Genomic DNA, 272,910 nt, shown 5'->3' on the forward strand with positions numbered 1-272,910 from the left:
GTTAAGCCTGTTGCTGCATAGCTTCCTTTTCAAAATGATGGTTTCAAATTTTTAATGGATGTACAGTACAGGATTGAGGGAAACAAAAGAGGCTGTCTCTGAAGTATTTTTTGAGCTTGTTCCCTGATTTTACCATTTAAGTCACAGCAACAGGCTGTATTGTTTCCCTTACAGAAATGTTGGCAGTGACCATGAGACTAACAGAAAATCTCCTGTGCCTGAGGGCTTCTGAAATTATTCCAAAATTCTCATTTGCAGAGGAAAGATTTGCTTCCTTGCTGAGCATGCCGTATCTCCACTGCATTCCCAGCTCCTTTACTTGTGAGAAGCTCATTTCTTTCCACACCCTGTACAGAGTAGTGGTTGTTCTTCCAGTTATTGGCTGTTCCTGATACTTTCATTGGCTATTGGACCACTGAGTATGTTGTGAGCTTCCAGTCATTTCTGAGGTGTGTGGCTTGCCAAGTCGTACACCTGGAGTGGCTTTTTCTCCAGAGCTGAAACCCTTCCTGTGCAAGACAGCAAGAAGCACTGTTGTTATTCCAGACACAATCGGTTGTTGGTGGTTAAAGACAACTCCTCACTGAAGCCATGGGTTAGAGCAAATGAAAAAATTTCAGAGCACATTAGCCCTGGGGAAGAGAAAACTATCCCTTATTCACCCCATAAACTCTATTTGGTTCTGTCCTTCCCAGGGGTGGGAAGGACTTACTTTCCCATGTGAAGTGGCATGTATCATATGTACCAGAAAGCTTTTGCTTCTAGCTCTGCATTTAGATGTTCTCTTGGATGCTCTGGTCACAAGGAACCAAAAAAAGAAGTTTGTTCCTTCAATAATTCTGTTCTGCTGTAGATTTATTAAATAAGATATGTCTGTGACATGACTGGAATCTGGGGAAAGGCTCATCAGTTGTGTTGCGTAATGCCTGTGTAACTTTAGGCAGGGCAGCTCTCTGGGTTTTACAGGGGACTGTATATGGAGTTGAAGGTTCACTTAAGAGAAGCAGCATAATCTCAAGACCTTAGTATTGAGTTAGTGTCTCTGTGTGTGTGTGCATGCTTGTGAGTGCCACCCTTATGTTCTCCAGGGAGCTTTTCTTTTTAATAAGTAACTAGGCATGATCTGATGGGCTGAGAGACGTGGCCAAGGACTGGCCTATTGCACGGACTCAGCATTCACAATACAAACATTAATGAATGCAACTGAGCATGTAAAAGAGACTTGCAAGGCTAGGAGTCCTCTTGATGTCCTAAGAGTTTCTGTGCCATGAACAACATTCTGGTGAAGGCTTTTGCCTGAGGGAAGCTATGCCTTTACGCTCATAGAGCTGTAAGCATTGTGTTTCTGTCTGTTCGAGAACTGTTTTGAGCACATTTCCTTTTCTGATGTTTCCTTAATCCAAATCTTTGTGTTTTAAAGACCAGCATGAGGTATATAGTGTTAATAGTTGTGGCAGCCATGTTATTTTCATCATCCTTTCCTGAACAGCAACGCACATCCTGGAGCACGTGTTGTTGCTGTTAAATTTGGTTCCTCTGCTCTGTTTCTGGACAACCATTTTTACTTATCTTTGAAATATTCTTTCTGTTACAAACCTAGTGTCAGAAGACCACAGGAACTTGAGTCGGAGCAGGCTTTTAGCTAATGTGGTCTCTTTCTTTTGGGCCGTTATATAATTCCTGACTGTAGTGAGTGTTAGAGAGCAGATTGTCCAAGGCCGAGCTGCAAGATTTGGTGTCTGTGCATTTGCAAATCTCTTCCTCTAGCTTTGTCAGTCTGGTAACACAACTGCTGAGCCCTAAACCCCATTTAGCTTGACAGCGAGGTGACCAGGAGGTGGCGGTTTCACCCTACTAATACAAATCTGTTAAGACGGAAGAAAATCTGTATGTGAATACTAACTGCAAAAGTGAATTTCTTTTGTTTTTACCTAAATTATAGCTTTTGCTTGTGTTCCATTGCCCCTTTGGATGCTATTGATGACAGAGTTTCAGGACAACAACAAATGCCTGTAAGTGATTGACATGTCTCGTGCTGGAGTCATTGCTGCAATACTGGACTCTAAATCAGTACTGGTTTTTGCATTCAGGAAATAATTGCTTTAAGTGTATAGGGGCTGTTTATCTTAGACAAGCGAGTCAGATCATTCAAATGTTGATATACACCTCTGCATCCAAAGGGTGGCATATGTTTGAGTATCTTTCTGAATGTGGCTGCTGAAATCTTTCCACTGACTTGCAGAAACGGCAGATCACATCTTACTAAATCCTGAAAGAGAGCTGCAACATTCTTCGCAAAGTAATTACTTTTTTAAACACAAAAATGCAGTTTTGCTTCATGACATGAAGCCCTTGTCTCGCTAACTATACAAGGGCAAAGAAATTTGTCACTCACACTTGCTGATGTGGCCTTTTTTTAATGCCAACGGTTTGCTTTTTCAGTCAAAATACAGTTTTGTACTATCACAGTAACACCAAAAATAAAAGGGTGTATACATGCAGAATAGTGAGTGTAGTATGAAGTGTTGCAAGGAGAATATGTGTGAGTGAGAATGAGTGAGTCTTTGGGACATCATCATCATTCCTCTTTAAGGCTTCCATTGTGATTTGCCTGGATAGTGACGCACGTGATAACATCCTGGACACTGAGAACCAAATTCCTGGAGCGAGTCATTAATAACTTTCAGGTCTCTTAGCTGCCAGATAAATGTGCCTTCTCACCCCATGAATATTTCCATCTTCAGAATTTCTCCACTTCTACGTATGATGCATTTAAACTAATTAATTTAATCTCATTGCTAGTGGGGAAATAAAATGTTAGTGAAACAAGATTAGACTTGAGACAAACTCCCTCCAGGATCCTTTTCTCAGAGTAACTGGAAGCACTGTGTTTCAGAAGAAGCTAAAGAAACCCTGCAGAGGCAGCCTGCCTGTAGCAGAGGCTGGAGCTATTGGTTACAGAGAACCCATGATCAGTTCCTGCAGACAATTCAGCATAAGGATGCAGAAAGAATTCTAACAATCACTCCTAGAGTTTTATGTGATCTTAGAACAGACCCAGGTGGTTGTTGCTCCCATGGCAGTGACCAGAAATTGTTCCAGGTAACCACAGCCAACATTCATAATTTCCCTTCCAGTGCAGAGCTTTCAGCTGTGCACATTTCTCTAGAGTGGGCAGTGATACTTCCACTTTACCAAGCTTTTAATTCTGCATTTTAATCTAGATGGTTTTTTTCCATTCTTTCTAATCAGTTGTCAAATACGCAAGGACCTTGGAAAAGTTCTCCCTCCGAGCCCCCTGGTGCAACTCTGCAAACTGAAAGTCAGGTTTTCTGAGTGTAGCCTGGCCAGGAACCAGAGCTGATAAGGTAGAGGAGAGGTTTTCTTTTTTCTTCACCTGGATGTGGAATCAGTTTGAAAATCTTGTGCTCTCTCTTAAGCATGACGGCCAAATGAAGATGTAACAGGTCTAGTTTTCTAAATCGGGGTCAATGCCTTTAGGAGGGGGAATTGACATTTCCACTATCCTAAGGTCCGATTAGTAGCTCTGTATGTAGGGTTCACAAACCTGTATCCTCGCTGTTGATGATGAAAAGGGAGGTCCTTGACTAGAACTTTTTCTATTCCCTCCCTCCTCCAATTTCCTAATACAATCCTTTCCCCTAGACTAAGCAGAGAATTAATCTTCTGAATGAAGTGATGAGCTGAGATCTGTAGGCGGTCCTGCAGGCAGTAGAGAGAACTGTCTAACCTCCCATGCTGCTTGTGTCCTGGGAAAAGCAAACGTCCTGAGTTTTCAGAACTGCACCCTCAACAGAGTTTCCCAGGTGTTTAAAGGACACCACAGAGAAGTAAATGCTGAATGAAGCAATGGGAACTTTTGTGTAGATTCACAGCTCAGCAAAGTGCTATTGTTCTCTGTAGCTCTCTGCCCACTCCTCTGCAGCTGTACGTCATGGGTTTCAGGGTAAGGCAGGTATGAGGATACTGCCAAAGCTGAGTCCTGTTTCTCTATGAAACTCTGGGGGCAAATGTGCTCAGGGAGTGCTCTCAACATGAATGTTTTCCAGAAGGGACCAGGCACTGGTGACTTGACTTTCCTTGTGACACAATCAGGGCTCAACCTTTTGCCTTGGTAACAGTGGCAAGGTTCATGTTCTAAATGAACAAGCTAGAAGCAGCCTGACAGATCTGATAGAATATCTAGCACCTGCTTAAAGCCCTTAGCTTGAAGAAATGCTGGTTGCTTAGGTTTTGGCAAGCCTGGGCCAATATCTGAATGTGAAAGGAAGTGTTGAAGTCCCTGGTTTACTCTGCTGAGTTGGGCACATGGCTTGGCTTTTTCAACCATTAATACTTCTGTTTGAGATGGGTTACTTCCACTGTATGAATTGAGCACACAGAGTGTGAGCTCTAACCAAAATGCCTTTCCAGGACTTGCCTTAGGGTGCATCCAGTCAGAAAAAATATTCTCGGAAAGTGGGTTTCATCTGAAATTCCTGTCAACAGTAACATGAATTTTGAATGAAACCCACTTCTACAAATTGTGAATATAGGTTGTGAGAAGTATCACTGAATTCATGTTACACAGTCTTCCATGTTCTTTAGTTTCGCTTCTGTGAGGAGAAAGAGAGTCTATTAAAAATGTGGTGGTAAGAACTTTTTAAAGAAATACTTTACTTCAGCAGGCTCAGCAAAGAGGGACTAAGGTCTTTAGTGCAGCATGCTACTGGCTTCCATGCGAGACCACTGCAAGAGGAAGCCCATTTGACACTCCAGTGGGAATGTGGAACAAACCTTTATGCTGCATCGCTTTCATAACTGATGAAACCCCAAGCTTTCTTGCTGTCTCATGTTGCCAACTTCCAGAGCTAGTCATGCGATTTACGTGCGTAATATTCAATGATATTCTTAATCCTGTTTTCTCTTCATGAATCATTTGAGATCTGCTTTTGATTTCTGCCAATTTCAGGTTTATTTTGGGGGTGGTTCTGTGTGTAATTTCTCAACAGATAGCTTGGACGGGTGGTTTTCACTGTGTTGGTGCGCACAAACTCTGGACGCCAGCGAGTCACCAGACTGGCGTTAGTGTAGGCGGGGAAGTTACAAAGATGCCCTGCTCCTTTCACGCCTTAACACCATCTGCTTTAGCAGCCACTCTGCGACATGTGAAAGGGGAGAGGCTGTGCAACTGCTCCCAGTGCTAGCTTACCCAAGATCATCTGTCAGCATTGCAGTCAGAGGCAAGCTTGCAAGATGCACAGGCGTACACAAACTAGTTTGAACACCTAACTGCAGAGAGAAGCTGCAGTAACAAGGACTTCAGTGTGCATTAGCTACATGGTAGTGTGCCTTTGGTCCCGGGCTGGCTTTGTAAGCAAGCACAGAAGCCTAGGCTTGTGGGATCGTCACTGTTCTTGGTCCTCTTGCTGGCTCAGTCAAGGTTAGCTCATGTCTCACTTCCAGCTGCAGTATGGACACAGACTGTGTTATGTGCTATTGTTCCTGTTGCCTGACTCAGTACCGGAAACTTGAACTAAACGTGACTGCTACTCATTCACAGACAAACACCTGAATGTTTGAGGAGAATGGGTAGGCTGCAAGCAGATGGTGCTGAACATGGCATGTGTGTGAGCAGCAGGAAGGGAGAAACAAGGACAGGGTAGATCTGAGAGTGAGTGTGTGTGACCACTACAAACAGCTTGCATACTTAGCTTTAAGAAGTGGTGGGGTGTTTTGTTTTTTGTTTTTTTTTTCTTTGGAGGGAGGTAAACCGATCACATCTTGGAGTTCAGGAACAGACCAGATGATCTCCTGAAGAGTATAAAGTACAAAGAAATCCTGGAAAAGTCTGTTCTAGAACTTAACGTGTGCTAGAAAACACAAGTGCTTGTTCATGGGAAACTCCCATGAACTCTCTAATTGCAGACATGGTCTCAGTGTGAGAAATATGGTTGGCTTGGTTTTTTTACTTTCTTTTTACTCTAGAACTCAGAACTTTCTTGAGGACGCTGGGAAATAGCTTCATTTAGGCATCTGTGTACAGAAGTTCTGAAGGATTTCATGCTCTCCTTTGTGCCCTATGTTAGGCCTAATCAGTATGGGACATTTCTTTGTGTGAAAAAATATGTGCAGCAGCCGTGGAGTGGATGTGGAATGTCCCAGGTTCAGATCCTCACTGTCTGAGAGGTCACGAGGGCTATGGTGATTTACACTGCCCAAGGACTTAATCTCTAGTGCTGAGCATATATGAAGGCTGCATCATTTGTTCCTTATCAAAGCTGAGGTATGAATCATGTTCCTTATCAAAGCTGAGGTATGAATCAGAACTTGTTTCAGAGGGTGAAGTGGGAGGTGTGAGGCTCACATAAAAATTAAAAACAAAAAAAGAAGAAAAAAATCACTGAGTTTATTGTACCATGCTTGCTTCAATGTTACTTACAATATTAAAAAAAAAAAAAGGTGATACACTCTTCAGGAAGCACATGATTAGCGACCAGTCTTGTACACAAGGCTATCGCCAAAAGTTTGGCCTCTGTTCCCATCCCTACTACAGATTTCTTATATGACCTTGAGCAAAGCACTGAAGCTCCTGTCAGCTGCGTCGGTCTGTATTGCGTGATGAGATGTGTATACCTCTTACTTCAGCTCTGTTCCTGGCCCTGCGTTGCAGTGTATATCTCTTTAGAGGGGCAGTATTCCCAAGAACAGAACAAAAACCAAGGAACTCCCAAACCCACAAAAAAACCACAGGACTCTTTATTGATGAGGGGTTGCTGCAAAATTAGTATGTCTCTGTGCTTCTCTGAGTCTATAACATAAAAAGCTGATGGAACAGGCTGTCCCAGCAGAAGATGCCATCTTCTCTACCTGTATCAGACCCTTTCCTGAGCCCATGTGAAATCAGAAATGTGTTCTTAATTATTTTTAGGCCATGTTCAGTGGGACATGTAGTAAATTCTGGCATTATCCAGAGAGTCTTTGAGATTTATTACAGCTTTCATTAAAAGTTTCTCTTGCCCTCCTGGTAAATCTATCTGATCAGGTTGTTATGATCTCCCTCCTACTGTGACTCACAGAGTCCTGGTAACATTCACACCAGCCTCAGCTTCTGCTGAAAATGGGAAATTTTCTTCTTTTGAAATTTTTTTAATTTTTCTCTGCCCCCCTGGTTGACTGAAATAACACTTTTGCTTCAAACATGCTTTAGAAGTGTTTGAGGACTTGTTCTCTGGTAAACAGTCTGCAGATAGAGCATGAAAATTCACTCCACATTGTGACACACTATGTAGCTCACTGCCATTGCTCTCTGCCCTTGTTCATAGTAGTCACATCCCTCCTGCTTCTCAAGGAAATCAGCTACGTTCTTACTGCTTGTGGCAAGCCATGATGCATCTCTGCATCCAGCAGAGACTTTGACTTTGGGGAAGGGCTTTGGCTTTGAAGTTTTTTAGGCCTTCATTCATCCCACTCTTTTGATGCCTAATCAAATTACCAGAATTTGGAACCTCATTGCACTAGTACTGCTCTGTGGTCTACTAAAAGAGATAAGCATCTCCAGAAGGTGATTCAGACTTGAGTACCTCTGGAGATGCCTGTCCTTTTGGTTCTGCCGAGGGAGTTCAATGGGGTGTAGTGTGATTCTCTTAAGTTAGGTGAATGTGATTTACATAAGCTTGCTGGAATGAATCCTAGCCTCATCTACGGGCTTTGGTTCTGGATTGCTCCTTGCTATGTTTTCACATATAATGTCAGGCTACAAAATGAAGACATGGGTTATAGAATTTGTAATCTGAAATAGCAAATCTTTTTCAGGCAGATGTCAGATCTTCTTGCCTCAAATTTTCATTTCCTCTGTTCTCTCTTTGGGTTGATTAGGAAAGAAGTATAAGAACCTTTTCTAAGCATGGTTGTCTTTTTAAACACTCATTCAAACCTATGAGTTAGAGATCCATTTATTAATTTAGTTATTGTATTCTCAAAGGTAAATATTTGTGTTTGCAGACCACAAAGCTTTCTGAATATCAAACTACTACTTATATATTCATACTTCTTATGTTGTATGGCAGGATTAAAGTGCTAATATTGACATGTTTAAAAAAAAAAAAAAAAAAAAAAACAAACAAAAAAACCCCACACCCCACAACAACAACAAAAACCAACATCTAGGACATCTGTCAACAGCTAATCCACTTTTTGACAAAAATTATTTATGAGCTCAACTCATAATAAGGAATGGGAATAAGACAACATCAAAGGATGAGGGAGTAAGATAAAGCTCAGGTTCAGATTGTCAAACATAATATATGCCTATGATTTTATATCATTTGTATACTCAAAATTCTTGCAAGGCCATGTTGCTGCCAGCACTGAGTAGGCACAGTTGCTACCAGAGTAGGCACAGTTCTTGGTTTTAGTTCCCCCTTAACAGGAGCGTCAGGCTTGTAGTATATATCCATTGATGTCTGCAGTGAGCTTAGCTGTAAGATTACTAAACAACTGCCTTCTCTCAATCACTTTATCCTGCTCATCTGCATTTCTGTAGTGAGGGGAACCAGTGGCAAGAGGTTTCTTTAGAGGCTGTATGGCTCCTTGCCATTTGCAGTGGATTTTGGTGGATCCACTGCTGCCGACAGGCAAGACGGGAGATTGGAGGCAGTCTTTGTCATGTAAAAGAGGAAAAGATGGATTTGTCTGGAACTTCTTTGAGTCTTCAGACGAAAGTCTTGCCCACTGGTTGGCAGCGGGTAGTTTACTAGCAGGGGAGCTGCAGATTTCTGAGCGCTGTGGCAGATGTATTGGTTTTCTAGCCGACATTGTCTGACAGGGTACACATCCCACATACCTTAATGAAGGAACAACTGATGCTGGGCATCTCTCTTCTACTCTTGGATCATCTTGGCTGGAAGAGGAGATAAGGCACATGCAGTTTGAGTCATCCTTGCACTCCGCTCTTACCATTGTTGCTGAGATCAGCTGCAGGGATCCACTGGGATCTGCTGCAACCCTTGATTGGTTCTTGTATGTACAGAGCCACCAACCCTGCTTAGGAGAAATGCATCTCACTGTAGGTCTAAAGAGAAGGGTTTCTGTACTGGATACAGTGCATGGATGCTCTAATGTGCTTTGCAGTTAATTTCAGGTTATCCTTTGAACAGCTGTGTGTGGTGGTCAAACCAAATTATAATGCTGCCTGTGAATCTTTTGGTCTCTGGACATAACTCAAAGTATAGCCACCAGGAATGTAAGAAATTGTACCCTGACTCAGGGCAGAAATGTTCCTTGCCAAACCAAGGTTTAATTGACTCTAACATGTAGCCTGACATAGAGCTTGTTGCTTTGGTCTTATGGTGAACAGGTCAAGGCATGACCTGAGGCAGATGGATTTGCATCTAGTCATCTAGTGGCAAAGGCTGCAGTTAATTTTCTGAGTGTCTCTTAAAGGTACAGCTATCCACAAGCAGCATTCCTGCTGTCGGTGCTGTTTGATCATCTAACAATAGCCTGAGCTCTAGCCATATTTATAGACTATAAACTTGAATCATTATTTGCAAACAGTTGTCAGAGGAAGAGGCAAATATGATACTTGCTAAGTGATGTTTTTTGTCTTTCTCTCTGCTTTTGTCTCTTCCTTTGGACCTCATTAGTAAAGTGGTCCTTAATCAAATTGCATTTTTCTGTAAAACGCATGAAATGAGAAGAGGCTCATATTTGACAGAACTGTTATTTTGCTTGGTATGGTGTGGGGTCACCAAGCTACACACACATGCCCTTGTGAAGTCACTTTTTGGAGAGTTTTGTTAATATTTTTTAATATGTCAGAAGTTTATCTGGTAACTGTGTGTAAAATATGGAAATGGATGATTATCAGCCACCAAAATAGTGCTGGCTGTTTTATCTGTGGAAAACATGCCCTTTTTTGCAACTTCCTCATTTTAGATGTTTATTATAACAAGACCTTATCTGCCTGGTTTCATATTTTTAAAGTATTGATATAAAGACCTTAAAAACAGTTTAATCCTGAGTGATTTAATGTTATCCACAGCTTTTCTAAGCACAATTAAAGTATCGTTAAAGGTGAGATTATATGATATAGATTCTTTTAACATGAGTCTGTATATTTACTTTCGTGTATTATGCAGTCTGCTTTCACATATGCATAAGACCTGGTGTGTACAAATCTCAGACTGTGCTTCTACTACTCTGCAGAGGACAAATGTACACAGAGTGTGTTCTCATACTTGAAAATAAGGTCTTATTCCTGGCAGAAACCTGCCTAAAAACTTGATTTACCGTGCTGTTTTCTAGTAACTCTGTGATGTCAGAATTCAGGTATTTCCAGAAGAAAACTGCAACAGAGTACAGTTCCAAACACTCTCTGACATTGTCTTATGCACTGACTCAAGCCAAACTCCAGGAACTTCTCCCAGTATTTCCTGAGATTGCCTTGTACTGTAATCTTTAAGTAAATCTAAATATACGATCGGGTCCTGGCTGTCAAAGAACATAATTTGTCAGGAAGAGATTTCCTGTTGCATTACAAGCATTTATCTTAATTCTACAAATTTAAGACATTTCTAAAATGAAGTTACATTAGTTTAGGGAGAAATATGATACTGCTTTTGTAGCAGAGATATGAGAGTCCACAAATTCTTCCTGTTTTGATGTAACTGAAATGCCATTGAAGCCAGTTTCAACATTCTTCCTCACTTCATCTGGCTATATTGGGCTATGAGTTAGACTCTAGCTTACCTGTCCATCTATGAAGTATTAGCTAACAGATTGTCTGCTATTACTAAACTCTTCAATAGCAGAGAGGATATTATACTGTGTGGCTGGTAGTAAGCATTAATGCAGATATGCAAAACATGGCTAAACAATGCCCTCGTGCCCAAGAACTGAGGAGGTGGGTGCTATTTTGGAGTGCACCAATGTGGAGGTACACATTCCTTATTTCTTTCCACTCTGCTTGCTTTGGAGTTTGCTTCTTTGTGTTTTTTGGACAAATCTTTGAACTAGATGGAATACAATTAAGCATTCCTCTTCATTTGATTAATCTGGGTTTTTCCATTAAATGCAACGCTAATGGTATGTTGCAAAATGGTTCAGAAAATGGGCCTACTCCCAAGAGGTGTTTGGCATCCCTGAAAGGAGGGAATTCTTTTAATAGATTCCTGGCCAAAGAACTGACCAGATCCTGCCTTGTTCTTTTTATGGGAAGAGAAATTTGTGAGAGAAAATTTTGGGGCCACGGCAATTCAGTGATTAAACACTGAACAGGAAGATAGGTATGCCAGAACCCTAAAATCACTGTGCAGCCTCCAACAAATATTTCTGTGGGAATGAAGCTCCTAAGTCAGTGTTGCTTGTGAAAATTCATCATGATGGTCTGATTTTTGGAGGAAAGAATGTTAAGTGGTTTAAGAGGTTATGTTCATGCAATGGTGTGAATCGGTAAGATATAATGGTGCTGTTATTAATGCTAAGAACTTATTCGAACTCCTATGGCAAGCCTCTCTCAGCCTTCCTTTGGCTTTGCAAGCTATTTTGGAAGGGCCATCTCTTCTTCAGTAGGAAGTGTTGTATTTTTATAAAAACAAAACAGAAAAAAAGAGTTTATTTTTTAAATGAAGGACGTCCTCGTTTAATGAGGCTTGAAGTGTTTACAGGTGTTTCCTCATAAGTTCAAATTTAGTGGCCCCAGGGAGTTGAGATTCTCATAAGGCAGGAGCAAACACTCAAGTTTCGTATTTTAAGTGTTGCGCATTTAAAGGGCCAGGCAGCCATGGCGTGTGGGCTGGTTCAGTCTAGCTGAAGTGTACGGAGCCATGTGAAGCAGCAGAATACTGTCTTACATGAAACAAGACCATCCTTAGTGCTACAGAAGGTCAAAATCTTACTAAAAGACTCTTGTATTTTTTCTGCTGTACAACCTTTTGACCTAATTTTGCAAATCTATCGTAAAAGCCCCATGAGTGGCAGGTTCCAAGTTTGATTGTTTGTTCAAATACATTTTGGTGATATTGAGTGCCTTTTTGTGCATAATATCTTCCAGAGTTCACTGCTCTTGTAGGAACAACATAGAGCAAGGGAAAATATAGAAGTGGTTGTGGTTGGAGGATGTGATGACATCACAGGGTTCAGCGGGAACATGGGGCTTTTAAAAAGCTGAAAGAAACATCCTGACAGTCAGTTATCACATCCCCGTAAAGGAGTCAAACACACGTTAGCTATTAAAAAGCCAAGCTATCTTCATCAAAGAGAAAAAAAGACTCCGTCCTGACACAGAATATGCACTGGCAAAAATGTAAGTGAGCTCTGGTTTGTTTTTCATAACTGCGATAAAAGCTGAAGATTGTAATGAATAAGTAAGCATTAGCATAGCATGGGAGACGATACTCATGAAGAGGTGCATGGCTCGAGAGAGGCAAATGATAAAGCATGATGCTAATTTTCCAGCTGGGATATTAACACAGTGAGGCATTGCTGCTTTGTTGGCATTCATGACTATGAATCAAGTGGAAGACTATGATTCATAAAAACAATAACAGGATGCAGGTATTATATCAAAGGTTACAGTGGTTACATACCAGAAAATTTTCCTTTTTAAAAGTGAAACCTGTGAGAAATCTTATTTCTGTGCCTTTTTTGATATGTACTTTTTTCAATTAATAAAAAAGATAAGGAACAAAGCAGTTGAGGGCAATACAGTTATGACTTTACAGGAAATCAGTTTTCTTGTTTTCAAGATAATTTCACTCCTCTTGGCCCACCTTTGCTCAAATAGTTTACTGATCAAACAGGTAGGTGTTTGCTTCTTGCAAGTTTTTCATTCTCAACTGTATGGATCTGTATATGATGCTAATTTTTGCAGCTGTGCTGTCATCCTTTGCATTTCACCGTGCTGTTCTGTTAACCTGGAATAATACAATATACCTGAACGGAAGAAGATAATTTCTTGAACTTATGCCAGTGACTTATCTGATATGGAACTAACATTCATCTTCTTTATATATTAACTTGTAGGTTGTTCAGAGGTTGGTTTACTATGCATATGCCTTTCTGAGCTTATCAGCAGTTAAGTCTGTTTTCTCTTTTACACATTTCCCCTGCTTTTTTTTAGTTGAACACTTTGGAAGCTCAAATGTATATTTGCGAAATTATATTGTAGACTGTAATGTCCTGTAGCAAGAAGCTCTGACTGCTTATTCAATTGTGTTTCGATTTGTCTGACAAGTATTAAGCAGCAAGTGGGAGTACTATGGCAACACACCTTGTTTCCCGCTTTATCTTCTGCTGTTTTCAGAATCAAGATTATTAGATTCAAATCTTGAATCTAGTCTTCCATCTCAGAAGTCCATTAATGGCTTGTTTGGGTTTTTTTTTCTGCAATGGCAAAGCAATACTAACAACCTGATGGTTTAGGTAGAACAAAATTGGTAACTGAATTGGTATTTTTCCTTTGCATTTTTTCTTTGACACATGCAGTGCTTTCAAAGGTAAGCAGGAATTACAAGCCTGCATGAGAAGAGATCAAAACCTGTATCTTGATGTCAGCCATTCTGTTGATAGTTTCTAGACAAGACAACTTCTGGCCAATACCTGCCTGTCCCTCCATGCCCCGTGAGCTTCTCAAGACTTGAATCTCCTGTTATAGCAATGCTTCCTGGCTGTTTTGAAAACCTGCATGAGACATAGTAACTGCCTTGATTTGACTTCTGTTGCTGAGGAAGTCCTTTTCACACCGGTCAGATGAAGCAGCCAGTGGAGTGGCCAGGCTTCTCTCTGACTCCTGGGCTGGTTGCTAGAGCAGCCTGGCATTATGTTTACTAAGACACAAAAGGGGCTGAGGGGAAATTTCTGCAGGTGGTTGCCTGGCTGAGTCTGTGCTCGCTGTTGGCATTTGCTGTCTATGTCTGCTGCGTCGTTGCATTAGGTTAGGGTTCCTTTTTCCAACATGGAACTGTTATCTTATTAACCCTGCTTCTTTTCTATACCATTACAGTAATGAATTGTGTGCTTTGGCTTTCAAGGTAGACAGGAAGACTATTCTGATGACTGGGATGCAGGCAGCTTGGGTGCAATTGCCTGCTCTACTGGAGACCCCCTGTGCGACTGTAGGTAGATTGCTCAGGTCAGTACAGGTATTCAGGTGCCAAGTCCCAAAGGCTTTGGTGAAAGTTAGACTTCTCAGGATCTCTGTGAGTCTCCATTTGGTGCCTCTGGTGCACCTATATTTCTTGTTAGTGTGACCAGCTGTGGCCTCAAGTTTCCTGCACCATCTGGTTCAAACCACCAATGTTTGGATGTCCCAGTGCCCACATGCGAGCCATTGGCTTGCTCTAAAGTATAAATTGATGCAGAGGCAGTGTGGGTGACCAGGGAACTTGGTGTGTGCTTGCATGAGCCCTAGGCTAATGTGAGAGCATAAAAGCCCTGCTCTGCTACCTACCTAGGAAATAGGAGGAGCTTTCCTCTGCCATGCAGAGAGTTTCAGTACAATTAAAACCAAAATGAGTTGCTCGGGTATTCTGGCAAAAGGGCATCCTGGATAGATGGGCAATAAGTCTGTGGGGAGCTTCCGAGGGGTGGGTGAAGCTTTTCATCCCATATTTGGTGTAGAAACAGATGGCTCTAATCGTGGCAAGAGCCATCGGGTTTTTTTGCACACCTGTTGTACTGTCCTGCCAGACAGCCAGGTAAATGAGACCTAGGCTGACACCTAGCCATGCACTCCCAGGAACAGATATCAGGGTTTGACATTTCTCACCCTGCAAGTAAACTACTTCCCTGTAGTCTAAGCTGCTGTATTATGGAGTAACCAGTCTAGAGAGGCCTACGACCATGTACTGGGGCACATGTAAAAGAGACCTTTATCCCGCTTGGGATCTGTCAGAGACAGCAGGATGCTGCAATAACTGAGCCAGAATGAAGACAAAGGGAGGCACAAACTGAAGTGCCAGTGCAAATCAACTGGAGTCAGGCATTTAATTTCCTAAGGCTTCTTTGCAAATTTCATAGTATGGACCTGTTTTCTGGAGGAGACTGGATTAAAAAACAAGACAATTATTAAGTCCAACTCTACATGCTTAAACAGCAGGATGACTAGGGAATATGGGGATATGAGGAGGTTATGTACCATTATGTTGCCAGAGGAAGAAAGGGCAGGCTGGATGCTAAGGCATTCCTGCCTTACTGGTACAGAATTGGTTCCCCGGCTGGAGCTGCATTTGCAATTCCGGTCAAGCACAGTGCCAGCTTGAAAGCAAAGGCAGAGGCAGAAATTTTTATTCTATCTGTACCTGTGTGAAAGGAGACTACATAGAAGTCCTGGCAACCTCTTCCATCAGGACACCTTGACTTGGATTACATTGTTTTTTAGCAAAATAGGAGGTTTCAAAAGGAATGGTATCATTTCCATATATTTTCCCCAGCTCTAAAAATAAAACCCGAGAACACCAAAAAACCACCAAATAACAAAAAACTCTCCCAAACTGAAAGCCCGAGAGTGACACAAGAACTCATTTAAATAGGTGTGACCTCACCAGAGGGCATTTCTCATGGACAACTTCTGAAGGGCAGTTTCCTGTTTCTTCAGGGGACCCTTCTGCAGAAGGCCCTGCAGGAACAGAAGGCAAACTAACAGACCTTGCCCTCAGCTGCTATGGTCAGAGGCTCTTGTCCTCCAGGGAGTCTCACATGGCTGGCCCTGTGCACTGGAAATCGTTCCCTCAGGGTCACAGCACAGTGCACTTCTTTGCAGGAGTGGGGCCCAGAGCTTCCGCTCAGCAAAACCCCAGAGAGTGTCTCAGCCTGAAAGCATCCCCTCCCACGGCAGAAGCGAAGTGACTGGTCGGGGCTTCCCAGCTTTTGGCAGGATTCTGCTGAATGGAAGCAGGCCCGCTCTGCGGCTCAGCAACCCTTCAGGGATGGGAAATTTCTGATGGGCAGCACCAGCTACTTTCCTCTTACGTGTCTTTATGCAGATAGTTACCTCACGTTATATTTTGAAAACAAAATGAACGTACCTTTCATGCAAACGGTTTCTGTTATGAGAGGGTATGCAAGCAGGTTGAAATTCTGCAAGAGTTTCACATTTAGGTGATGCTTTTGGCTAGGCCAAAATGGTTTGGGCACTGAACTTCTGTTGCAGTCCAATGGGATTTCTGCACATACGGCAGACATTCAGCTATTTAGCTGTTCCACTGACTGCTTGGATTCCCATGCAACTGAGATGTGTGAATTTGCACCTTTGAAAACCTCTTCCCAAATGCTTTTTAAGTGCATAAAGCCTTTTCTGCCCACAACAGATGTGGGGCTCTGTACAGCCTTTCTGAAAGTATCAGATAATGAGACTGAGAGGTGAAACTGCAATATGCTGCACCTTGTGAGTTTTAATTTTGGTAAAACCCCACTGGGAAAGATGGATAGTATGAAAGTTGAGCCCATCCATGCTTTACAAAGCAGGTGTCAGGCTCTATGAATGACCACATAAACAATTAAATGGAAAGATCGCATTACTAAAATGGAAAGAGTATTATGGGCTGGGAAGAATTAGGACATGCGGGTGAGACTTATGGTTAATACACTTTCTGTCTATCTCAGCTTCCCCTTTGTGATATGGGTTCTCTTGTTCCGAACCGATAATTTTTAGTAGCTCTCAACACTACATGGCCAATGCATCCAACTCTTATTAGGCACTTGGAAGCTCTTGTTTCTGTTTTTGGGTTTGTTTGGTTTTTTTTATTAGAATAATCAAAGCAGCAGGGATTACTAGCCAGCCTTTCATGTTGTTTTCAAGTGTCTTCAGATCTCCCCTTGATTTTGTTTCTATCCAGGTGAAAAAATACAAAGTTAACATTTTGTTTGCCAATCTGCAACACTTTCCTTGTGTCGAAACAGAATGTAGGTTCTGCACAGTGCTCTCCTGACTTCCACTCATTTAGACCATCCAGAGGTGTGAAGGAGACCTTTTTTAAAAGGACAGTAGTCAAAAGCATACTGTGCCCCCAAGAACAGCGCGGGCAGGGTACGAGGGCACATCGATCTGCTAGAATCCAAGGCTAATTTGTTGTTTGGCAATCTTCCAACTGCAGATAAACACCTGAAATAAAGATACTGGAAATAATTCTGAAATACACTACTGTCAAATTAATATGTTTCACTGACTTTGATAGTTATAGTGCTATGTAAAAGAACAGAAAGACACCTAGTCAAATGCTGTACTAAGTTGTTGGTAAGCAAGTGAAATATTTAGTCTATTGATTAAATTATGCTCAGAACCCTCCTGAGTTCATTTCCTTATGCTGAGCAATGAACCATCACTTGGCTCTTTTGCTCATGCTCTGAGTTCTTCTGTTTATTGTAGAGCAGATTCTCTGCCCAAATGTTTGCTTAATGCTTTGCATTTAACTAAATCTTTACTGAAATACCCACCCATATTGCGACAAAGAGTATAGACAATAATCCACTCCAGTCCAGTTTTCCTTGTCAGGGTTGTCTACAAAAAATAATGGTAACACTTCAAAGGAGATTTGGGATGTGTCAGATGCGCAAAAAGAGCTGCATGTTCAGCCCTTCAAATGGGCCTTGACATGCAAACCTGGGGCCTTCAGACATATCATTTCAGATGTAAAGGCTATCGACAAGATAATGAAGTAAGCAATGGCCAAATGGAATACAGATAAACGTTTTCTGAGTTGTTTCATGATTTATCTGGCAATGCTGTACATATGTTTTGTGTCTGAGCACAGTATGGCAGATTATTAATTCTCAGGCCAGCCAGAGAATGTATTAGTGAGGTCTGGCCTAAATTAACTCATACAGGTACCAGGGACCTGGTACATACTAGCCACCCAAGCCTGTTACCACCAACACAACTCGCTAAGATGGGTCTTGGTAGAAATAACTGATTTTTTTGCTTCCAAGGGCATGAGTTGCAGATGGGTCACTTCAGAGTGTTTCACTTTTTACTGATTGATCGGATCAGTTAAAAAAGGGACACACCCTGGAGGATGCTGAGGGCCAGGGATGAAGTTGAAATGAAGAACCTTTCTCTTGAGTGGCTCCCTGTCATGTTACTATCTGGGATCTTGGACAGTTAAATGAATTTCAGTGCTTTATTTCCCTGCACTGGACTTACCACAAAGCAGAGACAAAGGAAGATCATTGTATTTTTTCACTCAGTAACATATTGAGGGCAACTGTGTAATTAGCTAGTAAATAAGGACAGGGCTCATCATCTCTGGTCATGACGGGGGAAGCCTCATTCTGTAATGTACTTTAAGCCTCCCAGCTGGATGGCTATGCTTGAGGGAGCATGGAGATCTGAACAAATATTAAACTATTTACTGCCTTGCATAAATGGGTACTGGTGGTGTAATTAGAGTCAAAGCATCCAAGCTCTGGTGGTTGCCATGAGAATGGCTGCAGTTGGATTACCTTTCCAACCTTTCCTAAATACCCCTGTGGGGACTGGCAGGTTGTTGTCGTAAGAGCAGTACAAACACAAGAAAGTCAAAAGGAATAAGGACTGTTTTTCTCCTGGTTGTATAGATTTGTAAAGTTCTGAGTTTTCAAGGGGAATCTAACTGCCTAAGGACTGCAGATCCTCCTTTGCAGGGTTTTCTAAAACCACTGAAAAGTGCTTTTGACAGTTCTATTAAAGCACTTATCCTTGGGCAGCTGAATAACCTCGAAGATCTACCAATTGGATGACCTTCCCTTGACTTTGTACAGGGATCCTGGCAGAGCTAAAAATTGGACTTGGATGTCCTTGTCTTTCCTTACTGATCCACTACTATCAGTGGTTAGGTAGGCTGGGTGCAAATGCAAGGAGAGCTCATTAAATAATTCTCATATGAAGGATTGCCTGCCTAGCTGTTAAGAGCTACACTTTATCAAAGTGCTTTTCAGAGTGATCCATGATGTACTATGGAACATCATCAATATCACAAAAGCAGCCGTTTCAGTTCTGATGTTAGCTCTGATCACATGATTCATTTCCAAAGCAGCAACAGACCCAAAATAATATTACTAGCTTTAATACTTTTAAAAAAATATTTTTCAAGGGTTCTGTATCTGAAGTCAATGTAAAGTGCAGACAACCATGATGAAATATTTAGTCCGGACATTTGCTAAACGGACATTGATGTCTTATTGTAAAAAGGTTTTGATTAGAGTCCAAGCATCCAAGTAGTGTATACAAAGCTAAGCCACTTTTTTCTTTTTATTAGCCAAAGTTCACTGTGTACAATAAAAATGTCAGCAGCTGCCTAATGTAATTTGGTCTTCAATATCCAAGCCAGAAACTCACTAGTTTGTTAATTGAAATCTAAATTTTTCTTGTAATTCAAGAGTTACTGTTTGCTTTTTGGTGTTACTGCAAATAAGAAAAAGTTTTCTATTGTGTTTCTTTTCAATTTTTTATTATACTGGAGGTGAAAGAAGAAAAGAGGAAAAATATTTACACTGTTAACACTGATCAATTGATAAGCTTATCACATGTCAGTGTGTGAGCAAAGAAATAGTAAATCTTCTGAAACAGTGACAAGTGTGTCATTTGCTGTTGCAGGCAGGTAGTCATGCAAACTCTTAAAGATTAGCAGTGTATTTCAAACTGAAAATTCACCTGATGGGAATCGTTCTGACTTGTTTGAAAGGATGAAGATTTAAACTGATCTGCAGTTCATGTGTGTGTGAAGGGCAGTGGTGCTAATATGAAGTTTAGTGATCTGAAACGTGTCACGTTTCAATAATTGCAGTCTTCCAACAGCTGTTTTGCCATTATCTTCCCTCTAATTTCACCACCAGTTAAATAAAAATGTAGAGGAAGATGCATTTTGAAGTTGCTTGGTTTAATTGTTTGGCAATGTCTTGGTATGCTTTCCCTGCCTGATCTTTTACTCAGACCAGCATTTCATGGATGTTAGTAAGAAGCAGGTATCTTTAAAAAGACTGTATCTGCATATAGATACTGTACTGACAAAAATCTGGGAATGACTAATATCATGCAAAAATGGGATACTGTTCACTGTTGCATTAGATACTGTGGACATCTCAGTTAGGTTCTCCAAAGCACAAACAACTGAAGGCCAGGGTTTATAGGATTACCACCCAACACAGTAGCCTCTTCAGCATTTTACTTGCCTTGGGCAAGGGGTCTTGTGAAGTGTGTTCCTGAAGCTCTTGTCAGCCCATGAGCTGGGGTTGGAGCTGCTCCCCAAAACCAAACAGCAAGATCCCCATTGGCTATGCCTGCTATGTTCAGCACAACTTGGACTCGTACTCAGCAGGAAAAATTGTATTTTTTCCTAGGTGAAAACCAGCTGGCAGAGGGACAACCAATGTAAAGTGATGAGTGTGTTGACCTTAACAACAACACTAATGGAGTTGTCAAATCTTCATCCAGAGTACACTGAAATTGGCAACCTTCAACCTTGTCTGTGCAGTCTGGACACTTTCAGGCTGAGCTGCAGAGCCGTCTGGAAGGAAACATCATTGTGGCCCTTCTTCTGTTGTCACTTGATAGTTAGAGCTAGTGGGACTGCTGCATTTGGTACCTTTTCCTTAGCTGTTATGTCATCCAGCCAGTTTGAAAGATTACTCAAAAGTCTTCAAGGTTTGTGCTAGGCTTTTGTTGACATTCAACAAATACAGTAAGTGATAACATTGATGAAAGGAGCCTGAGCATACACACATACCACGGATTTGTAAGGCAGCCTGACAAAAGCATTGCAATGAGCTAAAAAATATTTACACATAGAAACTATTGAAAAGCTTCCTACTGATTGGATTAGATTCCTTCTCTTCTTTCTTGACTCCTGATGTTTCACAGTGCTCCAACTTCAGAGAGCAGTTGCAAATCAAGATCCAGTGCCTATTAAGGAAGAGCATATGGCTGTTCTGTGGTCCCTGAATTGTATGAGACAAGCTAGAACACAGTGGGCACTTGAGCACTGCAGCACATGCACTGCTGTCCCTTTTATTTGTTTGAATGGAATTTGGGCATGCAGACCTTGGTGCATTTGCAGCTCATGATTTAAATAAAAATATAATTGAAACTTGGTCCAAGGCAGGCTTCATAATTTATTAAGAAACCCTGGTATAAGGAGTTGGAGACTACTAAATCCGGGTACCTCCTTTACAAGGATATTTTAATTGTCATTATTTCTCAAAATGCTTTTATTTTTGAATTATCATATTTCTTTTGCTTTATGAGGAATTGTACACTGAAGCCAAAAGTCATTTTGCTGTGGTTCATCTGTAATGCTCAGACCTGGTACACACTTGAACAGTGGAAAAGCAGCTGTGCTAGCATTATTTTTATTTCTGGAGGTCAGCTTGGGGGAACCGAAATATGTTCTGCAGACTTTGGTTTTTTTTTTTTGGTGTGTTTTTTTTTTTTGGTTACTCTGCTTACACCGGAAACCCTGAATAGGTATATTTGTCAGCTTTTACAGTAAATTTCTTCTTTCCCATCCCCCAAACCTGGAGCCAGAAACTGCCATCCTTCCCCACCCTAATTCTGCAAGGAGGCCCTTTGAAATCAGTGTGATGACTCAGGGATAAGATACTACCCAAGAGGTACAGTTCTGCCTCTCATGCAATCTATAGCAGAGCTCATATTTGCTTTGGTGGAGTTGATGTTTTCACACAGCATAAAGAACAGCAGCAATGTCTGACTCTGAAGAACTTTCCAGTAAAGTACAAATAAATAATTCCCAAATGTAAATAAATCTTTTATAAGACCAAGAAAGCACCTTTGTGATGGTCTTTATTTCAGACTTCCTGTCTAGTATTCAGCTCCTTTTCAGAATTCTCAGTACAGCTCATACCACAGCACTTTTTAGCACTGTCTATTGTTTGCACTCAGATAAATTAATACCAATTAAATTTAAAAAGCAAAATGTGAACAGTATTAAAAGCGCCTGTGGATGCCTGTATGCAGAACTAAAGTGACCTTAATTATCTTTGTTAACTGCATTTCCGAAGCCATAGGACTCCTAAGAATGCAAGTAACCCAATTTAAAGTCTCACAAAGAATGCCCACAGAAAGCAAAGATAGACCAGGCAAAGGCTGAAAAATCATCTTTTCTTCAGCTACTGTCTTAAAGCAAAGTATTTTCCCAATATGCATAAACGGTAACAAAGACAACAGTTCAACACATAAATGTTGTGCTGTTTGGTACCAAAAGTATTTATAATGGCCGATCAAGGTTTCATGATTAAATGGTATGTAGTAAGTCAGAAAGAGTTAATGGTAGATCAAAGTTGAAGGGAAAGAAGTATTTCAATTTTTTAAAAGAAATTAAAGCAGAGATGTTTATTCTGTTAAATATTTTTTGAGGTTGACTTACAATATCTGTATTTAGACTCAGTTTTTCTCCCCCTGTAACAGAAACATCTCAGTGTGCGTATAATTGCATATAATTGGGAGTGATGATCAGAAGTAAAATGATTCATCTTGTTCTGTGATGTGAAGCACAGAATGTAAATCTGAATAAATGCTTCCTGGGTGAAATAATATTTTAAGTTTAAGATTTGAGCTGGATATCCACCTTTACTTCATAAAACCAAAGGCCAGTTGCGATCCTTAGCAATGGAAACTTATCAATTAGCATATTTACAAATCAAAGTGCAGTAAAAAGGGGCAGGTAGCCACTACTGCTATCAGTGGCTTTGCAAATATCGGGCCTCCCTGAGCTTTGATATCCTATGGTTTCCTTCTGCTATCAATTGCCTCCAAATACTTCATGTAAAATATGGGCTGAAAATACTGGCTTATGAAGAACTGTGCTTCCTCTACTTCCACTTGTCGCAAGGCTTTGTTATAGGCCTTTTTAGTTGGCCAAAAGCTTTACTTTTCAAAATGGATATAAGCTCTGAGATGTGTTGTCAACATAATTTCCGCAAAGCTGTGTCACATCCCGGCTCACCAAGTTATAAACCTCCTGGCCAGGCTATGAGCAAAGCTGTATTTGGAACAGAAGCATGACTCTGGTCCAGGATGGCACTTAAGTATACTTGCCTGTTCTCAAAAGCTATGAGGTATGCATGTCAAACTAGTGATGAGTTAAATGGCTTTCCACATGAGGATGCTTTTCTAATTTGGGTTGCATTTATAGCTTGCACCTAAGTACGGAATATAATGTATTTCTCTTGAATATCTAATCTCTACTTTTTAATGTATCTACCTGGCCAGCAATTATGTTATGTCATAGGCTAGATATGTACTAACCAATCTGTATTATACACCTGCTGGATATACTCAATGTGATTTGTCCTTCAGGTAGGTGTAAATCGCTGCACTGCAGATCAATGGCACTGAAGCAACATAAAGCAGATACACGCAAATAAAGTCAAGAGGAATAAAATAAACATGCTGTTTTTGTCAGAAGCCCAAAGAAAACAGAATTTGAGGCTTAGGGATTAAGGCGGGGGGGAAAAAAGTAGAACACCACAATTAACACACTGAAACCTCATTGAAGGCAGTAGAATGAAAGGTTTCGTCTAGAGACAGTTTGAGGAAAAGCAGCATTTGTTTGTTGCCTCTCTCTATTTTTGTTTTTTGTCTACCTAGTTGGTAAGTTTTGAAGAGGGATGCCCTTTTACACCTCCCTTCAGAGTGTGTGGCTCACCACTACTACTCTCGTTTCACACGTGTATAAAATATATCCCCATAGGGAGATGGAGGTCTGTTGGCAGCCGTTGCTTTTAGCAATGGAGTATTATCCTCTGCGTAATAGCAGCAACCCCTTTTCCTTGTACTACGTGCTCCCTGGCTTTCATAAATGTCTAGAGCAGTATGCCTATTTATTCAACAAAACATGTTCATTACACCCTGTGCCTGATAGGACACAGCTTCTGCAGACCATAAAAACACCTGCCAGCGCGGCAGGGAAACCGCCAGCTCTGGCTTCCAGACCATCCCGGCTGCGAAGCCTGTGCAAGCTTTCATGCTGTGAATTATGTATGAATGCTCTTTTGCAAAAAAAAGGGGCTGAGTTTCTTGGTATTGCTGCAGCTATTTAACAGCTGGAGGGAATTGCAAGCATACTTATTTCAGGTTAGGTTGTCTTCATGATCCATCTGTGTGACCACAGCACCCAGCAGCAAAGGTAGAGAAAAGGCCTATGCCATCTGACATCACATATGAGCCAAAAGACATCATTAGCTAAGGAAGAAAATGTTTATGAGTCCAGACTCCAGCCACATTGACTAGTACAGCCTGCAGACAAGCAGGCTGCCATTGGGATTTTGGCTCTGTGCAAATGGCAGGAAAGGAAAATGTATGTCACCTGCATTTGTTTTTTTCTCAGCTTCTGCTCCGGAACAGCAGCCGCAGCCTCGGCCCTATCAAGGTGTCCGTGTCAAAGAGCCAGTGAAGGAGCTATTGAAAAGGAAACGGGGAAATGTTCATAATGCCAGTGCAACAGCAGCTACAACGGTAGGAGAAAAAACAAACAGAGGCGGAAAATTCTTCCTTAGTAGCTAAATGATTGACCAGCCCTGGCACCAGCTGGCAATACTTTGGCAATGAAAGAAATCTTTGCATCTCTAAAGCATTTTGAAGGCAATGCAGCTTCATGTTACCTGGAGATACCATTAAATATGTCTTTACTTTAGGTGGAGTGCCTTTAGGGTGCTGAGCACCTTCAATTGCCATTGACGTAACGGGAGGGTGAAAGTGCTTTGCACTTGGCAGGGTCTAATTCCTAGGAACAGAAAGTGGCTTGGAAGTTAAGCAGCTTGTTCAAGAGCACAAAAAGAGATCAGCCAGACCCATCCTTGGCTATCTGCTTCTTATTTTCAGCCTACCTCTCTCTGTCCTCCCAGGAGGAAGGAGATTGACTGGCTCCTCTCTGAAGAGGAATTCTCTCTGCAACACAAGGTTTAAATATTGTTTAAGGCCCTCTTGAGCTGAAGGGACACGTGGACTTTGACTAGGCCCGTGAACAGGGCTGGGTTTAGGTGTACTGGCTGCCAGGCTCAGTTCTCCTGGCCCTTCTGTAGAGGCAGGTGGGAACATTCAGGCACTGACATTGAAGTAGTAGCTGATAATCAGCTGATAATAGCTAATATGCTCTGTCCCTCAGTGCTTCTCAGAGGGGATTGAATTTAATGCTTATGGTCTTAATCCCTGAATATTTTTCTTCTCTCTTCTAGGTTGTTTTGCCCCATCAGCCGCTTCCTTCCTATTCACCAATGGGTAATGTTTCCCTGACTTTCCAAGTGTTTGTCAGCCGTGCTGCAGGGAAGGCTATGCTGAACTGGGCTTTAATCCTCTTCTGTTTTTTAGGCCAGCCTTGCATTGATATGGATGTTGCTGCCTCTGCCTTGCCTGTCACAGATGAAGGAGCACTCTGTTCTGGCTGGATCTCCCAGCCCTCTCCCACATCCTTACAGCCTTTAACTCAGTGGACCACTTATTCTGATTATGTGTCCCACGAAGCAGTCAGCTGTTCATACACAGCAGATATGTATGTTCAGCCTATGTGTCCCAGTTACACACTGGTTGGACCTTCATCTGTTCTGACTTATACTTCTCAACCACTGATCACCAATTTTGCAGTAAGTCAAAAATACCTAGGTATAAATGACAGCAAATTCCCCACCTTCTAGTAAGAGCCATGGGGAGTGCTGGATGTAATTAGTATAATTTATTTAATTACTATAATGTTGTGTGTCTTTGCGTCCATGCCACATAGTTGTTCTAGCAGTGGCCCTGTCTGCACTGTGCTGGACATTAATATGATTTGAGCTGGACAAAAAGTTGTGGCTGCGCTGAAATCAGGCATACTTCACTGCCATTTGTCCAGCTCTTTGCACTCCTCCAGACTTTCCACGTTATTAACACATACACTGTTCTTTGCTCTTGTCCTGGGAAACTAGTCATCTCTCATCAAGTCAGCAGCAGGGCTGCCATTGCCCTGAGTTTGTTCAAGTCTATGAACAGTTATTTACAATAGGAGAATACTGTTTGCAGCTCAAGGATAATAATGGGGAATGTCACATTTACTGTTGTCATCACTTCCAACTTGAGGAGCTGTTCTTCAGCTTGCATTTGGAATACCTGAGGAAGCAGAATTAAAGTAGCTCATTGAGAGGATGCACATTATAGTCAATAAATGCTGCTGTTTGGACAAGCACTTAGGACACAGTCCCACTGGAGATCTGAGAAGTATCCAGGGGGTTCTTCACTATTTAATTCCAAACTTTAAAAAAAAAAAAAAAAAAGTAAATGGGATTCCAAAAAACACATCCACCAGGTGAAGCAGGAAGAATGGCTTGGCAATAAATTTCTCAAAAATTGCTATTTAAAGATGTAAGGGCAAGGCCAAAATAGCGCATAAACATAGCAGAATATTTGGTTTCAGTCTGGACAAAATCTGTTTGGCTGACCCAAGGTGATTTGTTCTTCCTTAGAGGAGAAGGGCAGAGAATTCTGTTTCAATTGAACTCAAGCAGCTTATTTTCCTTTTAATGTTTCAGTTCAGCTGCTGACAATGACACACCAAATCAGCAAAGGCTCATGCCTGTGTCCTGTGGCCTTCACTGGTGAGGAAGGGCTATCATTTCAAATGTGGCTCTGCCTTGGCTGATAGGGGCTGGTCAGGATAGACTGTCGCAGAGGCCAGAATAAGCTGCCTTCAGCCTTGTGGCAGCAAAGTTGTGCCCATGCATTCAACTTGCAAGAGAGACTGTCAAGGGCGGCAGTTTTCAACACAGGGTGTAACTGTCTCATGGGCTTACAGTGAGGGTGGTAGTGGGAACAGAAAGCTAGAGGGAACTTGACATGAGTGTGAGCTACTGGCAGCAAGCACCTGGGACACCCACAGCCACTGCTCTCATGGGAGCCAGCATGGGAAAACTGTCACACTCAGTATAACTCTTTATGCAGAGAGACAGGAAAAGGGATGTTAAAAGTGAGACTGAGCATCCTTAGTCTGTTGTTTTGTGCCCTCCTCCCGCCCTGCCTGGCCAATTGCTTTTATTTTGTTTTATTTCTCTTCTATTTTAACAGCCCCGAAGCACCACTCCTGCTGTAGTGCCTCAGCTCGAGGTGACGGATCAGCAGCCACCTCTCACATACTTTCCATGGGCACAGCCCCTCTCTGCACTGCCAGCCTCCACTTTGCAGTACCAGCCAGCTTCTTCCACACTTTCCGGGCCTCAGTTTGTGCCCTTGCCGATCTCCTTTCCTGAACCAGCCCCCCAGGAGCTGGAGGATGCCAGGCGAGTCATCGGCACACTGCCCATTGAGAAGCTGCTTCTAGAAGATGAAGACAATGATACGTATGTTTTAAACCATGCTCTCTCTGTTGAAGGGCTTTAAGTTGCACATCTGGGGCCTGATCCTCACCTACTCAATATTCCACCTGGCACCACAGTGAGTTTTGAGTACAGAGGAAAAGCAGGCTGTGGGGTGGGGTGGGAACTTTACTTGCAATTTTGGTGTCCACCTCTAGCACACCATGACTTGTGTGTTGTGTGAAACTTGCTTTGTGCTGGGGCCCAGCACAAGATTTCTCTGCTGTTACAGTTCCTGCTACCTTTCCAAAGCAGGCTTTTGATACTGCATAGTTCTTGTGCTCAGCATCAGCACAAGGTGACTTTCATCCTCCAACACAGGGCATGGTCTCAAATTGACATACTATAGTGTAACCATGGCCAACTGTAGCATTTGGTGAGGGCACACTTGCCCCTAAATATTGGCAAGACCTAGTTCAATAGGACTGCTTTCCAGACCTCAGTGTAAATGCCTTGTATGTGTGTGTCTTTGCCCTATCCATAGACGAACCTCTATCTGATCTAGGCCACTAGAAAACATTTTGGGGGCCTAAATTGACATTTTTCATTCCTAAATTGAACTGCTCCTTTGGAAAATAGGAAAATGAAAAGTGTAGTTTTGTTCTACTGGTGCAGGTAGGTGCATTAGTCTGAAGACAAAAAGTCAATACAGCTGAACTAAACGCCAGTGCAGTCAGACATCCCTGTTTACAGAGCAACACAAAGTAGCCTAGCCGAAAGGTCTGAGTTCACACAAAGGTGTAACTTGAAGGTCTCACCTTGTCTGCCATTGGAAGACAGCCATGTAGGTATAGGACAGTGGTTTGGAGTCATGGTCTTTCAGCTGCAGAATGTTTTTGGACTCTAAAATCCACCTTTGAGACGGGGGGCTGATTCTCTGGCTGGCTGGTAATGCTGCATGTTCTACCAATGGGCAGATCCTGGTCCCACTGAAGTCACCGGGAGTTTTGCCTGAGTCAGGATTGCAAGACATGGCACTATATCAGGAGATCATTGAGAAGCTAGGGTCTTCCAAAATCTGGACTTCAGTCTAACAAGGAATTCACGGCTTTACTATTAGCTGGCAATACTTTTGTTTGTTCTGTAGCATTTGAGTGTGAAGTTGGTGATGTCGTGCTGAGCTAGGGAACCTTAGTGACCTCTCTCATGCCTTACTGCTATGGCAAATTTCTCTGTGCTGTAGTCTTCCAGGCTCACAGGTGCACACATTTTCTTTATAGCTTTCTGATTTTCTTTCCTGGAGAATGAGTAGCTTTACCTTTTCCTCTGATGCAACTGTAAATACTATTGTTGATGTTCAGGAGTGCCATGCCACAGGCAAATATATTTACAGGAAATATATCCCCTTCTAACCCTGTTTATTATTTTCTTAATAAACAAGGGACTCTTGGCTGGTGAACACAATTTCTCTGGGTTTTTCTGCTTTCTAAGGCCCAGGATCCTTAGGTGATTTTATTATTTGCAAGACTAACTGCGAAATAATTTATTACACTGTTTATTACCTGGTGTCCAGCAGTCCAGTTGCCACCCAGGCAATATTTCAAGTGACCTTACAGCTTATGCCTGAGTGAGGTTTGCAAGCTCAGGTTGAAAGTCTTGAGGACTTTCAAAGCATATTTTGTTATTTAATATTGACAAATCTGGAAGACATAAGCAATGGATCATGTAAGTGATCATAAAGCTCTTTGAAAATAGCAGTAGTTCAGGTGTATTGAAACTAGTGGCTTACATTTGCAGAAAAACCCAGCAAAGAAATTAATTAGAAGGAGCTTAGTTCACCACCGCTTACTCCAGTTTTAGAAGTACAAAGACGTTCAGTAGGTAAAACTGGGATAATGCAGTTGTGAATCAAGCCTGTGGTTGCTAAGATTGCTTTTAAATTTCTTTCACTCCGATGTATGTAAATTCTGTGTGTGAATATAAAGCAATGATGAACTGTTTCAGAATTTCTTTCTGGGTTGTTCTGATTAGAAAAAGACAAAATCTTTTTCAATAAAGATCTACAGTAACTTTCATATGCCTAGAGTGTTTTATTTCCTATCCAAAAGGGTAACCCAGCATTGATTTAGCAATCAATTAGTTCAATAACATATGTGCAGGCTAGAATCACAGATTAGCTGTTAGACTTTCTGCTAATTTTGCACATTAAGACAGACTAAGGAGGAACTCCATGATCCAAATATGGCCTGGAGGCACCGATTACTCAAGCAGTCCTTACTCACAGAAGCACTCCTGCAGTTCAGATGTTAGTTCAATCGCTCTTATCCTCTATTGGTATCCCTGGGGATGTGTGGGTGGGCAGCCACAGCTAATGCTGAGCTTGACTGAAAATCAGACTAGCCATAAAGTTGCATTTCTACTTCCTGAAATTGCAAGGTGTGGCTCGGGGGTACAAAATTACCTGAGGAAAGAATTGACTGCCTACCAGCTTCTGACTAAAAAGTATCCAATGGTGCTGTCTGGAGCGAAACAAACCCAGGCGCTACTGCTTGTAGGATGGTCTCCTCGTGTGTGAAGAGGTATTGCAAAGCTACCTGTGCATGCCCGGCACCCTTGCAAATAGGATTTGGGGGAATGGAAGTGGCGAGTAGCTCTGTGCAATTCTCTGCAGCTCCAGCCATAAAACCAGGCAACCAAAGTGAAGCAGTGAAGTGTTTTCCCTGTCGCTGAGGGCCATGTCACCAGCAAGCCCATAACTGCTATGGGTTGTGACAACTCTTTGTCTTACGCACAAGATAAGTCCCTCTCACCAGCAGTTTTGATAAAGAGGTAGAGCTTAACAGGCTGTTTACAAATACATGATTCAGAAGAGGCTGTTTGTCACCCCGAATGGTGAGATATCACCAATGCATACGAGGCCATATCACCCCAACAAGTGATACATACATACAATATGGTACGCTGGGCCCCAACACTAGGCTTTGTGGAGGACTTGGATACCTCCCAGCACAAGGGCGAATCTCACCTGAAAGAAAGTGCTGAAGTGGAAAGGAGACAGCATGGCAAAGCTCAGGACTGCTGAGGGCTCTTGAAAGCTGCAGTTATTTTGAGGTAGGAAGCCCTTTCCATGGGAGCAGGTGCTTTCAAGGTCAAGCCCTTTGGAGCTTATGACATGGTTTTGTGGAATACTCGGTATAAAACCCCTGAAGTGGCTATGCTACCCTGTAAAACTGTTTGCTCCCAGGGTGGTTCATGGCCAAGCAGTGATCGGTGTCTTTATTTACTGTCTTAGAATTCTACATATTTATGCAGCTAAAGGTATGAGGGCGTATACATTGGCAGCTGCAGAGCGCATGAAATTGCTGCGAAGACTTGATGCCAAGGAACATAGAGGAAAGGTAATACAGACCACTTTCTCCTGCAAACAGCTGTGTTTGGGATGGGCATGGGCTTTGCGTGACTGAGAGCAACTGATGCCCTGAAAAATCCAGTTCTGTCTCTCTGTTACTGTAAAGGAAGCCTTGGGCGTTGATAGGCCTTGTTTAGGTGTCTCTGGCAGGATCTTAAAATTAGGTGGCGAGAATGAGCTTTTTCTCTTTTCAGCCCATGGTTCATAGAGTGGTCTAAGACAACAGTGGTCCAGGAAAATATATGTATGTTGGCAGTAGTCTCTGAGGCCAAAAGTTTTATGAATAACAGATTTATGCTGAGTGCTGCACCTGACATAAAGAGTGTTTCAAAAATACTGGACTTGGATTGTCATCCAAATTAGGGCCAAAGAACACCAGAGGGAGTTCAGCAGGAGCTGGGAAATGCCCCCTATCTCGTGACGCCATGGGCCTTAATATGTGGGATTCAAAATTTGTCTGTGAGCTTTCTTTGGTTTATGCACCACAATCCTTGGGATTCTAGATACCATTCAGCCCAGACTGTCTTTCGCCGGTCCTTGTTTTATGATAGCATCTGCTTCTAGACTCTCACATTTTATTTGCTGTGCTGCTATTTTCAGACTCCTCTGCTGGTGGCTGTCACTGCCAGGCAGCCAGCTATTGTCTATGATTTGATCCAGACAGGAGCAGATGTCAATGCTGTAGACAACAAAGGGCAGTCAGCTTTACATCTTGCTGCAACATATGGGTATGCCCAAGTTCTTCAGGTAGGAGAAGCTTTTATGGTTTTAATTGCTAGCAATATAAACCCACAATAAAGTCTCAATATTGGTGTCTTTAAATAACCGTCTCGGAAGGCAATATGTCAGTAAGCAATGAAGATTGACTGAAGTCTCCTTTTCATTGTGTTAGGAATCGACTTCCCAGGTTATTCCTGTTTTAGGACTATACTTGCAGCTCCTGTTACAGAGGAAATGGCTTTAGCGTATCTGGGAGGGAAAATAAATTCTTCCTGCAGATTATAGCTCTAAATCTGCTGATGGCAGGCCAGACAGAGTGGGCTTGCTCTGGCTTGAGCCCCCAGTGTTATACTGATGCCGGCGTTGGAGGGGGTTCCCCAGAGGCTGCAGGCAGCTGTGGGGTGTGAGGAGAGGAAGCAATAATACCACTGTGAAACCCCCTCCCTGATGTCAGTGTCATCCAGATGGGAGCAACAAGTTCTGTCCAGACTCAAGCCAGCTGTAGAGAGAGTAGATGTGACCCTGCAGATAGAGCCAGCACAGGCACAGCCTTCAAAATGAGATGAATTTTTCAGATTTTATGCAAAACCAAGATCCATCGCGAAGATTTTCCAGGGCGTGAGAGAAACTAGATACTCCTGTATGGCCAGAATCTACTAGACCTTTCATGACTTATATGACCAGATCTTCACTTCCCTATTGCTTCACAGATCTTTCTGTAGAGAGGGTCTACAACTAAGTTGTGTGCCAGCCAGACTCTAACGGCCCTGAAGAGCAAATTAGCACATTAGAAAAGGCACTGTGGGAATTTTTGGAAGGCATTACATAGCAGAGATAAGCATACTGGAATGTGTCTCTCAAATGCTTAGCTATTGGCCATAAAATGGAATTAATAAAACATGCCTGCCTTGATTCATGTCAGGATTGAGTATAGGCAGCTTCAATGCAGAGTTCCATTGCAGCAGCGTGGCTGCTGCTAAGTTTACCTGAGGGCAGGGCACAGGGTCCTCTGAGGATGAAGGATGTATCAGTGGAAGTGCCAGGGGGGTACCTGGCATGCTGGCAGTCCATCTCCAGCATTCATTAGCTCTGCCTTGCACACACCCTGGGTTAAGTCATGAGCAAGCAATTAATGTGTAACCTAGCGAGTTCTTTGGAAAACAGGTGTTTCATTCAGTGGGGAAAAGTGTTTTACATCCAGATGATTCCAACAAAGCCTCTCAGAGTGACTTGTGGTGGTTTGTGTTTTGGTTTTTGTTTTGGTTTGGTTTTTTTTCCCTTGACATAAAAAGGGAAAATGTACACAGGCTTGCTTCTCAGTGCGGTCAAAGCCATGAAATGCTTTATGGTTTGTTTGTTTGTTTGTTTATTTTAATTGTTTTTTCTAATGGATTAAACATCTACTCCCTAATCATCAGGCAGCTCAGAGCTACTTGTCAATATTTGTTCTGTATATATTATATTATTGTTACGAAAAAACAGCACAAGCCCTAACCGTTCTGGATAATCTTTCAGCAGAAGGATCCTGTCCTGCACCTTGTCTAACTTGACAAGGTTCTGGATGAGTCACTGCACTGCAAAAATTCTCAGCCAAGATGTTGTAATGTGAACAACTTGCTTTATTCAATCAAGAGCAAAAAATGCATTATCTGTAATAATATAGACAATAGTATAACTTGGCTGCATCACATCGAATCTATCATTTTCTTACGTTAGAGTTTTAAAATTTTTACTTTCTGTTAAATCCAAGCAATGCTCATCTCCAGACCACTATTTCATGCCATTTATAGGCTCTGCATCCTCATTGCTGCAGCCATTGCAACAAGCTGTGGTTTTCACCTGTCACACTGCTGCACATCTGCTGCACATTAAAAAGAAAAAGTAAATAAATCCAGTCTGAGAATTTCCAATGTCAGCAAACTTTTAGGTAATAAAGTCTGGCTGTACATGTCAAGGAGAGATTTTCATTTATCCTTGCCAGTAATAACTCAGAATAAATATGAAATGGTGTTATTGGTGCCTTTGCTTAATCCAGGGTGAAAACAAGGAGGCTAGCACTCTTGAGCTGGGGCCAGTGACTTAATTTTACTGTTCTGGACTAAGAATCTAATAGGATCCTAAACTTAGGTGGGGCTTAGGAAACTAGGGAACATGATCATCTTGTATAACCCTGAATGTCCCTGTTAGGAAATAGATTCACAACACTGAAATCTAGTGTCAAGTAAGTTTAGTGTCAAATAAGCTTAGTTTATAGTTAAATGATAATTATCTGATTGTTTCTTTGTTTGTTTTAAAATTTTGTTAGTTTTGACAGATTTTGGCTTGGACAGCGGTCTGCTGAACTAAAATTTTCCATTTCTCTGTTGCTTCTAGGTTATACTGTCACTAGGTTTCCCTCTTGATTTAGAAATGAAGGATTTTGAAGGTAAAACTCTTTGTACAAATATTTTATAGTGGTATTACAAAAAATGGAAAACTGTATTGGCTATTTCATTGACTGGTGCTCATTGGTATTTGGTGGTATGCTAGGAGGCCAGAGTGACCTCAGAAACTGCCTGGGGGAGAGTCGTTGCGGTGCGCTCAAATGCCACAGAATTCGATGGTGCTGATGGTTCAATGCTGATTCAATGCACAGCTGGAACTGAGCACATGCTGGAGTGCCCCATGAAGTGTCTATACAACCCACATGGTACCTTTGAAACCAGAGAAGGGCTTGTGCTTTAACTACACATGTGCAGACATGCATACGCTCTCCCTGCCAGCCCTCGCTTCCTCTCTGTACATCAATGTCTTTGTTGGGACTGTTGTTATCTTCCTCCCTACTTGGTTTTCCAGGCCATACCCCTCTCCATTGTGCTGTTCTGGCCCACAATGCCCTGCTCCGGGAGCAGGGTTCCCAGACATTGATGGAGGAGCACCACAAAGATCTTCAGCACCAGAGCGAAGAGCTGGAGTCCTGTATCCACCTCCTGGTGCAGACAGGAGCCTCCATCTACAGCCGGGTAAGGGATCAGCTCAGTTATCCGTATGCTGTTCGTTTATGTGAACTCTCCCCTGCCCTGCCTGATGCTTGTGTTGTGCTCAAACTATAGAATTCAAGAAGGAATGAACTGCTGCCAGAAGAACCAAGCCTGTTCCCCTCTCAAGTGACTGGTTGCAGAGTTAGATGCTGCCTTTTGGAGTTACTTTCTTGCAGCCTGAAGCAAACACTGGACTGTAAGAGGGCCATTGAGGGAAAGAGGTGCTCCACATTAGCTGCAGAGCTGGCCTGGACTTTTCTCCGATGGATTTATATAATATCTTCAGGTTGTTCTGCAGAACATTTCTTATTTTGTTTGTTTTTTTCTGTTTTTAAATAGGATGTGAAGAGCAACAAGACAGTTCTTCATTATACAGTCCAGGATGGGAACATCTCCCTCCTCAGATACTTCTTGGAGCTGAATGCTTCCAAGTCCAAGGACTTTGTCAACAATAAGGTGAGTCAGGCTGTGTGTGTACAGGATTTGTGTGCACATCCACAGGCAGAGGACATGCCGAGAGCAGTGTGAGAGCTGTGCTGCGGTGGGAGGCTGCATGCAGACAGAGGTGTTAGGAGATCTGTGGGGTCCTGCAGAAACCAGTTACTCTCTTCCCACACATGTTTTTTCTGGAGGGAATGAGCAACGGTTTGTGAATCTGAACTTTTGGGTTTTTTTCAACCTGAAACTGCATTTTCCAGTAAATAGACACTTCACCTGGAAAGCAGTGCCTGGCTTGAACTCTGAGTCGTGAAATGCAGGCCCCTCTCCCAGCAGGCATAAGTTGACACCAAAGGAAGGACGTGGGAAGCGGTTACTTGAGGAGGAACGTGAACTTCATTACATTAGGCAGAGGATTGAGAAAACAGATCTGCAATGACGCAATGGTTTGCTGTTGGCAGCAACATAATACTGAAAAACAGCAGTTTAGGGCAGCCATGTAGCAAGTAACTTCCCCTGTCAAATGTGCCATCCATAGGAAGGACGAAACTCCTATTTCAGTTAAGGGAGATGGTGACTCTTTCTGCCTTAAATGTTATTTGCAAGTCTTCTGGCTCTGTGCCTGAGCCCAAACTGATTATTGTGATCGCTGCTTGCAAGTTTGAGCCTAGAGAATCAAAATATTCACAGGGCCCACCAAGCCCTAACAGCTGCCGGGAGCAATAACAGAAGACAGACACGTGCGACAGGCAGTGAACCAGTGGCTGACGTTGCCAGGCAGGTGAAGCATGGGGAAACCAGCTCTCTGAAGTGAGGCAGCATCCTTGCTGAGCATGCGGGAGCCTAGGCACTATGGCGAGTAACCACCTCTGACTCTGGGGGCTCGAGACCTGGCTTTAGGCGCTCTATACAACCCTGCTTACTGAGCTGAAGTTTTGCTAACATTAGTTTCTCAGTGCAGGGCTTCTGGAGGCACAGCCATTCCTAGGTTGTATAAAGCAAGCTAGAAATCTTCCCAGTGCTGCTGTTGTGTCGCCCATCCCCTTGCTGCCCCATACTTCACCTCTGAGCAGATACCAAGCAGTGACACTATCTTGCAGATGTATCGGCTTCACCCATCCTCCTAAGCAAAAATCCTGACATTCCTGTGCCTTAGCTGAGACATCGCTCTGCACCATCAGCTAGAGCTTTGGCTCTTGACTAACTGCCCCGTCTCAGCAGGACTAAGTGGGTGATTCTGGGTGCTTCTGCAGAACGGTACCCTTGAGCAGGAAAGGACAGAGGGAGGGGAGGACAAGGCTAGGGCTCCCTGTTTTGAGACAGTCAGTGCATTAGCTTTTCATCTCAACAGTTTCAGTCTCTTAGCCTTGCTTGTACTCCCTAGAGCATCCACATGCTTGTGTCCATCAGAAAGGAATTGAATGTTCTCTATCAAAACAGTTGCTCAGTTGGGAAGCAAATACTGGGCAGCTTCACATTTTTTTTCCCTTACAGATTTCTGTTGGACTGGAGGAAACATGTTTTGCTTTGTGTATGTGGGTAATAACACTGAGTTTCTGTCTTTCTGTACAGTGAAGGGCCTTATGCTGCCTTTTCACTACATTCTTTCTGTTTCTTTTAAGACCTGTTAGGCAGGTGCTAGCTTGTCCATGGGAGTCTGCTGTTGTCTCTAGATCACAATCCTGAGAGAGCTTCCTACTGTGATAAGATCACTTGGAGTCTTCAGTCTTGTTGGTGAGCTGTCTGGGACAGTAAGAAATATGATGGCAAGGTTGTCTGATACCCATCCTGGCTTTTTAGCTCTTCCAAGTATAAAGAAGGCAAGAAAACAGGGATGCTGGAGTCCATGTTTTGGTTTCCCTGGCTCACCCACTGCTTGCTGTGGTTGTTTCATTCCAAATCCATTTCCTCGTGGATTTCACAATGAGAAAAGCATTGAGGCCTTTGAGGTATTTTTCACCTGAAGGATTCCTAGAGTCCACATATTGGTGCTCTGGTCCATTGTCTCGCATAAGCCCTGTTAAAGTCAATGGGAGGCTTCAAGATCAGGCATTGTCAGATTGCCTTCTTTTCTTAGCCCCATGCCTGGATTTGGAAGCTATCAAGTGCTCCTGCCACAAAGATGCAGTAAACAAATGCAGATGTTTCCATTTTAACGAGAAGTCCTATAAAGAGCTTGTAACTATCTCTTGACTCCATGGGATGATAAAATTGACAAGGATCTGCTTGTTCAGGGCTTGTAAAAAATGCCTTGTCTAAGAATAGCTGTTAAGATTTTGCTATTTTGTTTTGTGCTTCAACGTCCCGTATGTCTCAGCGGTAAATAGCACCTGAAAATCACATGTATTCCTTTTAACAACTAGAAGAGTAATACACCTTGCAATTTGTGTCCAGCCATTCCAAGTTCATGACAAATGTATGATTGTTTCCCAGAGAAAAAATATACAGCTGCCTAAATGAGACTTCTTGCAGACTAAAAATACCTTGCCTTATGCATTTGCTTATTAGGTTTTTCTCATTTAAAACCGTTACCAGTTATACCTGACTAGGCAGGGGCACAGATTTCTACACGGTCTGGTGATACCAGAGCTTTTCTGCAACAAATTGCAGCATGCTCCGTCCTGCGCCCCCCCGTGGCTTCACAAAAAAATTTTGTCTGTCCTTTCTGTGCAAATCCTGTTACTGAAAAGCTGGAGTCAATATATGCTTAAGTAGGCCCTTGACCTCAGGATTCTGCTTAATGACAGCGCCATGAAAATAAAACCAAGCACTATCTTCAGCATTCTGGGAAGGAACCAGGAGAAGGTTTGGAGCCTTGCATGATTTATTTTGTCTGCTGCAGAGCCAAGCCACCTGCAGCTCTGTTGGGTCCGTGGTACACAAAGTCACTGAGGGACACGGGCTGCTGGACCTCTGGCTCGGCTGGACCACCGGGACAGCTTGGTACCTTTCAAAGCACCTCTTTTTAATGCCATGAGTTTGGTGACCTGGGAGGACTCCCACAGTCAAAGGTGCCTGGTACCCAAGAGATCATTCTGAGCCTCGCGTGTAACCTATACACTATTGAGTCTGGCTTTCACTTGTGTCAAGGTCTCTTTGCAACTTTCTGGCACTTGCAAGTGATTGTAAAAGGGAATAGTGGAGATGTGTGGAGCACAAATGGGTCTGCTGTTGTTGATCCTTGCATAGCCCATGTGTGATGTGTAACACAGCGTAATGTGTTTTGTGTCCCTTAGACTGACTTAAATGTTTCCCAGTGAAATAGTTCCTATTGTTTCTCCTGGATAAATACGCATGCTACATGGCCTCTATCCTTCTCTTTTTCAAATAACTCATCAAGTCTCTGCTTACATGAGGGTATGATTTAGCAGGGGGTTGCAGAGTGGTTAGGAATGTTGCTGATATAGGACTATTTGTTAGCTGTCCGCAAAGCATCAAAGCACCCCAATTGGTAGTCCTCTATTAGAGAGAAAAATCTAAATCCACAAATCTCCTGCATGAGCAGCCATACATGGGAGAAACAGAGCAGAGGTACTCCCTCACCTCCCGGTAAGTAATCGTGTGAGGTTTCTTCAGCTCTCATTTCACAAGTCTCCATTTCTAGGACAATTCTGAGTAGATGGCACAGCTTATCAGGAGGTTTCTCTTTTTTTTTCTTCTTCTTTTTCTTTTTCTTCCACTGCATTAGGCACATGGCAACACAGCTTTGCATATGGCAGCTGCATTGCCTCGTGACAAGAACCAGAAAGAAATTGTCCAGTTGCTCCTTGACCATGGGGCAGACCCGAGCATCCGAAACTTAGACAACGATCAGCCAATCCACATGGCTCCTTCTGGAAAAGATGGGGATCAGGTACATGATCCGCATTGCTGCTGCTTCCTAACACATCTGTGCATACCACAGCTGTCTGTCCTTACCAGGGGAACAGTGAGGACAAGTTGTACGACATGGGTCTGACGCTGCAGTTCTGTAGGCTTGGGGGTTCCCCACTTCAGTAAATCTGTAATGAAGGAGCACAAAGAGGGCATTAGCTGGTACTCCAAATACATCTGGGGAGGTATCAATGTGTAGTTCTTTCATAATGGCAGCAAATCTCAAGGGATGATTGGGTTTCATGCCTACAGGTATGAAAAGGCTCCTGGAGCTCATTGTAGTCTCTCATATGTTTATATGTGTATTTAGTTACACATATACATGTATATAAGTGTGTGTGTGTATGTATGTATTGTAGTGTCTTCAGAGGGTATGTTATGAACGTCTACATTTTCTTGGCAGGTTAGGCATTTGCTGAAGAAAGGGAAAGTTACATCTGCATTCATTTCCTGTCGCCAAAATGCCAGATCCTAGGTTGCCTGCAATTTCCGGCTTCAACTTCACCTTGCTGATTGCACAAGACCTCTTAGAAAAACTGTGAGGATGGTTAACCAACATGTCCCTGTTCCTGGAGTCTTTAAACCAGGGTGGGATGACAGTGTTTCTCAACCTCTGGACCACAAGTAACATGTAAGATATCAGAAGATGAGTTTTCAAATGGTTGAAAACTTAATTTTGTTAACAAAGAATACTAATAAACCCCAAGCATTGCTTGCAAGCAAGGAGGCAAGCAAAGCAAATGGCTGTACATGAATAAGCAAATGTTCGAAGTACAGCCAACCTTTGATTTTGTGGCCACTGAAACCCATGGTGGTGACAGAACACAAGACAGTAGTTTGGATATAAAAGGTTGAGAAATACTGCTCTAAGACATGCTCGAACTGTGCCTCTTGTTAGGTGCTGTACAGAGGTACTGGTTGAAATGCTGAAGCCTTTGTGATGTGCAGTTACCTCCATTGATCCTGCTAGTCTGGGAATGCAGGAACCTGAGGGGAGGGAAAAGACTGGATGGAAGAGGTCAAGTCAGCCTGAGGAGTCATCCATGCCTGTATTTCACCTGAGAGAACGGACATCTGGACTCAAGAGCTCCAAGTGAGAGTTCCTGCAAGCTGCTGCTACCCCGTTTCTTAGCGCTTTGTGGAAGAAAGCTGAAGCAGCTGTCCATTGCCACAGTCTCTCACCCCACCCCGAGAAAAGAAAACAGAGGCTTGTAAGAGCAAGTACATGGGGAAGGTTCTCAGCAGCGCAGGTTCGTGTGGCTCCTGAATGCTTCCCAGTGAAGGGACTCCTCTTTGAGACATCTGATCCAATCCAAGTCTCCAGCTCTGATGGCAAAGAATAGCTCTGGAAGCACCTCAGGGTGGGGAGCTGAACCCTCACCTGAGCTAATGCCTGTGTAGGAGACAGAGGCTTCCTTTAGGTCTTCAACAGCTTTTAGGCATGGACAGGGTAGAAAACCTTTGAGCCGTGTGGGCCTGTACACAGCAGGGTCAGAGTGCAATGTGGTAAGTGCTCTCCTATTCCCATTCTTATCTAAGGGAGTGTTTTAACAGATTCTTCTTGTTCTTTCTGTGAAATGATTTGTGAATTGCTGTGCAATCAACTGGCAACAGTGTCTCTGCCGGGTCAATAGGATTGAAGGTAGATGCCTGAAGGGAGTGAAAGCCATGTTTTGACAACCCTTTCACAGAGGGTGTCTCATCTTCAGTACACATTCTGAATTACAGTTCGCTGATTTCTCAGTGTTGCTCAAGTTATTTTTTCTAACACAACTGAACAATAAGATGAAGGGCAGATGTCTTAAATCACTGCATTAACTTCCTTGATCACTCACTGACTAACTCAGTGGGTTTTCTAAAGCACTTGTCAGTCTCGAGACCTGGACTGTTTAAACAACTGTTTAGCAGACTTGAACAAAAGCTCTTAAGAAATGCAGAGATCTTCTCGACTTTCTCAGCCCTCCTCTCTGCTGTTTTGCTATTGCTTCTCACTACATCATATCTACAAACCTGCCAACATCCGCTGACAAAAAAGCAGACATGTATTTGCCTGTGTTTGCATAAATTTGCATGTATCTGGGCATAGGCCAGCAAAAGCATGTGCTTTCTTACTTTGAAGGGATGTTATAACAAGCCCTGAATTGAGTGATAACTGCATTGGTGAGTTAGTGCTGTGTGTCAAGACAAAACGGTCAATAAAATATCTGTTTCTGGAACTTGCTAGCAACAAAACTGTGAAACTGTGACCAGCATGTGGCATGTGATGCACCAGGGAAAATGTAAAAAGCTTTTTGCCATCTAGAAATGTCTATGAGATAACAGAAGTCCTTTTGCAGCAAGTGAAAAAAATACATGAGCTGTTTTCTAGAGTGGATTCTCTCTTTATTGCCTTATCTCTTATCTCATCTGCCTGCTGTTGGATGCTTAATACAGAGCAATGCCATAGTGACTTGTAGTCTGTAAACATCACCATCTTCAGAATATCAGGGAAAATATTGGTCTGGGGAGGGATGGACATGGCTTCATTCAAAGCATCACTCTGGCAGCCTGTGTTACTCAGAGCTGATAAATGAGATTTGCAGAAGGAAGATCCCATGACTGACCTAGGAAGGATTCGTTCTCTCTACAGGCACACCTGTATTCAGCTTCCCAAAGCTCATACATTAGCGGCCTGCTCTGAAGCCACCATAATCAACAAGCTGTTCATATTGTCTTTGGACTGGATTCAGGAGACAGTTGGAAGCTGCTGTTTCCCCATGCATGTAAAGCACCTTTCCCTTTCCCTGTCAAGCCAGCCAGTTCCTGGTCTGTGTATCAGGAAAATCCCTTTTAAGGCTCAAAGGTGGCCTGAGTGTTAAGTCTTCTGTGCTGGGGTGAATTTCATTGATTTGAGCAGTATCTTAGTTCACAGTTAACCCCTCAATTTTTTATTACTGTTTCAGGGGAAATGTACCTTTTATAACCTTAGCAGTACTGGTAGCACGTGATACCCCCTTATTTGCACAGTTTATCTCTTCCTACCTGTGGCTTTGGAAAAGTTGCTAATAACAAAGGCTTGTTATAATGAAAAAAATGTTCTGAAGTGGCACCATAGAAAAGCCGCCAGTCGGTTGGCAAGGAAAACTTTTTGATCAAATACTCTGTGCAACTGGTAAAGAACCTGAAAATAAGAACCTTTTATTTTCTCTGTAACTGTGGGTTACTTCTGGAGTTATTCATGGCTTTTGCAAGAATCGGGTGATCCTCACTTTTGTGTAAACACATGTTTATATAGCTGGCAGGGACTGATAAAGTGCCAGCGTTTCAGTAGTGCTGTGCCCGCTTTGTTGGAGATATGACCCAAGCTACTTTCCTCTAACCCCTTTTTTTTTTTTTTTGGGGGGGGGGGGAGGGGAATAAAGAGGGGAAAGAATATATTCCTCATAGCCAGAAAATGCACAGTCAACCTTTGAATAGTCCTTCTCTGGTTTTTTTCCTTTCTTGTGTCAACAAGACATCATTGTGTAGACAGTCAGCAAGCTTTTACTTGCACTGCATGTCACCTGGAGCTATTGACATGGAGTTGGGGAAACGGTGTCTAAAACATGTTTGCAGTCTCTGGCATGGGGGATTACAAAACAACTGGAGAAAGAGCAGCAGAGAAATAGGAAAAGGCTGCAAGGGGTGGAGGACAGTGCTACTTACTTAATGGAAGCTGTTAGTGTCCAGATACCCGAGTGCATAGAAACATTTTGCGGGAAATATCCTTGTCCCAACAGAGCAGTTGGTAACTTCAGAGCAGCTGGTCCCATGCAGCATGAGGCCAACAGCTGTTAAATATCTGCTATCTTTAAGAACACACTGCATGGTCCCATCTCAGCACCTCAGCCACCTGTGAGCTCTGGAAGTGTGGAAGCTCAGTGGTGACACCAGCCCAGCCCTTTAAGAGACAGCTTCCCCCTCTGAAGGGGTGCTTTTTTTGCCTGTGTCAGGCAACATCCAAGGAGCAGGAATAAGAATGGGATGTAGGGTGGTTTGTAGTGCTCATCTCACACTGCCACTCATAAGTGGTTATGCCTAAACAGCAGCCATAGGTTCAATGATGGGCACAACCTCTCCACTGCACAGCACAGTCTGCACAGAGCAGTCCTCTTTGCAGATGCAGTGTAACCACTGATAGCTGTACAGATCTATGCCACAATATACTGATAAATGTGCAATCTGCTGATAATGTATTAGATTTAGCTATCCACCTGATGTGGAGGTGAGAGATGTGTTGTTAGACTGTAACATTTCACTTGACTTCCTTGCTGGCACTGTTGTGTAGTCTGGGATATTATTAACCTTGCTGTAAAATGTATTAATATGAGTGCTTTCCTTGTTGAATGCTTACTTATCATTCTCACCTACTCTTTCTTTTGCTGTATGAGAACACCTCTTCTCGGCTCTGTTAAGCTCAGGCCAATGTTGCTAGCCCATGGGGAGGATGTGATCACCCCATTTCCACTAGAAGCCTCAAATATCTTGCCTCAACCTTATCTTCTTGTGGCTCTTTCATGTTGGTGATAAGGGGTTTTGATATGTGGCTGAAGGTGTGCCCACTCCTCAAGCAGCAGGCAGGAGTAGCCAGCACTGAGCAAGCTGTGGAGCAGGCTGGGGCAGTAGAAGTATAACCCTCCAGTGTCCTGAGAGAACACTCAGGGGGCTGAAGCACCTGCCAGCACTACTAAAAAGACACCTAATAGAGTGTCTCTGCACAGAGGTAATCACACCTTTAATTGCAGCACAGATACAGCTGTTAACTCCTATTTATAAGCTTTCTGTGACCGAATGTGTTTATCACTTGGACCAACTCTGAGATTAATCAGGTAACAACAGGGGAGAGGGGAAGATATTATTTAAAGTTGTCAAACTATTTTAAAGCAAATTTTGGAAAAAAAGCTGCTGCCTTACATAAGGTAAAGGAACTGGATGCTGGAAAGGTAGTTATCTCTGTGTAATCTCCTTGTCTAGCATGGCAAAAATGAAACATCCTGTCCAGGGACCTGGACTGGACATGGAAAAAACCGCCATTTTTAGCTCATATAGAACTAGAAGTGAAGAGAACCCTGGAGGCTGCATGGGATGTAACAGCTCTGTTTTCTGATAGGCGGGGATAGAAGGTTGAAATAACTGGCATTATACAAATATCTTTTTAAAGTCTCATTAAAAAAATGTTACTCTTAGTTCTTCATAGATTTCACAGGGTGAGGAAATATTGGTTGGTTTTTTTGGTAGAATGAAGGAAACCTCCCTATTTGCCAGCCAGATATGTGTGTCTGTTGCATCCTCAGCCATATGGGTAATTTCAGCTCTGGGGAGAGGAAAGCTTTTCAGCTAACTGTAGAAGTGTCTGGAGGAGAAGGTGAGCATACAGCTAGTTAAATTATTTATTTGTCTTCACAGGTATAGTTAGTTTTTTCATTTGTGTTGGTTTTAATATGGAGAGATGCTTCTTTCTTTCCAGTCTGGGTGCTCAGCTGAGACACTGGTGGCTTGGCAGTCTGCCTCACCAAGGTTTATCAAAAGCAGGTGAGACACAGTCTTAGAAAGGTCTGGATTTATGCAAGAAACAGGGAATCCTCAGGTATGATAACTTTCCCATTATCTACTTCAAAAAAAAAAATTATTTAGCTCCTGTTCAGTTGATTATGCTGAAAGGTGGAGAAAACCTGGTATCAATAGACCAAACTATACAAAGGGCTGCTGAACTACATCAGTCTCTCACTGAAACTCTACCTTCACAGGGAAGCTGGTGTTGAGCAGCAGCCAAAGAAGTTTGGCACTGGATTCAACCTCTGAGCAGGCCTGAGGGGCCTTTCTGGCACATGACCCACGGGCTATGCCCTGAGCTTGCATGGAAAACAGCGGTTTTCCTTTTCTGCAAGAACCACTAGAGAATACCATCATGGCATCTGAGCAGAAGCAGTGGCTAAGAAGCTGCAGATCCATTTCAGAGCGGGGTGCTGCACAGCTTTCTCTCTGGATAGTGTGCTGGGTGCTGAGATACGTAAAGATTTTTTATCTGCTGGAGAGGGTAAGCAAGACCTTTCATACTGCTGAGTAATTGCTCCTTGTGTAGGTTGCTGACAGTCTCTCTTCCTCACCTTTGTGAGAACAGGGCCAGGATCCTGGATCATTAGCAGAAGAAAAAAGCAGTGACATTTAGCACATGAGGAATGAATAGGCTTCAGCATGCATACCAAATTATTTATTTGTATCAAAAAGAACTGGCTTAATGACTTGTGTTTGGTAAGGCAGCTTAGGATTTCTTTAAAAAACAACCACCACAAAAACAAACAGCAAAAAAAAAAAAAACCACCACAACAACAGCAACAAAACACCCCTGACTGTACAAGACAGGAGGACTAATGTAGTGACAACGTCATACAGAAAATATGTGAGTAGTGAAGGAAATAAACTGGACTGTGTTAGGCAGCGCAACTTTGCATAGTTCATGGGCAATTAATCTGATTTGGATACAGTGGATGTGTAAAACCACAGTCCCCATTAGCTATAGCAGATGTCACAGTTCCTATCCCTTCTGAAGAAGTCATCAGCCATGGCTATGGGTGGTAGGTAGTCCATGCAATCCGTGCTGGGGCAGGGGAAGTACTGCGGGACCCTGTTGTCCACATGCTGGGAGCCACAGGCAGTGCAGCAGCAGGCAGAGGTGGTATATGGGGAGGGGGTATGGCAGGACCACTCCTCCACAGGGTAGCCATAGGTCTTGGTGTCCAGAGCAGAGGGTGGGCTGTGGGTCAGCGCAGTGAAAGGAGATAGCTGAGGAGGAGAGCAGCTATAGTTTAATGGGCTGGACAGATCAGCTGAACTGGGGGATCCAGCAGCCTAGAGTTTGAGAGAAAAAAAACCAAAAACAACAGGATGTTTCAGGGTGTTATTTGGGGAAATGTGGACAGCAGCCAGAATTTCCACGCCGTTGCCTTTCTCAGGAGGGTCTGGTTACGCAGGGAGATGGTTCGGCCCTTGGAGGCCTAAACCCAAGAGGCAGTTCCTGTGACATTAGTGTTAATAGGGAGCTTTTCTGTGAATTAGACAACCGCTAGCAGGAACTGGGCTATTCTTTGCAGGAAATCTACAGGATCTGTAGAAGGGACATTCTATTCTACAGCCTCTCTCTAAGTTTGGCTGGGCCTCCCTGTCCCTGCTCCCAATGGGAAACCATGCAGAAGTCCACACAAACAGCCACAGCATTGCTATGGCTGTAGCCCATGCCCCTAAAAGCAGCCACATTTCCAAATCTGCTTGCTGCTGTTCTGCCCCAGGATGTGACTCCCTTCCCCATCTTCCCTCTGAGTGCCTATGGCTGCTCCCCTGGGACACAAAGCTTACCAAGCCCTGGTTAAAGCAGAGCGAGACTGGCTGGAAGGCGTCTGAGGTATAGTGCGAGGATGTCTGGAAAGCACTGAAGGTTGGGTCTAAAGGCGCATCTGTCTGAAGACAGGAATCTACCAGCTGCTCCAAATAGCTAGGGCTTTCTTCGCAGGAGAGGCAATTCGAAAACTGCCATGATGGACAATAGTTGGGAACAGAAGAGATGGGTTCTGCATCAAAAGGAGCTAGGAGAGAAGGTAAACCAGACAGTAGCCGATTATTCAGTATCTGTCTTCAGAAAGGGCAGGTGTTGCCCGAGGTCAGTTTTCAGTACTCTCATCTGTTTGGTAGCCCTATGGATTTAGACAAGGAAAAGGTCTTTCAAGTTCAGGGTCTGAGGGCAATGGAACTGTACATGGGTGGAGTCACTCAGAGTCATAACTGTTTGCAGGTTCAAGGTGGCAGTGTTTAGCTAGATGTGGGGAGGAAGTGAGAAGCACCCAAAATACATAAACAGATGGAGACTTTCCAGCCTGAAAAAGCTTTGTTATGTCTCACGTTTCTGTATTAACATAAGCAAATAGATTCCCAAATATTGATGATTTAATCATTTCCTTGTCCATACAATGTATATATTCATACCTGCCCAACCTTTTAGGTCTTTCTGCTTTGGCTGCAGAATAATTGAAGGATCTGTGAGCCCAGAGTGCTATTCCCCCCACCGCTTTCCCTTTCCTTGGATATTCACATACAGGAGGAAGAAACTCTTTGTGTTTCCAAAAACCTGATACTCCTCTTGCTCCTACAGATGCTGCCAGGAGAGCAGCCAACTTTGTTAGAGCTCAGTAAAGTGCTCCAAGGCAATCTGACCCTCTAGTTCCAATCGGACCCACAGATTGCAGCCTGGAGAAGGTGATGCCAGCAGTGTTATTCCCTAGGGGGTGAGCATCCCTTCCTGAGGGGGATCTTGCTCCTTGCTGTGGGAAGAATAAACTGCACAAATGAGAGCATGTGAGCGTGCTCCTGAATGGGGTAATATATACGCTGCTGGCCTCACGGCATCCTCATCTGCATTTCACGGACTCCTTTCAGGTGCTGATTGGCTGCATTGCTGGTTATGGTTATTTGGTAGTGCCTGCCTCAACCAAGGGCTGGAAAGACTCCGGCGGCGGGAAAAATTGGGAAGGGGGTGGGAAGGAAGATGTGGATGGGCTTTGTACCAACCTGGGTGAGGAGGAGACACAGACTCTGAAAACTGGATGCTGCTGCCGCCCCAAGAAGCCTGACCAAAGAGAAGGGAAGAAAAGGAATTGTATACACTGTAACACAGGGAAGCATTTTTCTGCATGCTGAGCTAAGTCAGGATTTCGCTTCAACCTATTTATGTAAACCTTATTTACCTCATGGCTGTGACATGCAAAACTTCCCTAGCATTGACAGAACAAGATTAACATGCATAACATGATTTTTCCCTGAATCTATAACGGTAGAGCACAACACCAACCTGGTGTAAAGCCCTTGATACAGCACCTTGCTAGTGCGCTCTTTCTGCTGCATTATTACTGTTAATTCAGCAGAGATGTGGCTGCCTTTGAAACTAACACGTGTTAATTTCTAGGACCATGAATTCCACAGTGGAGGGATCCCAAAGAATTTGTAGGGATAAATATGATTGAGAATGAGTAATTAACAAATTGTAGCGATAACTCTTGAAACATGACTAAAGACAATTGCAGGTATTCCCATGGCTGGGCATCAGACTGGGTCGCCGTGCTTGGTGTTGATGTCATTTCAGAACCAGCTCTGACATCGCTCCCCACTCTAAAACAGCTACGTGCCTCTATGAAAATGGGCAGTCTCATTTTCTGAGGGAAGCTGAAGAGGACAGACCAATCTGTTCTAGGAACCTGACCTGCTGGAGGGGAGAAATCCACCCCAAGAGCAACGGCAGTTTTGATGCTTGTTGTTTGGGACCAGGATTTTACTCTGCAAATACAAATACTGTTTTTTTTTCCTCAGCTTTAACTCATACAGACTTCCACTTCATTTTCTTTATTCAAAATGCTCTTGTGTTAGTGGCTTATTTCCCTAGCAACAGCTTCCTGGCACATCCCCGTGCATTTAATTCATTAAATAGTGGCTATTCTGGGCTGAAAGTGCCTGTAGGACTACCCCTCTTCTCTTTGACTGCAGATGTGTAACAAGGCAGACAGAGCCGTACCACCAGCAGCAGTGCACGGAGGCAGCTTATCCTGCTGGCCCTAGCCTCTGGGGCCTCTCCAGGACAACGCATACCTTTTGCAGATCACAAAGGTAACCTCCTGCACTGCCACTTTTCGCTTTTTCCTGTGTGGGCAAAACAAGCACTGTGTAAACTCGCTCTGGGAAGCAAAAACCAGTTCCACGCAGCCCTGTGACGCCTGGCTGCGATGAAGAGGCTCCTTCCATTAGGGCTGGAGGGGAGGAGTGACCCAGCATTTCCAAAGCCCAGCAGTTTTGTGCACTCTTCACCCAGGCCTCTCTGCCTCTGGCTTGCAGGCTGATCAGCTTTTTGATCAGCCGCAACGAGGTACAGGAGGTAGGAGATGAAATCTGAAAACCATCCAAAGCTGTAATGTCATGAACCAGGAAGAAGTAATGATTTACCAACCTCTTTATGCAAATCCCTAGAGTGGCTGGAGCTAGAGGACTCCTACAAAGACTGGAAGAGTGAGTGAGAGAGAGAGTGTACACGTGAGTGTGTACACACACACAGATCTCCGTCCCCTCCTTTAGAAGGGATGGGGCTAGGAGCTGCCCAGGTGGTACTGAAAAATGTTGGAGACTTGAATTCAGTCAAGCACACTTGAATGTTACACTAAGGAGCCCTAATGGAGCAGGATGGAGCCCTGCTTAAGGGGTCTTTGCCCATGCCTTGTTTTATTCCTTTCTGCTAGCCAAAATTTGGGGCTGTTGCTGAGTCCCAAATTCCCAAACCCAAAACAGTGGAAAACTGCCTGGGAGCTGCTGGAGGCACTGTACCTCTGGTGCCTTCATTTCCTGCCTGATCTAACTGGACAAGAGAAAGCCTCCAGGGGTAGGGGGTGGTTGAAAGCAGCTTCCGGGGGGGCTGAGACTTGTGAAAAAGGGGGAGGTTAGGGAAGCTTTAGTGTGACAGAGCTTTGCACTGGTTGCTCCTCAAAGCTGCACAGGTTGGGTCAAAGGCGTGCCCTGGGCATACCCTTCACCTGATGCTGCAAAACGGTTTGGTGCATGCTTCAGCCCAGCCAGGCCACATTTTCAATGGCGGGCAATGACCATGGCCTGCCTTGCTCATCCAGCATAATGATACTGGAGTTGCTGTGATAACTGTAAGTTGGACTGAAATTTGTCCATGTGATCCTTCTGTCCCAGAGTGAGTTACGTTTCTGGAGCACCAGCTCTGCTTCCTCCCTGTACTAATGGCTCAGGCCGTCACCTGTTTACATCAGTGCTGCAGTTACCCTGCCTGAATGTTCTTCTCCCCCATCCTTACCAGCCTGCTATACTCAGACTTTGGCAGTCTCCTTGGCCCAGAGATTACAGTCCTGGCAAAAAAGATTAAGCGAGAAGAGACAAAGCAGATACCAAAAGATTTTTGCTTACCGCTGCACCGGTTGCTGCTTGTCGTGCTCTTCTCTGCTGCAGCAACTCCTTAACTGTAATCTTTACTCTAACACCTTGATAGACCTTGGGCTTTCCTGAAAGAAGTTGTGGAAAAAACACTGTACAAGATGGGAGATTTTCAGAGCACACAGCAAATCCAGCATGTTTTCAGGCGTGCTCTACGTGGAGTCTACTTAGAGGTAACAGATGATTAACTGGTCACTGTTAAGTCACTTGTAACCACAGTTTATAGCCCTCTTTAACACCTGCTATTCAAGCTTGTGACAAGCAGACATTTATGAAAAAGTTGGTGTTGATTATATTTAGTAATCATACGTATTTTGTTCTTTTCTATCTCCTCCTTCCACCCCACCCTCCAGGTGTCCTAATACCAATCTCCGTCTGGTGCTACTGTTGAAGTTATTTAAATTCCTGTCATATTCGCCACTCTTAGGACCTGAAAATAAATATGGGAAGCACTTTATCTGGCAGATGAAGACCAGGAATAAAATAATGGAAATATGTGGGCAGTTATTCAGAGGGATAAAAAAAACACAAATAAAATGACTGCTTTCATGAATCACTTCTTGCAAAGCCTAGATTATCTCTTTATTTTGCTCATTCTGTACACCTCCCATTTATTCCAAACAGGCATTTAGGATGTCTTTAATCCAGCCAAAACCAATCAGCAATCATCAGTCACTACCTGATGAGGGATTTTTAGTACAGGAAATGGTAAAGAATTTACCTATTGTGAAAAATCACTTTCACTTGCTGTACTCATGGTAAAATACTTCAAGCCTCTGGCAGTTCTGTTTCTGTCCTAACTTTCTGCTGTTATTTTCGTCCAGTAGCAGATGCTACAAACACTGGTGTTGTCTCATCCTGCAGTCAGCTGTTCCCCAGTGGAGGCAGCTGGTTGCAGATTCCCTGTCCTATGGCTGCTGCATGCAGCAAGAAGACAGTGCTGGATTTGCGGGTTCTGCCCACATATCCAAGAAATCCCACGCTGTAGGCACTGTCCTCTTCTGCTATAACCCCTCCCCATTGTTGATGGCCATACAGCATCTTCACCCTCCTGTCTGCCCGCCCCTGGCCCTCTTGCTGCCCCCTTGGTGCTCTGGAACAGGCATACAGGTCCCTCCAGAAAGGTGGCAGGCTGACCTGGGTCTGCTTCGAGGGGAGTTTGCTGAGCTGTGCTCTCAGCAGCTGGGGATTATTCATCTCATATTTTTATGTTTTGTTTCTATTCAACAAACTGAAGGTGGGGAAAATGAGGGGAGGGAAGGGTTGAGTTTAATGAGAACACCCTGTTACCAGGCCTTTCTATAGCCAGGGAGGGCCCTGAGCTAGCAGCCCCTTCTGCAAGTTTGGTTCATGCTGCGTACAGCCTCTTAGCTCTGGTCTGCACAGGTAGCTGGACAGGGCTAGAGGCTACACTATGAGCAACTCAAAGACAAACTAGCAGGTGAGCTATGGACATATCTATAACTCAGGGGCCGGCTGTCAGGCAGCTCCCACCCCCGGCTCCCGTGGCAGAGCATTGTGCCTCAAGGATCCTGCTTTTCTAGCACCCCGAGGCCCCAAAGTGGTCTACGTGCAGCCAAAGCATCAAGAGCAGGGCTACCACAGCCAGCTCTACCGGTCTGGCCAGGCTGTGGGTGGAAGGGGCAGGGTGATGAACCTGGGGCTGGGGGTCAGGCAACGGGGTGGTCAGGCAGGCTGGGAATCAGGAGCAGGGTGACAAGGGTAGGCTGGGGGTCAGTGTGGACTTGGGGTCGGAGAGCAGAGCAGTCAGGGCAGGCTGAGGGTCAAGAGCAGCGTGGCGAGGGCAGGCCATGTGGGGAGGGCACAAAGAGGTGGGGGGCAACGGTGCGGGGGCCGCGTCTCCCACCTCGCCGCAGGGGCTCGGGACGGTTGCGATTCCCCGCCGGGAGCCACGGGGATGGCCGCCGGAGAGCGAGCGGCGCCGGGCCGGGCCGGGTCGCCCGGCTCTGCGGCGCCCCGGCTCCCCCCGCCGGCCGTTACCGGCGGGCCGGCCCTGCCCGCTGCGCTGCGCCCCGCTGCGCCCCGGCACCGCTGGCGGCCGCGCGGTCGGCCGAGGCCGGCACTTGGCGGGCAGGAGCCCTTCCCTGCCTCCTCCTTCCCTCCTCCCCGCCCTCCCCGGTTCCTCCTCGCTTGGGAGGCGAGATTGCCTCACTCGCGAAATGACGCCGGCGAACCCCGAAACATCTCCAAAATGGGGTGGCGGGGGGGGGGGGAGGGGGGGCGGCGGGGCTTACCGGACATCCTGAGCAGGAGCGGGCAGCACCTCGCCGGGTGCCCGGTGCAGCAGCAGCGGTGGCCTCGGCCCCGGCCCCAGAGCAGGTGAAGGGGGCGAGAGGAGACAGGCTTAAAATTTGGGGGTGAAGGGACCTGCTTGCCTGGTGGCAATGCCAGGTGGATCCTGACAATATTATTGTTTTATCCCTACGGGTATAAGTTTGAGTTTTTCTCTCCTAATGCCAAGTATTTAAAACCTCTAGAAACCAATGATTTGACAATCAATGATTGCGCGATACTTTCAATTTGAATATTCAAAGGCTCCACAAAATGGGCTATCTTTTTGTGAAACTGAGCACATCCCCACCTAGCAGAAGGTCTGGGGGAATAAGATTTGGTGGGGCCACCCTCTCCACCCTTTGCTTTTGGGACATTTGCAGGGTTTTATCCATCTTTCCCCGAACGAAGCAGATGCCTCGAAACCGGCTCAGTATTTTCCCCTCAGACGCACAGGCTGGGCTCCAGCCCTCTCATATTTCATTTGCTACCTGCAGAGAGGACTCTGCAAGGGACTGAGCTGCTTTTTGCACATTTTTTTCACATTTTAAGGCTAAATACTAAGGGTTTTGGGCCAAAATGGCAGTGGGCGAGCGTGGCATAATAAAAAGGCTGCCCTGGGCACCCAGGTAGCTGAAGCTACCCGAACCCCACTTCTTTCCACAGCACTCCCTTCCCTCTGCCCAGATGCTGGGCTTATATTGGAGTTTATTTGCATTTTCCCTTAATTCAGACTATTTGCTCTTGCTGCACAAATTGGCCCCTCTCTTCTTACATGCTTCAGTGCTGGCCTGCCCTGTGCGCTGCAAGTGGTGGGGTTTCAGTGTGTGACAGAATGAGACGCTTTTTGGATAACCCTTCATCACTATACAATACTGACGTAGTTGGGTTTTTTAGGCTGTGTTTAAACTTTTCCCTGGGCACCGCAGCCTCTGCCGTGCCCTGGGAATAGCTGTCCGAGGCAGAAAGCAGGCCAGGCTGTTAATAATCTACTAGCAGTTCAGTTTGGCTATTGTTGCAGCTGAATCTTTTCCTTTAAGTTGAACAAATACACAATTTCTGTGGGGAGTGGTCGCAGCGGCGATGCCATTCCTTGCGCTGAAATGTGCTTCTGCAGCTCCTGGTAGGCCAAGCCTTGCTTAGGGCAGCTCTGCAGGGACACTTCCCACAGGCCCCTCTGGAGATGAGCCCTCTCCCCCCCTCTCTCCACCTGCAATGCAGCAAAAAGGAGCGTGCTGTGCTGGGGGAGTTGCAAGGGGGGGGCGCAGGCAAGTACACAGGCCTGCCTGTGCTAAGCAGTTTGGGACCTGAAGCTCCTGTGTTGCTGGGGCTGCTTCCCGCTGAAGCATCGGTGGTGGGTGAGTAGACCCCAGTGAGGCCGCGGGTGCTGTGCAGGGGAGCTGGCACTCCTGGGAGCTGGGGTAATGTTTACCTCTGTAACCAGAGACTACAGAGCAGAGCATGCAGGCTGCTCAGCTCCAGTCGTGACTGAGCTGTACGCCTTAAGGAAACATGAAGCACCTGTGTTTGGGGTGTTCCTGCCTGTCCTGGGTTTCGGAGCATTTCCAGGCTCACAGAGACCCTGCCTGGGTTAAAAGCCGAATGCCAGAGTGGGTCAAACACTTCCAAGACACTTCAAAAACTTTCTGTCCCTGCTTCTCCCTCAGAGCCTGATGGGAATACAGCTATACAGACCCTGGTATCCTCGTCTATGCAAGGCTCTTGAAGGAGGTAGAGCTGAGACAGCTGATGGTGACTGCTTTGCCACTTTGTCAAACAGCAGCTACGTTCAGCAATTCAGCCTGGCAGTATTTTCAGTTGTGGCATGGAACAAGGCTGCAGGCTCGTGCAGGCCTCAGGTTGGGGGCACAGGCGCTGGGCGTGGGCCAAGGAGACCTTGCACACACCCCAAGACACTCTGGGGCTCCTTGCCTTGCCCTGGTCCGTGGTCAGGTCCCTGCCCTTGCCTCTGGCTGAGTGGGTGCCACGCTGCAGTGTTCCACAGCTACCGAGCCTGTGGTGCCCACAGACCAAACAGGAGGCAGCCCGGCGCACCTTGCCCCATGCTTGGCATGTGTGCGGAGGAGCCCTGGCTGCTGGCACTTTCCCTGGGCTGAGCTTTCCCTGTCTCTCCGGGGTCCGACTGGCAAAAAGAAGGGCACAGCCCATGGGGTGGGCAGACGCGAGATTTGAGGCCCCGAGAACCGCTGGAGTTTTTCTTTTCCGAGCAGGTCTGAACACGGCTGGGGAACCAGGAAGCATTGGGAAGGACCCCAGCCCAGCCAGGACCGGAGTCGGGCGCTTCCGGCCAGCCGCGGGCCTCTGCTCGAGCCGGGGCTCCGGGGCTCGGCCCCCGGAGAAGCCTGGGCGCAGCCCAGCGGCTGGGCAGGGGTGCGGAGGTGAGCTCCGCACGGCGGTCGGGGCTGGCCCGCGGCTGTCACCCCGGGACGGGTCCGGGGCTGCTGCGCCGGGAGCGCAGCGACACCTGCGGGAGGCGGCCCGTCCCTGCCGCCCGCTGCTGCGGCGGGCTGCGGACCCCCGCGGGGAAGAAGCGGGGGCTGCGCTGAGCCCCTGAAGACATAAATGGGCTCTGCCGGGCAGTTGCACCAGGGCTGCTGGTGCTCCGGCTCTTGCAGCTGCGTCTCAGCTGTGCTGCGAGGGGTCAGGGGGAGAGGTGTGTCCCGGGGCAGGCTGCGCAGAGCCTTCCTTTTTGGGGCAGCTGCCGAGATCTCTGGGAGCACTCGTTCCATCCTTTGGTGCCAGAACATACCCTGGATAGTTTGCGGGTGCCTGAAAAGCCAGGGAGGTGTTGGCTGTCAGGTGTGGGCTGAGCAAGGGGCTTGTATGGTTGCTGCATGCGCACCGAGCTGCAGGGACATTCCTGGGCTACAGGATGAGGGGTGCCAGGGATGGTGCAAAGTGGTATGCCTGTAAAAGAAAGGGCTTTGTGTAGAGGACTGGCCTGGTCCGCGTGGCAGCTCTCTGCAGTGTTGCTTACAGGGGCCGGATATTGCTGCCTGTTTCTAGGTGCAGTGCTGGGTGCCCAGTCCATGTTCCTGTGCAGAGGTGCCTGCAAGCAGCATGGCATGAAGCAATGCTCTGGGCCCGATCCTGTGACCCCAGTGCCATTTATGATCCCTGGAGGGTGTTGAGAAGGCTTCAAATGCCCGTCAGCCCCAGGATTTGAGGAGGAAAGGCAGAGAGGGCCTTAAAGCATCTCATCACTACACACTCGCAAGCCTAGAAAGCTCCTGTTCTTCCTCAGCGAGGCTTTTGTTGCTGCTTCTGTGGGTGCCAGGCTGGGGGATGACATGGGGCAAAGAGGGTAGCCTCTGCCGGGAATGGACACAGCAGTGGGGACTGGCTGCATCTGTAAGGGTTGCACAGGACTCCTCTGTGTGTGTGTGTCTGTGTGTGCAGAGCTACCTCTAGTGGTCATGGGGCCCGGCCTGGCACTGCGACTTCAAATCAGCCTTGGTCCCAATTACAGCCCCAGGTGGGTGCCTCTTGGCAAGGCGCTGGGAGCAGTCTGCCTTATGCCCACTGACACAAGGCTTCGAGTCACGTCACGTCACTTGTATTGATCTGGCTTAGGCAAGAGGGGGAACAGCTCTATGTTTTCTTCAGGGCAAGAGGGAAATTGGGGAGGATGTGTTTTGTGCATTGCAGGTGGGAGGGATGGTGAGGCTTCCTTGTGCGCAGATCAGCAGGCAGGACGGTGCCCCGACAGAGCCTGCCAACACCCTAAGCTGTCTGCCAGGCCCTGGTGTAGTATGGTGAGCTTTATTTGGTTGTAGCCTTCTGTGTTGTAGGCTCAAACGTGCCATGTCTTTGCTACTCTGGCAATAACTGTTGCCCAAGACAATGCCATGTTCACAGCATGCTAGCATTAGGGACGTACATTTATGCTGCTAGGTAATCAGATACCATTATACAGACTCTGTGCTATTAAGGGGAGGTTCCCCCAGCCCCTTGCCTTGCTCCCCAGCCTTCCCAAATCTCTTCTGGTAATGTGGCTCTGTAGACGTAGTTTATGGTTCAGAGGAACCTGTTTCCTCATGTCTGAAAAGAAGTACCCGAGATCCTTGTTTGTAGGAAAGGCCCATAAGTGCAGATATTTTTTCAGGGTGTGTATTTTACCTGTAGCACAGCGGGGCTGTGAGCAATGACTCTCATAAGGCGCTAGAAGACACCACTATAAGCTAAATGTGGTATATCCAAGTGATTGTATTTCTAAACAGAGCCTAAAGCCTTGCATGTTTTTAGCATCCTCTGAAGGACCAGCTTTAGGAAAAATTTGCTTCAATAATGGTCGATTTTTCTTTTCCTCCAGCTCTTATCTCTCATCAATAAGTTCTCCGGCCTTCATAAGTCCCCCAGATGGGACTTCCATCCTCTTTTGCCCAGGCAGAGTTATCGTGAAGGGGTGGCATCTCCGAGGACTGCTCTGGTGAGAGGTGGCTCATCCTGGAGGTAAGCTCGTTTGTCATGAATGGTGAGAAGGAGTAGGGTGAGGTGGCAAGATAGCTGGGGGAGTAGTGGACATCTTCAACAGGATGCAGAGGCTGGGCTCCGGGGATGGCTGGGGTCCAACCTGAGCTTCGGTATGGGGAAACACCTCCAGACTCGTGTGAGGAGAGGCAGCTGGCACTGGCAGGCAGTGCTTGCAAAGGGTTTGAGCACGCACCGTCCAACTGGCTGAGACTGTCAGGTGAGGTCTGCTCCCAGGGCTCTCTCTGCATGGAAGCGGGGAGAGAAGGCAAGAAAGACCCTTAAGAATAAAAGCTTGTCCTGGAGGCAATGCCATAGCTAGCTTGCCTTCACCAAGCCAAGCTATCCTAAGAGCCTAGCTGGGAGCACTCACAATGGTTTCTGTTGCTGTGGAGCAGTATTTGGTGTTAAAACTGTTGAAAGGAAGCATCCATGATGTCAATAGTGGGCAAGGCCTGGAATAGGCTCCCGGTGAGACTGACCAGCCCCGATCCTGCAGGGTCCAGGAGCTCTGCCCTGGGAGTGTGAATGGAGCTGGCTCCTGGGAAGCTGCAGGGATAGGGATAGGCAACTGCCCGGAGCCGACAAAGGATGTTTCTAGAAACTTAAGGAGCTTAATGGAGTAGTTGTTTTGGGGAACAGGGAAGGTTGTTAATTTAGGAGCTGGTCTCCAACAGCAAGAGGGGACAATTAGATGGAGGACAGGAACAAAGAGAAAAACAGTTCCCCCTCAGCCCTGCCCCATCTGCTGTGTGCTCTGCTGTGGCTGCTCCTGTAACTGCCACATCCTTCCCGCATGAGTCCCCCTGACTTAACACCAGCTTTAAATTGGGTAATCTTTCATTGGGTGGCTGAGAACCGTAGACTCACTCACTAGTAGGAAGTGCGCTGTCTCATTAGGGAAGGATGGCAGGAGAGGGGGCACAGAAGAAGGACTGAAGAAGGAGCTGGTACCCGCTGTGAGGGGAGTAGCATGGTAGTCCCCATATTGGTCGGTGAGATATGGGTCCAGAAGTGCCGGGTAGCCCCGAGTGGCAGAGGAATCGCACGAGAAGGGCTTGGACCCTAGAGGGGATGAGTAGACATCACTGACAATTTGCTTTGTGTTGTGGAAATCCAACTCAGTTGTAAAGGATCTCCTGATGCCGTAGTAACCAGCCGTGGTAGGTGAGCCTGTGGTGGTCAGAAAAAAGGGTTGGCTAAAGGGAAACCGTAACAGCAGCACCTGGGGAGCCGTAGTGGTATGGGCACCTCTGCAGGTGCAAAGTAGAGCCCTTTTCTCTCTAGCATCACGCAGGGCAGGAGTCAATCCTGTCTTCAAACAGGTGTGTCAGCCCAAGTGCTTTTAGCATCTCTGACTGCCCTGATCCAGCTGATGACCTCCATCTGCAGCAAACGAAATGTGTTTTGGGAAGCTTCAAATATGAGGCCAGGGGGATGGAGGTTAGCTTTGCCAACCTTTGCTTCCTCCTTGCTCTGCTACAGCTCCTGAGAAGGAGGATGGGGTTACATCTGCAAAACCACCTGCTTCTGTTCCAGCCTCACTCCCCTTTCCCTGCCCAAGAGCTCAAGGGGCAAAACAGGTCAGTTCCTGGTTTCGTACTTTCTCCCTTCAGCTCCAGGGAAAACTGGAAGATGCAGAGGAAAAAGAAGGGGTTCTGCGTGGCACCTTGATCAAAAGAGGTGGGAAATACTTTAATTACCTCTCTTTCCCCTCTTTGGGAATTTCATACAAGACTACAGGGGCCTTTCTTTTATTTTTGCTGTTCCTGTTTTGACCCTTTCAATTTCTTTCCTCCTGGGCTCTCTCTGAGAGGTGCTCTAGTGCTCCTTTGCTCACTTCATGTCCTTTGGAGGAGAAGAAACAGGAGCAGTGTCAACTGTCCAACCTGCATTGAAGGTATTTATTGGTGGAGGAAAACCTCACCTGGCATTTGGACAAACGGTGACTGCGGTGTGTTGGTGCTGCCCTGCAAAAGATAAAGATGCGTTAAAAAATGTCTTTTCAAAGCAAGGCAGATCTCTAAGCATGTAGTTTGGGAAGATGTTGGCATAATTCAGGTGCACTATTTGAGCCTTGGTGCTATAAGTATGAAGAGCTTAACTACAAGATTTCAAGCCTGGGGCTCTGAGGCTAAGAGATTTTGAAGGTCTTATGTAGCGCTGATAATGGTAGAACTACCAGGATAACTGGCTTCTTTCTCATGTACTGCAGGGTCCCTTAATGCAGGCATAATGCTGAGCAGTCATTTTGGTGTTGGCACAAAATAGGTCTCAATAAGCTGGTATCTAAGCCCTTGGCTGGTCCTTGGCAGATTCTGCACTGCCCGTGTTCTAGCCCAGCTCCCCTGTGCTGCATCTACTGCCACAGAGCTGCTTTAGCTGGCCCCTCCTAGCAGAACAAGCAGGCTGTGTGTAGAAGGCAGTTGTTTCTAGCTCCTATTTAGATGCTACAGCAATACTGATAATAATAATCTCCTCTTGGTCCCTAGGTAAGGGAGAATTAGCCCTGAGTGACCCTGGTGCTCACAGTGGCTAATTCCTTACAAAGGACTGTGGTAAAGGCATCTGCTCCTCTAGAGCAGACCTTGTACATGGAGTTTCATTGAGGTCTGTCTCCAGACCTCCAAACCCATAAAGCAGGAATACAGTGGCCATGGCTGCATTTACCTCAGCTGTCCTGTTGCCCTGGCCAGCGATGGTGGCATGCTATTTCCAGTTTGCATAGCACAAACAGGAGGTTCCTGCCATAGCAAGCAACCAAATTTAGAGGTTTAGATTTGAATTAAATTTGCCAGTGCTAGGACTTCCTTTTACTGCTGAGGGAGGTTTGCAGCTGCTCCCTGCTCTGTCATGAAAATGAGCTCTGAGCCCACACAAGTCACACGGGCTGCAGGAGTGATAGGAGGTGTCAGGAAGGAGCCCTTTGGCTTGCGGGCAGATGAGGGTGTTCACATTGCAGGGTCAGGGCCAGGGCTTGCACCTGTCTCCAGCTGGGCCATTTTCGGCTGCAGACCTCACTGAAGATCGTAGCTAGTAATGCACACTGCCCTGCAAAGTTCAAGTCCCCACATGCAAATCTGGTCTCAGTAGACGCCCCTCTCTCAGCATCCATGTCACTTTAGTAATACCTTCCCCTGCTTTGCGTTTTTCACCACCACCTCCTCTGCCTGCCCATGGCCATTGTATCCTGCAGCCAGCACGTGACTGCATTCACTGAGGAGGAATCTCCTTAAAACTAATGGTGCAGGCCACTGCACTAGTGTTTAGATCCTGGTCTTAACAGCCCACCAGGAAGTAGTCTAGTACTGTTGTCTGGCACCCCTAATACTGTGTATGAGGAAAAAGTTGAGTTAGGAGGTGCAGTATCACAGGTGCTACCTGCAGGTCAAAGGGCTGCAGTGATGAGAGCTGGGATGCTTTGCTGGAAGAACAGGAAGGTCCCTGGGCACAGCTGCCAGCCTCTAGTACGGAGCATTTCAGATTACCAGTGCATTTCAGTTCATCTTTGATCCTGCCTGTTCAACAGCCACTGAAACTATCTGACTGTGTGTCACAAGCAGCAGGTTCTTTTGCACACACCTATCAGCCACAGAGCTGACATTAGTTGCAAGGGTTTTACCTGCCTTAATTTAATTGCACGAGCCTGTGCAGCAGCCCATCTTTGGCCTTCATCATAGCAGGCACCCGCATACTTGCAGAGACCTACATTTCAGTTGCCTCCTGGCTCCTTATCAGGTGATGAATTGCTCAGCTTAATTTAAGCCCATTAGTTCATTTCCTCCCTGCACTACTTGCTTTCAGTGCTGTGGGACTGGGGTAGCTGGATTTTCCAGGGGATCAGGCCCAGCCAGCACAGGTTCATGGAAGGCAAGGTCCTGCTTGACCAACCTGATCTCCTTCTATGACCAGGTGACCCGCTAGTGGATGAGGGAAAGGCTGTGGATGTGGTCTATCTGGACTTCAGTAAAGCCTTTGACACTGTCTCCCATGGCATTCTCCTAGAGAAACTGAGATGAGGCGTCTACTGAGACCAGATTTGCATGTGGGGACTTGAACTTTGCAGGGCAGTGTGCATTACTAGCTATGATCTTCAGTGAGGTCCTTGGAACAGGCTGCCCAGGGAAGTGGTTGAGTCACCATCCCTGGAAGTATTTAAAAGACGTGCAGATGAGGCGCTTAGGGACATGGTGTAGTGGGCATGGTGGTGTTGCATTGACGGTTGGACTCCATGATCTTAAAGGTCTTTTCCAACCTTAATGATTCTATGATTCTGCAACACATCAGTGTGTCTGTTTAGCATCACTTGAGCCCACAGCATATTCAGCTGTTGATGAGCTTGGTCTCAGCCTGCCTCACACATGACCAGGCAGAGATGCTGGCTGGAGGTACTCCAGAGAGCTTCACTACCTTGGTAACCCAGGAGCGTTTTTCAGCTACAAGGCTGCCTTGGGGGAGTAAACGTAAGGATCCAGGTTAAAATAATGACCTGGTCCTGCAATGGGGATCTATGGTGCCCTTTTTCCATACTTTGGCTTCAGTGTATCTCCTCTCTGGGCCCAATCTGTAGTACAGCAGCTGAAGTAATAAAAATTAATAATAAAAGCAAAGCTTAGTCTGGGCAGGGCACCTCACTCGTTTGCTGACAGCAAGTTTGCTGAATGACCTGTCCGTGGCCTCTGAGTGCTGCTGGGCATAGTGCTTTATCTGTGTACCTACCAGTTTCCCCACCTGAGAAAAGAGAGTAATCCTTCTATCATGCAGAGGGTAACTGCTGGTTCATGCCTATGTGGTGGATGAGCCAAAGTAAAAAATGTCAGACCCTCCCTAAAGCCCAGGACCAGGCCCTTCTGCCCTGCAGTTGGTGGGAACTTAGAAGCCCAAATTGTGTGGTTTTCATCACGGTACACACTGGTTTCCTATCATTTAATATGTGCAGGGCCTGGCTGTCACGAAATTGTTGCTGTTCTGCTGCCTCAGTAAACAGCCCAGCAGCTCACCTCTGATGAGCAATGACCTTTCCATAGCAGCACAAATCTCCTCCATAGACCTCCCCTTGCACAACAAAGGCTTACTGATTTTTGGAGCAAAGATCATGTTCGAACAAAAGATGCAGCTAAATTACACTGCATCATAAATATACAAAGGGGTGTTCAGTTATCTGCCATTTGCTTTGATCCTGGATTTTATTATGTCAGATAAACAGAGCTGCACTTACAGCTGTTCTTTTCATGATACATTCGAGCAAATACGGATGTTTGCCCTGCACAATAATTTTTCGTCTCTCATAGGGAATTAGCAACAGGGCTGATTTTGCATTAGATAGACACACAAGTGCTAAGCTTTGGAATACAAAACAAAGCGCAATAAAGTAAGCAGCAAGTGTTTTGCAGTTCCTAGGGCTTTTGATTGCAGCCGTTGAAGCTGCCGCCTCCAGAAAGAGAGCAGGTAAAGCATCAACCAGGATCTGTTTTCTCAGTGAGTGCAAACACAGCAGTTGCTTTCTGCTGCTTCCCAAAGCAGTCTTCCCAAATGCCTGCCTCGTGGGAGCATGTGTTTCTCAGTCCCTGTCCATGTCTCAGGGGGTCTTCTGCCTTTCTGCATTAGCTGAAGGCTCTGAAGAGATCTATGGCTAGATCTTGCTTTGTTTGGTAACGCCCATGCTGTTTTTCTACCTGGTTTTGTTACACAGAGTTAACGTGTGTGAAAGTAACAGTGAGAAAAATACTTGCAAGTCCCTCTGAAGTCTCTTTGTTTTGCTAAAGGCAAAAAGCCTGAGACAAATGGCTTGGGAGGAAAAAAGCATCAAACCTCCTAATATGTGCCTTCTGCTACCAGTAATTCAGGTCTCTGCCCCCACCCTTTCCTTCCAGGACACAGTTTCAGCAGCTTGACTGCATCTCCTCATCTGTCAGTGGCCCCGTTGCTCCCCATCAGCCTGGAAGTGCTGCTGCTTGGTAAAGGTGAGTCTTGAGAGCACACAAGGAATGGCTTACTGTGCCACTGGATGCCACATGCTCTCACCTGCAATATTGTCCCCCCCCTTCTGGGGACAGCATTGCTTTTCTGACTAGTAATTGAGGAAAAAAAATTGTAGTGTACTATAATTTGACTTAGGTTTCCTGTTGCCATAGAACCACTTTAAAAAGAAATAATCTCTTACAAACTAATGCTTGGCCTTTTTCCAGGCCATAACATCACTGCATCTCCCCTGGCACTCCAGTATGCCAGAGAGGAGCTGGAAGGAGCACAACATTCAGGGAAGAGCATCTATTTTTGTGGCAGTGAGTTGTTCAAGTGTAGCTAATGAAAAAGGAAGTTGACTTGGAAAGGTGTCATATGCAGGATGTGAAAGGAATGAGAAATTTAGCATTACTGATTTGCTTAAAACAAACAAACAAAAAAGACTTTAATCCCTCAAAGATTCACTGATGTAAAAAATCAAGGAGCCATCTGTGATCTTTTGGGGCAAACACTAGTGTTGCAAATGTTTTTGCTATTCCCTGTCAATATTGGCAGTGCCCTGAACTCAACATAAATGGTCTTTAAACCAGAGGGTTACATGACATGACATTTCTGGTTTTTTTAAAAAAAAAAAAGGGCGGGGGGAGAGGGTGGTGGGAAGTGACTTACACTGAAGTGGGAGCCACTGCTTTGCCTGGATCGTTTTTCAGCAAGAAGATCTTTGACTGTGTGTTTCACTCGCACTCCTTGGTACACCCGTTTGCCAAAATCTGTAGGGACTGAGGGAATGAAACAAGCATTAGAGGAGTTCAGTGAAAGCATAGAGCAGTTGGAAGAGGTTGTTACGGAAGAAGCAAATTCATTGCCTCTGTACACCAAGTTAGGAAGAAGGCATGTAAGACTTCTATTATTAATACAAAATCATCCCTTAGGAGCCCAATAGTGAAGGCTGCTCATTTGCAGAGAAAAAAGACTGCGGTGCCCTACCCTATATTTCAGCATTGGGTGCCGCGTGGTTTCCGTGCAGCTCCCTGTGTGCCAGATATGGTTGGCTGATCATTTTTGGCGTTTGTTTTTCCAAAGAGAACTCTGGGGGATCCTACATTTCCCCTTTGGGTCAGCAAAATTTGATTTAACTGTACAGCCACTATTGCTTTCAGCAGAAATGCTGTGGTTTAGCTCCTCCTTGCCCTTCTAGAGCTGCTGGCTTTCAGCACATTGCTCTGCAAGCTTTGATCTCAGTGCAGCAAAGGTGGAAATACCCCAGAAGGTTGGAGTGGCTCCTCTGAATGGTGATGTGAATCACAGTGCAGATCTCGGGAAAGGAAAAGGAGCTGGCCACTCAGTCTGCTTTGTATCCACAGCAAATACAGACAGGTACCTGGGGACTCTGTTTTATGAAGGTTATCAACGAAGGCACAAAAAGGGGTACAGTGCCTTGGCCATGCCACCCAAGAGGCTGATGGCAGGCCTGGCTCTGTTTTCTTGACCTGCCTGGAATACAACACAACCTTCCGTAGGGTCTGTGTGACTTTTGGTGTGAGGCATCTGTCCTCTTCCTCTGCCTGGATAAAGCTGTGCAAGATCTGCCTTGTGTACAGGCGTTTTGGCACAAGTGAGGGCAGAGAGGTATGAGGTACAATACCAGGGAGAGCTTTTTTATCCTGGCTGTGCCTGAACAGAGAGCTTGCACCTGTGGAGCCAGGGAGGAGTGTCCATATGGGCTTTTATTGAAATCTTCCAGAGAAGAACTTAACTTTGAAGCTAATCCCTTGGAAAACACACAGCTGTGTTCTCCTGAGGGAACGCAAACAGCCATTCCACAGCTGATGTGTTTGATATCTAAAATTGTGATTTGTCATTTTGCCCTTCTGCTTTTCAGGATGTGAAAAGCTCCATTGGCTCCATTTATCACTTTCTTTCATGTGGCATTGTGTCCCCAGGTGCACATACACATGGAGAGCTTAGAAAGGGAAGAGTAGAAGGTTTAAAAAACACAATCTCGGTGCTGGCGTGGGCTTACCCCAAATGTTTTCTGTTAGGCTGTAGCAATTGCAATTTTGGGCAACTGCAACTTGGTTTTGTTGTTTGAGTACTAACCAGAGAGACTTCAGCCAAGACTGGGCACAAGGCAAACGCATTGCAAGAGACAGTGGCCCAAAGAGCTTATGATCAAAATAGACAAAATAGTATACAGACTCAGTGTTTACCTTTGACCAGCAAGTATCTGTGGATAAGCCAGGACACAGCCAGAAATGGATATCAACTCTTGCAGCTGAGAGGAATCTGTATACTGATTCAGACTCTTTTCCACAGCCCAAGGAAGAAATCTCCCTCCTTTAGTCTCTTTTCAGGGCTGTTTTTACTGAGAGCAGTTGGAAGCACAGGTACCCAGTGTGCACATGTAGCTGGAGCTCAAAAGCTGTGGCAGAGGGTATAACTAGCAGAAACAGCTATACTTTCTGCATTGGAAACTTCACATCTTTGCGTGAGAGTTCCTTTAGAGTTAACAGCATTGCAATTTGATGGAAAAGTCTGAACTGTATAGCACAGTTCATTGAGCTCCATCATGGTTTGATACCTGCGATAACTCACGCAGCCTTTGCTAGCTGCATCCAGTTGAAGATTCAGGCCTTGATTCAGCAGAGAACTTCTGGAAGAGGACTGAAGCCAAGGAGACAGTCTTATATTTAATTTTCAGAATGGGGATATTTCTAAAATAGCATCACTGGAAAAGCTGTGAGCAGCTTTTATTCTTTTATTCTGCAGCCTGACATTGCCAAATCCTACAACCTCTTTGTGTTAACTGACCTTGCTTCTCTGTGACCATTTCTAGCAAGTGTCTGATGCTCTGCACTTCTGCAGTCCTGTTTTCCTAACATCTTTACTATGGTCTAAAGATGTTAGAAAAACACTTTCACACCTCCTTACTTTTACGCACAGGTGCTGTGCTATTGGAGTTACTTCACTCATATACTCACAGTTATTCCTCTGCTCAAGTTCTTGTAAGTAAGCAATGTAATGGCTCTGTTTTTAACTTGGCAGTCCAGCCTCACATAACGTGTTGCTTTCAGTGAGTTATTCAGCAGGATCTGATGCTGAACTATTAAAACCCCAGATAACTGCTATTGGCAGCATCGGGGAAGGGAGTGCTAATTTAGACCCGAGTTTATATAATTTTCAAGTAAATTGAATCATATTTCACATCGAATCATATTTCACTTCGATCTAACTGCCTTTTGGAAAATATTGCATTGTGAAGAAATATAAATTCAGTCTAGAGAAGGCAGAACATGCTAATAGAAACTATTAAATTCTTGGGACATTAAAGATGCCACGCATCAATTTTAGACAATTCTTCTTTCTGATTTTTTTTTTTAATATGAGCCCAAGAATGGCATAGTATGTTCTTTCCCAGATATTTCCATGAAGATGCATCTCTACGCTTGTGAAAAGTCAAGGTGCTGAAACTCACCTGTTTCCATTGTTGTCACTGCTGACAAGTCCCAGCTCTCAGATTCTGCAGGACTTTGGAGACGGGCTGTCTGTGATGAGCTTCCTAGAGCAGAGTGAAGTCAGTGCTCATACTCCACTGGTAAAGTTCCAACTGAGCCTGATGGAAATATGTTTTCTACAATTTAGTGATGTCTCCATGATACCTTGTTTGGGATTTGCTTAAATGCAAATCTCTTGATGTGTGTTTCACTCCAATTTGCATCATCAGTGTGGATCATTCCCAAAGAGTCTCTTTCCCGTCTGAGCTGACATTTCATGGATGAAAACTGAAAAAATGGATGAAAGTTTTACCAACAGAAGGTTTACTAACAGAAAAATCTTGGTTTAAAGTGAAAGGCTGGTAAGTCTTGCAGTGATGAGCCATCTCCTTACAGATGAGGAATCTGGCTGGAAAAACAAGGCTTGGGACAAGAGCACCTTCTCGTGTGTAAGTGTGAGATACCCATGTGCTGTTGAAGATGCACACAGCAGGCCTTACTCGGGGAGTAGTACTGTCTCTCTGCGACCCCACAGAGTGTGTAATGCTTGTGCATTACACAATTAAAACTGGATCTCTGGACACTGTGAACGCAGGAGGCTTTGTATGGCATCCACTAGCACCTGCGGGGAGAGGGGTAACACTCAGCCAGGGACAGCATGCTCATGGGACTGGCAGGAACACCCTTTAGCAAACTGACATGCTGCTGTGGGGAAGGCCAGGGGTCCCCTTCCTGAAGGTCTGAGGTTAGTCTTCAGTGAGGTGCCAGAAGGGGAAGCAGCAGCCAGGAGAGGACCTGTTCTTACAATGCTGCTGGACCCAGATCAAAGGGACCTTTGGCCAGGCCTGCTGTAGCCATTCCTCTGTTCCCAGCCTCCAAATGGTAGCAAGTCTGTTTCTGCAATATCTGAAGCAAGAAGCAGAGTTAAGCCTTTAAATTCTTCTTTAAGCACCATAGCTTATATCTTAGTTCTGAAACATATCCGCATTTGCTATGAGACCCGTTTTCCCTGCAACATGGCTAGCACAACCTATCAATACGGTGAGGACAGACTGTGGTGAGGCAGATGATCTCTGGAGCATTTTGTGTACAAGCAGAGTGGGCTGGTGCACAGTATTGCTGCACTCATCTTACATGAGCAGGACAAGACCGGCGCCAATATGTTCCTCATAATTAAATATTTCTCCTCTTGTGGAGTCTGCTGCCAGCTTGTGGGTCTATTAGGTAAGATCTGTCCCTCTTTGTAATTCCATGTGCTTTCCCCAGCATTGGCCTGGAGATTAATTTGGCCTGTCACATGAACTGCCTTCCTGGGGAAGGCTATTGTTTTTTTAAGTGTAATTCTTCTTTTCCTTCAGAAGAAAAATAAAATACAAAGAGCAGCAGCTGGCAAAGGCTGCATCTGCTCAGGCCATCAAGGCAAGTGGGGAAGGCAGAGCTGAAATGACATCCTGAATAATTCTCAATATTCTTAACTTGCAGAATGACTTGGGTATTCTGCCTGCTCAGACGCAGAGCTCAGGAACAAGAGGACATCACACAATCAAGCTCATGGAAGACTTGAGCTCCTGTATACAGAGTCTTTCACCACATATGTATGCCCTCTTATATAAGACAAGTCTTATTTTGGCCCATCCATTCCTGGCCACCCCCTCCTGATACCCACAGGTGTCTTGGAGTTGGCTGACAGGTAATAGAATGGGCAGGAAGCACCAGGCGGGTTGGGGAAGTGTGGACAGATGTAAAGTTGCAACAGAAAAGGGCTGTCTTTACTTAGTTTGAAAGTAGTTTGCCACCTGCCTCCTGACAGGCTTCCCAGATAGTTTTTTCTCCTGTGCTGGATGTTTATCTACTTTGGTTAGGATGTACAAGTTAAATCCCAACCCCATTTAAGCTAATAGCTTTGCACTGTCTAGCCAGTCCAGGTGTTTTCTGTACCGAGTACAAAATAATTACATTGAAAACAACAGATCCTGCAGAAAACAATTAAACAGAGATAAAATAAAAACCCAGCCAGCCTTCTTTTAGATTACATCCATCTCTTACCTTACATTTTCGTTTGAAAAAGCATCAGACCCAGATTGTCTGTATAATTTTGTGAATTTGGGCATGTACTTTCCATTTGTGTCAGAGAGGAGAGCTGGTGTGACAGGAAGCAATTGTGTAGTGGCAAAGCACGCTTTGTGGCACATTTTATACAATCCCATTTGGGTTTAGCATGGTATTTACCTGTGCCAAAGCAAACTTTCCGAGAACTGTGTTTGTTGAGTTCCCTTGTGCTGTGTTTGGAACAGCAGATGTAGTAGTTGATGTATATTTGTTTAATTCAAACTGTCATTTCAATCCATCTTCTTATTACTGAGTAAAGAGAATATGTTGCGTTATCTCACAACAGGAACCACTATACTGATGCGTTTTGTATTCGGCGCTTGGCCGGGATGCCCAGCTGCGTGGATTTGGACTGCAGTCTTCACGCTCCGAGGACTCTCTTGTTTACACGAGAAACAATTTTGCAGGCACTAGAAATTAACGTGTGGGGCAGTAGCAAAGCCTGTGCTGGTCTTCACACTCCAGCACTGCAAAGCTAGGTCCCGTGCTAAATCTTATAACAACAAAAGTGGTCCCGGCTCCCAGGATACGGGTTTCCCAAAACCAAACGCGAGTTAGTCCCACGGGTGTCTGAAAGGGTTTCGCTCGCGAGTCAGCCCCAAACGGCCTGGGAACCTTTGTGAACCGGCGCCGCTTCCCGGCGGGCCCGCTCGGCCGCTGCACGCGCGCAGCCGGCTCCTGCGCGGTGATTGGTCGGCGGCCAGGCGGGGGCGGCTGCTATTGGGCGGGCGGGCGCGGTCCGTTGGGTTCCGGCGCCCCCCTGGCGGGACAGGGACGGGCGGAGGGTCAGTGGGGCGGTTTCCTGCGCCCTCCTTTGTCCGGCGCCCCGGGGTTCCGCCTGTCCCGCCCGCCGGTTCGGTGCCGCTAGGCCCAGCAGCCCGCCGCGGTGGCTCAGGCTCGGCTCAGGCCGCCGCTGCGGGAGCGCAGGGCCGCCCCTGCCCTCGCCGAGGCGTGCCGGACAGCTCCCGGGCCGGTTTCGGGCAGCGGGTGACCGCGACGGTGAGGGGAGCCCTCGGCGTCTCCGCCCTGCCCTTCAGGGCCGGTGGCCCTGGCCATGCCGCCCGTCAAGGCCAGCGGCAAGGAGTCCTTGGTGTTGCAGTGCGAGTGGGAGGTGTGCACCTACGTGGCCTCGAAGATGGAGGAGTTCTGCGAGCACGTGGCCCAGCATCTGCAGCAGCACCTTCCCGGGGAACACCGGGACGAGATGGACCCTCTCGGTAAGGAGCTAGCAGCCTCAGCCGCTGCGGCTCAGGAGCCCTCCCTCTTCTCTGAGATATTTCATTGTGAGAGAATTTTCCTCTCCCTGAGGAGAGCAGCGCTGCCTGTTGCAGGACTGGAATCTCATGAAAAAAGCCGTGGTGTTTCTCTGTCTGCAGAAACCTGAGCTTGGAGAGTTTCTATCAGACCATTATGGCCTGTATATTTCCTGTTTGTGTTGCAGAGGAATACACGTGTTTGTGGCAGGAATGCGGTTTCTGTTCCCCAGAGAGCTCAGCTGACCTCATTCGCCATGTCTATTTCCACTGCTACCACACCAAGCTGAAGCAGTGGGGACTACGGGCCCTGCAGAGCCAGTCAGATGTAAGCCATTGCCAGCTGGACTTCCAGAGCCGCAATATCATCCCTGAGATCCAGGAGAACTTTCTGTGTCTGTGGGAGTACTGTGAGGTGAGAACAGGGGACCCAGTTTTGCTTTCCTATGTTATCTGTGCCATGGCGGCCAAGTGCTGCTTTTGTCCTGCAGCTCACCTATATGCCTGCCTGTTGGCTGTGTTTGTGTGAAAGCGTCACACCTTTTGTGCTCTGGCTGAGGCCAGCTTCTGCTGGTCTTTTTACCCTGTTTTGTCTGTCCCTGCGCCCCAACAGAGATCATTTGATAATCCCGAGTGGTTCTATCGGCACGTGGAGGATCACAGCTTCTGTTCGGAGTACAAAGTGGCAGGGAAGGAGAACCATGTGGTCCTCTGTGGCTGGAAAGGTTAGTGGGTGCATGCAAAGCCTGTCTAGGAAGCTTTGCACAGGGCTGAATTGCGAACATTGTACAGGAGCACTCTTTGGCAGGGTTTCAAAGAGCCTCTTGAACTTCAAAAATACGTGTGCATGGTCCTAACAGTGAAATATTCCTGTAGAATTTCCTTCAGGGGATCCAGCTGAGTGCTTAATATTGAACTTTTCATTTATATTTAATTAGTAACCAGAAGAAAAGGCTCCACTGTAATTTTTTCAATAATTTCTCTCTCCTTTGTTTGTGCAATTGTCTTAGCTGCTTGCAGGCGGGGGGGCCATGCCAGTTGTACACTAGTGATCTCATCCTGCTGTGACCCTGCTCTATGGGCTTTTTGGAGCAGGAAGTTGATCCTTGCTAGTCAAAACAGAAGCAAGAAGCCTGCCATTCAGACAGGTTGTGGATGTGGCCCATGTGTGAAGGATCTTAATGGCATTCTGTTGTTTCTGTTTAGACTGCGATTGCACCTTCAAGGGGCGCTGCAAACTGCGGGAGCACTTACGCAGCCATACGCAGGAGAAGGTGGTGGCCTGTCCTACATGTGGGGGGATGTTCGCCAACAACACCAAGTTCTTTGACCACATCCGCCGTCAGACTGCGCTGGACCGTAAGCTCCTGCGGGCAGGGGAGGAGTGGGTTGTGAGCAGTCCTCTGGCTGGACCATTTGGTTTGCTAGAGCTGCCTGTTCTCTGCAAGCAAAGGGCACGGGTGTGCTTGGAAACAACCTGGCTTCTCTGATGACTGAGAACTAAGACACTGATGAGTCTCTGAGAAGTGTCGTCTTGCAGAGGCAGGAGGGTTGGACGCTGACAAGGCTGCACAGGGCTCACACTGCTGCAGCCAGAGCTGTTCCTCCTGTAGGGACCCAGAACTGAAGTCAAAGGCAGCAGCTGGGCAGTTGCAGCAGCACTGGGATTTGCTTGTTGAGTTCCCTTGTGCTGTGCTGGCGATGTGTGTGTGATGGTTGCTCCCCAGTTCCTGCACTGGCAGCACAAGGAGGTTGTGTGAAGGGGAGGCAGATTGGTCTTTGCAAGTGTGGGGTTTTTTTTGTTCTTTGGCTTTGTAGTCAGTGTCTGCTATCTCTGCCTGGAGAGAAGAGTTCCCAGCTCCACTGTAACTACTTCTTTTTCTTACTTGCTGCTCTTTGTGCTGTTCTCTCTGCTTTGATCTCTTTTCTCACCATCCCCTCCCCTTTCTTCCTGGCCCTGATGCTGCAGAGCAGAGGTTTCAGTGTTCTCACTGCTCCAAGAGGTTTGCCACAGAGAGGCTGCTCCGTGACCATATAAGGAACCATGGTGAGTAAAGGCCCCTTCTCCCAGCTGAGACTCTGAAGAGTGTGTGCTCTGCCCTGCTTTCTGGTAACGTTTTCCATCCATTCTTTCGCACAGTGAACCATTACAAGTGCCCTCTGTGTGACATGACCTGCCCGCTGCCCTCCTCCCTGCGCAATCACATTCGTTTTCGGCACAGTGAGGAGCGGCCATTCAAGTGTGACTACTGTGACTACAGGTGAGGACCAGGGCTTTCTATCTTCCCAGACTGGTGACGGAGAAGCACTCAGAGGCAGATGTGTGTGTGCGCTACACAGTGTTTAGCTTTATTCCCTTATCATTTCCTTTTAGCTGCAAGAATCTTATTGACTTGAGGAAACATCTGGACACGCACAGCAAAGAGCCAGCCTATCACTGCGAGTTTGAGGCTTGCAGCTTCACTGCACGTTCCCTCTGCTCCATCAAACTGCACTACCGGAAAGTCCATGAGGTGGGAAGGGAGCAGAGGGCTATTCTGCTGTATACTCTCTCCCAATGAGGCTGAGAACTAAGTGCAACATGCTGTACAGAAGCATGAGGGAAAAAGCTAAAGTCATGTGAAGTGCCCCAGGCTGACCAGGGCTGTAGGAATGTGAGGTCAGGTTGCATTCCTCTCTCACTGCTGCAATGATACGTCATGTCAGTCTTCTCAGAGAACCTGATTCCTCCTTCCGTGCATATGCGTGGGTACCAGGCCTTCTGATCAGGCTCATGGGGTATTCACATCCCTCTCTCTGCCCTTCAGGGTGACTCAGAGCCCCGGTACAAGTGCCATGTCTGTGACAAGTGCTTCACACGTGGAAACAACCTCACTGTCCACCTCAGGAAGAAACACCAGTTCAAATGGCCCTCGGGGCATCCTCGCTTCAGGTACTGGCCATCCTTAGCTCCTCACTACCTCCTCTCTAGTACAAGAGACAGCTGGAGCTGCATCCTGCATCTTGCTGAAGCAGAGATCTGGCAGTGCTTGGGCTCTGACATCTGCCTGTAATGTGCTCAAGACCCATTTCCCAGTGGCTGGGAGGCACTGCGCAGCAAGCATTCGGTGGGATCTGGCACAGCAACGGAGCAGTGCTGGGTGGCAGCTCCAGCAGTGGGTCAGAAATTAGGGGCAAGGGCAGCAGTGGTGCCATCACAGCTGCATCTGGTGGGACGCTTCTGAGCTTGGCAGTGCCCAGGTCCAGGTGTCCCACTCCAGAGAGAGCTGCTGCAGATCAGTCTCTTGATAGATGTCTCTGCTGCATCCTCTCTAGGAAACTCCAGAGCCTAAAAGCTGGGAGGGGAAGAGGATGGACTTCAAATGCTCCCAGTGAAACAGAGTGGTGGAAGGAGATGGGTTTGGGAGATGATAGAGGCCTGGCAGAAAGCTCGGAAGCTGCCACATGTGCTTTTAGGGATAGGGACCGAAGGATTTTTATTTTACTTGCCCAGTATCATCTATGTAGCACTGGGCACTGGAGCCTAGAATATAGTACCCTTTCCTTAGGTAGCAGCCTGAAGCAGCAGCCGTCTCTTGGGAAGGGGCTGCAGTGTGACTGGCTCCATCACCCCTGCCTATCTCTGCTCAGGTACAAGGAACATGAGGATGGCTACATGAGGCTGCAGCTGGTGCGTTACGAGAGCGTGGAGCTGACAGAACAGCTACTGAAGGACAGAGAGAAGCGGGGGGAGGCACTGGATGGCTCAACTGAGTGTGTGGTGCTGTCTGAGGGTGAGGGCAACCTGCAGGGCATCATTCTGGAGGCCCCAGCAGAGGCTCCCCCAGTGGAGAACAGTATTGCTGAGCTGCAGGTGGCCCCGCTGCGCCTGGCAGCTTGCTCTGCTGACAACCCTGAGCCAGCACGGCCGAGTGCCTTCCCAGGAGCAGCACTGTCATCGGAGCAAGAACCCGGCACCCTGGCCAACCCCATCATCCGTGTGGTGAACCGGACCAATGAGCGTGGGGAGAGTGAGACTGTGTATTATGTCATGGCCAGCACATCCTCAGAGGAGCAGGTGGCAGCACCCAGCGGGCTCACTATGGAGCTGGAGGAGAATGTCATGGACCGTCTGCAGAAGACAGCTGAGGAGCTGGGCATCCAGATCGTGTGAGGTGCTCACCTGCCTCTCTGCATGTGGAAAACTTGGGCCTCCGTGGGATGTGCCAGTGGGGGAGGCTGGGAAGTGCTTGGGGGAGAGGGCTGAGCTTGTCTTCACCTACGTGCAGCTGGCTAACTTCCCCCTCTGCTGCCCCAGCCTCACTGGCTGCCAGTTCTGGTCAGCATGGGGAGAGGGGAAGGACAGATTTCTCTCAGTTGTGGGTCAAGTGGTCTGAGCTGCAAAGAGCTGTCTGTCTCCTCCTTTTGGGGATTAGGGACTAGCAAACCTCTCCCACGCTTCCAGAAGGTTTGGCCTTAGCCTGACACAGGCCTTCCCATTTTGGTTACTCACCGTTGATGTTGTCTCTGCTGCTGTGCAGCTAAGTTGTCAGCCCTTGCTGAGCCTGGTCCTCAGCTAGGATCTCCCCAGGCAGGATGGTGTGCTGAGCAGACACTGCAGCTGAAGCCTCTTCTCTGGGGAGATGTGTGGCCCTTAGCAGGCCTGTTCTCCCCCATCCATACTTTGTTCTCCAGGGGATGGCATGCTCTACTTCTGCCTTCATCAGCAGTTCCCTGCACATCATCTTTCCTAGGTCATTCAGCTGGTGCTGTTGGTGGTGTTTGCACCACTGATCCCATTACACTGTACTGATCTTTGGGAGGAGAGGGCTGGAAGTGCTGTCCCTTGCAGGCTACCGCTACCCTGCAGCACTTGGGGATTGGAGCTTCTTACTGCTTTTGTCTTTCCCTGGGTTTCCTCCCCACATTGGGGTTTGGGCTCCTGGTTGGGCAAAGTGTACTTTGGCAAGACAAATAAAAGTCAGACTGCCAGGCCAACCAGTGTCTGGTGTCTGTTTCAGCCCCATCTTTGCCAGCTGTGGCATGTTGTGAGAGGGTGAGACTGAGTTGCCTAGAGCCTGCAGCATGGGAGTGGGCACTGAAGAGCTGCCACGATCTCTTGAAATGTCCTACGTGCTGTTGCTTGGTACAGCTGACGGCTGCCTTGGAGAGTGTGTTTTCCATGTCCCCAGAGGTAGCACTGGAAGGCCAGGTTTAGCTCTGGCACTCTTGTTCCCTGCTGTCCTGATGTGGGTTTGATTTTCGCTGCCTCCTTCAGGGCGTGAATGTCACCTGCCTGCAATGTCATTTTTTGAATATAGAGATTAGCCTGGGCTTGTGAGCAGAGCCAGCTTGCCCTTTGTCGAGTGATTTGGATGAGGACAGGGAAGCTGGTGTCCCTGGAGTGACTCTCGGGCCCTCATCACCCTGTGTGTGGAGGTGATGTGTCCAGACAGAGGTAGGGAGGTGCCCTGCTGATCTTCTGGGCTGGGGACTGATTTTTTCGCCTTGCTTCCTTTCTCAAGCAGTTCAGCAAAAGCTGTTGGAATTCCAGGTTAATGGAGGAAATCACTTATGCTAAACCCTTGGCCATCTGCTCACTTTCTAATTACAAACACTGTGGGTGTGAGCTGTGGCTCTGCCCTTGGGATGGGGTGATGAGAGCAGCTCCTTAGGCCTGTGCCCTGGGTGAGGGGCAGCATGCTCTGCAGTTGCCGTACACAGAGGCTGTGTGAGGAGCAGGGATGAAGTGGGCAGAGCTGCCTGCTGCAGGCTGTGTGGGAAGGTTTCCTGGGGCTGGATCCATGTGTGAAGGGCAACGTGCACACCTGCGCCCCAAAACTGCTCTTTCCAGGGGCGTGCACACAGAGTGCCTCCCGTGGGCCAGTGAAACGCAGCTGGGGCCATGCGCTGGGCACCTTGCGCTTGGGGTGAGGCAGAGTGGGAGGCAGCTGGCTGTCCCAGCAGCCCTGACAGCATGCACTGCAGGAGGATGCTGCTAGCTCTGGGGAGAGTATCCCTGGGCTACCAGCATGCCATGTGGCCAGGCCTTGCCCAGCCTTCTACACCCCTGCCTGGCCCTTGCTCCCTGGTACTTGGCAGAGCTGGGCCGAGGATACCTTCGAGAGAAGGGCCTCCTGCCAGGTTTGCATTCGCAGCACTTTAGCTTGGCCCTCTTTCCAACACACAGGCCTTGGGGCTCTGCTGCCAAAGCCACAGCTGCGCCTGCATTATCTTGGACCACAGTGCTCCCGCACTACAGGAGTGCTAGGTGTTGGGAGTGGAGGCGAGACTTTGGTGGCTGGGAGGAGTTGTCCCTTTAAACACTGGGTCCAGGGAAGGTAATCTGCCAGAGATTATCTGCTGGGGAGAGGATTGGCATTAAAGGGAATGTCTCCTCCCTTCCCCCATGTCCTACAGCATCCCCTGTCCTGTGTGTATGGAAACCAAGTTCACTTTCTCCTGGGCAAGCAGAGAGAGGGCCTTTGATTTGAGGGGCAAGGGGAGGAGGGCAGAGTGTGCGCTATGGGACTGGGCCTCCTCTTCCTTGCCGTGCTGGCCATGCTGGTCTCCTGCGAGGACCCAGAAGGTAACAGGGTGTTTGGGGGAAGAGGGGCTTACAGGGTGCCCCAGAGCTGCTGGCACCTGGCTGGACTGGTCTTCCCCAGCAGGGAGCAAGACCTTTGTCACATCCCTGTGCCGAGGCTTGGCACAGGGGAAGCGGGAGCTGGCTTGCAGAAGAGCTGGGGGCCGCAAGTGGATGCATTCCTCACCACAGCAGGGGTTGGGGGGTGGGATGAGGTGAGCCTTCACGGGGCTTGTACCACCTCCCTGCAGGTCTCTGAGGGCTGGGGAGCTGGCGGGAAGGGTGGTCCTTGGCCCCCTGCTCCAGCCCTGCTCTGCCTTGCTCTCTGCGGCACCAGGAGACCTGGATACTTACTGGTCTGGCACAGCGCCCATCTGCTTGGGGGGCTGCAAGGGGAAGCACAAGGAACTGAAGAGGAGCCAGTGCGGGAATGGTAGCTGCTGCTGGCTGGGCTACAAGTCCTTCTGCCGAGGTACAGCCAGAGGGGGGAGACGGGGGGGGCGGGGGGGCCTGGGGATGGCTGCAGGGCTTGGCTCAGCCAGCCTGGGAAGGGCAGGTTTTGTGACACACACACACGTCTGTGGAGTTTCTCCAGCAGCCAAGTCCTTGGGCCACAAAGGGACACAGCCTGGGGCACCTGCAGAGCCTGCCCAGCACCCCGGTCCTTGCCCAGGACCTGCAACTTTGTCCGGGTGCATCTCCTGGGCTGCTGTTCTGCCGAGCAGGCTGCACAGGGTGCTAGCCCCGTGCTGCCCACGGGAACCTCCCTGTCCCCAGTAAACTGCGGGCGACCCGAAGCGGACTTCAACTCGGTGGTGTACGGCAACGACTGGTGGGTTGGCTCGGTGGTGCGGTACAGCTGCCGGCCTGGGTTCCTGCTGCTGGGGGACCCAGCCAGCGCCTGCCAGTCCGACGGCCACTGGACCCCCAAGCCCACCTGCCTCCGTGAGTACTGCTGGGTGTCACGCTGAGCCCAAGGGGGTACTCTGCCTGCATGGGGTGCAGGCATGACTGTGATCCCTCTTTTCCCCCAGCCTGCTGCAGGAGGGCTGTAGGGCTGGTGGGCACCTTGTGACGTGCTCTGGCTCTGCTTTTGCAGGGATCTGCCTGCGAGGTCGGATTGAGATCAGTGAGCGGGACATTACCGGGAGGTGCTCCTCATCCTGCGGCACCCAGGCCCACCTGGGAGCCTTTCTCAACCATGGCTGCATCAAGATCTCAGCCTGTGTCACCAAGCACTCGGGCTGGGCCCGCTGGTTCCTGCGCTGTGACATCTGTGAGTGTGACTGCCACGTTCCGTGCGGTGAGTTCCAGTAGCGGCTGCTCACTACTGATAAGGGCCTGTCTCACTGTTTCGTGGGAAGGGTTGGTATTGAGAGCTGGGGGCTGCCAAAGAGCTCAAAATCTGCTGCTCTTGCTCTATTTACAGCTTCCTCTGGGTAGAGCTGGGCCATCCAGGGCTGTGGCCGCTGGCCCCACGCCAAGGGAGGCTTCCACCCTGGATGTCTGCTTCCCTTCACCACATGTCTCCATCGCTGCACTCCTTCCATAAGCTCCGTCCATCCCAAGGCTGTCACCTGCGAGGAGAGGACACATTCTGGACTTGCTCTCTCACCGGGCTGCCTTCCTGCCTGGCCCCATCCCGTGACTCTCCAGCAGCAGGGGATGCTCTGTGAGCAGCAGGTGCATGTGTTTCCTGCAGCTGGGCTTGGGGATGTTGGTGTCTCGGCCTCCGTTTGCCCAGCTGCTTCCTAGAGGAGGCTCATATCCCCTTTTAGAGGGGAGGTGGCATGTGTGCCTGTGCCTGTTGCAGAAGTATCCCATCTGTGCTGCAGGTTGTGATTCCTCCCTCCCAGGTATTTCCTGCACATGGGCCCTGGGCTGAGAGGTAGATCTGCCCTATGTGCTTACTGCAGCCATCAGGCAGACCTGCCCGCTATCCCCATGCCACCAGCAGAACTTGCAGGGCAGAGCTTGGAGGGCAGAGCAGCCTGGCCAGGGTTGCAGCACTCATTGCTGAGGAATCAAGTGTTACAGTGGAACAAACTGCCCTACAATCTCCCTGGGGGCATTGGGGCCAGGACAGCTAACTGTGTGGGGGAGGGTCTCAGTTTCCAGGTACAAAGTCTTTCCCATGGCCTGATCCACACACTGGCTACAGGGCATGCTCCTTCCAGGGTCTACAGTCTTGCCCTGAGAGTCCCTTTCCCCAGGGACTTCTCTCCCAGCTGCTTGGGGCCATAAAGAGACATGGTAGCCAATGCCCTGCAGCCAAGATGAGTAAGGAGATATAAGGGGGCTACCCTGAGCACAGCAGGGCCCTCTCTGATCCTGTAGCTGGAGAAAAAGACCGGGGGTGTGGGCCCACAATGACTCCTTCCAGGCACTTGAGCAGGGAGCTGGGGCTGTGAGCTCTCACTGCCTACCATGGGGCCCATTAGCCTGTGCACAGCTGCTATTAATGTGGCCCTTGGCAGGAGCAGCCATCATGGGCACTGCTGTAACCCTGTGCTATGCCACCTCTGTTCTCAGGAGTGGGTTTCTGACCAGGCTCCCTTCCCTAAACTCTTTGTTCTCCCCACTGGCCCTTCACTTCTCACTAGGGCAATCCTCAGTGGGTTGCAACCCTGCTGACGCTTGTACCTGGCTCCAGCCGGGAACAGCCTTGTGCTCCTTGGGGACCGCCCTGGCTCCCTCTGAAGCAGGAATGGAAAAGCCAGAATTTTTATTCCCCCAGGGAAGGAGAAGGTGGTCTGGAGCACGTGTGATGGGATTGCCAGGGGAGCTGGAGGACCAGCAGCAGGTAATTAAAAATACATTTACAGGAAATCACACAGGTTTTCCAGTTATGCAAAGAGATTCTGCTGCCTGCTTTGTCCCAGGAACCTTGGACATACATGACAGAGCCAGGACAGGCTCCCTCTGTCACTGATACTGTCCTGGACATGCAAGCCACCATAGGGACACAGCTATGGTCAAGGCCACTGTAGGAAGGTCCTAGCTGGGGACCAGATGGATGCTGAATGTGCCCATGGCACTGGCTACCAAGCCCTTCTGGGCACTGGACTCCCATGCCTGCTGGCCTTCAACCTTGAAACAACTCCACAGGAGGATGCTGCAGCAGCTGCTGGTTGCTGTATGGCCACCAGCTTGGTCTCAGGAGCTCCTGGCCCAGCCTCGAGCAGTTGAGAAGGAAGGGACTTTAGCATCAAGGGGTTTTACTCCCAGACCCTGCTAGTGCTCAGCTGCAGGGAAGCAGGGCTGTTTCATGCTGTGCAGAGGGGGCCTGGGCTGAGACCTGCTAATGGTGAGTGCCCTGGGGATGGGACTCAGTGTGCTGAAAGCAGAGCAAACTGGATGGGTCTGGTGTGCCTTTTGCTCCATGAGGAGATGACTTAAGACCTCCATATGGAGCTGGCTCCATGACCACCTCCTTGTGCCCTCCCCCTGCCCAGCCTGTAGGCTGCCCTGCCCCACAGTCTCTCCTCTGGCTGTATCCTGCTCCGTCAAGGAGCCAAATCACTTCCCTAAGCTCTGTCCCAGCCCAAGGCTGGACAGAGGGAGGGAAAAGCTTTCCTTGGCTCAAGAGATGTTTTTTTAATTAATACTCTTGTTAGTGCCACTCATTTCCATATGTCTTTCATGTTTAAGTGCTGTGGTGGGTGAGAGGTGTGAGTAACAGCGAGGATGGAGCCAGGCGTGGCGCTGCGGCGGGTGGAGGTACGCGGGGCTGGCAGGTCCCCCATGATGAGCTGTGGAGAGGAGTGTGCGCTGGGCGCAAAGCCCTGAAGGGGGGGGCACCCTCCTATCAAGGCCCTTTGCAGCCAGCTGTAACCCCACCAGCCCTGGCTCTTGATGCCTGGTGTGGGCTTCCCAGGCAGTCCTTCGCATTGCAGCCCAAGTTTCACCTAGGTTGTGCCCCCATTGGGGTGGCTGCGCGGTCGTGTGGCCCCTGCCCCAGGTCAGTGCAGGGGCCCAGTGCGGGGCCCAGGAGCACCCCAGGCAGGAGCGCACTAAGGGGGTGGTGGGCCCCGGGGGTTTTGGGCTGAGGTGTCAACGCAGGGAGCTGCGGTGGGCTCTGCCCCATATGTGAACAGCAGCAGGCAGTGGGGAGGGGTGCTGGGGGGCTGCGGAGACAGGGGTGACAAACCCCAGGCTTGAGCGCTGGGGATGCTCGGGGCCTTCTGGCTTGCGGGGAGAGGAAATAGGGCCTGTCCCTTTAAGAGGATTTTTCGCTGCCTGCCTGGGCAGCCCAACCTGCCGCCCCGACAGGCAGCAGCAGCAGGGACAAAGCTGGCGGAGAGGGGCACCGCTGGGCATCTGGGCCCGGGGGGCTGCTAGCTACTGCTGGGCTGGGGGCGGAGAGCCCCCCGCCCGCCCTGCCCGCCCAGCCCAGCCCAGCCCAGCCCGCTGCCCAGCCCAGCCCGCTGCCCTGCCCAGCCCAGCCCGGCGGAGGGATGGGGAGGAGACCCCGGCTGGGGACCCGCGGGGGCAGCGAGCAGCCTGGGTCCCGGCGCTGAGGACCGGCTGGCGGCCGCCGAGCAGCTTCCTCCCCGGCCAGGGCGCCCGGCGCCGTCCCCCAGTCCCCGCCGCGGGCATCGCCCCTTTGTCTGCGGAGGAGGGAGACGCGGAGGGCGCTGCGGAGGAGGCACGGCCGGCGCGGGGCGCAGAGCGGCGGTGGGGCACAGCCGCTGCCGGCGGGGAGAGGAGCTGCCGCGCCCGCAGCCTGCCAGGTAAGCCTGCGAGAGCCCCATCCCCTGCCCGGGGCGGGGGCCGGGCGGGCTGCGGGGGCGGTGGGGGGCTGGGGGCGGCTGGGGATGGAGGGGCAGGCGGGCAGCCGGGATGAGGGAAGAACGTCCTTCCCCACCCCTCGCCTCGGGGATGGGCTAAGCCGTGGAGAGCGGCTTGCGGGATTTAGCGCTCCTTGTAACGCCCAGCCGAAGGAGGCAAGGAGAGCCCGAGGGCGCTTTGTGCCTGGAGCCCCCCCGAGTCCCCCGTTCCCGCTGGCCCGCACCCTGGGGCTGCCTGCCGCGGCGGAGCCGCTGTGCCAAGCGTGTCCCGGACCTGGCGGCTGCTGAGAGGGGGATCTGAGTGCTGGGATCCCGCAGCCCGCGTTCCCACCTCTTCTTCCCCAGGGCTGAGCCTGGCTTTCTTCCAGCCCTGAAAGGGATCTGTCTGCAACGGGGAGAGGGCTGGGAGGATCTCGGTGCAGCTCCTCGCGGAGCCGGCTTCCCCTTTCAGGGGATTGCGTGTGTGCATTGCAGCTGTAGCAAGGCGCTGCCTGCAGCCTGCGCCTCAGCAAAATGTAGGTTAGCAAAGCATTAGGACTCTAGCCTTGGAGGCGAGATGGGTGCTGGGCCTAGCCTGCTCAGGCTCCTTTTGCTGGTGCCGTGGGGATCCCCAACCCACTCCCACTCTGTGGTGCTGCAGTGGGACCTGGGGTTAGCACACTCCCCACCCTGCTTGGCTCAACATCCCCCCCAGCACCGCAGAGTCCTGAAGCCAAGCGGGGACGCAGGGACCTTGGCCGAGCTGCATGGGGAGGACTGCAGGCAGAAGACGCTGCCCAGCAGGAGAGAGTTTGGGCAGGTGTGTACATTAGCATCATGCAATGGTCCCATTTAAGTACTGGCCTGGTCTCTGAGGCTGTGCTGGTAAGAGCCAGGAAGGTGAAATGAGCCAAGGGAGGCAGAGAAGGACTGGCACTAGCAGGGTCCCCTCCCTGTTCTATTAAGTCTGTCCCATGGGGACCCCAGGAACCAGCTGAGGGTCTAATCTAGCCAGCACTGCTCTGCCCCAGGAGCCTGAGTGAGGCATGGTATGCTTTGTCCGAGGAACTGGCTGGACCAATCTGCTTGCTTGGCATCCCATACCTAAGTCCCCCGAGCCCTGGCCAGGCCAGACAGGGGTAATTCCTGGTGAGCCCTTAGGGACATCTAGGCACAGCTGGGTGTCCCCCATGAGGGCAGAACATCAGCTCTCCCACCTCCCATCCTGCGCCCACCATGGTGGACAGGAGCAGGGCAGGGAGCCCAGCAGCAGTGGGGCTGGGGGAACTGAACAGCCTGCCAGGTCTGCTGCCAAAGCTGGACCCAGCAGCAAGAGGTGCATGAATTATTGACTATGGAGCTGATCAGCTGCTCCTTGCCGTGAGCCCCTTGGTGCCGGCTCAGCTGTCCTGGCCAGGTCTATCCTTCCATCCTGCTGTGGGTGCCACACCATAGCTGGGCAGTGTATCACAGGGCAGAGGCAGGTAATGAGGCCTGGAGCCAGCAGGAAAGGGTGTGAAAGGACTTGCTGTGGGCTAGTCTCCGGCGCCTGCAGTCCCTGGCCCTGAGAGAGGGGCCCATTGTGAGTTGATCCCTGTGTGTTTCCTACAGAGCGGCAGGATGGCAGAGAAGGGTATGGATCCCGCGTGTGTCTCTATTGCCCTGGAGGACACGGTGTGCCATGCCAGCCCCCCAGATGCCCCACTCCTCACCACCCATTTGAAGAAGGTAGAGAACCACATCACAGAGGCCCAGAGGTTTTCCCACCTCCCGAAGCGCTCGGCTGTCAATATTGAGTTCATTGACCTGTCCTACTCTGTCCGTGAAGGCTCCTGGTGGAGGAAGAGAGGTAGGAGCTGCCAGCTGGGGAAGAGCAGGGGAGGGGACTTGCAGGCTATTGCACCCCTCTCCTGTTCTGTATTTCTTGATCTCACCCAAGTCCCCAGCATCTCCATCTGTGCTGGATTCATCGCTTCTCTGCCAATTCCTGCTCCAGGCAGCCTCTGCAAGCACAGAGTGCTTCAGCTCTCTGCCTGCTGGCAGGAGGTTGCCTCAGTGCGTGGCAGCAGGGCTGCACACAGGGAGCCACAGCAGGAGATGCTGGAGCCACTTGCCCTGCGCTCACCCTGCTGTCCCCTGCAGCAGTGGGTGGTCAGGCTGTCTGGCCCCGTGGTCTGCCTGAGTGCCAGGTGCTGTGGCTGGCTGTCCTTGCTGGGCGCCCATGGGTGGAGGGCAGGCTCGTGTCCCGCAGCAGTTGCTGCGTGCCTCTGCTGTGCAATGCCAAAGGAAAGCAGATCGCATTCCAAGGGAGCCTCTGGCCAGGGCTGTCTGGGGGAGATGGGGCAGTTTTCCTAGTTCAGGGGCAGCCAGGATGGATTAGTTTCCCCAGCACTGTGGTTTGGAGTATGATGGCTGTGTGTGACGTGCTGATAGCAGGAGACCCCAAGGGGTGCCCCAATGCAGAGCCTGGCAAGGAGAATATGTGTGATTTGCAGATTTCCTCTGCAGTGGCTCCCTGTGCAGTTGAGGCCATGGTCCCCTTTCCTGTGTGCGACTCTGGCCGAGAGCTCACGGAGGGGAGAGGGGAGGCAGATGGCGGCTGGTGGGTGGTAGTCTGCTTTAATTAGCTTTCTCAGTTAATGGGATGCCAATCAGGCAGCCCCATGAGATGGAGGGGAAGCTGATCTGCAGAAGCTAAAGGCAGGCAGGGATGAGCAGGGGCCTGGGGTGAGCAGACCGAGGGTACAGGGCTGCTCAGTGGGGTACCCTGCCAGCCAGGAGCACCAGAGGAGGCCTCTGACCCTGTCCCCAGCCAGGTTCTGCAGCTAGGGAAACTGAGGCACTGAAAGACAGTGGGACCGGCCCTGACAATCCCCAGGATGACGTCTTCCTGTCTGTCTGGGATGCTGAGGAGGCATCCCAGGAGGAGCCATGGTACAACCATGGGTTCCCCAGGGCAGAGTGTGCTGTAGCACCTAGGAGTCCTGGGGACCAGCTGCTTACCAGTGGGCCAGTGCCGTGCAGGGAGGGAGCGGGAAAGGCTCGGGCAGCTGGACCGGAGAGGAGCATGCCAAGGGGTGCTGGGATCCCGGGGTGGCCGTGGAAGGGACTCTCCTCTCCCCCAGTCCAGGGGCAGGTGGAGGAGCTGGTGGGGAGCTCCTGGTGCCTTTGACTGCAACCCCCAGGATCCAGCCGGGCCACCCTGCTCTGCTGAAGCAGGAGGTTACTGGCAGTCAATGAACGCAAGTAACCGCTGCGCAAGCTGCAGTGGCGCCGACGTGAGCAGCATGCGTGGTGCCAGAGCTGTGTGCGTGGTGCCGGAATGCGCCGGGGGGACTGCTGGGCATGCTCGCTCTGCTGTTGTCATGCACAGCCCCCTACCCTCCCCCCTCCCAGCCCTCGCTGCCCCTCTGCCAGCAGGGCCTGCTCCTGGATGCAGGGCACCTGACTCTGAGGGGTGCAGAGGAGGAACCGGGAGCTTGCAGTGCCGGACCCCCTGTCCTGGGGACGGACAAGCCAGAGGGGCTGTCCCCGTAATGTGTTACTAGGACCGTGAGCTGGTCTGGCCCGGAGGCTTGCCCCAGCCAGTGGGCAGGGGATGGACGTGTTGCCTTCGCCCAACACCAGTTGCCACCACAAGGCACATGTGGGGCATATTTCTAGCAGGGAGATGCTCAGACCTGGTCTATGGTTCAGCACGGTTCTAGCATCCTGTATACCATTGCTTTCCTGCCAGGGCTGTGTTTTGGGGGCAGCTCCTGAGAGCCTGAGGCTGTACCTGTTCCCTGCTCCCCACACATTGTGTTCCTTCTGCCAGAAAATGCTAATCAGCTGCGTTTAAAGCAGAGATAATTCCAGGTCTGATTAGCAGTGGCTGCTGTCAGGTATCACAGCATGAATGCCAATGAAGGCAACAGCCGGATATCCAACGGGCTTGGGGACTCTGCCTGCCCCATGCTACCCTGCTTCTTGCTGCCCCTCTTCACTGGCCCTAGGGACTGGGATCTGACAACATGCCCAGGACCAATGTCACAGCCTGGTGATCTTCCTCAACAGCTAGGTGTCCTGACCCAGGGATTTCCATGATCTTTGCCGTGATCCAGGGCATGTGCCTTTTCGGCACTGGAAATCGGTGGGGCCAGCCAAGGACCAGGGTTAGGTCCATTTCCATTCTGGAAATGACAGCTGCTGTGGCTATAGCCCTGGTGATGCTGATAGAGACAGTCTCCAGGCACATGCAGCCCCTGGCACTATGCATGGAGGTCCTGAGGTCGCCCAGGTGCTGGGATGGCATCGTGGTCCCTATAGCACTGCTGCTCTTGAAAGCCAAACCCATGCTGCTCTTCCTCCAGGATACAAGACTCTCCTCAAATGCCTGTCAGGGAAGTTCTGCCAACGGGAGCTCATTGGGATCATGGGGCCCTCGGGTGCCGGGAAGTCCACCCTCATGAACATCCTGGCTGGCTACAGGTGAGGCTGGGGAGAAGCCAGCGGGTCTGGGGATGCAGGGCTGGGGTCCTGTGCTACATCCCCCCACGCCTCTTTCCTGCAGAGAGACCGGCATGAAGGGCCAGATCCTGGTGAATGGCCGGCTACGGGACCTGCGTACCTTCCGCAAGATGTCCTGCTACATCATGCAGGATGACATGCTCCTGCCACACCTCACCGTCCTGGAGGCTATGATGGTGAGCGATGCAGGAGCCAGGCAGCCTGCTGGGCTCTGTAGGGCATCTTGTGGACTGTGTCCTGGGGCACTGATCCCACACTGATATCAGGCATTTCCAAGGGCTCTGAGAACAAAATCCTGCTGTTCTTGCTTTCTTCATCCTGAGCCACTGCTCCCAGCCCTCGGCCGGGCAGGGGCAGCGCCACGGTGCAGCCAGTTCTCTTCCCTACACCTGACAGTGTGTCTCCCTGCCCATCCTCTCCCTGCAGGTCTCTGCTAACCTGAAGCTGAGTGAGAAGCAGGAGGTAAAGAAGGAGCTGGTAAGTGCAAAGGAAGGTGGGCTCAGGCCCCCTTATCTCTCCCCAAGACAGGGACAGTAGGGAAGGGTGGGCCCTGAGGGGACCAAAGGATGCCGAGGGGGCTCCCAGTGATGGAGGTCTGAAGGGAGGTGTCAGGGATGGGGTGAGGGTCCATGGGAGCCCATGGTGAATGAGGCTATCTCACAGGTGAACGAGATCCTGACAGCCCTGGGGCTGCTGGAGTGCTCCTACACCCGCACCATCTCGCTGTCGGGGGGCCAGCGCAAGCGCCTGGCCATCGCCCTGGAGCTGGTGAACAACCCTCCGGTCATGTTCTTCGATGAGCCTACGAGGTGAGGCTGCAGGGGCCAGGGCTCCCTGGCACTGCTTGCCCAGTTGGGCTTCCCCTGCTGGGGGACACCGGGGTGGCCGGCACCCTCTGGAGCACAGCAGGCCCGCGAGACCTGAGGGTGGGATGTGACTGTGCCCACCAGAGCTCGAAGAGGGAGGTCTGGGGCATGGAAGGGCTGGGGCTGCAAAGGGATGCTCTTCTCCATCGACCTGTGAGGAGGGTGCCCGCAAGGGGAGGCAAGTGGGGGCATCTTCAGGATGTGCTTCCCCCCCTCTCAACCCTCCCCTTCTCTCTCTGCTGTCTCTTTCTTCTCCACCCCATCCTGCGTGGCCACAGCGGTCTGGACAGTGCATCCTGCTTCCAGGTGGTTTCCCTGATGCGATCCCTGGCTCAGGGTGGGCGCACCATCATCTGCACCATCCACCAGCCCAGCGCCAAGCTCTTTGAGATGTTCGACAAGGTTTGGGCTGGGCTAGGACACAGGACTCTTCAGGGGTGCAGGGTCCCTCTGGCCCCAAGACCCAGGAGAGAGGCCATGGGAGGGGTGGGCTGCAGGCATTTGATCTGGGGCTTGTATGGCACACAGCCCTGATGACTGGGGTCTGGCAAGGGTGCCCTGTGTCACCCTAGGACATGGGAGGTGGGTAGGAGCAGGCGACAGCGCTCTTGGCTGCTCTGCGCCTGCCATATCCTGGCTTTTTCTTGCAGCTGTACATCCTGAGCCAGGGCCAGTGCATCTTCAAAGGCATCGTGACCAACCTCATCCCCTACCTGAAGGGTCTTGGCCTCCACTGCCCCACATACCACAACCCTGCTGACTTCAGTGAGTGCCCCTGCCCCAGCTGGGGCTGTGGTGAGGAGCAGAGGGTGGAAAGGTCCAGACCCAGTGCCCAAGCGCTAGGGGCTGCCCAGCATTCCCCCGGGTTGCCCAGGGAGCAGGGCCGCCCATGCCCTTCCCATTAGGTGCTGGCTGGGCAGTGCTGCCGTGTGGTGCAGCATCGTGGGGTGGAGGTTGTGCTGGGCTCCCATCGCCCTGCCCCACGGGGTCATGGTCTGGGCAGGCTGAGCCAAGTGGTGGCGAGGGCTGGCGCAGCGCCTCTCAGGGGTCCTGTCCTCCTCCACAGTTATTGAGGTGGCCTCAGGAGAGTACGGGGACCTCAACCCTGTCCTGTTCCGCGCCGTCCAGAATGGCATGTGCACCATGGCCGAGAAGAAGAGCAGCCCTGACAAGGCAGATCCATCATGCCCGGCACACTGTGTGACGGTGAGTGGGGATGAGAAGAGCCTGCTGCGGTGATGGGGAGTGGCAGGTAAAAGGGTGCCCACCCAGGGGACACCTCAGTCCCCCCTGTCCCACAGTGCATGGATATCCTGTGATGCTTAGAGCCCCTTGGACATGTTGGGGAGCGTGGAGGTGTTCAGGCAGCCTCCGCTTGTCTTGAGCAACAGCTCTGTGCTTGCAGCTGCAGTGCCTGTTCTCACCAGGGGTGCTCACAAGGGGCACCCTGAGAGCATTTGGGTGCCGTCTTAGTAGGGAGCCTGTGCTGTGAACTTGACCCATGTCCCTGGTCTTGCAGGACGTGGACCACATCGAGAGCCACACATTTGCCACCAGCACTTCAACCCAGTTCTGCATCCTCTTCAAGAGAACCTTTATCTGCATCCTAAGGGACACGGTGAGGGCAGGGGAGGCTGGGCCAGGGCTGAGGAGATGGGGCCTGTTTGTTACTGGGGGCAGGCAGAGACAGAAGTTGAATGGGGGATGGAGCGAGGCTCACCCTTGAGGAGCAGGCCGGCCGTCCTCTGCTCCCCTGAGATGCTCATGGGACGTGGCCCTGCCTCACTGAGCCCCTGTACCCTCTCTACCTGCAGGTGCTGACCCACCTGCGGTTCATGTCCCACATCTGCATTGGGGTGCTGATTGGGCTGCTCTACCTGCACATTGGCAACGACGCGGGCAAAGTCTTCAACAACACTGGCTTTCTCTTCTTCTCCATGCTCTTCCTCATGTTTGCCGCGCTGATGCCCACCATCCTCACCTGTAAGGAGCTCCTTCTCCCCAACACCCATTCACTGCTCCCAACCCTGGGGGCAGAGGGGGGTGCTCCAGCTGTGTGGGAGTGTGTCTGCTGGGTGGTGTATGGTGGAGCCAGATGAATTGGACAAAAGAAGGGAAATAAGAGAGGAGAGGAAAACACTCAAACAAAGAAGAGGGGGAAAACTGTTTGGGTATATTGCAGGTTTGCCTTTTATTTAATGTTTGGCTATAATGTACTTACTGGCTCAAAGCAGAATGCTGGAATTTTTTTTTGTTAAGAAAATGTCTGTAAAGCTGCATTTTCAGCTGTTTCACCTCTCTTTCACTTCCTCAAGAAGTTTGCCTAAAAACCCCCAGCCAAGCTGACTCTTCCATGCAGAAAGTTCCCACATCGGTCACTGACTTTTTTCCCTGGTGAAGATTTGAGCACCTGCTTGTCGCGCAGGCAGAAGGCTGCCTGGTGCTCTGTGCTGGGGCACCATCAGATCTGCCTGCACCAGGGCAGGTGGGAGTGGGACCTGGAGCAGCCCAGGCCAGGGCACTGCTGGCTGCTAACTCCTTGTTTCCATGCAGTCCCCCAGGAGATGTCAGTATTCCTGCGAGAGCACTTGAACTACTGGTACAGCCTGAAAGCCTATTATCTGGCAAAGACCATGGCAGATGTGCCCTTCCAGGTGAGCTTTCGGCTGGACTAAAGCGTGGCCCCAGTGCTGATGTGTCTTCCTTGGCACAGCCAATTGCCCGGCTACCCCAATACCCCAGGCTGGCCTTTGAGGTGTCCCTGTGGCACTTGATCCCCCAGGGAGGGTCTGTGGGGTGAGGATGGCCATGGGTCCAGCAGAGCGGTCTCTTTGCTTGCCCCTCTCCAGGTGATCTGCCCCATTGCATACTGCAGCATCGTGTACTGGATGACGGGCCAGCCACCTGAAGCCACGCGCTTCCTCCTCTTCTCTGCCCTGGCCACTGCCACGGCCCTGGTGGCCCAGTCCCTCGGGCTTCTCATCGGAGCTGCTTCCACTTCCCTACAGGTCAGATGGGGCCCTGGCTTTGCATGTTATGTGGAGACGGGGGGAGAGTTGCAGGGGGTCCCATGACAAGGAGGGGTGGAGGGAAGTGTTGCCCATAGGCGGGCATGTGAGCGCCACAGGCGGTACGCCCAGGGACAGGGACAGAGACATGACACCCAGTGGTCTCTGCTCCCCAGGTGGCCACCTTTGTGGGACCCGTCACGGCCATCCCTGTCCTGCTCTTCTCGGGCTTCTTTGTCAGCTTCAAGACCATCCCCACCTACCTGCAGTGGAGTTCCTACGTCTCCTATGTCAGGTGGGACCCCGCGCTCTGGCCCCGAGCTCCCTGCCCTGGGCTCCCATGGGCTGGGGAGAGAATGGCGCTGACTGGGGCACACAGTGACTCTCGTGGTGTGCTCTGCCTTAGGTATGGCTTCGAGGGCGTAATTCTCACCATCTATGCCATGGAGCGCGAGGACCTGGAGTGCCTCGAGGACTTCTGCCCTTTCCAAAAACCCGTCAAGATCCTGCAGGAGCTGGATGTGGAGGAGGCCAAGCTCTACCTGGACTTCCTCATCCTCGGTATCTTTTTCGTCATCCTGCGGCTCCTGGCTTACCTGGTCCTCAGGTACAAAGTCAAGTCAGAGAGATAAAGGGGCCGCAGGGCACTGGTGCTGTTCCCGGGCCTGGCCTGCTGTGAGAGACAGTTCTGCAGGTGGACACAGTGCTCCTAGCAGGTCACGGACCACGGCGGAAGTGTTGGTAGGTGCCAGCCAGGCCTTGCTCAGTCGAGAAGGGTTTTGAGACATCTCGGAACTGTTTTAACCTTTCCATACACTCTTCATTGCAAAAGTTTTGTACAGCCCTGGCATGTGCCACCCTCTCCCCCAGGACTGCCGAACCCCATGGAGCTTGGATCCCCTTTTGTTGCCCCTGCCCAGCCCTGCCCTTCTCAGCCAAACACATTGGGACACCGGAGACTCCTACAGAGGCGGCTGTCTGCTGAGCAAGGCCGAGAGGAGCTGGCTGCTCCAGGCAGGAGGGGAGCGGCGCCCTGGGGCTGCCTGATCCTGAGGCTGAAGCTGGGAAGAGACATCTGCAGAGCATGGATCGGTAGCACAGCACAGAGACCCATTGCTTGCCCTGGCCAGCAGCATGTGTGTCAGTGCTAAGGAGAGCCCAAAGATGCAATAGGCCAAGTTGCACAAGGCTTTAGTGTTTCCTGTTGTCATAGCCACAGAAATTGCTGCATCCCCTTTTTCTTTCTGCATAAATCCCCCCTCTTTTTTTGTTTTTTTTTTTTCTTTTTTTATAAACCCCGCTGCTTCTCAGTCTGCATGGAGGGGAGAGGGAGCCAGCAGGCAGGGAAAGAGTTAGGACTCTGTCTCAGACTTCTGCTCGGATGCCATCCTCAGAGATGGGATCTTCAAACCTGGAGGTGTGGCAGGATCTGTGGGAATGGGACAGTATTCTCAGACCTTAGGGAGTCTCACATTCAGACCCTGTTGTCTTTGGGGTCTGAGCCAAAAGGGTAAAATCAACCAATATGGAGAGAAGTGACTGTTCCCTTCAAGTGCCGCATGGAGTGGGGAGGATTTTGGTTCCTATACCCTGCCAGTGCCAGGTGGCTGAAAAGCAGGGCTGGGCTCAGCCATGCCATCGTGGAGCCTCTACTGCAGGAGAAGAACTGGTCCTGAGCCCTTCCCTTGCACCGTCTCACTCCTCACTCCTCTTCCCCTGGCACAACTGTGACTGTCTCAGCAGAAGAGGGAGGACAGGCCTTGCTCAGCACCATCCATGCAAAGAGTGGATGCCAGCCCCAGGGATGCCCGGCCTCATCACAGTGCAAACCTCCCAGGGTAACACTGTGCAGAAGGGGGTCGCAGCAGTGCCAGAACTGGAAAGCAGGTGAGATCTTGGAGTGGTTTGTTTGCATTGGGCAACCCTGACACTGGGAAGGGCTTTGCGCTTTGTGACTGGTATCAGGAAAAGGTCCCTTTGGGCAAGTGTCTCTGGTGGCTCCTCCAAAATCACCTGCCTCTCCACACCCCTTGCCAGAGGGAAGGCATTTCGGCACCTTTCTGGCTCTCCAAAGGAACAGACCTGAGACCAGAGCTGGTGGGGCACCTGCACATGCTGCTGTGCTGGGAGCACAGCATGCTGCTTAGCCACATAGCACAGGCCTGTCTCTGTGGGTGTGCTGGCACTAGTGTCGCGGGGCTGCACTAGTCACCTGCGCGCATGGGAACCCGCTGCTTTTTAGTGAGCACGGACATGGGGAAGGCAGCTCTGCCCCATCCTGGCATGCTGGGCCCTGGTTCAAGTGCAGTCTGTGAGATGCTGCTGCTGGCACGCTCTGAGCAGCAGGGGACTGCAGGGCAAATGCCAGATTTCAGCAAAATCCTTGAGACTGTTCTTTGCTTTTACTGGCTCATGTTGGGACTGCTCCACCCAGCAGGGTCTGGCTGGCCTGCAGGTGGATGGCAGACGTGTGGCAGCACTGATGCTGGGCACTCAGCAAGGTCGGGTTTCCCCTGCCTGGACAGCATTGCTGCAGGGAGTTTGTAGCCATGGGGCTCTCCTGCCCAGAGAGTCTGGAAGCAGGACATGCCCTGATGTCCTTTCCATGCTGAGCATTGGGGTTTTTCCCAGGGGCTCTTGTCTGATTTATCGCTGTCACTCAGAAAATTCCCCTCCACTCCTGGATCCTCCTTCACTGCCAGCCCTATGCCATGCCCTGCAATGGAGCCATGCCAGCTTGGGGGGCTGCAGTCTCCTGGGCACGATGCTGCAACTGCAGCTGCAGGGGCACAGTTGAATAGGGAATGGTCCCCACATCTGCTCTGTCACCAGGTGGATGGATGGGCAGGGAGCCAGGGGGATGGTGGAGCTATAGGCTGTCACCTGTCTCCATCTCACCGCCTGTGGGGCTGATGGGACCAGTGCCCCACTTCTGTCCTGCTCCTGGGCTGTGGCTAGTTAAGCCTTCCCAGCGCGGGGTGTGCACTGCTGGGCTGAGGGTTTTCCCCTTGAATAGATACCAAGTTGGCAGGAGGTGCCAGTGGTGCAGCTTTGCACAGCTCCTGCCTCCTGCCCGCTCCCTGGCAGTAGGGGCTCTCATAGTGGGTCCTGCTTCCTGCACACTGGAGGCACTGCTGTCCCCAGCGCTGTGTCCTGCTTCTGTCTGTACCCAACACATGGTACCTCCTGGGTACCGTGCCATGGCAGCCGGTGCCACCGCCAGTCCCAGAAGGACCAGGACAAGACGGACTAGCGATGGCCCATATGTGGAGCAGAGGGAGCTACCAGCAGGCACCCATGACTGCCACTGCCCATGTCCCCCATGCACAGGGATGCTGCAACAGAAGCCTTCACTGGCCAGCCTCTGCTTGCAGAGAAACCCCATGGGACAGGCTGCCCGAGCTCGGTGTGGCCGGAGGGAGACTGCCAGGGCAGGTAGCTTCACAGGTGGCTGCTCAGACCAGCCTGTCCAGGACGGGGCAGTTGGCAGCACCCCCAGGATCTCCAGGACAGTTCAGCACAGCCCGGGCGTTCTGCGCCGGTGAGTGTGCGGGTTGCAGAGTCCCGGCTGACCAGGTACATGGCCATTGCGGGGCAGAGGGCCGGGGTGAGCTCTGGAGATAGAGGATGGCTGTGTCCCCAAGCTGGACAAGGGCACTGAGGAGTGGGGGTTATGGGGCAGGCGCCCCTCATCCCCAGGGCCAGGGCAGCGGGAGGTCTGAGGTGCCCCAGAGAAGGGCACCAGCACTCCCAGTGGAGCCGGCAAGTGGATGTGTTGGTATGAAAGGGCCGTGATGAGTGAGGGATCTGGGCACCCCATGGCACAGAGGGCCTGGGTCTGGCAGGCCCTGCCCCAGGCAAAGGCACCCTTGGTTGTGCCCAAGGGCAAACAGTGCCCAAGAAGTGAACTGAGCCGAGGTGGCAGAACGGGGCCATCCATTGCCCCTTCTCTCTCAGCAAGGACAATCCCAGAGATGGTGGAAGGCACAGAGAAATGCAAAGGGACTGAGCACGTTTGCACTGAGCCCCACAGGCTGGCACGGCTGGGCTGAGCACTTGGGGTTTATTGCCCCTCCGCTGCTCAGGTGGCCCCCTACCCTGTAGGAGCAGGGCAAGAGGGGTTGTCTCTGCCCTGGCACAGCAGAGGGATGGGGTGCAGCTGCCCTGCTCTGGGGATCCCTTAGTGGAGCAAGGCGGGGCCGCTCCAGCCCGCTGGCTAGCAGGCAGCTCTCTGGGATGGTCTCTTCAGGGCAAGATAGGCATCGAGCTGGGCTATGGCAGGACGACTTGGCAATAACACTGGTCATTTTGTGGTGTGGGGCCAGGGGTGCCCAGGCTGGGTCTTGCCTGTCCTGAGTGGGTGGGGAGCACCCACCTGCTGGGCTGGCACACAGCAGCGAGGATACACTTTATCAGAGCAGGTGAGCGGGACCATGGGTGCTTCTGGCTACAGGAATCACACCACTGTCTGGATAATCATGAGGAGTGTGACGGAGGGGAGAGCAGGCTTCTTCCCCCACACCTCCTCTCCCCTCCTGCCCCCTACCTTCCCTTGCAATGCACTTTGAATGCATGAGGCTGTGGTTCAGGCTGTGGCTCCAGCTCCCTGTGAGCACCAGTTGAACCTCAACCCATCTAAAACTGCTTCAGCCCCTTAGCCTGGCTCCTTCAGCCCACAGGCACAGTTGTATCAGGTACTGCCTCTCACCCATGCGTGCTGTGAATGCAGGTAGGCAAGCAGGGGTATGGTGTCTCACCTCCACGCATGTCCAGGCCACCTTTATCACACGTACAAGAAGAGCAAATGAATCATCACCTGGCTGGTGCTAGGGTTTGCTGCAGGGGAGACTGGGCTAGCGCAGGGAGGGGATGGGGCTTCTCCCGGGGTTTCACCCCTCTCTCAAATCAGGCAATAAAACAGTGTTTCATTCTCACTGTGTGTGGACACCATTTGTCCTGTCCCTCTGCTATGGGAGCTCCTGGTGCCACGGGCAGCCTGCAGCTGCCTGGGATATCTTCGTGTGTCCCTGCCACGCTGGACCCTGTGGTTTTCCAACCTTCACCTTGTCCACATGTGCAGAGGAGGTTGCACAGTGGGCTGCACATGTGATACAGGCCAGGGGTGGATTGTGCAGAGAAGGTGCAACAGTTGAAACCCGTGCTCCCACATGACCAGAGGTGACCTGCTTTTTTCCTGGGACCGTTTGCCAAAATAAAATGCAGATAACGGCTCAAAAGCCAAGGGAGTCTGCTTGCACAGCTGTAGCTCTGCTGTGGTAGCTGCGTGTGGCTTTTGTTTTCCTGGGTCCTTCTGCCTTGCTGGGGGGAGGCTATGAAGCGGGGCCAGGGCATCGCTGCCCACAGCTGCCGCCTGGCAGGAACCAGGCAGGACAGAGGTGAGCCCCTGGGCTCTGGGGGGAGTGTGGGGCTGCTGGCAGGACCCTGCTGGCTCTCCGGGCTGTGCCGCACACACAGGTAAGTGCCCCGCAGGGACAGGGTGCCCAGGTCACAGCTTGTTGCTGGTGCTCACCAGTGTCCGGAGGGCCCCAGGAGCTGTTGAGCAGGTGGAGATGTTGCGGCTTATTTCAGTCTTTCTGAGATGCCAGCTGTACTTGTTGGATTTCACACATCAATAAAACTTATATTTATAGTGTACTGCCTGGATGCCTCCCCTCCCTGAGTGGCCATGCATGCAAGGGAAGATGTGTGTGCCTGGGTACACCAACAGGCGTCCCTGCATCGGGTTGTGGAGGTGGGTGCTGGGGGGGCAACACGCGGGTGGGTGGCTGCACACATTGCTGGGGACAGGTGCCGAGTGTCTGCAAAGGCGTGCAGGGATGTGCATGTCCGTGTGGGCTCTGTGCAGGACTCGGGTGTGAGCGTGGCCTCTGGGGTTACCTGGCTGTGAACCCTCGGCCCTAGCACCCCTGGCTCGGCACTGCCTGTGTCTGGCTGGAGTGGACTGGTGCTTCCTGGCACAGCGCCTAGGGACAGAGCAGACTGCACACAGCCTGCACACACCGCTGGCTCTGGTCTCAGCACCACCTTACTGGGTTGCCAGAGCAGATCTTCAAGCAGCGAGAGCGTAGGTATATATATGTGTGCGTGCGTGCCTGTCCGTGCATGTGTGTTACACCACCAGGCAAAACCAGGCGGTGCTGGGCTGCCCTGCCAGCACAGCTTCCTCTGGGCTCTTTCCCCTGCGGGGCTGCTGTTGTCCCGCTCGCTGCACCGCGCTCTGTGTGGGACGGCGGCAGCTGAGCACAGGGGGATTTCACTCCAGAGTGGGACTTTTCCTTGCGGGCTCCTGTTGCACAGCCGGGCACCAGCTGGGGATGCAGAGCCACCAGATGTGTCCGGAGAAAACCTCCTCTTGCAGCACTGCTGGTAAGACCGCAGGACCCCTGCCCATACTCTGTGTCCCCCTGTGTTTGGGGTACAGGTGTTTTTCTTTGCCATTGTTTCTGCTGGCCCCTCTGCCACATCCCCAAAGTGGGGCAGTGGGCAATCTCCTCACCCTGCCCGGCGGAGCTGGCAGCCCCTGTGCGCAGGGCGGGACAGGACGGGATGGCGTTGCAGGAAGTTACAGCTGCAAAACAGCCGCCTCCGGAGAGGAGCTTCTTCCCGGTACAGGGATAGAAGGAGGCAGCTGAGCAGCTGGGCTCTCCTCAACGGGCCCCACGGGCTCAGCACCTGGCAGCATGAGCACAGGGAGCCGTGGGCTCAGCCTCTCTGTCAAGGAGTCCTGCTGGAGGTAACCCTGTCGCTTTCGGCGTGGCGTCGCTCTCGCCTCGCTCAACGTCAGCCTCGCCATTGCCCTGGGCTCCAGGTCCCCGCACTGCCAGGGCCTCGGCTGGCTACCGTGTCCCTCTGGACAGGAAGCAGGGAGGCGGGAGGCTGCGGAAACCATAGAGTTAGGGCATGTGGGCCAGGCATGCAGCAGGGGTCCCTGAAGGGGGACTGCAGCAGACGGGCGGCGTGGGACCCTCTGCTCAGCAGCATGCCCTGGGTGGCAGAGCATGCAGGGAAGGGGCCGGGAGCCGGGCATGGGACACATTGGGGTTCGCTTGCTGCAAAGGCCTCAAGGCCAGGACACGCAGGTTCAAGGTCAGCTGCACTGCTGCACAGGGGTGGCCCTGTGCCTCAGTTTCTCCATCTGGATAACATGACGAGGGACTACAAAAAGCCTTGGCTATGGGAGGTGTGAGCAAGCCGTTGCCCTGCTCGTCCTCTCCTGGGGGAGGGCAAATGCAGAGAGATTTGCACGCTGTCCCTTCTTATCTGCTGGGGTTTGCTTACCTTCCCGCCCCTGTGCCTCAGTTTCTCAGGATGTTGGGGGCTGTGAGCGCAACCTGTGTTCCTGAAGGATCACCCTGCTGAGCTGGGGTGGGAGCCTGAGTCAGTGCCGGCACAGCTGGTTCTGCCGGACTGGACCATATTGCGGCAAGTGAGGCTGGGCAGGGCACTGCTGCGCCACATCCCTGGTTAGCAGAGCTGCCGACCCCATTCTGCTCTGCCCCACGGAGCTGGGCCCATGCAGGACAGCTGCCCGAGCACCCCAGAGCTGCTGAGCCCCTCGCCTACCTCTGGAGAGGGGTGTTTTTCCTGGGAAAAATCACCCTGTGCTGGGCTGGACCTGGTGCAGCCCTGAGGGACCAGCTGAGCCCCCTCAGCCCCCTGCCAGCCTGTGCCCCGGCTACTGCTGGCTGCAGCCTCCCCAGCTGCTTTAAATGGGAGGAGGTTGTGCTCAGCAACCCTGTGTGCTGCAGCTGCCTTGGCCTGGCAGGCCCAGCGAGAGGGCTCAGCGGCTGCCAAGGACATGGCAAGGGCTGCCCTCCGGGGGACAGCACCGCTCAGCAGGGCCAGCCACTACGGGACAGCCCCAGGGCACGCCAGTGCTAGACTGGGGAAGCCACCGTGCATGTGGCTATGGGATCATCTTTATTTTCTCCCCTTCCTAAGCCCCTCCCTGCTGTCTCCTCTCTCCCAGCCCCAGCTCCTGGTTTTACAGGATTTCATGGCAGTTTGGGGCAGGCAGTTGGATTGTTCTAATATAAAGCTTTAAAATGTCAAGGCCTCAAGCCTGGGAGGAGGAAGCCTGCCCACTCCCCAGCACTTTTGTTCTCTCTGTTATGATAGTTTTTATAGCTGTACTGTTACAGCCAAGCCTAGGTTAGTGACTCTCGGCTGCTAATAGGGAGGAGATAGTTCCCTGCCCCTTGCGCCCCAGTGAATTAGGTGGCTGGTGCCAACTGAGGCCGTGGGGGGTGGGAGTGAGTCTGAGGGGCAGGCAGGCTTGCCTGGCAGGGTGAATACCTCCTTAGTCCCTGCTTTGCTGCCCTCTTAGCTGCAACCCTACCAGCGATGCCCAGGTAGGGCTATGAAGGATGCTGGATGGGGAGTCTGAGGCGGGACGTGCTTCTGCAAGCTCAGCTCTGCTCCAGCCACCCTACTGGCCAGCCCACTGCTGCTCCCCATGGCCGGTGGGTTTGTGGGGTCAGATGTGGGAGCAGGTCGTTCCTGATCCAGGCATCCCTGGGCTGGGCTGGGAGTAGGTACAGCCTCAGGCTGCAAAGCTGGGCTGGGGCAGGTCCAGGCACCCAGACGGCCTCATGGGCTGTCCCCTCTCTTTCAGGCAGAGGATGTTGCGGGCCATGCAATGCCAGAGCTGCCTGCCCTGGGGCAGCTGGACGCAGCTGCATCGATCCCTACCAGGGAGCAGGGGGACCCGGCGTGTGTATCTGTGTGCTGCTTCAGTGCCAGGTGAGCTGGGCTCTGTGCCTGTGGGACTGTGACACTGAATCTGTCCTGCCCCCAGGGAAGCCCTGTCCCTGGTGGACATCCCTCCCCAGCTGCACAGCAGAGCCTGCGCAGTCTGTGGGTCACCCCAGCAAGACGTGAAGCCAGTGAGCTTGGTGGTGTTAGCTCTTCTGGGCTGGAAAAGGCCATCCCTAACCATGTGCATTGTTCTTCCCCCCCAGATGCTACAGGCAGCTACTTCCTCAGGAAGATCCTTCGCGCAAACAGCATCTCCCTCCTCAGGTACAGTGCCACACAGCTGGGGCCAGGCCCATTCTGCCCTGTGGCTGTTCGCCACGGGACCTGGGTGGCTGAGCTGGCTGCCTTGGGACCATCGGGGCTCTGCGGGCAGAGATGCTGCTTTGCCCCCACCTAGAAAACAACCCAGACCCAACTCCCTGCCTGCTCTGAATTCAGCCCAACTCCTCTGCCTTGCCACAGGTTTGCTGTGGGGATGCACAGCGCATGGCTTGCTGACCTGCCTTCAGTTCCCAGCCATGCCCTTGCCCCAGCCCTGCGCTCTCCCTTGGTGCAGGGGAAGGAAGGGGTGAGCTAGCTCTACTCAGCACTTCCCATGCCACTCACTTGTGATCTGCCCACCCTGCCCCTGGCAGGGCTTGGAGCTGCCCTCCTTATGACACTCTCCTTCCTCTTGCAGGGGCTGTGTTCGCTACCAGGGAGGGTCCCAGGAGCACTCTGTCCAGCCCAGCTCCTCTCGCCACGGCTTGTCTCAGCTGAGGAACCTGGCCTCTTCTGGTAAGCTTGCAGCCCTGCGCTGAAGAGGATGGAGGATCCTACACAGCGGGTTGGGGGCAGCTGCTGGCCTGGGCAGTGTAAGGGTTAGGGTTCTGTCCTCCTCTCTGCAGCCACCTCTCTGCAGTGGCTTGGGGCAGGCAACTTCCCCAGTCCCCTGCCAGTGAGAAACCCTTGTCTTGTCAAGCACCTTCCTCTTCCCAGATGCCATCAAGAAGCACCAGAAGAGCCTGTCTGCATGGTTCAGCCACCAGCCCAATGAAGAGAGGCAGTTCGGCCCTTCCTTCTCGCTGGACGCAGTCCATGTGGACCCAGTGATCCGGGAGAGCTCCCTGGAGGAGATCCTGAAGCCCTCACCTGACCTAACCATCCAGAACCAGCTCCAGCAGCCCTGCAGCCAGGTTATCAGCCTCCAGAACCTTTTCGATGTGGATGCCTGTGGGCGGCAAGTGAAGAATGTGGTGCTGTACGGCACCGTGGGCACGGGGAAGAGCACCCTCATCAAGAAGATGGTGGTGGACTGGTGCCATGGTCGCCTTCCCCGCTTTGAGCTGGTCATCCCCTTCTCCTGCGAGGACCTGTCCCATAGTCATGCCTCCATCTCCCTGCGGCGCCTCATAACCAAGAAGTACCAGCACCTCCGGGACGTGGTGCCAATGCTGGGTACTTCCAACCTCAGGGTGCTTTTCATCCTCAATGGCCTGGAGCGCCTCAACTTGGACTTCCGGCTGGCTGGTACAGAGCTGTGCTGTGACCCCAATGAGCCTGTGCCTCCCTCTGCCATCGTGGTCAACCTGCTGCGAAAGTATCTCCTGCCAGAGGTCAGTGTCTCCCTCCAGCTCCTTCGTGCTGGAGAAAGGCTGGGAGTGAGCCCTGGGGCATTGCAGGCATGGCCGTTTTGCTAATTGCTTGTAGTCCAGCTTGGCTGTGAGCGAACAGGCAGCCTCCATTCCTGGAGGGACTCACCAAGGTGGCCTCATGTCACTGTTACTGGTTTGTCTCTGTGGGGTCTTTTGGGAGGCCTGGTAAGGCAAAGAAGGCAGTCTGCTGGGCTGTGGTCTTCCAGACTCAATATATGTTTAGTAGGGGATGGGGAAAGCTCTTCTGTCCCCTCTGCCTGGGCCAGATTTGAACCAATGCCCTTTGGGCAGCAACTTCTTGAACCCCAGCCCCTGGGTGGTGTGATCCTTGTGCACCTATACGTGGGTTATGCACTTGGGACTCTGCTGAGCTTAGATCAAAGCCACAGAGGGAGCACCTCCAAACTCACCCAGCCCTCTGCTTCCAGGCCAGCATCATTGTCACCATGCGCCCATCGGCAGTGCGCCGGATCCCCGGCAAGTACGTGGGCCGCTACGCTGAGATCTGTGGCTTCTCTGACACCAACCTGCAGAAGCTGTACTTCCAGATGCGTCTCAGTCAGCCTGGCTGCAGTGGAGAGGACAGTGTGGGTAGCAGCTCAGGCGAGCAGGAAAACTTGGTTGAGATGTTGTCGAGGAACTTGGAGCGCCACAACCAAATAGCCGCTGCCTGCTTCCTGCCCTCTTACTGCTGGCTGGTGTGCACCACTCTGCACTTCCTCTACTTCACCAGGACAGTGCCTCCTAGCCAGACCCTGACTGGCATCTACACCAGCTTCCTAAGGCTCAACTTCAGCGGGGAGGTGCTGGACAGCACTGACCCCACCAACATCTCCATGATGAAGTATGTGGCCAAGACGGTGGGCAAGCTGGCCTATGAAGGGGTGATGTCCCGTAAGACTTGCTTCTCAGAGGACGACCTGCAGCAGTGCTTTGAGGTGGAGATGAAGACTGAAAGCGAGCTCAACCTCCTGGAGGTCTTCCGCAGCGATGTCTTCCGCTTCTTCCTCACTCCATGTGTGCAGCCGGGCAAAGAGCACACTTTTGTCTTCACCATCCCTGCTATGCAGGAGTACCTGGCAGCCCTGTATGTGGTGCTGGGTGAGAAGAAGACCCTGGCACAGAGAGTGGGGAAGGAGCTGTCAGAGGTTATTGGGAAGGTGAGCGAAGATGTTGCTGTCGTTCTGAGTATCATCTCCAAGGTGCTGCCCTTGCGCTTCCTGCCAGTGCTCTTCAACCTGCTAAAAATTTTCCCTCGCTACTTCTCCCGGCTGAGTGGTAAGGACCGGGATGCTATTGCACACACCATGGCAGAGGAGCTGTTCAAAGAGGAGGACTACTACAACGATGATGTCTTGGACCAGATCAATTCCAGCATCCTGGGCGTGGAAGGCCCCATGCGCCACCCTGATGAGGCCCCTGATGATGAGGTCTTTGAGCTCTTCCCCATCTTCATGGGTGGGATATTGTCCCGCCGTAACCGCGCCATACTGGAGCAGCTGGGCTGCTCCATCAAGAACCTGGCAGCCTTTGAGATCGCCAAGGCCATGAAGAAGACGGTCATCAGGAACAGCCGCAAGGGGCTGCCCCCCTCCGAGCTGATGGACTACCTCTTCTTCCTGCATGAGTTCCAGAACGAGCGCTTCACAGCTGAGGCCATCCGCTCGCTCCGGACTGTCAACCTCTCATCCGTCAAGATGACTCCTCTCAAGTGCTCTGTCCTGGCGTCTGTCATGGGCACCACGTGCCACGAAGTGGAGGAGCTGAACCTGACCTCCTGCAACCTTGACACGAGCAGCTTGAGGATCCTCTTCCCTGTCCTGCTGCGATGCAAAGCTCTCCAGTGAGTATCACCTTCTTCTGCCCTTGGGCAGTGCTCAAAAATTGGGCTCTCCCTCACCTCTGCCCATCACAGGGATACACTAGGAGCCTGAGCATGGCAAAGGCAGGGAAGGGCATGCACGCCCTTATTTATCCTCAGTGCAGACTTAGGGGACTACAGCTTCCAACATGCAACACTGCTTGAGCAGCCTTGCTAGAGCACTGCATGCTGGGATTTGCAGTCCCAACACAACCTTCCGTAGGACTCCTTGGGCAGCTCTCTGCATCTGGTACCACAGGTTGGGCTGCCAGCTCCCCTGGTAGACCCAGGTCCCTCCCATTGCTTGCCCCCCCCGCAGCCAGCCAGCATCCCCGTATAGCTAGCTCTGCTACTACTAACCCTGGGCAGGAGATACGCAGCCCAAGGGTGGGAGTCTGGGCTGGCCAAAGGAATGGGTTCCGTTCCAGTCCATCTGTGGAACTGCAGTCTTCCTGTCGCCCAGGGGGTGGCGAGCCGTGCTCAGCAGAAATGGACTCGGCTGTATGGCGGGGCTCAGGAGGCTTGGTAGGATCCTGATCCCTCCTCAGACCTTCACCCACCCCCTGCGGACTCTGCACCCCCTTCCCTTCCTTTGCTCTTACTGGCACTGGCTCTGCTGGGTGGTGCTACCCAAGCTCTGGTGCAGTTTCAGTGTGCTTCCTTTTGGAGAGGAAGCCTTGCGTGGCCTTGTCTGGGGAGCCCAGGTAGGATGGTGATGGGGAGGGCCGGGGAAAATGGAGAGAGCAGGGTTGCCAGCCCCCTAGGTAACAGCCACTTCAGTTCTGCCACCCCGATGTCTCGCTCTGCATCAGTCTGCAGCTCAACAGCCTGGGATCTGATGCCTGCAAGGAAATCCGCGACCTGCTCCTGCATGACAAGTGTGTGGTGAGCAACCTGCGGTGAGTACTGCCTCTGTCCTTGCACGAAACTGGCTCTGCTGCCCACCATGTGTCCTGGTCCTGGGCCCCCTGCCCAGCCTTGGCATTGCCCTGAACTCCTGTGTCTACAGGCTGGCAAATAACCCCGTGGGCGAGCAGGGGGCACAATACCTGGCTGAGGCGCTGGCAGGCAACTGCTCACTGACCTATTTGTCCCTGCTGCACACTGCACTGGGGGACCGGGGCACTGAAGTCATTGCTCAGCACCTGGCCAAGAACCAGCACCTCCAGGAGCTCAACCTGGGCTACAACTCCCTGACGGACACAGCTGCCCTGCACGTGGTGGAGGTGGCCAAAAAGCACGTCACACTGGACAAAGTGCAGTGAGTTCACTGCCCCATCTCTTCCCTCTTGCAAGCGATGCCTCCGACCCAACGTCCCTCTCTGTGGCAGCGAGCGGGGAGTCCCTCTCTGCCTCTGCATCCTACCCCCAGCCCTCACAGTTCCTTTTCTCTCAACCCGCAGTCTGTACTTCAACGACATCAGCGAGGACGGCAAGCGGGCACTTCACAGCCTGCGCATGGACCGGGACGGCGTCAGAGCGCTGGTCTTCCTTACAGCAGGCACTGATGTCTCCGAGTACTGGTCCAACATCCTGAACGTGGTGCAGAGGAACCTGCCTTTCTGGGACCGCGAGCGGGTTCGGCAGCACCTTGCCCTCATCCTGCAGGACCTGGAGAGCAGCCGGAGACAGACTGCCAACCCCTGGAGAAAAGCCAAGTTCCTACGAGTTGAGAGCGAAGTCAAGAAGATGCTGGGAAAACTGCAGCACGGGACGCTCTAACCTGCTGTCCATTCACCCGGCCAGGGAGGGAGCAGTGCTACTGGGGAGGAAACACTGGAGTTTGCCCCGGCAGCACATCCCCTGTGCCCTTATCTGCGTGGAGATGCCTAGTGGTCAGGTGCTGCCAAGGCTGTCAGAGGTGCTGGGTATGTGGGGCTCAGCCCTCATTTGCAGGCAAGGCTGAAGTGTGGGAGAACTGTACAGAGACCAGGCTAGGAGCAAATGGGACTTGCTCTTCTGGGCTTGTAGAGACCCGGCCCCTGCACCCCAGCCACTGCTGGCCCAGCCACGAGCCACAGCAGTGGCAGAGGGGCAGTACTCAGGCTTGCTTGTGAAACCTTTGGTAGCATTAAAGTGTACTCTTTGTTTCCACTGAAGCACATAAGTGCCAAGACTCGATCTCCTCTCCAGGCCCTTCCTGGGGGAGGAATGCAGAGGCGCTGGTGCAGCTGTCCCTCCAGCAGTTGGTGTGGAGGACTCTGACCCTTCCCCATCTCATGGGGCTAGGATGGGGCAGCCCACTTCTGCTCCAGCCCATGCCAAACCAGTCAGTCTTCCCCACTATGGGCTGCCCTTGGGAGCAGCTGAAAGCTGGGACATCAGGGTCTGTTCCCCAGCTGGGTGTCCCAGGGTGCTGGTCCCTGCACCCAGCTCTGCTGGGCGAGGGCTGGCAGTGCCTCGGAGCTGGGAGGGCAGAGGAGATGTCGGGGCTGTTTAACCATTAAACTTGGAGCATCTTGGAAGAGGCGGGGACACTGGCTTCCCTGCCACTTCACCCTGTACCTTGCTCCCTCTCGCGATCCCTGCAGCGATGAAGCAAAAGAAAGGTATGTGCCAGGGCAGTGGGCTTTGTCCTGTGGAGACCCTTCCCCACGCGCATGTCTCCAGCCCCTGCTTGCTTACAGAGCAAGGCAGTGTCAGAGCCCAGGCAGGCCATGGAAAGGAGCTAGAGGCATCCAGGAAAATGCAGATGGACATTGTGGGGGTGCTTGGCAGGAATCTTCTCCTTGGGTTTGGGGGTCCTTGTGCTGGAAGAGGTGGGGAGGGGTTTTATGGGGAGGTGCGCAGGGGAAGGCCTCTGTCTCCATCTCCTGGCTCCAGCCAGCTCTCTGGGGCCCTGGTGACTCTTCTTATCCCTCACTCAAAAGACCTGTAAACCCCCAGGACTAACCACCATCTGCATACCGCCACCTGGCCCTACTTTGGCCCTAGTGCTGCAGGACTCCTCTGGGCTGGGCAGTGGGTGCCCATTGGACCCAAGCAGCAGGTGTCCTGCTGCTTTGAAATGCAAGAGGACACTGGTGGCGGGGCCAAGGGCTGAGCTGTGCCCCGGCGTGGGCTGTAGCTGGAGGGCAGAGGTGCCAGGGGAGCTGCGTGGACTCGGCAAACCCACCTCACCTGGCATGGCATGCTCAGCCTGTGAATGGACAAGCCCTGAGTTGCTCAAGAGCATGGAGTCTGCTCCCAGCCCTGACCTCTCCTCTCCCTCTGCAGGGTTCGAGGGTGACAAGAAGTCCATCATGTAAGTGCTGAGCTCCCACTGGCCAGGGGCTTCCTGGGACTCATGGCCCCACAACCGGGCTGTGCTGGGGCACAGCCTCAGCTGAGGCAGTGTGGGTCATGGCTGCCAATCCCAGCTGCCAGCCCCAGGGAGGTCTTCCCGGAGTTGTTATCTCAGGAGAGTTGTGGGGCACAGTCCAAGAGAGGCATCCCCTCCTGGCTTTCCCCAAGGAAGAGGAGGCACTGGAGCTGTGGCCCCAGCTGGCCCTTTCTGGGAGGAGGAACGGGGCTCCCCACAAAAGGGCTGAGGAGGGTGGGGGGAAGGCCATGCTGCTGCACGAATGTGGCCTCTCCTGCCCTTTATCATTTCAGAAAATTTGAATTTAACCCTAAAGATGGGATCGACAACCCTGCCTTGTCACTGGCTGAGGACATGGGTAAATACCCTCATCTCCCCAGGGCATCCCTGTGTCAGCACGGGGTTCTGGCAGCTGGACATCGCTGGGGTCCTGGGCTCTCTCACGCCGGGGATCTGTGGGGAGGTGAACAAGCAAGGCAGCGGGGATGGGGTAGAGAACCTGTGTCAGGATCCCTGCAGGGCCCTGCTCATGGGCTGTGCCCCCACGCAGATGGCGAGGGCATGGGGGAGCCCCGCTTCTACCTCCTGAGCAAGGGCAGTGCAGAGACCTTCGGCTTCTGCCTCCACGAGGAGCTGGGCTGCCAGGGCCACGTCATCCGGCAGATCGAGCTGGGGGGGCTGGCCCAGCGCAGGGGGCTGCAGGATGGGGACCGGCTCCTCCAGGTTAATGGCCACTTCGTGGACCACATGGACCACTGCAGGGTAAGCTGGGCGCACCCTGGGGTTGTGGGAACGCCCAGATCATCCCCGGCCGGGGGCACAGAGGATGCAGGACCCCACTACCCTCTGGGGCCCGGATTCCACAGGCTGTGGTTGGAGGGGCACACTGCCCAGGGTTCACAGCCTGGGTCCTTCCAGGTGGTGCAGAAGATCAAGGCCAGTGGGAACCAGGTCCTACTGGCGGTGCTGGACGGTGACTCCTATGAAGCAGCCAAAGCCCTGGGCAGGGACCTGTCCCAGATGCTGCCGGCAGACGTCCGCCCACGCCTCTGCCACATCATGCGGGACAAAAGTGGTTTTGGCTTCAATGTGTCGGGTCCGGAAGGTAAAGTAAGCAGTGGGATGCCAGTGCCGCAAGCCTCCTCGATGCAGTGCCCCACTTGCCCCAGACTGCCTCTTCTCCACCCTGCAGGCGTGAAGGGCACCTTCCAGCTGTCGGTGCGTCAGGACGGGCCAGCAGAGAGAGCAGGGGTGCCACCAGGCTCCTGGCTCCTGGAGCTGAACGGGGACAGTGTGAGGAGCTACTCGCACGCGCAGCTCACCCGAAAGGTGCGTGCTCCCGGCACAGGTGGGTGGGGGATCGGAGCTGGCAATGTCACTGAGCACCCTGCATTTCCCACCCAGCTTAAGCAGAGCGGCAGCAAGGTGACACTGCTGGTGGCGTCCAGTGCCGTGGAGGAGTTTTACCGCCTGCGGGGCCTGCGGGTCACAGCCGCCTTGGCGGACACCTCCTGGCTCCCCTTCAAGGTCCGGGAGCTGCACATGCTGAAGGGTCCGGCTGGCTACGGGTTTCTGCTTAAAGAGGATGACTGCAGCTCAGGGGCCAGAGGTGAAGGGGCTGGGGGGGGCAGTCTGTACCTGAGCAAGGCACGTCTGCGGGTCGGGAATAGCTGCAAGCCTTGTGCCCACAGCAGGACCCTGTCCCCACCTGCACACAGGGGTCAGCGGTGCCAGTTCCCCTCTGGCTGAATGCCTCTGTGAGCATCTCCCCACCCTCCCTCTGTCCCGCTGTGGCAGGCCAGTTCCTGTGGGACGTGGATGCGGGGCTGCCGGCTGAGCAGGCAGGGATGAAGGAAGGGGACCGTCTCCTGGCTGTGAACGGTGAAAGCATCGAGGGGCTGGACCACCAGCAGACAGTGCTCAGGATCCGTGCCCATGATGACCAGGTGACACTGCTGGTCATTGACCCTGCTGGTGATGAGTTCTACCAGTCGGTAGGTTTTGGGGACCCAGCGTGGTCCACCCCCTGGGGAGCCCTGGGGTGCTGTGAGGCTGGATGATGGGGGATGGGTGTCTTGCCCCCAGGCCTGTGCAGTGAGGTCCTTTCTAGGGGACCTGGCTTGCTGGAGAACCAGGAGCTGTATGGCTATCCTTCTTCTGTTCTTCCAGATCGGGCTGTCCCCTCTGTTGTTCTTTGAGGACAGTGACCCTGCCTCAGGCTCCCGCACGCCCTCCCTGCCCTCTCCCAGTGGCTCCCCTGGACTCTGTCATGTTGAGGTGGGACCAAAGGGACCTGGCTCCTGGCTGGTGGCTGCTGCCAACAATATAGGGATCACACAGGTAACCTCTCTTTCCAGGCCCGCGCGGCAGTGCTGCTCACAGCCCGGCACTGCTCTGAGTCCTGGCATCCTCCAGCCCTGCCTGTCCTAATATTTCCCTGGCACCTGTGACTCTGGCAGGAGGGGGCTGCATGGTTCCCTGGCCACAGGGGCCAGGCAGAAAGACCCCTCCAACCTGCCCATGGGGCAAGGGTGGAGTGTGGTGGGGTGGGTGGATGTGCACTGCCCACAATGCCCCCATGGTGTCCCCGCAGAGCCCACGCCGGGAGGAGCAGAGGAGGCTGCACCAGGCGTTGTAGTGGCCCAGGCGCACCCTGCCTCCGGCCAGGCTCCCCCACACAGCACCTCGACCCAGGCCGTGTCCAGCCCATCGATGCCCCTTGCCCAGCTCCCCGGAGAGCACAGCGCTGCTCAGCATGGCCATTGCATGCACAGCTGCTGTGTCTCCGTGCCTGCAATGGGGCTCGCAGCATCACACCTCCCAGAGACTCATCTCCACTGACTGAGGCTGGCTCCAAGATTTTATTAACCATGGTGGTGGCTTCTTGTAACCTGAAGACAGACCTGTGTCTTTGCCTGCCCAGCTGCCTCCAAGGGTATCTGGGGACATTGCGCTGAAGCCCTTGCCCAGCTCCAGGCTCTGGGAGCTCCCAGGAGAGCCGAGGCACTGCCCTCCACACCATGACCCAGGGAGCTGGGGAGCCTGAGGCTTGGCTCAGCCCAGGGCTGGCCTTTGGGCCGCTGTGTGAAGGGGAAAGGGAGCAGCGGAGCCTGACGGGGTGCTGGAGGAACCCCCCACCTCTCAGCCTGTTGCTCAGGTCTGCACCTGCATGGATATGTCTCTTGTGCTCCTCCTCTCATCCTCCCTGTGAACCTGTGGGCAGTGAGTGTCTGCCCCCCATCACAGCACTGTTACTGCATCACCTATTTGGCGTGTGATTAAAGGACAAATCCACACTGCTGTTCATGTGGGTAATGTTATGGAGAGGACTGTGACTCAGCAGTGCATCCCAGGGCCAGACAGGACCCATCTTCTCTTACCTAGCCCGGGGCAGCTGGGGTGTTGGGCAGTGGATGTGGGAAGCTCTCTAAGTGTGCTGATAGGGAGGTAGGGGCTGAGAGTCTGTCCTGTCCCGGGGGTCCCCAGGGCACTATATCTCCAGGGGGTTGAGGCCGAACTCCTGTAGGCACTCCTTGTGCTCCACGGCGATGGTTCTTCCTACCTCTTCCCAGTGCTGGCTGGCCTCTGCCATCTTGGCCAGCACAAGGTCCAGGCTACCCCGGTGGGAAAGAGGACCATGAGGAGGCAGGACCGTGCTGCCAGGGGAGCCACCCACAGCCTCCACTCATGTGGAGGATCTTCTCATACTCCCTCTCCATGGCATCGAGCCTGCCCTGCAGCTGGGCAATGGTCCTGTCCCTCTCTGCTACTGCCTGGGTGGCAGTCTCCTGGGTCTGCTGGCTCTCCTGGAGCCTAGTGGCTGTGGTGTGTGGGGACAGAGGCAGGGGATACTGAGCACATGAGCACAGGAGACTGGCACTGCGTGACCAGTGCACGGGAGAGCACGGGCAGTGTGCGGCACAGCCCTGCCCAATCCCCTTCATCCCCAGGGTGACAGAGGGCTCTGGGACAGGGGTGGGATCACAGCATCCCCTTTGCAGTCAGCGTCTCCCAAGGTCGGGGATGCATTGGGTCAGGCTTTGCCTTCAGCTGCTGCCATGCTGACAGCACAGAGTGAAATGACTACCATCTCCCCTCGCTCCCCCCAAGTGCACTTTGCTGCCCTGGAGCGAACCCCATCCTCACCCACCAGCGAGGGGCAGGCATGCCAGGGGGCCATACCGAGCTGCTCCTGCACACTCTTCACTTTCGCCTCCAAGCGCTGGCTGTGGGCTGCTGTCTGCTTCTGCAGCTCCTGGTATTGCCAGGTCATTTCTGGGAGTCAGGGAGGGGAGAAGGGAACAAACGTGGTGACGATAGGAGAGACAAACAGGCAGTCCTTGTGCTCGGATCCCAGTACCTGTGACCAGGCAGGGGCTCCAGCAAGGCCTGACCTGAGGGCTCCCCTTGCAGGGTGACGCATCAGAAGCAGCCGTGTGTGTACCCTGTCCCTGCCTGGCAGGGCTGTGACAATGCCGGCGGGACGGGGGGACAGAAGGGAGCCCTGGAGGGAAAGTTTTACCTCTCTATTGAGCGTGGGAGAGTGAAAATGAGCACGTAATTTTGCATGTGGCAAAGACCACAAACCTCTAGCTGAGGTTTTACCTCTGCTAAAATCAGCCCCTTCTTGAGCACTAATGGAAATGGCGAGGCAATGACTTTTGCAGGCAGGGAAGTCTCTGCCTCTGTGGTCTCCTCTGCCTATGCTGAGTACAGGCATCTGGGGTGCAATGAGTCCATGTCCAGAGCCTTCGCATGCTGACAGCATGAGAGGGAGTAGGGCTAGCCAACAGCAGGCTGGTTTGGGGCTGAACGGTCAAGGCCGAAGGGACAGGTGGGGTAAGCTTGGCTGGCCTCATCCAGCAGCACCAGGGTGTGGGGTCCCTGCATCTGTCCCACTGCCCTCTCCCACCTCTGCCCTCACCTTTATGAATGTCTTTCTTGTCTTCCTGTGTCTGCTCCAGCGCCCAACCTAAATGATTCCATGATTCTATGATTCATACCAAGAAATCTCCCCTTTTGTTTCAGCCCAGTGCCGTGCTGGGAAAGCATTTCCAGGGGGGTGCCCCACTGCACCTTTCCTACCACCTCCCATCTGCTTTCTGCATTGCTCCTCTTTTTCTCTGCCATCTCTGCAGCACTGCCGGCCTCTGTAAGCAGCTGCTTTGCTGCACACCAGGGACTCTTGGTACAGCACAGCCAGCCCCTGTGTCTGGAGCCCACATGCAAGGGAGGTCATTTGCCATCCTCCGGCGTGACTTGCCGCTGAGAAGGGCTAGTCCCTAGGAAGTACATGCAGGGCAGCGGACATCCGTTGCTTGCCCCAGCCCCTGGTCTTCCCAACCTTACCCAGATGCTCTTTTGGCATGTCAACCTCCAGTGCTGCTTTCCTGTACTTCTCTTCAGCTTGGCTTTCTGCAGCCAAAGGGAAAAAGGAAGGGACAGAGTCAAGAGCAGCTCTTTAAAGGGCCTTGGCCCAAGGACACCAAGGGCTGTCAAATGGCCCAGAGGAAGCCTGCCTTGGGATGTTTGCCCCAGGAAATCTTGCCTGGGACACACCTCCGGCTCAAACACCAGCACCAGGGCAGTATTTGTGCAAACACCTGTCAAACACAGAGTGAACCTGAAGCGTTTGCCCTAGAGAGATGCACTCTCATTTGGGACTGAGGGCTGGGATTCTGCAGTGAAGATGCGGTGCATAGAGGCTTGGGGACCCTTTCCAAAACTTCACCACAGACGCTCTTCCAGTCTGGTGCATGTTTCCACTTTCAGAGGCATGTAGGAGAGGCTGGGGCCTAGCAGAGCCGCTCTCTTTGAGCTCCCCCTGGATCCTGCTGGGCCGGAGGGTGCAGTGCGGTGCAGACTGCTTCGGGCAGGGCTCTGATCTTTCTGCCTCCTGTATCTTATTAGGTGTAACTGTGCTGCTGCCCTGGCACAGGGTGAGCAGGGCCAGGGGAGATGCAAGAGCTGCAGTCAGGCTGTCCCATGGGGCCCCGGTACGATCCTTTGCCCTGGTGCTCCCAGCTCCCGCTTCCAGCAGCCCCCACAATGCCTGCCCTTGCTGGAGCCAGGAAGCAGCAGGGGAGGGACAGGAGAGGCACATTCCTGCTGGCTGGAGAGAGACAAGACCCCAGACTCACCTGCTATGTTTCTCTTCTGCTGCTGCTTCACTCCTTTTCTCCCTTTCCCTTTGCTCTTCAGAGGCATCCTCCTGCAAACTGATACCAGTGCTCCCTCTGGGCAACTGGTGATCATGCACTCTTTGTGTGGGCAAGGCAGCAGGAGCCAGGCAGGCAGCGGGAGCAGGAAGCTGGTCCGTGGGGAGGCTGCAGGGACATCCACTGCCAGGGCAACCCAGGGATGCCTGGCAGGGACACGTGGTCCTGTTGGAGGAGCTGGCAGGGCGGCAGGCTGGGTGTGGAGAGCCAGGGGAGCTGGGCCTGGGCCAGAGACGACAGTGGTGGCCATTCCCCTGCGCAGACGTGCAGGCACAGAAACTGGCGTGCACCTTGTGCACACCCATGCACACGCGTCTGAAACCACTGCCCAGCCACACAGAGCTGAGCAATCAGAGGGGCGTCAGTGCATGTGTGGGCTTGGCAGCGGGCTGGCAGGCATGTGGGGCACAGAAAAGAAGGGGCACACATGCTTATGCCCAGCCTTGGCTGGCATGACCAGCAAGGCACCTAGACACTGCTCTGACCCACAACCACACACAAGATGCACGCGGGTGGCCAGAGGCACTCAGGCACCCAGAGGCACTGCCGCCAGGCTGGAGGGAAGCGATTTCAAAATAACCAGCATGACGTGGCTTTCTGGCGCAGCAGTGGCGAGTGACTGCTGTGCTGAGCATGGCTCTGGCCTTGGCAAGGGCCCGAGGGACAGAAGCAAATGGAAGCCCTGCAGAGGGGTGCTGGACTCGTCTTTCCTACAGGGAGGGAACAGTCCCAAGAGAAAGCAACCTTTGCTTGGTCTCACACGTAAATACAGCCGTGACTTGGAGTGAATCATGCCCAGAGAAGCAGATAGTTAGGAATGCAATTGCTCAAGCATGTTCCCTGATCTTTTGGATTGGGGCCATGGTGATTTTTCTATTTGGCTCCACAAAGCTGGTGTAACCCTCCACAGCCCTCTCCCCAGGTACTTGTGGTATCCTGGAGCTGGCCAGGGCACCCTCCGGTGGTCAATCCGGCTTGACTATTAGCCAGAATCCATTAGCATCTAATGGGAAAAGCCTCAGGAACACAGCCTCAATAAATGTTGACATATTTGAGGTCAATATAATCCTTAGGAAAATTTGCCCAGGTAATTAAAGCCAGACAAGGAGCTGCCTGTCCAAGAAATATTTACCAAGCTTTACCAAAGGCAGTAAAATCAAGAGAGGGTGTTTTACAACCAATCTACACAGGGCTCCCTTGCTATATCTAGTGCTGCATGCTGCTTCCCGTTGGCCTGCTCATCTGATGCCACAGGTCAGCAAGCCGTGTGCTACGCAGGAACTCATCACGAGCCATCAGCCAACAGACAGCCCTGGTCCTGGGCAGAGACTTGTGGAAGAAAGCAGTGCTGGAGCTAGGGTGGTGTGGGTCAGTGCAGTGCTTTGACGTGCACATGCAGCCAGGTCAAGGATGGGAGGAGAAGGACTGCATGCACAGCCTCCCAGTCGGCAGCACCACAGCCTGCGCACAGAGCCCTGTGGCCATGCCCCGGGCTGGCAGGGACTGAGCAGCAGCAGCAGAGCTTGGCACATCCCTCCTGTGGCAGATGGTGTGCCAGGGCAGTGGCTTTTCTGTGCTGCTTTGCACCCCACGGGTCCCGGCTCCCATGCAAGAGTGGGTGCATGGGTGCCGCAGGGGAAGCAAAGGGGTGAGCTCTGTCATGGGGTTCATCTCCAGTGTGGACCCCAGCTCCCCAGAGGCTGAGGCTGTGCTGTCCAACCTCCAGGCCTGAGTCCAGTCTCTGGGTGCTCATGGTCCCCAAAGTGAGGCTCGCCAAATTGCGGCATTTGCTGTTTTGTTTTGTCGTCTTTCCTCCCTGAAGCCTGTGCTGTGAGACTGATACTGTGCTGTACCACCCTCAGCTGTTTTTTTGCAAAGGAAGTGTTCTTCTGCCTGGGAAAGGAGGGTGAAAAGAGGATCTGAAGGCAGTGAAGAAACAGAACTGAATTTACTTTCGAGCCCATGTTGTAATTTCTGAAGGTTTGGTGTTGTCAGCTCTGTCAAAAGATTGACCTGCTCCCTGGTCTCCTTTTCTCTCCCTGTTCTTCTGTCTGCTCTCACCCCGCCTCGTTCTGTGCATGCTCCTGCCCCCGGGACGTGTTGGAGCCGGGCTGCAGGTAACGGGGATAGCAGCCCTGCTTTTGCAGAGAGAAACGCCTCAAAGACACCGACAGCAGCCAGGTGCCTTCCAACTACAGCAGAGTGCTACTAGCTGTTCCCATTTCTATCCCCGCGAAGGAGGTGTTGGTTCAGCTCCCTGCGGCTGGCTTTGCTCCTGGCCGGCGTTCGCCGCTGAGCGTAGCCCCAGCAGCGCAGGGGAGCTGTGCCGCGGGAGAAGGCCGTGCTCCCGCAGCCAGGGCCAGTGCCCGGGGCGCTGCTGCATCCCGCACCCTCCATCCCGCATCCTCCATTCGGCATCCCGCGCAGCACCCTCGGGGGTGCGGTCCCGGTCACACCGGGGTGGGTTGGGGTCGGTTTCTCTGCAGCGGCGGTTGGCAGCCTTGCTGCCGACGGCTCACGTTTGGGGTGCTGTCCCCGCCCCAGGGCGGGCTCAGCCCCCTTCCCGCCCGCTGCCCGCCGACGGCGCGGCGCCGCGGCCCGAGCAAGGCTGGGGGCCGGCTTCTGGTTTCCCACGGCCGGGGCGACTGAAGCCTTTCAGGGCGAGGACGCTTTCCCAACCCGGTGCGGAGGGCGGCGGGGCCCGCTAGCGCCAGCTGCCGCGGGGGACGGGCGGGGGCAGAGGCCACGCGGCAGGGGCGCAGCGCGGTTCCTGGGGCCGCTTCCCCGTTTTCGGGCTGGACGTCGGCCATTCGAAGAAAAGGGAACTCGGCTGCTGGAAAGGGGAAACCATCCTGTTTTGCAACCTCCGAAACCGGCGCAGCCTGCCGCGCAGCGGGCCGGGGGAAGGGAACCGCGGGCGAACCGCCCCCGAGCCCGGGCTCGGACTCGAGTCTGTCCCTCCGCACTCCGCGCCCCGGGAGCGGCGGGACCGGGGCAGCGCGGCCCGGGCGCCGGGCACGGCCCTCGCCGTTCCCATGGCGACCCCACCCCGCCCCGCCCCGCCCCGGCCCGGCCCGGCCCGCGCCCTGCCCGACCTCACCAAACATGGCCGCTGCGCCGCCCTCACCGCCGCCGTGCGCCTGCCCCGCGGCGGCGGGGCGGGGCCTCGAGGACGTGCCGCCCCTCGCCCCTCTACCCTCGGGCGCGGGCGCCGGCCAATCGGCGCCGGCCCCTCCCCGGCGGAGGAGGCGGTCCCGGGAGCGCTTGGGGGGGCGGCCCACCAATCGGCGCGCGGCGTGGACGGGGTGGAGGGCGGAGCGACGCTAGAGCCGGGCGCCCCCGCCGCTGCTGCCGCCACCGCCCGCGGCTCCCGCTGCTGCTGCTGCCGCCGCTGCTGCCGCCTGCCCGGCCCGGCCCGGCCCGGCCCGGCCCGGCCCGGCCCGGCCCGGCCCGGCCCGCGGGAGCGCCCCCACGCCCGGTTGCCCTGCAGGCCTGCGGCCCGGTGCCGGACGGGGGTGACGGGCCGGGCGCGGCTGTGGGCGCGCTCGCGGCCGCCCCCCCCGCCCCCGCGCCGCCCTCATGTCGGCGCCGCTGAAGAAGGGCCCCGGCGGGCTGATCGGGCTCATGAAGGACGCCTTCCAGCCGCACCACCACCACCTCGGCCCGCACCAGCCCGGCGCCGTGGACAAGAAGATGGTGGAGAAGTGCTGGAAGCTCATGGACAAGGTGGGCCCGGCGGGGAGGGCTGTAGGGTGGCTCCGGGGGGTCGGGCTGGGGCGGAAGCGGGCCCTGTGGGTTGAGGCAGGGCTGGGGCAAAGGACTTCGTGCTGGCGCTCGGTGGAGGGGCTGTGGGGGGGCGGGGGGGAGCTAGGCTGAAGCACTTGGGGAGGTGGGGGGGGTGTTGGGGTAGAGCAGGGAGGGATAGGGCAGATAGGGCTGTGCGGGGTTGGGATAGGGCTGGGCTGAAGAGTTTGGGGCGGTGGGGTGGCTCTGGGGGTGGAGAGGGCTCTGTGGTGTAGGGTAAGCCTGGAGCCGCAGGGTTTTGCAGGGTTGGCTGGGGGAGAGAGAGCTGTATGGCTCGGGGTGGGGCTGGGGTGAAATGGTTGGGTGGGGGGCGAGAGCTGTATGGGCACAGGATAGGGTGCAACGCTTTGAGGGGGAGGATGTGGGAGCTGGTGGAGAGGTGTGCGTTGGAGGAGAGGCCAGAGGCAGGATGGGAGTGGGATGCGAAGATTGGAAGCTGTGGAGGGAGAACAGCAGCTCTGCAAGGGAGGAGCTGCATGCAGGGCTGTGGGGGGAACAGGTTGGAGAAAGAGGGGAAGATTTTGGGTGGAGGATGCAGACCTGCTCAAGAGGATCTGGGATTTGTACCGTTGTATTCTTGTAGACGCTGGGGTGGGCGCTGGTGGGGGGAGAGGCTGGGTATGGGTAGGGCCTGGTGGGGAGCTGCAGGTGCGTCCTGGTGGTGTCAGCAGTAGGTCCTACCTGTGTATAACTGCACGAGGGAGGAAGTTAGGATTTGCTCGGCTGAAGGTGAGCCTGGTATGTGGGTACTGGATGATGAGGCTGAGCATCTGCTTTGTGGCAGTTAAGATTATTCTTTTCTGAATGAATAGGGACATGTTACTGAGCTCAGCCCAAAGCCTTTTCCTTAAAACTAGGAGCCTGGTAAAAACCATAAAAGTCTGAATAAAGTACTCCGTAATCAATGCATGTAGTTACACAAAGATAAGCAATATGAACTCTAATGTTAAACTGTGGTGCGGGAATTGGAAAGGCCACCTTCCAGTCCCATGCCTTTATGTGGGGCACTGCACTCCGGGGTCATTAAGACTCTCCCCTCCTCCACCTTTTAAAATGCCAGGAAATGGCTATTGCCGGGAGCAGGACACCAAACCTTGTGGCCTGATGGTGTGATGGGGTATGGCAATTGATTTACTAGCCTGGGTAGGTGTGTTGGTAAATCCATTATTTTAAGAAATTCTGGTGAGTTGTTAGTGGATGCCAGCATTATTTATAGAATGACCCAGTAAGTAAGCATAAGCATCCAGAAGTGGGCATAAAATAAAGATCTTCTAATATTTTTCCTGGGATTTTGATTGATCTTCTGATCTTATTATTGTTCAGCTCTGAGAATCGAGGCTAGGCTTGACATGTTGGAGTCTAAAATGTGCAGTGCATTTTATAATGCTGGGTTCAGGGCCCTAAAAGTAGTGCAAAGTAAGAGCATCATCAAAGTTGCCTGCAGTGCTTGGGAAGTGTCACCTCACCACCTTCTTCCCCTCTGGGAGCAGAGCAAGCAGGGTTGATGGGCATACCTCACCCATTGCCCTGCAGGCTTATGTATTTCAACTTTTCTTTCGCTTTTCCCTGCATTGTTTGTGCATGCAGTGTCTGAATCTCCTGCAGTAAATGCTAAAGCAGGTAGAGTAGATGACTTTTTAAAAGACATATTAAATTATGTTCATGCCAAGAAATCACTTTGTGTTGGCTGGCTCAACAAAAGACATGGTTTATAGTTGTGCCTTGTTGTGCCTGTGATGAGCTTTGATCACCTTCTACAGGGAGAGATTGGTTAAAGAAAAAAGTCTTTTGAGAAGTGCCAGTGGCTCTCTTAGAAACATTGAGGGCAAGCATAAGTGCTAATGTGGGAAAGGTAGTTTGAGCACGGAAACGTGATCCTTTTAGAAGTAAGTTTAACTCGCAGATACAGCTTGTAAGAGTGCATGTCTTCATTCTTGTGCATGTGATATAGATGTGAATGTCAGCCTGTGTTTGACCTCATAACCTGGTCTGTTCAAAGGAGAAGGTTCACCTTGGAAAAAAAACTTTTATTTCTTTGGTATTTTGAATTGCAGTGGGATGGTTTTTTTGGGGGGGATACTTTCATAGCTTCAGATCTGCATAGCCAGTCTTTGGCTGTATACCCTCTCCACCATGATATCATTGACAGAAAAGCCAAGGCTACTGTTGTATTTGTCACAAGTTAAAGTAACCTCTTTTAAACATGCACTGACTTCACAATTTTGCTTGTAGGCAGCATCCGAAAGCTCTTAGACGTAGGCTTAATTTTTAAAGTCTTAAAGAGTTAGTTGTTCAGTCTGATTTATACAGGAGGGAAGATTTGGCTGTGAAAAGCCTTTCAGATTTCAGTTAGACTTTAGTTGTACTTACGCACACTTATGAGAACACATCTGAATTAAAAATCTTTTTAGTAGTGTAGCAAATTGCCAGGGAAACACAGTGCTCGTGAAACTAGTGGTGAGAAAGGCTAAGTGAATGGGAGGTGTTGAAAATGGGTTAGTTTTCTGGGCCAAGTAAATGAAATTACAGGTGCAAATAAAAAAAATACTTGTGTGCATGTTTAATAGATGACGTGTTTGCCTTTCAGAAATGTGTGCTCTATCTGTGTGCGTACAGTACCTTCACAACCTGATTCGTTAGTCTGCATAATTAGCTGGTGTTGTCAAAGCATTCGTGCATCTCTGTTTTCAATGTGACTGATGAATTTCCTATACAAGTTGATTCTTGCCCAAATATTTTCCCTATAACATTCTCCATAAGTTGCCTGATGTATTCCTGTCTTTCAGATTCTTTTGCTTGAAGTTCTAATTTTTGTCAGTAGTAACCGTTTCCCCTACAGTTGCATGTGGTCACATATAGTATGGACATAAACCAGCCCTTTTCATCACCGTGCAGCAGGATGTTCACCTTCAGCTGAATTAGGTGACGTTTATCTACAGAATAGCGGTTAAATGTGTCCTTGGAAGCTGAATGTGTTGTCAGATGTCTTGTGAGCCTGCAAGCTTGCAGTGATGAATAGCACAGTAAGCAACATAGTAATTTCCTTGCAGTGTCTTGAACCTGGTAAAGTGTACAGATTGGTTCAAGTGGGAGGAACTGCTGTTGATTTGTTTCTATCATGCTTGCTCATCTTATCACTGTCTTTAGCGAATAAAGCAGTGCTTAGTATAAGAAAACATGTGATGTATTGGCTGGTGAAAACAATTTGTATTTTTTGCAAAAAAGGATGAGATTACAAATCAGTTCTGGCAAATGTGATCTGGGCAGCAGGTAATGCAGACCACTTGAGTTCATTGCTGTGGATGGTATTTGAAGAATAGGTGGTGTAGTGACGAACTACTCGGGATGAGGTATAAGGGATGTAGCAGAAGAATGGTAGAGTACATGTAGCAAGACATGGAGGAGGAAGACAAGCTTTGAGATAAAGCTCTAAACAGTGTACCGATACCATTCAGTTTCTAAAACTGATACAGAGAAATGCCACTGTAGGTCACCTTCATTGTAAGTAGAAGAGAGGACAAATACAAATTCAGCAGGAGATAAGAGAAGTTTGAGTAGGTTTTCTTTTGCTGTTGGCTTAAGATGAAATGAGATGGGATTTCAATAAAGAAGTTAGCTATTTAGCTCTTAAAGGAAGGAACTATGACTTTTCAGAACTGCAATGAAGGGGTTTGAGCTGGAAGGGAAAAACTGTTATCTGGCACAGTAGTGCTTGGGGGCTTGTCAGGCCTGGAACTCCGTGACACTGGCCCCCGTCTGAGGGTAGGATAGGTGGTGGTAGCAGGTAGTGGTGTCTGTCTGTCTGTCTGGGGGCTTTCTCCCGGAACAAGAAATGGGGTACCGTATCAATGGCTGCAGCAAACAGGCTGGCGCTAGCTTTTTTGTGGGTAGGGCTGGGGATGAGCAAAATGGGGAAGTAATGAACCAAGAGGATGGGATGGGTAGACAGGAAGCTGAGAGAGGGGGATTCAGGGTGTGTTGGAGGAAACAGCCTCCTAGTGTGGCAGCTGGTGAGTCTGCCTTGAGGGGCCACAATTTGTACCGGTTTGTGTCCTCTGTTAAGCAGCACTCTCTGCCCTTCCTAACAAATACTGTGTATTGTTAATGAGTGCGTTTGCTTAGGTATCTCATTTTTCCTGAATGCTTCTTCATTGCTTCTACTAACATGTACCTAACCCAACTATGTAACCTGACTGCAGTATTTAAAGCTTATGGTTATCTCTACATTGTGTCTGTGACAGTGCTCTGTATATAGTGTCACTGCTTTCCTAGACTAGTTATCCAGTTCCTTTCTTTGTGCAAGTCTAATGAAGCAGTGCTGAAGAGAAATATTCTCAATCCAGAGATCAATCAAGGCAAGCTGCAGAATCTTGAGGGGAAAGACTCAGTTCCAGGCCTAGAAAATCTATGAGATTTTTTTTCCTCGAATAAGTAGGTAAACAGATTCTTTCTTCAAAACTGAGGGGGGAGACTGTTTTTTGATTATTTTCTCCTGTTGAGTTTGGAAAATGAAAATTGATGAAGCCAATTCTAGGGTTCTTCACAGGTCAACATCTTAAAATCTTTGTGCTAAGCTTGAAATGCTTTATTGGTATTTCTAAAAACCCAAAAATGTCTCCGTAAAAGGTTTGTTCCTGAGAGAACAAAGCATAAGCCAGGCAAACTTGGGTGAGTTTGGATGGGAGTTTAAAAACATGGATTACTTTTGTTTGTTGCCATCACACCTAATCGAAAATATTTGCTGCTTTTTGCTCAATCTCCTTCCACATTACTGGTTCCTGTGGAAGGCAGGGTAGCTCGCTGAGGGGCGGCTGTTCCCAGGGCTGGGAACATTCCTTTTGACGTTGTCACGATGCTGCAAGTGCGCACGTAGAGAAACAAGCAAAATGCAACTGGTTTTGTTGCTGCTGTGCTACAAAACGACCAAGTTTGCTCAAGAGGCAGCAGTTCCTAGTTATGTAGCTTTGTTTAAATGCTTACCTTAGCTAATTATGGTCTACTTAGTAAATAAAGAAGCTCATTTGATAATAAAATTACAGCAGTTTTGGCCTTTCTGTTAACTATTTGAGATATCTTTATAAATCACTTCTTGGGAAACGTTTTATAGAGGCTATCAGTGGTTTGCAGAACTTGCTTCTGCTGTGGGGTAATTTTTCTAATTGTTATTGAAGTTTGTTACATTACTGAAACACAAGTAGATCTGCTTCTTCTATAGTTGGATATTTTCAAGGGGTAACAACCCAACTGTTTTCTATTACAGATGACTGAGAGAAGTGCATACTCTGACTTGTATGCTTGCTTTATGTGGCTTCCTCATAAGAGCTGACTGTGATTTTATTAAGGTTTTAAACCTACTGTGTAATAAACAATTTCTGTTGAAGAAAAGATTTTGCTATCCATAGCATAGTTCAGCTGTGTCTGAGGAGCATATGTAGAACCTATTTATGCTGCATAGTGAAACTAGTTTTATTCAGGGAACAAATGTGTTGACTCATTTCGTGGATATGGTTCATTGTACAATGTTCACAGGCTCCAAGGAAGCAGCAGTTGAGGCATCAGAATCAATTGGATAAGTCAATTGTCTGACTGTCCATCTCCTTATCTAGACTTCCTAGTCCTTGACAGCCTCTTTAAAATGCAAGGAAAATTTTGGTAGTTTTTTCCCATATATTCTTGCAGAGGCTTTTTTAGGCATGTAATTCTTTTAATGGCAGTCAGATTTTTCTGTTTGAGTTTTGATACACTGGGTGCCTTTCTCTTCACTGAAATTGAGTCTTTCTCAGTCAGCTCTTATTAGAGGCACTACTGTAAGTCAGATATAATTGGAGATGTCACTTAACTCGACAAGGTTGCTTTTTGCATATACCCTGAATGGCAAAGTTAAATGCTAAAGCACTGCTTCAGAATAAATTACTTTGTTTACCATCAGCATTTAAGTGTTTAAGGGAAGTAGGTGTTTAAGTATGTGTTGTAGGGAACTAGTCAATTCCTCTTAAAGGTTTCACAAGATTCTGTGGAAATGATGTTAGATTGTTCTTTTACATTTTCCTATCCACTTCCCTTAAGCTTTGCATTCTGCAGCGCTACATTATTTGATACCTGTAATACCCTTATACCTGGCAGTGTCATTAGTTTAGAGCTCATTCAGGTGCTTGGTGTTAAGCAGTCAGATAACATTCATTGTAGTGAAGAACTTTAGGAAACAGTTTCTACGTTTTGTATTGGCCTTCCTCTCAGGTTTGATGTAAATCAGAAGCCAGAAGCTGTTAGCCAGTGAGACTATACCAGCTGCTGGTTCTTAGCTTTTAACTTTATCTGATACTGGCCTTTCAACTCTAGAGTTTCAGCCCTTTTTATAACTGAAAGCGCACCACTGATTTTTCAAATTGTTGCTTTGCCATTATCTCTCCCTATCATTCTCTCAGTCTAGATAATGGAAAATTTTGGCTATGGTAGGTAGTGAAGTGGCTTCCTTTATCCTCCCCTGTCACATAAACTTATTATCATGAGCTTTTGGCACATAAGCTCTACGTTCTTGTATGTTAAAGACCTATATTAAGTTCAGCTTGCATCCTGATTTGTTTGTGTATAGGTATAACAATTGTATTGCTTGTGAGTTCTGAATAGGAATATTCTACTTGTTACTTGTGCCTTAACTACATAAGTTACTAAGTGCCTAAAATTATTTTATCGATGATCCAATAAATTCACTGTAGATGGCAAAAATTTGGGTTGATAGATTCAAATTCTTAACTTTAAGAATATGTGATCTTGCTGCTAAAAAAAATAAATAGAGAACATGTGGTTTGGAAGGAAGAAAAATGAGATGTTTAGTTGTATGTCAAGCGGAAGACAGGTTGAGGTAATCTAATAATCCTTTAATCTGATTACTAGTATCACTGTGGATGTGTTGTTATTAAAAAAAAAAAAAAGAAAACAAACCCAGAGAAATTATTGTGAAGAATCTAGTTTTGCTCTGAGATTCATCTAACAGAAGTTAGAAGCAAAGTTGATGCATAACTAGGGACACAAGTTCTTGTGAGCTAAACTTTTATCCAGACTTCTCTTACCATATCTATTATGCTATAGCTTGTTTCTCATTCTTGCACAGAAAAATTTCTTGCATTCATTCTTTCCCGATGGTCGTCATTATCTATAAAAGCTATTGTTCCTCTTAGTCCTTGTATATATTCAAGGAGGAGGAAAAGGAGATTCTTCTAGCACTGTTGCCTTCAAAACACTTTCAGCCTGGGAACACTTACAGGGATCAGTGGTATCTGTAGCAGTGGAACTTCCTCTGTGGGCATATTTGTTCCAAATATATGGGTCGATGTGAAAAGTCACTTTTGCAGCCAAAATCAGGGCAGCTAGACAGGTAAAGTTCTGCCTATGGGCATGTTCAGAGTCTGAAATGTGGCAGGAAGTACTAGACACGTATGTGGTAAGTTACATCCTTGCCATTTACAAACTCCATATTGAATTTTCTTGAATTTCGTTTTTGAAAATGCGGTTGGGGTGAAACGCAGCCTCATGAAATATAATCATATGTATGTTGGGGTTTTCATCAGTCCACATGCACTTCAGTCCATAAACTGGATTCTTTTACGGTGGCTGGGCTCCCTATGTGGACTTGAGCCACAAATGCGGTTTGTTGAGAGTGAATGTTTCAGTGTATTGTGTTTGTAAGTAACAATGAATTGTGTTTAAGTAACTGATCACTACTGGCTATTTTTAAGTTTTCAAAATGGTAACTTCTTCATTAACCATAGGTGGTGCGTTTGTGTCAGAACCCAAAACTGGCGTTGAAGAACAGCCCACCCTATATCCTGGATCTGCTACCTGATACCTACCAGCATTTACGAACCATCCTATCACGCTATGAGGGGAAGATGGAGACCCTGGGAGAAAACGAGTATTTCCGCGTGTTCATGGAGAACTTGATGAAGAAAACCAAGCAGACCATCAGCCTTTTCAAGGAAGGGAAAGAGCGGATGTATGAGGAGAACTCTCAGCCTAGGTAATGGGGAGAAATGTTTTCAAATATTTATGATATAAATTTGCTTTAGTGTACAAGAGCTTGAACAAATGTCTGCTGGTTGATATGTGGTCTGTATGTGAGAACAGACTTTGAAGAGATGTAAGTCTAGGTATAGAGTTTTAAGTAAACTATACTTGGGTATATTGAAATCTGAGAGCGAAGTAAGTGTTCAGAGCCTGTATAGCCTTAGTTGTTGTGTGGTTCAGGTATGCTAGGTTAATATAAACAATAAAGTCTGCTGTGAAAAGGTTTTGCAGTCCTTTGCATTCTCACATAGCGAATGCCTTGTGAGAGAGGATGATGAGGTTCAGAATGACGTTTCTGGCAATTTTAGGAAACAGTAGAATATTTTATGTTACATAGCGAAACAGCTATCCAGATTAAAACTTGTTGTAATTGGTCTTTAGGCTTTACAGAACTTTTCCTTTTTCTGGAAACAGAAACTGTCTAGTATTTCTGGAGGTGGGCAGGAAGTAACCTTGTTTTGTGGGAATAAAACATGTTACTAAAACCCCATAGCTTTCATACATTGGAAACTTTGTATTTAAAGTAGATCAGGGTGCCACACTTGTGAACTCTTCTTTCATTTTGTTCAGAAGGCATAGCTGAGATCAAGGGACATCTTCAAGGTAACAGCACTTACTAAAAAGGATAGGTGGAGGTAGAAACTGCAATTGTATCTGAATATAAGGCTCTCTCGAACAAAATAGCATGAATTTTATGAGCACTGTACTGTGCCTGGAAAGGTGCTTCTTTCCTTCATGCAGCTTTAAGAAAGGAGAGCCAAGGTGATTTAAGAGTAGAATAAAGCTCTGGAAAACGTTAATCTTTCATATTTGTCTAACTGTTGGCAGCAGATCTAATGGATAGAGGTATAGAAAGCATACATTTGTAACTCATTTCAGGATTTTGGAGTAGGTGCTGAATTTAAAAAAAAAAAAAAGTGGGGAAAAAGTGAAAACCACCCAGTAGCTGAACATAATTGCTCTGGGGAGAATATGTGGTTAACACCCTGGCAACTACTTCCTTGAATTAGTTGGGGGGGGGGGGGGGGAATGTGGAGAAGTGCTGGCACGTTTTTGATATAATATTGAACTCTATGTAGCATATTCTATAATATTGAACTCCAACAAAAGACTGTGATAGTGGCTCCAGAAGGCATTGTTAATGCTGTTTTATTTTTCACCAACAGTGTTGAAGAATGAATTAAGAAATGGAAGTTTCTTTTTGGATTGTTGTTTAGCATCATTTCTTTGTGAGATGATAAGACTTACTCTTAGAGTTTGTTTGAGACAGGGCTTGTGGCGTTGTCATGTGGTACGCTTGCTTCTTTTAAAAGTTCAGTTATCTGTATGAGGCCTTCAGGAATTGGGTTCAATGTAAAGTGCGGACTCAAAAGTTAGATGTAATACTATCCGTTTGCTACCCCTGCCCTCGGCTTTGGGAGAATGTGGTTAGTATAGGCACAATTGGCTCGTTGCAGGCGAGAAGTGGGTTTTGGGAGATGCTGCTAGCTGGAATTTTCAAAAAGTGTTATAGAAGATAATGGATATAACAAATATGGGGAGAAAAGAGTTCATTAGCCTGGTATGTTTTTCAGATGAGGTAATATTTAATGGAAAATTGCTTTTTTTTTTTTAGCCTTCACTGAGATCAAAATAAGCCACAGTATGTAAAGCACTTTTTACTGTGAATAAATTGATTCAACTGATTAAAATTAATCTCTGGGTCTTCTGCTAGAACTGGTCATTTTCTTGTATCATCCTCTGAGATATTAACAATAAGGATTATCATTCAAGACTCTGAGTGATTTTCTTACAGTGCAGTGGGTTGCTCTTAAAATATTTTAAGTAGCATTTATCTTATAGATGGGTTTGTGTGTTGCTCCTATGTAATAGAGTTGATGTTATTTTCTAGAACACTTACTATTGCCTCCGGAAGTAGGCTAAAAGGGTATATGAAACCCTTTAGAATTTATCTGTGATATTTGTTCTGGTTAACTGTGCATGTATTGTGATCTGTCCATCATAAATATGAAACATCCGATGGGTAAATGGTAGATAGCTATGGCAATCGTAAGTTCAACATCTCACCTCCAGTCCCTTGTTTTTTCAGAGAAAAGCAAAGAGAAATAATTCCAGAGAGTTGATCATCCTAGTCAGTTTGTAGTCAAACTAATTAACAAAAGGCGGTGGGGGATGTGAACTTCAGAAACAGGATTCCAGTAGAGGCTTGCTTTCTCACAGAGGTGATGGGAGTCTTTGGGGAATTGCTAATTGTACCATTTATGAATAAACAGCTTACCAGGGAAGCAACTGTGGTGAGACCTGTAAACATAAGTGTAAAAGCAGAATCACATCCCGGCTAGTTTCGTTACATCTTCCTTTGCTTTTCACTCAGCCCAGGAAGCAGCAGTTACTGTTTTGTCATAAAGGGGAAATATCAGACACCCTTTTCCTGGTGCTGGTAATGAGCATGGTAACTTTCTCAATTCTCTAATTTGTCGTAGAAAAGAAAGAGGTTAGGGTAGACAGTGCCTATGATTCGTATGCTGGTTCAAGAGAGATCTGCACAAAGAATGGCACTTTTGGTTCAGCTAGGGATTCTGTTAAATGCTGCACTTCCAGTGTCAGACTTCATGGTTGTGTGAGCTTTTGGAACCTGATCACTTTAAGTGCTATTTGTTCCATCTGAAATTTAGTTAAATGAATTTTAGCTATAAATGCACCTTTAGGTTTAAAATCTATATAATAATTTAAGGTAAATAAACCTAAGATTTTTCTCACCTTGTTAGGAGTTGAAGAAAAATACTAATTTTTTATTTTGTAAGAATTCATGAATTCAAATATTCAAAGTGTGGGGGAAGCTTTCTGGAAGGTTGTCAGCAGCCTGTAAGGCAAACAAATATAACCTGAATCTGGTATTCACAGGACATGTACTCATGGCAGTGTGTGTGTATATGTATGTATACATTAAAAAAATCTCGTTTGATCTTGATCTCATGCAAGTTTGCAGCTAATGTTAGTCTGCAGTGTTTTGAAAACATGCCTTTAAAAATCTAATCTGGTGTACTGAATAATCATTTTGTCTTGACTTTTTCTGACTTTTTTTTTCCTGTTGTCCTTGAAGCTTCTTTATTCCTGCCTTCCAGATTTAGCATTCATTTTGTTTCCTGTTGTGTATGCTCTTATTTTCCTCCCCCAAATGTCTCTTGCTGTAGAGCAAATGCACTATTTTGACATTTGCATAACTAGCGTGAAAGCTGTGCAGGTGTTTGCTACTAGCAAACAGACCAGTAATTAGAAATGATTGAAGTGTCTCTTAGATTGTAGGATCAGAATTGTCTTGATCACTTGAGCATCAACCTTCGGTTTTTATTATTTCTAAATTGCTCTTTGTGTATTTATTCTCAAACTTTTTAGAGATTCTCCAGTGTGTTCCTCCAAGGTGGACTAAGGCAGAATTGGAGCACCATGTCTTCTAGCTGCGTGTGCTGCTTTGAGAGTTCGTAATAGCTGCAAGATGTGTGTCACCTAGTGTTGAGTCGTTCGGTACGCAGTGTTGTGTATGTGTTTAGAGTAGACTCTGTGGGAGTATAATATGGATGCTATTTGGTGTTTGCTGTAAGGCAGGCAGTTTAAAATCCAGTAATACAGAAGAAGATTGCAGTTGCATATTGAATGTTTAAAGGTATGTTTGTAAAGAGAACACAGGTCTTGATGTATTCTCTGCTTTTCAAGCTACAGTAGAAGAGCAGAGGTGCTGAGAACAGGGTTAGAAAAGGCTTGTGTTAACGCTGTTTTTACGGATGTGGGTGAGTGTTTGTTCCTTCAGTTTTAAACTAGTTGCAGTCAGAGCTGTTAAAAGTGAATGCAGCTCTTCTATGTCATACCTTAACCGTCAGCGTGCTGAAAGCATTCTCCTGTTGTGGGTAACACCATAGGTAGTGTGACATCCAGTGCTATGAACACGCAATGGCTTCCTTTCTTTTCTTGGGACTGTAATGGCTGTTTTGTCTCTGTAACACTGTGGTTTTGATGTATAGTTGTTCAGATGAAATTGTTACTCTCTTGCATAAACTCATACTGTGATTTTTGTGAAGAGAACTCACTTTATTAGAGCTTTAAAGATGCTAGTTAAATCTGCTTTAACTCACTTCTCTATCTGTTTAAAAATTAATGCTGTTGAGGGTGCTTTTAAAGCTATGTATGCGCTTCCTGACTAATAAGTACATGCAGTAACTTCTAGTTACTGTTCAAAGACTGAGTTTTAGCAAGTAGATCAGATTCAACTTGTGAATTCTGAGTAGGTGTGGGTTTTTTAGTGGAGATACTATATTGCTCCTCTGAGTTTTGACAGCTTGGGAGCTTATTTGGGTTGCCCTTGCTAATAGGTAGGTTGGTCTCTTAACACATATTATATATTTGGGGATCTGGTAAAATAAAATAGTAACACCTGCAGGCTTTGATATTGGATCAAATAGTATTTCGAGATTTAATCATTCTGGATATTTTGTCATATGCTTGCAGTAAACTAAAGGTAATTCAATAATCGGCTGCACTGCAGTAATTAGCAGGTATTCTTGAGGCTATACACATTTCCAAAGCTGTCCGTTCCTATTCTTTGTAGGTCCACAGTGCTTTCTAGTGCAAAAGGCATTTTAAACCTTGTCACCTGAAGTTTTAAGAACAAAACAAAAAAACACTCGGAGATGAAGTTTGTAGCCTATATAGCTGAAACAGTGCAGTAAAAGAAATTCTGTAGCGGGTACTTAGCAGGTCTATATGCAAAGGAGAAAGGTACACCTATTTAGCACTGAGTAGCTTGCTGTGCCTACAGTGGTAAATGTGTGACTTCTCTGACCCTTTAAATATGGTGAATTTCTTAAGTTTACTTTTTAACTAGTGGTAACAAAAACTGGTTAAACATACATATCTTTTTCCTGCAATGTGATGGTTCCATTGATTGATAGTGCCACTAATGCTAATGCCGCAGCTACTCTGAACACGCTGAACTTGCCTAAGCACTTGATTACAGTTTAATTTAGAGGCTCAGTGGTTACGTTGGAATATTTTTTTGTTTCTATTGCAGAAAGCTTTTACTTCCCCAGACCTCTTACTTGCACAGAGGAACTGTCATTCGTCAGCTTTCCCCACTACATAAATTACTCATTGCAGCAGCTTTTTTGCAGTTGTGTAAATAGATAATACTTCACATGGCAGGACAGAAAAATAGCTTGCTGATCAGTAGACAGGGATAGGAATTGTCTGTTACTTGGGAAAGGATGAATTAGGCTGAAGAGTCCATTTTTCACCAAGGAATTAAATTTACTGCTATGTTAAACCAGCCTGTTACGAGCAAAAATCCAGAAAATTTATTTTCTAAATAAAATCAGACCACTGCAAATGTTTCCACGTGAGAATGCAGTTATGTAAGCTGGAGGGTGGGGGTGAGGTGAAAGGCTGAAGAGAAGTAATTACTCAGGATATGGACTGGATGTTTAGGAAATAGCACAAGTTATTTTACTAGTTCAGCTTGCATACTTTGGAAAACAAACTGTTAACAAACCTGGTTAACAAAACTAACATATCTGTGGAGGAGAAATGGGGTTAGGCAGGGAATATCATAAACCCTCTCCATATAACATGGAGTTGCAAAAAAGGTTTGGGAAGCTAGTCCGTATTTAACTGTCGTCTTTCTGACAGTAGCCTTATGGGATGCTGGCTCAGCAGGATTTCATATTCTTCTCTAGCTCCAATGTGAACTTACTAATTTACACAGGAAAAAGCTACCAATATTTAATGTCTACTGGAAATGACCATGCATATCTCTAAAGGGGAAGGAAATGCATGAAAAATGACTTAAAAAAAAAATTAGATTTGAAGAGGAAAAAGCTGGAAAACACTTGTGCTAAGCCATGAACCAGAAAAGCCTTCTGGGGGAAGGGAGGGGGTTAGTACTCTAATCTCATATTTTAGAGTGCTTGCACACACTCCTGTCTGGTGAAAAAGAGATAGTATAAAATGTGGAACTCAAATGGTGCGTGGTGTGTGTGAGTCCTCCTTCTGTCACTTCCTTCTCACACAGCGAAGACTCTTTTTTTTTTTTTTTAAAAAAAAACAAAACCCACTAGTGTGAAGTCTACATCTGCATTTAAATTAGAACATCTTAAAGAAAAGAACAGGCTCCAAAGCTGCCCACAAGAAAGGTGTTCATATGCTGGTGCCTGGCAATGAAACTAACTACCCAAGAAGAAATTCATTATCATTTAAATGTTGTTGAAGAGAGGAATGTGAATTTATTTTTAATTTGGCTTTAAATTGCTAGTTTAGGTAATAGTTGTGGAACTTAAGTAATGCTTATCATAATTGGCATAAGCTTGCACTTATTTTAGTTTTCTTTCCATCAAAAATTGGACCACTGTCTTGAAAATCAATTTATGGGCAATTGTAAGCTTTTAGATTATTGCATAATAAGGAAGTAAGATTTTTATTCTTCTTAGCTCTCAGAGCCTATAAAATTGTAGAGTTTTATGGAAGACTAACTCTGTGGACTTGATGTTGTGGATGGAAGTGCAAGTGTGTTATTTAGTTTGTAGTAATTATCATTTGAAGTGTGGATAGATTTCTCGATGCTGGCAAAAATGTGTCACTGTTACTTGGCAACCATATTGGGTTTCTTGGGTGCTTGGCTTGTGTATTAAGGGCCAAAATGCCATGTTTTGGATTTCTGTTGATTTGACGAAGTCTGCAGTCATGGCCTTTTCAGCCAGAAAACAGATTGTGTTTTGGTGCGTGAAAGCTTTTCTGAACTATAAGATAGTGTTGACAAAAAAACCCAGCTTGCTAGAAGGTACTGAACAAAATTAGGCCAGCTGCTTCCCAACAGTTTGAAGCAATACTTTCTCTGGTGTTAGTTTGTGAACTTGCTGGCTTTGCCCTGTTTCCACCTCTGGAAGGTGGATCAGATGGCACTCAGTTATGTGCCACCGACAGCTGCCTCAGGTAATGTGGCTTGCTGACTGCTACGCACCTGTAGAAAGGACTGTAAAATTACTGTAGAGGATAAGTTGGTCATGGTAAGTGGGTATGGTGTGGGGCGGCGGGGAAGAAGAGCTGTTTCCAAATTACTCAGCAGGACAGCTACGGGCTGGGCAAGTACTGCCATTAGTTGCAATCCTAGAGTCTGAAGCTTGAAAAGCAAACATATGCCAGAGTTGTATGTTGTACTGGAGTATGTATGTTGCAAAATATCTTGGGTTTAGTATTTTGACAGGATGCAAGTTGGGAATGAAGCGATAAAGCTTACATGTCCTTCTGCCAGGGAATCCCTCAATGGCGTCATGATACCCAAGATAGTTTTGCGGCGGCTGAAGATCAAGTGTGCAATATGAATTCTTCCTTGATTTGGAAACAGGGATTTTGTGCTTTGTTTTTCCCTTTAACTGTAGCAAGTAGCCACTGAAATATAAATTTTTACTCCAGTGCAGAGAGCCCAAATATAAGTATAATGAGTAGTGCTCTTCTGAGCAGTAAGTTTTGCTGTGTAGTCCCTTGAATCTGGTAAAAGAATTAATCTGTTACCTAGGTGAGAGGTTATCCTTTATCTTGTCAATCCTCTGAGTATACATTGAGCTCTTTAAAGACCACTAATCATATCAAATGAATTATTCTCTTTAAAGTGCTTTCTATAATATTTAAATCCAGAAAAATAAGTGGATTTTTACCCTCTTAACATTGAAAGAAATCTAGCTTGTTAAAAAGATAACACTAGCATTTGTGCCTAGAATAATAGGTCCAGATCCTTCAAAGGTCAATAGGTTGGTGCTTCTGGTCAGCACGCTGGACTGTGGTGTCCTTTCTGCATCAGATCAGTCACATCCATTTGCATAATGGTACGAGTATGCCAAAGTTTTCTGATCATTTGTGGCCTGCAGTATATTTTGCATGACACTTTAAACTGATTGGCATGCTTTACACACAGAACTCAAGGCACTTATATATATATTTATATGTGTTAGTTGAAAAGTGCCAGGATTCAGAAGACTGTAAGGTATGTATGTTTTGTGTAATATTTCTGTCCTGTAATATCTACGGTACTGAAAAAGGAATTAGTCTATAGAATTTCTTCCTTCTTTAAAGCTACAATTCGTAGTGTTTAAAAAAAATCTAGAATGGAAATAAATAGTGCATGCAGAGAATGCCTTTCACTAGTTGACTATTGTATTTTTGGCTGCAGACATAATTAATTGGTAAAAAAGGCAGAGGGAAGGAGTAGAGGGGAAGCTTCACAGCAGTCGCAACTATTGTACACAGATTTGTTGCAGATATTAAACAGGGTAAAAGTCTAATGTAGTGGTTGCAGTCATTTCTGATGTGGCTTTGTGGGGGCCAGCTCAGGTGTAACGTCTTACGAACATGCCAGTTTAGTTTCCAGATGCAGTTAGATGTGTGTTCTGTGCGGGAGCTGACATACTTAGCCAGGCACTCTGGCACCCACGGCATCCCCTGATGCAGACCAGCTCCTCTGCAGAGGAGGCAATAGTGCTACCTTGCATTCAGGTTATTCAAGCCTGCAGTTGAGAGTATTTAATGGAACTGGGATTAGACCAAGAATGGACAGAAATATCTCGTCCTGTGGTTTATGTGTACCTGTTCCCATTTTGCTGTTTCAGTAAGTGAAGTCTTGAAGATGCAGAATTAACTAGCTGGTTTTATAGCTCCGCAAAGAATGAAACAGCGAAGCCTGTAGTTCTTTAAATGGAAAAGTATATTTGGAGCTGAACCTTGTATTAACAAGAGGTGATAAACATATTATGTGTTTGTTTCCTTTTTCCCAAAGGGTGCTGGGATGAGCTAGTCTACAAAATCAAGGTAGCATTAGCTGATGCTGTAAAATTCTATAGTACAAGCATTTAATTTGCTGATTCTAAAATGTCTGGTTTGCTGTTAATCTGCTATATTAGCTGTCCTGTGGAAGCTCTGTAAATGTTACAGAGCAGTGGCCCAGCATAACTTTGTAAGGTGACTTCTGTTGAGCCAGTAATAGTCAAATGGAATTTCATTCACTTCCTGTGTTGCAAGTTTTGTTGAAAGTAGTTCCGCTGTTTGTATTTTTGAAACTGATTACTCTGTGTAGAGGACCCTTAAGCTGTCTCAGAGTTATAAAAGGCATCTTGGGATCACCTCAAGTGTTTCCACTTACTGCTTATATGGATAGGCTGGAGTTTTATGTTAACATGAAGAGCATGCAGAAAACTTCTTGCTGGTGTGGTAGTAGGATATAAGATACAGTTCTTTCTGGAACCAGGTGCAGCTACCTATCTGCTGAAATCTAACTACTCATGTCTGGTGCATAGTTCATAACATCTGAAAAGCATGTGTTATGTGATAACCTTACACCTTTGTGGTTTCTGAAAGATGCATTTTATTTGTTGGAGACTCGTTAAAAGAGCTGATTTTTTTTTTTTTAGCTCTTAAATTTTCCAAATACCAAATTGTAAGATGTAAAGTAGTTGCAGGAAAAAATAATGTTTGGCTATTTGCAGGACTCAAGAACTGAGGTTTTGGGTTGTTTGTTTTTCTTAAGTACTGGAGCTTGCGTTTACCTGTAGTGGATCTAACCCTGTTACCTAAACATCATCTGGTGGTGTGTAATTCCAAAGTAAAGCCAGAAGTGAGAAGGTAGGAAACTTGTATTTCCTTAGTTATAATTTCTTGCAGTAATACTTAGTAAGTGGATAGTATTCTGTAATAATGAGCACGTGATAAAGAATTAGAAATTCCCTAGTTGTAATTCTAGCTTCCAGCAGTTTCTCTTTCTGTCCTTCAGCTGCCTCACCTGTAAAATGAGGTAAAAAACTTTTTTTTTTTGCCTCAGAAGGTTTAGTATGATCTCATATTCAGAGGAATGTCAAAATCCTGAAGGAAGTCTTATCCATCAGTAGGATTGTTGAGATGTGATTTACAGAAAAGCAAGCATTAATTGCTCAAGTAGTGAAATAATTATGGTGTGCTTGCAGCTCTGCATGTCATAAACTTACATGGAGAGCCACTGGAGACAGAAGGCTGCGATACCACAGAAGCCATTTTGGACTGTGAGTTGTTTAAAGAAAAAATACAGGTTTTCAGTAGTGGCAGTGAATAATAGTACAGTGATTAGAGTGTGTGTTTGCTCGGTTTAACTGATTAATCATCTCATTTCCAAGCCACCAATTTGTAATTCTTTTGCCAAATAAATGTAGAATTTCTGAAGAAGGGAAGTGGTGCATCTGAGTTGTCCTGGTTGAATGCATTAATTCTGCAATTCTGTGAGGACAGAAACAATTAGAAACTGCATCATCTGTTCTAGGAGCCTCTGCCTTTCAGTCAATGAGTTTTGTGCTAAGGTGTCAGATGCTCCCACATCCTCTGTAATGCCTTTTCCCTTAATTTTCCATTAGAATAAATAGGTATACTTTTTAAAAAATGCTCTGTGGCCATTCCTTCAGTGTACTGAGATTGCATTTCTTGTTGTGAGCTGCAGTTTTGGGTCATCCCCCTTTAAACAGCCAAGTTGATGTGCAGAGAGAGAGCCTTCTCTTGAGTTTTGAATAGGATGGTTTTACAGTAGCTTAGGTCCTCTGACTTGAATTCTTTTTACCCCCTTAAATCTTCAGTGTTGATGTGTAATTTAGCCAGTTTGGTGCTGATTTTATGAAATAGAGCATTTTCTTAAAAGTGTGTTGTGATGAAGTCAATTGAGTCATGTTTGGCTTAATTTTGTTCTGGGGCCAAGGTGGAGGTGTGGCTGTGTTTGTCTTAGCTTCCTCTGAAGAAACTGTTAAATGCAGCCTGTTCTTAGAGAGGTTGAATGTTATTTGTGAAAACCCAGTGTTCACAAGTGTAACTGAAGTCAGTGGGAGTGCAAATACGAAAATCCCGTTGAAAGTTCGGTCATAAATAATAAATATGCACAACAACTTCAGAGAAGTGAAGCATTTTGTAATTGGTTGTCTTGTGTTACAGCTCTTAATTCCTCTGTACAGTGGTGTTTGTAGCATGCTTTCAACAGAACGAGCTTTACGGATGTGACATTATGTACGTGTCAAATTATGGCATGTGAGCAACAATATTGTGACTAAATCATCCAGTGGAGCAGTCTCCTCGCTATGTGTGAGGAACAAAATTATACTATGTCAGTTGGTTAGCTGTGAAGTAGTTGAGAAATATTGGAAGAAAATGAAAAAATTTTAGCTGGCAGTGGCAGAAATGGTAGTACTATATTAACATTGCCTTGAGATAAGAAAGGCATTTTAGTCATGAAGCACATTAGGTGCTGTACAACTTTGTAACTTGAATTAATTTAACTAATCGTGTTGATGTAGCTGAAAGAGGCAATGCTCCGATTAAAACCGTCCTCTGCCATTAATGGTTTTGCAAGACTGAGCCTATATAGTGGAAAAATGCTTTTGTCCAGCAAACAGGAAACTGGAAAAGAAGAATCTGCCCTAGGTCTGAGGGAGGCAACAGCACCAGAAAACCCAGGTGGGGCCCGGCCAGCGGAGGAGCTGCAGCGAAGAACTGCAGTGCAAATGGAAGTGCCTGCTCGACCTTTTGACTTCCGCTAAGATGCATGGAGCAAAAACAGTCATGCAGCAGGAAGGAAGTAGCACAACCACAGCGGAGGGGGCACGGAGGAGGGAGGACGAAGAAACATGCCTGTTCAGCCTGCAGAGCCGCTGGCAGGCCTGGCCCAGCCTTGGGGGAGCAGCTGATTGATAAGCACTGGGTAACTGAAGAAACAGTCTTGCTTCATGCTGGTTTTTGTTCCCCAAAACGATTGCTTGAGACCTGCATCTTTAGAGTGCCATCAGTTTAAAGGTAGCACAATTTTACAGGCTAGTGTAATTGCAGCTAAACAACAGGCTCTGGTGATGTTTCTGGGTTGCTAAAGAAGCAGTTCTCTGTTAACACTGTGTATGGAAGGGATAATGCCTCCATGTTATTACTGCAGATGTTTCTTAGTAAAATATTTGGTTACCGTGTAGAGTGGAAAAATATTTGGCTTTCTAAGCTTTCACTTTTTATGTATGTGGTTGATTCACTATCTAACAATAATAAGCTGAATACTGTGCATGTATGTGTGAAAGCACTTGCAGGAACATGAAATCCTACCTAAACTGTAGCTGTTGCTCTCTCTCTGGACCTAACCACTGAACAGAAACATGCTGTAGTTTTTCGTTTGAAGCTGGTACAGGTGTTGCCTTCAGCTCAGTTGTAAACAATGAGGAGAGCCAACTGATGTGGCCTGTGGTCCCTGGGTAATGTTTTCAAAAGTGCTTATATGACAGGGTTTAAATTCCACTGACTGTCAATGGGTTTTAGGTGCCTATGTCAGTGATTCCCAAACTGCGGTTGGCATACCTCTGATGCAACTCTTGGTAACAGTATTCGTGTTTGTTACTGTGTTTAGCTAAAAGTTTGAAAGAGGGCCATCACAGTCTATAAGAAACATGGAAGATTGCTGGAGGTCTGTGGCCAAAAATGGTTGGGAATCTCTGGTCTAAAGCTCCTCCGCCAGGTCCCTCAGTACTCTCGGATGGATCCCATCCGGCCCCATAGACTTGTGAGCATCCGGCGTAGCAGGTTGTTAACTGCTTCCTCTTGGATTATGGGGGGTTTATCCTGCTCGCTGTCCCTGTCTTCCAGCTCAGGGGGCTGAATACCCTGAGGATAACTGGTCTGACTATTAAAGACTGAGGCAAAGAAGGCGTTAAGTACCTCAGCCTTTTTCTCATCCTTGGTGGCAATGTTCCCGCCCGCATCCAAAAAAGGATGGAGATTCTCCTTGGCTCTCTTTTTGTCGTTAATACACTTGTAAAAACATTTTTTGTTGTCTCTTATGACAATGACCAGATTGAGTTCTAGCTGGGCTTCTGCCTTTCTAATTTTCTCCCTGTACAACCTAACAAGATCCCTGTACTCTTCTTGAGTTGCCTGCCCCTTCTTCCACAAGTGATAAACTCTCCTTTTTTTCCTGAGTCCCAGCAAGAGCTCCCTGTTCAGCCAGGCCAGTTGTCTTCCCCGCCTGTTCTTCTTACGGCACATGGGGACAGCCTGCTCCTGCGCTTGTAAGACTTCCTTCTTGAAGAACATCCAGCCTTCCTGGACCCCATTGGTCTTCAGGACTGTGTCCCATCAGCAACTGTCCTCATCTCCATTGCTTCAGCTTGCCCTTGTTCTCATGGGGGACTTCAACTTACCGACATCTGCTGGAAATACAACATGGCAGAGAGGAAACAGTCTAGGAGGTTCCTGGAGTGTGTGGAAGATAACTTCCTGACGCAGCTGATAAGTGAGCATACCAGGGGAGGTGCCTTGTTTGACCTGCTGTTTACAAACAGAGAAGGACTGGTGGGAGATGTGGTGGTTGGAGTCCATCTTGGGCTTAGCGACCATGAAATGATAGAATTCTCGATTCTTGGCGAAGTAAGGAGGGGGGCCAGCAAAACCGCTACCATGGACTTGCGGAGGGCAGACTTTGGCGTGCTCAGGACACTGGTTGAGAGAGTCCCTTGGGGTTGTTTTGGCCAAAGTGCAGGACCAGCACTTGCGCTTGTTGAATCTCATACAGTTGGCCTCAGCCCATCGATCCAGCCTGTCCAGGTCCCTCTGCAGAGCCTTCCTACCCTCCAGCAGATCAACACTCCCGCCCAGCTTGGTGTCGTCTGCAGACTTACGGAGGGAGCACTCGATCCCCTCATCCAGATCATTGATAAAGATATTAAACAAGACCGGCCCCAAAACTGAGCCCTTGGGAACACCGCTCGTGACCGGCCACCAACTGGATTTAACTCCCTTCACCACAACTCTCTGGGCTCGGCCGTCCAGCCAGTTTTTTACCCAGCGAAGAGTGTACCTGTCTAAGCTGTGAGCCGCCAGCTTCTCTAGGAGAATGCCGTGGGAGACAGTGTCAAAGGCTTTACTGAAGTCCAGGTAGACCACATCCACAGCCTTTCCCTCATCCACCAGGCGGGTCACCTGCTCATAGAAGGAGATCAGGTTGGTCAAGCAGGACCTTGCCTTCCATGAACCCGCGCTGGCTGGGCCTGATCCCCTGGTTGTCCCACACGTGCCTTGTGAGCACCCTCAAGATGAACCGCTCCATAATCTTCCCCGGCACCGAGGTCAGGCTGACCGGCCTGTAGTTCCCCGGATCCTCCTTCCGGCCCTTCTTGTAGATGGGCGTCACATTGGCAAGCCTCCAGTCATCCAGGACCTCCCCTGTTAACCAGGACTGCTGGTAAATGATGTACTCTTCGCTGATGTTACTAAAAATAAAATACAATCATAATCACTAAACTTTGATATGCCAATAAAAAAATGTTTGTAATTGCAAGCATTTATTTGGGCTGTATTAATTTACAAATGTGTAACTTGGCTTGTTAAAATAAGGGAGTGCACTCTTGAAAGAAAATGTTTGTCCTTTTAGCACAGGATTGGTAACAAGTCGCTGCATGTAAAAGCTAGTTACTAACATAAAATATTCTGCAATTTGCTGCTCTTTAGGTTCACTTCCTGTGTTTTTGCTGTTGCTTTTCTAAGATACAGCTGAATATTTGTCAAAAATGATGATAACCTTAAGAATTGAAAATGTTCAGGTATTAGAAACTTTTTTGGAAACGGAGTCCCTCAATATCTGGTTGTGTGTGTAAAATCATTTTTTTAACCATCCTTAAGCCTGCGGAAGTTTTTACTTCTTTCGCTGAAATGATGTGCTCAGCTGAGTGCAAGCACTTCCTGAAACTCAGCTAAGGGAGAAGGCTCTTAGGCAGAAGTGATAAGCAACTGGACACAGGAATATACCTTGCCTTCTTGCAGCGTTAACTGTTGCTTTGTTTAAACCACGGACTTGTTCACTTAGTTTCTTGTTCGAGGGTCAGAAATGCATCAGTGTGCTTGTCTGGTCATACCCAAATTTTCACACTGTGCTGGGCAGCAATAGGAGAGTATATGCCTGAAATGATTTTCCTTCTGTCTGGCAAATATTGCATACATTAGTTTCAAGCCATGCTTAGAATTTTTTCACAAATAAGCCATGATTTTTCAAGTGTTAAGAGTACTAACAAGTCAGTGCTAGCTTGTGCCATATACCTAAACAGCTTTAGGATTGCTAACTTTGTGGAAGTCACTTGGCATTAATGCATTGCTGTGAGATGCCACTTTACCTGCTAAGATTGCACACAAATATTGCACACTAACCCTTCAAGGAAATGATTCAGAATTTAATTCTTACCAATTACTTCCATGTTAGTGTAACAAAATAATTAGCAGTTTTTGCTCAAACCTCCATTTTTATAAACTTAGTAAAAGCAAATACCATCTCTTTTTTGGTTGAGTTATAGATGGATTAAATGATTCATAATAGCATGGTGTTTGCTTTTTTCTCTTGCACTGCCATGAACTGTTATCTTTTGTGTCATTTTATGGAAGTGAGGACTTTCAGAAGACAGCTTGGGGAACAAGTTCCGCAGCTAGAATCTCTGATTTGCAATTTTTCTAGTGTTTGTCAGCCAAAGGCATTGCAGGGACACAGTGGGAACCTACCCTCTGGAGGGAGAAAGAGAGCTGGGGTGTGACTTTACAGTTAAATCATCTCTGTAGGATTAGCCAGTGGCTGTGCCTCAGTACCTGAGCCTTCCCCTGGTAAATGCAAAGTTGCTTATCTGCTACTGGAAAGAGGAATATACAACTTTGAATTACTTAACTTTACACCAGTGTGGGGACGTGCACAAACAGATACTACCGATAAGGTAACAGCCTGGTTTTGTACTGCTGCAGCTTCTTTGTGTATCCATACATCTAGGTCCCGATTCACTGATCTTCATAAATGTGATTATGATCACATAGGAAGCCATTACTTTGTTGTTCTCATACAGCTTAGTTTTTCCTACACATAGGATCCTGTATAGTTTTTTTAAAGACGTGCTGAATAAACCTTCCTAAAAGCAGAAGGTGAGGAATTACAGTAGCACTCCAAAGGTATAACAAAACTGCAAAAGCAAGATGACTGGAAATTGTGATATGCTGGTAAGTCAAGGGGACTGTCTGACAGCCCCTCTCTGTGGAGGCTGCTTAACTGACAAAGGGTGGTGGACAGCAAAGCTTTTCAGTCGGTGTTTATAGAATCAAACAGCCAAATTGTATAGCTGCTTTAAACTATACACAGTTTGAATGCGTAACACATCCAGTAGAGAGCTGCTGAATGGAGCAGCCTACAGGAGAGCATCTGGGTAGTTTTACTTACGTTAATCTTGAGCACCTGTTGTTATCGGACATGTGTGAAATGACAAAAACCAGAATCCCTTGCTGTATAGCTGGCACCTTCTATAAATACTTTGAGCGGCTTTCATTGCTGAGACGCAAATTAAAATGTAGTTGAATAAATAAGGGTAAGAGAGGAGAACCACTGTCAAAGAAGAATTATAGTTTTGAGCTCTGTATACCTTCTAGTCTACCCAGACTGTATCATAGCATGGAGAAAGGGCTCATGTGGAGCTGAGTATATGGTAGAATATATGTCAAGCAAAGTAGGTCATTTCCAATTGAGTTTAGACTCAGTGAAAGTATGACATGGAGCTAGAAGACCTAAGCCCAAATGTCCAAGGAAATTTTTGCAGAAAGGCTGGAGGCAGTTACCTATGTCCTTTAGCTGGAGGTCAGATCCACCATCAGGAAGATTAATAGGATAAGTACTTCAACTAGGAATAGCATGTCTGGAGCAAGCGGTATCTGAAAAATGTCCAAGATTAAGTAAATTGGAACCAATCCAAGCAGAATACTAGAAATTGGTGAAAGGCTGAAACTGAGGAGGAGCTTAGTTTTCTGCCAAGCACAGCTGCCTTCAGGGAGATGGTACACTATAATAGTAGCATACTTAGAGAGCTTGGAAAACAAGGCATTAAGAAGATACTGTGTGACAGGGGATGCTTCTAACCCCTCTCTAAATAGTTCAGTATTTTGAAGTCTGCAAAGTAACTTGTTGCTCAGTGTCAACTGAGTCTGTGCAATGCCTTGGTGGCTGATGCAGTCTTCTGACTAGCTCTGGTCTGTTGGACATAACTTAGAAGTTGTCCTTTCCTGCATGATACTAGTTCCTTCTTTTACCTTCAAGCATGTGACGTGGGGATGAAAAAAAAGCCTCTGGCCTAGAAATATCCCTGTCTCTCTTCAGGATCTCCATTTTCCTAGCATTTGGAGAATGTAATGGAGTGGGGGAGAAGAGAGTCATCCTTTGTTTGGGTAAAGGAATGAGAGAAAGAGGTGCCACTAGTGAATAGATTTCTTTTTTCCATCTACAAGTAGAAGACGACCTCTCTAGTGTGTAGTAGTGCTATTGTTTGACTCCTAAGTAGGAAGACTGTTATTTTGCTATTCCTGTACTGCTACAGGCGCTGATGCTTTGAGGTACCCAAGCTAGCTCTGTTTCTGCATAGCACAGTTACAATACAGAGCTTACCTCCTTAATGTAGTCGCTAAGACTACAAGCAGGGAAGAAGCAGTCCTGGTCTGCAGTTTGTACTGCTGGGATTTGATGCCAGTCCAATGCTAGTTTCTTATGAAGCATATAACCCGAAATGCTCCCAATGCTGCTGTGTCCTCTGTGCTGGGCAGTAGTCCTCCTGTCTTCTATTTCTGGAAACCTTTTGCATGTTGACTAAATCCGAAGCAGAGAATATCTCTTCTCTTCTCCAACTTTCACTCTCCAGTTTAGATAAAGGGCATACCCTGATGGACTAGAGCACTCCTGATAAATGAATGTCATCAGGCAGAGAAGGGACTTGGGGTACCAGTTTGTATTTCAAATTGGATAATTACTCATCACAATACAGTTGAGCGCCCTAACCGTCAAGCTTTTGTATGTAAGTTACTACCATTTTAGAAAAAATCTGCAGGTTTTTGACCTTCCCTTGGGAGCTGGGCCTGTTATTATTGGTTAGACATTCTCTGAGCTGATCTATTGTGTTGGGACCCTCTGGAGACTTGGAAAGACATTCGGCTTACGTGATCCAAGGCAGTAGTAGTTTTATGTGGTCTCATGAGGAACTTTCAGACCCAAGAGCAAAGGAGTCTGATAAAGTTTTGGCTCCAATTATGCTGTTACTTAATAGGTGAGGTGTGAATATTGGTTTTGGATATTTTCTGTGAATGCATTTCCTTGGAGGGGGTTGCCTTGGAAATAACTTGCCCACCTCAAAGAGGTTATGCAAAGTTAGTCGTTGTGGAAAATGTCTTGACAAACACAGACCTTGCTGATAAGTACCGTGTGATGGATGTGTTCTGAATGCTGGGTAAATACTTGAAAAGTAGTCCCAAATGAGAGGAGTTTTCTAGGCTGGGGTACTTCTTAAATTGCAATAGGTACTATTTCTGTTTTGTTCAGAGTGCTAAATCATGTCTGTCTTTTCTAAAATAAATGGGATTTTTGTGGTCCTTTGTAGGCGTAACCTGACAAAGTTATCCCTGATATTCAGCCATATGCTGGCAGAACTCAAAGGTATTTTCCCAAGTGGCCTTTTCCAGGGAGACACATTCCGGATCACCAAGGCAGATGCTGCAGAATTTTGGAGAAAGGCTTTTGGTGAAAAGTAAGTTTCTAACTGTGCTTCAAAATAGAGATATGGGAACAAATTGCACACAGCACTCTATTTTTAAAAATTCTGTTTTGTGGTTCAAAAAGGTCTTTGTCAGGTGAAAATGAACGATGGGAGAGACCTACTACTCATTTGGTCCACTCTCTGGGGTGAGATACAGAATTGTTCCTACATTATATTTCCGAGTTCTTTGTTGTGTCTTGTTTTAAATGTGTCGAGTGATGGGTCTGTCCCCACTTTCCCTAGGAGACTCTTGTACTGTCATAGAATTTCCCTCAATTATTCAGCTTAAATTTTCCTCTCCTTAATTTAATTCTTTAACTTGTAAGTAAGCTCCATGAACTATGCAAAATAATCTGCTTTCTTCTTCCAAAGGTTACCATGTCCCCAATATTAGCTGTCCTTTAGCTAAGCCATTATATTAAATTCTTTTCATCTCCCCTCCAATTAGTCTTTCCAATCACTTAGTCACCTTTCTTCTGGATTCTCAACTTTTGTCAGTTTGCATAATGGCTTTGTTAAGATAGAATGAAGAAAAAAGTGAAGCGCAATATATATTTGCGTGTAAACTGTTGAAATGTCAGTTTTAATTTTTGTATCTAATAAAATGGTGACTAAATGAAATGTAGAGATGTCCACAGCAACGTTTGAGGATTAAAGTTAATGGAATTGGGTACTGCTTTCTAACTAAGGTAACTAAGATATACTTCACATAAAGAGTTTAATTAATAGCTGTCGAACAAAAAACAATAATATATTTACTCATGAATAACACAGTTGTCTGAAGCTGGGTATGTTCTTTGTATGTTTCTATTCCACTTGATACTTTAAAAGAAGGAAAATATTCCTTTAAACAGGAGCCTCTGTTTTGGCTTCTGATTCTCTTACTTCTCCAGTTAATCCCTCTAGAAAATTGTTTGCAGCATTTTATTTTTTTTTTAACTGTCTAGACCTCTACTAAAAGACTTACTGCTAACTCCTTCTCTACCAGCTGCAACATTATGATATTCTTATCAAGTGATGGTGTTGTATACAGCCCAGGGTATGTACAAGCGTTGACATGATAGGACTGCAGAAAAAAGGAAAGGAGAAAGCAGAGCTCGACTTCACATTCCAAAATTTTGCGTATGCAGAGAAAATTGTCTAAAGTTCATTTGGCTGCTGATTCCCTGCAGTACCAAGAAATCCTTGCCTGCATAACATGAATAAATCTCTTGTGGCTAATTTTGATTTTCCTCTCTTCTATTATCATGAGGTGCATACTCACAAAAAAAAAGGTATAAGGTATGTACATGGTGGTTGTCTTCAGACATACCACGTTTATAGATGGCTTGGTTTTCCCCAGGACTATCGTTCCTTGGAAGAGCTTCCGTCAGGCCTTGCACGAAGTGCATCCAATCAGTTCAGGGCTGGAAGCCATGGCCCTGAAGTCAACGATTGACTTGACGTGCAATGACTACATTTCAGTATTTGAATTTGATATCTTCACACGACTTTTTCAGGTAAGAATTGAGGAACGTAAATCACTTGAAATGTGTCTCAGTGCTTCAAGTTAGACTCTTTCCCCAGGACAAACTGTATTTTACAGCATAAATAATGCCATTTTAGTGTGTAAGGGATTTGGTCGTCTTGCCCTTCATCCCCTAAACAGCTCTAGTAATATTTAGGAGTAAATATTGCAGTAAAACTGTGTGATACTTCTGGTTGTAGAAGAAAAGATTGTCTAAATATATACTGCAACTGTAAGGCACATTCAGTATCCTCCCATGAATCAGTTTTTCCCTTTTGAAGGTCACTTTTAGACTGAAGTTCTGACACAACTTCTGTAAAGCAGGAAATGTGAAGCTTAGTTTATCAGTCTGTCTTTCCTTGTCCTTTTCTTTCTTGTCAGATTTATTTTCCATGGGGGGGTTGTTCAGGATGAAGCACAAGCATGGAAATTTGGGCTTCCTAGCTTTTGAACTGACACAGCCAGGATGTTGTGGACATGTCTGTGTTCTGTGCACGAGAAATATCTGTATTACTGAAGTGATATTAATAGTAGGTAAAATTCTAACCCACAGTCTTTAGTAATGCTAAGCTCAAAAACACAGCTTCTGATGGTGCAATTGGGTATTTACAAGAACAAACTTACTTCTTTGGCTCTGACTTGCCTTTTCCCATGTGATAGGGTGGGTTGTAATTAAGATATGTCTAGATGAAAAATTCCCATGTTCGGTGTTGCAATGTAGCTGATCTCATTCAGTACTTTTTCCAACTATAGTACATAAAGAGCAAGTTAAGAGTTGCTGCAATTTCCAAGAGATGCAAAGTTCTTAGGGGGAGCTACTATCTTCTTTTAGACAAGTTGAGAAATTTGGAAAAATTGGATGAGATTTAGACCCCCAAGCCCTTCTCAGGATTGTGAGCTTTCAAACTGTTTTGTTTTTTTTTTTTTGTGCATCATTTTAAGGAATATTTAACATGTATGTGCTGGTTTATTTATTCAAATCTTAGACTAGCCAGTAATCTTTGCCACACCCAAATGAGGTTAGGTGGTTAAGGAATAGTCACAAGCATCTTACACACCGTGAAACAGAGACAGAGAGAGGAGGTCACTTTCCTGAGGCTGCGTAGGAAGTCGGTGTTAGAGATCAGATTAGTCGTGGTTTCTGGTCCTGTGCATAATCTTATTAAACTCCTGTCTTTATGCCTGTCTCAGGAAAGAGTCATTTTCTCTGCAGAAGCAGCACAAATTGGTAGCTATTCTTGAGCTGTCTTTTTGTGACCTCAGTGACTTCTCCCTTGGCATTTATTAAAGGAGTTTTGATTAAGGTCTGTCTTAGGTGATTTTTTTATCACTGATGAGAGAAACTCAAATGCTAAGACTGCTGCATGAGAAAGTAGGTTTCAGTTCCTCTACTGGATTTATGGTGGGATGATAAACCTGCTTCTTTAACTGAAGAACTGGTCCCTTTGATTAAAGAATATTATATGTGTTGATACCTTTTAGAAGTGCACGGTTAATATAATTCTTTGTTGTTTCTATAGCCATGGTCCTCTTTGCTCAGGAACTGGAATAGCCTAGCGGTGACTCATCCTGGTTATATGGCATTCCTAACGTATGATGAGGTGAAAGCCCGGCTTCAGAAATTCATTCACAAACCTGGCAGGTTAGTGCTTGGCAGCAGTGGCTTTTTTGATCATTCTTGCTAACGTCGTTGATTGCTGTGCTGACTGAGGAGATTGGTTTTATTTTGTCTTTGTCCTCCTTCCTTAGAAATTTAAACTGTGAAAAAACGTAGCTTGCCCTGTATTTGGAGATTATCCTCCATGTGATGACTTACGTCCTGCCCACCCCCACAATTGTCACAACAGCTCCCTCAGGCGTGAGCAGAATGCAGAGGCAGACACTGCCAGAATGAGCCTAAATGGTGGACTGTTTAGGACCATGAATAAGTGAATGTATCTATAGGTCCCATAACTTTCTAGTGTATAAGCATAAAACCAGGAGAGCTGGGCGGATTGCAGTCCCTAGAGGCAGTGTGTACATTTCAAGCCAACCTCAGACAGACAAGGCAGTTGATCAGTGTTTGCGCTGGCAGAAAGCAGCATGGTAGGCAGAGTAGGCTGCAAGGTAATGCTGCAGGCTGGACATTCAGAGGCTGTGGGGGGCAACACATGCTTCTGGGGGGGCTGTGGACCTGAGCAGTTTTGGGCTACCCTACCTGGATAGAAGTTGGCCCAATGCAACAGGGCTAACAGATTTCTCTTTATGCAGGAAGGGCCAAGTGTTCATTTCTGGAGGTTGTTACTATACTGTTAGTTCTGTACTGGTTTTAAAAATTGAGACCTTGTGTAGTCTGTTTGTTGGTTTTGTTGTTTGCTGTGTTTTTTTAAAGTTAATTTGAAACAAATTATTTTAAGGATGCTAACTTTTCCTGCTCTGAATTCTGGGTTTAATTTCACCTGGAGGCCAGTGCTTGGATGCTTTTCTCACTTCGTATCAGATTGCAAGGTTCTCCTTTGATCTGCCTGGGGGTAAATTGAGGAAAGCCGGTATAAATCATCAAGTTATACCTACTAGTTTTTATTTGCTGTCTTGAGATAGCCAGAGAAAGGCTGCCTACTTGACATTTAATCTTTCCTGTCTGTTCCAGTTCAAACTGAAGTTTCCTTTCCTTTGTGTTTTTTTAGTTATATTTTCCGATTGAGTTGTACACGACTCGGTCAGTGGGCCATTGGCTATGTCACTGCAGATGGGAACATTCTTCAGACAATCCCCCACAACAAACCTCTTTTTCAAGCACTGATTGATGGCTTCAGGGAAGGCTTGTAAGTAACTTTGTAAAAATTAAGTTTTTTGCCCTTTTGCCCTTTTTCACTGTGAGTTTGTTTTATATATCTTCATCCTGTGGTGAGGTCTTAAATTCAGTTGAATGGTAAAATGTACCCTCTGGATTCGTCACACATCATCTGCCTCACAGGAGAGGCAGCATGTTGCAGAGGTCAAGCAATCACTAGTGACATCACTGACCCCCTTTCGGACATCTCTTAACTCTTCCTTTCTATTTAGACTTTGATTCAGCAGAACAGTTCAATCATGTGAACAGTACCATTGATGTCAGTGGAATAATTCATATACCTAACTGGTTTTGGCACTTGAGAATACTCAGACAGCTATCTTTTGCACTGGAGAGCTGTACTGTCCTTTGCAATAGCAGATAAATGTGCCTCAGTGTTTCCCTTGTCATAGATTCTTTTCCAGTCGAGTCCTTAATTTGAGCTGCCGCAACTGGTATTATGGCATTAGTTTTCTTACTCTGGATATTACAGATTTGCTGTAGGATGATTTACGACGACTAGTCTAGGACCATAACATCTTGTTTAAAATAAAACTTGCTGCCAGGGAGGAAAACAAGCTTCTTTTTATTTTTAAGAATGACATGTTTGATTTTTGTCTGATAGTAAAATTCTTCCAAAACTACTTTTGAATTCAGAATACCTTGAATTCCCACCCCTCGCTTCTCACCGTCATTCTTTCTTTCCTCCACCATCACCAAAAGAAACCTTATTGTGTGTGTGTATATGTATGTGTGTGTGTATATGCACATATATAGAGAGATATCTTTTTTCCCCCCCAACTGTTTACAGTTATTTATTTCCCGATGGACGGAATCAGAATCCTGACTTGACTGGCTTGTGTGAGCCCACACCTCAGGACCACATTAAAGTTACACAGGTGAGCAAAGTATTCTATCCCATTAATCTGGCTTGCTTTATTCCTAATTTCTAGCCTCCTTAGCTATTTATACAATTCTGTCATACTTGGTATCCCCAAGGCTTGTTTTTAAGGCTGATGTATTGTATTTTACAGGAGTTGCAGAAATCTTTGAATGGTAGGAATGGGCAGAGGAGATTGCAAAGGTTAGGTAAAGCTTTATGCAGGGCTGAAAGATTTTAACATTTCATTTTAGAATGTTCTGCCAAATACTCGTTCTTTTGTGCCATCCAGCATGTCTTGAGCCCTGCTTTCCTAGGCCGTTCTTGGGACACATAAATGAAAACCTGGGATAATTTGAAGTCCGCTTTTTTCAGAGCTTGACAGATGTATCTAGTACATAAAATTATAGTGAAATCTTTGCAGACTTCTGTTCTCCTTTGCACTGTGTTCTTTTGTTTGGAATTTATTTATTCCTGCAAATCTTGTGTTGGATTTCTTGTATGTATGACTAATAATGCTTGTTATTTTACAGTATCAACCATGTCTGTCTATCTTTCCCCAAGGAACAATATGAATTGTATTGTGAGATGGGCTCCACGTTTCAGCTGTGTAAAATATGTGCTGAAAATGACAAGGATGTGAAGATTGAACCATGTGGCCATCTGATGTGCACGTCCTGTCTCACTGCCTGGCAGGTGAGGCATTGGCTCTTGTTAATCTCTCTGAGTGAAGCTAGTTGCTCCTTTACAGAAGCGGTATATTCTCTTCTCAAAACTATTCTGTTTACTTCAGGTATGGAGATAAGGTAGCATAAGTGAGGACAGAAACTCATAGTTCAGTAATATCAGTGCCAGCTTCACCAGCGCAGGGAGAAGCTGGTTAGAAACCTGATCTCTTAATCTAGGAATAGGCAAGAAGTGCGAGGACTTGCTAAAAAGCTGTTTTTCTACTTCAGAAAGAAAATACTCCATATTTGTAGCACAGTTTGCCTTTCTGTCTTCCTCTCAGTTGAAAGGTACCTGCCAAAAAGCAGGGTTAAATCTCTTTGTATATTAACTATGTGTTTAATTTCTGCGTCATAGTGGCTGTAACAGATCTCTTTTCTTCCCTGAAGGAATCAGAAGGCCAGGGTTGTCCTTTTTGCCGCTGTGAAATCAAAGGCACGGAGCCAATTGTAGTAGACCCATTCGACCCCAGAGGAGGAGGAGGATTATCACGGCAAGGGGCAGAAGGAACTCCCTCTCCCAGTTATGATGATGATGATGACGACAGAGCTGATGATTCCCTTTTCATGATGAAAGAACTCGCTGGTACCAAAGTAAGGTCACCAGAGTGTGTGCTAGTAGTAGTGGCAGTATGTACAAAGACTGCATGTTCTCCATCAGTTTTCTGTGGTCTTAGTGATTTGTGCGTGTGAGGGTTGTCAGACCTTGTAACAGGAGAGATTTTACTCGGTGTGGAAAACGGGGATTTAGGTTCAGTTTTGTCAGTTCAGTTCACACTGTCAGTTCTAATAGTGATCACACTTTGAAATCTTTGATCTTTTGTGTGTTGTCTTGAAAGGATCCTTAGAAGGGAGAAAAGGCTGGCTTGACCTATTGGAATGTAAGATCTAGGTTTATAACACTTTTCTGCATGCTTAGCAATGCTGCTTTTGATTTATTAGCCATAGTTTACCCATATCAGCAAAAATTCATCCCTTTTCGACAGTGATGAATACAGCCAACCAGATATAGTCTTCCCAAGGTCCTGATGACTAACTGGGTAGAGGGCAGGCTATTTTGCTGAGGAAGTCAATTTGACTGTCATCTTTTCATATGGTGTCTGATAAATTTGTATAATAAAGCTGTGATAACTCTCTGCCATTAGTGCTGCTTCCTTCCATGAGATGTGTACAAGACAGGCATTCTTTATGGATCCCTGCAGGTTTTTTCTAAAAGCACGTTGTTGCTCTTGCACATCTGCACTTAGCATTGTTTTACTGCATAGGGAAGTGGGTTTGAATTTGGCTAATTTTTAATAGTTGAATTCACTAAAAATAATCTGCCTTTCCTGTTCAGAAAGAATCCTCTAAGCTGGTTTACCTATGGTCATATTTCTCTTTAGCTTCCACCCTGTGAAATACTGTACAGTATTGTACAGTAAATTGTATTCCTGGGGGTAGTTTTTGTATACACAGCTTGGGGAAGCAAAGCGATTTCCTCAGTGTGACATCTTGTCATGGTTTGCAGTAGGCTAGTACTCTGTATTTGTTGGCATTAATGAGTTCAAGCCTGTGTAAAGCTTTTCAAAGTTAGAAAGCACTAGCATAATTAACAATTATGAAAAAGAGAAGAACAGGCAGTGTTGCAATTTGTTAGGTGGAAAAACAGCTTTCCAGGGACAAAAATGGAGGATTTGGTGCACACTAGTGATTGCTGCAACAGCCATGACACTGTAGTCAAGGTAGTTTGCACAGTGGTGCCTGCAGTGATAAGTGGGATTTGCAGCAGATCATGCCCTCTTGTGTCGAAAAGAAGCTTGCTTCTGCTCAGGGCCCAGTATGGCAGGTTTGTTACTCCAGCCAAACAGCTTGTCTTTTATTGTGCCATTGCTAAGTGCGCATATTCAGTTATGTGTCACAGCTAAGCCCACTGGTGATCTTCAAGGCTTGCTGTTGTGCTGAGAAATTGCCTTTATTTACTGGTGTGTGGTTGTTACTAATATAGTAATTTGTTACCAATAGTGATATTGAAGCCACTACAAGTCACAGAGCTTGAAAGCTTCTCTAGAGAAAAGGAGTTCTGCTGGATTTTGTCATTTGTTGATTTTTCCATTCTTTTCTTTTTCAGGTCGAGCGTCCTCCTTCTCCGTTCTCAGTAGCTCCACAGGCCACCCTTCCTCCTGTGCCACCGCGACTGGATCTTTTGCAGCAGCGAGCGTCCAATCCGCCTGGGGCTTCCAGTCCTGGAACCACTTCAAAGGTCAAACACACTGTTTGCCCTTTCAGCTATGATTTTGGTGGGGCAGGCAGGAAGAAGAGCATTCTGGTGAACCTACATGTTCTCTGTGACATCCCTAAGTACTTTCACATGAGGCTTTTTCTTCCTCCTTTTCTGTAGTCCTGTTAGGCCACTTTCCTTCCATTCCCCACGAGAGCCTAGTCTGTCCTGAAAGCAAATGCTTCCTTCTGGAATCCATGGTAGGAGAGTCCCTTTTTGCTGTTTAAAGGGCCTGTCTTTTCTTCACACTCATCCATGCAATTGCTAGAAAGAAGCTGGTCTTAAGCTGAAGTACTTGCTCACTTAGGGTGACTGGTGTCCTCCTGTTGAACTACCAAGTTATTGTTATTACCAATATCTTCACTGATTTTCAGCCTCAGCCACTGCTGCCTATGCCCTTTGGAGCCGCATTTATGGGCTTGTGTTTTGTTCTAGCTAGCAGGCTAGATGTGGGAAGGTGTCATATTCCTGTCCAAACTTTTCTTCACAAATTTTTCCATCGAGCCTTTTTTCAGATAGAAAACACAGGAAGGAATGAAATGTGTGTGACTGGGAGAGAGTAAATGGTTTTCTGATTGACTAGCAGAAGGCAGTAATGTGATCTTGGTGGCATTTGGTCATTGGCTGTTGAGATATGGCAACGGTTCTTGAACTGGTTTGGATGAAGTAATGAAATTATGCTTGAAAGTTCAGGCAGAAGAAAATATCCAATTCTATGAATATTCATTGCTGACTGATGAATGTTAACTTGTATAAATAACTTACAATTGAATCTTTTTTTTAAATGATGGGTATCCTTTGTTTGGAATCCAATCTAATGTTGCTGTAAGGTTTTTTTTTTTTTTTCCTTCAAGAAGAATAATCTGGGGTGTTTAGTGCCTCCCTGTAGCTGCACGTAGTTACTGTGTTACCTCTTCAAGCCTGTAGAGAAGGTGTCTCTGGAGGGTTAACTTGTGGAGATGTGGAGAGTTATCTCCACATCCTTTGAGATAATTTCTTGTAAAAACAGGTAAAACGAAAACCAAAACTCACCCTTCTGCTGCTCGCCTCCCTCCTTTTTGTTTTGTGGCTAGAGTACCTTTGTTAAGTAATATTTTACATTCTTCTGCCTTCCAGGCTGCACCTGGTACTCTTCACAAGGATAAACCTCTGCCGATCCCGCCCACGCTCAGAGATCTCCCCCCGCCACCGCCTCCAGACAGGCCACATTCCATTGGGACTGAAGGTCGACCTCAGAGACGTCCCCTGCCCTGCACGCCAGGAGACTGTCCTTCGAGAGACAAACCACCCCCTGTGCCCTCCAACCGTCAAGCAGATCTGTGGCCATCCAGGCCAATTCCAAAAGCCCCATCTGTAGCTCTCAGCCCTGGTGACCCTTGGGCTGGGAGAGAACTGTCAAACAGACACTCGCTTCCCTTTTCCTTGCCCTCTCAGATGGACTCTAGGGCTGATAGCCATCGGCTTGGGAGCACGCTCAACCTGGACAACCCAGTGGTGAGTAGGCGTATTGGAAGTGAAGGTAATTTGTGAGGAATTAAGTCTTCCAAGATGCCCTCTTCTTATAGTTTGCATCCGAATAGGGTGATCTTGTGCCAAGGGAGAGATGGAAAGGAACTGGTGAATACCAGGCAAGGGAGAATAATGGGAGGACTTCTCAGGGAAGTACTTTGGTACTTCTTGGGAGCAAGGCTCAAATGCCAGTTTGAGCAGTCATGAGCCACAATTTCATGATCACTGTTCACCTTTCAATCTGAGTTAAATTTGGATCTGTTACTATTACCAATGTCATGATGTGTAACTTAGTAGTCCAACATATTGTTCTCTGAAAGAAATCCCAGGCAGTTTTGCTTTCTTTGATTCCATTCCCCTAATTTTTCCTTTTAAAACCTCCAGCTTTCTAAAATTGAAAGCCAGTACATTTTTAGCCAGATTGGCTAAGAAAATGACACTTGCACCATTGTCATTCTGTCTCCATATATGGGTGCTTGTCTGCATCCTTTTCCCCTTGTCCCCCATTAACATTTTGGCCTTTTGGCCTATTGCAGCTGAATTTGCGAAAGCCATTGGAGTCTCAAAAGATATGAAGTTCTTGCAGTTTTTGTGTAAACAGGCAGTTGGCTACAGGAGAAAAACCCTGTGTGTGCCCTCACTGAGGGAAAACTGTTACAGACCTACTGGATTTCTAAGGTGGCAGTAAATGCTCTGGAATAATGAAGATGCTTCATTCCCCCAGAGGATGTGTTGAAGGACTGGCTGACAGCTTTGTAACTACACTGGTATATGTGGTGTTTCTGATTCCTGGTTTGAATTTTTTTCTTTCAGAGCTTGAACAGTGGTCCGCCAACAACCACAGAGTGTGAACACCCCAAAATTAAACCTTCCTCATCTGCCAATGCGATCTACTCCTTAGCTGCCAGGTCTGTTGTTTTCTAGCAAAAGCGCTCTTTTATAATTTACAAAGTGGTAATTGTAGGGCTTTCTCTACGCTCGTGCCAGGGACAGAATTTGACACAACTCTCTCAGCCTTAGTTTCAATCTCTGGCAGATTCAGAATACACAATCTAGAGAAAGTAGATGAAATCAGCATCCCAAAGATCTGTGGATAGTGGTGATAGTTACCTTTGGCTGTGGCAATAGGAAACAGGCTAGAGTTGCCATTAGCTCTTTTATGAATTCACTTCCGAGTTGGTCTTTATGTGAAGTAGGTGATGTATAATGTGTATGATATTGTCAACTTCCTTTTGCATAATGACCTTGTGCCAGTGTGACCTTGCAGCTGGGCTGCTGAGAATCCTGAAAGCCAGGTTATTTCTTTAGACAGAATCACTATAAGATGACTGCTTGTTACGTCCTGTGGCTTTTAAGGGCCATTTTGATATTAATTAGATTTGGCGTAAATGTTTTTCTGATATTTATATCTTGTTTCTTCTGCCTCCAGACCACTGCCTGTACCAAAACTGCCTCCTGGGGAACAGTCTGAAAGCGATGAAGACACTGAATACATGTCACCATCCTCTCTGCCTGTGGTGCCTCCAGGTCCTGCTGTACAGAAAACAGAAATCAAAATGCCTTTGGAAAAGACTCAGAGTTTACGGTGAGATTCTGTTTGTATGTACTGTGCTTCCTCCTCATAATCTGGGAAAGCATATTTGTTTACTAGGGTGGAGATTTTGCTTGCTCAATTTGCTGAATTGCCCCAGTGATATTCAGCAGAGCTAACTGTAAATGAAATGTGACTACCGCTCTTTTGCAGAATCCTTATACAGTATTAAAGGAGTCAGATAACCACTCCCACCTTTTTCTGCCAGTAACCTTTTGTGAGCAGCAGCAACTGAAATTCAAAATTCTATTAAAAGGTTGTGTTCTGGTGGTATGAATTAAACTCTTTTAAGCTGATGCTGTATTGCAATAGACATTACTAAAGCATTTTCTGGAACAAATATTCTTTCACAGAACAGTGGTGATTTCACTTTGAAGCAGGGGTCTGTGCAGAATCTCACTCACAGAGACCAGGTGGTGATGGTTGACCACTGTCACTTGACTGAAGGGAAATATGTATTCTCTCCCTCAGAGTTTTAGACTGCGACCAGCAGACGGATGGCTGTATGTATGAAGCAATGTGCAACATTCACTCCCAACCAGCATCCTCTGCTTTTGGGACTGTCAACACTTCTGGTGAGTGGGTGTGCTAAAAAAACAACTGAGAAACTGAGGTACAATGAATTGGTCCCAGTCCCAGTTGGAACAGCATTTTAGGCGAAATTAAATGTTACTTGCTTTTGCTGTTAAAAAAGCTAGGATGTATGTGGAAACATTTGTGTCTGTGTACTGCAGACTGCATGTGGGGATGTTGTTGAGAAGGTTAGTTGGAATGCACTGTAAAAATACTCAACAGTTGTTAAAAAAATTGCTGGTTTGAAGATTTTTTTTTTTCTGGGCAGCAGTTGTCAGCCCACATCTATCATAAGTATTTTTAATCTAATACTACCTTCTGGAAAGAGCTTCCGTTGAATGTGGGGTTTTGGCAGCAAAACCTTAGTTCTGTGTCCTGTCAGTGTTTGTGGACTACAGGGGAACCGAGTCTGCCTTGAGAGACAGAGGCTCTGTTCAGTCCCAGAGCTCAGAATGTGCCTCTTATTTTAGATGAAGGGGGTCTGGCACCAGCCACTGCCAGCAATGGCCCTGAAGAGTCAGAAAATGAAGAAGATGGTTATGATATCCCCAAACCACCGCTACCGGTTGCTATTGCTCGTCGCACACTGTCTGATATCTCCAATGCCACGCCTGCCTTCAGCCGAATGTCTTTGGAAAATGACCCTGTAACAGGTTAGAGAACACCCGTACTCTTCATGTTGTAGTGGGTACTGATGGCTTACTATGCATGTTCAAAACTTCTGTCACTGACTCAAGGTTTTGTATGTAGGCTGTAAAGTCAGGTTTATAAGGCAGAATTACACTGGTTCTTAGGTGTTCAGTTTGGTTTACAACTTGGAATGCACTGCCTTGGTCATTTAATCACTGAGCTAGCAAATCACATTTAAATCACAGTTAGGAAAACCTTTCCTCAGCTTAAAGGATATTCCTTAAGCCACTGTTTTCTTCAGGGCATGGCATACCTTTTGTACCAGGGCATGAAACAGAACTTCAGAACATTATGCTTGTCACTGTTCCAAGTAAAAGATGACATGGCTGGCCTTGTACAGCTTCTGTCTGGATCAATCTCAGCTGCAGTTGCTTCCAGCAGATGGCACAAGTGTACTGTTTGATGCTGTCAATTCCTTTGAGCAGGGACCTAGCGGCTCAGCAAGGTTAGCTTGTTGTCCCTGGGGAGTAGAGGACATCTTGTCCTTCTGGCTGCATGGCACATTCTCCGAGGGAAAAACTAAAGCCTCGTCTCTCCAAGAGCTTTTCTGAATAATGCTTGACTTATTCCCTAAACTGCCTAGCAGCCCTAAAGGAAACTCTGAAACTCTTCCTGTTGGGGGCTTTCAGCATGTCTGAAACCCTGGTGATTTGCCAAGTAAGAGGAGTGAGTTTTTTGTTCCTTCTGGAGGTAGACGGGAGGCAGAACCTCCTGTACCCAGGATCACTTGCCCCAGTGAGTCTTCTGTTCACCGGCTTCACCACTTCCCCTTCCCTGACCTTGCCCTTCTTCAGCACAGAGAAGAGTTTACTAGCCCAGAGAAGTTTATTAGCTTTTGCCACTCCTCCCTGCTCCCTGCCTCACTTTTTAAGTCTGTCATTGTGTCTGTAGAATGTGGCTGACAGGGATAAGAAGGGGCAGAGAGAGCTCACATCCTGCTCCCAGATGAAGTACTGAGCTTACCCTTCTTTGTTTCTACAGCCCTGAAATAACAGTGCTGTTGTCCTGCTTTGTAGTGTTAGGAGATCTGCTAATGAAAAACGCTGTGGAAATGCTGATTGTTACTGCTCTGGGAAGCATATGCAGTTTTCTGAAACACTGGGTATTGGCTACTGCTGAAGCCTGGTGTTAAGCTAGCCTGACTAGTATGGGATACATTTTGGCAGATTTGTGTTCTCATGCATTGTGCCCTACAGTTCAGTTTCTTAATTGTCTACCAAAAAAAGCTGTGCTAGTAGTTGCCCTTTCAAATTGACCTATGGTCTCTGAAATTTGATCCAGTTCAAGCTGAAACAGCTATTTCAAAAGACAATTTGGGGGAAAGAAGTGGGTAGTCCTTTTTCTTAAATGTACAAAAAGCTTTTTATGTGTAAGAAGCTTGTACTTTGAAGACTAGGGAATTGAACTGCATTGTGGTTGGTGAAGAAGCTTCAATGAATTTGTTTCCTGAAGAGCCTTCTCTATCTTAGTGCTTTTGGTACAAGTTTGTCAGAAACAATGACTGCTTCTTTTCTGACCAGTGCTGCAGTGCCCACTCTTAAAAAGGGATTGTTTGGACATCCTTAGTCTTACGGATTTGTCTGTGGTACACCAGTTCTACTGCTAGAAAACTCTATCTTGAGTGCCTTAAGGAGTTTCTCCAGAAGACAAATAAAACTTTCATTAAGGTGATGTCAAATATTCATGCAGAAAAGTTTCTTGTGATTTGAAAAGTAGGAGAAAATGCTTTCTGCAATGATACAGGAGGTTAGAACTCAAAAATTATCAGATGTTGGATTAACACATTAAGCGATGTGTTGGACTGTTTGGTGTCTTGTTTGGTTTATTGGCTATTCTTTTTTCTCCCCAGGAATAGTGCATGATGTGGCTACTGGCAAGTAACACATCTGAATGACTAAGAGGAAAGGCAGAACAGGCTGAGCTTACTGATCTGCCGTAGCAGCCAGCCATTAGGTAGCGTGATGTTCAGCAGGAGCTCTTGTAGATGGCCCTGGCCTGCTGATGGGCTGGCAGAGGAAGAGGAGCAGACCCTTCAGAGAACATAATTCAGTTGCTGGAGCAGTTGTGGTGGATGAGTTGTAACTGATAGATCTGGTTTTGTGCATACACTCCCTCAGTTGTGGGACAACTGTTCTGTGTTGTGGACTACAGTTCTGTGAGGTTAAACTGGCGGTTGCTGTCTGATTCTAGAAGGAAATGGGATGTTTGGTAAAGTTGCATATTCTCTGTGTCGTTTTTTCCTAACAGGTCTGTGCTTCTTATTCTAAGGCTGATATCTGAGCTCTGCTCACACGCACACATATATCCCTTGTCAATTTTTTCTATTTATGTGATCTTATCTTAACACATGAGCCTGATGTGGCCTCCTAATTAAAAAAATCTCCATACCGTTTTTGCATACGAGAGGGAAAGCTGAGTTATTCCGTTGTGTGAGAGGATAGGCTGGTTGGATAAAGTGGCATAGCTTTCAGTGGCATGTTTTTGAAGTGCCATTTATCAGTCTAATGTCATTCCCGCTTTGTTCCAAGCAAGAATCACATATCCTTTTTTGAAGTGATGCATTTGTTTCTCCTTCAGGTTTTTCAGATGGCTCTCAAGTTCCAGAAAGGCCACCGAAGCCGCTACCACGGAGAATAAATTCTGAGCGGAAAGCAGGGAGCTGCCAAACAGGTGGAGCCAGCAGTGGGACCAGTGCGTCACTGCAACTCTCCAGTGAGATTGAGAATCTAATGAGCCAAGGCTACTCATATCAGGACATTCAGAAAGCACTGGTCATTGCACATAACAATATTGAAATGGCCAAGAATATTCTCCGGGAGTTTGTTTCCATTTCCTCCCCTGCGCATGTGGCCACATAGCACATAACCTCCACACCTACAACTTCTGTGGACCAACTGCCTGGGCAGTCGTAGCCCAGCTATGCACCAAAGGGGAAGGGGGTTCCTTTAGAGACTTCGCGCTGAGGTCAGTCCTGCCTCTTAAGAGAATCAGTTATCAGGTTTTTGTGGTTCCAGATTTCAAAGCAGTGGAATGAAATGGAGCAGAATGGTGTTTTATACAGTGTATGTCTTGGAGTCCTCTACCCCTACCTCTTGTTTGAGAGAACAGATTTATTTCCAGGGTGTTGGTAGAGAAAGGTATCGCAAAAAAGGATCCCCGAGCTGATGCCCTGGAGGCTAGGGGGAGTGTTTTGTGCTGTGAATTCTAAGTGAATGCTCTGAGAAACAAAGTCTTGAGGTTGGTGTGGTGTGTCCTGTGGTTCATGGTACTAGGTTTGGATCTGTTCGCTGCTGTGTGTCTGGCTCAGGCTTTTTAGAGCAGTGGGAGGTCGCTTTCTGCTGGGAATAAATAGGAGACCTTGGAAGAATCTTTCGATTGCTTCCTGTTTGCCATGGTGTTTCCCTCTTGCCTGTAATAATAGCATTTATTGCATATGGTTCAAGTCCTCCCTTTTTGCCTGAAGATAGCATGACTAGCTTCTGTCAGGCATTTTGATCTTGACAGTGCTGGGGGTTGGATTTCTCTCATACGTGTCCTCTTGCCGGCAGCACTGGCAGCACCAGATTCCAGGCAACTAGACGTGCTGAAAGTTTTGTGTGTTTTTGAGGGGTGGGAGAGGGTGGGAAGAATTTGAGTGAGAGCAAAGAACTGGCTGCTGCTTCTCCTTTTTTAGCCTTGAGCATTTTGTGCTTCAATGCTCAAACTTGTTTGTGGCCCTGCTGGGCTTGAACAGCCGTCACTGGACATTCCCATGTGCTTTTTCTCTAGGAATGTTGCACCTGGTAAATATGATATTTTATTTATCTTAATTGCATGGTGGCTGTCGCAGACTAGTGGCCTTCACGCACATTCCATCATCTCCTTCAGAGAGCTTTTGTGGGAGCCAGCTGTCTTTGTGCCAGGCTGTTTTGTGGAATTGGTAGATGCAGCTGGTGTATTTGTTGGTATCTTACCTGCTTTGCAGTAAAAGAAATGCAGCAGTTCTCTGCATGGCTATCAAAACAACACGGGGGCTCTTCTTTCCATTTCCATTACTCTAAGGTATTGCCAGAGCTTGTGTTAAAACAGATCTGGGAAACTTCTATATTTGTAAAACGATCACATGGCTTTAAAAGTCAGTACTCAGCTGTTACTTTGAAAAAACCTGACCTGCATACTCAGCTACTTAACTCTGTTCATATATGCTTGATGTGCGAGAAGTTCCTTTTGAGAGGCTTTAAATGAAGTAGAGATACACAGATCACAGCCTGACAGACGGACAAGTGCTCTGTGTACACTGAGAGGCTATTAGCCTTTTGAAGCATGTCTAGCATTATTTGCATCTCTCTAAGGGCAGCAGTAGTCACTAGGCAAAGGGTTGCAACTTGAAATATTGGAGTGATTATGGCAGTTGGATGCAGTTTAGCCTTTTGAAGAATCTCAGAGAAATGGCTCACAATTGGCAGAGAGGACTTAACAGGTATTAGCAAAGGGAACTGAGCATAAATGTTTGTTTTATGTAGAGTATAGGTTTCTCTAGATCTACAGCTTTATAAATTGATGCAGTGGGTTCTAGGCAGTTTAAAAGCATGAACTGTCTCTGTTTACTCCCCTCCTTTCTGTAGTGAAGAAAATGTTCTCTGAAACCGTAAGAAGATCTCCTGCAACACTTACAGACCATCACCACCGTTGCTATTTTGGGGCCAGGGCTGAAATGTGCAAATGCAGCACACTGATGAGATTTATGTCAGCGGGCATGGTGCTCTGCAGTGGTGCGCAGAGAGGTCAGGCGCAGCCCAGAGCAGGGTCTGGCCTTGGTGAAGGTGCTGAGTTACTGAGAAGATGATGTCAGTGCATATTGGACTCGGGGAAGAAGAGGTGTTCTTTTTCCTCTGCCCACATGTGCAACAGTCAGTGGTATCGTGAACCAGTCCTGCTCTTTCTGTGTGCAGTACTCTGCCAGTTATGCATGGCAGCCTTGGTCAGTGTGTCTGTGGGAGCTTCTAGAGAAGCAAGCCCAGAACTTGTGCTGCTGAGGCAGGAATATGGGGCAGCTCTGATTCTCTCAGTAGATCTGCATGTTACACTTGTGAGCCTGAGCAACCAGTCCTAGTGTATGAGAGTTATTTTCTGGCTTTGTTCTGGAGAACCAGGTAAAAACCCTTTTGTGAAGGAGCACTACAGTTTTATTTCCCTCTCTTTCATGTTCTCTCCAGTGCTGTCACTAGCTCTGTGTTGGGTTTGGAGCCACTTCGCCTCTGACTTGCTGTGTAAACTCAGTGCAAGCGTGTTCAAGCGTGATGTGTGACTCTTGCCACTGCCAAGGCTGCGTAAGAGCCAAATCCAGCCAGCTAGAAAGCTTTAACTCTTGTCTTGCACAGTGGTGTGATCAGAGTAGTGATGCCCTGTCCCATACAAGCCCTTTATTACAGGCTTGTCGTAATGTTAGATTAAATCATGCCTAGCAGAGCTATTACAGGCCTGTCTTTGGGGTTTATGTGCCAAGAGACATTCCTATGGGTATTGTTCCAGGTATTAGAGATTAGAGAGAGCAATCTTTGTGGCACGTCTCACTAATTTTTCTGCATGTGTTCTTTCTGTGCACTTTTTGTGTCTCAAACTGACACTTAAGTCTTGGCTTTTCTTCCTTAGACATGTAAGCGTTTGCTAGTACCACTGAAGTGCAGCAGAGTCCTGACCATGTCTTATGGCTGTGCTCTGTGAAGTCAATCCAGGCACTGTACAGTGTATTTTTCTTGTTGCTCTTTCAGAAAGGTAGCCCAAGATTGATTTCTCTTTTTTCCTCTTCACTTCCTTGATCTTTATTCTTAAGAAGTTAACTTATGACGCTACTTTAAAAAGAAAAAAAAAATCCAAATGTCTGGTGCCTTTCTTAAGGGAATGCTGCATTGCTAGGCTGCATCTGAGTACCCAGCCCTCTGTGAAAATGAAGAGCCTGAACTAGACAAGCCGTAAAGATGCCTTTGAGCACAAGACTGCTTTGAAAGGGGTGAAAAGAAGGGGCAACAAAGATCGGCAATTGTCACTTCAACTATGACACTGTGTTTTGTAGCATTTCAAGTGTGGAGGTTTCCTACTTTATCTGTTACTAACAGTGACTTGTCTGGACTGGTGCTGTACTAAGCTTGGTGTGAAGACAGTAGAATTGTAGGACAGGATTGGTTTTGCTTGTAACAAAATACGAGTTCTGCTCATAAAAAATGCTGGTTTCCCCCTAGCTGTCAACCTGGACACAAAGCAAGCAGAAAACACTTTGTACAGTAAGAGTTGGACATAAAATGTGTGGGTCCAGTATGAGTCTCTGCACAGCGAGCAGCAGGTAACTGTGAAAAGCAGGCAAGTATCATCTGTTCTGAACAGGGTTTCCAGTTGACGTAGTGCGTTCAATGCCACCGTAGCTGAATGGGAATCTGAAACGAGACATATCCTGCCAGGGGTGTGGTAAATCTTGTCTGCTGCACTGCCCTTGTGTGTCTGTCTCTGCAAGTGCTACAGCTTGAGGCATGGAGTGTCTCTGCTGGGAACCAGTGGACTTGCTTTCACTATAAACAGCTTTCTGCATGTTCTTCACTGAGCCCTTACCTTGGGGGAGCCAGATAGGCTCAGAGTACAGCATGTTGCTTCCTGCACTAGACTGATTACATTACTGTAGCTAATCCTGAGGCAGGGTCATTACTGTATATGGTTTTTTTCAGTTGAGCAAGAAAAAATGCAACTCCCAGGGCACTTTCTTAAAGGTGCCACTTTAAAAATTAGCGGGGAATAGGGACACTTATTTTTGAAGTTCCTAATAGAAATCTTTTTTGAAATTCCCGGGGCGGGGGAGGAACAGTTGTTCTTTCTCTTGAATGACAAATACCAATTTGTATAATATCAGTGTTAAAAATGTTGAGATTTTCACAAAATATTTTAAAAAAGTATAATAGTGTCATTAATATAAAAATATAATAGCAGTATTTAATCCTTTCAGATCTGTAAAGAATAAGGAAAAACAGAAGGTAAATATTCTTACAGAGAGTAGCTGAGCTTTAAGGTTCACTTGGTTTAAAGTCCTCATTTTGTTTGCAAATGCATTGTTAATGTTTAGAGGTTATACTAATGTTATTTATTAATTGTTTCCATTCTTGTATGCTGCCCACTAAGAGCTTCTTTGTTTGGGATTTTATTCACCTGTGTCAGTAAAAAAAAAAACAAAACAAAACAAAGTTTTATTTTTAAATAAAATTTCCTTTGTTGTAGCATATCGTCTGTCTTGTGTTGGTTCTGTGAGTCCTGGAAAAAGAACATCCTGTTCAAGCCTGTCTCAGTCATCTTGTTCAGGATGCCCAAGTCTGAGATGTTCAGTCAGTCTCCTGGTTCTCTTGCAGACTGCAACTGACTTTGTACCTATTTTAAGTATTACAACAATTATCTATTAAATTCTAATTCATATCATGGATACTAACAAACAGAGGGCAGGAAAGATTTATACAAAGTCTATACTAATAAATCTATTGATAGAGTTAATGTATTCTAATAGAATCGATTAATAGAGTCTGTAATCCATTAGGACCTATTAGAGTCCGACAATGATGTAAACAGATTTGTTACCACCCATGAACAGAATCTAAGGGAGACTGTAGGAAGCTGGTAGAGTCTAACGGGTTCTGCGGTGGCTGTTGGGGTCTAGTAGATCCTGAAGTGTCAGTCCTACTCTGCTGGAGTCTGTTAGGCTCCATTTGCCTCTCTCAGGCTCTGTAGGTACAGTACTATAGACTCTATAATTTTAAAAGACTTCTTATATAAAGGCTATGCAATAATTATAAATTACATACTTATATATCCTTTTTGTATTTCATATATAATTATATTCTATAATACATTCAAAGTTATATATACACATACATAGGTAATATTACACACTTCTAATATTGTGTGGTCTAATGAATGCTATGTAATCTGTTAGATGTTGTTGGCGTCCAATAGACCCTGCGGAGTTTGTGAGATTGGGGGGGGGTGGGCTTTGCAAGTATATTACCAAGGACAAGACCCTGTGAGGCTCTGAGAGACTCTGCCAGCCTTGAATCGTGTGTCTCAGACACTGGCAGTGTCTGGAGAGCCTATAGCATCCAGCAGAGTCTGGCAGGGTCTGGACTCTGTTCCACTCCAACACTCCAGAGCCTGGAGGTTACGTTAAATGAAACAGACTCAAATGAGTCAGTGGGGACAAGCTGGTCCTGCTGACTGCCCCCAGGACATTTGGGGGTCAACTGACAATACGTGGGGTCAAATAAGGACACACAGGTCACTTAGGGCAAGAGAGACACACCCCCTCCACCCCCCGAAACAACAACATCATCATTGGAGTCAAACTGGAGTCATGCTGGAGTCAAATGAGGACCAGGGGAGTGGGGGTGGTGTCACCTGAGGTCATGTGAACGCTCAAAGACATCACCATAGGGTTAACCGGTGTCAAATGAGGACACGGAGGTCAACTGTTGTTGCCTGAACCCGGCAAAGCTATCACTATGGGGTCAAATGAGGACATGGGAAGTCAAATGAGGACATGGGTCAACTGTGGCCACCTGAACCCCTCAAAGACATCACTGTGGGGTCAAATGAGGTTAATTGGGGTCAAATGAGGACACGGGTGTCAACTGAGGCCAAGTGACACACCCCCTCCCCCCCCCAAGGACATCACTGTGGTCTCAAGTGAGGTTAACTGGGGTCAAATGAGGACATGGGGGTCAACTGAGGACACGGGGTCGCCTGGCTGCCCCCCCCCCCCCCAAGAAGTCACTGGGGTCAAATGCAGTTAATTGGGGTCAAATGAGGACACGGAGGTCAACAGAGGTCACCTGAACACTGCAAAGATAGCACTGTGGGGTCAAATGCGGTTAATTGGGGTCAAATGAGGACATGGGGTCAAATGAGGACATGGGCGGGTCAAATGAGGACATGGGTCAACTGTGGCCACCTGAACCCCTCAAAGACATCACCATGGGGTCAAATGCAGGTAATTGGGGTCAAATGAGGACACAGGGGTCAAATGAGGACACGGGGGGGTCAACTGAAGTCACATGAACCCTTAAAGATGTCACCATGGGGTCAAATGAGGATGGGGGGGGTCAAATGAGGACATGGAGGTCAACGGAGTTCACCTGAACCCCTCAAAGACATCACCGGGGGGTCAAATGAGGTTAATTGGGGTCAAATGAGGACACGGGGGGTCAACTGAGATTGCCTGAACCCCTCAAAGACATGACTGTGGAGTCAAATGAGGTTAATTGGGGTCAAATGAGGACACGGGGGGTCAACTGAGATTGCCTGAACCCCTCAAAGACATCACCGGGGGGGGTCAAATGAAGACATGGGGGGGTCAAATGAGCAAAGGGGTCAAATGAGCAATGTCAAAGACATGACTGTGGAGTCAAATGAGGTTAATTGGTGTCAAATGAGGACACGGGGGGTCAAATGAGGTCGAATGAACCCCCCTCAAAGACGTCACCGTGGGGTTAAATGAGGTTAATTGGGGTCATCTGAGAATATGGGGTGAAAGGAGGATAAGAAGGGTTAAATAATATGAACTGGGGTCAAATGAGGGGGCACATGGGGTTTAATGGTATCAAGCGCTCTCAATCTAGTCAAAGGCATCAGATGGGCCACACAAGGCCCTCTGGTGTCATCCATAATTTGCACTACATCCTAGTATCAGATCCATGGCTATTACCACCTCTTGAACGTGTTAGTACAGTTAGCTACAGTAGTCTGATGCATTCCAACAAGTGAGTGTGTTGACAGAGTTGTGTATTAGTGTTTATTATCATCTACCCTAGCTGTTAGCACAGATGTTACAGAATCAGATAACAGTGCAACAACAGAATTGCATTTATTTATTACTGGGTTTTTAGCACCTATCACAGCTGGTAACACAATCTGTGTTAGAACTTGATAGATTCTAATACTGCAATTATCAATGAGTAACTATTAGTAGCTACAGAGCTACTAATAGGAGTTATTTGTTAAGGTTATTGGTACCCACTGGAATCCACTAACAGAGTTGGTTTTAGCATTATTAGTGTTTATAGCAGCTATCGTTAACAGATAATTCTCTTTATTGATTGTATTACACTAGAATATTATGGCTATCAGATAACAGCTACTGTGGGCACTAACAGTTTCTAATAGTAATTCAATTTTTAGAATTGATTCTATTAAAACAATGGTCTATTAGTAATTATTAGCACCTACAGCAACGAGTAGCAAAGGGTTCTTATAGCTTCTAATAATAGAACTATGTATTAGTACCTACAGAAGTAATACAAATAGCTATTTCAACCTGTACATGTATTAGATAGTCATCTACGAATAGTAGTTACAGAAGCTGGTCCTAACATTAACTATCAGAATTTATTGGAATGTATTTGTAGATTTGTAGATTTATTAATATCTACAATAGCTGGTAATAAGATTTTCTTGTATAATCTACCGCTATCTAACACTACTTTTATTCATTAAGTTATTAGTATCTATGTTAGCTAGAAATACAATAGTCTAGTAGAATCCATAATAGAATCTACTTATAGAATTATCGATAGTAGTTATTAATGCAATTATCTATTAGAATTATTAGAATTCATTAATGGCATTTCTTATAACCATACTTAGTAGCTAGCCATACAATTTTGTCTCATAGTCTATGAGAATCTTTTAACAGAATTACCTATTCATATCTGTATTACTATTATTGCAATTACCTATTAAAAGCTATTACTATTAGCTTCTAATAAATTAACTACCTATTTGTATTTAGTATCTATAGTAGCTATTAATACAATTACCAATTAAAATATATTAGAATATAACAATAAGAGTTATCTATCAGGATCCAGAGTAGCTAGTATATGAGTAACAGTTATAATCTATTAGAATTCTTTAAGGGAAAAATCCATTAATATATTAGTATCTATAGTAGCTATCAATACAATTATCTGCTTGTTATCTATTAGAATCTAATAACAGACTAATGAATAGTTATTAGTATCTGTATTAGCTATTAATACAACTATCTAATAGATTCTACTATTGGGATCTATTAAGTTCTATTGACAGTATTATCTTTTAGTATCTACCATCACTAGTAATATAATTACATATTACAATCTAATACTACGATTATCTATTAGAATACATTAGTAGATTTATTAGTATTGGTAGTTACGAGCGTCTCTATTAGCTGTTAATGCAATTACCTATTAGAATCTATAGAATTTTCTGTTACCAGCTACAGGGGGTATAAACACGTCATCTGTTAGAACCTCAGCAGGCTTATCAACTAATAGCTATCTGTACCTCGTTAGCCATCACCTACTGCTACCTTTTAGTATTTGGTATCGGACTTGTCCACCACCTGTTAATAGCATCATCTATTACCAGTGAACAGAATACATTTTCCTGCCCCGGCCGCAGTGCAAAGGCAGGTTAAGCCAACAACTGTTCTGCTGGCTTCACCTGGGGAGCAAAGGGCCGTTTCTGGCAAAAGCCGTGCTGCGGCAGCACGTGCCGCCTCAGATGCCTTGCTGAGAGCAGCTGGGCTGAGACCCCGGGGCAGCAGCCGCCAGCCCACCGCGATCTTCAGCAGCGTCCCGAGTGCTGGCGGCCTGGGAGAGGAGGGGTTCGAGCTGACACTCGACTGCTGATTTAAGCCCATTTCCTAGGTGAAAGTCCCGCTGTTGTGGAAGCAAACCTAAAGGTGGGAGTGTGCACGGTGCCACCCGGCCTTGGTAACCTGCTCCTGGGGAAGGGAACCTTGAAATCGAGCGGTCCCGGCAGGGCTGCTGCTAGCGGGAACAAACTCAGAACCCGGCTTTGAACTTTGTACTTTATTTTCACATATATAAAAAAAACGTTGCAAGTATCAGACAAAACTTCTGGAAATTTACACACAATCCAACAAAAATATATATAAATCAAAGCTTTTGCTTCAAGAACACTTGTAGCTCACGAGTATAGCTCACCGCTTGTTAGGGCGCTGGCCACCGGGCTGCTGCATGGCTCCCTGCTACTGGCAGAGGATGCTGGGTGCACGCGGGGACATCTCTCCTGGCGCCCAGGGTTAGCCTCAGCCCCTTGCCGAAGGGCTGGGGGGGTTACAGGCTTGTGGACAGCGTAGCACTCAGAGTACGTGACTCAGAGGAAGGAGGGGCTGCAGGGCGCTGATCTCTCTAGGAGGAGGCAGGAGGGAGCGCCATGTTTCAGGCAGAGGGCTGGGACAGGCCACGGCAGCGGCAGCTAAAGGCAGGCTGCTTGCCCACCTCCCCTCTCCACCATTCAGCTGCTGTAGCACCGGCTTGGCTGTGGGGCCAGAGGTGCCACCGAAGCACAGAAATAAACCATTTTTACCTGGGGCTGGTAACTGTTCAGCACAAAAAAAGTCCTGAGACATCGCCAATTGGCCCTGACCTAATATTCCTTAGTTTTAAATTTGGGGGGGGGGGGGGGGGGGGGGGCTCCGGGACCTGCTGTTGCCAGCAGCTGTGCAGCCCCCCTAAAGCAATCCAATTCCCTGGGCAGTGGGGAGAGAGAAGCCCTCCTCTTCACGTTAGCATGGCAACGCTACAAACCAGAGAACCTAAGCCCTTGGTCTGGCAGGTACCCGAGAGATGGGCACCCCATCCTTGCTCTGCCAGGTACTCGCCTCCTGTAGGATCACAGCTACCCGTCGTGGAGCTCCCTACCTGCACAGCACCGTCAGGAAACGCTGGACTAAACCAGCAAGACAAGAACAGTTCAAAAGGAAAGCAAAGCACTAAGCACTAACACCTCCCCAGCAGCTGGCAAACGCCGCTCTAACACACCACTTCCATTCTTTGCTCATCTAACCTGCACACCACTACCTCTAAGGTGCCTGGGACATCCCAAAAGTAAAAGTAAAATTTCACCAGCTTTTCTGAGCAACTTTGGGTTACAACACATCAAAACCTTCCCACACACGTACAGGACAGATTTCCTGAAAAAGCCTCAAATCCTTCCACCAGGTAGCTTAATGGGATATTTCTTTCTAATATTGCTGCTGGCTTCTCTGTAGTAGTAAGCAAGTCCAGCTTTGCTGCTGCTAAGTCGACAACCTGCAAGCCCATGGTTGAGGTAACGGACAGGTAAGTCACGGGGGAGTCCCCCCACATGTTGGGGCTCAGCACTGCGACGCAGTAATCGTCTCTGGCCGTGCTCCCCAGGTACTGGAGCAGGGATGGGAGAAGGCAATCCAAGAGCAGGAAAGGTTTGAAGGAAGAAAGCACTTAGTAGATTCCCTCTCTAGTTTCTCAGATCGATGTATTTCTCGCTCTTCAGTCCGCCAAAACAGAAAGAGGGGAAAAAAAAGCAGTTAGGGATGAACATAAAACCAGGTCCTCTACTGCAGGTGTCTACATGACAGACAGCAACATGACGGGGGAGAGCCACCGGCCCGGGCCACCCCATGGTGGCTGAGCATCCACCCCAGGGCAAGGGGTGAGCACGAGCTGCACGGGCAGCAGGAAGAGGGTGGGGTTATCTCTTGGCCTCAGGCAAGTAAAACCGCAGTGGGCTCAGGTGCCGCATCCTGTGGCTCCACAGGACGTGCAAGTGTGGCAAGCCCTGCCTTAGCACGCCGACGGTCCGGCACCGGTACTGTGAACAGTTGCTTGAGCCCCCGGTGGCTCTCGACCTCAGGTGAGAGGTAAGCATGCGGCCCAGGAGACTCACCATCTCACCCTGCACTGACAGCTTTGGCTCAGAGATGCCAGAGCAGAGCCCATTCCTGCAGCCTCCGCTCTGACTCCTGGCCAGAGATGTTTATGTAGTTCCTTCTCCCAGAGCTCCCTGAGGAGCCCGGCTCCTGCACCAGGGAGCACGGAAGGAGGCAGTGCCAAGCAGGCCGCGCAGTGGGCAGCGTGCTCCCAGGAGGTGCCAGGGGCTGGCACAGAGCAGAGCTGCACAAGCGCAGGGGAGGCTGTTTCTACGTCCCTGGAGCAGAGAGCTGTGGCTTTGTCACCTCCCCTCCCTCCCACGGCCCCTCTCGAGCGCTGATGATGGGTGATGGAGGCCCATGCAGGGTGGGGAGTGCTGGGAGAGGGGCTCGCAGAGAGAAGAAAAGCATTACCTCGATGCACCTCCGTACACTCCTCACCTCTGCTCCCACCCTGGGAGCAGCCCTGGCCCTGGGGAAGGGCAGTGCACGACGCTCTGTCCTACCTGGTCAGCGGCAGGTCTCTTCTCGCCGTTGGCACCCTGCAGGAGCCCCGCCTCTTCGGAAAGTTTATCTGACTTAACTTCAACTACAATCTTGTCTTTACGTGCCTCTGGCTTTGTGCTAGGGGAGGGAGGTGACAATTTTGAGACATGTTTGCAATACCAGAGGGCACGTGGCCAGTTGAGCGAGGCCAAGCCCTGGGGCTCCATCTCAGGGGATGCTCTGGAGTGGGGCCGGGCCAGAGGAAGGCCAGGGGTGAAAGAGACTCCGGCTTAGAGAAAGCTTTGGGCTGCCCAGCCCCTCCCTGGGGAGGAGTCCCTTGGCTGCTCTACCACTCTGCTGTCCTCCTCATCACTTCCCTGCGCAGACGGGGCGAGCAGTGCGGACCCCAGGCTGTGGGAAGCTGAAGCGCTGCTGAGACCCCAGCGCGGCGCCCCCCGAGGCTACACTATTGCCTCCCTCCGCGTTGGGCAGGGAGTGGCAGGTGCAATGAGATGGGAAGCGTGAGTGATGGCAAGCACCTCTGGCCCCAAGGGCTCCCTGGGAGGGCGGGTGGCAGTGCTTACATGTCCTGTTTCCCAGCACGGCCACATGGGATCTTGCCTTTCTTGTGCAGGAAATAGATGACAGACCCCAGCACAGCCACCACGAGGATACAGACGATGATCGCCACAATGATCACCCCTTTGCTCTCTGGTGTCTTTTGATCTAAACACAATGGGAGAGGAAGAAGTTAATGCCTGCCCCACCCTGATGCTCTCCAGCTTCTGCATTACTGCACCTCCTTGGGGGCAAGAAAAGGACCCCTTTCTCCCCAAGAAGCACCAAGTTCCTGGTGCTTCTCCAGCTCCCTGCAGGATGCAGATGTCAGCACGAAAATGCTCCGTTAAGGCAGTTTCTGCATGAATACGCTTTGCATTCTGCTCCCGGCTGCCATGCCCCTGCGTGCCATAGGGGGATGGCTTACAGGATTTCCTGCAAGACATCAGGCCATCCCTTTGCTTCCTTGCCCAGCGGGCCTGGGCTGCAGGAAGCCGCACTTGATGGCCTCGCTGGGCTACAGGCTGAGGACAAGCAGGCACTTTCACACTGCTGCAGAAACAGGTGGAGACAGAGCCTCCGTTTCCCTCGCAGCTTGGCAGGGAGAGAGGAGCAGTGACAGATGCGGTGCAAGAGCCAGCAGCCAAGGCTCCCTCCCCAGGCCAGAGGGGAGCGTGACTCCCGTCGGTGGCATGCTCCCGCCAGAGCCTGGGCTGACGGACGCACGCACCCAGCATGGTGAGGAGACTGACCTTTCCTGATGGACTCCACTGGTAGAGCAGGAAGGGAGGGAAAGAGACAGAGCTCAGCCACGCCACGGCAGCACGGCACACATGGCGCCTGTGCGAGGGGGACTAATACCTCTCTGGGTTCCCGGGGCAGAGGGCAGTGCCTGAGACTCACCAAGCAGCTGGATGTGCTTCTCGCTGACACCCAGCGCATTGGAGACCCTGCACATGGCTCCCGCCCGCAGCAGGTCGTGGTTCACGCGCACCGTCAGGTTGCTGGCGATGTGCTGATTTTCAACGTACTCATGAGCCTGCGAGGGGGGGAGGCAGCAAACGATTCAGCGCCCGAGGCAATGCACAGCCCCTCTGAGTAGACCACAGCCTGGACACAGCACCCTCCCCAGCTCTCACCGTTCCGTTGACATTCCAGCGGACAGAAGGCCTGGGGAAAGCGATGGCCTTGCAGGTCAGGTTCACCACCTCGTCCTGCCGCACGTACAGGGGGGAGCTGATGGCGACGATCCGTGGCTTACCTATGGGGAGGGCTCATCAAGCACCCATGGCTCTCGGGGGAGGAACAGGGCTGATGCTGGGCGGGACGGGGCTCACTCTGGCAGGGTGGCATGCCCACACACATGCCGGTTCTTACCCTGAACAGCCACGGCCACCTGTTTGCTCTGCTCCAGCCCCGGCACGCTTGGTGCGATCACCTTGCAGCTGAAGTTGCTGGAGCTTTCGAAGGTGAGGTTGCTCAGAAAGAGCTGGTTCCCTTCTGCGACCTTCCTGCCCTGTTGGGAAGGGATGTCCCCAGCAATGAGCCCCAAGCACCAGGCCCTTCTGCACCCAGCTCCCCAGGCTCTGCAGCTGTCCCAAAGGGGCTCAGCCCTCCCTCTTACACACAGCGAGGGAGCCTGCAAGCACAGGACCTGTCTGCAGTACTAGCCAGGAGGTGAAGAGGTAGAGATGGACAACACAGGTCCATGCAAGGGGGAATCCTACCCCTGGCCTCTCTCAGGAGAGACGGAGCAAGCTCCTGGCTCTGCCCAGTCTGCTGCAAAGCCCAGGCTCACCAAGTGTGACAATATCCAAATGCCTGCTCACCTTCTCATCCCTCCACTGGTAGGCCAGGGCCACAGGGCTGTGGGCATCACAGCTCAGCCTCACACTATCCCCTTCCTGAAGGGGTGAGGATGGCTCCATCTTCACATGGACCCCTTCAATGTCTAGGAGAGGGATGGAGAGCAGGGCAGGGTGAGCAGGAGGGACGGGGCACCCACCATGAGGTGCACAGGGTCCCATCCCCCGCCTTACAGTTCACAACAAGCTCCACGTCCTTCTCCAGCTGTCTCATATCATCCAGGTCCAGGGTCTGGCATCTGTACAGGCCGCTGCTGCTCTTATTCACATCATGCAGGTTCAGCACCCCGCTGTTGGTGTCTGCCAGCGACGTCAGGTCCTGCCAGCTGTCCTCCAGCTGCAGGCAGTGGGGAGAAAGCAGAGCCCTTAGCCCCACACAGGCACCCTCCATCCCAGCTGCTGCATCCCACTCCCCAGGGCCCTCCAGGAGCAGCCAGGACATGAGATGTCTGCCAAGAGAGAGGTGCCCAGGTCCCCTCTGGCCTCACCTCCCTTTTATAGAAGCTGAAGACTGGTGCTGGGTTCCCGTCAGCCTCGCAGACCAGCTTCACATCGTCCCCTTCCTTCACCAGTGCCGAGGACGGCACGACCTGCAGCTTCACGTGCTGTGCGGGGTCTGGGGGAGGAAGGAGCGGGGATGGTCGGTGCGGGGCCCCACCACGCAGCACTGGGCAGCAGGCACAGCCCCCAGCCCCTGACTCACAGAAGACGGTGACGCTGACTCGCCGCGACTCCACAGCATGCCTCTGTCCCCGCAGCCAGTAGTGCACTGTGCAGTGGTAGAGGGAGTTGCGGTCCTCCCGGGTGACGTGGGCGAAGAGGGTGCTGCTCACCGTGTACAGCCCACTCGACTCGCGGGTCAGCGTGGCCGGGATCTTCACCACTGCAGGGGACACAGCCGCTGTCCCCAGCCCGTGGGAGGCGAGGAGGGCTCCCTTGGGAGCACAGGGCTCCTTTGGGTGGCCACAGGCTGCCAGTCTCCAGCCAGTGAGGGTCTGGATAGCATAAGTGCCCCGACCCCTCCCTCCAGCAGGCAGGTGCAGTTTCCCATCCCCATCCTCATCCTCGTCCCCATCCCCATCCAACTCACTCTTCTCCTCCGGCTGCAGCTGCTCCCCATTCTTGTGCCACGTGATGTTGGGGGGCGGGAAGCTGTTCCTGCTCATGCACTGGGCAATCTGTGGCAGCAGAGAGAGCCTTGAGCACAGGATGCCCCCATGGGGAGAGGGGAGTGGGGAGCCTGGCACGGCTGGGAGCCTCCCCCTCCCCTGTGTTGGGTTTCTCCTCACCTGCGGGATGTCACTGCTCTGCACGGAGATGCCTCCTGAGTTGGCCACGATCTCAGGGGCCTCGGGGACCTCTGGAAAGAGAAGCCACCCCACACGGATTAGGAGGGACGGGATGGGATCCCCCGCCAGCCCCGCAGAGCGAATGCACAGCCACGCTGCCCTCCTGCCCCGTCACTCACTGTAGACGTGGAGCTCAGTGCGGTTCTCGCCCACGCCGTGGCTGCCCGCCTCAACCTGGCACACGAAGGTCCTGGCGTCCTGCACCGTCACCCTGCTGATGGAGAGGGCCTTGTCCTCCCCCACTGACAGCCGCCCCTTGTAGTCTGTGTTCTCGTCCAGGATCTCGCTGCCTGCGATGCGGCACAGCCTCACCTGGTTGTTGCGGTCGATCTGCAATGTGAGGGGCCGAGGCTAGGCTGATGAGAAGCCCGGGAGAAAGTCCCGAGCTAGCTGCCACCCCAGCCCACTGCCCACCGCTCCTCTCCCAGGTCAGCACTCACGTAGGACCAGTTGATGTAAGTGTAGGAACCATTTCCAGGGATGTAGAAGTTGCACTCGATCCTGGCCGTGCTCCCGCTCTCCACTTCAACCACCACCGGCATGGAGACCTCCAGCTTGCTGGCTGCAGCTGCGGGACAGAGCCCGTCAGGGGCGGGAAGCACGGGGAAGCCCCCGTGTCTGAGCTAGCGATGGAGCTGAGCCCAGGCCTGTCCCCATCTCCATCCCCGAAGGGCGTGGGGCAGAGCTGTGTCCTGCACCAGCATCCCCCAGGTACCATGTCCCAGCCCAGCGGGGCTGCCAGTCAGAAGCACAGCCCCGCTCCTGCCGCCACGCTGCCTTCTGCGTCCACAGAGAGCCTGCAGGCTCAGGCCACCATCCTTGTTCCCAGAGAGGGGACGAGGCACACTGTGCTTGCACCACCGGTCTCCTCAGCACACCTGGAGACAACCACCCACCCCACTGCTGTTGCAGTCCCCACCAGACCTGCCCTCCCCACAGCATCCCACCCTTGCTGAAATGGAGAGCAAGACGTCTGAGCCCCCAAATCCTCCCGCACACCACCGAGGCAGGCTGCACCCTGCCCAGGAATCAGTATGAGAAGGGGCTGCACCTCCACAGCCCATGAGTGAGCAGATCGCCTTGCCAGCTGCCTTAATGTGAGCCCAGGGCAGCGCTGATCCCCCTCACATCCGAGATCTAACCTGCCCCTGTCCAAGCCAGTGTCCCAGACCAGCACCCACTGCACCTTACTGGCCCCAAGGGCCAGGCAAGAAGGTGTTAGGAGGTTAGCAGAGGCAGAGGAAGGGGCCGGGTCCTGGACACTGAAGCTGGCAGCACAAAGGCTGCACCTTCCTGCGGCCCGGGACCAGAGCCCTGACGTCAGCCTGCACGGCCCCCGCAGCGGTCCCGGGAGCTGGGGCATGAATGAGGCGCTGTGTTCCTCTGGAGCGGGATGAGACACACAGGGCAGCAGCTCAGGAGGGGTGCCCCAGTCAGCTGCGGCTGCCTGCCACTCTCTTTCTGCCTCCAAGGCAACAGGGCCCGTGGGGGAGGCAGCATGCCCCCGGCCACCATGGCTGTGGCACAGCCAGGACTCCCGGGTCCCTCCCCAAGCTCCGACCCTGCCACTCGCGCAGGAACCCAGAACCCAGCAGTCGGAGCATGCACCCCTGCAGCATACCCCAGGCGAGCTCCTCACTGCTCCTGTGCTCCCTGCCCATAAAGCAAACCCAGCACTGCCCACCCATAGCACGGGTGGCACCAGGGACCCGCACCCCCAGTGAGCAGAACCTGGCCACCCTGGCACCCCACCTTCCCTCCCAGCCCAGCTGCCTGCTCGCCCGCAGCAGTAATGGAGCTCCTGGCCACGCTCCAGAGCAGCAGGGGAAGGTAATGGCTATCGATCCAGGACGGGCAACAGAGCAGCTTCTCGAGGGGCTGGGGGCAGAGCAGCCCCAGCCGGGCACAGCAGAGACAAGGACTGCGTAACAGCAAGGCTGGGAGTGCCATCACCGCCGGCCCTGTGGGTGCCACAGCAAGGAGGGTCTACATGCCCTGGGCTGGCACGCAGCCCTGCAGGAGGGGACAGTGGTCTGTCCCCCAACAACAGGGCCAGCTGGCTCGGCACCCGTGGCCCAGCCCAGGTATGGGAGCTGGGGACAAGAGGCTGGAGGAAGCCAGCTGTGTCAACAACTCCCTTGATAGTGCCGCTCGGTAACAGTCACGGAGCCTCGCAAGTGAGGCAACTTCAAAGGGCAATGCTGTGCCCACAAAATACTCTTTGTCTGGACTGGGTATGTGGTGGCACAGCCCCAAAATGCAGCCAGGAGCCCTTCTGCCACAGCAAAGGCCCTGGCTCACAGGACTAGCCACCTCAGGACACCCCTACAGCCAGCTTTTGGCCCTCACCTGTCCCGTTGGCACAGTACAGTTGGCACTAAGCAAAGAGGAATGAGCAAAGCACTGTACAGGAAAGGAGGTGCTAGAAAAACAGGTGAAAGCCCCAGAGATAAGCATGCACCGGGGTCAGGAAACTGGACCGAGTGTACATAGGAAAAGATAACTTTGCACCAGAGGCACCTGCCCCCCTGTATGGCCACGACTTGGCTGCCTGATGCAGCCAGGCACCCTCAGACTTGGGCAAGCCCGGGGCTGGGGTGCCCCCCAGCTGCCCCCTGCACCCTCCCCTGAGCCCTGACACTTCTGGGCTGCAGGCAGCCAGGCCAGGCTTTGCCCCCCCATCATTTTTAGACCTTCAGCATGGGCCCCGGGCAAAGCCAGCCCCTGGGAGAGGGAGAGCTGCTGGCCTGCCCCGCTGACCTGCTCGGCATGAGAGCCCTCATCCAGGCAGCAAAGCAGCCGAAATCATGAGCTCAGAGCTGGAGAATGGCTGGCATCTGGGGCTGGCAGGAGGCACACGTCCCTCCCACCCATCCACTGCCCTTGAGGAGGTGGACATGGATGCTGCAGCCCCCACCCTGCCTGAAACAAGCACTCACTGCTCCCCACCTCCTCCGGGGCAGGCTGGATATTAGCCCTCCCCTGGGCTGGAAAGAGCGCCCAGCGACACCGCAAGTGTGGCTGGCTGGGGGACACAAGGCCCCCCACAACCCTGGGGACACAAGGCTTCCTCCTGCAGCTCCAAGACCCCACAGCCTGTCAGGCGTGTGGGCAGGCTAGAGAGGCACTAGGCACAGGCACCCTGGCATAGCAGGCTCTGGGGACACGGCGATCCTCCCTTGCGCCCAGCATGGCTGCAGACACTGGTTCGTCGAGGGAACCTGGGCAGGGCTGGAGACCCATCGGCCACGCGAGGAGCAGCCCAGCTGCAGAGCTGAGCTCCAGCCTGCACCGTGCACCCCAAGCGCCTGGCACAGCTCCAGCGGGAGACCTAGAGATCTGGAGAGGATGTCTGCAGCAAGCAAGCAGGGAAGGGAGGAGAGCCCCCGTGCCTTTCCATCTGGCTGGCGGACAGCCGGCCGGCAGCCAGAGCTCCACAAGAACAAAGATTTGCTTTTAGAGCCGGGGAAGGGGGTGGGGAGTAGCACGGCCCCTCCGCCAGTCTCCTGCGGAGCCGAGGTGTGTGGGGAGCCAGGAAGGAGCACGGTTGCATTGGCGGTGCAGAGCCCCCAGCACAGAGCCCCCGGCATGCAGCAGCGAGAGGAGGGGCACTGCAGGGGTCTGGAGCCACACATGGGATGCCTGAGGTTTCCGCGGGTTTCTGTTCCACTCTCGGGGAAACCAGCTGCGGCCAGATCCCTCCTGCTCCCAGCACATGCACACATGCTGCCCCTCTCTGCCTAGGCAAGGCCGCCCTTCCTGCACAGATCCCCGAGCTGGGGTGCCCCAGCTCCCACGGAGCAAGATCACCTGCACCCTTTCTTTCTCATAGAGAGGAGAAACAGGGTGCAGAGCCCTGGCCCTGCAGCAAGCAGCACCACTGCCAGCACCCAACAGCCTCCGCCCCAGCCCAGCCCTCACTGTGCTGGGGATGGGGAGGGAGCCTCCCTGCTGCAGGAGGAACTGACACTTCGCACCCCCAAACAAACCCCACCACCATCAGGACCCAGCCATGCGCACCAGGGGAGGAAAGGCTCACAACCCCACACCTGCAGCCAGGTGAAGACATCCACAGAGACCTCTCTAACAGCTGAAGATTGCAGTGCAGAAAGGGCCAGGTGGCACTGGCAACTCCAGTGTGGGCTCAGCTCCCCGCACGGTGAGCCCCCCGGCCTGCCTAGGAATGGTTTCGCTGTGGCCCCTCATGCTTCTGGGAAGCATCGAGCCTTTCGCCATGGCTGGGCTTGCAAACACACCAATGCTGCCAACCAATAAACGCCTCGCTCGGCACATGTGCTGTGAGGAAGGGGATCCCAGCACGGGCCGGGGGTGGAAGCAGCCTGGCTTTGGCTCAGGCGTTCAGCTCTCCGACAGCGCCAGCGCCTTGGCCAGAGCAGGCTTCCCCAGCGCCTGGGGCCACCTCCGCCGCATGGCTGGGGAGGGACAAGGCGAGAAGACGGCAGGGAGCAGCCAGCGCACCGGGACTGCTCCCTGGCCTCCGGCGGGGGGAGGGCATGCTGCAAGGAGCAGGGCAGGGCAGGAAATGCAGCCCCCACCCCCCCCGAGGGTGAAAATGGACTGGAAAGAGGATAAAAAAAGAAAGCGTGAAAAAAGCCAAGAGAAACAAAGTGCTCGGGGAAAAACTCCTTAGAAGGAAAGGGGCGGATGCTTCCTAATAACTCGACCCTGCTGCACACTGAACACACGTGGGGGCACCCCGGCACCCTGCCCCTCACGCCCTTGCCTCTGCCCCACGGAGCACGGCCCCAGGAGCCTGCCTTGCGTCGGCCACCTTCCCTGGCCACCGGCGCAGCCTCCCCGGGGACGCAGAGGGCACCCCTCACCCTGCTCTGCCTTAAGAGGTCTGCAAAGGGGCCCCGAGAGCGGAATGGGGCACTCCCGGCTCCCTACACCCAGAGCCATCCCCGTCGCCGCCGCGGAGCCCGGGGACGTGCAGGCGAGGACATACGCTCGAGGGGGCTGCTCACACCCAGGCTCGCCCGGCACCACAATTTTAGCATTCCTGGCCCCAAGCCAGGCAGCGCCCGAAGGGCGTCAGCTCTGCTGGCTGCCTGGGCTGGCCCCGGAGCGGCTCTGCGGGGAAGACCCCGCCGGCTGCCGCCCCTCGCCCCCTCGGAGCGCGCAGCCCGGCAGAGGCCGGCGGACCCCAGCAGTGCACGCCCCCCGCTGCCGGAGCGGTGTCCCGCTGCAGCCCGGCGCCCCCCGGGCAGCGGCGACAGCGGGGCCAGCAGCAGCCCGGGGCGAAGGGGCAACCCTGCCTGAGGACGGCGGGGCCCCGCGCCCCGCCCCGCAGGCGGCTGCACCCGCGGCGCCGCAGCGCGGCCCCCGCCCGGCCACCCCGGAGCGCCCCGCTGCCCCCGCGCTGCAGCGCCCGCAGGTGCGACCGCCCGCCCGCTCCCCGGCACGGCCCGGCCCGGCCCCGACCAGCCCGGCAGCGCGGCGCCCGGCGCCACTCACCGCAGCAGAGCAGGAGGCAGCAGCCCCAGCCCAGGGCGAGCCCGACCGCCCGCCGCCCCCCAGCCATGCTCGCCGCCGCCACCGGCCGCCCGCGACTGAGTGGGGCCGCGGGCTGACGTCAGGCGGAGGGGGAGGAGGAGGAGGAGGAGGAAGGCGCGGTGCCTGCCCACCGCCCGCGGCCGCTTATCACCCCCCAGCGGCAGCCGGCCGAGCCCCGTAGCACCTCGCACGGCCGGCGGCCCGGCGGGGGGTGCGGACCCCCGGCCCCGCTCTGCCTCCGCGCCCGGCAGCGGGCATCGCGCGTCGCTCGGGCAGGCGCGGGACGTCGGCGGGCGCCCCAGCTCCCCCAGACGGCCCCCGAACTCTGAGCCCCGAGCAGATGCTCCCCCCGTCTCGGCACGGGACGTTTTCAGGCATTTCTAGCTCTGCTGGAGGGGCTCGTTCCAGCTTTGCTTGCAGACCTGCAGTCTGCCGGGTCCTGCGTGTCCAGGCTTGCACAGGCTGATCGGAGCAGACTGTCGGGCGCTGGAGGTGGAAATCGCCAGCAGACCCAGTGGAGGAGGCAGAGGCGTGGGGTCGGGCCGGTTTCCACAGGGGCTTGGGGAATGCCAGAAAGGGGTACAGTTCCTGAGAGTCCCACTTTCAGGTGTCAGTGGATCTGGCTGGCAGTGCTTCGGGGCAGAATTGACCCGCTCCCCTGCTCAGCACCACTCTGCCCCAAAGCCCAGCCACAGCTTCTGGGTTGCCTTTGAACCCACACAGGCAGACTCAAAAATAGGGGACCAAGCCACTCTTCATCAACGCCTGGGCTCTGAGAGTCACCTGGGGACAGTAGGGTCCTCAGGGAGCAGCAAGGACATGAGGGAGGTGCCGTTCCAGGCAGGTCACTGAGGTCTGTGGGGTTTGCGCCCCAGGCCCTGCTCTGCCTCAGTCTCCCTGCATGCGGTGCAGGGAGCTCTCTGCAAAGCCCCATCGCTGTCACCGAGGCAGGGCCCCAGGGCACAGCCCCGCTCTGTGGTGCACAGAGAGCCACAGCCCGAGCCCCCACGCAGCTGTTGAATAGGGCGGCTGTGGAAAAGCCGTTAGCTGCGGTGGCCGGGGCAGCGCGCCTGGCCAGGGGCCAGACTGGGGGCGGAGGGGCTCTCAGGGCTGCACAAGGCTGCTATTATCCAGGGGTAGTCACCCAGCCCAAACACAGTCCTGCCCCTCCTGCAGCCCCGAGATGGGCCCCTGCACAGGCGTGAGGGAGCACAACAAACCTCCCCAGGTGCTGCAAGTTGCCCACAGCCAACCATGCAGGACATCTGGGCCCAGTGCCCCTGCCCCATCGCAGCCTGGCTCTGCACCTCAGTTTCCCCCTGGATCCATCAGAGCCAGAGGGGCTGTGTTGGAGGAGAAAGCAGTGGGGTTTTCTTCTCCTTCAAAGCCGTTCTTCTGCCTCCCACACTCTCGCTCCCCATTCACACAGGACTTCTGAAGCTCACTGACTCACGTTCACCCCACCTGAGGACAGCCCAGGGCTGCCCCAGCATCTCCTGGGAGCAGCGAGAGCGCTCTCCAGCTCTCGGCCCAGGGGCTCTGAACCTTCGCATATCCTCTTCTCTCCTCCGCTTGCTTTTCCTGCAGTGTGAGCTGTGCTCTGGGCCCCAGGCAGCATGGGCTGCATCTCTCCAACCACCCTGAGCCACTCTGGGGCCGGGCTGCAGTTTCCCCTGGACCACGGCATTCCTCCTGGACACCCTCAAGCACCTCTTACACCACCAGGCCCCCAGCCCCAGCAACCCTGTGCTGGCCCCCAGCCCCAGCCCCGCTCCCCCACTGGTGCCATGCAACAGCCCTTCCCATGCTCTCCTCCTGCCTCATCTGCGTGCCTGGCCAGCCCCCCCACAACACTTTCCCAGCCAAATAGACTTGATGATTCATCGGAAATGATTAAATTTTTTCCTCACGAGATTAGTTGCTTAAAATGGCAATGCTGGGCAGTGATAAGCCTCATAGCCCTTGCGCTGCTGGTGCAGAGGGGAGGCCTCCTCCCAGGCAGCACATTCACTGGGAGGAACAAGTGCAAGGGAGCTCTGCCATCACGCACAGGGTGCTCGCGAGCTGCTCTCCGGCCCCATGGCCACAGTGCAGGGATGCTCTCGCAGCTGACGGTGGCAGGAGCTCCGTCTGTGGTGGGAACAGCCACCCCCCAAGCGGGTGCCCAGCCCTCAGGGACCCCCTGACAAAGGGCTCACACTTTTCTCTCCCTCCAAAGGGCAGGATGCAGCACCAGAGGAGCCTCAGGCTCTGCTCTCCTTGGAGGAGGAAAAGGGATGTTCCATTTGGCACAAAATACTGCGATTTAAGCCCCGCAAATGCCACCCTGTGAGAGAAGAGGGCCCGAGGGGTCCTGCTTTCCCGCAGGAAAGCATGCACCAAGTCAAACAAACAAGCGGGAGAACCCAGATGACACACTACTGGTGCATTTTGTTCTGATGCTAACTTTTATTCTGTGTTAAAAATAAAGCAAAATGTTGCTAATAAAATCTCTGCAGAAAATTCCCAGCAGTTGGAAAGGGCAATGCCACTCCCTGGAGAAAAGAGGCTGGCCAACCACTGCAGCAGGGAGCATGCCACCCTGAAACAGTCTTCCACTGTTACTGCAATGGCTATGCCTCCAGTTGGTTGGGCTTCTGATTTTCAGACCATTTAACTTTGAAGAAAACTTTTTTTTTTCCCCTACCAAACCCATGGTTCTGGGGAAGACGAGCAGGATTTGAAAGCAAAGCCCCGCTGCCCTCCCAGCTGGCATGAAATCGCCCTGCCACACTGTGTGCGGCACCCGGTGGGCTCGGGGTCTCTGCGTGGGGAGCGCAGCAGGCTGGCCACCTTCATCTTCCCTCTCTGCCGCCTTATCTCACGCCTTCTTATTTATTTGCTTGCTTAATGGATTTGGCTTCGGCATCCACTGCTTTGCTTTCACTGCTATACAAACAAACAGTGTGGATTAGGCTCCCGTGTTGCGATCCCACGCACACAGCCAGGGTGGGAAGGTCAGGGCGCACGGGTCCGGCCCCAGCCGAGGCACAGAGCAGCTCTCGCTCTCTGCGCAGCCGTCCGGGCCCCCACGGCTCTCAGCGCTGTCCTCCTCCAATCCTCCTGCCACCTCTCTGGTGAGAGGCTGCGCCTGGGCAGGCGTCTCTGCCCCTGGAGCAGTGGGCCGGCCCCTGGCAGAGCTGCCAGACAACCGCTCCTCTCTGCTGGAAACTTGGGGACCACGGGGCACCTCGTAGGCACAGCCTGCCCAGGGCAGGGCTGATTACCCATGCATTATCTGAGCATCACAGGTTGCAGGCACGATCTGGAGGTGTGTAATCACATTTGCCTTTCTCCTCTGGCGCCTGCTGAGCCTGCGTCTCCGCAGCCGGAGGGGAGCAATGGCCAGCATGCAGAGCCAGACATGGGGCCTGGGGCTGAGCACAGGCTGCATCACAGCACACACCTCAGCTCCTTCCATCTTTCCCTGCCCTCACAGAGAGGCCCAGGGGCTCAGCTGGGTCCTGTTCATGCTGCCGGAGGGAGCTGGCCCTAGTGTGGGCCGTGCCAGCAGGCAGCACTCTGCTCCCCCACTGTGCACGCCCTGACATGCTGCTTGGCATGCCCCAGGTGGGGATGGGGGGCCCATGCCTTCCTCAGCCTCTGCAGCCTCCGACCATGCCACCGGGGCCCAGAGCAGCCCCGGTGGCTCAGGAGGAGTCTGCGGGGTGCTCTGTGTGCCAGCTGCCTCCCAGCAAGCCCCCTGCCAGTCCCGGTGAGCGATGAGCTGTCGGCTGGCGTGGGCTTCCTGCGCAGCTCCAGGGTGGATGAAAGGCAGATGTGCAGGGCGGAAGCCGGCTGCCGCGTTCGCCCGTGCCTGCACCTCTTCACACAACACCGTCAGGGCCGAGAGGGGCCCCACTCCCTGGGGAAGGGACGGGATGCGGGCCAGCGCCATGCATTCCCACACCGCCTGGGAACAGCTCGCTGCTTCCCGCTGCTGGGGCTCGGCAGAGCTAAGGCTCACTACCTCCGGGCAGAAACCCACCAGTCCCCAGTGCTTTTTCGGGTGCTTTAGGGCTCACGCAATGCATTGCAGTCTGGGGTAAATACAGGGACCTGCCTGGGCTGTCCGACCTCTGGCTCTTCATTCCCTGGGTGGAAGACCACGAGGGACGGGGTATCAGATGTCCCATGAGGGCAGAGCTGCCTTCCGGTTTCTCCACCCCATCTCTGTCCACCTCTGTGAGCCCTCTTCGATGCCCCTGTCCTACAGCTTAGGAAAACGCCTTCTTCCATCCCTGCTTCCTCAGCTGGGCTCCCAGTGGCTTCTTTGTGTCTCGCCTCTCCTTCCTCTCCTTTTCTGCAGGGCCTTTATGTGGGGATTATTAACCATGGCTACAGGGCCTTTGTTTAGGAGGGGCCGGGAGCAGGAGCCGGGCGAGGGGCTGGGCGGGTGGAGGGAGGAAGGAAGAACGTGAGCAGAAGGGGGGAAGGAAGGTGACATCTGGATTTCTGTGCCGGAGGAGCGCGATCTCCCGGGGCAGCTGTGCGGAGGCGGCTGGGGGCTCAGTGGATGCAGAGCCCTGAAGAGGAGCCAAGCTGGCAAGGGTCACCCAGCCCCACACCATCCAAAGTGCAGCCCCCAGCATCCACCCTGGTGATGATGGCACTGTCAGAGGACGGACCCATGAGCCCCAGGGCTCCAGCTCCCCTGCAAGGGCTGGCTTGTGGCGTGCAAGCCAAGTGGGCTTAGCCACGCTCCACAGGGAGCGGCGCAGGGGTGGTGGGGAAGGCTGTGGAGCCATGCAGCCCTCCCCTCGCACCCTGCCCCGGGGGCCTGACCCTCGCTGTGCGCGGGGCGGATGGACAAGGACAGCTGGGGGAGTGAGCCCTCCTGGGGAAACCTTATCCAGCCAACAGCCACAGGAGGAAGGAGCCCTCTGCCCAGGGCTGGCCTGTCACTTGGCATCCCAGGGATACAGGCTCCCCATGGTCCGGAGCAGGTGCAGCCCCAGGACAGCATGCAAACAGCCACGTACTGCCCCCTCGCTCACGTGTGCAGCCGGGCCAGGCCGGTATGTGCCCCAGGCTCCTCTCCCAGCCCTGGTGCACTGCCACCCAGGTGCGAGGGGCAGGCTTTGGGGCTGGGGCTGGATGGGATGGGGGCTGACGGGACAGCAGGGGGAAGCTGGGAGCCTGGGGACGGCTATTTATAAACCGGCCTTTTCCTTCGGAAGACTTCCGAGTTCATCTCTCCCCAGTGCCGGCCGGAAAAAGGCCCCATTGTTTCAGCACCAGATGGGCCGGGCACTCGCCCGCACAATGGGGCGGATTATGCACCCGGCCGGCGGGGGTCCGGCAGCGGGACGCCCGGGAGGAGCAGCTGCCTCCAGTGCCCACGCGGCAACCCTGTGGCATGGGCTGCCGGGCCAACAGCAAGGCAGGCAGGGGTCCCAGCCACACTCATTCGTCACCCCTGCTAACACCACAGCTCTCGTGCCACGGCTGCCCAGAGCAACGCGGAGGAGGAACGCCCCTGCCCTGTGCTCCATGTCACCCAGCTTTCCCAGCTCGCTGCGGTGTCACTGAGCAGCATGCTCCCCGCTGCCAAGAAAGGGAGAAGCCAGGATGGGGGCCCAGCATCACCCCCTGTGCTTGCCTGGGGCCCTGGGCAGTGAAGTCTTCGTCCCGGCTTTGTCTGTAGGGCTTGGGGCTCCCGCAGGACAGCTCATTAGGAGTGACGGCAAGAAAGTGTAATGAGAGATTAGCCCCAGGCAGGTGGTGAGGCCAGCTCCAGCTTTGGGGGAGCCCCTCTCGCACCCATGGGCTGCGGAGGATCCCTCTGGAGGGCTTTAGGGAAGGCTCCCTGCTGCTGCGAGGGCACATGGAGTAGGGGCAAAGGCAGACGAGGACTGCCTGAGAGAAGGCAGCAAGCAGGGCGCAGTCCCCAAGCCGCCTCCCCACGCCACCTCCCCTGCTCGGCCCTGCAGCACTGGGGACATGCCGGAGCACCAGGGCTCAGGGGAACTGTGGGGCTGGCGGAGCCGAGCAGGGATTTCTCCTTGCAGGACTTTCCCATGGAAGAGGACTTGCTTTTCCCAGGGCCGTCTGGCTGGGCTCCAGGAGGAGAGAGATATCCCAGCTCCCTTCGTGGGGAGCCACACAGCCCTCCAGAAACACAGCGGGCAGCCCTCGTGCTCCCACTCTTCCACCAGTCCACAGGGCAAACAAAGGCAGGGAAGGTGCCCGCTGCTGGGGACACAGAGGGAGACAGGAACCCTCCAGCTCGCAAGCCTTCCCGCGGACTCTCCCCGGCAGTCTCAGCTGTGCAGCACACAGGGCGGATGCCAGCTGTCATTCCCTCCCAGCAGGGATACGTGCGTTGGGGGATACCATTACCTGCGCCTCCAAGGCTAGGCGAAGGCCAGAGGAAGAGTGAGCCACGCTATCCTGGAGCTCAGCCCGAGTGGGGACAGGGGACTTCCCTGGAGCGGATGCACCAGAATGAGCTATTGTTCCAGCCTGGCCTGCAAGCACGGGGCTGCAGGCACCCGCCGCCACACTGAGGCATCTGCCCGGCCCTTGGCAAGGGCATCTTGAGGGGGACCCAAGGTAAGGCTGCTGGCAGCGCCTAGGAGGATCGTGCTGGCTGGCTTCTCCCAGGCGCCGGGGCTGCCACACGGCCAGGGGTTCACAGGCGAGAGAACCCTGGAGATGGTCCCAGCTGCCCAGCAAGCCACAAGCGTGCTGGGAGCGCTGGTGTGATGCCAGCAGGACCCACACCCCAGAAACACCCTTCCGGACTCAGGGCAGTGGCAGGGCAGGACATGCCCAGGCAGCAAGGGCCTAGGGAGGCAGGGGAAGATGTTGGGGCTGAGGAAGCTGCATGTGTCCCGGCGGAGGCAGGCCTGGAGGGAGCTGTGGTGATCCCCAGCACTGTCTCCCAACTCTGCAGCTGCAGGCTGTGCTGCCAGCCCTTGGTATGTCTCATTTTTCCCATTCCTCTGCCAGACGCAGCCTGTTCCCAGTCTGCTGGGACCTGCCCAGGGTGTGATGTGAGGCAGCCCCAGTGCTGCTAGCCTGGCCCCAGGCTCTGCACAGCCTGGATCCCAGAGCACAGGATCCTGATCCCCCTCCCAAACACATTGGGCTCCAAAGAGCTCCTCAAGCACTGGGACACCCGGCTGCGGTGTTGCTCCCTCCCTCCCTCCCTCTGCTTCCAGCTAAAAGCCGTAAGGACACAGCAGCTACGGGGGCTGAGGCAGCCCTATAGTTGGTTTCCTCTGGCTGCTCTGTTTCCCCGAAATGCGGGGCAGCTGCCTGGCTGCAGTGAGCTCAGCACCGGGAAGGCAGCTCAGAGGCATGATGCAGCAGCAGCCCCGCAGCCGGGCTCAGTGCCAGCACAGTCAGTGCACTGCACAGCCCCTGGCTGGCAGTGGGTCTCCAGGCAGGGCTGCCTGCAGGGCAGGCAGGCAGGGGTGCACATGCATCCTGGGCTCCTGCGCCCTCAGGGTGGGCTGTGGTGGCCCCTGTTAGCACCAGCGCAGCCCGGTTTACGGCACAGCCCTGTCTATCCTGTGCCAAATGAGCACCAAGAGGCTGACGAGGGCAAGGGGCTCACAAGCAGGGCCCATCCTGTCCTGCTGCCAGCAGCTGCCACGGGCACAGCTGGGAGCACGGTGGCATTGCGCCCGGACCTCCAGCAAGTGCAGGGACAGCTGGGGGGACTCTCCTCACAAGGAGGGGTCCTGGCCACAGCCCAGCTGCCAGGCACTCTGGCAGGGACCTCTGTCCTCCCCGCAGGGCCCCGGGAAGGCGTTTTCCATCCCTCCACACCAGCCTCGCAGCCCCTCCACCGGGAGCCCCACTCTACTCTGCTCCAGCCAAACCGGTGTTCCAACCTGAACCGATCTCCCGGGTGCTCCCAGCCCTCTGCACCCCGCCTCGCCCCGTGCCGGGGTGCCTGAGCCCTGCGCCTCTCTCCAGCAGGTCTGGACGCTGCGGAGCCGGACACCCTACAGCAGGGGAGAGCAGGCACAGGCTCCCCTCTGCCTCCCGGAGCACAGAGCAATGACGGAGAAGCCCTGCTACGGAGCCGCGACCTCTGAACCCTGCAGCCGCGGCACCTCTCCGGCCCCTCAGCGGGGAACCCCCCGGGGTACGCTGCCCCCGGCACGGCAAGGGCCCGGGCAGGCGCCAGGAGCAGGGAGGGGGAGGCAGGTGCGCGGCCGGCGGCAGGGAAGGAGTGGAACACGCCCAGCCCTCGGCTCGGCTCTTTTTTTCCTTCTCCTGTTTGGTAAAGCAACGAGAAATCCAAACATTACCATAAATGCTGAAAGCATCCTGGCTCCGTCACGTGGGCACGGGCGCACACGCCGCCGGGGGGATTCAGGCACCCGCTGCGAGGCAAACCGGCCAGGCAGGGAGGGAGCGGGGCTGGCGGGGAGCCAGGCGGCAGGACGGACCCTAGGCGGGTGTGAACACCCCAGCAGGTCCAGGGCCATCCGCAGGCCGCGGAGCAGCACGAACAGCAGGTCCATGGCGGCCGGGGCCAGGCGGCAGGACGGACGGACAGACGTGGATCTGCCATCTCGGCAGCCCAGCCAGTGTTCCGGCTCGAGGAGAGCTGGATGGCACCAAGCAGCATCAGCCCACACAGAGTGTGCCAGGACGTGCGCCCTGCCCTGGCTTCTGCCCCGGCTCAGGGTGTTATGGGGGTAACATGTAGGGGAAGGAGCAAGCGGCTGCAGGAAGAGGACCCCAGCGTCCTGCTCCGTCGGGGCTCCTCCCTTGCTGGGAGTGCAGTGCTTCCCTCCTTGGCTCCGTGCTGGCCGGTGCCTCCCGGCGCTGCAGATGTCTTTTCCATGGGTCATCTGCTCCGCTCGCTCTCCCCTTCCTTAAAAAGCCTTGGACTCCAGGGCTGGATTTTCCTGAGTTTGTCATCACTGTCAGTGCAGTGGGACTGGACTATCGCCTGGGGCTGAACAAAGGCCAGAGACACTGGCAGCCCCACGCCCTGCCCAGGAGCCGGCAGGGAGGGCAGGAGCTGCTCTGGGGCTGTAACCTTGGGCCAGGCCATGGCCATGGGTTTATTCTAGGACCTCCCGCAGGAAACTGCTTGGTGAGGCGACAGCAGCGCTGCCTTGGGCTGACCCTGTCCCAAACACTCCCGCCCCAGGGACCCTGCTAGTGAGCAGAAACCTTCCCCGTGCCAGGGCTGAGCCTGTCACAAACTCATCACATGTGTGGCCCCAGGGATCCAGTGGGTGGTGGGTGCCCCCCATGGTGCTTAGAACCAGGGTGAGAGGGCCGTTCTCATGCCCCGGCCTTCCGTGCTCCGTGCGTGCCGTGTCCCGGACACCGCGTGCCCGGTCGCCCGCGCCCCGCTGGGAGCGGGCCCGGACTGCCCTGGGCTCCGCGGCGCCGCCACGGTTAAACGAGCGCCGCTGGCCCTTTAAATGCGCGGCAGTGGGGCGGGGCCCGTTTCGGCGGCGACAGCCAGCCGGAGACGTCCCGCCCAGCAGCGGCCACGCCCCCAGCGGCCGCACCTCCGCCGCGTCCTCCGAACCACCCAATGGGCGGCGGGGAGAGGCGCAGCCCTCGCCGTCGATTGGCCCGGCGTCGCGCGGCAGCCCGAGCGAAGATGGCGGCGCCCGGCCCGGGGTAGCCCCGAGCGGGCCGCGGCTGACGGGGCCGTACGGGCCCCGGCGGGGCGCCTGGCCGCCACTCGCAGCCCGGGCCCCCCCGCCTGGCCCCGGCCGCCATGGACCTGCTGTTCGTGCTGCTCCGCGGCCTGCGGATGGCCCTGGACCTGCTGGTCCTGGTGCTGGATGTGAACTTCTTCCTGGTGTCCTCGCTGGTGTCGGCGCTGCTCTGGCTGCTCGCCGCGGCCTGCAGCCTCCCCGCGGCCGCCGCCGCCGGGGCGCTGGCCTGCTGGGACGGGCTGCTCCTCTCGCTGGCCTCCCTGGCCCGGGCGGCCTGCTGCCTGGCGCTGGGCGCCCTGCAGGGGCTGGCCGGCCTGCTGCGCAGCTGCTGCTGCGGCCTGGAGGGGCTCAAGGTGGCAGGGCACCTCCTCTCGCACCTGGCGCTGCGGGGCAAGGAGCTGCTGCACCGCGGGCTCTGCGGCCTGCTGGGCTGCGGCCAGGCCCTGGCCAGGCAGGTCTGCGAGGGCCTGGCCATCGGCACCAGCCTGCTGGCCTACCTCGTCAACAGCCTTGTCAACGTGTGCCTCATCGGCACGCAGAACCTCTTCACCCTGGTCATGGCCCTGTGGGACTCCGTCGCCGGTCCCTTCCTCAGAGTCACAGACTTGCTGACTGCGTTCCTCGCACACGTCTCCAGCAGTGCCATCGCTGTGTCCATCCTGCTGTGGTCGCCCTGTCAGCTGGCCTTCGAGCTCCTGGCCTCCGTCGCCGAACTCTTCATCAACATTTTCTTTGTGAACATTTACGGCCTGGGCTTGCTCCTCCTCATTATTGTTGTCAGCGCCTTTGTCTTCAACCCTGGGCTGCTGTGGACGCTGACAGGCTACGTGCTGGGCTACTTCAACACGCTGCCTTCCTACCACCGCCTGCAGCGGGATGTGTGGCGGCTCTATCAGGTGGCAGTCCTGACGCTGGGTATGGCCATGACCTCCCAGGCCTGGCGCAGGTTGGTGGACTGGAGTCTGCAGGTGACCAACTGGAGCCGAGGAGGCAGAACGATGAACCGGGAAAGCAACCAGCGAGGGGCCGCTGCGCCCGCCGCGAGACCAGCAGCCCCTGGCAGGCTGATGCTGGCAGGGGATGGCCAGCTGCCAGCCGAGCATGAGGACCAGCTGAATGCAGAGCAGGTACCACAAGCGCGTCCTGCTCTAAGTCGAAGTGCTGTGTCAGGACAGCATCTCCAGCCGCCCAGGGAGGAACCGAGCACCTCCTGGGGGAAAGCTCTGAGGAGGCAGCAGCTGAATGCAGCAGCTGGGGATGGTGAGGGCATTCTGGATAATGACCCCTGGGTGCTCCTGAAAGAACAAGAGGAACGTAAGAAATGTGTCATCTGTCAAGACCAAACCAAGACAGTCCTGCTTCTGCCCTGCAGGCACCTGTGCCTGTGTCAGGAGTGCACAGAAGTCCTCCTGCAGCAGGCCATCTATCAGCGCAACTGCCCGCTGTGCCGCCAGATGATCCTCCAGACACTCAATGTGTACTTGTGAACCCAAGGGGCGGGTGGCTTGGGTCATTTTCCCAGGAGGTCAAGGGCACCCCTGTCTCTGCCTCTTGCCGGGAAGCAGAACTTCCCAGGGCTGCCTCGAGTAGTTTCCAAAGAACTAAGGATGGTGCTGAAAGGGCAAAAGGCTGTCGGGGATGTCTGCTAGCCATATTTGCTACGTAACTAGATTGTAGCTCTTGCTAGCAAGCACAATAACTGATCTCTGCAGCCGGCTGAGAGAGTCACCTTTTTTTTGTTGACAACTTTTGCTTCAGGGCCTGTTGCCTCAAGCCTGCAGCAGTCAGATCCAAAGCAGAGCACAGAACAATGCTCTGGTTCCTCCTAGCCAAAGCTGATGGAAAGGTTAAAGGTTATGTTCTCCTGGGAATCACAGGGGTTAACGCAAGGCAAGGGAGGGTTTTTCCCAAGGTCTGTCCAGAAAACTACCTGGCAGACTGCATTCACACCTCTGTTTCCTGCTCCCACCATCTAAGCGGGGCAGCTCCCTGGGAAGGGGGAAGTGTGCCCTTTTTGCAAGGCCCTAGGAGAGCAACGAGCGCTCGAGCTTTTTAAGGTTTGCTACCAAAGGGCTGAGCCTGGCTTTCAGCTGGAGAAGAGCAGGGTTTCTGGGGTACTTCAGTATCCCAGCCACTGGGGCTTTGGTTTTTGAGCTTCCTGTTCCCCTTACTAGGACAATGAGGAGCTGTGATGAATGCGGGCTCCCTGCAGGCTGGCTGACTGCAGAGCTCAGTGTTGCTGCTGCCTCCACGCATCACCTATGCAAGACTAGCAAGCACACATCAGGTTACTCACATGGAGAGGCTGGAGGGAGTTACTCTTTCTGCAGGGACTGTGGTGCTGCTTGAGGAACCTGAAGGGTGGCTTGCTGGCCGGTGCTCACAGCCCTGGCAGCAGCAGCACACATCTGAGCCAATGCTGGAGAATCCCCTCTAGATAATACGCATTTTCTTCAGGCTCAGAGTGCCATGGAACTGTGTGGTTCACACCAGTGCTTGCTTGCTGCTTCCCAGGCTGGGCTGGCTAGAGGGAGTAACTCTTTGGGAGGAGAGAGGACACCTCAAAGCTCCTGGGAGCCCACTGAGACATTCCAGCTCCAGGCACAAGTTCTGCCTATCCATGCTGCAGATCTGCAGTTGCGTGTATGGAGCAGTACCAGGACCGTGGCTATCTTTGATTAGGGCAGGGTTACACTGCTGTTCTATCTTACTGTCTGTCAGAAATGTAGCTAGTTTTATTTAAAAGTGTCCCCTGAAGTCTAACGAGGGCATCCGATCCTGGCTGGGGAGGCCTCATGAGAGGCTCATGCCAGCTTGCTCAACCAGCACCGTTCCAAGAAATTGCTGGGCTGCAAGAGGGCCTTGCACTAAAAAGCTTTTCCTTTTCCAGCTGCTTGCCTGGGGTCAGCCACGCGCCACAGCCAATTTCGGCTGGAGCCAGACTGGAAAGAGTCTTGACTCCTGGACTGCAAGCCAAGAGTCTGAGTAGGGCTGGCATGGTCTTCCTTTTCTATCCTCCTTCTTGATTAGTGATTTAAGCCAAAACAGAGGCAGCAGAGAGGCCAGGCCATGCTGGGAGACACCTCTGTGCTGTAAACCTGACCTGTGGCAAGATACTATCTTGTTGGAGAGTGGCTCTGCTCTGGGAGGCACTGCAGCGGCTGGTTGCCCCTGCATTTTCTGGGGGCTGGAGGGACTCCCTGGCCAAGCTGGGCTCCTGAGCACTAATGGGTGTTGGAAGGGCCTGGCCCCAGGGCTGTCAGCTTCTTCCACCTCGCTTCACAGAGATGCAAAACTCCCTGCCCAAGCCCTGTTGCTCAGCCTCTTGTCCCTGTGCCTCCCCAGACACACCACCCATGTTAATATTTGCTCTTCCCAGCCACCTCTCTTGCGGCTGCAGCAGTGACACTTGCAGTTGAGTAGCCAAGCCCTTGCCAGAGCAGTGAGCATGGCCCCGCAGGCTGTGTTCCCCAGGGTCCAGCTTGTCCCAGGCACGTGCAGAGGTCCTCCTGCAAGAGGAGATGGGGAGCTGCACCCTTCCCTGGGTGTGCCTCTGGAGACACCCAGGAGTGGGAGTGTGGCTGTAGGTAGTGGTGTTTGGTCAGGACCAGCTCATGGATCTTGGCGTGCAATGTTTCCTACATGAATTGCAGGGAGGAAGGACACCTCCCCAGGACTGCAGTTTCTCCCCTCGAACCCTTTTTCTATTACAGCAGTCACGCTTATTGTTTTAGGGCCTGTTTGTTTGCTGCCTGTTTATAAAAAAAAGAGAAAGCTTTGCCTTAAGTTTAACTCTGCACTATGGACTAGATACTGAGCAGATTAAAGTCTCCTTTACCAAAAGCTGCCTGCTGCCTCATTCTTGGGAAGGGTTTTCCCTGGGGGGATGCGGTCTCCTCTCTGCTCGCCCCTGGGCTCCAGAGGAAGCCCATCACTTCCCACCAAGGGTCAGAGCTGGAGGGCCAACACCACCAGCAAGCTCAGGGGTACTTGTCTGTGGGGGCTTGCACCCAGAAAGGCAGTGCCATGGGATACCCTGGAGCCAGGCTGCTGCACAGGAAAAGCCTGGCACCCAAGAGATGAATCTACACCTGGAGACATGGTAGGTGGGCTTTCCAGGGCTGGCATCCCCCAGCCCCTCCTCTGCTAACCCACAGCGAGAGGAGGTGGTTGTGCATATGCCTGTGCAAGGGGACAGAGAGTGCAGCCTGCAAGGCACTAGTGCTAATGTCTGCATCTTGCCTGGAGATATGTTTGGTGCTGCAGCCTCTTCTGAGCCCAGGAGCAGGCAGAGCAGCTGGGGTAGCTCTTGCTGGTATGGTCCCAGGACTGGTGGGCATCTTTTCTCCACTTCTAATTCAGGTCACTTTGAACTGTTTAGTGAGGAGACAAGCAATGGCTGCTTTGCGGAGGGGCTTGTACACACAGCATCGTCTCTTTTCAGGAGTAGTTCCTCTCTGTACTGGAGCAAAGGGATTTGTGCTCGGATTCTCCAGAGCTGGAGCTCCCCAGGGCCTGAGCAGCCCAAAATGGAGAGGCTGGGATTTCCTAGGCTGGCAGGAACATGTACAGGGATGTGTAATCCCTGCTCCCGCGTGTCCTTGGCACCTCGATGTCCTGCAGCTTGCGATGGAGGGTGTTGGCAAGCCTGACTGTCCCACGGATGGAGGCAGCACCCGAAGCACTAGGAGTTGTGGAGCAGCAGGCAGCACAGGGCTCAGTCTTGCCTTGCAGAAAGGCTGTGGCAGTTCAGTCACGCTGGGCTACTGGTGAGCAGATGCATTCACTGCACCATGAGTTACTCCCTGGCCACGATCTGAGCTCTTGGCAGGTTGCTGTGTGCTTTTAAGTACCCTCTGCTTCTCCAGCCTCCTTGCAAATTGTTTGGAAAAATGTTTCAGGACCCTGATGGGCAGAGACCCCAGGAGTTCTGGCTCACCCTGCCCTGAACTCACCTACCTTGGCAAGGTCATGCCAGCAAGCTAGCTAATTTTAACCAGGATCCTCTCACGCCCTGGCTGAAAACCACAGCGGGGAGAGGGGGGCTGCTGGGAGGCCAGAAAGAGATGGACATCTGCTGCAGGACCACAGCTCTGTCAGTTATGGGACGGAAGGCCACGCCAGCAGCCCACCCAAGCCCTGCAGGGGCCCAGACAACTGGGGAAACTGAGGCACTGCTCTGCCTTCCTATCTTGAGCCAAGGCAGGCTGGGCACCCAGGGAGGCTGCAGAGCTGCCCTGGGGCAGGAGGACTGGGCCAGCTGGGGAACATCTGCCATCCCTTGCACAAGCAGGGTGCTCCCAGCCCAGCACCCCCTAAGCCAGCCCCAGCGGGGGACAGAGAAGGTGTTCAGCTGCCTCAGCCCACTGCGGCCAAGTCTGCCAAGCAAGGACAGGATATGAAGGACACAGCCTTCTCCCAGGAGCCATCCTGCACACACTTGGCTCACTCACTGGCCAAGCAGCAAGCAATTACAAGAGGAAAATGCAACCACTTCCTGGCTGATGGGCAGCGCATAGGGTCCCTGAGACTGATGGTCAGCCATGCCTGCTCTGACACTGTGGCTTTTGGTGCACAGCTGCACTGTCTGGCGAGAGTGTCCAGCAGAAGCAATGCTCACAGACCAGTCCAGGGCATGAGATCTGGAGTCCCTGGGGGTACTCCCTGCTCCAGAGCTTGCTTGGGAGCCTCATGCGTGAGCCAAGTGGGCTGGTCTCAGCCCATCATAATGCCAAGACCCTTCTCCCTTCCCCAAGGAGAGAGAGCATGATTCTGCTAGGTTACTTCAGTTTAGGAGCACTGGGATGGTGGGGGCTGACAGCTTGCTGAAACCTGGGCCCCCCCAGGCCCTGGAAAAATCCCTGGGATTCCTTTGTCAGCCCAGCTACAACACCCCCGCCCTAATGAGCCACTAGTCCCAGCCCAGGGACAACAGCCATCGTCTGCCTGACAGCAGGGAGCTGGCATGACAGACACTCGCTGCAGATATGCAGCAGCACGAGCAGCTAATGATACCAGGCCAACAGGGAGGGAGCAGGTGATGATGACTGGCAGCCAAACCATGGAGGGCCTTTGGGCTGCTGCTGGGCACCAGCTTTGCTCCCTCATTAGCAGCTTGGCACGGGGAGCCACACCGGGTCCCTGAACACAGTGGCAATCCCAGCGCCTCGGAGCCGCAGTGCCGAGGCCTCAGCGACACAGAGTGGCCGAGGCTGGCAGGGACCTCGAGATCATCCAGTCCAGCCCCCTGCTCAGGCAGAGGCAGCTAGAGCGGGTTGCACAGGACTGTAGCCAGTCAGGTTCTGAATATCTCCATGGATGGAAACTCTGCTACCTCTCTGAGCAGCCTGTGCCAGGGTTTGATCACCCTCATAAAAGAAGATGGCCAGCCCTTTGCTGGACTCTCTGCAGTATGTCCATGTCTTGTACTGGGGAGCCCAGCACTGGACCTAGCACTGCAGCTGTACCTGACCAGTGCTGAGCAGAGGGGAAGGATCATCTCCCTCCAGCTGCTGGCAATGCTTCTCATAATGCAACCCAGAAGGCTGGTGGCCTTCCTTGCCATGCGGGCACACTGCTGGCTTGCAGTAGACTTGTTGCCCACCAGGATTCCCAGGGCCTTCTCTGGGAAGTTGCTTTCCAGCCAGTTAGCCACCAGCGTGTGCTGATGCGTAGGGTTATTCCCCCCCAGGTGCAGGACTTGGCATTTTCTTCTGCTGAACTGGCCCGTCCCTGCATACTCAGACAGTCTCCTTATTCCTCCTAGTTCAACGCAGATAACCTGCCACTTCTGATTCCTGCTTGTTGGGATGGACTGCTTGAGCTTGGAGAAGCTGATCCTTGGTCCTGTTGGACACCTCTTCTCTCCAGGACATGGGGTTCTCCCAAGCAGATCCCTGAAGAGGCCAGTGTCTGTGCTCCTGAAATCCAGGGTTGTGGTCCTGCTTTTGTCTGTTCTTCTTTTTGCAGGATCCTGAGCTTCCCCTGGCCAGTCCTTCCTTGTCTGTGAGGCCCAGCAGAGCACCTCTCCTCAATCACCCATGTCAGCAAGGTGTTGTCAACATGCTCCAGAAGCCTCCCGGGCTGCTTGTGCCTTGCTGGGCTGTCCCTCCAGCAGATATTGGGGGCATTCCAGCTCCCTGTAAGGACCAGGGCAGGCTGACATGGAGCTTCTTCCAGATGCCTGAAGAAGGCAGGCTGCATCCTGATAAGGCTGCGTGTAGCAAACACCCACACAGCTGCCTGCTAATCCTGACCCATCAGCCCCCAGCTGCCACATCAGCCATCATCCCAAAGAGGCTGCAGCCCTATAAGTGCTCACAGCCCACTAGTTCCTCCTGCCCTCCATCCTGCCTGCATTAGTGGTCCCCGTACATGCCCACTTCCCAGCAAGGCCATGAGAGCTTGCCCACAACACTGTCCTGCAGGCACTGCCCTATCTGTGCCCCTATGCTGCAGTGACTCCACTTCAACCCTGTTTTGTTGGTAAGAGTCTCTGCTGTTCACAGCCCTGAGCCCTTTGCTTGCCCACCCCATCCCCACCTGAGTGAGGATTGTCCCCTCCCCTGCCGTTCCTGGTTTAAAGCTCTCCTTACCAGGTCAGCTGGCCTGCTGACAGAGGTCACGTGAAGATGACTGGAGAGTGCTCCCTGCACCTCATTAGCGATGAGGGCAGTGAACCTATGCCATAACCACAAGCTTTTGGGTGGAGCAGGAGCCATCCTTCTGCTGCTGGGAGTCACCAGGACAACCTTCACCACCGAGGGCATTTCCACTTTCAAACCTGGCAGGCACACACTCTGCCACCATAGTTGAAGGTTTGGGCTCTTGTAGCTTTAGGGTCTCAGAGATGATCCAGTTGATCTCTTTCATGCCCTCTCTAATGCCATGCAGCCTGCTGACCTGCTCCAGCAGCTCGTCCACTTGGCAGCACAGCTCTAAGATGTGCAAAACCACACACCTCTTGCAGGCTGCCAGCCAGGTGCAACACTCCCAGCCAGAGGCCCCAAGCACCCTTTGCAGCTCAGGGCTAGCCAGGCTGTGTTCTCCAGCATTGCAGAAAGAGTTACTCCAATGGCTGCTAGGGACTGTGACCTTGGTGTGCCAAGGATGTGCGTGCTGCTCTGAGAAGAGGTGCTGGCACTTTTTTGTAAAAAAAAAAAAACCAACAAAAAAAACAAACCCCAAACCAAACAAAAAACCCACAAAACAGCCCACCTTTCTGCACAAACTGCTGCACTACAGTACCTGTGTGCTGAGCCTGGCTCTTTTATAGGCTTCTCCCTCACACTAGCTAAGGGATGCTGGCCCCTCTCTAACTTGGGCTCAGCTGGAACAGGGACTTCAAGCACCCCTTCCTAAGGGACAGCTGGTAGAGCTCGTCAGAAGCAGCTGGAGCTTACTAGAAACTTGCCAGAAGTCAAGGTCTCCTGTGGCTCTCCTTCCCTTATCCTTATCTTTTCCTTATCCTCTTCCTCATCCTCCCCAGGCAGCAACAGGCACCCCTGTGTTCCTCAGGGGGTTCCCAGCAGTCCCCAATGATCCCAGACAAAGTGTCCAGGAGACCAAGGGCATCTCAAAGAAAGCAGAGCCCAGAAACTGCTGTGCCAAGTGCTATTTTTGTGGCTGCCTCTGTTAGCTGTGCTTCCCCATATCGTGATAGGGACCAGAGGATGCTCCCAGCCCCCCCACCTCTCCTGGCCTTGTCTCAAGAAAAGTCATTTTCCTCCTCCCAGAATAGACAGCACCGGCCATCGATCTGCTCTGCGGCATTGTTTGCCCCTGGGCGGCTCTGCTTACAGAAAAGGCCATTGTCAACCTAAATAGACGCTTCCGCTGTAACCCAATCCTGCGGCTGGGGCTGGGAAGACGAGCCTGCAAGATGGCTAGCAGAGCCCCTCTGCACCCCGGGGCGGCAAGGCTTCATCTCTGGTCCCAGCACCTCCACAGGCCCCTGTGGGTTGGGGGTGGCCCTTGGCACTGCCGGACTGTGCATCCCCCCCAGTCCCATACAGCCAGGCAGGTTGCAGTGACATGCCCTTGGCCCCAGGTCCCTGCATGGTCCCCAGTCCCAGGGTGGGGAGCGTGGGGCTGTGGGCAGCCCCCTTTGGGGGAGGCGCTGGCCCTCCACAGCAGCACACAGCCTGGCCCCACGCCTGCTGCCAGCCTGCCCCAGTTCCTGCAGGGTTTGTTCATCCTGGGTGGGCACGGCCATAGTCCTGGGCACTCCATGCAGCACGGCTTGGGGGGCAGCAGGGAAGCCGGGCCAGAAGAGAGGTGGCTGGTCTGGCCATGTAAACAGGGTCCCGGGTTAGTGAGCGCCTGCAAGGTCCTGCTGGCATGGCCAGAAGAGCCCAGCCCAGCTGCCGCCCCACGGCCGGGCGGAGCAGCCGTCCCCAGCCCTGTCCGGCAGCAGGGCCCATTAAGGAGTTCGGCCCCTGGCCAAAAGCCCCCTCTCTGGCTGGTCCCCGCAGGGACCTATTTTGGGCAGGAATGAGGAAGCTCTTCATTCCCCTGCCAGAAGTAGGGACCTTTCTCAGAGGCGGGTCACCGCGTTCACACTGGGCTGGCGGGGGGGCAGGCAGGAAGGGGGGCCCGCAAGCACCGTCCCGGGAGCGTGGGGCCAGCGTCCCCCCCCCGCCTTCGCTCCCCACCGCCGGGCCAGGCCCCTGCCTCGCCCCGGGCGAGCCCGCTGCCACCGGGGTGGCCCTCGCAGGAGCCGGACCCTCACGCCCAGCAAGGCGTGGGTCCTCGCCGTCGCGCCGCAGGGAGCCGGGGCGCGTGGGGGGGATCTCTCCGGCCCCCGCGCACCTCCCGAGGCTTTGGGGAGGGTGCGCGGGGGACTGTCGCCGCGGCGCGTGCCCTTGCTAAGGGACGCCGATGCCTCCATCTAGTGGCTCCCGCTGGCCCTGCTGCCGCGGGCGGCGGCCCGGGACCGTCCCCTCCCGTCCCCCGGCCCGGGACTCCCCCAGGCAGGGCGGCGCAGCCCTGCCGGCCCCTGGCACCGCGCGCACCCCTCGCTGCTCCCGCGGGCCCCCAGCACCCACGCAGCCCTGCCCGCCGGGAGCAGCCTCCCCAGAGGCGTGCCAGCAGCCCGGCGAGCCCGGCACGGCCCCGCCGGCACCCGAGGAGCAGGCAGAACCTGGCACGCAGTCACCGCAGGCAGCAGGCACACGCGTGGCTGAGGAGCCCTTTATTGAGGGTGAAGGAGGAAGGGAAGGCGCCGGGGCGGCCGGGGGGCAGGGAGCGGGGGTGACTGCCAGCCCTCGGGCATGCCAGGACCGCGGCGGGGCGGACCCCTTGCCATGCCAGCGGCCAGGCACCTGGGGCTCGCTCTGCGCGGGGAGAAGCTGGCAGCACGGGCCGGGGCGCCATGCCCGTGCCGGCGGGGCTACGCTGCGTGCCGAGGCGGCTATGGCGGGTAACATACGACAACCAGGTTACTGCGGCTCCAGAGCCGGGTGCCCGAGATAATACTTAGCTCTTATACAGCGCTGCTGAAGGGATGCTCCCCGCCACCCCCAGGGCAGCAGAAGGGCCTGCTGTAATCCTGCCCTGCACTGCGCGGCAGCAGCGGAGTGGGGCGGGGGTCCCGGTGTCCCGGCTCACACGCAGCGGGACCCTGGCGCCGCCCTCCCCAGGGCGCCGATGGCTGGGAAGGGGCATGTGCCCTGGTCCCGGCTGCAGCCGAGGGCAGGCTCAGGCAAAGACAGCGGAGTTTTGCCAGTAGGAGTAGACGAGGAAGCCGGTGAAGGTGCTGTCCGTCTTCACGCTGGCGTAGAAGCCGATGTAGTCGCCCACACCCACCTGCACCCACACCTCGTCCTCGGGCTCCAGGCGGACCAGGGCCCCCCCTGAGAGCGAGGTGGGCTTGGGCCAGTTCCCATAGTACTGGAAGAAGGAGGCGATGGACTGGCCATTCTTCATGATGTCGAACTGGAGGCTGGCGCGGTAGACGGTGGCATGGACGGCGAAGTAGTAGAGGCCGGGCACCTCACAGGTGAACTTGCCTGTGGCAGGGTCGTAATGGCCCTGCTCGTTGATGAGCACCACGTCGAAGCGGATGGGCTGGTCGGCCAGCGGCGGGCTGCGCGACTCGGAGCGCTTGGCGCTGAAGGCCGAGCGGGGGGCCACTGCGCACTCGCCCTGCGCCCCCTTCTCGCCGTGCATGCCGTCTACGCCGGGGCTGCCCACCTCCCCACGGGGACCGGGCGCTCCTGGGGCAGGCAGGAGGGGGATAGGGTTGCCTCTAACCCACCACCACCAGCATGGCCCCCCGCCATCTGAGCTCCCCCAGCCCTCCTGCCCAGCCCCCATCCCGATGGGTTTACAAGCCTCCCACAGGATGCGGGTGGTGAATACCCGCTTTGGCCAGTGCTCTGCCTGGGGAAGCAGCACAAGCGGGGAGGGCTAGGTGCACGTGATAAGCAGGTGCAGCAGCAACAGAGAGTTGGAGAAACCCCCACAGGCTGGGAGAAACCCCAGCCCAGGAGCCAGGGCGGGGATGATGCAGCCGTATTCCAGGACAGCTTGGTGGGCTCTCCTAAAGCAGGGGGTGGAAGATAGGGATGGCAGTGAGGATGGGGAGAAATGCAGCTTTACCAGTTGCAGGAGCACAGGGTTACCACAGGCAGGACCGGAGGGAGGGTGGTGGCATGAAAAGGGCACTTTTACAGGGTTCGCTCTCGGTTTGGCAATGGGGGGCTGTGCCAGCATCCAGGACTTGCCCCCTGGCATGAGGGCATTCCCCACAGGCAGGGCAGAGCAGGTCCCCCTCCCCGGTTGGGATATCTCCTTTCTTACCAGGAGGGCCCATCTCGCCCTTCTCCCCCGGCATCCCCATTGCCCCGTCCCGGCCGTCTCGTCCGTCTCTGCCTGGCAGACCCTGGCCCCCGTGCAGGCCCGGGGTCCCCGGGATGCCCGGCTGCCCTGAGCACAGCCCAGGGATCTTGTTGTCTTCGATCTGCAAGGAGCTGGCGACGAGCCCAAGGAGGAAGAGGAGGAAGAGCTGCTTCATCTTGTCTGCCGTGGAGGGGCTGGAAGGGGGCAGAGAGGGGTAACGGCTCTGGGGACCTCAGTGAAGAGGGCTGGGAAACAGGCTTGCAGTGCCCAGCAGGGAGTGGGTGCCGGGGTCAGCGGGGGACTGTTCCTCCCTTCTTTCCCCCTTGCCTTTTGGCCTGACCGCTGGCTGCACCTGCTGCAGCATCCCCATCACCAGCTGTGCCACCACATCGTCCTGCAGCCCACCGGCATGCCCCTCCACGGGACGGCTCGTGGGAGTGCCGGGGCCAGGGAGCTGGGGAGGGAGCTGCGGCAGGTGCGGGAGGCAGTAGCTCTGTGCATGCAGTTGGGGGGCTGTTTGGCATGGGAGCTGCCACATCGGGAAGGTGCCCGGCTGTGGGGGTGCGTGGGGGTGCCAGCGGGGGACTGTTGGGGTGTCAGCTGGAGGGCAGCGGGTGAGCTGCAAGCCGTGCGTTGGGTGGGGTTGTTGCATCTGGGCGGCGCGTGGCGGGGCGGCAGCTTGGGGAGCACGGGGCTGCGTTGCGGCCCAGCCCTTGGCAGCATCCCTGCCGCTGGCAGCTCTGCTCCACGCCCGGCTGGCTCCCTGGGGCACAGCTGTCTGAGGCTGCAGCATGCCCGGCCGTGCCGGATCACCCCGGTGCCGGGGACCACCCTGCTGCCTGGGCTGCCCCCAGCCCTTCCCACACCAGCGCAGTGAGAGCAGAGCCCCGTGGTTGGCGCTGGCCCCCTCCCCGTGGCCTTGCCCCGGGAAAGCTGCTCTCTTCCCCCTCCTGGACGCGACGGCTGCAACAAAGAGGAAAAGGAGGAGAAAAGTGTCTCTCCTCCGCCCAGGCGCCGGAGCCAGGACCCCAGCGAGTCCCAGCTACCCCCGGCACGGGGTGGACGGAGCTGGGTTGCCCCACTCACTGCGATCCTGCGGCTCCTGCCCCAGCGCCTCGCTGCTCTCCGGCGTGGAAGGGCTGTGGCTCTTCCTGACCACTTTGCTCTGACGAAGGCCCTAGGAAAGGCAGCCTCTCCACCCCCCCCCTCCTCCTCACGTCTCTCCTCCCAAACTCCAAAGGAAATCAAGGGCCTTGGGAGCCAAAAGCTACAAGACAAGGGGAAAAAGAAAAATAATCCCATGGTGTCGGAAGCGCTGTAAGCAGGGGGAAGGGAGAGCGAGAAAAACAGCCTGGCAAAGGGAGAGGAGGCATGAATTGCAAACCAGCTTGGCTGAACACGTCTGGGCACCCGGGCAGCAGGATGGAGGGAAGGGAAATGAGAGAAAACAGGCAGCAGAGTGAAAGCAGAACAAGAGAAAGGCCAAGGGGGGGAAACCCAGCAAAGGCAGGCAGGGTTGGAGTGGGAGAAGGAAGAGGGAGTCCTCGAGGTGTGTGGGTCCCCTGACTGGCAGCCTTGGGGCTGTCCCTGGCAGCGGGGCTGAGGCAAGAGGGACGGCAGGGCGCGTACAGGCTGGCAGTGCCAGCCCTGGGAACACCTGCGGGGAGCTGCAGGAGCCAGCCGAGGGGTGCCGGTATAGGGCCCAGAGGCAGTGTGTGCGGCTGAGCGGGCAGGGATGTGCCAGGCAGCAGCAGGCAGGTGGAAGCGCAGGCAGAGCAGCACTGTGGCCATGCTAGGAAGCAGGGCTAGCCCTAGGGGACCACGGGGCGTGCGGCAAAGCTGGGACAGTGCCGGGCTTTCAAAGGCACTCCCAGCTTGCCTTTAACTCGTTCCAGCACCGAGTGCATCCAAGGGACACCATCAGACGCTGAGCGGTGGGGCGGTCCTGTGGCTGGGGGGAGTCCCCATGCCCTGCGGCCAGCTTGCAGCAGCTGGGACATGCAGGAAGCGAAGGAGCCAGGTGGGCTCGAGCCCCCTGAGCGGGGGTGGCTGTGCGGGAATGGCGGTGCCAAGCTAGCTGCAAGGGCAGAGTGGTGCTGACCGTAGTGGGTCCTGCCCCAGTAACCCCAGCTGGGCAGGGGACTTTCCCATGCGCTCAGGGCGGGAGAGGGCAGCGGGAAGCATGCCAGCACTGCTGGCTTTCTCCTCCCTGTGCTGGTGCCCGCAGCAGCGCAGGTGACATTGCCAGATGAGCCTTCCTACCCTGGATGCCCGGGGCCAGGCTGGGTGCTGGCAGGGAGCTGCCCGGCTCCTCTCTTCCAAGGTGTGAAGGGGCTGTTGTTTTTGGCCAGTTGGGAGCTGGTTTGTGGCTGCGGGGTGTTGCCAGGCCTGTGGCCATCAGGGTGGCCTGAAGCCAGCACGGCCAGCTCAGCCAGCAGGGCCACAGCCCTTGTTGGGGCAGGATCCCCTGCCTGCACTGTGGGGCTGCTAGCCTGACCCCCTCCGAGACCCATCCATCTCCCTGGGGCCCTGCAAGCCCCTCAGCCCGTTGAGGGCACAGCCAGCAGCCTGTTCCCCCCTGCAGCCAGGCAGTCTCCCCTGTGCCCCTCCATTCCTGCTCAGACCCCCTGCTAGCCCTGGCTTCCCTCCCTTGGCCCATGCCTCAGTTTCCCCTGGGATCTGGCAGGACCCACACACAGACCCTCCCCAAATGAGCCACCTGCTCCATCAGGTGTGTCAGCTGCTCATGCTCTTTATTCTGCTGGTTTTGGGGCTGCAGGATATGGGCAGCCCTGGGCTCTTCTGCCTGCAGCCTGGCTCACCTCAGCCCAGCCTTTTTCCATTTGGGCACCATTAACCCCTCCCCTGCTAGGCTAGCAGCTGCCCGAGGGCTGCGGGAAAGAGGCCATGCACAGCCTGGAGAGGCTGAAAGAGAGAAGTGGGCTGGGAACCATGTGCAGCTCTAGCCAGCACACCTGGGGTTGGCTGAGGATGGGGAGGCAGCGCCCAAGCCTCTTGCCGCTGTCTTGCTATTTGGGAGGGGGCCTTTGCGTGGTGTCCCCAGCACAGCTGCAACCTGTGGGCACAGCCCCTCCAGCACAAGCCTTTCCCTGTAGCAAGGCTGGGAAGGGGCACCTGCTCTCTAAGGACTTGGTCCTGTGGGCAAGCCCATGGCATCTGGGCACTGAGCTGAGCACTGAGCAGAGGGGCTGACCCCAGGGCAGGTGAGGAGCTAGGCAATGGGGTGCTGCTGATGGGGGTCACCCCAGCAGCTGGGTATTTGCAACAGGAGGAGGATGGGAGGGACATTTGGGGTGGGGGAGCGGCTCTGGGCAGGCTGCTTCAGCCCCTGCTCCTCTTCTCTTGCTGGGTCAGGGTTGGAAACACTCTATGGGATCATTGGAATCAGGCAGGATGTTGCAGTTGATGGGCCAGAGGATGCCGAGGAGGCCGAGGGACTGTTGGCACCGCAGCTCGGCAGCCAGGCACACGGCTCGGCAGGGCTGCAGGACACCCCCATCTGGGGTGCACTTGGGGACGAAGAGGCTGCAGATGAGGAGGCGGAGGTGCTGGTAGCAGGCGAGTTCCATCAGCGTCTGCGGGAGAGTGGCAGTGAGCGTGGCACGGTGTGATATGGTGTGGGCAGACCCACATGCAGCCCCTGGACAGCTCACCTGGTAGTCCTGCAGCACCTCGGCGGCTCCCTCCTGGTCCGGGATGGCCAGCCAGATGTTGGGGAAGGAGGTGGCATTGTAGCCCAGCCCCAGGCACATCTCCACCTCCACAGGCTCACAGACAGACCCTGCAACAGAGTGAGGTGCTTCACTTCTTATAGCAGCAGTGATGCCCACCAGGTATGCCTTGGGCAGATGTGAGCGCCGGGGCAGCTGCCAACGTGTCTCCCGGGTCAGGTGGGCTCAGGGGGGGCTGAGTGCTGAGTGGAGCACCCGGGGGTGGCACTCACCGAAGGCCGGGTAGGATACCCCAGTGCAGTTCAGCTCGTCGGTGCCGTCGGGGCAGTCGTGCCAGCCATCACACACGGACTCCAGCACCCGGCACTCACCATTTCCACAGGAAAACTCCGTGGGGCTGCAGGTCTCTGTAAGATGAGAGGGGCCAGCACGGCAGGGCATGGGCTTGGGCATGGGCACAGGCAGAGAGCTGGCTGGCCGTGGCCTGGGTCATGCCAAGGGCAGCTGGCCTCCCTGCTGGGAGTCAGCCTGTTCCCGTGCTGACCACCCCTGTCTCCACTCTTCTTGGTTACTGGCCGGGTACATCCAGGTGAGTGGATGTGGCACTGCCACCTGGCAGCCATGGCCGATAGGTGACCTTTGCTGGCCCAGCTTAGGGGGATCCCAAATTCCCTGAGTTTTTTGGGGGCAGCCCTCAGGTGATGGATCATGCCTGTGTGCAGGTGAGCCCTTCCAGGCCACAACCCCATGGCTAGGATCAATAGGGTCACAGGGTAATTCAGGTGAGAAGGGAACCCAGGGGCCTGTAGTCCAACCTCCTGCTCCAAGCAGGGTCAGCTATGGGGTGAGAGCAGTTTTTTCCAGAGCTTTATCCAGTCTGGCCTTGAAAACCCCCAAGGATGGTGACTTCACAGCCCCTCTGGGCAGCCTGTGCCCCTGCTTCGCTACCTACTTTCTGTGGCATTGCGGGCTTGGTAGGTGGCGAAGAACCCGTCATCTGCTACTCCCTCGTCCGCCACGAAGAGGACGGTCATGACATGGCGTGAGGAGGTCAGGGTGGGTGGCAGCTGGTGGCCGCAGAACCTGCCGGGGTCGTGGGGCGAGGGATGAGGTCAGGGTGGGCAGCTGGGCCAACCAGCACTTCCCCAAACCCTGTCCTCCGGTAGCTTCTCCTCACCAGCCTGCCCCGTGCCTCAGTTTCCCCAGCTGAGCCATGGGAGCCCAGTGCACACAGGCTGGTGCAGCAGGGTCGGAGATATCAGGGGTGTGCCTGTACCTGCCCAGGAGGCTGGCAGCCCCTGTTCCTGCGCTGTCGTGCACCTCCACGAAGTCGAAGCTGCAGTCCTCATGCGACTCCAGGCTGAAGTTGTGGAAGTGCAGGTCGATGACGTGGCCCACGGGCACTGAGATCTGCCAGAGGCACAGCTGCAGGGCAGGGGGCAGCCAGCGACACCCATGAAGCTGGGCAGGGGCACCCCCAGCTCTTTCCGGTGGGAGGTTGCCTTCCTCCCTGCCCACCCTCACCCTCCTCCCGCCTCCATCCTGCCAGCATCCTTTCTCTCACCTGCTGGTGTGGGTATGGCTGGGGATGGCTCGGGGTGGAGAAGTGCCCCTCCAAGGCAGTCAGCGGCCCCCCGCACTCTGGAGGGACACACACACATGCAGCTTTACCCCCTGCCCCTCTCCCTTCACCCCATCTCCCCACTCCCCTGCCCCTGCCTTCCACTGCCAATCGCCATGCCCTCTGGCCGGGTGCCACAGGGGCTGTGGGCTGCAGGCAGGGGGCTGGCCCACCTTTGTGTTTCAGGCTGCAGTTGGCCTCATCACTCTTGTCCGCGCAGTCATGGAAGCCATCGCAGACGAAGCCCAGGTGGAGGCAGAGCCCCTGGTCACACAAGTGCTCATCCCAGGCACAGCTCTCTGCAGCGCAGGCAGAGATGGCCAGGCTGGTGGTGGCGTCCCACTGGGCACCCTGCCCTGCCCAGTGCCCCGGGCATTTCGGGAGACCCCCTGGTGCTACCCACTGCCTGCCCGCAGCAAGGAGTCCTGGCAGTGCCCAGGGGCGGGGGTACTCACTCTCACTGGGGGCCACGGCACGGTAGCGGGCGCTGAAGCCTGGGGCGCCCACACTGCTGTCAGAGACAAAGGTGACGCGCAGGTGGTTGGAGTTGGTGTTGAAGGTGGGGGGGGCCACGTTGCCACAAAACCTGGGGGCACAACAAGGGGCGACACTGCTCGCCCCTGGAGATGGTGCCCCCTCCCCACTGCACCACCACGCTCCCTAGGTGCAAGGGGCTCTACCTGGTTGGCCCCCCATGAGCCGGGGCAGGATCCGTACCGCCAGCCCCCTGCTCCTCATAGAGCTCCACACGGTCAAAGAGGCAGGAGGCAGTGCCCTCCACGCTGAACGTCTCCATCTTCAGCTGGATGGCGAGGCCGGGACCCACCTCGATGCGCCAGATGCAGAGTGTGTCAGGCGGGTAGGGGCCGGGGTAATTGGGAGAGCTGAAGGAGCCCTCGGGGCCCCGCAGGGTCCCGCCGCAGGCTGCACGGGGCAACAGCATGGGCATGAGCTAGTGCTGCAGGGCACTGCTGTCCTGGCACATTGCCCCACATGGGACTTACCCGGTGCTGGTGTGCCGGCTGTGGGCAGCCAGCTCTGGGTTGGGGTGGCAGCTGTTTTGAGGGCTGAGGGGTCCCTTTGGATGGGTGCTGCGGTGGTGGCGGCGGTGCCATGGGCAGGCAGGGCTGCAACTGGGGTGCTGGGTGGCTGTGGGGATGTCAGCTCTGTGCCCAGGGAAGAGCAGGGATAGCTCAGCCCCAGCAGGGAGAGATAGCTGCAGTGTGGGTGGGGAAGGAGCTTGGGAAGCCCACCCAGCCCCATGTCCTGTGCTCCCCCGCTACCCCACACATGTGCAGGTCCCAGGGGACCCCAGACAGCTCTCATAGGGTCCAGTGACCTTTCCACATCCTAGGGAGGTGGAGATCCTCCTTGCCCCTGAGCATGGGGGCACTCTCTCCGCACGATGCGCAGACCCTGAGAGGATGGATGCCCTCACTGTGCCCCTCTCCCCCTCTGAGCCAGTTCTGTGTCCCCCACTCCATGGTCACAGCCTGTCCCCCAGCCCTCCCTGCTCGGGCACTCACGGTGGATGATGATGCCCAGCAGGAGCACGATGAGGAAGAGGAGGATGGCGCTCATCAGAGCCACGCAGAGCCAGGTGAACTTGCAGTCGGCGTGGTACCGCCAGCCTGCCTGGCTGCAGAGCTGCCGGCCTGCGGGAGGGCGAGGAAAGCGGGCAGAGCTGGGGGGCTGCTAGCCATACCCCCACCCTGCCACCTCCCTGAAAGCTGGCTGTCCCCGGGGTGCTAGTGGGTCCCCTAAGCGGCCTCAGAGCCTTATGGGAAGCTTGCCCCACCACCCCGCTCCCAGACTCATGGCTGCTCCCGGCAGCCCCGTGGGCAGGGGCATATGTACAAACCCCAGGCTGGTACCGAGGCTGTCCTGGGGTGACACGGGGCTGGTCCTGTCCTCGTCTGGTGGGCGCTTGGCACTAGGCACTGCCCGGGGCTCCTCGCCCTCGAAGACGGGGTTGCAGAACTCGGTCTGCAGGAGAGTGAGTGCGCATGGCACCACGGGGAGCATGCTGCGGGGACCCACGGGTGGCTAGGTGGGGACCCCTAGGCAGCACCCCCCCCCTCAGCCCTACCTTGCTGTTGTCCAGAGCCTCGGGGCAAAGCGTGATTTCGGTGAAGTCTTTCATTGTAGCGGGCGATTCCCAGTGCAGCCTGGCTAAAAGCCTCCCTAGAGTGCTCTGCCCCCCCGGCACAGCCTCCTGCCCCACCACCTGCTCCTCCCCGGCTGACCCCATTGGCCCTGTGGCCATGTGGGGACCCCCGCTCCACACACCGGGGCAGAGGCAGTGGCAGCGCCAGCTGTGCCTACACGTGCCGCCCCAGCACCGGACCCCATGGAGCCCCGAGGGCCATGCCTACCGCACCACAGTGCTGGAAACCCTGGGAGGCCGGCAGCCCCAGTCCCCTCTGCAAGCCCCTTCCCCCTCGCCCCGTTAATCCAGCTCAGCTGAGGATGCCGAGGTCAGGCTCTGGCACGGAGAACCGGCTTCTTAAAGGGGAAGGTGTGCTCGCATCCGCCCCACTGGGAGCCCGTCCCGCCGGGGACCCTGCTTTCGGGTGTATAGAGGGGCTATTGGTTTGCCTGCTGCCTCCGGGCTCCCCACTGGTGCAGGGCGGCACTGAAGGGGCTGTGTCAGGGAGCCCAGGCTGAATGTGTCCCTCCTTCCCTTGAGTGTCCCTGGCACTGGGTGCCTGAGGCCTGCCACCTGCATTCCCGCTGCCCCTTAATGCCTCAGTGCCCGTCTCCGTCCCTAAGCAGGGGAGAAAGGGGCCATTGTTCAGGGGCTTTGGGGAAAGAGCATGGGCACTGGGGAGCTCTGCAGGGCTGGAGGAGGAGGAAAGGCTCCCTTTGCCTCCGGGCACCATGGGTGGCTGGAGGAGAGGGACTACAGCCTGCACTCACATCTCCCTTGTTCCAGGAAAGCCCTGGGGCACGGGTGCTCCTGGGCCTCTGGAGCCACGCACGGGCAGGCTGCTCCAGCACTGGTAGTGGTTTTTCCCTCCCGCTGCTGAAGCCACAGTCCTTCGTCTGCCCGCCCAGAGACAAGCACATGTACACAGCGCTCTGTTCAAGCTAAAATTTATTCCTGCACGAGTCTCCCTTGTACGAGACACTTCCCACCCATCTTGCTTACACAGTAAACAAGCCACCTGCCAAGCAGCAACGCTGCCTCAGTCCGGTACCTGCCGCGGGCAGCCCCTCCATCCTAGCTTGCCCTCTCCCAGGCCCCGCCGGGATGCCCCGGGCTGGGTGGGATGCTTGTGGTGCGAGAGTGCTCAGCCTGTGCCCGCAGGGCCAGTGAGGGCGAAGCAGGACAGGTTGCTGGGTTGGACATAGCTGCCTTGCGGGCTGAGGCTGGGATTGTACTGGGTTGGGCCCATCTCTCCTCCCACTGCACCTCAGGCAAGGCAGGACGAGGAGGAGAATAAATTAAAGAAAAGGCTAAAAAGGCCACTGGCGTTTGCTAGCTGGAGGACAGAGCAGCAAGGTGGGTGAGGACGCGCATCCCCGGGCACGCAGAGGGGCTCCTGATCGCAGGGAGAAGAAAGCCCCAATTGCAGATGGTCCCGGAAAGCTACTGTCCTCCCCTGCCTCTCTGCAGGACGGACATTCCTGTGCAACCCCAATGGCCTCCTGCTCCCCTAAATGGTTTAAGGCACCGTCGTATGAGGAGGCAGGTAAAAACCTACCCAGAGCATCCCCCGGCACAAGTCCCTGGAGAGCCAGGAAACAGCGGGGTGCTCCAGGTTGAGCAAAGTCCACTATAAATACATATAAATTCCACAAAATGTTTTCCTCCCTCCTGTCCCTGAGTCTGGGCCTGAACTCAGACTGCTCTGAGGGCTGTGCATGGGGCAGCTGGTGGGGACGTGCTGCCTGAGACAGGATGGAGGTAACTGAAGGGCCGGGGTCCTTTGCCGGGAGGTTCGGAAGTGCTGGGAGGAGGCCGGGAGCAGTTCACGAATCCTCTGGGATGGTCAAGCAGAATGGGAGTGCCAAGAGGCCAGGAGGGATGTGGGAGGCTCTCCTGGGTCCCCAGCTCTGGGTGCTCCCCCAGGGGAGCAGAGGTCCTGGCTGAGTCAATGGGGCAGGCAGCCCCACGCCCACAGAGTCCCTTGCTCAGTATTTTTATTACACACCAACAAAAAAAAAAAAAAGAAAGAAATTAAAACGTACCCCAAGGTAAAAACCAAATGCCAGTGACCAGGAGGCGCCTGAGCTGCCTGGGCCCTGCCCTGCCGCGGGCTGCCCTCCTCAGTTTGGAGCTGGGGTGTCCTTGCCTGGGCTCTGCTCCTGGCCGCCTCCAGCCTCCCACTGCAGCCACCTCGGGGTCTCTCCTCTTCACCTCCCTCTTGCACCTGGGGGGCAAATGGCCGAAACCTGGAGGGTCCGGCTCTGAGGGGTGGCGCAGGGGTCCCCGGGGAGGCAGAGCTGGCTACATGCGGGAGGACGGGCTGGCCAGCTCATAGAAGAGCAGGTAGGCATCGCTGCTGCGGACGTGGCTGGATGACATCGGGGTAACACTGCAGAGATGGGGAGATGTGCTGTGAGCAATGGGGACGAGGCACTGGGATGCCCTGGGCTTGCCCTGACCCTGCAGCCGCCCCTGTCCCACGCGTAGCCTCACCGGGAGTCGTTGAAACTGTGCCACTCGCTGGAGACGGGGCTTTTGCAGTAGGCGGTGTAGTGTCCCCCCATAGTGGTGCCCGAGTGGTTGGAGACGGCGTAGAGGTTGTAAACAGCGTGGTCTGCAGGGAGTAAGGGCGGTGCTCAGCCATGCCAGCTGCTGCCCCGCTGCCCCTCAACAGGCCAGTACGGAGCTGGGGCCAGGAGGGACTGGCACCCTGGATGTTTGCGGCTCCCACCCCCTGTGCCTCTGCCACCCGCCGCAGGCTGCAGCACCCTGGGGGACATGAGGGACCCAGCCAGGAGCCACCGGGAGCCCGGGGCTGGGCTGGAGCCACACAGGGCCCGGCACTCACTGCAGCTCTGCGAGGCAAATTCCCGGAGGTCCAGGTCCTTCAGCTGGAAGTTGACAAAGGTGGTGAGCTTGCTCGTTCGTATCCTGGCCTCTGAGAAGCGCTTCAGGTCTGGGCGGCCATGTCAAGGAGCCAAGGGACAAAGGGGAGCCTGAAAAGAACTGCCTGCCCCCCCACAGCACCCCCTGGCCCCATCCATCCTCCTGAAGGATACGGAGCACCAGGATCTTGGGGAACTTCTGGATGCTGAATTTCTTTGTGCACCTCGTCCTGGCTTTGCAGCGACAACACGTCTGTGGGAGACAAACAGCACGAGCAGGAGAGTGAGGGCAGAGGCGAAGCCCACCAGGCACCGAGCCCACAGTCCTGGCAACAGAGGCATGGAGGGAAAGGGGCCCAGCCTGCACCAAGGCAAGCCCACCTGTCACCGTGCCCCACACCCCGTACCGGTTTCTCATCCCCGTCCAGCACATCCTCTTTGGTGAAGAGCCGTAGGCAGTCCATGAGGGTCACCTCCCCGTAGCCTTTCTGTGGGAGCACAGTGTGTGTCAGGGACAGGGTGTGCGGGGCAGGGAGCTGGGGGTCGGTGGGGACCCCTTACCTTGGGGATGGGCAGGGACAAGTCCCAGAAGGGGTCAAAGGCTGTGGAGCAGTAGCCGCACTCGCTGCAGGTCAGCGAACTCTTCAGCTGCCCAACGAAGAGGTCTGGTGGGGATGGGACAAAGCAGAGTGAGACCCCTGGTTCCCAGTCCCACTCCCAGCCCAGCCCTGCCCTTCTCTCCCCACTGTCCTGCTCACCGCCAATGCGGCTGTCCTCCCTCTCCTGGTACCTCCTCCACATCTGGCGGCTCTTCTCATCATCACTGTAAGAGATGGGGATACACAGTGGTACTGAGTGTGGCCTGGGGGACACCAGCCCCCGTGACCCAGCCTAGAGGGACCCACGTGGTGACTGTCCCTGGGCTGGGCTTGCAGGCAGCGAGCTCATCCATGGGGCTCGTCCACTGCCTCCGCCCCAGCCAGCACTTACGGGAGGTGGTCCAGGGTGTCCGTGCTGGCCCGTGGCCGCACCAGCACACGGTTCACCTCACTGTGCAGCCCGTCAAGGAGGAACCGCAGGAACTCCTGTGCATCCTGCTGGCTGCAAGACATGGGGCACGGCCGGTGAGCAGTGGCAGGGGCTCAGCTCCCCCCTGCCACCCCCACATCAACACCCCTTACTTGTAGCCAACGAAGCGGGGGGCATATCTCTGGATCTGCGTCTTGAACTCAGAGGGGCTCACACTGTCGTTGGGGGACGAGGTCCAGAGCAGCTGAATCAGCTTTGCAAACTCTGTGGTCAGAGAGGCAGGTCAGGAGCACAGCTGGCCCCGGCCAGCCCTGGTGGCATGGCATTGCTGTGCCCTCCAGAAGAGAGCTCAGCACCCCACGCCAAGGTCCCCGCAGCCGGCCCTGTCCCCTCTGGAGAGAGGACCTGATCCTCTCACTGGCTAGGCACCCACAGTACAGCGCCTGCCCCAGCAAGGCTGGGGAGAAGCACCGACCTCTGGGTGGGGGTTCCCCAGGACATGGGGTGGCCCAGGAGAGCAAGGACATGCTGCAGGGACATGCTGCAGGGAAGCCCTGCAGGGTGCGGAGCCAGGGGCTGGTGACTGACGGTTACCTGACATGAGTGCGGTGCGCATGCGGCTGTTGTTGTTGAGGTCCCGCAGGTACTGGTTCTGCAGGCAGTAATCCCGCAGCTCCTTGGTGTTGCTCAGGCACTGCAGGATGGAGTTCATGAAGCACTGGGGGAGGCAGAAGAGAAAACCATGGCAACGGGATTCAGAGGGAGGCAGACAGTGGCAGGAGGACACCTGGGGCGGGTGGGCAGAGGATAGGGATGAAGCAGTGCAGAGCACGGGAACCCCCTCCTCAGCCAGCACTGTCGGGAGCGGGGTGCAGGGAGCTGCCAGGGTGAGAGTGTGGGTGCTGGGGGCGAGGCGAAGGGACAAGGCTCCCCACTGCCCCACAGATGTGCCCGCAGAAGAGCACGGTGTGAGCTGGGTACCTGGGTAAGCACTCACCGTATTGCCAAGGTTTCGCAGGCCGGTCAACCCCTGCACCACCTTGGAGCTCTGCAGAGAGAGGGAACAGGGCTGAGACAGTGTCCGGCACAGGCTGGCTGTGCCTGTGGGCAGCCCAGTGAGGCCATGGTGCCACGGGCATCCACATGGAGCAGACCCTCAAGTGCAAGCAGAGGCCCCATCCCCCTGTGGGCATCATGGGCAGAGCCAGCACTGCAGCTGCTCTCTGCACCGGTTGCACGCAGGACTGTGGCCGAGGACCCAGCAGGAAGCCATGACTGGCCTGCCCCATCCTGCTTGCCTGGCTGCTGCTGCTCAGCTCCCTGGCCCAGGACAACACGCAAGGCTCAAAGTTCTCCCTGCCTGGCGACACTGCTGCCCCATGCTCTGGGCTGCAGGCCAGGCCAGCGGCCCCTGCTGCCCCCCCTTGCCAGCCCTGTGCCCCGGCGAAGCTGGGGGGTGGCAGTGTCCCGTGCCTGTCCCATGGCTGCAGGAGGTGCACGGTGCCCCGCTGCCGCCTGCCTTGTCCACGCTGGGTGTCCTGTCCAGGACACCCTGCACAAGCTGGGCACAGCTGTTTTGCAGGGTGAAGTGCACCCGGGAAAGTGCAAGCCCAGCCCTGTGGCAGTCAGCCCAGGGGACAGGGCTGCGCGCCCAGCGGTGCCCTCCCAACAGCTCGCTGGCCTGGCTGTGCTGTGCCTGTGCCATGGGGCTCTTCCAGGGCCCCAGGTACTCCCTGAGCTGCGCAGGCTCACGTCAAGCAGAGACGGGCATGGGCAGCTAGGCGCTGGAACCAGAAGGCATCACCACTCTTTGCTGGAGAGACCAAGAGCACAGAAGGGTCTGGGGGGCCACAGGGTTGCCCACCCCTCTCACAGCTTGGGGGACCGGGTGCTGGTCGGTATGAGTGGTGGGAGCCCAGGGATCCTCCTCCCAACTCTGCATGTGAGCCTGTCACAGAGGGTAGTGGTGGGGTGAACCTCCCCAGAGCCATGCCTGGAGCAGCGGGGGCCGACAGGGCTTGCAGGGTCAGACCGCTGATCATGCTCCCCCAGCTTGACCAGGTTTTAAGGATCCTCAGGCAAACACCCCAGCTGCCCACCCCAGGCGTGCGAAGGGGGAAGAGGAGGGGAGGGGGCCCAGCAGCTCCAAAATAGCAGCAGCTGGTGTGTGTGTGGGAGGTGCTGAGCACCCAGCCCTGACAGCAGCCCAAAATAACCCAGATCCAGTTACACGTGCTCCTTAGCGATGGTACAGGCATTACCCACCGCAGGGCGGACCAGCACCAGCGGGGACTCAGCTGCCCTGTGCAGGGCCATGCAGCTCTGCCGGACTGACTGCATACCCTGTGTGCCATGCGAGTGCCCCCTCAGTTCCCAGGGCACAGCAGTGTCCCCAGCTGCGGCTGGCCGTGGCGCTCAGTGCCGGCGGGTGGCTGTGCAAAAGTGCCAGGTAATCCTCGGGTGGGGACCCCCAGGCCAGGGGGCAGGCTCAGCTGGGCAAGGGGTGCCAGCAGGCTGTGGCGGGTCAGTGCCACACCGCAGCTGGAGTAGCTGGCCTGGCTCTGGTCCCTGAGCAGACAGGGCCAAGCAGGCAGCAGCAGAGGTGGGTCTGTGTCCCAACAACCTACATCCCTTGAAGGGGCCGACCCCCTGAAAGCTTGCTGCTTGTGTCCCCATGCCTATTGCAGGGAAGGTCACGGTGCCGGGGGGGTAGCAGCAACTCCTGGGAGCTGCCCCAATGTGCCCCAACCATCCCCACCAGGATGCTGCTCATCCAATTGCCCGGGCTGGGCAGCTCCCGCCGTGTGCCAAGAGGGACCGGAGTGTCCCGCCAATGTGGGTGCAAACCTCCCAACAGACCTGGCATTCATCCACTGCCTGGCCAGGCCAGGACCTGAGCTGCCCTCCCAGAGGCTGCAGCAACCCCAGGGGAGGGCTGGGGCTGGGGCTGGGGCAGGGGCTGGGGTGGGGGGCCCACCAGCTGCCCCCATACCATGGCACAAGCCTGTGTGCACCAAGGTCTTATTTCCCCCCCTGGTTTTCCCTCCCCTGGGTGACTCAACTCTAGCTAATCCCCCTCGCCTGTCTGGGGCTTTATCTAGGACACGGTGCTGCTCAGAGGTGGCGAAGGAGAGCTGGCTCACGCGGCGGCAGCTGGGGAGTCCCTGAGGCTGCACTGCAGGAGGGGGACAGGGGACAGGGGATGGGGACAGGGGACAAGATCTGGACTGTCCTGTCCCAACCGGGTCCGCATGCCAAGTGGCAGCAGGAGAGCCGGAGCAGCCAGACTTACATAAGTGCCCAGACCCTGCCCTTCCTGCTCCCTGCCTCTGCCGTCCCCGCATGGGGGAGACCTGCCCAGCACTGTGGCTCCAAGGACAGCCAAGCTCACTGTCAAGGGGCTAGCATGGCCAGGAGCCCCTTCCTTGCAGTGGGTAGGCTGAGGCAGGGAGACTTGACCAAGGTCATCGCAGGGGCAGGGCTGGGAGAGGGACCCAGGCGTCCCGACACGTGCTTTCACCTGCTCCCTGCCCCTCCTGCAGGAGACGGGGGGCGCCCCGGCCCCACAGCCAGCCGGGATGGGCACCCACCTCCAGGCACCCCATCCTCTGGCAAAGCGGATGCCATGGGGTACCCCATGCTCCCCAGCGAGGGCAGGAGCCGCCCCCTCCCCGCGCCCCCTTCTCTGCCCCCAAGCCGGAGGGCAGGGGCTGTGGGCAACCGCAAGGCTCGTACCTTGGTCTTGTTGAGGACAAGCCCAACGAAGGTGGAGACCAGCAGGGACCCTGGCATGGAGGTGCGGGGACGCAGGTCCTTGTGAAGGTCGGGGAGCGCGGGGGGCTCCTCGGGCAGCGTCACTGTGTAGGAGTCCCTCATGATGGCCCTCGCAGGCAAGGCGAGATGGCAAGGGCCAGCCGCAGACAGGGGGATGCCAGGGGGAGCTGAGTGGGCACCCTCGCCTCGGGCCAGCTGAGGCGTGGGGCGCGGGGTCAGGCGCCTGGCCTCACCGGAGCACGGCTGTGCTCAGGCATGCAGTGCCGGAGCCGGTGCCGGCTCTGGGGCTGACGGCACCTGAGTGGCTCTGACATCAAATGGGTGGAGAGGCGGCAGCCGGGCTCCGTGACGGCCAGCCCCCGCCGCACCGCGTGGTACAGCTGAGCTGTGAGCCAAGGGGGCCCGCGAGGGGCGGCTGTGCTCGTGGGCCATGCTCCCGGCACACTGAGCCCGTGGCAGTGGCAGGGCCCTGGCACCGTGGGGCCTCTGGGGAGGATGCGGGCAGCGCCCCGGTGCAGCCCTCAACCCCCTCCACCTTGCTGGCATGCCACAGCCCGGCAGCTCTTGGCAGCGGTGCTCCCCGTGCTCCGGGGTGCCCATCCCCCCCAGCACGGGCACCACACTGGCATCATGGGGGGGTAGGGCACTTAGTGCAAAGCGGCAGCTGGAGGAGTGCCTCCTCCCCCAGAACTCCCCCATGCTCCTGGCTCTGGAGGATCAGGGCTGATGGGACTGGCTCCCCGGCCCCGAGCACACTTGTGCTGCCAGCACGGCGCTGACCGGAGAGCTGGGTGGGCGCTTAGCAGAGAGCAGGTCTGCCCCAGCTGGGGGTCACTTGCCAAAACTGCCTCGGTAAAACTGGGACACTTCCACAGCATGTGGGTGCACAGAGTGCCTGTACCCAGAGAGGGGCTGGGGGCTGTCTGAGAGGGTTGTGGGGCTCCTGGGCAGTGCAGCGGGGCCCCTGCAGGGTCAGTGCTGGGCTCCTGGGCAGTCCCATTTTGGGGGAACTGAGCAACAGCAGACAGTGCATACTCCTCTCTTTGGGGGATGCATTGGCACTGAGCTCAGAGGGTATTTCAGTGCCTTGCTTCCTTCACTGGGGAAAAACTTCCCCCAAATCCCGTGTACAGCAAAGACCCCATCTGGTGTCTTCCCTCTGAGTGCTGGGTAAACTGAGGCACAGAGCGGGCAGGGCTCCGGCTCTTCTCCTGCAGCAAGGGCAGATGCGGAGGCTGGCAGGGAGCCCGAGTGTCCTGCATCCCAGTCCTGCGTCTCCCTCTGCTTCACCCCTCTGACCGCAGCAGGGTGAGTGACGGAGGCTTGCGACTGCTGTGCGTGCCCAGGTGCCTTACCCGCCCGCTCAGGGAAATTTCCATGGGCGACCAAGGCAGGCAGTGTAGTCGGGCTGCTCTGAGGACAGCCAGAGCCTCCAGCCTCACCGAGGGGGCTGGAGGCACTGAGCAGAGGCTGCTTTCCTCTCATGCCAGCCCCCACAAATGCACCCCCAGCCAGAGCCAGTGGCTGCTGTTTGAATCCTAATTGCTGCAGATGCAGCCTCCCCTGTCCACGGCGTGAGCTCGGCACAGCCAGTGGAGGGGCTGACTGGGGGGGGAGGGAGAGAGACTATTTTTGGCACCAGCAAAAATATCTGAGGAGGCATCTTGCAGCGTTATTCATCTGCAGGGCCAGGGCTTTTTGCATCACAACAGGATGCTTGTCGTAATCCCTGCTTTTGTGTGTGCGCATGTGTATATATATACACACCCCGCAGTGTGTACACCGTACACACGCAGGGACACAGCACGCACATGGGGGTGCGCACCCCACCACCTGGCGCAGACAGCGTGGGTGCCCTGCAACGCACTCATGCAGCCCCTGCAGGTCGCATCCTGGGCCCCGGAGCCATGGCACAGCTCCCCAGTGCGTGTACCGCTGTACCAGTGCTGCGCACGCCAGTCAGGGCTTCTGCCACCCTGCCCTGCAGCCCGGTGGGTGGCCTTGGGAGAGGATTTGTCCCGGTGCACAGCCTGCCCCAAGCACTGTGCAGGGTGCTGGTGCAGCACTCTCCCTGAGAATGCGCTGTGCTGACAGAGCCGGTTCCATGGCAAGAGGGGCAGTGTTCAGCCACACCCCATGCCGAACCTCGTGCCCTGGTGACATTGGGTGCCATGGGCCAAGGACCAAATTCCCCTCCAGCCAGAGTGGCACGCAGGGTCTCAGGGCAAGGCTGGAACAGGAGAGAGAAGGGGAGCCCCGGCAGGATGGCATCACTCAGAGCCAGCGCCCTGCCCTCAGCTGTCCCCTCTGCAGTGGTGACCTTGTGCCACGGGCAGAGGTTGCCACAGGCCCGGTTGGCACCGCGAAGGCAGGCAGGGCCAGGACTGGCTGCAGGCCAGAGACGTCAGCTGTTCAGGATGGGACTGTGGAGAGCTGCCGGCGATTTTGTGGGTGGCTCTGGCCTTCTGACCCTATGTTCACCCAGGGTGGTTAATGGGGCGGCACAGCTCCGGTCCTGTCCCCTGCCAGCCTGCCCTTCCCAGGAGCCAGCACAGCCCTGCACGGAGCCGGCAGCTCGGCAGGCACGGCCTCTCACTGCAGCTGCACGTGCCTCCCTTTGCCCTGCGGGATGGTAAACTGAGGCGCAAAGTGATGGTGTGGGTAGGGCATGCTTGCCTCCTGGCTGCAAACTCCTCCGGATGGTGGTTCATGTGCTGTAAGGCAGGAAGTGGCTGGGGAAGAAGGGATGGGAGGAGGCACTGAGCCAGCCCCGCCATGCCCTGGCTCCAGCAGAAGCAGGTGCTGCTGGCACTGCCCTCGGGGCTGGGTAATGGGGCAGAACCGATGGCAGCGCTGGGGCTGCAACATGCACTTGTTTCCGGCACCTGGCACGATCGCAGGCGCCCAAGTCTGTTTTACGATCAGTACATTTGCTTCCCGGCTTGGGAAAGGGAGGAAGAAAAGCATGGGAGTGGAAAATAGCAGGTATGCCCATCAAAGCACCAAGGAAACCTAAGCCAGTGTCACCGATCCAGCATTCCCGCCTGCCCCAGCATGGATGCCTGCCCCAGCACCCTGTGCCAGCTGCCAAGCCCTGCTCACCTTTGCCACCTGTCAGCCCTGGCTGGAAAGCCCCCGGGTGTGTTCGCGTGCAGACCACAAGGCTGCGGTTTGGGAGTAGCGCAGCCCCTGCTGCCCCATGGCCATCGCATGGCAGCAGGCTGGCACCCACATTGGAGTGGTGTGTGGGCACCTGGAGGTGGGGACCCCTGCCCTAGCAGTGGTGGCAAGGGCTTCAGTGAATGCCCGTGGCTGGTGGCGGCTGCTGGGTACCCCCTCAGTCCCCCTCACCAGGGCCTGGTGTGGGAAGGGGAGGCAGGAATTCCCTTCCATAACACTGCTCCTCCACTCGCCCTGACCCTCCAGTCTGCTCCCTCGCCCCAGGACTGGGGGCCAGGGACCAGGCAGGTTGGGCACAGAGGGTCCCACACCAGGGCAGGGTACTGCTGGCGCTGCATGTGGTGCAGCTGGTTCTGGGGTGGAGGGCACTGGGGAAGGGGCAGGCGAGATGCTGGCCTCAGGGTGCAATGCTGCACCCCCTCCATTGCCCCTGCTCCTGTGACTGGGGGCTCAGGTGGGTGTTTAAAACCCAGGGAGAGGGAAGAGGGGAGCCAGCCCTGCCAGGAACGGGATGGGCAGCTCCAGGGGAACAGCGGGGAGACCTTTCCTGCTGACCCCCAGCTGCCGGCACGTGGTGGGCAGGAGTGTCTGCCTCTCCTCCCCACTCCATGCCTCCGGCTGTGCCTCCCCTGCCCAAGGGTATGGGCCAGACCTCCAGGCTGCTCCCAGGCCCTTGGGCACAGGGAGGGATGTGGGGGTACTGGCTGGAAAGGGAAAGAGCTTCCTCTCCTGCTCACAGGGGAGCAGAAAAGAATCCTCCAGCCTTTATCCTCCTGGTTTGGCAGATGGCAGTGGGACAGAGCCACAGGGAAGCAAAGGGCAGGTCAGACCCTGCACTGGGGCAGACCGGCCTCCACCATGGGTGAATGAAGGCTGACTGGAAAGAGAGCGGGAGACAACACAGGCAGAGCCTGACCAGATCTTGGAAGGAAACCTGAGTGGAAAATTACCAGGCTGCTCCCCTGCGCGCCCGAGCTGGGCTGCGTGTGTGATGCCTGCTCCTGGCCCGGGCTGAGGCTCTGGGGATGGTGCAGCACCGATTGATACCTGGGGCACCGAGTGCCTGCCACCACGTGTGATGCTGTACAGAGCAGCCGCTGCCATGAAGAAACTGCTGCTTCCCTGGCTGCCACGGCCCATGCTGGGGGCTGGGGCACAGGGCCCCAAGATGGCAGCAATAGACTGTGCCAGGGATCAGGCATCAGAGGGCACCAGTAAAAAACCTGACTGGCAGCTGGGCACCGAGTCACTGTGCCAGAGCCAGCACCAGCCAAACCAGCCTTCCCAGCTGGGTGTCTCCAGCAGGCGAGTGCCCAGCCCAATCATGTCATGTTCTCCAGCTGGGATGAGGCAGCAGGAAACCCTCTTCGGTCCTGCACTGGGCCAGGGCCGGGAGGGAGCAGAGGGCAGGGACTGTGGGCACAGTCAGCTGTGTGGGGACACAGTGCAGATTTGCACGCACAGGGGTGTCAGTTTGCCTGTGTGTGCCATCACCCGCTGTCACGCACACATGCAGAAAGGTGCAGCGCACACACTCCTGCCAGCACATGGGCACCCTTAGCTGCAAGGCACCCGTGGGGAGCCCTGTGAGCTGTGCTCCCAGTGGTGCAGGCTGTGAGAAGCACAGCCCCTCAGAGGACATCCGCCTGCCTTCACATGGCTGTCTCAGCAACGCTGGCCCAGGACTGCTGTGCCAGCAAGGGCTGCTCGAAGGGTCAGCAGCAGCCCTGCATGGCACAGATGCAGAAACTGAGGCACGGAGCAACGCACTGAGATTCCCAGGGAGAGCGCGCAAACTGCCTTGGGCTCCCTGGCTCAGCACAATGGACCACATACCCCACCGCAGCCCAGCTTTGTCCCCCGCCCCCAGCAGGCGCCACGTACCGTGGGGTCCCGGGCAGGCATGTCACAGTAGCCATCATTCCTCTCGCAGGGCTGGCTGGCGCAGCGGGTGCCCGAGGGCGGCAGGGCAGAGCCGAGGGCAGCCTGTGAGGGGCTGAGGGGGCCCGTGGGGAGGCTGCTATGGCTGCTTTTCCTCCCGTAGCTCTCCAGGTAGCTGCGGACGTAGTCGGAGTGTGCAGCAGCCTGGTAGAGACCCTGCAGGGTGCCGAGCTCCTGGTGGCCCCGGGTGCTAAGGGGGCTGGGGGTGGGCACGTAGGCGCTGTCCGAGGCATGCAGCCCCGAAAACTCCCATGCCAGGTCTGAGTGGCTGACGGATTTGCGACGGCTGAGAGGCGCTGTGGTGGGCAGGTAGCCCGGGGGGCTGCTGGACACCCCCGCAAAGGTGTAGCACGTACCTCCGCTCAGCCCACCACCGGCCGGCCGGGGCTGGGTGCGGATGTACGTGGGGCTCAGGCGGATGCTGGAGTCAGGGTACAGGGGCAGCCGGCTGCTGTCATAGCCACTGGTTGGGGACAGCCCTGTGTGGTGGTACCGGGGGGAGGCCAGGTAGCTGGTTTTGAAGCCAATTTTGTCGCTGTCTGCATAGGATGTGGCCAAGGTGGATCCATAGGAGGTGTAGGAGCTGTAGCCACTGGGCACCTTGCTGTAGGTGGTCTCGGCATAGCGGGATGAGTCGACGTACCGCTTCAGGGTGGAGGACAGCTGGGACATGCTGGAGGCTGGGACTCAGCGGGCTCTCCTGGAGGCATTGACTGCAAGAGAAGAGCCCAGGGGTCAGCTTCCATGGGCCACAGTCAGCACAGCGGAGTCCCCACCACCAGCACCCACCCAGTAGCTTGCTGGCTCCTGCCTCGCCTGGAGACCCTGGGAGGGGTGGTGAAGCAACAGTGGGAACCCAGGGGATAAAGAGTGCAGGGAGGGCTGTGGGGTGCAGTGTGGCCATGGCTCCTGCCACTGCCAGCCCTCCTGGAGAGCCTGGGACAGCAGAGCCCAGCTAACACTGCCACCCATGTGCCTTCAGGCACCTCATACCACAGAAGGAAGCCCTGGGGCACAGCCAGAAGCACCCAGCATCCCGGCACCCACAGTCACTGAAGCCAAGGAACTGCAGCGGTCACCTCTGCCACAGCCCTGGCACGCCTGCCACACTGTCCTCTGGCTGTCCCGCTCTTGGGGCTGGAGAGGTGTCCCCAGTGCCTCCTCCAGATGCGAGGCAGTTGCCTGGTCACAGTCATGATGCTTAGGCTCAACTCTGGCTGAGATAGGCAGGCAGGATGGACTGATCCAGCCAGCCCAGCACCTTCCCCTGGTTATTCAGAGCAAGTGCCGGGGCTTGGCAGGGGCCTGGCATTTCCACCTTGCTGCTAACACACACCCCGTTTGGCTGAGAGGGAAGCTGAGGCAAGGTCAGGAAGTCAGTGCAGGAGTCCTTGCTGTCCATCCCTGGTTCCCTCTTGGTGCCCGGCACCAGGGAGTGAGTGAAGGCCTCGGTGCAACCACGACCACCCAGGGGCCTTGGGGGACTGTGGGGACAGCCAGGGACCCCCTCATTGCAGGGGTCTGGCCACCCAAGCAGCCTGCCTGTCTCCCCACCGCAGCTGCACCCTGCTAGCCTCCCATCAGTAATTCAAGCCGACGCGAGTCCTCCCAGTGCCCCCGGGGAGGCAGAGCCAGCCTGTAGGGGTGGGCAACAGCCCAGCGCTCGGTCTCCACAGGGAGCTGGTGGCTTCTGCCCCATGGCACCCACACACAGGGCAGGAGAGGAGCATACGGGGGACAGGGACAGAGGAGCCAGCCCAGAGCCGGGACAGGGCAGTGTGGCAGCCAGCAGCCTCCAGTGCCTGCAAATGCAGGCTGTCCGGAGCCGGAGGAAAGTTTGCTCTCGGCACCCACGCTGGCAGGCTGACGGCTGGTCCCCTACCTGTCCTGGGGCTGTGGCTGGCACCAGGGAGGGCAGGACCCCAGCTGAGCTCCTCTGTCCTGGCGTTGCTGCTGCTCGGCTCCCTGGGTGCCTGGCGTCCCTTCCCTGGCAGGACAGTGGCTCATGTAGCTCCGAGAGTCTCCAGTCACCCAGGAGATGACCCTGATTCAAAGGCTTTTCCCAGCCCAGCCGGGGCGGGCTCTGGCCTGGCTCCAAGCCAGGAGGTGACGGAGATGGTGCCTGGCCCGGCCCTTGCGCAGCCCTGGCAGCACGCAGCGCTCATCCAGGCTTGGGGATGGGCACTGGATCCCGGCAAGAGAAGACCGCAGCATCACTCCCTGCCTGACCCTGGGGGAAACCCAGGCTCCTGCTCGGACCCCGGGGCATGCCTGCACCCAGTGGGACCCCCTGCCCGGGGGAGGCAGCAGCACCTCTCTGCAAGTGTCACCCCGGGGATGGGAGACACCCTGAGCCTCCCTGCTGCAGCCACAGCATGTGTGCCCTGCATTTTCCATGACAGGCAGCCGAACCCGGAGTGGCGGAAGGAAGCCCTGCATCACGGGGAGGAGCCCCCTTGGCTCCACAGACCCTGGGGCTGGGGGTGAGGTGGCTGCAGTGTCAGGTCCCCCAGCTGCCCCTGTCCATCTAACCCTGGTGTGGAAATGCCCTGGGACTGCTTTTAGGAGGTGGTGGTGAGAAGCACCATCCAACCACCATGGCCTTCTGGCTGACAGCCTGGCTTTCTGGCCAGCCAGCTGCATCCTGGTTGCTGTTGCTACTGTCCAGAGAACAACCGTCCCACAGAGAGGAAACTGTTTACAAGCAAGAGCAAGGTGGAGTGCACAGACCTGTTTGGGAATGGAGGCTGAGGGGTGAATAATCTGCTCCCAGGCAAGGACTCCACAAAACACCCGGCTCTTCCCGGCCAGGCTGCGGCCACCCTCGCCAGCACTAGGAGGGCCCAGGAGTGCTTCTGCCAGCCAGGATTTGATATGCACAGTGGGGAATTTTGCTTGGAGGGACGTGGGACCCCAGCCAAGGGACTGGCACCCTCTGCGGGCGCCGGAGTGAGGGCGCCGGAGCCCCTTGGCTCCCAGGAAGCACACGCCTGGCTGCCTGCCTTGATGGGACATGGAGCAGCATGGCACAGGGACCCTCTCTGGGCTGCCCCTGCTCCCCACCCCCCTAGCCAGCAGAGATGATCTGGGCTCGGGACAGGCGCCTCAGTGCCGGGACAGCCCCATGCCGTCACCCACTGCCAGCAGTGCCTGTGCTCTCCGATGGCACCCCGTGCCATTGCCCACTGCCAGCAGTGCCCGTGCCCTCCCACTGTGCTGTACCACCGCTGGCACCAGCAGCAGCTCCCCGTGGGTGTATGCAGGACGCCCCTGCCCCCGGGAGGGGGGGGCTGGCTCAGGAGCCAGCTGGCTCAGGAGTGGGAGGGCAGCAGGTGCTTTCTGGCAGCAGGACAGGTCTCCACAGGGCAGCACATGCCCTGGGGATGCGGGGGAGCCGATGGAGGAATGTGGGGCCCGGGACAGAGAACCTGCCTCAGACACAGCAGCTAACCCATTGGTGTTGCGGGAAGAGAGGTCTTACCACAGAGGACTGCCGCATCTGCTAGGACCGCCTGCGCTGTGGAGTCCCCGTGTCACATCAGACCGGACCCCAGGGCTGCGGGAGAGCAGAGTGTGCCAGGAGCTAGAGGAGCTGAGGGGGTGTGAGAAAACCCCGGTTCCTCCCATCGCTTCCTGGCCTGCCTGGCCCCTCCCTGCCCGTAATAGCGCTGAGCTTTCCTGCTGCCTGGCAAAGCCCTGGGGCTGGCATGGCTGAGTCAGGCCTCCTGCACCCTCATCATCCTCCCGGGGTGTCAGGAGAAGCTGAGGCACAGGCATGTCCGGTCTGCCATCACATGGCCAGGCAGCAGCCAGTGCCAGCGACCTGGGAGCCGGGCACCGTGGGGCTGCTCTGGCTGCTGGGGAGTCCTGCCCTGGCCCCCAGCTCCGGCAACCTTCCTGATGGGAAGCTCAGCCCAAAGCTGGGAGGCAAACCTTTCACCGTGGAGGCAGAAGGTGCTCCTTCTCCAGCCGCTGTCTTCTGCCGGAGCCCTCCTGCCCGTGGCCTGGTGGCAGCTGTCCCCCTCAGCGACCATGGAGCCCCAGAGCGGGCTCAGCTTACACAGCACTGGCTCCATCCAAGGTGTTATGGCACAGCTGCTTCTCGCTTACGCAGGCTTGGAGCTGTGTCCCCTGTCCCCTGAGACACAATGTCCCAGCCTGGAGGTGACGTGGGAGCTCCCAGCCCTCCGCAACGGCTTAGGCAGAGTGGGGACCCTGCGTGAAGCACCTTGCCTGCTCCAGCCTGCAAGAGGTTTGGGGCGGAGGGGCTCCGTGTCCACCTGAGAGTGCCGGAGGGGTGGGACAGCCTCCTGCCCATCCCCCAAGGGGGACAAGGCAAGGGATCCCTCTGGGTATCTGCATTTCCCTTTAGGAAGCGTGGCCCCGAGCAGCCCTGGGGGAATGTGCTGCAGTGTTTGCTTCCTGCAAGGGGCCGGAGTCACCAAGGGGTGTCCTCAGTCAGCAGGTAGAGACCTCAGTGCCTGGGGTGCTGCTGGTAGCCCTTCTTGCAGCCCTTCTCCAGCACACAAGGAGAAGCTGCCCTGGCTCCAGCACTGCCCCCCACCACTCGCACACCCCAGAGCGACGGGACCTGCCCAAGGTCACACGTGCAGCTATGGCCAGTCTGGCCAGGGCCCTTCCCCTACCAGCCACTGGACCTGAGAATCCTCCAAACTCACACCACATGTGCTGGCCAGGAGTCATTGTCCTGGACTCACTCTGTGCTGCTGACACATACCCACCCGGCTACAGAACCTGCTACTTGCTGCTCCCAGGCCACCCCCCAGGCAGTAAAACCCCAAACCCACGGGGAGCCGTGACGTAAGACCCAGGGCATGTTACTGCTTTGAGGTCTGTGGGTGATAAAAAACAAGGGACTGCAGGGAAGCGCCTGGGCAAGCGGCTCTGCCCACACTGGGGGACCAGGAGGGTGCTGGGGAGTGTGGCTTGCTGGCGCAGAGCTGCCAAATTTTCATGCGTGAACTCTGAACCTGCTCTCTGGAGATGCAGAGACTGCAGATCTCTTCCCCGTAGTTTTACACAGTCAAAGGAAGAGGGGGGCAGTTTTGCCGGCGCCTCTGAGTCTCTGACGCCGCAGCCCCCTCCCCCAGGCCTGCGTCCCCATGGCACCCCTTCCACTCACCTGTGTGCGGGTCGGCGGGGCAGGCAGCCAGCGGCTGGTCAGGGGCACGAGGCCGGCATGGTGAGGGACCAGTGGCTGGTCATGGGGTGATGCCCGCAGGGCTGAGCGCAGGGAGCCGATCCTACCTCCTCGGGGCGCTTCCCCTGGGGCCAGACAAGAGTGAGCGATGCAGAGGGGCTGGCAGCACCTGAACCCTTTGTAGGGGACAGGCCACCCCACGGCTCAGCTCCTCCACCCTGCAGGGAGCAGTCGCAATGGCCAGAGGGGGCTGAGCCAGAGAGCTGTGGGGCCACGTAAAAACGCCACCACAGAAATTCACGGCTCAGGTTACTGGCTAGATAAATATAGTGTCTTTATCTGACCTCACAGGGCACTGAAATGCTCCTCTCGCATTCCAGCTTTGGGGAGGCTTAAAGGGGACGTGAACCCGAGAGGGCTGGTGGCCCACGGCAAGGAAGTCTGGGAGGGGAGGCTGCGGAGGCAGCGGGGGCTGTGGGAATGAAGAAGGATGACTGAGGGTAAGTGTGGGGAGGGGAGAGATTTGGGGAGGGAAATGGAGGTCCCGGGGGGAAGGATGGACAGAGGGTTAAGAGAAGGAGCAGGGTGGGACATGACTTGGTGTGGGAGTCAGGGAGGCAGAAAGACAGTAAGGTCTGGAGCAGAGCATCAAGGTGAGGGGAGGAGGTGGTCTGGGTTTTGCCCCCCTTGGGGCAAGCCATAGGGAGAGGAGCCCCCTAAGCCTGCAGCAAAGGTGGGAACCGGGCAGCTGGCGTGGTGGTGCGGGCACAGGAGCAGCCACCCCTCGTGGCTCCACGAGGACACCCACCCGGCACCGCACCCCAACGCCTGACCCGCCCAGGGTGGCGCAGCCTCGCAGTATGCCGGCACATGGGCGGCCGTGACTCAGCGAGCACCTGCCGAGGATAATTAGGAGGGATGCAATTACGGTGGCATTTTCCTCCCTCCTGCCTGGCTCCAGCGCTTAAACAAGGAGGGCTGTGCGAGGGACGCGTCTGGGCGTCACTCTGGGAGGCTGCTATGGCGTCACCAGCGGTGTTAGGGGGTGGTGGCAAAGCCCTGCTCCCAAACCTGAGGGTGAGCATGCCCCACGGTCCCCGCTCAGGGGGGGCATCTTGACCCCAGGCAGGGAGTAGTGCATGGCTGCTCTGGCTGCTCTAGAGGATGTGGGGGCCCTTGGCAGCCCCACAGGCAGTGTGCAGGCCTGGGCATGCACGAAGGACCCTGGCATGACAGGCACACCGCTCCGGGGCCAGGAGCTTCGAGATGCACGTGCACACCCAGCCCAGCTCTCACATGCTCTCCCAGTCCTGGCAATTCCCTCCCCGGAGCATGGCTGGGCCAGGACCGGCGCCGGGGTGCCTGCTCGTACCTACCCCGCTTTGCCTCCCAGGTGGCATGGAGGGCAACCCTGGCCCTGACCTCACAATGGGGCGAGGGGGGGCCTCCAGGACGGAGTGGGGGGTATAGGGACAGGGATGGGATGGGATGGGGATGGGGGCAAAGGGCCTGGGTGCAGGGGTCCGTGCTCCAGGTGGGCAGGAGGGGGTCGCCCTCCCCGGGGAAGGCAAGTCTTGCCCCTGCCTGCTTCTCTCTGCAGGGCTCGGGCTGCTGGAGGCCTGGGGGGAGGCACGGTAGGGGCTGCCCGGGAAGGGTGTCCCCCCCAGCCGGAAGGCTGAGGGCACAGGCTGCCCCTGCCCTCACTGCAGGCTGGAGTCCAGCCCTGCCACGGCCCCTTGCCCCGCCGCTGCACACACGGGTGGCCGTGGCTCCAACACACAACCTAGGGTTTTATTGTGCAGACAGAGGAACACTCCTGGAGGATAGGGTTTTTTGTTGTTGCTTTTTGTAGCGTTCTTTTTTTTCCCCCTTAACAGAATTTCTTTTACGACAAGCTGTGGAAACAACTACAAATGCTCACAAAAAAATGAGACTCAAGACGCATCCGCGCTCTGCCGGCTGGGCTCTGCACCTGCTCCAGCGCTCACCAGCAAGCCCCGGGAGCTGGGCGCAGCCAGACCTCAGCTACACATGGCCTCAGCAGCACTAGACAGCAAGCAAGCAGGCAGGGATGGGCATGGAGGTAGGAGGCAGCTCATGGCGTCTGGAGAAGAACAAGGAGTGGGGAGCAGCTGCTGTGAATTGCTCTCAGCTGTGGTGGCGCAGCCCAGGCTGCACGGGTAGCTCGGCGGGGCTGGGCTTCACCCCATGGACCCAGATGCTCCTGCCTGCATCTTCCCCTGCCCCTGTGCCCTTCCCTGGAGGAGGGTGCAGCAGGGCCGGCCCTCGGGTCTCTCTCCCCAAGGCCAGCTGGGCTGCTCCTTACCCAGGAGCCACCAGGTTTCAGGGAGGCCGGGACAGCAGCCCACCAGCTCCTCGGGGTCCCGTGGGGCATCGGGGCAGGCCTGGGCTGCCGGATGTGGGCTGTGCTCGGCATCCCTCTCCCTGCTCTCACCGACCCCTGGGAATGTCCTGGGTGGCCAAGAGCTGGGCTGCCCTTAGACCCTTTTCTGCTCTTAAATGGAGACAGGGAAATGCTGAAAGGGAGGTGGGAGAAGGGTGGCACACGGGTTCCTCCCTGCGGCATAGTGGGACTGGAGGACGACTGCACTGGAGGAAGGCTGCTGAGCCTACCCAGGGCCAGGCACCGGGATGTGTGCCATGAGAAAGAATTGGGGCCCCCAGGTGTTCCCTCCGGGAAGACAGGGTGATGGTGCAGAGGAGTCCCTGCGGAGACTTTGGGGTCACGCTCCCGTAGGGGAGCCCCCTCCCCACCAGCCTGCCTGTATCCAGCTCCAGGGACTTGGGGAGGGGAGCAGGGGTGAAGGCAGGGCTGTGGCTAGCTCAGAGAGGCTCTGCTTGCCTCCGTGCAAGCAGGTGCTGGCAGCAATTCTCTCATCACAGCTAAGGGCTGGTCCCCAGGGAGAGCAAGTGGTGCCTCGGGCTCAGGCAGCCCAAAGGTACCAGACGATGTCTGGAGAAGGCCTCACTTCCAGCTCAGCTGTAAAAAACAGATTAGGAAAAACTTGTTGCTGAAGCGCGTTTACAGTGAGCCCCCTCCCAGGGCCCCAAAAGAGCCCTAAGGAGGCAGGGGCATTTGACAGGTGTCTCCCAGACCTGCTCCCCTCTCTCCTCCCAGCCTGGCCAGGCCCAGCATCATCCTGTGCCTCCCCTGCTCCCTCTGTCTCTTCCCTGCTTGCTCTGAGACAGGACTCACCTCGTGCCCCCTCCCAATCATGGCAGCTCGGGGTGACACAGGGCGAGAGGAGCAGGCTGAGAAATCAGTATGTCACCTGGCTAGCAGGCAGGGCGGGTCAGGGACGCTGACAGCCTCATCTCCTCTGGGAGCTGTGGGCACAGCACCCAGCACAGAGACCCCTCCACCTGCTCTTGCATCACCTCTCTCTCTTACCTGCCAGTCCAGCTGTCTTTCCCCAGTTGAGAACAGGCAAACCCCAAAAGTTAAAGGGACAGGAGAAGCGGGCTGTGCGGGGCTGAGGCTCCAGTGCTCCCAGCGTGAGCAAACCAGCCAGCCTACTGAGCGGGGAGGTGTGATGGGAGAAGCAACGCTGCCTAGCGGAGCCACCATGCTTCGGAGCAGGGCATGTGCGCGTGTGATGGCGGGTCTCAGCACAGGACAGTGGTTAGAGTTAGATACACAGCTATATAGAGATAACACAGAGAGAGGTTTCACTTGTTCCAAATGGTTCAGCTTCTCTTTCCAAGGGCTGCGTTCTGGCGGAGGAGGTGGGTTTGCTGGGGTACTCGGTGTGTGCGTGCGTGCATGTGTGCGTGCGTATTCTTTTCCTTTTACAGGGACACGAAGTCCACGGCTTGCAGGAGAGGCAGGGAAAGGAGAAGCAGCAGGAGCCACGAAGTGTTCTGGATCAAGAGGCTGAAGCCGGCACATTTCTCCAGTTTGTCTGTGAGGACAGGGAAAGGGGAGGGAGAGAAGAGCCACAATGAAATCTCCCAGGAACAGGGATCAGGCTGAGTGTTATAAGGGGTACTAGGACTCAGCTTCTTGCCGTTTCTCTGCCACAGAAATGCAGCAAGTCCCATTTTGGCCCCTTTCCTGTTTGCCCTCCCACCTTCTGCCCATGTGCCAGCAAAGCTTTTGGGGGCACAGAGACCCTGGGAAGCATAACCCTGCCTGTGCCTGACTGAGCTGACAAGGGGATAGGCACCAAGTAAGATGAAGGGCTCTGCAACTGGAGGACTGCTCCTGTGGGACGTAAGTGTGGAAAATCCCCACTGTGCTCCTGCTCCAGACCACATACCTCTTCAGTCTTTCATCAGCAGACTTGTCCCATCTGCTGGGACTGACAACGACGCATCACCTATGGGAGGACACCTGGGCAATGCGCCTGAGGCGAGGCCCAAGAGAGGCAGGGGTAGGCAGTCTGCGATGGCGCAGAGTGAGGCCATCTGTGGGGCTGACTGCTCTACTTGCAGTAGGAAGGGCATGTTAGAGTTGGGAAACATTTGTGGGGCTCAGGGAGGGTTTGGGGACGTGATAGGGGGGTGTGGTTTTCTCTGCTGGCCCTGCCAAGCCAAGGAGCAGGTGGGAAGGAGGGGCTGAGGCCAGGCACCACTGCCCGTCTCACCTTTGATGACAGTGATGTTCTTTATCTGGTTGCCAGTGTAGTCATTGGTGGCCTTCAACTCGCACATGTAGACACCCTCATCACTGGTGGTGAAGCTCTGCAGGTAGAGGCACACCAGGTTCTTGTGCAGGGTGACGTTGGCTCGGCTCCGGTAGACATTCTCGGAGACGCTGATGGTGCTGTGGATGACATGCTTCCTGTTGTCCTTGGTGATGCTGAACTCGTAGGTCAGGGGGTTGCTGGTTTTGTTCTCATAATGGCAGTCCACCCGGAGGCTCTGGCCCAGCAGGCAGGCACTCAGGTCCTTGATCATCTGGCAGTGGGCAGCCTGGAGGACTGGGAGAGGCAAGCAGGGGTTGGACAGGGAGCAGTGAGCACTGGGGATGCCCATGCCGCCTCCCGGCCCTTGCCTGGCTGCCCTGGGCCAGGCCCGCTGGAGAGCAGGGAGGGGATGCGCGTCTGTCAGCTGTACCTGTCAGGACGACAGCAATGCCGACGGTGGGGTTCATCTCTCTGCTGAGGTGCCCAGCGGTGGCTGTCACTGAGAGGGGAGCCTGGGCAGGGAGAGAGAGAGGTGGTTAGCCAGGTCATTGCCCCGGCACACAGATGTGGGCACTCGGCGGTGCAGACATGGGCACACATGGCACAGGTGGGCAGGCTGCCTCTTTTCACAGAAATGATGCTCTATAGCCTGCTCCTCATCATGATGTCTGATCCACTGCACAGGGACCGGCTGGCCCTGCAATGAACTAGGGAATCGGGCACTATGTGTTTGGCCAGCGTCACCTTTCCATATCCCTAGGCAATGCCAGCCACACTCTCTTTTCCTTGTCTGGATCCTGCATGCCAGACATTCAATGAGCGTGGCACAGGCCTGCAGCTGCCTCCAGCGAGGCCTGCGTGTGCTGCCTTCCCCTCCTTCTGCCCCGCACCCAGGCTGGGTGCCCAGTCAAGGGGCGGACAGGAGAAATCAGGATGCGCCCCGGTGCCTGCACATCATGGCCAGAGGGCTGTGGCTCACGGTGAATGTGCTGTCAGGTGAGGGACCCTCCCTCGGCGCCGGCGGGCGCCAGGCCTGCCAGCCCCCCTGCGGCTCCAGCGGGTGAGCTCAGCAAAGATGACTCATTGCGATGCAGTGAGGGAAAGGGGCCAAGAGCATCAAGAAGGAGGGACACGGCAGCTGGACAGGGAGCCAAGACTGCTGAAGGATGGCACCAAGTCTCCAGGGGCTGAGCTGAGCCTGCCCGGCCACAGGGTGGAAGGATTTTGGGGTGGCAGAGTCCACCCTGTGGGTCCCTGGCCCGGTGCCCGTCTCTTTTCAGGCTGCCTCCTGGTCTATGTGGGTAAGGGGCCCGTGGATATGCTGTCAAAACCCCAGGGCTGCTGACAGTCCAGTCCAGCTGAGAGGAATCAATTAAAGGTTTGCAGCCTAGCCAAGCAGCCACATGGGGAATCCAGCCGCAGACATGCGGAATGGAGGGAGAGGGTGGGGGAGCAGCAAAACAGACACTGGGGCTGAAGGACACATCAAGTGCCCTGCAGTCGGTCCTCCAGGCTGGGGATGTGGGGCCAGGTCCAAGAGGGGGAAGTGAATTACCACCCCTTTGGGACTCCAAGCTGGCAGAGAGCACAGCAGACCCCCAGTTTGCTCCCTCTGAGCCTGGCTAAGCATCTAGGGAAGCGCTAGAAACTGCCTGCACCGCAGCCAGCTGGATTTTTCTTTTTAGCATTTTCTGGGTCTTTCATATAACGTTCTAGGAGGAAATACCAAAACCATTTGCTCACTCTGAAGCTGTGAAAGATCTCTATATCCGCAATCCCAAACCCTGGCCAGGAAGAAAAACTCCCTTCTGTTTGGTCTTGACAACCAAGTGGTTGCAAATGGGGGCAAAGGCATGATGAGGGAGACTGCCAGAGACTGCCTGAGTCTCCTCTGGGTTCCTAGAAACTGGCCCCTGTCCCTTGCTTTGTCATTTCTCAGCTCCGACCCACTCATCTTTGAATGTCCTGGAACACTATCTAGGTCACAGTCCAGAAAATCAGTGCAAATAAGCTCCCAGAGAGGGGGGCTTCCTCCCATCTATGTGCAAAAGCACTCAGATCTTCTAGGCTCTGGGTTCATGAGCCCTTGGATCCCTTGTACCCCTCCTCTCCTCCTGACAGTGGTGCTGGGAGCAGAGCTAGCCAGGTAACTCTTGCTCCTGCATGATCCCAGAGGCTTTGCGTAGGGACAAGACTCACGAGGATGGTAGCATTAGAGCGACTCCAGCCCTTGCAGAGCAAAGCTTTCTGGTGTGGTCTCTACCACCTGCCTGGGGCCACGCCACGGTGGTATCTCTGTGCCGACCTCGGTGTCAAGCTAAGGGTGACAAACGGGCTGTGGAGATGGGAGGGGGGGCGTCAGGGAAGAAGAGAGCCAGACTGATGGGCTGAGAGGAACCAAGAGCCCCAGGAACCTGGCTGTGCTCGAGGGTGGCTGTCAGCAAAAGGGGGGTGTGTGTGGGCATGCAAGGAAGAGCGAGGCAGGTGACACCTCTGCCCCAGCCCTGCGAGCTGCCCCCAGTGCAAGGAGTGGGCACGCATGTGGCAGCGCGTGGGAGCCGGAGGCGTGGGGTGAGGCTGGTGGGTGCGTGCGTGCGTGCGCACGGGCGTGCCCACGGAGGAATGCCGCAGTCCCGATCCTCGGGGGGGGGGTAAGGGTACCAATGCGAAAAAATGGAGAGCGTCTCCCTCGGAGACTGCCGCCCTCTAGAACCAGCCTCTCCCCGGGGGCTGGAGGCCGGGGGCCGGCGGCCGGCAGAGCATCCCGCCGCCGGGCGCCACCCGGGCCCGGGCAAGAGGCTCCCCCGGCCCCGCCGCCCCGCCCGGGGGCTGCGGACCCTCCCCGCGCCCTCCCGCCGGCAGACGCGCGGCGCGGCGCCGGCGACGTGCCCCCTCCCGGCGCCGACGCCCCACCGGCGGGGTCCTTCCCGCGGGGCGGGGGCCGCAGCCCGCAGGGTCGCGCCACCGCCCCCGGGGCCGCCCGCTCCGCGGCGCGGGGCAGCGCGGCGGCGGGGCTGCCCGGGGCGGGGGGTGCCGTGCCTACCTGCCCGGCGCTGTCCGGTGCTGGCCGCGCTGCCGCCCGCGGGGCTGCCGGCGCTGTCCGGTGCTGCCCGCGCTGCCGCCCGCTGCTGCCCGGCGCTGCTGCCCGGCGGGGCTGTGGGCGGCGCGGCGCTCCCGCAGTTTGGGAAGGGCCGGGCGGGCGGCCCCAGCAAATCAGTGCCGGGCGGCGTCACGCAGGCTCGGCCCCCGGCCCTGCGGCGCGGGGGGGCCCTGCCTCTGCGGGCCTGCCCCCGCCCCCGCCCCGGGCTGCGGCCGCCCCGGCCCCGGGGGGCTCGGCCCAAGCCCGGGGCGCCGAGCGGGGTGCGGGGGGCCGGGCGGAAGGAAGCCCCGTGGGCGGGGGGCACAGGGGATGCCACCGGGTCGGCCCCTGAGGCCGGCCCAGCTGGGGCACGCACCGGTGCGGGGAGTCCGCTTCGGCCCCCTTCCCTCTCCCGCCTCCCCCCCGCCGTTCCCTCTTTCTGCGGTCGGGAAGGGGCGACAGATCCCCATTGCCATGGGAACATCACATTTTGCAGAAGAGCTGCCAACCCTCATCCTCCCCGGCAACGTGGGAGTTGTTTCGCTGGGAAAGGAGAGTGCTTCGGAAGTGGAAAGAAGAGCTTGGCTTGGGCTTTGCTGAGGAGGGGGAGGTATTCCCCCTCCCTAAATGAGTAGAGCTCAGGTGCCCGATAACGCCAGCCTGCACCAAGTCACCAAAGACCCATATGACATAGGTCTCCTTCATGCATGAAATGGTGGCGGGAACGGTGGGGGACACAGCTGAAGCTCTGTCTGTGGTGCCACTGGCCACAAGCCTTATGTTTTATGCCCAGAACTGGTGGCAGTGAGAACACGAACAAGGGCTTGCTCCCCACAGGCTCCCATCACCGCATGGTTGGGAAGGGACTAAGCAGAGCTGCTTCTGCACAGGCAAAACGTCTTTGGACCCAGAGAACAGCCTGGCAAAAGATCTCTTCCCTGCTCTTGGGCAAGGTGGAGATGACAGGAGAGGAGGGCAGCATCAGGGAGCTGCTCTTCCTGGAGGCTTGTATCCCAAGGCACCCCAGGAAGGAGCAGAGGCATGCAGGATGGCCTGGCCTGTCCTCACCTCCTCCCACACTCCCTGGCTGGGCTCTGCAAAAAGGGCTGGCACTGTGAAAGTTGATATGAAAAGTCATATTCTGCTCCAGCAGAACCTGATCCCAGGTGACATTCGAGTGCTGAGGTTTTTGCAAGCCGGCTGTGCAGCAGGGTTTTGCTAATTCTACAAAATCTTGGCTCTGGCTGCTTGCTCACTATGTGGGCTGCAGGCGTGCTGCCCCAAATGGGGCCAGACACCCAGGCTGGCTGGGAGGCCCGTGGTGCCCAGGGAGTGTGCAGCAGCATTCCCAGTGTGCTGCCATGAGCAGGGCAAAGGCCTGACCCTATCTGTTGTGGCAGGCGGGTATAGAATGGACCCAGGCTTGGGGTCACACACAGTTGCATGTGCAGAGCAACATAACTACACTGGTGACCCAGGATGGTACAGACTGACAGTGCGGGCTAAGGACGAGATTAAAGGCGTGGCAGACTGATACAGAAAGCCATCACTAACACGACTGGAAGCAGATCGATGCAATGCAAACAGACAAACGCAAGAGGCGTGTTGCCATGTTGTCAGGGTGCAAAAAATGCAAGCACAAGGTCTGCATCCAAACACAGCTGTGATGTGGGGCAGCATACGTAACTATGCGAACACACGTGTGCACACACACAGAGATCCCTTTTACATCTAGCCCCACATCTCCACAAGCTGTGTCTCCTCCACATCCCCATCGTCACCCCCAGCTATGCGAGCATAGGCAACCAGGGAATTCAAGCTCAAAGGACTGGCTTTTGGAGGCATGCAGTTGCCCAAGTCCCACTGCAAGAGATTTCAGCTCCCTTCAAATCTCTGGCTGGTGGTGCTGTAGAGGCAGACATGATTGTGCAGTTTCTGCGCAGTGCTGGCAGCGAGCGTCCTGCCTAGGTATTTGCAGGAGGCTCCTTACAGAGGTTCTCCAGCTGCATAGTCCCTTCACTGCAGATTGCAGTCTGGCTGCCTTCCATAAACCAGAGAAAATGAGTCCCCAAGTCACATCTAATGCAGAGGCCTCCAGATAGTCGCCGAAGGAAGAGAAAAGGGTGGGGACGAGAAAATCTAATAACGATAGACAGACAGACAAATGGAGAGCAGGCAGTGTTTGCAGTGGCAGGTATCAGCCAGAGAGACAGACAACCAAGCATAAACAGGGGCAAGGAGGTAGCCAAACAGACACAGTGCAGCATAGCAGTGCAGATACCAGCAGGCATGGGTCGATGTGGCAGGACAGATAGACAAGCAGGCACAGGCAGGTCACAGACAGCCCTTCCAGGAGCTCAGATCAGCCAAACTGCCCCTAGCTCCTGTCTGTAGAGAAAGCCAGGGCATGTGGGGAGCCCTTCTGCTCCACTGGAGTGTGTTGGGGGCATCACTGCTCCCGGTAGCTCAAGGACTGATCTCAGTAGCTGCAGGAGGCAGGCTGGAAGCCAAGGCACTGAGAGGGAGCATGACTCGGGTGTCTGGTGCTGCTGCAGCAATTACAACCTGGCCTTGCCCCAGGGACATCCTGCTGCAGGGGACGCTCTTCTTCTAGGAGAAAGGTGGGTGCACATCCTTCCCAAGAGGAACATCTCTCCCCTGCCATCAGCCTACCCCCAAACACGGGAATAAAAGACAGTATCCCTCCCTCTCATGAATCACTGCACAGCAGTACACTCTGGGTCCTGCTCAAAACGTGACAGCAGGATGCCCTTGCAGCAGCTGGTCCCTACCAGCAACCATTTGCTCCCCCACTGCTAATTTCTGGGGAGGGGAGACATGAGGTCCCAGCACTCCTGGGGAGAGAGCCCTGACATCCTCTCCAAGGCCATTAGAGCTGGGGAGTTACAGGATGGAGGAACGAGGGAGGGCATCCGAGAATCAGTGCTATTGATCTGGCAGATCTGGCAGAGATCGCAGCTCTAGGCTTGACTGGTGGAAATGTTCACCTGCCTCATAGTGCAGTGCCTGCCCCTGCACATTGCTATTCTGCCTGGCAGGCTGGCCAGGCCTCAGAGCTCCAGCTAGCAGGAGGGTTCATGCTTCTCACTGCACTAAGCCAAATCTAGGCCCTTCCCAACCCATCTTTGAGGGACAAGAAAGAAAAACTGCAGAAGAGCTTTGCCCTTGATTGGAGAGACAGAATGGCCCCTGGGAGCCCAGCGAGGCTCCACGGCTACTATATGTAGCACGGCCCAGATATGAAGCTCCTGGGCTTTGTGGCACCGCTGCACAGAGCAGGGGTGGAGGAGACTCTGCTCCCCTCCTTCCTGCATGCAGCACACAGCCACGGAAAACAGGGGCAGGCACGGCTCCTGCTGCAGCAGTGGCCTGGAGTCTGCTGTGCTTCAAGCAGTCACGTTAACCTAGCAAAGGAGATGGCTGGCTGGCGCAAAGCTCCAGCTCTGCCAGGGTGGTTTGCCTGTGGTGTGCAGGGCTCCTCCTTGGTAGCCTCTACCTGTTTCAGGGCTGTGTCCTGGGTACAGAGAAGCCCCAAGGACTGAAGGCCTCAGTCTAACAGAGGGTGATCCAGGGCTAGGAAGTGCCTGTGATGAATCAGTTCCAGTCCCTGCACTGACACACCTGCCAGCAGGAACATCCCTCCCTTCCCTCCATTCCTCCCTGTTTGCCTGCACGTTCTGGCTAGCAGAAAGTCCTGGCTCTGTGCTCACGCCCAGCCATGCAAGAGTGCCCTAGAGTGGGGATGTTGTGCCCTCCTGCTTGTCATGGTGGCTTGCCTTGAAGGGAGGCTTCTCTGGGAGGCTGCCAGCAGTGAGCATTCATTACAATGATGTGCACCCCATAGTGAATCCCTGCCTCATCTAGCACTGTTGCCTTTCCACCCTACTGGGATCTGGGGGCCACCAGGCAAGATCCCAGCAACTTTCCTGCCCAACCAGAGCAGAGCAATTCACCTTGCAATCTGGTGTCCATCTGGAGGAGTGGGTGACCATCTCGATCTGCTTCTAGCTCTTCCTGCCCAGGGCCACTCAAATCTTCTTGCAAGAGACTTGGAAATCCTTGTGGGAGCCAGCCAGGACACTAGGAACCAACTTAGCCAGGAAGAGGGGGTTGACTGAGGTACAGAGCTCTCAGCTTGCTCCATCTGCTCCCCAGAGCGAGTAGGAGCACTGCTTGGCTGCCTGCTCCAGCCTCCTCCTCACTGCCTCCTCCCATCACAGCCAGTGATGCATCCTGCTAGAACTTGGCAGGGGCTAGTTTTTTTCCCACACAGCTGCTGGGATGGGAGAACTGCTTTCTGCACCATGCCCCGCAAACCTGAGCTTAGAGGGAGACTTGTCCCTGGGGGAAGGAGAAACACCTCTGCCAACTGAATCAGGCAGGTTTAGCAGATAAATCAGCTCAGAGTTTGCAGATCTATGTCTCTTACCTGCAGGATGAGTGGCCAGAGGACCTGTATTCAACCTCTCTACAAATGTACCACATCCCATAGGCTCTTCGTATGAAAGTTAACACGGACAGAGAGTTGGAACTGGGAAAAGATGCCACTTCAGATGGTGAAACTCCCCTCCTCCACATGCTGCTGAACACCTTACCCTGTGACACACCACCACCCCCCACCCCCCCGAAGATGGCAATCAAAGGGAGTACCTATGGGGGCTGATACCAGGTTGTGCAGCATTAAAAGCCCCAGATAGGCAGCTGATTCCCAGAACAACTTTAAATCCCTTTGTTTTGGGGAAATTTACCTGGGTGGGAAAAGAGAAGCTCCTAGGAAGACACTGGATAGAGAAAGGGGCACAGAGCACAGCACTGCTTCTGCTCCCCATCCCCAGCCTAGCTTTCTCCTCTCTGTCTCAGGAGAGATGAATAATGCAAGCTACACAAAATGGAAAAAGCTTCCCTGAATTTTCTCCTCCTACCTGCTGGGCCTTAAGGATTGGAAACTGTTTATTAGCATTCCTTATTTATGAAAAAACCATCAGACCAGCGTGGTTAACTCTCACCACAGAGGTTCCTGTGGATAGTTCCAAAGGAGAAGGGCCACTGGAAGCAGCTGCCTGCAGGGTCCCCCCTATGCTCCAAGCCAGTCAGGAAGCTCCTCACTCTGGAGAGAAGCAGGTTAAATACAGGCAGGCAGGTTTGCCCCTTTCAGGCACAGAACAGAGCTCAGTTCTACACTGAGGCTGGAGACTGTCAGGAGGCCTGGCTCTCACCCTGGCAGTGCTGGAAGGGCAGGGGCCACCGCTACAGCATAGACAGTGCTTCCCTTTAGCAGCCAGCCAGCTGCTCCCCGCACTTGGGTTTGTGTCATCAGCTCCAGCACTCGCTCATCTCCCCCATTGTTAGCGAGAACAATGGAAGTGTGTACCCAAGTTGAGTGAGGAAGGGCTTCCCCCTGCTCCCTGCCTTCTCTGCGGCTGCTACAAGCCAGCGTGCCTCCTTAGCCCTCCTGCCCCAAGGACACCCGAGCGCCTGGGCAGAGGGGGAGACAACACTGCCTGCCCAGAGCCTGTTGCAGGCTCTCCTCTGAGGCACTCAACAAGTCCTGCTCTCTGCATTACCCTTCTCACTGTCAAGCCACAAACACCAGCATCCCTCCAGCTACATCTGGCCATGCAACCAGATTTGTGTTGTACTTAGTCACTCAGCAATTCCTCCTAGTCCATAATGACAAATTGTTTGGAGCAGAGTGAAATTTTTAAGTGCTTCCCAGGCAGCTTTTTACCCATTGTTGTCTGCTTCTGTTTGTTTAGGAGGCTGGAGAGCTTTGTGTTTCTGGACTCTTGCAGCAGAGCTAGAAAGCCTGTCCCCCGTCCCCACCTCTTCTACAGTCTCCTTGAGGGACAGGAAGTGGGTCACTTCATATCTCTGTGCATCAGTTTTGCCACAGAAAAACATTTCCTGAAGAAATTCTTTCCTTTTTTTGTCCAGGCCAACCCTCCGATTTGAAATATTAGTCTCTAGGAGACGGATTGCGGATAAAGACAGCACAGCCAAAAAGAATCCCTGAGCTTTTGTAAAGAAAAACCCAAAGCTATGGGTAAAAGTTAGAAATGAAAAGGAAAGAAAAAAATCTTGATTGTAGCAGTGGAGGAGTTACCCAGGCACCCGCTGAAGAACTATGCTGGTGTAAGTGCACTTCAATATACTCACTGAGTTACTACAAGCACCAAGGCAACTGTCGGAAGCCTTCCAGCAAACTTTGTTTATGCTATAGTACAGAAGATTGTTTCCAGCAGTGGTACCACATCAAATGTCTGAAAATGCTGTTGTCACGGGCTTTTTCCATCACACAGTCACTCAAGGCAGGCAAGCGGGCCCAGCCTTAGCCTCTTGCCCTGTAATAAAACACTCTCATGGAGACCTCGCCAGGTTTTTCTGCACCTTTGGAGCACCAAAGACAGGCACTTCCAGAGAGCCAAAGTTTGCTCAAAAGTGGGGTGCTGCTAGGGAAAAGCAACACTCAGCCAGGGCTCTGGCCCTGCAGGCCAGGAGCAGCACAGCCTTCATAATTCAGCAGTTAACCAAAGAGCGAGAAGTAGAAGGAAGTGCAAGACACGATGGGACTTTGCCCAGCTACAGGCTTGCTTCACGTCTAAGGTGGTAAAGCAGAATAAATGAGGCTGTGACTAAAGGACCTACCTTTTACCAGAGAGGTAACATTATGGAAAGGGCTGGAACTTCCATGTTGTGATGAAGTGTTAAATGGGCCTCAGTCATCCTCAAGAAGTATCCTTTTGAGAACATCTTCTGTACTGAAAAAACTCAAGCCTCTAGAACTGAATTATCAATAGCAAGCAGTTTTTAGGAAAGTTTAGTTGGAGACTTAGCATAAGCCTAATTCATACAATGCTGTTAGTAACCTTAAACTTAGGAAACTAATTCCAAGGTGAACTTTGAAATCTTCCGAAAAAAGTCAATAAAACACATTTCCTCCATAGTCAAATCTGAGGCCTGCCTTTTGTACTGAGTGCACTTTGTCATTTGCAAGCATAAATTGACAGCATAAACTTTCTTAACTCCAAGTTTCACCCTATCACTACCATTTCCCTAGAAAATAAACCTTAAACACAGTTTTGGTTTGTGCGTGCATTGGAAACATTAGCTCCCCGTCATTTTCTTGCCATCTTTCTGAGCTATTACTGCTTTACCTAAAACACTGGTAACTGGACAAGCTGAGACCCTTCCATTTCTAGCACGTTTTAACTTTGGCACAACATACACAACAAGAATCGGAACAGCACCCTTCTTGCTTTAAGGACTTCATCAAGGGACTACAGCATAGCTAGTAATTACTGTCTACTCTGTAACCACAAAAATCAAAACAAAACAGCTTGAAAGGAGGATGTCACTGGCGAGACCCCCACAGAGAAAAGTATGACAGGTACCACAGCCATGGTAGGCAGTGCTGTCCATTCCGTACTAACTACTCTTTGCAAGATCCCACTTCAGTATTGCAACAACTGCCAATTTACTCCTTTAAGTGACACCAGAAACTCTCCCCAGTTTTACATCAAAGCTGTCACGCTCACAAAACAGTGGGTTTATTCCAAACTCTTCATATTTTCCAGGGCAAGGCAGGGACACCAGATGCTGGGAAAAGCTTAGCTGCTCTGGTCAGAGGCCCTTTTCTCTAATACTGACATGTGAAAAACTGTATAGCCACATACCATTACTAGAAATAAACAAGTAAAGGCAATGTATAAAACATAAACCTCTGCAACTTTTAATAAGTGTTTATTGCAAAAAGTAAACACCCCCTGCCTATATTTATTGGAAAAAATCTCTCCATGTGTCTTCAGATAGCTTGAGCACGTTCAGAATCAGAAACTATATACCACTCGGCTAAACATTTATTCCTGATGGAGTTTGGAATCCTGTCAGCCAGCACTTGATTACAACTAACTTATTCTCCTATTCTTTTAAGATAATTTACATGGTTTATTAATCTGTATTGCTTTTAACAACTGAACAATCTCCTGTACATTAAATGCACAGCTTTAGATTTTTCTGTAAACAAACCACCTGGAAATGGGCTGTGACACTGTCAAAGCTGCAGAACCTCACCTGCCTCCGAGGGTGTTCAGCCAAGCTCTTGCAAGTGGCCACCCCAGACCCCTGAAATACTGCAGTACCACTATGCAGTGCCACAAACTCACCATCATTTCACTCTAGTATTACAGATTTTGAGAGCGACTTATAAGCAAGTACAGAATAAAACACATACATAAATAACCCCAAGTGCAGCAGCAGAGCCATGCTCCCTTTTTTTATTTTGAAAAGAATTCAGGCATCCTCTTGTTTGAGCAAATTCTCTGCTACACTGGGTACACGAAATCCCACCCAGGGAGTCCCAAGCTTCCAGGCCAGACAGGGTGCCCCATAGCTGAGCCAGTGGAGCCAGGTTCTGCACACCAGTTGGGCAGGGACTGGAGTGCCTCCAGACACCCGCCAGCGGTTCCTAAACTCTGCCCCATAAATAGTCCACTGTAGTATGGCAATGTCACCTACATGGACACCACCGTATGACATTGGACATCCCATGTGAGGGGGAGACACATACGCAACACAAATACGCAACAGCTTCAAGACAGCAACAACTCCAACTTCTGTTGCAAAGATAAAAAAATGTGTAATAGAATCTCATGAACACGAGTAAAAGACAAACTGGGTATGAAAACTGCTGAGTATAACACAGAGTTGAAAAAGCATTTTATTGAGCATGCAGAACATTGAGTAATGGAAAAAAAGGGAGGTCAGAGATGCTGTTCCTGGACAGAAAGAACAATATTTTTCCAGATGCTAGGTCCAGCTTATTTCTCCGCTGTAGAGATGCTGCAATAAAAACAAACATATAAGAGAGGAAACCACCACAAAAACTCTAATCTAGAGCATGACACAGCCTAAAAAAACAGTTCTACCAGAGAAAAAACCCTCTGTCATACCAGGATACCCCATTCCCCACAGCTGCATAACTGGTGCAGAAACAAGCTGTAAAGGAAGGTCTCAACAAGAACTCCCTGCCTTGGAGTATCTGAAAACAATCCCCACCACACCAGAAAAACCCTCCTCCTTCAGCTTGCCTCACCAAAGCGACGCCCAGCGGGGTTCCAGCCGGTGCTGGAGCTGGGCTCAGAGGCGGGCACCCTGGGCAAATGAAGCTGGGCATGCAAAGCAGCGGCCAAAGAGGCTGCACCCCTGCTTACAGGGGGCTCGAGCCCGCTGCCTGGACCGCAAAGCGCCCGGGACTCCAGGGCACTGGCCGGCCCCTGACTTACAGGGCAGCCCTGGTCCCAAAGGCCCACGGAGGCTCCTTCTCTCCGATTCCGGGGCACCCTGACCCGCACCCCGCTAACGGGGCGGTCACCCCACACAGGCTGCCAGCTGAGCACAAAGGCTCCCAGACCCGGACCCTGATTACAGGCAGGTCGACACCCAGGGAGCCAGGGAGCTCGGCCTTCCCCCGCAGCCACAGGAACGAGACTCAACAGCCAGGCAGTGGAGCTTCACGGCCAAAGGCCGGGGGGCCGGGGCCCCGGCCCCGAGGACAGGGAGGGCACGCGCCCGGCCCCACACATCCTGGCCCCACGCCTCTGAAAGGCCGGGGCCAGAGACACCCGCCTGATTACAGGGGGTCCCCTCCAAGCACCTCCCGCCGAGCACAGGGGACACGTACGGCCCTACTTACAGGGCGGTCCCCCTCGGCTCGGCACTCCCAACAAGCCCCACGGAGCCCGAGGCTCCGACCTGCGCCCGAGCTACGGGCTGGCCGTCCTGGCTGCAGCACAACACCACATCTTCGGGAGCCCAGGGAGCGACCTCGACCCCAACCGCGGGGAGGTCGCCCCAGCCAAAAGCAGCGCCAAAGGCGGGACTGTGCCCTCCGGGGACAGCACTTCCTCAACCTGCACCCTCTCAAGGGCGAGGGAGGGCTCGTTCCTGTTGGCCGGCTAAAGCAGCCGCCCCAGCCCCGCTTACAGGGAGGTCGGGCTGCTCCTGGGGACAGAGGGCTCCACGGCTCGTGACACACGCCCCGAGTACAGGGCTGTCACGCTGGCAGGTCGCCAGCAGGACAGGCAGCCACGCAGGCAGAGACCCAGGCCCCGACTACAGGCAGGTCGCCTTGCCCGCACTACGACTAAGCGGCTTCGCTCCGTCCTTAGAAAGAAGGGGCAAGCCCGGACTCTCCCTCCGCTCGCGGGCTCAGAGGGGACCCCCCTGTTGCTGCACAGAGCCCTCCTTTCCCTCCCGGGAAGCTTAAGCTAAGCTGCAGCGATTTTAACAGGGGCCTAAAGGACAAGCTCGCTCACTCACACCGACAAGGACAAGGACACACAAACAGAACTTCCCGGAAGAGAGAGGGAGCTCTGTGCAGCCAATGTCTGGGGAGTTATCCCTACCCCCGAGGAGGAGGGGAGAGCCTCAGAGCTGCCCCCCTGGGCTGCATGGAGGCCAGACGGGCCTCAACACGCCAAGGGCCTTCACGGGTGGCCAAGGGGCAAATGCCGTGACACGCCCCGACGCCAGGGGGTCACGCTGGCCAGGCCGCCAGCAGGCAGAAAGCTGCCGGGGCCACGGCCCTCCCCTGCTTACAGGGTGGGCCCGGGGTCCAGAGAGCTCCATTTCCCCCTCGGGTGCGGAGACGGTGGCTCTCACCCTCCTTACAGGGTTGCCACTCTCTCCGGGCAGCCAAAGGAGCAAGACGGCAAAAGGCCAACGACAGCAAAAGCAAAGACCCGAGCCCTGGTTACAGGGAGGTCACCCAGCGCAAAGCCAGCCAGGGCACCCCAAAGGTGCCCGCCATGCTCTTACGTGACCGCGCCCTGGTGACAGGGCGGTCCCTTTGCCCAGAGCGCCTTTCTCGTGCCCCCTCTTCAGCCCGGCGCCGCTCCTCTTCTCGCTCACTCTTGCCTCGCCGTTCCACACGACGCCTCTTCTTTCTCTTCCGCCGGCTGCTGCCAAGGAAGGAGGACGCAGTTAGGCCTGAGAAGCGCCAACTCCTCCGCCTGAAGGAAACGGGGACCCCTACGCCCCCGGAGGGAGCTCCCCGAGGCACCACCCGCAGAGCCCCCACCTCCGCAAAACCCTCCTCCTTCAGCTTGCCTCACCAAAGCGACGCCCAGCGGGGTTCCAGCCGGTGCTGGAGCTGGGCTCAGAGGCGGGCACCCTGGGCAAATGAAGCTGGGCATGCAAAGCAGCGGCCAAAGAGGCTGCACCCCTGCTTACAGGGGGCTCGAGCCCGCTGCCTGGACCGCAAAGCGCCCGGGACTCCAGGGCACTGGCCGGCCCCTGACTTACAGGGCAGCCCTGGTCCCAAAGGCCCACGGAGGCTCCTCCTCTCCGATTCCGGGGCACCCTGACCCGCACCCCGCTAACGGGGCGGTCACCCCACACAGGCTGCCAGCTGAGCACAAAGGCTCCCAGACCCGGACCCTGATTACAGGCAGGTCGACACCCAGGGAGCCAGGGAGCTCGGCCTTCCCCCGCAGCCACAGGAACGAGACTCAACAGCCAGGCAGTGGAGCTTCACGGCCAAAGGCCGGGGGGCCGGGGCCCCGGCCCCGAGGACAGGGAGGGCACGCGCCCGGCCCCACACATCCTGGCCCCACGCCTCTGAAAGGCCGGGGCCAGAGACACCCGCCTGATTACAGGGGGTCCCCTCCAAGCACCTCCCGCCGAGCACAGGGGACACGTACGGCCCTACTTACAGGGCGGTCCCCCTCGGCTCGGCACTCCCAACAAGCCCCACGGAGCCCGAGGCTCCGACCTGCGCCCGAGCTACGGGCTGGCCGTCCTGGCTGCAGCACAACACCACATCTTCGGGAGCCCAGGGAGCGACCTCGACCCCAACCGCGGGGAGGTCGCCCCAGCCAAAAGCAGCGCCAAAGGCGGGACTGTGCCCTCCGGGGACAGCACTTCCTCAACCTGCACCCTCTCAAGGGCGAGGGAGGGCTCGTTCCTGTTGGCCGGCTAAAGCAGCCGCCCCAGCCCCGCTTACAGGGAGGTCGGGCTGCTCCTGGGGACAGAGGGCTCCACGGCTCGTGACACACGCCCCGAGTACAGGGCTGTCACGCTGGCAGGTCGCCAGCAGGACAGGCAGCCACGCAGGCAGAGACCCAGGCCCCGACTACAGGCAGGTCGCCTTGCCCGCACTACGACTAAGCGGCTTCGCTCCGTCCTTAGAAAGAAGGGGCAAGCCCGGACTCTCCCTCCGCTCGCGGGCTCAGAGGGGACCCCCCTGTTGCTGCACAGAGCCCTCCTTTCCCTCCCGGGAAGCTTAAGCTAAGCTGCAGCGATTTTAACAGGGGCCTAAAGGACAAGCTCGCTCACTCACACCGACAAGGACAAGGACACACAAACAGAACTTCCCGGAAGAGAGAGGGAGCTCTGTGCAGCCAATGTCTGGGGAGTTATCCCTACCCCCGAGGAGGAGGGGAGAGCCTCAGAGCTGCCCCCCTGGGCTGCATGGAGGCCAGACGGGCCTCAACACGCCAAGGGCCTTCACGGGTGGCCAAGGGGCAAATGCCGTGACACGCCCCGACGCCAGGGGGTCACGCTGGCCAGGCCGCCAGCAGGCAGAAAGCTGCCGGGGCCACGGCCCTCCCCTGCTTACAGGGTGGGCCCGGGGTCCAGAGAGCTCCATTTCCCCCTCGGGTGCGGAGACGGTGGCTCTCACCCTCCTTACAGGGTTGCCACTCTCTCCGGGCAGCCAAAGGAGCAAGACGGCAAAAGGCCAACGACAGCAAAAGCAAAGACCCGAGCCCTGGTTACAGGGAGGTCACCCAGCGCAAAGCCAGCCAGGGCACCCCAAAGGTGCCCGCCATGCTCTTACGTGACCGCGCCCTGGTGACAGGGCGGTCCCTTTGCCCAGAGCGCCTTTCTCGTGCCCCCTCTTCAGCCCGGCGCCGCTCCTCTTCTCGCTCACTCTTGCCTCGCCGTTCCACACGACGCCTCTTCTTTCTCTTCCGCCGGCTGCTGCCAAGGAAGGAGGACGCAGTTAGGCCTGAGAAGCGCCAACTCCTCCGCCTGAAGGAAACGGGGACCCCTACGCCCCCGGAGGGAGCTCCCCGAGGCACCACCCGCAGAGCCCCCACCTCCGCAAAACCCTCCTCCTTCAGCTTGCCTCACCAAAGCGACGCCCAGCGGGGTTCCAGCCGGTGCTGGAGCTGGGCTCAGAGGCGGGCACCCTGGGCAAATGAAGCTGGGCATGCAAAGCAGCGGCCAAAGAGGCTGCACCCCTGCTTACAGGGGGCTCGAGCCCGCTGCCTGGACCGCAAAGCGCCCGGGACTCCAGGGCACTGGCCGGCCCCTGACTTACAGGGCAGCCCTGGTCCCAAAGGCCCACGGAGGCTCCTCCTCTCCGATTCCGGGGCACCCTGACCCGCACCCCGCTAACGGGGCGGTCACCCCACACAGGCTGCCAGCTGAGCACAAAGGCTCCCAGACCCGGACCCTGATTACAGGCAGGTCGACACCCAGGGAGCCAGGGAGCTCGGCCTTCCCCCGCAGCCACAGGAACGAGACTCAACAGCCAGGCAGTGGAGCTTCACGGCCAAAGGCCGGGGGGCCGGGGCCCCGGCCCCGAGGACAGGGAGGGCACGCGCCCGGCCCCACACATCCTGGCCCCACGCCTCTGAAAGGCCGGGGCCAGAGACACCCGCCTGATTACAGGGGGTCCCCTCCAAGCACCTCCCGCCGAGCACAGGGGACACGTACGGCCCTACTTACAGGGCGGTCCCCCTCGGCTCGGCACTCCCAACAAGCCCCACGGAGCCCGAGGCTCCGACCTGCGCCCGAGCTACGGGCTGGCCGTCCTGGCTGCAGCACAACACCACATCTTCGGGAGCCCAGGGAGCGACCTCGACCCCAACCGCGGGGAGGTCGCCCCAGCCAAAAGCAGCGCCAAAGGCGGGACTGTGCCCTCCGGGGACAGCACTTCCTCAACCTGCACCCTCTCAAGGGCGAGGGAGGGCTCGTTCCTGTTGGCCGGCTAAAGCAGCCGCCCCAGCCCCGCTTACAGGGAGGTCGGGCTGCTCCTGGGGACAGAGGGCTCCACGGCTCGTGACACACGCCCCGAGTACAGGGCTGTCACGCTGGCAGGTCGCCAGCAGGACAGGCAGCCACGCAGGCAGAGACCCAGGCCCCGACTACAGGCAGGTCGCCTTGCCCGCACTACGACTAAGCGGCTTCGCTCCGTCCTTAGAAAGAAGGGGCAAGCCCGGACTCTCCCTCCGCTCGCGGGCTCAGAGGGGACCCCCCTGTTGCTGCACAGAGCCCTCCTTTCCCTCCCGGGAAGCTTAAGCTAAGCTGCAGCGATTTTAACAGGGGCCTAAAGGACAAGCTCGCTCACTCACACCGACAAGGACAAGGACACACAAACAGAACTTCCCGGAAGAGAGAGGGAGCTCTGTGCAGCCAATGTCTGGGGAGTTATCCCTACCCCCGAGGAGGAGGGGAGAGCCTCAGAGCTGCCCCCCTGGGCTGCATGGAGGCCAGACGGGCCTCAACACGCCAAGGGCCTTCACGGGTGGCCAAGGGGCAAATGCCGTGACACGCCCCGACGCCAGGGGGTCACGCTGGCCAGGCCGCCAGCAGGCAGAAAGCTGCCGGGGCCACGGCCCTCCCCTGCTTACAGGGTGGGCCCGGGGTCCAGAGAGCTCCATTTCCCCCTCGGGTGCGGAGACGGTGGCTCTCACCCTCCTTACAGGGTTGCCACTCTCTCCGGGCAGCCAAAGGAGCAAGACGGCAAAAGGCCAACGACAGCAAAAGCAAAGACCCGAGCCCTGGTTACAGGGAGGTCGCCCAGCGCAAAGCCAGCCAGGGCACCCCAAAGGTGCCCGCCATGCTCTTACGTGACCGCGCCCTGGTGACAGGGCGGTCCCTTTGCCCAGAGCGCCTTTCTCGTGCCCCCTCTTCAGCCCGGCGCCGCTCCTCTTCTCGCTCACTCTTGCCTCGCCGTTCCACACGACGCCTCTTCTTTCTTCTCCGCCGGCTGCTGCCAAGGAAGGAGGACGCAGTTAGGCCTGAGAAGCGCCAACTCCTCCGCCTGAAGGAAACGGGGACCCCTACGCCCCCGGAGGGAGCTCCCCGAGGCACCACCCGCAGAGCCCCCACCTCCGCAAAACCCTCCTCCTTCAGCTTGCCTCACCAAAGCGACGCACAGCGGGGTTCCAGCCGGTGCTGGAGCTGGGCTCAGAGGCGGGCACCCTGGGCAAATGAAGCTGGGCATGCAAAGCAGCGGCCAAAGAGGCTGCACCCCTGCTTACAGGGGGCTCGAGCCCGCTGCCTGGACCGCAAAGCGCCCGGGACTCCAGGGCACTGGCCGGCCCCTGACTTACAGGGCAGCCCTGGTCCCAAAGGCCCACGGAGGCTCCTTCTCTCCGATTCCGGGGCACCCTGACCCGCACCCCGCTAACGGGGCGGTCACCCCACACAGGCTGCCAGCTGAGCACAAAGGCTCCCAGACCCGGACCCTGATTACAGGCAGGTCGACACCCAGGGAGCCAGGGAGCTCGGCCTTCCCCCGCAGCCACAGGAACGAGACTCAACAGCCAGGCAGTGGAGCTTCACGGCCAAAGGCCGGGGGGCCGGGGCCCCAGCCCCGAGGACAGGGAGGGCACGCGCCCGGCCCCACACATCCTGGCCCCACGCCTCTGAAAGGCCGGGGCCAGAGACACCCGCCTGATTACAGGGGGTCCCCTCCAAGCACCTCCCGCCGAGCACAGGGGACACGTACGGCCCTACTTACAGGGCGGTCCCCCTCGGCTCGGCACTCCCAACAAGCCCCACGGAGCCCGAGGCTCCGACCTGCGCCCGAGCTACGGGCTGGCCGTCCTGGCTGCAGCACAACACCACATCTTCGGGAGCCCAGGGAGCGACCTCGACCCCAACCGCGGGGAGGTCGCCCCAGCCAAAAGCAGCGCCAAAGGCGGGACTGTGCCCTCCGGGGACAGCACTTCCTCAACCTGCACCCTCTCAAGGGCGAGGGAGGGCTCGTTCCTGTTGGCCGGCTAAAGCAGCCGCCCCAGCCCCGCTTACAGGGAGGTCGGGCTGCTCCTGGGGACAGAGGGCTCCACGGCTCGTGACACACGCCCCGAGTACAGGGCTGTCACGCTGGCAGGTCGCCAGCAGGACAGGCAGCCACGCAGGCAGAGACCCAGGCCCCGACTACAGGCAGGTCGCCTTGCCCGCACTACGACTAAGCGGCTTCGCTCCGTCCTTAGAAAGAAGGGGCAAGCCCGGACTCTCCCTCCGCTCGCGGGCTCAGAGGGGACCCCCCTGTTGCTGCACAGAGCCCTCCTTTCCCTCCCGGGAAGCTTAAGCTAAGCTGCAGCGATTTTAACAGGGGCCTAAAGGACAAGCTCGCTCACTCACACCGACAAGGACAAGGACACACAAACAGAACTTCCCGGAAGAGAGAGGGAGCTCTGTGCAGCCAATGTCTGGGGAGTTATCCCTACCCCCGAGGAGGAGGGGAGAGCCTCAGAGCTGCCCCCCTGGGCTGCATGGAGGCCAGACGGGCCTCAACACGCCAAGGGCCTTCACGGGTGGCCAAGGGGCAAATGCTGTGACACGCCCCGACGCCAGGGGGTCACGCTGGCCAGGCCGCCAGCAGGCAGAAAGCTGCCGGGGCCACGGCCCTCCCCTGCTTACAGGGTGGGCCCGGGGTCCAGAGAGCTCCATTTCCCCCTCGGGTGCGGAGACGGTGGCTCTCACCCTCCTTACAGGGTTGCCACTCTCTCCGGGCAGCCAAAGGAGCAAGACGGCAAAAGGCCAACGACAGCAAAAGCAAAGACCCGAGCCCTGGTTACAGGGAGGTCACCCAGCGCAAAGCCAGCCAGGGCACCCCAAAGGTGCCCGCCATGCTCTTACGTGACCGCGCCCTGGTGACAGGGCGGTCCCTTTGCCCAGAGCGCCTTTCTCGTGCCCCCTCTTCAGCCCGGCGCCGCTCCTCTTCTCGCTCACTCTTGCCTCGCCGTTCCACACGACGCCTCTTCTTTCTTCTCCGCCGGCTGCTGCCAAGGAAGGAGGACGCAGTTAGGCCTGAGAAGCGCCAACTCCTCCGCCTGAAGGAAACGGGGACCCCTACGCCCCCGGAGGGAGCTCCCCGAGGCACCACCCGCAGAGCCCCCACCTCCGCAAAACCCTCCTCCTTCAGCTTGCCTCACCAAAGCGACGCCCAGCGGGGTTCCAGCCGGTGCTGGAGCTGGGCTCAGAGGCGGGCACCCTGGGCAAATGAAGCTGGGCATGCAAAGCAGCGGCCAAAGAGGCTGCACCCCTGCTTACAGGGGGCTCGAGCCCGCTGCCTGGACCGCAAAGCGCCCGGGACTCCAGGGCACTGGCCGGCCCCTGACTTACAGGGCAGCCCTGGTCCCAAAGGCCCACGGAGGCTCCTTCTCTCCGATTCCGGGGCACCCTGACCCGCACCCCGCTAACGGGGCGGTCACCCCACACAGGCTGCCAGCTGAGCACAAAGGCTCCCAGACCCGGACCCTGATTACAGGCAGGTCGACACCCAGGGAGCCAGGGAGCTCGGCCTTCCCCCGCAGCCACAGGAACGAGACTCAACAGCCAGGCAGTGGAGCTTCACGGCCAAAGGCCGGGGGGCCGGGGCCCCAGCCCCGAGGACAGGGAGGGCACGCGCCCGGCCCCACACATCCTGGCCCCACGCCTCTGAAAGGCCGGGGCCAGAGACACCCGCCTGATTACAGGGGGTCCCCTCCAAGCACCTCCCGCCGAGCACAGGGGACACGTACGGCCCTACTTACAGGGCGGTCCCCCTCGGCTTGTCACTCCCAACAAGCCCCACGGAGCCCGAGGCTCCGACCTGCGCCCGAGCTACGGGCTGGCCGTCCTGGCTGCAGCACAACACCACATCTTCGGGAGCCCAGGGAACGACCTCGACCCCAACCGCGGGGAGGTCGCCCCAGCCAAAAGCAGCGCCAAAGGCGGGACTGTGCCCTCCGGGGACAGCACTTCCTCAACCTGCACCCTCTCAAGGGCGAGGGAGGGCTCGTTCCTGTTGGCCGGCTAAAGCAGCCGCCCCAGCCCCGCTTACAGGGAGGTCGGGCTGCTCCTGGGGACAGAGGGCTCCACGGCTCGTGACACACGCCCCGAGTACAGGGCTGTCACGCTGGCAGGTCGCCAGCAGGACAGGCAGCCACGCAGGCAGAGACCCAGGCCCCGACTACAGGCAGGTCGCCTTGCCCGCACTACGACTAAGCGGCTTCGCTCCGTCCTTAGAAAGAAGGGGCAAGCCCGGACTCTCCCTCCGCTCGCGGGCTCAGAGGGGACCCCCCTGTTGCTGCACAGAGCCCTCCTTTCCCTCCCGGGAAGCTTAAGCTAAGCTGCAGCGATTTTAACAGGGGCCTAAAGGACAAGCTCGCTCGCTCGCTCACTCACACCGACAAGGACAAGGACACACAAACAGAACTTCCCGGAAGAGAGAGGGAGCTCTGTGCAGCCAATGTCTGGGGAGTTATCCCTACCCCCGAGGAGGAGGGGAGAGCCTCAGAGCTGCCCCCCTGGGCTGCATGGAGGCCAGACGGGCCTCAACACGCCAAGGGCCTTCACGGGTGGCAAAGGGGCAAATGCCGTGACACGCCCCGACGCCAGGGGGTCACGCTGGCCAGGCCGCCAGCAGGCGGAAAGCTGCCGGGGCCACGGCCCTCCCCTGCTTACAGGGTGGGCCCGGGGTCCAGAGAGCTCCATTTCCCCCTCGGGTGCGGAGACGGTGGCTCTCACCCTCCTTACAGGGTTGCCACTCTCTCCGGGCAGCCAAAGGAGCAAGACGGCAAAAGGCCAACGACAGCAAAAGCAAAGACCCGAGCCCTGGTTACAGGGAGGTCACCCAGCGCAAAGCCAGCCAGGGCACCCCAAAGGTGCCCGCCATGCTCTTACGTGACCGCGCCCTGGTGACAGGGCGGTCCCTTTGCCCAGAGCGCCTTTCTCGTGCCCCCTCTTCAGCCCGGCGCCGCTCCTCTTCTCGCTCACTCTTGCCTCGCCGTTCCACACGACGCCTCTTCTTTCTTCTCCGCCGGCTGCTGCCAAGGAAGGAGGACGCAGTTAGGCCTGAGAAGCGCCAACTCCTCCGCCTGAAGGAAACGGGGACCCCTACGCCCCCGGAGGGAGCTCCCCGAGGCACCACCCGCAGAGCCCCCACCTCCGCAAAACCCTCCTCCTTCAGCTTGCCTCACCAAAGCGACGCCCAGCGGGGTTCCAGCCGGTGCTGGAGCTGGGCTCAGAGGCGGGCACCCTGGGCAAATGAAGCTGGGCATGCAAAGCAGCGGCCAAAGAGGCTGCACCCCTGCTTACAGGGGGCTCGAGCCCGCTGCCTGGACCGCAAAGCGCCCGGGACTCCAGGGCACTGGCCGGCCCCTGACTTACAGGGCAGCCCTGGTCCCAAAGGCCCACGGAGGCTCCTTCTCTCCGATTCTGGGGCACCCTGACCCGCACCCCGCTAACGGGGCGGTCACCCCACACAGGCTGCCAGCTGAGCACAAAGGCTCCCAGACCCGGACCCTGATTACAGGCAGGTCGACACCCAGGGAGCCAGGGAGCTCGGCCTTCCCCCGCAGCCACAGGAACGAGACTCAACAGCCAGGCAGTGGAGCTTCACGGCCAAAGGCCGGGGGGCCGGGGCCCCAGCCCCGAGGACAGGGAGGGCACGCGCCCGGCCCCACACATCCTGGCCCCACGCCTCTGAAAGGCCGGGGCCAGAGACACCCGCCTGATTACAGGGGGTCCCCTCCAAGCACCTCCCGCCGAGCACAGGGGACACGTACGGCCCTACTTACAGGGCGATCCCCCTCGGCTCGGCACTCCCAACAAGCCCCACGGAGCCCGAGGCTCCGACCTGCGCCCGAGCTACGGGCTGGCCGTCCTGGCTGCAGCACAACACCACGTCTTCGGGAGCCCAGGGAGCGACCTCGACCCCAACCGCGGGGAGGTCGCCCCAGCCAAAAGCAGCGCCAAAGGCGGGACTGTGCCCTCCGGGCACAGCACTTCCTCAACCTGCACTCTCTCAAGGGCGAGGGAGGGCTCGTTCCTGTTGGCCGGCTAAAGCAGCCGCCCCAGCCCCGCTTACGGGGAGGTCGGGCTGCTCCTGGGGACAGAGGGCTCCACGGCTCGTGACACACGCCCCGAGCACAGGGCTGTCACACCAACCAGGCCAGCAGCAGGCAGAAAGCCGCCGCGGTGGGAGGAGGCGGGCGGGGAAATGGCCCTCTCCTGCTTACAGGGTGGGCACAGGGTCCCCAGCCTGCGTGGAGGCCAGAGGGGCCTCAACACGCCAAGGGCCTTCACGGGTGGCCAAGGGGCAAATGCCGTGACACGCCCCGACGCCAGGGGGTCACGCTGGCCAGGCCGCCAGCAGGCAGAAAGCTGCCGGGGCCACGGCCCTCCCCCGCTTACAGGGTGGGCCCGGGGTCCAGAGAGCTCCATTTCCCCCTCGGGTGCGGAGACGGTGGCTCTCACCCGCCTTACAGGGTTGCCACTCTCTCCGGGCAGCCAAAGGAGCAAGACGGCAAAAGGCCAACGACAGCAAAAGCAAAGACCCGAGCCCTGGTTACAGGGAGGTCGCCCAGCGCAAAGCCAGCCAGGGCACCCCAAAGGTGCCCGCCATGCTCTTACGTGACCGCGCCCTGGTGACAGGGCGGTCCCTTTGCCCAGAGCGCCTTTCTCGTGCCCCCTCTTCAGCCCGGCGCTGCTCCTCTTCTCGCTCACTCTTGCCTCGCCGTTCCACACGACGCCTCTTCTTTCTTCTCCGCCGGCTGCTGCCAAGGAAGGAGGACGCAGTTAGGCCTGAGAAGCGCCAACTCCTCCGCCTGAAGGAAACGGGGACCCCTACGCCCCCGGAGGGAGCTCCCCGAGGCACCACCCGCAGAGCCCCCACCTCCGCAAAACCCTCCTCCTTCAGCTTGCCTCACCAAAGCGACGCCCAGCGGGGTTCCAGCCGGTGCTGGAGCTGGGCTCAGAGGCGGGCACCCTGGGCAAATGAAGCTGGGCATGCAAAGCAGCGGCCAAAGAGGCTGCACCCCTGCTTACAGGGGGCTCGAGCCCGCTGCCTGGACCGCAAAGCGCCCGGGACTCCAGGGCACTGGCCGGCCCCTGACTTACAGGGCAGCCCTGGTCCCAAAGGCCCACGGAGGCTCCTTCTCTCCGATTCCGGGGCACCCTGACCCGCACCCCGCTAACGGGGCGGTCACCCCACACAGGCTGCCAGCTGAGCACAAAGGCTCCCAGACCCGGACCCTGATTACAGGCAGGTCGACACCCAGGGAGCCAGGGAGCTCGGCCTTCCCCCGCAGCCACAGGAACGAGACTCAACAGCCAGGCAGTGGAGCTTCACGGCCAAAGGCCGGGGGGCTGGGGCCCCAGCCCCGAGGACAGGGAGGGCACGCGCCCGGCCCCACACATCCTGGCCCCACGCCTCTGAAAGGCCGGGGCCAGAGACACCCGCCTGATTACAGGGGGTCCCCTCCAAGCACCTCCCGCCGAGCACAGGGGACACGTACGGCCCTACTTACAGGGCGGTCCCCCTCGGCTCGGCACTCCCAACAAGCCCCACGGAGCCCGAGGCTCCGACCTGCGCCCAAGCTACGGGCTGGCCGTCCTGGCTGCAGCACAACACCACGTCTTCGGGAGCCCAGGGAGCGACCTCGACCCCAACTGCGGGGAGGTCGCCCCAGCCAAAAGCAGCGCCAAAGGCGGGACTGTACCCTCCGGGGACAGCACTTCCTCAACCTGCACCCTCTCAAGGGCGAGGGAGGGCTCGTTCCTGTTGGCCGGCTAAAGCAGCCGCCCCAGCCCCGCTTACAGGGAGGTCGGGCTGCTCCTGGGGACAGAGGGCTCCACGGCTCGTGACACACGCCCCGAGCACAGGGCTGTCACACCAACCAGGCCAGCAGCAGGCAGAAAGCCGCCGCGGTGGGAGGAGGCGGGCGGGGAAATGGCCCTCTCCTGCTTACAGGGTGGGCACAGGGTCCCCAGCCTGCGTGGAGGCCAGAGGGGCCTCAACACGCCAAGGGCCTTCACGGGTGGCCAAGGGGCAAATGCCGTGACACGCCCCGACGCCAGGGGGTCACGCTGGCCAGGCCGCCAGCAGGCAGAAAGCTGCCGGGGCCACGGCCCTCCCCCGCTTACAGGGTGGGCCCGGGGTCCAGAGAGCTCCATTTCCCCCTCGGGTGCGGAGACGGTGGCTCTCACCCGCCTTACAGGGTTGCCACTCTCTCCGGGCAGCCAAAGGAGCAAGACGGCAAAAGGCCAACAACAGCAAAAGCAAAGACCCGAGCCCTGGTTACAGGGAGGTCGCCCAGCGCAAAGCCAGCCAGGGCACCCCAAAGGTGCCCGCCATGCTCTTACGTGACCGCGCCCTGGTGACAGGGCGGTCCCTTTGCCCAGAGCGCCTTTCTCGTGCCCCCTCTTCAGCCCGGCGCCGCTCCTCTTCTCGCTCACTCTTGCCTCGCCGTTCCACACGACGCCTCTTCTTTCTTCTCCGCCGGCTGCTGCCAAGGAAGGAGGACGCAGTTAGGCCTGAGAAGCGCCAACTCCTCCGCCTGAAGGAAACGGGGACCCCTACGCCCCCGGAGGGAGCTCCCCGAGGCACCACCCGCAGAGCCCCCACCTCCGCAAAACCCTCCTCCTTCAGCTTGCCTCACCAAAGCGACGCCCAGCGGGGTTCCAGCCGGTGCTGGAGCTGGGCTCAGAGGCGGGCACCCTGGGCAAATGAAGCTGGGCATGCAAAGCAGCGGCCAAAGAGGCTGCACCCCTGCTTACAGGGGGCTCGAGCCCGCTGCCTGGACCGCAAAGCGCCCGGGACTCCAGGGCACTGGCCGGCCCCTGACTTACAGGGCAGCCCTGGTCCCAAAGGCCCACGGAGGCTCCTTCTCTCCGATTCCGGGGCACCCTGACCCGCACCCCGCTAACGGGGCGGTCACCCCACACAGGCTGCCAGCTGAGCACAAAGGCTCCCAGACCCGGACCCTGATTACAGGCAGGTCGACACCCAGGGAGCCAGGGAGCTCGGCCTTCCCCCGCAGCCACAGGAACGAGACTCAACAGCCAGGCAGTGGAGCTTCACGGCCAAAGGCCGGGGGGCCGGGGCCCCGGCCCCGAGGACAGGGAGGGCACGCGCCCGGCCCCACACATCCTGGCCCCACGCCTCTGAAAGGCCGGGGCCAGAGACACCCGCCTGATTACAGGGGGTCCCCTCCAAGCACCTCCCGCCGAGCACAGGGGACACGTACGGCCCTACTTACAGGGCGGTCCCCCTCGGCTCGGCACTCCCAACAAGCCCCACGGAGCCCGAGGCTCCGACCTGCGCCCGAGCTACGGGCTGGCCGTCCTGGCTGCAGCACAACACCACATCTTTGGGAGCCCAGGGAGCGACCTCGACCCCAACCGCGGGGAGGTCGCCCCAGCCAAAAGCAGCGCCAAAGGCGGGACTGTGCCCTCCGGGGACAGCACTTCCTCAACCTGCACCCTCTCAAGGGCGAGGGAGGGCTCGTTCCTGTTGGCCGGCTAAAGCAGCCGCCCCAGCCCCGCTTACAGGGAGGTCGGGCTGCTCCTGGGGACAGAGGGCTCCACGGCTCGTGACACACGCCCCGAGTACAGGGCTGTCACGCTGGCAGGTTGCCAGCAGGACAGGCAGCCACGCAGGCAGAGACTACAGGCAGGTCGCCTTGCCCGCACTACGACTAAGCGGCTTCGCTCCGTCCTTAGAAAGAAGGGGCAAGCCCGGACTCTCCCTCCGCTCGCGGGCTCAGAGGGGACCCCCCTGTTGCTGCACAGAGCCCTCCTTTCCCTCCCGGGAAGCTTGAGCTAAGAACGCTGCAGCGATTTTAACAGGGGCCTAAACAAGAAGCTCATTCACTTGCTCACTCGCACAAACGCGGACACAGACACAGGCAGGGAAAAACAGAACTTCCCGGAAGAGAGAGGGAGCTCTGTGCAGCCAATGTCTGGGGAGTTATCCCTACCCCCGAGGAGGAGGGGAGAGCCTCAGAGCTGCCCCCCTGGGCTGCATGGAGGCCAGACGGGCCTCAACACGCCAAGGGCCTTCATGGGTGGCCAAGGGGCAAATGCCGTGACACGCCCCGACGCCAGGGGGTCACGCTGGCCAGGCCGCCAGCAGGCAGAAAGCTGCCGGGGCCACGGCCCTCCCCTGCTTACAGGGTGGGCCCGGGGTCCAGAGAGCTCCATTTCCCCCTCGGGTGCGGAGACGGTGGCTCTCACCCTCCTTACAGGGTTGCCACTCTCTCCGGGCAGCCAAAGGAGCAAGACGGCAAAAGGCCAACGACAGCAAAAGCAAAGACCCGAGCCCTGGTTACAGGGAGGTCGCCCAGCGCAAAGCCAGCCAGGGCACCCCAAAGGTGCCCGCCATGCTCTTACGTGACCGCGCCCTGGTGACAGGGCGGTCCCTTTGCCCAAAGCGCCTTTCTCGTGCCCCCTCTTCAGCCCGGCGCCGCTCCTCTTCTCGCTCACTCTTGCCTCGCCGTTCCACACGACGCCTCTTCTTTCTTCTCCGCCGGCTGCTGCCAAGGAAGGAGGACGCAGTTAGGCCTGAGAAGCGCCAACTCCTCCGCCTGAAGGAAACGGGGACCCCTACGCCCCCGGAGGGAGCTCCCCGAGGCACCACCCGCAGAGCCCCCACCTCCGCAAAACCCTCCTCCTTCAGCTTGCCTCACCAAAGCGACGCCCAGCGGGGTTCCAGCCGGTGCTGGAGCTGGGCTCAGAGGCGGGCACCCTGGGCAAATGAAGCTGGGCATGCAAAGCAGCGGCCAAAGAGGCTGCACCCCTGCTTACAGGGGGCTCGAGCCCGCTGCCTGGACCGCAAAGCGCCCGGGACTCCAGGGCACTGGCCGGCCCCTGACTTACAGGGCAGCCCTGGTCCCAAAGGCCCACGGAGGCTCCTTCTCTCCGATTCCGGGGCACCCTGACCCGCACCCCGCTAACGGGGCGGTCACCCCACACAGGCTGCCAGCTGAGCACAAAGGCTCCCAGACCCGGACCCTGATTACAGGCAGGTCGACACCCAGGGAGCCAGGGAGCTCAGCCTTCCCCCGCAGCCACAGGAACGAGACTCAACAGCCAGGCAGTGGAGCTTCACGGCCAAAGGCCGGGGGGCCGGGGCCCCAGCCCCGAGGACAGGGAGGGCACGCGCCCGGCCCCACACATCCTGGCCCCACGCCTCTGAAAGGCCGGGGCCAGAGACACCCGCCTGATTACAGGGGGTCCCCTCCAAGCACCTCCCGCCGAGCACAGGGGACACGTACGGCCCTACTTACAGGGCGGTCCCCCTCGGCTCGGCACTCCCAACAAGCCCCACGGAGCCCGAGGCTCCGACCTGCGCCCGAGCTACGGGCTGGCCGTCCTGGCTGCAGCACAACACCACATCTTCGGGAGCCCAGGGAGCGACCTCGACCCCAACCGCGGGGAGGTCGCCCCAGCCAAAAGCAGCGCCAAAGGCGGGACTGTGCCCTCCGGGGACAGCACTTCCTCAACCTGCACCCTCTCAAGGGCGAGGGAGGGCTCGTTCCTGTTGGCCGGCTAAAGCAGCCGCCCCAGCCCCGCTTACAGGGAGGTCGGGCTGCTCCTGGGGACAGAGGGCTCCACGGCTCGTGACACACGCCCCGAGTACAGGGCTGTCACGCTGGCAGGTCGCCAGCAGGACAGGCAGCCACGCAGGCAGAGACCCAGGCCCCGACTACAGGCAGGTCGCCTTGCCCGCACTACGACTAAGCGGCTTCGCTCCGTCCTTAGAAAGAAGGGGCAAGCCCGGACTCTCCCTCCGCTCGCGGGCTCAGAGGGGACCCCCCTGTTGCTGCACAGAGCCCTCCTTTCCCTCCCGGGAAGCTTAAGCTAAGCTGCAGCGATTTTAACAGGGGCCTAAAGGACAAGCTCGCTCACTCACACCGACAAGGACAAGGACACACAAACAGAACTTCCCGGAAGAGAGAGGGAGCTCTGTGCAGCCAATGTCTGGGGAGTTATCCCTACCCCCGAGGAGGAGGGGAGAGCCTCAGAGCTGCCCCCCTGGGCTGAACGGAGGCCAGACGGGCCTCAACACGCCAAGGGCCTTCACGGGTGGCCAAGGGGCAAATGCCGTGACACGCCCCGACGCCAGGGGGTCACGCTGGCCAGGCCGCCAGCAGGCAGAAAGCTGCCGGGGCCACGGCCCTCCCCTGCTTACAGGGTGGGCCCGGGGTCCAGAGAGCTCCATTTCCCCCTCGGGTGCGGAGACGGTGGCTCTCACCCTCCTTACAGGGTTGCCACTCTCTCCGGGCAGCCAAAGGAGCAAGACGGCAAAAGGCCAACGACAGCAAAAGCAAAGACCCGAGCCCTGGTTACAGGGAGGTCGCCCAGCGCAAAGCCAGCCAGGGCACCCCAAAGGTGCCCGCCATGCTCTTACGTGACCGCGCCCTGGTGACAGGGCGGTCCCTTTGCCCAGAGCGCCTTTCTCGTGCCCCCTCTTCAGCCCGGCGCCGCTCCTCTTCTCGCTCACTCTTGCCTCGCCGTTCCACACGACGCCTCTTCTTTCTTCTCCGCCGGCTGCTGCCAAGGAAGGAGGACGCAGTTAGGCCTGAGAAGCGCCAACTCCTCCGCCTGAAGGAAACGGGGACCCCTACGCCCCCGGAGGGAGCTCCCCGAGGCACCACCCGCAGAGCCCCCACCTCCGCAAAACCCTCCTCCTTCAGCTTGCCTCACCAAAGCGACGCACAGCGGGGTTCCAGCCGGTGCTGGAGCTGGGCTCAGAGGCAGGCACCCTGGGCAAATGAAGCTGGGCATGCAAAGCAGCGGCCAAAGAGGCTGCACCCCTGCTTACAGGGGGCTCGAGCCCGCTGCCTGGACCGCAAAGCGCCCGGGACTCCAGGGCACTGGCCGGCCCCTGACTTACAGGGCAGCCCTGGTCCCAAAGGCCCACGGAGGCTCCTTCTCTCCGATTCCGGGGCACCCTAACCCGCACCTCGCTAACGGGGCGGTCACCCCACACAGGCTGCCAGCTGAGCACAAAGGCTCCCAGACCCGGACCCTGATTACAGGCAGGTCGACACCCAGGGAGCCAGGGAGCTCGGCCTTCCTCCGCAGCCACAGGAACGAGACTCAACAGCCAGGCAGTGGAGCTTCACGGCCAAAGGCCGGGGGGCCGGGGCCCCAGCCCCGAGGACAGGGAGGGCACGCGCCCGGCCCCACACATCCTGGCCCCACGCCTCTGAAAGGCCGGGGCCAGAGACACCCGCCTGATTACAGGGGGTCCCCTCCAAGCACCTCCCGCCGAGCACAGGGGACACGTACGGCCCTACTTACAGGGCGGTCCCCCTCGGCTCGGCACTCCCAACAAGCCCCACGGAGCCCGAGGCTCCGACCTGCGCCCGAGCTACGGGCTGGCCGTCCTGGCTGCAGCACAACACCACATCTTCGGGAGCCCAGGGAGCGACCTCGACCCCAACCGCGGGGAGGTCGCCCCAGCCAAAAGCAGCGCCAAAGGCGGGACTGTGCCCGCCGGGCACAGCACTTCCTCAACCTGCACCCTCTCAAGGGCGAGGGAGGGCTCGTTCCTGTTGGCCGGCTAAAGCAGCCGCCCCAGCCCCGCTTACAGGGAGGTCGGGCTGCTCCTGGGGACAGAGGGCTCCACGGCTCGTGACACACGCCCCGAGTACAGGGCTGTCACGCTGGCAGGTTGCCAGCAGGACAGGCAGCCACGCAGGCAGAGACTACAGGCAGGTCGCCTTGCCCGCACTACGACTAAGCGGCTTCGCTCCGTCCTTAGAAAGAAGGGGCAAGCCCGGACTCTCCCTCCGCTCGCGGGCTCAGAGGGGACCCCCCTGTTGCTGCACAGAGCCCTCCTTTCCCTCCCGGGAAGCTTGAGCTAAGAACGCTGCAGCGATTTTAACAGGGGCCTAAACAAGAAGCTCATTCACTTGCTCACTCGCACAAACGCGGACACAGACACAGGCAGGGAAAAACAGAACTTCCCGGAAGAGAGAGGGAGCTCTGTGCAGCCAATGTCTGGGGAGTTATCCCTACCCCCGAGGAGGAGGGGAGAGCCTCAGAGCTGCCCCCCTGGGCTGCATGGAGGCCAGACAGGCCTCAACACGCCAAGGGCCTTCACGGGTGGCCAAGGGGCAAATGCCGTGACACGCCCCGACGCCAGGGGTCACGCTGGCCAGGCCGCCAGCAGGCAGAAAGCTGCCGGGGCCACGGCCCTCCCCTGCTTACAGGGTGGGCCCGGGGTCCAGAGAGCTCCATTTCCCCCTCGGGTGCGGAGACGGTGGCTCTCACCCTCCTTACAGGGTTGCCACTCTCTCCGGGCAGCCAAAGGAGCAAGACGGCAAAAGGCCAACGACAGCAAAAGCAAAGACCCGAGCCCTGGTTACAGGGAGGTCGCCCAGCGCAAAGCCAGCCAGGGCACCCCAAAGGTGCCCGCCATGCTCTTACGTGACCGCGCCCTGGTGACAGGGCGGTCCCTTTGCCCAGAGCGCCTTTCTCGTGCCCCCTCTTCAGCCTGGCGCCGCTTCTCTTCTCGCTCACTCTTGCCTCGCCGTTCCACACGACGCCTCTTCTTTCTTCTCCGCCGGCTGCTGCCAAGGAAGGAGGACGCAGTTAGGCCTGAGAAGCGCCAACTCCTCCGCCTGAAGGAAACGGGGACCCCTACGCCCCCGGAGGGAGCTCCCCGAGGCACCACCCGCAGAGCCCCCACCTCCGCAAAACCCTCCTCCTTCAGCTTGCCTCACCAAAGCGACGCCCAGCGGGGTTCCAGCCGGTGCTGGAGCTGGGCTCAGAGGCAGGCACCCTGGGCAAATGAAGCTGGGCATGCAAAGCAGCGGCCAAAGAGGCTGCACCCCTGCTTACAGGGGGCTCGAGCCCGCTGCCTGGACCGCAAAGCGCCCGGGACTCCAGGGCACTGGCCGGCCCCTGACTTACAGGGCAGCCCTGGTCCCAAAGGGCCCACGGAGGCTCCTCCTCTCCGATTCCGGGGCACCCTGACCCGCACCCCGCTAACGGGGCGGTCACCCCACACAGGCTGCCAGCTGAGCACAAAGGCTCCCAGACCCGGACCCTGATTACAGGCAGGTCGACACCCAGGGAGCCAGGGAGCTCGGCCTTCCCCCGCAGCCACAGGAACGAGACTCAACAGCCAGGCAGTGGAGCTTCACGGCCAAAGGCCGGGGGGCCGGGGCCCCAGCCCCGAGGACAGGGAGGGCACGCGCCCGGCCCCACACATCCTGGCCCCACGCCTCTGAAAGGCCGGGGCCAGAGACACCCGCCTGATTACAGGGGGTCCCCTCCAAGCACCTCCCGCCGAGCACAGGGGACACGTACGGCCCTACTTACAGGGCGGTCCCCCTCGGCTCGGCACTCCCAACAAGCCCCACGGAGCCCGAGGCTCCGACCTGCGCCCGAGCTACGGGCTGGCCGTCCTGGCTGCAGCACAACACCACATCTTCGGGAGCCCAGGGAGCGACCTCGACCCCAACCGCGGGGAGGTCGCCCCAGCCAAAAGCAGCGCCAAAGGCGGGACTGTGCCCTCCGGGGACAGCACTTCCTCAACCTGCACCCTCTCAAGGGCGAGGGAGGGCTCGTTCCTGTTGGCCGGCTAAAGCAGCCGCCCCAGCCCCGCTTACAGGGAGGTCGGGCTGCTCCTGGGGACAGAGGGCTCCACGGCTCGTGACACACGCCCCGAGTACAGGGCTGTCACGCTGGCAGGTCGCCAGCAGGACAGGCAGCCACGCAGGCAGAGACTACAGGCAGGTCGCCTTGCCCGCACTACGACTAAGCGGCTTCGCTCCGTCCTTAGAAAGAAGGGGCAAGCCCGGACTCTCCCTCCGCTCGCGGGCTCAGAGGGGACCCCCCTGTTGCTGCACAGAGCCCTCCTTTCCCTCCCGGGAAGCTTGAGCTAAGAACGCTGCAGCGATTTTAACAGGGGCCTAAACAAGAAGCTCATTCACTTGCTCACTCGCACAAACGCGGACACAGACACAGGCAGGGAAAAACAGAACTTCCCGGAAGAGAGAGGGAGCTCTGTGCAGCCAATGTCTGGGGAGTTATCCCTACCCCCGAGGAGGAGGGGAGAGCCTCAGAGCTGCCCCCCTGGGCTGCATGGAGGCCAGACGGGCCTCAACACGCCAAGGGCCTTCACGGGTGGCCAAGGGGCAAATGCCGTGACACGCCCCGACGCCAGGGGGTCACGCTGGCCAGGCCGCCAGCAGGCAGAAAGCTGCCGGGGCCACGGCCCTCCCCTGCTTACAGGGTGGGCCCGGGGTCCAGAGAGCTCCATTTCCCCCTCGGGTGCGGAGACGGTGGCTCTCACCCTCCTTACAGGGTTGCCACTCTCTCCGGGCAGCCAAAGGAGCAAGACGGCAAAAGGCCAACGACAGCAAAAGCAAAGACCCGAGCCCTGGTTACAGGGAGGTCGCCCAGCGCAAAGCCAGCCAGGGCACCCCAAAGGTGCCCGCCATGCTCTTACGTGACCGCGCCCTGGTGACAGGGCGGTCCCTTTGCCCAGAGCGCCTTTCTCGTGCCCCCTCTTCAGCCCGGCGCCGCTCCTCTTCTCGCTCACTCTTGCCTCGCCGTTCCACACGACGCCTCTTCTTTCTTCTCCGCCGGCTGCTGCCAAGGAAGGAGGACGCAGTTAGGCCTGAGAAGCGCCAACTCCTCCGCCTGAAGGAAACGGGGACCCCTACGCCCCCGGAGGGAGCTCCCCGAGGCACCACCCGCAGAGCCCCCACCTCCGCAAAACCCTCCTCCTTCAGCTTGCCTCACCAAAGCGACGCCCAGCGGGGTTCCAGCCGGTGCTGGAGCTGGGCTCAGAGGCGGGCACCCTGGGCAAATGAAGCTGGGCATGCAAAGCAGCGGCCAAAGAGGCTGCACCCCTGCTTACAGGGGGCTCGAGCCCGCTGCCTGGACCGCAAAGCGCCCGGGACTCCAGGGCACTGGCCGGCCCCTGACTTACAGGGCAGCCCTGGTCTCAAAGGCCCACGGAGGCTCCTTCTCTCCGATTCCGGGGCACCCTGACCCGCACCCCGCTAACGGGGCGGTCACCCCACACAGGCTGCCAGCTGAGCACAAAGGCTCCCAGACCCGGACCCTGATTACAGGCAGGTCGACACCCAGGGAGCCAGGGAGCTCGGCCTTCCCCCGCAGCCACAGGAACGAGACTCAACAGCCAGGCAGTGGAGCTTCACGGCCAAAGGCCGGGGGGCCGGGGCCCCAGCCCCGAGGACAGGGAGGGCACGCGCCCGGCCCCACACATCCTGGCCCCACGCCTCTGAAAGGCCGGGGCCAGAGACACCCGCCTGATTACAGGGGGTCCCCTCCAAGCACCTCCCGCCGAGCACAGGGGACACGTACGGCCCTACTTACAGGGCGGTCCCCCTTGACTCAGCACTCCCAACAAGCCCCACGGAGCCCGAGGCTCCGACCTGCGCCCGAGCTACGGGCTGGCCGTCCTGGCTGCAGCACAACACCACATCTTCGGGAGCCCAGGGAGCGACCTCGACCCCAACCGCGGGGAGGTCGCCCCAGCCAAAAGCAGCGCCAAAGGCGGGACTGTGCCCGCCGGGCACAGCACTTCCTCAACCTGCACCCTCTCAAGGGCGAGGGAGGGCTCGTTCCTGTTGGCCGGCTAAAGCAGCCGCCCCAGCCCCGCTTACAGGGAGGTCGGGCTGCTCCTGGGGACAGAGGGCTCCACGGCTCGTGACACACGCCCCGAGTACAGGGCTGTCACGCTGGCAGGTTGCCAGCAGGACAGGCAGCCACGCAGGCAGAGACTACAGGCAGGTCGCCTTGCCCGCACTACGACTAAGCGGCTTCGCTCCGTCCTTAGAAAGAAGGGGCAAGCCCGGACTCTCCCTCCGCTCGCGGGCTCAGAGGGGACCCCCCTGTTGCTGCACAGAGCCCTCCTTTCCCTCCCGGGAAGCTTGAGCTAAGAACGCTGCAGCGATTTTAACAGGGGCCTAAACAAGAAGCTCATTCACTTGCTCACTCGCACAAACGCGGACACAGACACAGGCAGGGAAAAACAGAACTTCCCGGAAGAGAGAGGGAGCTCTGTGCAGCCAATGTCTGGGGAGTTATCCCTACCCCCGAGGAGGAGGGGAGAGCCTCAGAGCTGCCCCCCTGGGCTGCATGGAGGCCAGACGGGCCTCAACACGCCAAGGGCCTTCATGGGTGGCCAAGGGGCAAATGCCGTGACACGCCCCGACGCCAGGGGGTCACGCTGGCCAGGCCGCCAGCAGGCAGAAAGCTGCCGGGGCCACGGCCCTCCCCTGCTTACAGGGTGGGCCCGGGGTCCAGAGAGCTCCATTTCCCCCTCGGGTGCGGAGACGGTGGCTCTCACCCTCCTTACAGGGTTGCCACTCTCTCCGGGCAGCCAAAGGAGCAAGACGGCAAAAGGCCAACGACAGCAAAAGCAAAGACCCGAGCCCTGGTTACAGGGAGGTCGCCCAGCGCAAAGCCAGCCAGGGCACCCCAAAGGTGCCCGCCATGCTCTTACGTGACCGCGCCCTGGTGACAGGGCGGTCCCTTTGCCCAGAGCGCCTTTCTCGTGCCCCCTCTTCAGCCCGGCGCCGCTCCTCTTCTCGCTCACTCTTGCCTCGCCGTTCCACACGACGCCTCTTCTTTCTTCTCCGCCGGCTGCTGCCAAGGAAGGAGGACGCAGTTAGGCCTGAGAAGCGCCAACTCCTCCGCCTGAAGGAAACGGGGACCCCTACGCCCCCGGAGGGAGCTCCCCGAGGCACCACCCGCAGAGCCCCCACCTCCGCAAAACCCTCCTCCTTCAGCTTGCCTCACCAAAGCGACGCCCAGCGGGGTTCCAGCCGGTGCTGGAGCTGGGCTCAGAGGCGGGCACCCTGGGCAAATGAAGCTGGGCATGCAAAGCAGCGGCCAAAGAGGCTGCACCCCTGCTTACAGGGGGCTCGAGCCCGCTGCCTGGACCGCAAAGCGCCCGGGACTCCAGGGCACTGGCCGGCCCCTGACTTACAGGGCAGCCCTGGTCCCAAAGGGCCCACGGAGGCTCCTCCTCTCCGATTCCGGGGCACCCTGACCCGCACCCCGCTAACGGGGCGGTCACCCCACACAGGCTGCCAGCTGAGCACAAAGGCTCCCAGACCCGGACCCTGATTACAGGCAGGTCGACACCCAGGGAGCCAGGGAGCTCGGCCTTCCCCCGCAGCCACAGGAACGAGACTCAACAGCCAGGCAGTGGAGCTTCACGGCCAAAGGCCGGGGGGCTGGGGCCCCAGCCCCGAGGACAGGGAGGGCACGCGCCCGGCCCCACACATCCTGGCCCCACGCCTCTGAAAGGCCGGGGCCAGAGACACCCGCCTGATTACAGGGGGTCCCCTCCAAGCACCTCCTGCCGAGCACAGGGGACACGTACGGCCCTACTTACAGGGCGATCCCCCTCGGCTCGGCACTCCCAACAAGCTCCACGGAGCCCGAGGCTCCGACCTGCGCCCGAACTACGGGCTGGCCGTCCTGGCTGCAGCACAACACCACATCTTCGGGAGCCCAGGGAGCGACCTCGACCCCAACCGCGGGGAGGTCGCCCCAGCCAAAAGCAGCGCCAAAGGCGGGACTGTGCCCTCCGGGGACAGCACTTCCTCAACCTGCACCCTCTCAAGGGCGAGGGAGGGCTCGTTCCTGTTGGCCGGCTAAAGCAGCCGCCCCAGCCCCGCTTACAGGGAGGTCGGGCTGCTCCTGGGGACAGAGGGCTCCACGGCTCGTGACACACGCCCCGAGCACAGGGCTGTCACACCAACCAGGCCAGCAGCAGGCAGAAAGCCGCCGCGGTGGGAGGAGGCGGGCGGGGAAATGGCCCTCTCCTGCTTACAGGGTGGGCACAGGGTCCCCAGCCTGCGTGGAGGCCAGAGGGGCCTCAACACGCCAAGGGCCTTCACGGGTGGCCAAGGGGCAAATGCCGTGACACGCCCCGACGCCAGGGGGTCACGCTGGCCAGGCCGCCAGCAGGCAGAAAGCTGCCGGGGCCACGGCCCTCCCCTGCTTACAGGGTGGGCCCGGGGTCCAGAGAGCTCCATTTCCCCCTCGGGTGCGGAGACGGTGGCTCTCACCCTCCTTACAGGGTTGCCACTCTCTCCGGGCAGCCAAAGGAGCAAGACGGCAAAAGGCCAACGACAGCAAAAGCAAAGACCCGAGCCCTGGTTACAGGGAGGTCGCCCAGCGCAAAGCCAGCCAGGGCACCCCAAAGGTGCCCGCCATGCTCTTACGTGACCGCGCCCTGGTGACAGGGCGGTCCCTTTGCCCAGAGCGCCTTTCTCGTGCCCCCTCTTCAGCCCGGCGCCGCTCCTCTTCTCGCTCACTCTTGCCTCGCCGTTCCACACGACGCCTCTTCTTTCTTCTCCGCCGGCTGCTGCCAAGGAAGGAGGACGCAGTTAGGCCTGAGAAGCGCCAACTCCTCCGCCTGAAGGAAACGGGGACCCCTACGCCCCCGGAGGGAGCTCCCCGAGGCACCACCCGCAGAGCCCCCACCTCCGCAAAACCCTCCTCCTTCAGCTTGCCTCACCAAAGCGACGCCCAGCGGGGTTCCAGCCGGTGCTGGAGCTGGGCTCAGAGGCGGGCACCCTGGGCAAATGAAGCTGGGCATGCAAAGCAGCGGCCAAAGAGGCTGCACCCCTGCTTACAGGGGGCTCGAGCCCGCTGCCTGGACCGCAAAGCGCCCGGGACTCCAGGGCACTGGCCGGCCCCTGACTTACATGGCAGCCCTGGTCCCAAAGGCCCACGGAGGCTCCTTCTCTCCGATTCCGGGGCACCCTGACCCGCACCCCGCTAACGGGGCGGTCACCCCACACAGGCTGCCAGCTGAGCACAAAGGCTCCCAGACCCGGACCCTGATTACAGGCAGGTCGACACCCAGGGAGCCAGGGAGCTCGGCCTTCCCCCGCAGCCACAGGAACGAGACTCAACAGCCAGGCAGTGGAGCTTCACGGCCAAAGGCCGGGGGGCCGGGGCCCCGGCCCCGAGGACAGGGAGGGCACGCGCCCGGCCCCACACATCCTGGCCCCACGCCTCTGAAAGGCCGGGGCCAGAGACACCCGCCTGATTACAGGGGGTCCCCTCCAAGCACCTCCCGCCGAGCACAGGGGACACGTACGGCCCTACTTACAGGGCGGTCCCCCTCGGCTCGGCACTCCCAACAAGCCCCACGGAGCCTGAGGCTCCGACCTGCGCCCGAGCTACGGGCTGGCCGTCCTGGCTGCAGCACAACACCACATCTTCGGGAGCCCAGGGAGCGACCTCGACCCCAACCGCGGGGAGGTCGCCCCAGCCAAAAGCAGCGCCAAAGGCGGGACTGTGCCCTCCGGGGACAGCACTTCCTCAACCTGCACCCTCTCAAGGGCGAGGGAGGGCTCGTTCCTGTTGGCCGGCTAAAGCAGCCGCCCCAGCCCCGCTTACAGGGAGGTCGGGCTGCTCCTGGGGACAGAGGGCTCCACGGCTCGTGACACACGCCCCGAGTACAGGGCTGTCACGCTGGCAGGTCGCCAGCAGGACAGGCAGCCACGCAGGCAGAGACTACAGGCAGGTCGCCTTGCCCGCACTACGACTAAGCGGCTTCGCTCCGTCCTTAGAAAGAAGGGGCAAGCCCGGACTCTCCCTCCGCTCGCGGGCTCAGAGGGGACCCCCCTGTTGCTGCACAGAGCCCTCCTTTCCCTCCCGGGAAGCTTGAGCTAAGAACGCTGCAGCGATTTTAACAGGGGCCTAAACAAGAAGCTCATTCACTTGCTCACTCGCACAAACGCGGACACAGACACAGGCAGGGAAAAACAGAACTTCCCGGAAGAGAGAGGGAGCTCTGTGCAGCCAATGTCTGGGGAGTTATCCCTACCCCCGAGGAGGAGGGGAGAGCCTCAGAGCTGCCCCCCTGGGCTGCATGGAGGCCAGACGGGCCTCAACACGCCAAGGGCCTTCATGGGTGGCCAAGGGGCAAATGCCGTGACACGCCCCGACGCCAGGGGGTCACGCTGGCCAGGCCGCCAGCAGGCAGAAAGCTGCCGGGGCCACGGCCCTCCCCTGCTTACAGGGTGGGCCCGGGGTCCAGAGAGCTCCATTTCCCCCTCGGGTGCGGAGACGGTGGCTCTCACCCTCCTTACAGGGTTGCCACTCTCTCCGGGCAGCCAAAGGAGCAAGACGGCAAAAGGCCAACGACAGCAAAAGCAAAGACCCGAGCCCTGGTTACAGGGAGGTCGCCCAGCGCAAAGCCAGCCAGGGCACCCCAAAGGTGCCCGCCATGCTCTTACGTGACCGCGCCCTGGTGACAGGGCGGTCCCTTTGCCCAGAGCGCCTTTCTCGTGCCCCCTCTTCAGCCCGGCGCCGCTCCTCTTCTCGCTCACTCTTGCCTCGCCGTTCCACACGACGCCTCTTCTTTCTTCTCCGCCGGCTGCTGCCAAGGAAGGAAGACACAGTTAGGCCTGAGAAGTGCCAAGTCCTAACTACTACACCTGGAGAAGGACTGGCTCTTGGAGCGCCACTCCTGTGATTCTGTGTTCCTTCTTCAACATGTATGAAGTGCGATTTTTGCTTCATCCGTCCTCCTCTCTTTTGTTTCCCAGCGTTATTCTCTGTCTCTCTCACCCCTATAGCCCATTCACTACAGGAAAACGCCATGCTGAACCACTGGTTCTTTCTTCTTCTCCCTTCCTCCAGGATGATTTTGTCCATGAATTTCTGTTGAACCTGCGCTTCAGAAGTCTAAATAATGGAAACTACCAGTGCTACGTTTTTATTTTGAGTCAATCCCTATGACGACTATGTTTTTTCATGGAAATTCCACTCCATGACCCTCTTTTCATCCCTCCTCCACCTTCGTGCCTAGATCATAACAACTACGCAGATCAAGAATGCTCATTCAGCATGGCCTGCTAAAATCTTCATCCTTTCTGCTACTTTCAGCATCTGGCAATATCATAGTTTCACCCACAAAAATGCTGCCAATGTCTTCCCTAAGGTACCTCAGATATTGCTCTCAAACATGCTCATCCCATCCTAACTATCCTCAATATTACTCCAATAAGTGATGGAGCTCTCCCTATGTTCTCAGGTACCTCAAACTTGCCCTTGAAAATGCTGTTTCTATCCCCCTTAAGAAACCTAAGCCTTTCCCTTGATAATGCTTAACCTGTCCATTCCGAGGTGCCTTGGATTTTCCACAAAAATTATCTGTTAGGCCCCCTCTAAATTACCTCAGCTATTCCCTCCAAAATGCCACCTCTGTCCCCTCTACACTACCTCAGATTTTCCTACAAAACCGCTCATTTTGTCCCCTCTAAACTACCCCAGCTTTTCAGCTAAAAATGTCACCTCTGCCCTCTCTAAGTTATCCCAGATTTCTGTCAAAAATGCTGCCTCTGTCTTCTGTGAGTTACTTCTGACTTTCCCTTAGAAATGCTCATTTTTCCCCTCTAAATTACCCCAGATTCACCCCTCCAAAAAAGGTCATTTTGTTTCATCTAAATTACCTCAGGTTTTCTGTCAAAAACTTCACCTCTGTCCCCCCAACTTACCTCAGCTTTTGCCTCCAAAAAGTTCATTCTGTCCCCTATAGATTACCTCAAATTTTACAAAGAAAATGTCCCCTCTCTGTCCCTTCTAAGTTACTTCAGCTTTCCCCCCTATAAATCTCACTCTGTCTTCTCTGAATTATCTCAGCTTTTCTCTCAGAAATTCTGCCGAAACACTGTGCTGTCTTCTGAGGCAGCTGCCCAGTCCCTGCCCCATACTCCCTCCCCCACAGCCCAAAGCCTGCGCCAGGGTGACTCCAAGACCCATTATCAAGCCCCGCCAAGCGCACCCCGGCCGCAGGTGTGCATTTCGGCCCGTGTGGCTGCCATCTCTCTCGCTGAACGGCGGAGCAGGTCAGCCATCGCGGTTTTAAACCCCGCGCCGCCCGCGGCTGACGAGCCCAAGGCGGCGGGAAAGCGGCGCGCCCCGCCTCGCCGCGGAGGGGGGGCGGGCACGCGCCCGGCTGGGGGCGAGAGGCGCCCCCCTGCGGCGCGGGAGGACGATGCACCCGCGCAGCCCGCGGCGGCACGGCCGCCGCCCGCTGCCCCCTGTGTGACCCTCAGGACGCTCACAGCCCCCTTAGCGACACGCGGGGCACCACCGGCTCTCCTGCCCAAAACCGCTCTGCACACGTACCTTCTCGCCAGAAGCCCGCCCTGCCCACCAGCTCTGCCCCCCTGCATCCTGGCACATCATCTGTCCCTGCTCTGCCCCCCACTGCTGTCACACCTGCATGACCTCTTCCCCCAGCACCTCTCATATCCTCTCCACCAGCCCTTCCTAGCTCGACCCCCGTGGAGTCCCTCTGTTTCACTCCAGCCAGCCCATAGCTGTCCACAGGCTACTCCAGAGCCCAGCTTAACACAAGAGGCCTTCTCATTTCCTTTATTTATTTAAAAAAAAAAAAACCAACACACACACCACAAACCCAAAATAAGCATTATGTGTTGTGATACGATTTCCCCAAGTTTTCAACTGCATGCACCCACTTAAGATGATTTTTACATAAATGCATCCATTTTAATCTTTTCCACATTTGTGCTGCTGTTTTCCCAGAACAAACGCTTTGGCAGTATCATTCCTCTGCCAGTAATAATTCCAAAGGGAGCATGCTGCTTTGCACTGGAATGTGTGGTCAGAAAGAGCTATAAAAGTTAAGGAAATAAGGCTGGTTTCCTGTGCATTTTTAAGCATTTCTTTTATAGATCTCTCTGATCTTTCCACCTGCGCAGGGGTTCTCATGGTTAGCAGGAAAATGTACATTTTCTTTCAACAAAGTCCTGAGTCAGACTGCAACCCCGTGCATAATCTCCCAGGGATCCTACCTGACTGGGCAACTACTGCAGTCATTTTAAGGGGTGGGGAAAACTGCCCGAGACCAACGCCAGCAACCCTGAGTCAGCAGAGGCACCAGGGCTAAGTGATCTCTGCCTATAAAACTTACTCAGGACTCTCTAACACCACAGGGATAGCTAGGCCATACCCTTCAGCTTGCTCAGGTAGCCACAGAAGGCAAAACTTTGAGTCAGTGTACTTTGAATACCAGGGTGGCACTTGAGTCCCCCTACTTCATCATCTCTCTCTTGGCACAGCAGATAGGAAAAGGGATTGCACAGAGGCTTTGAATACCAGTCTGACAACAGTAGGTAAACCATAGGATTACATTGCAGCCTCATGGTTGAGGTGGTGAGCTATCTAGTGATCTCAGCTCCAGGGGACTTGAGACTTCAGCTTCCAATGCTCAAGAGCCTCAAGCAGGACCCCCATAGCTGATTCATGAATTATCTTCTCTAGAGAGTCTTGGCACTCTTATGAGTTAAAGAGCTGATGTTTAGTGGAACTGGAAGCTCACATCCAGGCCTTGGGTGCCTGCTACCAGGTTGGAGTTACCATGCCAACATGAAATGCTGAATCAGTGTAAGTTCACTCTGCTGATTCAGGTGTGTTCTAGTTTTGTTTTTTTTGAAGGAGGAAGATTTGTCCCAGCAGATTTATGCCAGATGGGCTATCATCTGTGCCCCTGCAGCTGATACAGCCAGCACAAACAGCTCTGCACATGCCAGCAAATGGGATTAAAATCCGTTTTGTGCATTAGTCTGGGTAACACCTTCCTTGCCAGGTGATCCACCAACATGTGGATCCAGTACTAATCGATGCACAAACAGCAGTCTGCTACAGCTATACTCTAAAAAGGTACTAGAAATTTTGTTGGAAGGGAACAGTCTCAAGGCCGGGGACAGCTTTATGGCAGGCAATATGCAAATACCAGCAGTGACACACGATGCCAGGTCTGGCAGAGCAGCCTTCTCTCTCCAGTTGCTTTTCAAGGCATTATTTTGTGCCCAGCAAGCCCCACAAGAGATGCCCATGCCTGCAGCGGTTGAAAAGGCCTTTGGCCAGGCAGGCTGCCTGGAAAGCTCCTGGCCTACGCTCCAGGGGAGGCAAGGGCAGAGCTCACAGCTCCAGGGCAGCCTGGGACCAGCCTCCCACCCAGCTCTTGGAGTCCCTTACAGCTCCAGCGCTGCTCAGGAAGGGGCAGCACAGCCCCAACACCCAGCAGAGAGTCCCCATGAAGGCAGGCAGCTCAGCCCCCACATGCCCACTCAAGCCTCCAGCATCAAACCACTTGGGAAAGTTACATAAGTTTTTATCCCAGAGTAAGCACACTGGCAATAGGCCTAAATAAAGCCAAAGCAAGCTATTAACACAGGCTTAACCGCCTAAGGGGCATCTTAGTGCTGCAAAGTGCCTCCTTCCCACCCCTAGATTAGACTCTGCATCACCCAGGACCATTTATATTGCCTGACAACTCTGGTCCAGAGAGCAGGCCACCAGCACACCCCACAAACTCGGAGTGGCTGCCCCCCCAATCTTACCAAGCAAGGGGAAGGTTTATCATCATGGTCTGTTGTTATGTTAAATTACAGGGCAGACCAGCCTCCCTTCAGCAATCCCCTAGCCTTCCCCAAGGCCCCCAAAGATCTCCCGAGCTAGAAAGTGGAGATCAGACTCTAAGAGATCCCAATGCCATTCTTGAACAGGGATCCTCTACTGCCTTTTTAGAGCACCCACCTTTCCCCAGACACTAAACCACCTGTTTTTCAACAGCAAGCACCACATCACCCAGGCTAAGCTAAGCCTGAAGCACCATCCCTTTGTAACCCTTCCACTGGCTTACCTGCTTAGGCACAGCTCCCACTGGCTTCACAACACTTCCAGGACCAATACCCTCCCTCAGCATTGTAATTTTTAACTCAGAGCTAGAAAAAACTTGATGAATATCCTACCCACCATAGGTAACCACTTAAGTAAAATGTAAAGCTTCAATCAAAAACTTAAGTAAAAAGAAT

The 272,910-nt window shown here is 53.9% G+C and overlaps 16 protein-coding genes and 1 long non-coding RNA gene across 26 annotated transcripts; 8 read left to right on the forward strand and 9 right to left on the reverse strand.

The window, feature by feature from the left end:
• The first annotated feature begins 12,200 nt into the window (after nt 1–12,200).
• Nucleotides 12,201–29,310, forward strand: POU2AF1 (POU class 2 homeobox associating factor 1). Its single transcript, XM_075172920.1, has 5 exons — nt 12,201–12,307; nt 24,321–24,448; nt 25,168–25,210; nt 25,301–25,572; nt 27,026–29,310. The coding sequence occupies exons 1-5, from the start codon at nt 12,292–12,294 to the stop codon at nt 27,335–27,337; spliced, it is 771 nt and encodes a 256-aa protein (XP_075029021.1). The 5' UTR covers nt 12,201–12,291; the 3' UTR covers nt 27,338–29,310.
• Nucleotides 29,311–31,086: 1,776 nt separating this feature from the next.
• Nucleotides 31,087–41,079, forward strand: LOC142092521 (NF-kappa-B inhibitor delta-like). The gene is made up of 7 exons (XM_075172660.1): nt 31,087–31,116; nt 31,226–31,408; nt 33,755–33,806; nt 34,217–34,383; nt 34,741–34,857; nt 38,528–38,692; nt 39,116–41,079. Exons 1-7 carry the CDS (start codon nt 31,087–31,089, stop codon nt 39,185–39,187), a joined length of 786 nt encoding a protein of 261 aa, XP_075028761.1. The 3' UTR covers nt 39,188–41,079.
• A 4,161-nt stretch (nt 41,080–45,240) lies between these two features.
• Nucleotides 45,241–51,978, reverse strand: POU2AF3 (POU class 2 homeobox associating factor 3). The gene is made up of 5 exons (XM_075172661.1): nt 51,972–51,978; nt 49,690–49,808; nt 47,290–47,347; nt 46,084–46,310; nt 45,241–45,579 (listed from the first exon to the last, which is right to left on the reverse strand). The coding sequence occupies exons 1-5, from the start codon at nt 51,976–51,978 to the stop codon at nt 45,241–45,243; spliced, it is 750 nt and encodes a 249-aa protein (XP_075028762.1).
• Nucleotides 51,979–56,279: 4,301 nt separating this feature from the next.
• Nucleotides 56,280–68,235, reverse strand: POU2AF2 (POU class 2 homeobox associating factor 2). The gene is made up of 6 exons (XM_075172698.1): nt 68,004–68,235; nt 65,939–66,076; nt 63,133–63,242; nt 58,427–58,469; nt 57,374–57,672; nt 56,280–56,744 (listed from the first exon to the last, which is right to left on the reverse strand). Exons 2-6 carry the CDS (start codon nt 65,946–65,948, stop codon nt 56,355–56,357), a joined length of 852 nt encoding a protein of 283 aa, XP_075028799.1. The 5' UTR covers nt 65,949–66,076; nt 68,004–68,235; the 3' UTR covers nt 56,280–56,354.
• A 735-nt stretch (nt 68,236–68,970) lies between these two features.
• HINFP (histone H4 transcription factor) lies at nt 68,971–74,296 on the forward strand. The gene is made up of 9 exons (XM_075172929.1): nt 68,971–69,283; nt 69,508–69,734; nt 69,933–70,044; nt 70,526–70,678; nt 71,289–71,366; nt 71,460–71,580; nt 71,694–71,832; nt 72,127–72,251; nt 72,950–74,296. Exons 1-9 carry the CDS (start codon nt 69,121–69,123, stop codon nt 73,470–73,472), a joined length of 1,641 nt encoding a protein of 546 aa, XP_075029030.1. The 5' UTR covers nt 68,971–69,120; the 3' UTR covers nt 73,473–74,296.
• A 91-nt stretch (nt 74,297–74,387) lies between these two features.
• ABCG4 (ATP binding cassette subfamily G member 4) lies at nt 74,388–94,680 on the forward strand. Of its 3 annotated transcripts, XM_075172926.1 has the most exons (20): nt 74,388–75,887; nt 76,136–76,356; nt 76,480–76,829; nt 76,984–77,187; nt 77,314–77,567; nt 78,622–78,687; nt 82,265–82,502; nt 85,006–85,123; nt 85,206–85,338; nt 85,589–85,639; nt 85,826–85,971; nt 86,307–86,430; nt 86,679–86,793; nt 87,095–87,234; nt 87,548–87,646; nt 87,843–88,011; nt 88,582–88,682; nt 88,878–89,036; nt 89,213–89,331; nt 89,443–94,680. In XM_075172926.1, exons 5-20 carry the CDS (start codon nt 77,550–77,552, stop codon nt 89,666–89,668), a joined length of 2,022 nt encoding a protein of 673 aa, XP_075029027.1. In that variant the 5' UTR covers nt 74,388–75,887; nt 76,136–76,356; nt 76,480–76,829; nt 76,984–77,187; nt 77,314–77,549; the 3' UTR covers nt 89,669–94,680. The 3 variants fall into 3 exon arrangements, with proteins under 3 accessions (XP_075029027.1, XP_075029026.1, XP_075029028.1); XM_075172925.1 differs by lacking the exons at nt 74,388–75,887; nt 76,136–76,356; nt 76,480–76,829; nt 76,984–77,187; nt 77,314–77,567 and having other exon boundaries at nt 77,611–78,687; XM_075172927.1 differs by lacking the exons at nt 74,388–75,887; nt 76,136–76,356; nt 76,480–76,829; ... (1 more) ...; nt 77,314–77,567; nt 78,622–78,687 and adding an exon at nt 80,546–80,617.
• A 417-nt stretch (nt 94,681–95,097) lies between these two features.
• Nucleotides 95,098–103,408, forward strand: NLRX1 (NLR family member X1). 3 transcript variants are annotated; one of them, XM_075172924.1, is made up of 10 exons: nt 95,098–95,423; nt 96,357–96,483; nt 97,672–97,799; nt 98,018–98,078; nt 98,494–98,591; nt 98,793–99,409; nt 99,877–101,291; nt 102,122–102,208; nt 102,319–102,570; nt 102,713–103,408. In XM_075172924.1, exons 3-10 carry the CDS (start codon nt 97,679–97,681, stop codon nt 103,029–103,031), a joined length of 2,970 nt encoding a protein of 989 aa, XP_075029025.1. In that variant the 5' UTR covers nt 95,098–95,423; nt 96,357–96,483; nt 97,672–97,678; the 3' UTR covers nt 103,032–103,408. The 3 variants fall into 3 exon arrangements, with proteins under 3 accessions (XP_075029025.1, XP_075029024.1, XP_075029023.1); XM_075172923.1 differs by lacking the exon at nt 95,098–95,423 and adding an exon at nt 95,620–95,790; XM_075172922.1 differs by lacking the exons at nt 95,098–95,423; nt 96,357–96,483 and adding an exon at nt 95,620–95,790.
• A 1,176-nt stretch (nt 103,409–104,584) lies between these two features.
• NHERF4 (NHERF family PDZ scaffold protein 4) lies at nt 104,585–108,098 on the forward strand. Its single transcript, XM_075172928.1, has 8 exons — nt 104,585–104,968; nt 105,161–105,372; nt 105,529–105,715; nt 105,803–105,939; nt 106,015–106,219; nt 106,408–106,604; nt 106,780–106,950; nt 107,204–108,098. The coding sequence occupies exons 1-8, from the start codon at nt 104,596–104,598 to the stop codon at nt 107,246–107,248; spliced, it is 1,527 nt and encodes a 508-aa protein (XP_075029029.1). The 5' UTR covers nt 104,585–104,595; the 3' UTR covers nt 107,249–108,098.
• A 2-nt stretch (nt 108,099–108,100) lies between these two features.
• On the reverse strand, nt 108,101–110,817 carry DRC12 (dynein regulatory complex subunit 12 homolog). Its single transcript, XM_075172663.1, has 7 exons — nt 110,751–110,817; nt 110,130–110,213; nt 109,960–110,025; nt 109,535–109,582; nt 108,793–108,885; nt 108,283–108,430; nt 108,101–108,224 (listed from the first exon to the last, which is right to left on the reverse strand). Exons 1-7 carry the CDS (start codon nt 110,815–110,817, stop codon nt 108,101–108,103), a joined length of 630 nt encoding a protein of 209 aa, XP_075028764.1.
• A 3,522-nt stretch (nt 110,818–114,339) lies between these two features.
• Nucleotides 114,340–161,092, forward strand: CBL (Cbl proto-oncogene). Of its 3 annotated transcripts, XM_075172931.1 has the most exons (16): nt 114,340–114,554; nt 122,402–122,649; nt 141,152–141,298; nt 142,650–142,806; nt 144,335–144,456; nt 145,481–145,618; nt 146,438–146,525; nt 147,071–147,202; nt 147,622–147,825; nt 149,339–149,470; nt 150,605–150,982; nt 151,811–151,905; nt 152,427–152,582; nt 153,060–153,163; nt 153,632–153,814; nt 156,429–161,092. In XM_075172931.1, the coding sequence occupies exons 1-16, from the start codon at nt 114,408–114,410 to the stop codon at nt 156,707–156,709; spliced, it is 2,712 nt and encodes a 903-aa protein (XP_075029032.1). In that variant the 5' UTR covers nt 114,340–114,407; the 3' UTR covers nt 156,710–161,092. The 3 variants fall into 3 exon arrangements, with proteins under 3 accessions (XP_075029032.1, XP_075029033.1, XP_075029034.1); XM_075172932.1 differs by lacking the exon at nt 141,152–141,298; XM_075172933.1 differs by lacking the exons at nt 141,152–141,298; nt 142,650–142,806; nt 144,335–144,456.
• Nucleotides 161,093–165,697: 4,605 nt separating this feature from the next.
• On the reverse strand, nt 165,698–177,393 carry MCAM (melanoma cell adhesion molecule). Of its 2 annotated transcripts, XM_075172934.1 has the most exons (15): nt 177,293–177,393; nt 172,255–172,382; nt 171,934–172,144; nt 171,755–171,825; nt 171,556–171,643; nt 171,169–171,348; nt 170,954–171,081; nt 170,640–170,802; nt 170,430–170,551; nt 169,978–170,116; nt 169,740–169,861; nt 169,504–169,639; nt 168,627–168,768; nt 168,063–168,180; nt 165,698–167,174 (listed from the first exon to the last, which is right to left on the reverse strand). In XM_075172934.1, the coding sequence occupies exons 1-15, from the start codon at nt 177,357–177,359 to the stop codon at nt 167,145–167,147; spliced, it is 1,845 nt and encodes a 614-aa protein (XP_075029035.1). In that variant the 5' UTR covers nt 177,360–177,393; the 3' UTR covers nt 165,698–167,144. The 2 variants fall into 2 exon arrangements, with proteins under 2 accessions (XP_075029035.1, XP_075029036.1); XM_075172935.1 differs by lacking the exon at nt 168,063–168,180.
• Nucleotides 177,394–186,957: 9,564 nt separating this feature from the next.
• RNF26 (ring finger protein 26) lies at nt 186,958–190,860 on the forward strand. The gene has a single exon (XM_075172936.1). The coding sequence runs from the start codon at nt 187,077–187,079 to the stop codon at nt 188,502–188,504; it is 1,428 nt and encodes a 475-aa protein (XP_075029037.1). The 5' UTR covers nt 186,958–187,076; the 3' UTR covers nt 188,505–190,860.
• A 6,335-nt stretch (nt 190,861–197,195) lies between these two features.
• Nucleotides 197,196–200,052, reverse strand: C1QTNF5 (C1q and TNF related 5). The gene is made up of 3 exons (XM_075172702.1): nt 199,945–200,052; nt 198,820–199,052; nt 197,196–198,233 (listed from the first exon to the last, which is right to left on the reverse strand). The coding sequence occupies exons 2-3, from the start codon at nt 199,031–199,033 to the stop codon at nt 197,716–197,718; spliced, it is 732 nt and encodes a 243-aa protein (XP_075028803.1). The 5' UTR covers nt 199,034–199,052; nt 199,945–200,052; the 3' UTR covers nt 197,196–197,715.
• A 2,177-nt stretch (nt 200,053–202,229) lies between these two features.
• MFRP (membrane frizzled-related protein) lies at nt 202,230–206,314 on the reverse strand. Its single transcript, XM_075172960.1, has 13 exons — nt 206,261–206,314; nt 206,046–206,157; nt 205,698–205,826; nt 205,176–205,337; nt 204,852–205,095; nt 204,627–204,757; nt 204,345–204,470; nt 204,115–204,191; nt 203,827–203,975; nt 203,503–203,633; nt 202,823–202,957; nt 202,533–202,660; nt 202,230–202,454 (listed from the first exon to the last, which is right to left on the reverse strand). The coding sequence occupies exons 1-13, from the start codon at nt 206,312–206,314 to the stop codon at nt 202,230–202,232; spliced, it is 1,803 nt and encodes a 600-aa protein (XP_075029061.1).
• Nucleotides 206,315–208,293: 1,979 nt separating this feature from the next.
• Nucleotides 208,294–219,804, reverse strand: USP2 (ubiquitin specific peptidase 2). 2 transcript variants are annotated; one of them, XM_075172694.1, is made up of 12 exons: nt 219,076–219,804; nt 211,235–211,285; nt 210,832–210,955; nt 210,390–210,501; nt 210,199–210,309; nt 209,967–210,031; nt 209,770–209,873; nt 209,616–209,696; nt 209,383–209,461; nt 209,172–209,279; nt 208,817–208,937; nt 208,294–208,712 (listed from the first exon to the last, which is right to left on the reverse strand). In XM_075172694.1, the coding sequence occupies exons 1-12, from the start codon at nt 219,802–219,804 to the stop codon at nt 208,625–208,627; spliced, it is 1,773 nt and encodes a 590-aa protein (XP_075028795.1). In that variant the 3' UTR covers nt 208,294–208,624. The 2 variants fall into 2 exon arrangements, with proteins under 2 accessions (XP_075028795.1, XP_075028796.1); XM_075172695.1 differs by lacking the exon at nt 219,076–219,804 and adding an exon at nt 213,973–214,113.
• Nucleotides 219,805–226,063: 6,259 nt separating this feature from the next.
• THY1 (Thy-1 cell surface antigen) lies at nt 226,064–232,094 on the reverse strand. Of its 2 annotated transcripts, XR_012677114.1 has the most exons (5): nt 231,986–232,094; nt 229,373–229,454; nt 228,901–229,236; nt 227,706–228,216; nt 226,064–227,294 (listed from the first exon to the last, which is right to left on the reverse strand). XR_012677114.1 is itself a non-coding variant. In XM_075172696.1 (4 exons), the coding sequence occupies exons 2-4, from the start codon at nt 229,407–229,409 to the stop codon at nt 228,104–228,106; spliced, it is 486 nt and encodes a 161-aa protein (XP_075028797.1). In that variant the 5' UTR covers nt 229,410–229,454; nt 231,986–232,094; the 3' UTR covers nt 226,064–228,103. The 2 variants fall into 2 exon arrangements, 1 of the variants encoding a protein (XP_075028797.1); XM_075172696.1 differs by having other exon boundaries at nt 226,064–228,216.
• Nucleotides 232,095–240,729: 8,635 nt separating this feature from the next.
• LOC142092554 (uncharacterized) lies at nt 240,730–241,800 on the reverse strand. Its single transcript, XR_012677115.1, has 2 exons — nt 241,134–241,800; nt 240,730–240,880 (listed from the first exon to the last, which is right to left on the reverse strand). It is a non-coding gene; the product is annotated as an uncharacterized LOC142092554 (long non-coding RNA).
• Between the last annotated feature and the right edge of the window lie 31,110 nt (nt 241,801–272,910).

Source organism: Calonectris borealis, chromosome 24 (assembly GCF_964195595.1).
Source record: "Calonectris borealis chromosome 24, bCalBor7.hap1.2, whole genome shotgun sequence".
Taxonomy (NCBI): Eukaryota; Metazoa; Chordata; class Aves; order Procellariiformes; family Procellariidae; genus Calonectris; species Calonectris borealis.

Excerpts from the sequence above, each read along its gene's own strand:
- LOC142092521 (XM_075172660.1), top strand. The coding sequence starts at position 31,087 with ATGGGCCTTAATATGTGGGATTCAAAATTT. Across the intron at positions 31,409-33,754 it reads GGTATGCCCAAGTTCTTCAG|GTTATACTGTCACTAGGTTT; the intron begins GTAGGAGAAGCT and ends TGTTGCTTCTAG. Across the intron at positions 34,384-34,740 it reads GAGCCTCCATCTACAGCCGG|GATGTGAAGAGCAACAAGAC; the intron begins GTAAGGGATCAG and ends GTTTTTAAATAG.
- MCAM (XM_075172934.1), bottom strand. The coding sequence starts at position 177,359 with ATGGCTGGGGGGCGGCGGGCGGTCGGGCTCGCCCTGGGCTGGGGCTGC. Across the intron at positions 172,383-177,292 it reads CTGCCTCCTGCTCTGCTGCG|CTGCAGCCAGCAAGCTGGAG; the intron begins GTGAGTGGCGCC and ends TCTGTCCCGCAG. Across the intron at positions 170,552-170,639 it reads CGTGGAGCTTGTTGTGAACT|ACATTGAAGGGGTCCATGTG; the intron begins GTAAGGCGGGGG and ends TCCCTCTCCTAG.
- DRC12 (XM_075172663.1), bottom strand. The coding sequence starts at position 110,817 with ATGCCTCTGAAGAGCAAAGGGAAAGGGAGAAAAGGAGTGAAGCAGCAG. Across the intron at positions 110,214-110,750 it reads GCAGAAGAGAAACATAGCAG|GTGTTTGCACAAATACTGCC; the intron begins GTGAGTCTGGGG and ends TGTGTTTGACAG. Across the intron at positions 109,583-109,959 it reads CATGCCAAAAGAGCATCTGG|GTTGGGCGCTGGAGCAGACA; the intron begins GTAAGGTTGGGA and ends GGAATCATTTAG.
- ABCG4 (XM_075172925.1), top strand. The coding sequence starts at position 78,346 with ATGTGGCCCTTGGCAGGAGCAGCCATCATGGGCACTGCTGTAACCCTG. Across the intron at positions 85,640-85,825 it reads AGGAGGTAAAGAAGGAGCTG|GTGAACGAGATCCTGACAGC; the intron begins GTAAGTGCAAAG and ends GCTATCTCACAG. Across the intron at positions 88,683-88,877 it reads TGGCAGATGTGCCCTTCCAG|GTGATCTGCCCCATTGCATA; the intron begins GTGAGCTTTCGG and ends GCCCCTCTCCAG.
- MFRP (XM_075172960.1), bottom strand. The coding sequence starts at position 206,314 with ATGAAAGACTTCACCGAAATCACGCTTTGCCCCGAGGCTCTGGACAAC. Across the intron at positions 206,158-206,260 it reads AGGCTCTGGACAACAGCAAG|ACCGAGTTCTGCAACCCCGT; the intron begins GTAGGGCTGAGG and ends ACTCTCCTGCAG. Across the intron at positions 205,096-205,175 it reads AGCCGGCACACCAGCACCGG|CCTGCGGCGGGACCCTGCGG; the intron begins GTAAGTCCCATG and ends TGCCCCGTGCAG.
- THY1 (XM_075172696.1), bottom strand. The coding sequence starts at position 229,409 with ATGAACCCCACCGTCGGCATTGCTGTCGTCCTGACAG. Across the intron at positions 229,237-229,372 it reads CATTGCTGTCGTCCTGACAG|TCCTCCAGGCTGCCCACTGC; the intron begins GTACAGCTGACA and ends TGCCTCTCCCAG. Across the intron at positions 228,217-228,900 it reads GAACATCACTGTCATCAAAG|ACAAACTGGAGAAATGTGCC; the intron begins GTGAGACGGGCA and ends CTGTCCTCACAG.
- RNF26 (XM_075172936.1), top strand. The coding sequence starts at position 187,077 with ATGGACCTGCTGTTCGTGCTGCTCCGCGGCCTGCGGATGGCCCTGGAC.
- HINFP (XM_075172929.1), top strand. The coding sequence starts at position 69,121 with ATGCCGCCCGTCAAGGCCAGCGGCAAGGAGTCCTTGGTGTTGCAGTGC. Across the intron at positions 69,284-69,507 it reads GGACGAGATGGACCCTCTCG|AGGAATACACGTGTTTGTGG; the intron begins GTAAGGAGCTAG and ends TTTGTGTTGCAG. Across the intron at positions 71,367-71,459 it reads TGACCATATAAGGAACCATG|TGAACCATTACAAGTGCCCT; the intron begins GTGAGTAAAGGC and ends TCTTTCGCACAG.
- POU2AF3 (XM_075172661.1), bottom strand. Across the intron at positions 46,311-47,289 it reads TGTGTCTCCTCCTCACCCAG|CTCCTTTTGATGCAGAACCC; the intron begins GTTGGTACAAAG and ends CTTCTCTCCTAG. Across the intron at positions 45,580-46,083 it reads TCTGCTTTAACCAGGGCTTG|GCTGCTGGATCCCCCAGTTC; the intron begins GTAAGCTTTGTG and ends CTCAAACTCTAG.
- USP2 (XM_075172694.1), bottom strand. The coding sequence starts at position 219,804 with ATGTCCCAGCTGTCCTCCACCCTGAAGCGGTACGTCGACTCATCCCGC. Across the intron at positions 209,280-209,382 it reads CCCCAAGATCCTGGTGCTCC|ACCTGAAGCGCTTCTCAGAG; the intron begins GTATCCTTCAGG and ends ATGGCCGCCCAG. Across the intron at positions 208,938-209,171 it reads ATTTGCCTCGCAGAGCTGCA|ACCACGCTGTTTACAACCTC; the intron begins GTGAGTGCCGGG and ends TACTCCCTGCAG.
- POU2AF1 (XM_075172920.1), top strand. Across the intron at positions 24,449-25,167 it reads GTGCAACAGCAGCTACAACG|GTTGTTTTGCCCCATCAGCC; the intron begins GTAGGAGAAAAA and ends TCTCTCTTCTAG. Across the intron at positions 25,211-25,300 it reads TCCTTCCTATTCACCAATGG|GCCAGCCTTGCATTGATATG; the intron begins GTAATGTTTCCC and ends TCTGTTTTTTAG.
- C1QTNF5 (XM_075172702.1), bottom strand. The coding sequence starts at position 199,033 with ATGAAGCAGCTCTTCCTCCTCTTCCTCCTTGGGCTCGTCGCCAGCTCC. Across the intron at positions 198,234-198,819 it reads GGGCGAGATGGGCCCTCCTG|GAGCGCCCGGTCCCCGTGGG; the intron begins GTAAGAAAGGAG and ends TGCCTGCCCCAG.
- CBL (XM_075172931.1), top strand. The coding sequence starts at position 114,408 with ATGTCGGCGCCGCTGAAGAAGGGCCCCGGCGGGCTGATCGGGCTCATG. Across the intron at positions 145,619-146,437 it reads GATGGCTTCAGGGAAGGCTT|TTATTTATTTCCCGATGGAC; the intron begins GTAAGTAACTTT and ends AACTGTTTACAG. Across the intron at positions 150,983-151,810 it reads TCAACCTGGACAACCCAGTG|AGCTTGAACAGTGGTCCGCC; the intron begins GTGAGTAGGCGT and ends TTTTTCTTTCAG.
- NLRX1 (XM_075172922.1), top strand. The coding sequence starts at position 95,738 with ATGAGCACAGGGAGCCGTGGGCTCAGCCTCTCTGTCAAGGAGTCCTGC. Across the intron at positions 101,292-102,121 it reads CTGCGATGCAAAGCTCTCCA|TCTGCAGCTCAACAGCCTGG; the intron begins GTGAGTATCACC and ends GCTCTGCATCAG. Across the intron at positions 102,209-102,318 it reads TGTGTGGTGAGCAACCTGCG|GCTGGCAAATAACCCCGTGG; the intron begins GTGAGTACTGCC and ends CTGTGTCTACAG.
- NHERF4 (XM_075172928.1), top strand. The coding sequence starts at position 104,596 with ATGGCCCCACAACCGGGCTGTGCTGGGGCACAGCCTCAGCTGAGGCAG. Across the intron at positions 104,969-105,160 it reads GTCACTGGCTGAGGACATGG|ATGGCGAGGGCATGGGGGAG; the intron begins GTAAATACCCTC and ends GCCCCCACGCAG. Across the intron at positions 105,716-105,802 it reads CAATGTGTCGGGTCCGGAAG|GCGTGAAGGGCACCTTCCAG; the intron begins GTAAAGTAAGCA and ends TCCACCCTGCAG.
- POU2AF2 (XM_075172698.1), bottom strand. Across the intron at positions 58,470-63,132 it reads GCAGTGGCTCCCACTTCAGT|GGCAGCACCAACACACCGCA; the intron begins GTAAGTCACTTC and ends TATCTTTTGCAG. Across the intron at positions 56,745-57,373 it reads AGACAGCGCACTTCCTACTA|AGAGAGCCCTGGGAGCAGAC; the intron begins GTGAGTGAGTCT and ends GCTTCCATGCAG.